The sequence below is a fragment of the Erythrolamprus reginae genome, chromosome 2 (genome assembly GCF_031021105.1).
Source record: "Erythrolamprus reginae isolate rEryReg1 chromosome 2, rEryReg1.hap1, whole genome shotgun sequence".
NCBI classification, from domain to species: domain Eukaryota; kingdom Metazoa; phylum Chordata; class Lepidosauria; order Squamata; family Dipsadidae; genus Erythrolamprus; species Erythrolamprus reginae.
The window spans coordinates 18,358,826-18,609,510 of NC_091951.1; the positions used below are offsets into that span (position 1 = coordinate 18,358,826).

At 43.5% G+C, this 250,685-nt stretch overlaps 11 protein-coding genes and 2 long non-coding RNA genes across 20 annotated transcripts; 10 read left to right on the forward strand and 3 right to left on the reverse strand.

Moving 5' to 3' along the window:
* Positions 1 to 38,620: 38,620 nt before the first annotated feature.
* Positions 38,621 to 39,605, reverse strand: LOC139159218 (zinc finger protein 25-like). The gene is made up of 2 exons (XM_070736566.1): positions 38,910 to 39,605; positions 38,621 to 38,839 (listed from the first exon to the last, which is right to left on the reverse strand). The coding sequence occupies exons 1-2, from the start codon at positions 39,603 to 39,605 to the stop codon at positions 38,621 to 38,623; spliced, it is 915 nt and encodes a 304-aa protein (XP_070592667.1).
* Positions 39,606 to 44,328: 4,723 nt separating this feature from the next.
* LOC139159832 (zinc finger protein 665-like) lies at positions 44,329 to 205,760 on the forward strand. Of its 5 annotated transcripts, XM_070737248.1 has the most exons (5): positions 44,329 to 44,406; positions 45,444 to 45,551; positions 101,898 to 102,005; positions 200,448 to 200,678; positions 203,401 to 205,760. In XM_070737248.1, the coding sequence occupies exon 5, from the start codon at positions 203,491 to 203,493 to the stop codon at positions 204,991 to 204,993; it is 1,503 nt and encodes a 500-aa protein (XP_070593349.1). In that variant the 5' UTR covers positions 44,329 to 44,406; positions 45,444 to 45,551; positions 101,898 to 102,005; positions 200,448 to 200,678; positions 203,401 to 203,490; the 3' UTR covers positions 204,994 to 205,760. The 5 variants fall into 5 exon arrangements, with proteins under 5 accessions (XP_070593349.1, XP_070593348.1, XP_070593352.1 ...); XM_070737247.1 differs by lacking the exon at positions 44,329 to 44,406 and having other exon boundaries at positions 44,942 to 45,551; XM_070737249.1 differs by lacking the exons at positions 44,329 to 44,406; positions 45,444 to 45,551; positions 101,898 to 102,005 and adding exons at positions 174,217 to 174,335; positions 175,016 to 175,236.
* On the forward strand, positions 45,542 to 61,747 carry LOC139159834 (zinc finger protein 569-like). Of its 2 annotated transcripts, none has more exons than XM_070737254.1 (2): positions 45,542 to 45,675; positions 58,198 to 61,747. In XM_070737254.1, exon 2 carries the CDS (start codon positions 58,287 to 58,289, stop codon positions 59,703 to 59,705), a length of 1,419 nt encoding a protein of 472 aa, XP_070593355.1. In that variant the 5' UTR covers positions 45,542 to 45,675; positions 58,198 to 58,286; the 3' UTR covers positions 59,706 to 61,747. The 2 variants fall into 2 exon arrangements, with proteins under 2 accessions (XP_070593355.1, XP_070593354.1); XM_070737253.1 differs by lacking the exon at positions 58,198 to 61,747 and adding an exon at positions 51,382 to 53,095.
* LOC139159824 (zinc finger protein 420-like) lies at positions 66,081 to 73,047 on the forward strand. Of its 2 annotated transcripts, XM_070737233.1 has the most exons (4): positions 66,081 to 66,167; positions 66,812 to 66,917; positions 67,748 to 67,897; positions 70,433 to 73,047. In XM_070737233.1, exon 4 carries the CDS (start codon positions 70,514 to 70,516, stop codon positions 72,134 to 72,136), a length of 1,623 nt encoding a protein of 540 aa, XP_070593334.1. In that variant the 5' UTR covers positions 66,081 to 66,167; positions 66,812 to 66,917; positions 67,748 to 67,897; positions 70,433 to 70,513; the 3' UTR covers positions 72,137 to 73,047. The 2 variants fall into 2 exon arrangements, with proteins under 2 accessions (XP_070593334.1, XP_070593335.1); XM_070737234.1 differs by lacking the exon at positions 66,812 to 66,917 and having other exon boundaries at positions 66,095 to 66,167.
* On the reverse strand, positions 71,929 to 77,564 carry LOC139159863 (uncharacterized). Its single transcript, XR_011557857.1, has 2 exons — positions 77,213 to 77,564; positions 71,929 to 73,009 (listed from the first exon to the last, which is right to left on the reverse strand). It is a non-coding gene; the product is annotated as an uncharacterized lncRNA (long non-coding RNA).
* Positions 77,760 to 85,800, forward strand: LOC139159840 (zinc finger protein 184-like). Of its 2 annotated transcripts, none has more exons than XM_070737259.1 (2): positions 77,760 to 78,525; positions 83,039 to 85,800. In XM_070737259.1, exon 2 carries the CDS (start codon positions 83,129 to 83,131, stop codon positions 84,446 to 84,448), a length of 1,320 nt encoding a protein of 439 aa, XP_070593360.1. In that variant the 5' UTR covers positions 77,760 to 78,525; positions 83,039 to 83,128; the 3' UTR covers positions 84,449 to 85,800. The 2 variants fall into 2 exon arrangements, with proteins under 2 accessions (XP_070593360.1, XP_070593361.1); XM_070737260.1 differs by having other exon boundaries at positions 77,761 to 77,962.
* Positions 114,862 to 122,598, forward strand: LOC139159843 (zinc finger protein 665-like). Its single transcript, XM_070737266.1, has 3 exons — positions 114,862 to 114,969; positions 116,264 to 116,460; positions 120,698 to 122,598. Exon 3 carries the CDS (start codon positions 120,787 to 120,789, stop codon positions 122,029 to 122,031), a length of 1,245 nt encoding a protein of 414 aa, XP_070593367.1. The 5' UTR covers positions 114,862 to 114,969; positions 116,264 to 116,460; positions 120,698 to 120,786; the 3' UTR covers positions 122,032 to 122,598.
* LOC139159219 (zinc finger protein 91-like) lies at positions 125,006 to 146,931 on the forward strand. Its single transcript, XM_070736567.1, has 4 exons — positions 125,006 to 125,127; positions 126,128 to 126,332; positions 128,439 to 129,844; positions 145,270 to 146,931. Exons 3-4 carry the CDS (start codon positions 128,529 to 128,531, stop codon positions 146,642 to 146,644), a joined length of 2,691 nt encoding a protein of 896 aa, XP_070592668.1. The 5' UTR covers positions 125,006 to 125,127; positions 126,128 to 126,332; positions 128,439 to 128,528; the 3' UTR covers positions 146,645 to 146,931.
* LOC139159862 (uncharacterized) lies at positions 131,997 to 138,357 on the reverse strand. Its single transcript, XR_011557856.1, has 4 exons — positions 138,267 to 138,357; positions 137,593 to 137,658; positions 136,567 to 136,617; positions 131,997 to 132,252 (listed from the first exon to the last, which is right to left on the reverse strand). It is a non-coding gene; the product is annotated as an uncharacterized lncRNA (long non-coding RNA).
* LOC139159849 (zinc finger protein 568-like) lies at positions 138,636 to 161,516 on the forward strand. Its single transcript, XM_070737273.1, has 2 exons — positions 138,636 to 138,721; positions 158,929 to 161,516. The coding sequence occupies exon 2, from the start codon at positions 159,019 to 159,021 to the stop codon at positions 160,258 to 160,260; it is 1,242 nt and encodes a 413-aa protein (XP_070593374.1). The 5' UTR covers positions 138,636 to 138,721; positions 158,929 to 159,018; the 3' UTR covers positions 160,261 to 161,516.
* Positions 138,803 to 155,367, forward strand: LOC139159850 (zinc finger protein 678-like). Its single transcript, XM_070737275.1, has 2 exons — positions 138,803 to 138,831; positions 152,797 to 155,367. Exon 2 carries the CDS (start codon positions 152,887 to 152,889, stop codon positions 154,126 to 154,128), a length of 1,242 nt encoding a protein of 413 aa, XP_070593376.1. The 5' UTR covers positions 138,803 to 138,831; positions 152,797 to 152,886; the 3' UTR covers positions 154,129 to 155,367.
* Positions 205,761 to 209,384: 3,624 nt separating the features above from the next.
* Positions 209,385 to 216,664, forward strand: LOC139159848 (zinc finger protein 502-like). Its single transcript, XM_070737272.1, has 2 exons — positions 209,385 to 209,608; positions 214,452 to 216,664. Exon 2 carries the CDS (start codon positions 214,540 to 214,542, stop codon positions 215,779 to 215,781), a length of 1,242 nt encoding a protein of 413 aa, XP_070593373.1. The 5' UTR covers positions 209,385 to 209,608; positions 214,452 to 214,539; the 3' UTR covers positions 215,782 to 216,664.
* Positions 216,665 to 222,173: 5,509 nt separating this feature from the next.
* On the forward strand, positions 222,174 to 242,535 carry LOC139159809 (zinc finger protein ZFP2-like). Its single transcript, XM_070737206.1, has 5 exons — positions 222,174 to 222,239; positions 223,418 to 223,542; positions 225,000 to 225,780; positions 233,641 to 233,770; positions 240,472 to 242,535. The coding sequence occupies exons 3-5, from the start codon at positions 225,064 to 225,066 to the stop codon at positions 241,899 to 241,901; spliced, it is 2,277 nt and encodes a 758-aa protein (XP_070593307.1). The 5' UTR covers positions 222,174 to 222,239; positions 223,418 to 223,542; positions 225,000 to 225,063; the 3' UTR covers positions 241,902 to 242,535.
* Positions 242,536 to 250,685: the final 8,150 nt, after the last annotated feature.

Here is a 250,685-nt window from a genome sequence, read left to right on the forward strand (position 1 = left end):
TACAAGTGTTCGATTGGATTCGGACTTACTCTTCCTCCATCGCTTCTCCAGACGTCTCTTCTGGTGTTTCAAATCCCGGAGCTCCTCATTGAACCATGGAGCTCTACGGGGTTTAGTACTGTGGAGATGTCGCAACGGTGCAATCCAGTCAAGGGCCTCAACTACAGCCTTGTTCCAGGCCTCAGCAAGAGACTCTGCCAAAATGTGGACGAGTGCATCTGGAATAACCCCAAGCGCCTTATGAAAGCCCTCTGGATCCATCAGGCGTCTGGTGCGGAACAACCTAATCGGTTCCGCCTTCCTGCGGAGGTGGATTGGAGTCCGACCATGACAAAGGCAACACTTCTAAGCCCCTTAGTCTCAGACCATTACTCAGTTGCTCAGAGAGGAATACCATGTCAGGTGTGTGCCCCCCCTCATGAGTCGGACCCTGTACTATTTGGGTCAGGTCCATGGCTGTCATGGTGGCCATGAACTCCTGTGCCAGTCCAGAGGCTTCGCCGAGTGACGGCAGGTTAAAGTCCCCCAAGACAATAAGTCTGGGGAACCCCACCACAAACCTGGATACCTCCTCAAGTAGTACAGGCAGAGCTTGTGACACGCTGCTGGGAGGCAGGTACGTGAGAAACAAGTCCACCTGAACCCCTAAATCCAACTTCACCAGGAGGGACTCGCAACCCGCAATCTCTGCAGCAATGAGTCTACGCAGGCAGAGGCTCTCCCTGGCTATAATAGCCACTCCTCCCCCCCCTTCCCTGGGGTCGAGGCTAATGCCATATCTGAAACCCGGCTGGGCAAATTTCAGAGAGAGGAACTCCTCCCTCCGGGCCCAGCCAGGTTTCAGTTACACATGCCAGGTCGGCCTCCTTATCCAAGATCAAATCCCGGATGAGGAGAGCTTTATTTACCACTGACCTGGCATTGAGTAGTAGCAGCTTGAGCCCAGGGCCAGAATTACACTCGTCACCAGTATTCTGCACTGAGCTCATGGAGCCGGAACAAGGGATCGTTATTAAGCAGCGATCCCTCTTTCCCCTGGAATGGCTAGCTCTGTGGCTCCTGCCATATCTGTCTCTCCCCAGCAACACTGGAATATTCTGACCCTCTGCCACCCCAGAGATAGCTGCCCTTCCCCCTCCTGCCTCTCCAGCGTCAGGTAGGCCAACTATATCATTTACATTTAAGAAGCCAGGGTGGCGCAGCAGGTAGAGTGCTGTACTGCAGGCCACTGAAGCTGACTGTAGATCTGAAGGTCAGCGGTTCAAATCTCATCACCGGCTCAAGGTTGACTCAGCCTTCCATCCTTCCGAGGTGGGTAAAATGAGGACCCGGATTGTGGGGGCAATATTGCTGGCTCTGTTAAAAAGTACTATTGCTAACATGTTGTAAGCCGCCCTGAGTCTAAGGAGAAGTGCGGCATAAAAATTGAATAAATAAATAAATAAATAAATACATCATTCCCATTCACCTCACCCAGATTATAACCCCACCCATCCCATCCATACCAATCATTAATTCCATACATACTACAACCACCTCAATTATCCAGCATTTTAAAAGACCCCCCCAGTAATTTAATTAAAATATAGATTAATTAATAATTAAGAACACTAATAATTAAAACACTAATAAAATAAATAAAAATAAAAAATATAGAATACACAAAATATAGGTAAAAGTGCAGTAGTTCAGTTCATTAAAATAGATCAAGTCAACAGCAAGTAGCAAAAGTGCCAGGCTCTCAGATGGTAGAGCCAAAGGCTGTTCAGAGTCTAGGATCATTCAATATCCCTCCCCATCCCAGAGAAAGGGGGGGTGTCCATGTCCAGGGTATACTGATTATTAATTACCCTTATTATTTACTACTATTATTATTATTAGGCTGGCATGCCTATCTCTGGTTTGAAAGAGATAAAACACATAAATATTTTAAAAAGCATATCTTAAGAAATTCTCTTATCCAAACATGGAAGAAAATAAAAAAAACAACAATATACCAAGATACCAGAGTGGGTCTTGCCAATAGAACTAACATACCATCCAAGTTTAATCAGACCCCAAAATACAATTAGATACAAAGAACTACTGGATCAACAAACAAATATAAAAACAAAGGAAGAATTAGAACAAAATGGCAAAATTATAGATTGGTGGACATATTTACAATTAAAAGACGCATACCAAAAGGATAAAAGGGAATATGGTTTCCAAGTGGGAAGAGGCGATTTGGATAGGACACTCCTAAAAGACAATGAAAAATTAATTGGCAAAATATATAAATATCTGATTCGGTATGAAACAGAAGTGGAAATTGTAAAAGAAAATATGATAAGTTGGTGGATAAATTTTGGTTACACAATTGAATTAGAAAAATGGGGAAAATTGGACTTCCGGGTGGCTGCAGCCGCATCGGGAGGCTGGTGGCAGAGCTCCGTCCCAGGCCTCCATTTTTTGCTTGGTGGTCGCAACCCAGCGGTATGATCGGACCCGGAGAGTCCGATCAAGAACAGGGGGTCTCACTGCACCGGAGGGGGTTTTCGCCGCCACCCCCAGGTACAGGATTGCCCTGCAGCGCCAGGCGAAAAGATCCGAGGCCGGATTCTCCGATCCTCGGCCATAGCGGTGTCTCCACAAAATCGGAAGAAAGGAAAAAAGCTGGAGAAGTCACAAAAAGTTGAGAATAAAAAGAATAGAGAGAGCGAACTACAAAGGTAAAGTGAATATTACTCCCACGAACACAAATGTGAATTTATTTAATTAAATTAAGGCGAAGAAAAACAGAGAAAGTAAAAGTGAAATTCCTGCTAACGTGAGTGGAACTAAAAAGTTTGAACGGCCTCAGCTCACGAGACGGCAAAGGAAAAAACCCCCGAAAACGTAACATTCTGACTATGCAAATTTTATTCCTGGAAGGTTTCATAATATAATAGAACCGAGGGGATAAGAACTACCTAAATTAAATATAAACTTGGAGCCTATTGCATCTTTTTTTTCCTCATTATTGTTTATTACTTACTTTGGGAGTGAAATGTGTTTAATGCCTTTGTAGTCGTGAAAGTAGTAAAACAACATGCAAGATGGAGGATTAGTATTTTAAAAGAGCTAAAGTGACGACGTTGGATTTGGATTGTTTTGTTTTTTAACCTTTTCTATTTTAATACCTGTTGTTCTTCAGTTTGGATTATAATTTACTTTTTCTTCTTTTTTCCTCTTTTTTTATATTTTGGACTGCTCTGTTTGACTGTTTGGACTTTGCATATTAAAATTCATCTGCCTTTTTTTTTTACTTGGAACTTTACCTGAACTTAACCTGAACTGTTTGGACCTTATTTGGATTCAATGGACATTATAATTATCTTACTGGATTAAGATTTATTTATTTATTTTACTCTTTTTCTTTTTCCCCTTTTCTAGTTTGGATATAACAAAGACACTCTGACCTTTTTAAAAAAAACATTGGATTTATAACACTTAATGAAATTTAAATATTGATTCACTTTTAACCTATTGGACTTGTTTACTTCAATCTTGAGAAGAATAAACTAAGAATTTTCTTTCTTTTTTGGGGGACATTACTGAGAATTGCTTAAGTATCTTTTTTTTCATTTTAATTCTTTCTTAAATTTTTTACTGTATTATATATAAATGAATTGTTAACTCCTTCCCCTTTCCCCCCTGTTTGACCATCCCTGGTCCCTCTCACCTTAGTCTCCATATTTTATTGTTTAGGATTCTCTAGGATTTCTTCCTGAAAGATAGATAACAATTGCTTTAAGGATAGATAATACAGTGAACCCTCGAGTTTCGCATCCTCGAGCATCGCGAAAGGGCTATATCGCTAGTTTTCAACCCGGAAGTAAACTCCACCATCTGCGCATGCGTGCCCTTCCACGCATGCGTAGATGGTGGAGTTTCCCCGCCGGGCAGAGGCTTCCCTGGGTCTTCCCCCTCTTGCCCCGGTAAGACCCCAGCGGCGGCGCGAGCAACGGCGTGGGCTGGCGGGCCACACGCGCGCGGAAACCCCAGCTCCGCTTTCCAGCTGGGAAGCAGAGCCGGCAACAGCGTGGGCGGGCGGGCGGCGCGCACGAGCTTGGGGACACCCCAACTCCGCTTCCCAGCTGGGAAGCGGAGCTAGGGTGTCCCCACACGCACGCGCGTTGCTGGGGAAAGCGCGCGCGCTTGGGGACACCCTAGCTCCGCTTCCCAGCTGGGAAGCGGAGCTAGGGTGTCCCCACGCGCGCGCGCGTTGCTGGGGAAAGCGTGCGCGCTTGGGGACACCCTAGCTCCGCTTCCCAGCTGGGAAGCGGAGCTAGGGTGTCCAAGCGCGCGCGCACCCCAGGCACGAGCAACGGGGTGGGCGGGCGAAGGGCGGGCGGCAGTGGAAGTAAAAACATCATCTGCGCACGCGCAGATGGTGTTTTTACTTCCGCACCGCTACTTCGCGAAAAATCGATCATCGCTTGGGGTCCTGGAACGGAACCCTCGCGATGATCGAGGGACCACTGTACTTATAGATTTAAAATAAGTGTATGAAATTAGCATTTTTCTGTGATTTTCTTTTTCTTTTTTTCTTTTTACTTCCTTCTTCCCTTCTAATGAATTTTAAAATGTATGTAGAGAATTGATTCTTTTGCTATATATTTACTTATAGCTTTATACTGTTTATCTGCATTGTATTGAATTGTATTGATAGTACTGATATATTTGACTATACTAATTAATTAAACTTTTAGCCTTTTCCCCCCCCCTTTCTTTCCTTACCTTGATCTTCTCTCCCTTTCTTAACCTTTGTTTACTATTTCCCCATTTTAACAACTAATAGCATTTACTAACTATTTTGAGTCTTTTTTAAAAAAATTATAATAATATTGTGTTTAAAATTTATTATACTTATATTTTCTCTCCCTCTCTTTCCTTTAATTTCTAACTTGATTTTTCCATCTTCCCCTATCCTACTCTTTTTCTTTTTTTTCTTTTTTCTTTCTTTCTTTCTTTTTTTTCTTCTTCTTAAGTCTATTAAATTGATGCCATTTTGAAAACAGTTAAATCTTACAGGTTTTAGAAGAGCCAGAAAAGCGACTAAGATGTCTACCACATTTACTATTATAAAAACTTCAAAAAAACAGTCTACAACTCCAACAGCCACACCACAAAGCTCTCCATTACCATCCCTCCTACCGCAGAGAACAATAACAAGCATGCTGAGTAAGGAAAAGGAAAAAGAAAAGGAGGTGGAGAAAACCTTGGTCCAGCCCACTTTGCAAACTATACCAGATACACTGGCTGCGCTGCAGATATCTATAAACGCCAACAGAGATGCCGCACGTGAAGAAGCTCAAAAACACTACGAAGGCTGGTTCCAGAAGGTGTCTCCTTTTTTTGGCAAAGAGCCAGAATAACACTAGAGTCAGTTGAAGAAGCTAGAAATTTCTACGAACAATCTGGACTGTACACACAAGATCCATCCTACAAAGCGATTGGAGGAGGAGGAGAGGAGCGTGGGGCGACATCCTTGGGGGAGGAAGCAATTTAAGATACAAAAGCACAGCAACAACAACAACAATCGCAACCACAACAACAACTGATACTAAGTACTAAACTTCGACAACCCAGAGAAATGAAAAAATACTATAAATAAAATGAACTCACATGTTAAGATTTTTTCCATAAATATAAATGGATTGAATCACCCAAGAAAAAGAAAACAGATATTTTCCAAACTTAAAAAACAAAAAGAGCAAATTATGATTTTACAAGAAGTCCACATTAAAAACTCTAACCGAGAGCTATTATGTAATTCAAAATTAGGTAATTTGTTTACTAGTTTGGCAGAAAAAAAAAGGAGAGGGATAGCTGTTTATATTGATGAAACGATTGCGGTTAAACAACTTTATAGTGATAAAGAAGGTAGAGTTTTAATTTTGAAAATAAACTTAGAAACAGGACCTCTCGTCATTATATCAATTTATGCTCCAAATGAAAATCAAAAAGTATTCTATAAAGAACTACATGAGAAAATATTAGAGTTATCTATTGAAAATATGATGATAATTGGAGATTTTAATGCGATAGCTAATAGTCAAATGGATTATTCAGGTAGGAAGAAAGATAAGAAAAAGAAAACAATTTTACCTAAAACATTTTGGCAACTGACCTCAGAATTAACACTGCAGGATATATGGCGAGAACGCCACCCTGCAGAAAAACAATACACTTTTTATTCAAATCCACACAAAGTCTGGACAAGAATAGACATGGCATGGACTTCAACCCAGATTTCCGATTATGCTTCCATATTGAAATTGAAACAAATAATTGGGTAGATCACAATCCATTGACAATTATTTGGAAGGGAAATAAAAAACCGAGATATTGGAGAATGAACAGAAATATTCTGCGAGATCCCCAATACAAAGACTGGATAGAAAAAGAACTAAAAACTTTTTTTGATTTAAACCACAACGCAGACACTTCAATACAAAATTTATGGGATACAACTAAAGCATATATACTGGGTCTGACAATATCCAATACAGCAAGAAAGAATAAAGAGAAAAAATGTCAACTTCAAAAGTTAGAGGCAGAATTAAAAACATTAGAAACACCATCACAAAGTAGTCTGGACGAGACTAAGAATAAAAAGAAGAGGGATTTAATCAAACACAAAATGAACTTAATTGAACAAGAACAGTTAGCAGAAAAAATCAAACGGGCCAAACAAGAGTATTTCGAACACGCTAATAAACCAGGGCGTTGGTTAGCATTTAAATTAAGAAATCAAAAAGAGGCAAGAACAATAAGAAAATTAGCAGATAATAAAGGTATTCTTAGATATAAGATTGAGGAAAAGAAGGATATAGTATTAGAATTTTATAAAAACTTATATCAAAAAGAAGATATAGATGAGGATAAAGCCTTTGATTTTTTAAATTCAGCATATCTACCTATTTTAACAGAAGACCAACAACAAAAGCTTAATAGCCCTTTTACTATGGTAGAACTACAGTATGCAATTAAAAGTCAAAAAAATAACAAAGCTACGGGACCTGATGCTATATATATTATCAAGCTGCAACCCTAACTTGGACTAAGGAATGGCTTACTTTAAAAAATAGAAGATTATTGAACTTAGAAGGACATGACTTAATCTTGGGATGGCATGCCTTTATATGGTACAAAAAATACAAAACACATTCTTATTTTAAAACACATATAATAAGGAAGGCACTTATAGAAGTTTGGAGTGATATAAAGAAAGATCACTTTTTAGTATTGCCTGAATGGATATCCCCGATTGAAGCTATAAGCCTCCCAAGCGTCTTGCAAGAAGACAAGATTTGGAAATACAAAGACTTAGTAGACAACCAATGGAATTTAAAAACAAAGCAGGACTTGCTAGATGCGGGTATTGTCATTGATTGGTGGCAATATACACAAATTACGTCTAGGTTCTATAAAGATAAAAACACATACATTCTTAGAAAAGACAATAATATTTTAGGCAAATTATTAACAACTAACCAAAGAAAACTGATTGGAAAAACATATAAATATTTAATTAATTGTAAAAATATAGAATGGATATTAAAGGACAATATGATTAGTTGGTGTAGAAACTTAAATAAAGAGATACATTTAAATACTTGGGGAAAAGTATGGACATATAATTGGAAAATAACAAAGTCAACTTCTTTCAAAGAAAACCAGATTAAGATGTTTTATAGATGGCACTTACCACCAAGCAGAGTCTCAAAAATGTTTCCAACCAATTCACCTAATTGTTGGAAGTGTAAAACAGAAATTGGCCGAACGCCAAACCCGAACTTCCGCGTTCGGCGTTCGGAGGCTGCTGGAAAGCCGCCCGCCTGTTTTAAAAGGTGACCGCTGGGCTGGGGGGCTTCCCAGCAACCCCCCCAACCCCAAACCCGGAAGTTTGGCAAAAGTTCGGGGTTCGGGAGGTTGCTGGGAAGCCCCCCAGCCCGGCGGTCACCTTTTAAAACAGCCGGGCGGCTTTCCAGCAGCCTCCCGAAGCCGAACGCCAAACCCGAACTTCCGCGTTCGGCGTTCGGAAAGGCTGCTGGAAAGCCGCCCGGCTGTTTTAAAAGGTGACCGCCGGGCTGGGTGGCTTCCCAGCAGCTTCCCGAACCCTGACCTTTTGCTGAACTTCCGAGTTCAGGGTTCGGGAGGCTGCTGGGAAGCCCCGCAGCCCAGCTGTCACCATTTAAAACAGCTGGGGGGCTTCCCAGCAGCCTGGGAAGGCCGGCGGTCTCCATTGCGGAGCCCATCCATGTGGGCTCTGTTCCCCCTCTTACCAGCCCAGCAGGCAGCCGCCGCGGAGCCCGGCCCTGTAGGCTCCGTTTCCTGGCCGGCGGTCTCTGTCGCAGAGCCCAGCCATGTGGGCTCCACTCTCCTCCCCGCCGGGTCTCTGTTGCGGAGCCCAGCCACGTGGGTTTAACCCCGCCCCTCTGTCCCACCCATCGCCCGTATCCAGCAGAAGCTGAGCGCTCTTGCCCGGCGGGAGGTGAAGCATTGGGGTGGGGGGGCTGTCAGGACACCCCCCCACCCCAGCACTTTGCATCCCGCTGGCTAAGAGCAATCGGGCAGCAGCTTCTGCCGGACACGGGCAATGAGCGGGACAGAGAAGAGGGGAGAATCAGCAGGCTCCTTTGGTGGCTGGGGGCTGCCTGACTTTGTGTTTTTGGCTGGGGGGGAGGGAGTTAGGAAGGTCCTACTTCTCCCCCCCCAGCCAAAACCCCAAAGCATGTTTGCTGCCACACGATTTAGCCAGGACAGGAGCGAAGTGACGTGGAGGAATGGGGAGCTGAAACCGGACGGTTTCAGCTTTCCATCCCTCCACGTCACTTCACCGCTAAATCGTGTGGCAGCAAACATGCTTTGGGGTTTTGGCTGGGGGGGAGAAGTAGGACCTTCCTAACTCCCTCCCCCCCAGCCAAAACCCCAAAACCTGTTTGCTGCCACACGATTTAGCCAGGACAGGAGCGAAGTGACATGGAGGAATGGGGAGCTGAAACTGGGCGGTTTCAGCTTTCCATCCTCCACGTCACTTCACCGCTAAATCGTGTGGCAGCAAACATGCTTTGGGGTTTTGGCTGGGGGGGAGAAGTAGGACCTTCCTAACTCACTCCCCCCCAGCCAAAACCCCAAAGCCTGTTTGCCGCCACACGATTTAGCCAGGACAGGAGCGAAGTGACTTGGAAGAATGGGGAGCTGAGGGACTTCCGGGTGGAGCTCGATCGCGTTGGAGGCACGGAAGCCAAGCTCCGGCTCCGTGGCCTCCGTTTCACCCTGTAGGATGCCACGTTGCGTTGTGCCGACACCCGGACAGGGTCGGCCCAGGACAGGGGGTCTCCTGGACCCCCCGGGACGGATCGCTGCGACCCCGCAGGTTAGGGACAGCCCCGCAGCTACAGGAATGAAGAGCTGCAACCAGACGGCCGTCTGGGCACAGCCATAGCGATCGCCAACGGCGGAAGTTAAAGAAAAGAACAAGAAGTCTACAAATTAGCAGATCGGCAGATAAGAGAGGTCTACAGCACCACACGGAATCTTTTGGATCGGTGGAATTTTTTCTTAGAAAAGAAGGGACTTTGAAGGCGAACATAACAGAGGAAAAATAAATAAACTGTAAGTGATATCCATACGCGGAGGAGAAGCCTTGCCGGAACTACTTGTCTTTGTTAAATTCAATAGTATAATCTTTTTTTTACAATTCCTTTACAATTTTAAGATAGTGTGGTGTCTTGGTTGTTTACCTTTTACTATTGTTTTTCTTTTAAAATCATATTTTTCTCTGACAATTAAAGACTGATTCGACAACTGCCCAATTAGATAAAGTAAAAATGTCTGAATGAATTGAATACACGACTATATGGATTAAAATGAAATCACCTTGTATAATGAAATTTTATTGAGATTATCAAGATCACAATCGCTTGGAGTTAATTTTGGATGGCATATCCTATTTTTATATTTTTATAATTCTTTTTTCTGATTCGAATTTTTTTCTCTTTCTATGGACTAAGTGGGACTATTTTTCTCTCAACACAAATTTGGAGGTGTAAGGATTTTTTCTTTTCTGTGCTTGTTTCTTCTCTCCTTGTCTTTTTCAATTCTTTTTTATACAATAAGAAGACACTTATTTTAATTGGACATTATATTGGATACTACATTGGACATTTGTTTGGAGTATTCCCCTTTTGAGATTTTTATTAAAGTATAATCTATTTTTGGCATTTTTGGACTTAATAGTTTTCTTTCTTTTTCGCTTCTTTTTTTAGTACCTTTTGGATTTTTTTTTTTAGATTTTTTAGATCCTTTTTTCTTTTACCTTTTTTAGTTAATTGATTATTATTATTGTATTGTTATTAATTTTTTTTCTATATATATATATCCTTTCATATTTCTTTTCCTCTTTTTTTTCTTTTAAAGGGATTTTTTTATAGTTTTTTCTTTTCCCCCCTATTACTTTCTTCTCTTTAAAGAAATCTTCCTACCTTTTTACCTATTTTCTTCCTTCTTTTCTTTTTTCTCGCTTTCCCTTTTCTATCTTTTATTTTTAATTATTTCCCTCCTTTTTAGTATTAAATAGCTATGTGCTAGAAATATTGGTTTCTTCCTTTCCTCCACCTGATCCCCCCCCCCAAGAAGTCTAGGAACTTACTGAAATATTTCTCTACCTTTCCACTCCCTTTTTTCTTTTCTTTTTCTTTTTTACTTCCCTTTCTAATTAAACCAAAATAATTAATTATAACATTAACTGAATTGAATTGATATACTTAATTTCCTCTTTTTCTTCTTTCTTTCTACCATTTTCTTATTAAGAATATAAGAATATATAAGATTTTGATTAAAATAATTTTTAAAATAAAATAATAACAGTGATTTTGGATTATGAAAGGTACCCACAGGGCACAGAGTGTGACTTCAGTGACTACGACAACATCACGAAAACAACCAACTACTCCCGTCCCTACTTCTACACCCAGGGTATCCCCAACTTCATCACCCTTACAACAAAGGACCATACCCACAATGTTGGCCAAAGAGAAAGAAAAAGACAAGCCTACGATGGACCCTAGCTTCCAGATTATCCAAGAAGCACTAGCAGACATCAAGACACTACAAACCCAGGCAAAAACTCAAAGTGACACAAACAAAGAAGAAATGAAAACCTACTTACAAGAATTGAGGCAAGAGATGAAGGAGATGAAAGACAAAATCAAAAAAGAAATTGCGGAACTTAGAACTGAACTAACTGAAGTAAAAGGGAATGTCGCCGAAATGGACGGAAATATAAAAGTCATTCAACAAAAATTACAAGACAGGGAAAAGAGAATACAAGTGACAGAAGGAAAAATCCAAGATGTGGGACAGAGAGTAAAAGAATATGAAGATCGTAACTATGCAGCCCGCAGAGACTTTGATATAGCAATAACCAATCTAGAACTTCACTCCGCACAGCATGGCTTGAGGTTCCAAAACATTGAAGAAGAAAAAGATGAAGATTTGCCTGCAAAAATGGCAGAAGTCATGGGAACTATTTTACAGTTAGACTCAACAGACCTGGTAAAAGAAATCGATGAAGTCTACCGAGTCCAGACCGGCTATGTAAGGCGCCATAATCTACCCAGAGAAGTCCACATTAAGATCACAAGAAGAATCGTCAAAGATGCGATACTGAGATACACAAAAAACGAGTCCTTTCAACGTGACGGGAAAGAAATCACGATTCTGAAACAAGTCCCGAGGAGAGTCCGAGAGAGTAGAAGACAATATTATTTTCTCACAAGCATTTTAATTAGAAAGAACATTGTTTTCAGATGGCTGATACCAGAAGGGCTGACCCTAACATGGCAATCAACGAGAGTGAAAATAGAAAGTGTAGAACAAGCAAGATCTTTCCTAGCACACAGTGGACTGGACAGTACCACACAAATTCACATTCAACCAAAGCCTAGCGATGACATGATGGGGGCTACAGGTGGTGGAGGGGAAGAAGCATTGGTCGTGAAGCCGAAACAACTACAGATCTCACAGGACTTAATCTTGGATACTCGACTCCAAGAACCAAAAGAAGTCAAAAGGTACTATAAATAAAGATGACACATGATCTGAAAATATTTTCAGTCAATATTAACGGATTGAATAATCCAAGGAAGAGAAACCAAGTATTAACTAAACTTACGAAACAAAAAGCCCAGATAAACATTCTACAAGAAGTCCATATTAAAAAATCAAAAAGAAGTCTCCTTAATAACCCAAAATTGGGGAAATTATATACTAGTTTGGCTAATCAAAAGAAAAGAGGTGTAGCAATGTATATTGATGAACTAATTGAATCAAAAGAAATATATAATGATGGGGATGGAAGGATTTTGATAGTACAATTAGACTTATAAATAAAACCATTAACAATTGTCTCAATTTATGCACCAAATGATAATCAAAAAGAATTTTATAAAGATTTACATGAAAAAATTAATGAGTTATCAATTGAAAATATGATAATAATAGGAGACTTTAATGCAATTTCAGATGATCATATGGATTATAATGGGAAAAGAAAAGAAAAAAAAGGTAATCTTACCGGTCTCATTCTGGAAAATGAGTTCAGAATTAGCATTAAAAGATGTATGGCAAGAACAGCATTTAAAAGATAAACAGTATACTTTTTATTCTAACCCGCATAAGACATGGTCTAGAATCGATATGGCTTGGGCCCCCACCCACATAATGGAACAAATAAGTGAAATAGAAATAGAGACAAATACTTGGGCTGACCATAACCCTTTATCCATATATTGGGAAGGTAAAAAGAGAATAAAGAATTGGTCAATGAATAGAACTATAATAAAAGATCCTGAATATAAGAAATGGATAGAGAAGGAATTAGAGATTTTTTAAAAAATAAATAAAAATACAGATACTACACCTCAAAATTTATGGGATACAACCAAAGCATATATACGCGGACTAACAATATCATTTATAGCAAGAAAAAATAAAGAAAAGAAAAAATACCAAGGAACACTAGTAGAAGAACTAAGAAAATTAGAAATTTTAATGCAAAAAGAGGATAAGGATGACAAATTAAAAAATCAGAGAGAATTAATAAGACACAAATTGAGATTAATAGAACAAGAACCAATTGTAGAAAAGATAAAGAGAGTAAAACAAGATAATTTTGAGCATGCGAATAAACCCGTAAGATGGTTGGCATACAAACTAAGAAAAGAGATAGATTCAAAAGGTACAATAAAACATAGAATAGAAGATAAAAAGGAAATAGTATTGGAATTTTATAAACAATTATATAAGAAAGAAGAGATAAGTGAGGATTTAATTTTTAAATATCTGGAAAAAATAGAACTTCCAGTTTTAACCAAAACACAACAGCAAAGTCTAAATAGACTTATTACAGATATAGAATTAAAACAATCTATAAAGAATCAAAAAAACAATAAAGTGACTGGTCCAGACGCAATACCAGCTGAATTTTATAAATTAGATTTAGAAATACTCTCTTCAAACATGCTTGAGATATATAATCAAATATTGACAATAGGTAAATTACCAAAAACTTGGTCAGAAACTTTAATAACTTTAATACATAAAGCTGACACAAAGAAAGAAAAAATTGAAAATTACAGACCTATTTCATTGTTGAACGTCGATTATAAAATTTTTATATCAATATTTGCCAATAGACTTAAAAGTATTATAAATAATATGATACATAGTGACCAAAATGGATTTTTACCAGGTAGACAAATTAAAAATAATTTAAGAATAATAATTAATACTTTGGAATATTATGAGCAACATCCTGAAAGGCAAATGGCACTTATATTTTTAGATGCCAAAAAAGCATTTGACAATGTGGATTGGAATTTTATGAAAATACAATTAAATAAGATGGAAGTAGGAACAAAATTTTTCAATATAATAGACGCTATATATTCTGAACAAACTGCTAAAATTATAATAAATAGTGACCAAACAGAAAAAGTAGTTATACAAAGAGGAGTAAGACAAGGCTGCCCAATATCACCATTGTTATTTATTTTAACTTTAGAAGCATTGTTAATAAAAATAAGAGCAGATAAGGAAATAAATAAATAAATTATGAAAATTAGAAAAGAAACCTATAAAACACAAGCATTTGCTGACAACGTAGTGTTCGTTTTGGATGATCCAATAGAATCTATTTCAAATTTAATATATGTGATCGAAGAATATGGGAAAGTTGCAGGATTAAAAATAAACAAGGAAAAGACACAGATATTAACAAAAAATATGACTGAAATACAGAGAAAATATTTAGGAGACCTATCAAACATGAAGATCGTGAAAAAAGTGAAATATTTAGGGATATGGATGACTTCCAAAGCCGTATCTTTAAAAAATGACAATTATCTAAAATTATTAAATCAGATTAAAAAAGATTTAGAAATATGGAGTAATCTACAATTATCATTAGTAGGAAGAATCTCCACAGTTAAAATGAACATCCTTCCAAAAATATTGTTTCTTTTTCAAGTGATCCCAATAAATCCAGGAACAAAATTCTTTGCCGAATTGAATAAGATAATAAAAAAATTTATTTGGCAAGGTAAAAAATCAAGAATAAAACAAAATTCATTAGAAGATCGTAAGGAAAGAGGAGGCCTAGGTCTCCCAAATTGGAAACTCTATTATTATGCCACAGCCCTGACATGGATAAAAGAATGGTTGACATTAGAAAATCAAAGATTGCTCAATCTAGAAGGGCACGACTTGATGGTAGGTTGGCATGCATTTGTATGGTATGATAAATTAAAAACCCACTCATATTTTAAAAATAATCGTATTAGGAAAGCATTGATAGAAGTGTGGAATGAAATAAGGAAGAACCATTTTCGAGTAATGCCAGAATGGGTTTCACCCTTTGAAGCCATTGTACATCCGAATCTTAAAGGGAAAGGCAAGATTTGGAAATATAGTGACTTGTTAGATAATCAACTAAAACTAAGAACAAAACAAGAGTTATACGAGTTAGGTATAGATTTAGACTGGTGGCAATATATGCAGATTAGTTCCAGGTATCAAATACACGCAAAGATCTATACTTTTAAAAAAGAAAACAATGTATTGAGCAAATTATTATTTCAAAACCAAACAAAGACAATTGGAAATGTTTATAAGTATTTACTAAACCACAGAACGATTGGTTGGATATTGAAAGACAACATGATCAGTTGGTGCAAAAATTTTGGCAAAGAGATTGATTTAGATACTTGGGAAAAGATATGGATGTATAATTGGAAAATAACAAAATCAATTTCCTTTAAAGAAAATCAAATTAAGATGTTTTATAGATGGCACCTTCCACCATATAGAATTTCTAAAATGTTTCCATCTGTATCGCCTATTTGTTGGAAATGCAAAAATGAAGTTGGTACATATTATCATGCATGGTGGACCTGTTCTGAGACAAAAATATTTTGGAATAAAGTAGAGAATTGGATAAATGAAATCACTAAGGAGAAGATTAAAAAATCTCCTGAATTTTTCCTATTGGGTATCTCAAATATAAAGTATAAAAAAGAAATTTATTATTTAATAATACATATATTGACGGCGGCGCAAATAGTATTCGCACAGAAATGGAAAGAAAAGACGATACTGAAAGATACAGAGGTATTCAAAAAAATTATAGAATGTGTAGAATTAGATATGATGACTAAACGCTTGAACAATCAAACCGAAACAGAATTTTACAAAATATGGGATAAAGTATATGATTGGTGGAATGTTAAAAATAGCATTAAAAATTTAAATATGATTATTTGAAAAATTATAAGATAGAATTAAATAGTTTTTATGATAACTTAGAAGTGTTTCTTTTCTTTTCTTTCTGTATTACTAATAATTTGTTTATCGCTCTTTACATACATATATATATATATACAAGTATATCATATATATATATATATATACACACACACACACACACACACACACAGTAGTACCCCTAGATACGAGCATAATTCGTTCCATAAGGGAGCTTGTATCTCGAGGCAACTCGTATCTGGAACAAGTTGTTTTTCCCCTCCGATATAACCAAAAACAAGGATTCTTGCGCCACCTAGTGGACGCTTGGCTCGTATCCCGAATTTCAGCTCGGGAATAGAACAGAAATGTCTCTCCCCTCGTGGCTCGTATCTTGAAATACTCGCATGTAGAGCAGCTCGTATCTAGAGGTACTACTGTATATATATAAAGAAAGGAACATGGAAACTTTAATAAAACCACTTAGCTTTCGTTAGCGTGCTGCTAACTTCGTCAGAGTATTAAAATGCCATGGGAGACAATCACCTTTATAAAGCATTATTCAGTCTGCTCATTGCCCGCGTCATAGGGCCACACCCTTCCCTCCCCTCTGCGGCAAGCCTAATTGTGGGCTTGCTCATGCTGGCTAAAGGGGGATCTACCACTTTTACTCGTGTCTGTTGCCTCTTTCCCTCCCCAAGGGAGGAGGTGGAGTTATGAGGCAATACTTCGGAGGTGTTCGGTATTACTTTTTCCCCCCCATTATCGTTGTTACTTTCTATAGTGGTACATGTCTGCTCTTGCAATTTTTTTGCCCATGCCCTCATCTTGGGTCTGCACTGTTCTAATCCCCCCTTGTCCCCTGTGTTGGAACTGCATTGTGCCCCTCCCCCTCTACCTCCATGTTGCTCCAGTATGTTCCCTTGCTTCCCGTTGGGGGTTGCTCTACCCTCATTTAGCTGGTTTCTATACCCGGCCTGGGGAATTCTGTTAGCTAGGGAGCGGCCCCAGCAACGCGCGCGTGCTTGGGGAAACCCCAGCTCCGCTCCCCAGCTGGGGAGCGGCCCCAGCAACGCGCGCGCGCTTGGGGAAACCCCAGCTCCGCTCCCCAACTGGGGAGCGGCCCCAGCAACGCGCGCGCGCTTGGGGAAACCCCAGCTCCGCTCCCCAGCTGGGGAGCGGCCCCAGCAACGCGCGCGCGCTTGGGGAAACCCCAGCTCCACTCCCCAGCTGGGGAGCGGAGCTGGGGTGTCCCCGCGCGTGCCGCCCGCCCGCCCACGCCGTTGCTCGCGCCGCCGCTGGGGTCTTACCGGGGCAAGAGGGAGAAGACCCAGGGAAGCCGCCCAGCTTCCCAGCTGGGGAACTCCACCATCTACGCATGCGTGGCCATAGAAAAAAGGCACGCATGCGCAGATGGTGGAGTTTACTTCCGGGTTGAAAACTCGCGAAATAGCCCTTTCGCGATGCTCGAGGACGCGAAACTCGAGGGTTCACTGTATATATATATATATATATATATATATATATATATATATATATATAAAGAAATGTAATCGACAATTTTAATCTTAAAAACATAGTATTAAATTTAATGACAATGTAATCTGTAAGTGTGGCATTTCTGCTTAGATCTGGAAATAGTTTGAGTTTTTTTATATATTCTGTATTAGTTAGACTTCTACGATAAGAGGAGCAATGGTAGCTCCTTAAATGTTTCAATGTTGTATGTCTTTGTCTGTCTTTTTTGAAAATAATAAAAAATATTTTTTTTAAAAAAAGGAAGAATGGGGAGCTGAAACCGCCCGGTTTCAGCTTTCCATCCCTTCACGTCACTTCGCCGCTAAATCGTGTGGCAGAAAACATGTTTTGGGGTTTTGGCTGGCGGGGAGAAGTAGGACCTTCCTAACTCCCTCCCCCCCCAGCCAAAAACACAAAGCCAGGCAGCCCCCAGCCGCCAAAGGAGCCTGCTGATTCTCCCCGCTTCTCTGTCCCGCTCATTGCCCGTGTCCGGCAGAAGCTGCTGCCCGATTGCTCTTAGCCGGCGGGATGCAAAGTGCTGGGGTGGAGGGGTGTTCTGACAGCCCCCCCACCCCAATGCAAGCGGCGGGGAGTCACCCATGGCCGGCAGAAGATTGCTCTTGCTGACCTGATGCCTCACGGTGAAACCGGGCAAGAGCGATCTTCTGCCGGCCATGGGCGACTCCCCGCCACTCGCCCATGGCCGGCAGAAGATCACTCTTGCCCGGCTTCCCCGTGAGGCAGCAGGTCAGCATCCTGGGCGGGCGAGCGGTGGGGAAGCCGGCGGCTGTGGCAGCTGCTGCAAGAGGCTTCCCCGCCTCCCCAAAGCAGCCTCCCAAACCCGAACTTTCGCTGAGAAGCCCCACCGCCCGGCTGTCACCTTTTAAAACAGCCGGGGTGCTTCTCAGCAGCCTCCCAACGCCGGACCCGGAAGTTCGGGCTTGGCGTTCGGGTTCAGGAGGCTGCTGGGAAGCCCCTCCAGCTGTTTTAAAAGGTGACAGGCAGGCGGCAGCGTTTTTTTGCGGGGGGGGTTTTGTTGTTGCACGGATTAATTGACTTTACATTGTTTCCTATGGGAAACAATGTTTCGTCTTACGAACCTTTCGTCTTGCGAACCTCCCCCTGGAACCAATTAAGTTCGTATCTTGAGGTACCACTGTATATTATACATAACATAAATATTAAATTCCTTTTTCTCTCTCTCTCTTTATTCTCTTGAAAACTTCTATATAGATGTTTACACATTTTTACTTATCTCTATATTCATTATATCAAGATTGACATTTATGCATACCATATAGATGATGTAGTATAAAAATGACTTTAATATTCTCTTTTTTTCTCTCTCTCTTATTACAATGATGACTTCTATTTTGAGCGGAGCGATTGTAGCTCCACTAAATGTTACATGTGGTGTTTGTTATGCGTCTCTTTCTTTTGAAAATCAATAAAATATTTTTTAAAATATTTTTAAAAATAAGAAAAATGGAGAAAATTATGGATTAATAATTGGCAGATGACAAAATCGATTGCATTCAAGGAAAACCAACTAAAAAAGTTTTACAGGTGGCATTTATCACTGGAAAGACTTTCAAAAATGTTTCCAAAAGTTTGGCCATTATGCTGGAAATGCAAAAAAGAAAAAGGCACATTCTATTATCAATGGTGGACCTGTTTACAGGCAAAAAAACTACTGGAATAAGATAACAGATTCACTAAAAGAAATAACAAAGGAAGAATTTGGAAAAAAAAACCAGAATTATATTTATTAGGTATTTTCAATTAAAAAATGAAAAAAGAAGTAAGATACTTAGCCATTCACATTCTAACAGCAGCTAGGATAGTATATGCCTAGCATTGGAAAACAGATAAAACACCAGAAGAAAGTACAATAGAAACATAGAAACATAGAAGACTGACGGCAGAAAAAGACCCCATGGTCCATCTAGTCTGCCCTTTTACTATTTCCTGTATTTTATCTTACAATGGATATATGTTTATCCCAGGCATGTTTAAATTCGGTTACTGTGGATTTACCAACCACGTCTGCTGGAAGTTTGTTCCAAGGATCTACTACTCTTTCAGTAAAATAATACTTTCTCATGTTGCCTTTGATCTTTCCCCCAACTAACTTCAGAGAAACTGTGCAGAGATGGATAGAATGTCAAAAAAATTAGAGGGAAAAGAAGACTCAGATTGCTATAAGATATGGGGAAATTTAGACTTCCGGTTTCGCTGAGGACCGCAGCGGAGTCTCTTGGCGGGGCTCTGCCTTGAGACCCCTTCAACCCTCCCAGAGGTCGCTCCAATGCGATCGGATCGAGTCCGGATGGCTCGATCCTAGAAAAGGGGATTCCCCTCTGTCCGGGGAGCCATCGCTGAGGCTCCGGGGACAGAGGGTTTGTCCTGCAGCTCTGGTGCAGGGAGCACCGATCCTCTTTCGAGAGGAAACGGCCATTGCGATCCCACCTAACCAGCGGGAAGCGAGAAACATCAGAAAGTAAAAAGCAGAGAAATTAAACAACTCTACCTGAAAAGGGAATACTTCAAAAGAAGCTACAATTAAGGTAAAAAACTTCTATGTTCCATGTTAAGTAAGAAGATTGAAATTCAAGAAAACGGAGAATTGAGAGTTTAAACAAAGGCGAAAGAGAAAGTTGTTAAAATAACATTGTATCCAGGCGCAAGTTAACAGCCGGAACTTATTATTAACACTTTCACTTATTTGGAACTGTAAAATTTCTGCAAACAAGGAGATCCAGAGGATTTTTTTAAAAAATGAGACACTAAAGGATTTATTATATACAAAATGATATTATTTGGTTGAAATTTTTTTCTCTTTTTCCCTCTTTGAAGTAATTGGTTATGAAATATTGCAAAATGAAGTCCAGGCTGGGATTTTTCTAGCGGAAGGACCAGGACTGCTTACTACCTATTTACAACTTTGAACAAATATATATAAAGAAAAAACTCTTTTCCTATATGTGAGAATCTCAAAATTTGGATTATCTGATTTGGATTATTTTGTTGGAGTATTTCGTTTGGATTTCGTTTGGATTGATAGCGGTTTTGGATTAACAGCGGTTTCGTTGGATTTGCAGCGGAGAGATTTTTCCTGTGCTGTGAGAGACGGACCGACTTCATCTTAACTTCGTGAAATTAAATTGCATTTCTTTGGAAAAAGCTCCATAAATTCCTAAAAGACTACACTTCTCTTTAAACCACAGAATACCCTTGCAGCCTTTATTAAGGTGTTTCTGACAACAAATTAGATCTTCAATCAAATCATTCTATTATAATTGGAATATTAATAATTGTTTTCTCCTTTTTGCATTTTCTCTTTGATAACTTTAACCTCTGAATTTCCATTTTATATTACATTATATTATAATTAATCTTGGTTTTGTCTATGCCTTGCTGATTTTTTTGGCCTTTTGGTTTCCTGTTCCTCCTTAATTGAATAATAATTTTTAGCTTTGATTGCCCCTTTCTTTATATCCTCCTTCTCTGTTTATTTTCCTTCTCCTTCTTTTTCTGCTGATTTTCTTCTCTTACTTTTTCTGCAGTGTTAAACCAATTTTCTTCTCTCTTTTTCCCTCTCTTACTTTTCTCTTCTTGATATAAATTTTGGCTTTAGAGTAATAAGAATTAATAAGTTGAGAATTAATTAGCTATATTTTGTATTTTAAATTCTAATTGTATTTGAATTTGTAGAAATCAAGTTTTTTTTTATTTGAATCAGAATCTATATTGTTATTAACTTAGTATAACTGATACTGTGGGTTTGGAATTTATAGTATTTGTCTACATACTGCCAACATAAAATAACATTAAATTTAAATTTGAAAATGTCAAGTACTTCCACCCACACCAAAACAATCAAGAAGCAGACAACTGTGGTTTCTTCTCCGCAAAGTTCACCTCATCCATCCCCCGCACAGCCGGTCTTATCAGCAACCATGTTCACCAAGGAAAAGGACAGAGAGAAACAGCCTTCCCTGGCCTCAATCCAAGAGACATTAACTACATTAAATGACATTATGTTACAATCTCAACGAGATGCTACTCAACAGAGAGATGAAATTAAAGCTGAAATGGCTGAAATGAAAGTTGATACAGGTGAGATGAAAGATCAGATGAAGGAGATAAAACAAGCTTTGCAAGACAATGAAGAACGAATGAAGGCAGTGGAAGAAAAGGCGGAAAAGGTGGAGAAAAGAATTGATCACTTAGAGGACAAAGCTGCTTCACGTTACAGAGGGTATGATGAATCAATTACACATCTGGAAATGCAACGTGCGTCATATGGACTTCGATTTCAAAATGTAATAGAAGAAAAAGATGAAGATTTAAAGGCCATTATGGCTGACATTATTGGGAAAATCCTCCAGATGGACCCACTTGACATAAAAAAAGAAATCGATGAAGTCTTCAGAATTTCTAACAGCTACATACGCCGTTTTAATCTTCCACGAGAGATTCACATCAAATTTGTAAGAAAAAGCTTGAGAGATGACATATTGCATTGGTCAAGAGCTGGTCAATTACTACATCAAGGTAAAGAAATAAAAATACTAAAACAAATTCCGAGACGTGTTTGAGAGACTAGAAGAGACTATCATTTCTTGACCAAACTTTTGATTAAAGAAAATATAACCTTTCGCTGGCTTATTCCACAAGGACTATCATTGACATGGAAATCAACAAGATATAAGTTGGAAAATTTAGACCAAGCAAGAGATTTTTATGAAAATAGTGGAATAAGCGAAATGGAACAGTTAACAAAAGAACTGGAAGCAATGCAGGCTGAAGCCATGGGGGCATTCGCCCAAGCGGAGGAGCAGGACCAAGGGACCAGAAGAAAGCAACCTCAACGCGAAACCAAGAAATACAACAAATGACTACATCGAGAGATCTAAAAATCTTTTCAGTAAATGTCAATGGACTTAATGAACCAAAGAAAAGAAAACAAATGTTTTCCAAAATTAAGAACGAAAAAGCTCAAATTGTGATACTTCAAGAAGTACATATAAAAAAAAGTAATCGGAATTTATTGTTAAATAATAAAATTGGAAATATGTATGCTGCATTAGCAGATCAAAGGAAAAGAGGAGTGGCAATGTATGTTGAGAGTTCTATAAATTCCAAACAATTATTTAGTGATAATGAAGGTAGAATTTTGATTGTCCAGGTTGATATTGAACCCAAACCTCTTGTTATTGTTGCTATATATGCCCCAAATGATGACCAAACTGCATTTTACGAAAAATTACATCAAAAAATTATAGAGTTAAATTTGGAAAATATGTTAATTATTGGAGATTTTAATGCTATAACAAATAGACAATTAGACCATTCGGGGGTGAAGAAAAGTTGCAAAAAGAAAAAAAAGAATTTATTGCCCTCCACTTTTCAAAAAATGAAAGCAGAATTGTTATTGAATGACATTTGGAGGGAAAGACATCCTCATAGAAGGCAATATACTTTTTACTCAAACCCCCATAAAATTTGGACTAGAATAGATATGGTGTGGGCTCCTAAAACAACAGCAGAGTATATACAAGAGGTAGAAATAGATGCAAACACTTGGGCGGACCACAATCCAGTTATAGTTTATATGAGAAATATTAAAAAGCATTATAATTGGCAAATGAATAGAAATATTTTGAAAGAAAAAGAATATAAAGAATGGATTGAAAAGGAATTAAAAATATTTTTTGAAATTAATAAAAATACAGATACCACTCCACAGAACTTATGGGATGCGACCAAAGCATACATAAGAGGATTAACAATATCCTATATTGCAAAATACAATAAAGAAAGAAAAAGAAAATATGAACAATTAATAAATGAATTAAAACAATTAGAGTTTTTATCACAACAAAATGTGAAAAATAAAGACTTGGGGAAAAAAATAAATTTAATTAAACATAAAATTAGATTACAAGAACAAAACCAGATATTGGAAAAAATAAAAAGAGCTAAGCAACAATATTTTGAGCATGCTAATAAACCAGGTAGATGGTTAGCATACATTAAATTTAAATTTGAAAATGTCAAGTACTTCCACCCACACCAAAACAATCAAGAAGCAGACAACTGTGGTTTCTTCTCCGCAAAGTTCACCTCATCCATCCCCCGCACAGCCGGTCTTATCAGCAACCATGTTCACCAAGGAAAAGGACAGAGAGAAACAGCCTTCCCTGGCCTCAATCCAAGAGACATTAACTACATTAAATGACATTATGTTACAATCTCAACGAGATGCTACTCAACAGAGAGATGAAATTAAAGCTGAAATGGCTGAAATGAAAGTTGATACAGGTGAGATGAAAGATCAGATGAAGGAGATAAAACAAGCTTTGCAAGACAATGAAGAACGAATGAAGGCAGTGGAAGAAAAGGCGGAAAAGGTGGAGAAAAGAATTGATCACTTAGAGGACAAAGCTGCTTCACGTTACAGAGGGTATGATGAATCAATTACACATCTGGAAATGCAACGTGCGTCATATGGACTTCGATTTCAAAATGTAATAGAAGAAAAAGATGAAGATTTAAAGGCCATTATGGCTGACATTATTGGGAAAATCCTCCAGATGGACCCACTTGACATAAAAAAAGAAATCGATGAAGTCTTCAGAATTTCTAACAGCTACATACGCCGTTTTAATCTTCCACGAGAGATTCACATCAAATTTGTAAGAAAAAGCTTGAGAGATGACATATTGCATTGGTCAAGAGCTGGTCAATTACTACATCAAGGTAAAGAAATAAAAATACTAAAACAAATTCCGAGACGTGTTTGAGAGACTAGAAGAGACTATCATTTCTTGACCAAACTTTTGATTAAAGAAAATATAACCTTTCGCTGGCTTATTCCACAAGGACTATCATTGACATGGAAATCAACAAGATATAAGTTGGAAAATTTAGACCAAGCAAGAGATTTTTATGAAAATAGTGGAATAAGCGAAATGGAACAGTTAACAAAAGAACTGGAAGCAATGCAGGCTGAAGCCATGGGGGCATTCGCCCAAGCGGAGGAGCAGGACCAAGGGACCAGAAGAAAGCAACCTCAACGCGAAACCAAGAAATACAACAAATGACTACATCGAGAGATCTAAAAATCTTTTCAGTAAATGTCAATGGACTTAATGAACCAAAGAAAAGAAAACAAATGTTTTCCAAAATTAAGAACGAAAAAGCTCAAATTGTGATACTTCAAGAAGTACATATAAAAAAAAGTAATCGGAATTTATTGTTAAATAATAAAATTGGAAATATGTATGCTGCATTAGCAGATCAAAGGAAAAGAGGAGTGGCAATGTATGTTGAGAGTTCTATAAATTCCAAACAATTATTTAGTGATAATGAAGGTAGAATTTTGATTGTCCAGGTTGATATTGAACCCAAACCTCTTGTTATTGTTGCTATATATGCCCCAAATGATGACCAAACTGCATTTTACGAAAAATTACATCAAAAAATTATAGAGTTAAATTTGGAAAATATGTTAATTATTGGAGATTTTAATGCTATAACAAATAGACAATTAGACCATTCGGGGGTGAAGAAAAGTTGCAAAAAGAAAAAAAAGAATTTATTGCCCTCCACTTTTCAAAAAATGAAAGCAGAATTGTTATTGAATGACATTTGGAGGGAAAGACATCCTCATAGAAGGCAATATACTTTTTACTCAAACCCCCATAAAATTTGGACTAGAATAGATATGGTGTGGGCTCCTAAAACAACAGCAGAGTATATACAAGAGGTAGAAATAGATGCAAACACTTGGGCGGACCACAATCCAGTTATAGTTTATATGAGAAATATTAAAAAGCATTATAATTGGCAAATGAATAGAAATATTTTGAAAGAAAAAGAATATAAAGAATGGATTGAAAAGGAATTAAAAATATTTTTTGAAATTAATAAAAATACAGATACCACTCCACAGAACTTATGGGATGCGACCAAAGCATACATAAGAGGATTAACAATATCCTATATTGCAAAATACAATAAAGAAAGAAAAAGAAAATATGAACAATTAATAAATGAATTAAAACAATTAGAGTTTTTATCACAACAAAATGTGAAAAATAAAGACTTGGGGAAAAAAATAAATTTAATTAAACATAAAATTAGATTACAAGAACAAAACCAGATATTGGAAAAAATAAAAAGAGCTAAGCAACAATATTTTGAGCATGCTAATAAACCAGGTAGATGGTTAGCATATAAACTGAGAAAACAGAGACAATCTAAATTAATTAGACAGTTAGAAGATAAAGATGGGAAAATAAAACATGATTCAGAGGGAAAAGCAAACATAGTTCAGAATTTTTTTAAAGAATTGTATAAAGATGACGATATTGAAGAAGAAGTAGTATTTAAATATTTAGAGACTGCAGGGCTACCACAAATAACAGAAGAGCAACAAGAAAAGATGGAGAGTCCAATAACAATGACAGAACTCCTTACAGTTATTAAAAAGCAGAAAAATAATAAAGCCACGGGGCCGGACGCCATTCCTGCAGAGTGGTATAAAATAGACAATGAAGTATTAAGAAATAACATGTTGCAAATTTTTAATGAATGTAGAGTAGATGGTAGAATTCCTAAATCATGGTCGGAATCTTTGATAACTTTAATTCATAAACCAGATACAGCAAAAGAAAAAATTAAAAACTATAGACCAATATCCTTATTGAATGTAGATTATAAAATTTTTATAGCAATATACGCAGATAGGCTGAAAACTGTAATAAATAGCAAAATTCATTCAGACCAAAATGGCTTCCTTCCAGGTAGACAAATCAAAAATAATCTTAGAACAATTATTAACATATTAGAGTACTACGAGCAATACCCAGACAAAACATTATCTTTAATGTTCCTAGATGCTCAAAAAGCTTTTGATAATGTGAACTGGACATTTATAAAGATGCAATTAAATAAAATGGGATTCGGCCCCAAATTTGTCAATTTAATAGATGCTATTTATTCAGAACAAACGACAAAAATTATATTAAATAATGAGCAATTAGAAGCGTTTAAAATAAATAAAGGAGTGCGGCAAGGATGTCCCATCTCACCTCTTCTTTTTATTATGACTTTAGAAACACTATTAATAAAAATAAGAGCAGACTCAAAGATAAAAGGCTTAACAGTTAGAAAAGAGACATATAAAGTCCAGGCTTTTGCAGATGATTTGACTTTTATAATGGAAGATCCGTTAGTTACAGCACCAAGATTAATCCAAACAATAGAACAATATGGTAAGGTAGCAGGTTTGAAAATAAACAAAAATAAAACAAAAATTATAACTAAAAATATGAGTAAAATACAAGAAAACAATTTAGAATGTATTACTGGAATGCAAATAGTTAAAAAAGTAAAGTATTTGGGAATATGGTTAACAGCTAAAACAATAACATTAAAAAATGACAACTACATAAAATTAATTAATGAAATTAAAAAGGATTTGGAAATATGGAATAATTTAAAAATATCATTTCTAGGAAGAATCGCCACGATTAAGATGAATATCTTACCTAAGGTATTATTTTTATTTCAAGTGATCCCAATTAATCCAGGGGCCAATTTTTTTAAAAATCTAACAAATGTGGTTAAAAAAATTTTATGGCAAGGGAAAAAGGCAAGAATTAAGATAAATATGTTAGAAGATATAAAAGAGAGGGGGGGGTTGCCCTCCCAAATTGGAAATTATATTATCAGGCAGCCGCTTTAACATGGATTAAAAATTGGATAACCTTAGAGGACATGAGAACATTAAAATTAGAAGGACATGATCTTATGCTTGGCTGGCATGCATTTGTTTGGTATGATAAAGATAAAAATCATTCTTATTTTAAAAGACACACGTTGAGAAAGTACTTGTTTGACGTCTGGAAAGATATAAAGAAAAACCACTTCTTAACAGTACCGGATTGGGTTACCCCCATGGATGCAATAATACACCCAAACTCTATTAATGACACAAGAAATATAAGATATAAAGACTTGTTAGATAACCAAATGAAATTAAAATCTAGAATGAAATTACAAGATGAAGGGATACAAATTGATTGGTGGCACTACGCACAGATTAGATCCAGATATCAGAAAGACAGTACACTTTATATATTTAATAAAAGTAAAAATTTGTTAAGCGATTTAATTACTAAAAATCAAAATAGGGTAATTGGAAAAATATATAAATATTTGATTACTCATAAGAATATTGAGTTAACATTAAAAGATAGTATGATACATTGGTGTAGAAACATAGGTAAAGAAATTGATTTAGATACATGGGAGAAAGTTTGGATGTGTAATTGGAAGATGACAAAGTCAGTTTCTTTGAAAGAGAACCAAATTAAAATGTTCTATAGATGGCATCTCCCACCTAGTAGAATAGCAAAAATGTTCCCAAAGACATCACCTCTATGCTGGAAATGTAAGAAAGAAATAGGATCCTACTACCACCAATGGTGGACATGTAATAAAGCTAAAATGTACTGGAAAATGATAGAGAAAATGACAAAAGAGATTACAAAGCAGAAAATAGATTTCACCCCGGAGTTTTGTTTGCTAGGAATTACTAACCAAAATTATAAAAAAGAAATTTTGTATTTGATTATACATATTTTTACAGCGGCAAGGATTATCTACGCGCAAAACTGGAAAGGGAAAGATATCCCCAAAGAAGAGGGAGTTATTGCAAAAATTTTAGACTGCGCGGAAATGGACATGATGACAAGACGCTTGAATGATCAGGAAGAAACTAAATTTTATGAAACATGGAACAATGTTTATGAATGGATAGATAAGAATAAAAAATAAAGAAAGAAGAGTAGATAATTATTTTTTTATTGAGATTTATATTAGATTTAGTTTACATATATAGAATAGAAGTTTGCTTTTTTTTTTTTTAAAGATTTATTGACTTGAAACTAGTTAGAAATTTTTTCATGATATCAATTTTTTTTTTCTATTAGATATTTTTTGTATTAGTAGCATTGAATTAGATATTCAATCATGTATTCCTTTTTCTGTATCTGCATTTATACTTTTGAGAAGAGCAGGGATGGTACATCCCTACATTGTATGTTAAATGTTTGTAAGTCTGTATGTCATTTTAAAGAAAATTAATAAAAATATTTGGGGGAAAAAAAAGATATGGGGAAATTTTTACGAAAAAGAACAGTGGAGAAATAATTAAAATTCAACCAAAGCAACTCGTCAAATAAAAGAATATTCAATGACAAGGGAAAATTCTCTGATCGAACATTCAAAAAAGAAGTGGGGAAACTTTTGTTTCCCAAATGTTGTATTTCTATGTTTTGTTTTTTTATTATTATATGTGATACTTATTGTATTGTTTCCCTTTTTTGTTGTTGTTGGTGTTTTTTTTGTCTACTTGTTATTTGGTTTATTTATCTATGTTAAAAAACAAATAAAAATAATAATAAAAAATAATATCAGCATGAATAGCAATAATTAATATATTTTACCATTTTCATTCTCTTTCTCAATAAATCACTATTGAATCTGAAACAAATGCTCCTCTAAATCCAGAGGTAAATGACAGTCATCAAACAACATTTAATACAACATTGTCTGCTACAATGTCTTACCCGTTAATGACTTTTTCAGTTTCAACCTCAATAATAATTGAGCAAACAATCGATACAAACTCAAGGTAAACCGCTCCAAACTCAATTGCAGAAAATATGACTTTAGCAACAGAGTGGTCAACACCTGGAATGCTCTACCAGACTCCATTGTTACATCCTCAAACCCTCACAGGTTAAATCTTGCATTGTCTACTGTAGACCTGACCCCATTCCTAAGAGGTCTGTAAAGGGGGTGTGCATAAGAGCAACCCCATGCCTACCATCCCTGTCCTACTGTCCCCATTTATTTGGATTCATTTCCTTCGTTCATGTTCATATTCATACCTGCTACCTTGTACATGTTTGACAAACCAATAAAACAAATAAATAAAATAATATTTGTGAATATTGAGAAAATGGGATGGAGATAGTTCTTCAACAGGGTCAAGAATCACAAAAATCCATTATTTATAGCAGCACTAATTTTTATCAGTCCAGTACCCAATTTGCAAAATAATTCAACCCTTAAAGTAAAGCCATCATATTTTGAGATGGATATTTCATAACTGACCCAGAAATGCCATTCTAAAAACAAGTCATGCTCTAATTCTATAAGCATCAGGCATTTAATAACATTGAGCATTTATTTTTTTTAAAATGAAAATGTGCTGGTCAGGGGAAACTACAACAATCAGTAAACAAAAATCAGTATTCAAGTCATGAATTCAGGAAAGAAAAAAATGGACCTTTTTCAGGTGTTTCTATGCGGATCTTTGCATTTGTGTTTTGTCCAAAAAATAAAATAAAAGAGGGAACACAGGTAAATCAGAACCATTCAAGAAATTAGGTAGTTCCTGCAATTTAGGAATAAGTGGAATATGAGGATGAAGGTGTTAGAACTGCAGATGGAGGGAATACAACTACATTACAGTGAATGACTTACAGGGTAAACATGTGAGGAGCCTTTTTGAAAGTGTAGGTTTCATGATCTTTTACTGATTTACTGAGGATTACACCAATGAGATGGTCTCCTGGCCTGTAGAAGCTCCATGGTCTGTTTCTACTCTGCTGGTCCAAATTCATTGTGCACTTCATTCTACGTTTCCCAGAGACTATCTGGGATATCGGCAGCATCAAAAGCAGAAGCAGGACGTCCATAATTCATAGGCAGAATGAACCCCCTTCCTATATCTGAAAAAGAGTTAGAAGAATGAAAAGCACACCATTCAAATGGAATCTCCAGTGTCTTTCCTTATCCAGTCGGAGACAAACTGAGCTTCATCTGGAAAGGAGAGGAGGTGCCTGCAAAAGCATAGCCCCTGCTGTCTTAAATCTCTTGCAAACCATTCAGGATGAATCGATGATGCAAGATCTGATGCAAGATCCCTTCCATGTTGCCTCTGGCTGATGTTTACATCAAAGGCATCCCTGAGGAAGAAACAGCAGCAGAGATCTCAAAGTCTGGGATCGTGATAATTATTATGAGTGATAATTTGTCCCCTGGAACTTCTGAGCGTCTTCCAGAATTGCCTGCACAAAGGGACAGGTAGAGAAAAGAATGTTTAATGTCACATAAAGATAGTTGGGGATCCTTTTCTACCATGGTTATCATCCTTCTTGCCAGGACATGACCAGGAATTAATGCTGCATGAAGATACTTCAATATTCATAAATTTAATTTCTGCTGTCCTCCGTTGTGATATTATCATTATCATTATTAGTAGTAGCAGTAGTAGTAGCAATGTTAGTTGTTGTACTAGTAGTAATAGTATTAGAATTATTATTGTTGTTTTTTATTAGTAGTAGTAGTAGTAGTATTTATTTATTTATTTATTAAATTTGTATGCCGCCCGTCTCCGTAGACTCGAGGCGGCTCACAGCAGTGATAGAAACTATTTATTTATTTATTTATTTATTTATTTATTATTTATTTATTTATTTATTTATATTTGTATGCCGCCCCTCTCCGCAGACTCGGGGCGGCTCACAACAAAGCAAAAAAACAATTTACAACAAATCTAAATTTCTACTAAAAACATTTAAAAACCCCATTTTCTAAACACACATACATACACACATACCATTCATAAATTGTATATGCCCGGGGGAGATGTCTCAGTTCCCCCATGCCTGATGACACAGGTGGGTCTTAAGGAGCTTACGAAAGGCAAGGAGAGTAGGGGCAGTTCTAATCTCTGGGGGGAGTTGGTTCCAGAGGGTCGGGGCCGCCACAGAGAAGGCTCTTCCCCTGGGCCCGCCAACCGACATTGTTTAGTTGACGGGACCCGGAGAAGGCCCACTCTGTGGGACCTAATCGGTCACTGGGATTCATGCGGCAGCAGGCGGTCTCGGAGATATTCTGGTCCAGTGCCATGAAGGGCTTTAAAGGTCATAACCAACACTTTGAATTGTGACCGGAAGTTGATCAGCAACCAATGCAGACTGTGGAGTGTTGGTGAAACATGGGCCTACCTAGGTAGGCCCATGACTGCTCTCGCAGCTGCATTCTGCACGATCTGAAGTTTCTGAACACTTTTCAAAGGTAGCCCCATGTAGAGAGCATTACAGTAGTCGAACCTCGAGGTGATGAGGGCATGACTGACTGTGAGCAGTGAGTCCCGGTCCAGATAGGGTCGCAACTGGTGCACCAGGCGAACCTGGGCAAACGCCCCCCTCGCCACAGCTGAAAGATGGTTCTCTAATGTGAGCTGTGGATCGAAGAGGACGCCCAAGTTGACGACCCTCTCCGAGGGGGTCAATAATTCCCCCCCCAGGGTGATGGAAGGACAGATGGAACTGACCTTGGGAGGCAAAACCCACAGCCACTCCATCTTATCCGGGTTGAGTTTGAGTCTGTTGACACCCATCCAGGCCCCAACAGCCTCCAGACACCGGCACATCACTTCCACTGCTTCATTGACTGGACATGGGGTGGAGATGTAAAGCTGGGTATCATCAGCATACTGATGATACCTCACCCCGTGCCCTTGGATGATCTCACCCAGCGGTTTCATGTAGATATTAAATAGCAGGGGGGAGAGGACCAACCCCTGAGGCACCCCACAAGGGAGAGACCTCAGAGTTGACCTCTGACCCCCCACTAACACCGACTGCGACCGACCAGAGAGGTAGGAGGAGAACCACTGGAGAACAGTGCCTCCCACCCCCAACCCCTCCAGCCGGTGCAGAAGGATACCATGGTCAATGGTATCGAAAGCCGCTGAGTGGTCAAGAAGCACCAGGACAGAGGATAAACCCCTGTCCCGGGCCCGCCAGAGATCATCCATCAACGCGACCAAAGCAGTTTCCGTGCTGTAACCGGGCCTGAAACCCGACTGCTGGGGACCTAGATAATCGGCTTCTTCCAAGGATCGCTGGAGCTGGAGTGCCACCACCTTCTCGACAACCTTCCCCATAAAGGGAAGGTTGGAGACTGGCCGGTAGTTATTAAGTACGGCTGGGTCCATGGAAGGCTTCTTGAGGAGGGGGCGCACGAGCGCCTCTTTATAGGATGATGGGAAGGATCCCCTCCCCAAGGAAGTGTTGATAATCTCCTGGACCCATCTCCTTGTCACCTCTCTGCTCGCCGAAACCAGCCAGGAGGGACACGGATCCAGTAAACAGGTGGCGGAACTCACAGCTCCAATGGCCTTGTCCACTTCATCAGGTGTCACCAGATCAAACTCTTCCCAGACAGATGGACAAGTACGTGCCCCAGTCACCTCAACTGACTCGTTGTCAGCCGACTCTGTTTTCCAATTGGAGTCGAGGTCCGCCCGGATCTGAGTGATGTTATCAGTGAAAAACGTGTTAAAATCCTCGGCACTACTCTGTAAGGGCTCACCAACTCCCCTCTGATTAAGAAGGGAGTGGGTCATCCTAAACAGAGCGTCCGGGCAGGATTCCGCTGATGCAATCAAGGCAGCATGATACGCGCATCTTGCCACCTTGAGCACCACTTTGTAAGTCTTAATAAAAGCTCTTACAAGTGTTCGATCAGATTCAGACTTACTCTTCCTCCATCGCTTCTCTAGACGCCTCTTCTGGCGTTTCAACTCCCGGAGCTCCTCGTTGAACCATGGAGCTCTACGGGGTCTAGCGCCACGGAGAGGTCGCAAAGGTGCAATCCGATCAAGAGCCTCCACTGCAGCCTTGTTCCAGGCTTCCGCAAGAGACTCTGCCGAACTGTGGACGAGTGCATCTGGAATAACCCCAAGCGCCGTCTGAAAGCCCTCTGGGTCCATCAGGCGTCTGGGGCGGAACATCTTAATTGGTTCCGCCTCCCTGCAGGGAAGGATTGGAGCCAGGAAGTCAAGCCGTAGTAGAAAATGGTCTGACCATGACAAAGACAACACTTCTAAGCCCCTTAGTCTCAGACCATTGCTCAATTGCTCAGAGAGGAATACCATGTCGGGTGCGTGTCCTCCCTCGTGAGTTGGACCCTGTATTACTTGAGTCAGGTCCATGGCTGTCATGGTGGCCATAAACTCCTGTGCCAGTCCAGAGGCTTCGCCGAGTGACGGCAGATTGAAGTCCCCCAAGACAATAAGTCTGGGGAACTGCACCGCCAACCCGGCTACCTCCTTGAGCAGCACAGGCAGGGCTTTTGACACGCAGCTGGGAGGCAGGTACGTGAGAAACAAGCCCACCTGAACCCCTAAGTCCAACTTCATCAAGAGAGACTCACAACCCGCAATCTCTGGAGCAATGAGTCCACATAGGCAAAGGCACTCAATGGCTATAATAGCCACTCCTCCCTCCCTTCCCTGGGGTCGAGGTTGATGCCATATTTGAAACCCAGCTGGGCAAATTTCAGAGAGAGGAACTCCTCCCTCTGGGCCCAGCCAGGTTTCAGTAATACATGCCAGGTATTATCATTATCGTTATTATTAATTGTATCACAGGGGCCAGTTGTTTCGCCAGATTTGTCATTAGTTACTAGTCGAGTCCCACACAGAGATCTAGGACGTTGCAATATATTTTCAAAGAATATGTGCTGAACCTTTCTGTGTTTGATGGTGATTTTGTCAATTTTAAGGTGTTTTAAATGTAATTCCAGTGCTTTTGGGAGAGCACCCAGTGTTCCAATCACCACTGGAATTACCACTGCTGGTCTGTTGTTGTTATTGACAGCTGTAGAATATCACCTGGAACTATGGAGCTTGGTGTTGGTCTAGGACTAAGTTATTGGCACTTTAGTGCTGCCTGTCTTTTAACACCAAGGCAGCAATCTGTACCCTTGAACCCAGCCTAAAGTTAATCTCTTTGGGATTTTCTTTTCCACGAGATTCCCATACATTAGTCCTAAATTTGGATTACTATCTTTTGTTTGTTTGGACAGGGAGCCTCTTCTCACAGCCACCTCATCACCTCAAGGCTTGATTACTGCAACGGACTCTACATGGGTCTACCCTTGAAGAACGTTCAGAGACTTCAATTAGTCCAGAAATCAACTGCGTGAGCTGTTGTGGATTTACCCAGATACACCCACATAACTCCATCACTCTGAGAGCTGCACTGGCTTCTCAGTGGTCTCCAACGCAATTTAAGGTCTTGGTTATTACCCATCCAGCCCTACATGGCTTAAGACCAGTTTACTTATGGGACTCTCTTCTGCCTCACATCTCTCAGTGACCAATTAGATCCCACAGAGTTGGCCTCCTCCAGGTCCCGTCAGCCAAGCAATGCTAATTGGCGGGACCACAGGGAACAGCCTTCTCTGTGGTAGCTCCAGTCCTCTGGATTCAACTCCCCCCCAGAGATTGGCATTGCTCTCACCCTTCTGGCCTTCCAAAATAACATTAAAAACATGGCTTTGCCGGCAGGCCTGGGACCATTGAAGAATAACAATCTGCTCCAGCCAGTAGTAAATGATTGATGAATAGTGTTGGGCGAACCGAACCCGCACAATTTGGGTCCGTACTGAATTTTGTGGTGTTCGGCATGCCGAACCCTTAACTCAAATTTTTAAAAAAATTCGTGCTTTGGTTCGGCGTTTGTGCCGAACACCACGAAAGGCACCACCCCGTTGTCATCTGCTGAGAAGAGGAGGAGGAGCCAGGCACCGGCGGCAGCGGAGGAAGGCAAACACCGAGGAGCTGTCAGCCGGTCAGGAGACACAAAAGGAGCTGGGGAATCCCACAAACAGTTTCTGGGGGCGGAGCTTTGATGTCACGTGTACCGGCAGGTTGCTAAGGACGCCAAGGTGATTGCTGCTGCACCATGAAGCAACTTCTGGAGGGAGGGTCTCTCCCACAGGCCCAGCACAGGGTCCTGAAGAGGCGTCTCTCCTGTGTGGGGTCTGGAGGGGGGGCTCCTTCGCTTTGGGCTCTTGGTGGGGCGGGATAAGTTTTCATCTCTCCAGGAGCCGCTGCTTGAACACGGACTTGTGAATTTAAGCAGGGCAGCAAATGCAGGGGAACAGGGGCCTTCAAAGAGGGGTTTCCAGCCCTTCAGCCACTCTCTGCCCCCCCCCACTTTGCACCCCCATCCATCCTTCCATCCTGCACTGCTCCATCAGAACTGGGGAAGCTTCTGGGATGAGAAGGGAAACGTTTTCATGGGGAAAACAACCAAGAACATCCAGTTTCCCATTGGAAAACATCTTAGGGATAACCATAACCCTGGAAGATGGAGGCTCTCCATAGAGATCCCTGCCTCCACTTTCCCCTTTTGATATCTCACCAGACCCAGCCTGGACTCAAAAGAACTTAAGGGGGCATTTAGTCCACCCTTCCAGGCAAGAAGTCCCTCCCCAAGACTCTGCTTCAGGGAATCTATTTAGGGGGACAAAAAAAAGGCCTTTAAAGAAATTGAGGGGGGATGGAGATTGGTGAGGTTTTAGGGTATCCAGGGAAGGAGGGAGTCAAATGAGGCCAGGATTATGGGTGTAGGTATCCTTATTGTAACCCCCTCCACAGATCCCCACTCCAAAGGATAGAGAAGCATGGATATGACTTTCCTTGCAGCCCAGAGAGTTCATGGGGGTCTCTTACCTTCTATCATATTTCCTACTATTTTTGGGAGGCGAGGCAAAGAGACCCCACTGGGATTCAAGGTTCCCTCCAAGAGCATTAGAGGGACTGCTGAACCAATTGAGCATCTGCCTGCCTTTTTCCACTCGGGGAAGGTGGAGACGGTCCCTCAGGAAGCCCCACCCCTTGCCCACATTGCCCTCCCCCCACAGACCCCAGGTTGGATCCCGCTGGAACAGTTCCCCATCTGTCCTCTAGGGGGAAACTTGTGGTAGCCTCTTGGGACAAGTTTCCTGCCCCTCCTCTGAGAAGCATGGATCCCTCCTCTAGTAGCTGCTGGGAAGCATGGGCCCTGGCTTCCCTGACGGCCTTCCTCCTCCTCTGCGAAGCTCATTTCCTGATCCAGGGGAGGTCCAAATGCCCCTTCCTCAACCCACATCGACTGCTCAGTCTGGCACAATCTGGCTGCCACCTTGTCTGTTTTGAGCACCCAGACCATCTCCTGAAAAAGGCCCTCTTGGTTATTTTAAACAATACTTTTATTAAGGATTATATGCACAGAAAGAAAGTTAGTACAAATAATTTTGTGTGAAAATATGAAAGACAATGAAAAAAGGAGGAAAAAAATCCTTCCCAAAATATAATAGGAAAAAGAAAACTCTCCCTCTTCATCCTCACCCAGAAAAGTCAAAAACAAAACTTTTATCAATAAACCATCAGATTCATTCCATCCTTCGCCCCATTTTTTCCTAGGTTTTTTGTTCTTTCCTCCACACAGTCTAGTAAAAATTAAGAAAAATACAGTACTAGGTTTCCTGACTTACGACTGAAGGACCTTTTGACCAGGAATCCATTCCAAGTTCTGGTCATAAGTCAAGGACTTCTTGTGCTCTACAAAATATTATATCTACTCCCCAGACACTTATAACCCTTCTGTGTAATCACTCCGATAAATTTATAATGTGATTTTGGGAGCAAAATATTCTCATTCCCAACATTTGCACCCTTTTGCCCCATTGTATACATTGTCTATTCTCTGAGGTTCTTTTGTTTCAGTAGGAAAAACATTTTACTCACACCAAATAATTGTAGAATTTCCCTTCTGTCATTGTGTGAAGCTCCTGGTAAACATTAAGATGTACAGTGATCCCCCGCTCGTTGCGAGGGTTCCGTTCCAGGAGCCCCCGCAACGAGCGGGTTTTCGCGAAGTAGCGATGCGGAAGTAAAAACACCATCTGCGCATGTGCAGACGGTGTTTTTACTCCCACAGCGCTAGCGAGGAGCCGAAGATTGGGGGCGGCGCGGCTGTTTGCCGCCGGCATGGGGGGCTTCCTAGCAGCCCCCCAAACCCGGGTTGGGGGTCCGGGGGGCGCTGTCTCTCGGCGCTTTCGTGCTGAGTCCGGGAGCGAACTCGCTCCCCGACTCAGCTGGAAAGCGCCGAGAGACAGCATGGACAGGCCCGTTCCTTGGCGCTGTCTCTCGGGGCTTTCGTGCTGAGTCCGGGAGCGAACTCGCTCCCCGACTCAGCTGGAAAGCGCCGAGAGACAGCGTGGACAGGCCCGTTCCTTGGCGCTGTCTCTCGGGGCTTTCGTGCTGAGTCCGGGAGCGAACTCGCTCCCCGACTCAGCTGGAAAGCGCCGAGAGACAGCGTGGACAGGCCCGTTCCTTGGCGCTGTCTCTCGGGGCTTTCGTGCTGAGTCCGGGAGTGAACTCGCTCCCCGACTCAGCTGGAAAGCGCCGAGAGACAGCGTGGACAGGCCCGTTCCTTGGCGCTGTCTCTCGGGGCTTTCGTGCTGAGTCCAGGAGCGAACTCGCTCCCCGACTCAGCTGGAAAGCGCCGAGAGACAGCGTGGACAGGCCCGTTCCTTGGCGCTGTCTCTCGGGGCTTTCGTGCTGAGTCCGGGAGCGAACTCGCTCCCCGACTCAGCTGGAAAGCGCCGAGAGACAGCGTGGACAGGCCCGTTCCTTGGCGCTGTCTCTCGGGGCTTTCGTGCTGAGTCCGGGAGCGAACTCGCTCCCCGACTCAGCTGGAAAGCGCCGAGAGACAGCGTGGACAGGCCCGTTCCTTGGCGCTGTCTCTCGGCGCTTTCGTGCTGAGTCCGGGAGCGAACTCGCTCCCGGACTCAGCTCGAAAGCGCCGAGAGACAGCGTGGACAGGCCCGTGCGGCGAGAATGAACGGCGTGGGCGGGCGAAGGGCGGGCGGCAGCGAGGAGTTTGCGTGGGCGGTGGGGAAACTCCTCGCTGACGCCAGCAAGAGGGGGAAGACTCAGGGAAGCCGCCCAGCAGCTGATCTCCCGGTTGCCATCTACGCATGCGTGCCCACGGGCACGCATGCGTAGATGGTATTTTGACTTCCGGGTTGAAAAATAGCGAAGTACCCTGTTCGCAATGGTTGGGGACGCAATAAACGGGGGATCACTGTATTTAAAAAAACCTGCTCCCAACTTTTTTCACAACCGAATAGATTTATCTCTGCAACAGACTTTTTGGTGCTTTTCCAGATTTGATTTACTCTGAAAATGTATGTACTATTTTTCTCCTACCCTCCTGCATGTGAAATGAAGTGTTGAAGGTTGGGCAAAACATTTTTCACATTCCAAGACATTTATGTTTTTTCTCCAGTGTGGATTCGCCGATGCTTCAAAAGATGATCTTTCCGTAAAAAACATTTATCACACTCTGAGCATTTGTGAGGTTTCTCTCCTGTGACGTCTAAAGTGAGATGACTGAGCAAATGTTCTGCCACAGTCTAAACATTTGTAGTTTTTTTCCCCTGTGTGAATTTTTATATGCACTTGAAGGACTGATGAGGTTCTATAAAATCTTCCACAGTCGATGCATTGATATGGTTTCTCCCCTGTGTGGGTTTTGTGATGTCTCAGAAGGCTTTGCTTGTATCCAAAGCATTTCCCACATTCTAGGTAGCTGTGTGGCTTCTCTCCTGTGTGGACCCTGTGTAACAAAACTTTTCCCACACTCCCCACATTCATAAGGTTTTTCTCCTTTGTGCAACCTCTGGTGTGTCCGAAGCCCAGAAGAACTAACAAATCTTCTCTCACACTCTGTGCATTCATAGGGTCTCTCTCCAGTGTGAATTCTCTGGTGTACCACAAGGCTTGATTTTGTAGACAAACATTTCCCACATTCGAGGCACTTTTCATTTTTCTCCCCTGTGTGTGTTTTCAAATGATGCTGAAGAGATGCACTCTGGGTAAAACATTTTCCACACTCAAAGCATTTGTAAGATTTGATCCCTGCATGAATCTTCTCATGGATCCCAAGATTTGACTTCTGAGAAAAGCTCTTCCCACATTCCCAACACTTGTAAGGTTTCTCCCCTGTGTGGATTCTCTCATGGATTCTGAGCTGAACTTTTTCACGGAAAAATTTCCCACATTCCAGACATTGATAAGGTTTCTCTCCAGTGTGAGTTTTCTGATGTCTAAGAAGTTCTGAGTTTTTACTAAAGTAAGTGTCACATTCCTCACACTTATAAGGTTTTAGTGTTGGGGGCCTTCCGACATTTTGGGGGGTTTTCCTGGAGAAGGATTTCTCAGCCTCCAAACCTTGCCTGGATCTATTTCCCACATGGTCCTCGCAGGAGGGACCTGCGAGCAAAGGTTTTCCCACACTCTGAGCATTCATGGGTTCTTCCATGGTTTTTCAGAAGGCTGCTTGTGTCTGACAGGGGATCCAAGAGTTTCCCAGGCTCCATACTTTATGGTGTTGGCTGCTATTGATCTTCTATTATCTGTTGATAGATGGCTTGCAGGTAAATAATTGATTACAATCCTTTATCCCGTTAGAAGGAAAAATAAGTGAAGACTTTTATTTCCTTTTGAGACACAGAATCATGAAATCTTAGCCTTGGCAGGGACCTTGAGGGTCTTCCAGTCTGACCTTCTTCCCAGGGTAGAGTGCTCAGTACACCTGAGGCCAAGTAAGGAAGTCCCTAAATTTTAAAGAAAGATGTATATCCTCAATATATGATCATGCTTGCGACTTGAATCTCATTCCTCCAGTCAAGCAATGTGTCACCTCTGAAACGGATCGAGCCTGCCCCAGCCATCTTCCATTTCTCTAGTTGCCACACAACTCAGGGAGGGGGGAGAAGAATGGATGCCATCTAGCCAAAACAACCTACTATCTCATGGGAACCAAGGTCACTCTCAACAGGGGCCGACAGGAGAATGGAACTGCCAGGAGATGCAAAAACACATACAGGGGGTGGACAGAAAAATGGAAACACTTGACTTTTTGGCATCATAATGTTTGAACATGTTCAAATCAATCAAAACTTGACATATTTAAATGTTTTTTTATTCTGTTGTTTGACATGTTTTTTTAAACTACCTTTTTTAAAACAGAAATTTAAGGAAATTGTTTATAATCTTCTAGAAATGGCAGACCCCTCAGACTTTCAAAGAGGCCAAATTGTTGGTGCAAGAACACCTAATTGGGCAATGTGACCAGCGACCCTAGAGGAGGGGGGATCTCTAACGTTTAAATATGGTGAATGCATGGGAAACAGATAAAGCTTGTTTGAAGTTCATGTGTGCCCAATTGGTGTACTCAATAAAGCAAATCTTTGAGGAAACCTAAAATCTCAGAGCGCTGAATCTTTTGGGATCAATAGTCAGAACCAGGACACAGTGGTTAGAGGAGGGATCACAGGAGCATTTCACTCCACAACTGCCATCCCACACTCCTGGTTGCAATCACAAGTGATCTTGGAGGTCCTTAAGTGGGGGGAGGTGCAGGCAATAGTCTTTGTATGAGGTGCAATGACAATAAAATAAACTAATCTAAACTGATCTGTAAATGACTTGGAAGAGGGAGGAGAAAATAGGATTCTTGGATGAGGATACAAAATAATGAAGATTGAATTGTAATTCAAAAATGTCTTAATATTTGGAAGAATGTATAAATTGTAAAAATATTATTTCTGTACGTAAGACATGTTTGAATTTGCTATGAATATTAGATTTTAACATGTTGGTAATTACAATGTTGATTTTTTTTTAATTGACTGTTTAGAAATGATTGAAATAAGGGAAAACAAAAGATGAATAAAAGTATCAAGGAAGGAGAGGAAGCAATACGCCATAAAATTAAGCCCTGGAATAAAATTTGAATTAATTGGTGGTAGGCTAAGAGGCAGCATTAGATTGGTGTAACATGTACCTAAATTATAGAATTATATACATAAGGCGATATAAAAATAATAATTTTACGTTAGTTCAAAAGTTTGGAATATATCAGCAGTCTGTTAAATACGAGGTTAGAATAGAAACACTCAGGAAAAGGGAAAGAGGGAGGAAGAGGAAGGAGAGAAGGAATGAGAAGGTAGAGAAGGAAATAGAAGGAAGGAGAGAGAAGTAGCTGAAAGATGAACGAGTGGAGGGATGTCAGGGGGAGAGAGAAGGAGTAAGAAAGTAGGAAGAGATGGAGGGAGGGGAGTATAATGGAAAGAAGACAGACTGATGAATAAGAGAGAAAACTGGTGCAAAACGAGATATTGATATTTGACTGATGGAATTAAATGTACGTATATGTATGTTATTGATATACTTTAATGTATTGACATATAAATGGAATTGTGGGGGGGGGGAACTTTCCAAAGAAAAAAAAGAAGCGGCGAGATCAGACGGGGAGAAGCAGGTGGGGGAGGGGCTGCTCTTTCGGGAAGCTGAGAGGCCCAAAGATCCCAAGTGAGCCTTTCCCAAAAATACAGGCAGGGACTCAAGGCAGCCTTCTGGCCCTCAGCTTCTTCTAGGAGCTGCTCAGCAGTCCAGCCTCAAAAGGTCCTCAGTGTTTGTGCTCTGTAGAACAGTGATTTTCAACCTTTTTTGAGCCACGGCACATTTTTTACATTTACAAAATCCTGGGGCACACTACCAACCAAATCAAGAAACCTAAAATAATCAGGTACCTGAAACATACCCACAAACACAATCAAACTCTAATTCTCTAGTCTCAACCTTACTCTGTCCCAGATATTAGGGTGGGAAACAGCCCCCTAAAGCTTTCCAGAAGGGGGGGGGCTGCCCCAACACACACACCCCGAGAGGGTTTTGGCAGGGGCTGCTACAGAAAAGTCACACTTCCTGGGTCCTGCAAATTGTGTGGCAAATCATAAAGATTAGGATCTGGTTAATTATTCATTTCTATATGTATTTTCTATATCCTGTTGTGAGTCGCCCAGATTCCTTCGGGAGTTGGGTAGCATGGAAATACAATAAATTAAATTAAAATTAAATTAAATTTCCTAATGGTGTGTCTCCTGTTCTTCAGCTGCTTGTTACAAGTGACCAGCCACACTCGCCTCAAACAAGTTCTGGTCTTGATTCTGGATTTGAATTCTTACATTTATCCTTGAACGGGAGAACATTTTCATAAACACACTCCTCAAACATGTATGTGTCTCTACATGGACTCAGATGCATATTTACATACATCCAAATCCATATCTCAACCTTGAACAATTTTAGGCTGTGTGGATTTCCACTCCCAGGATTCCCCAGCCAGCCTGAATTCTGGGAGATGAAGTCCCCCCATCTTAAAAGATTACCATTCCCAATCTACACACACCACATCCAGTATGGCCCAGTGTTATTCACTTCAGCTAAAGTGAAGTCTTCAGTCTGGTCTGCTATTCAGGTGGGAAAATGCTTTAATGTGATTGGTTGGTAGCCTGACAGCTTTCCTCTTGAAGGACTAGCTGTCTGGCAGAGCTTTTGCTGGGTTACTGGCTGTTGTTGAACAAAGAGCTGATTGTTAATAATGCCCAGCAGTGTCTTGCCTTCGCCTGTCTAACACCCAGGTAATTCTTAAGGCCCTTTGTTAGAAAGCCTGAACAACAATTTGGGACGGAAGGTGAAGAAAAGAGCAAAGAAGAGAGTAAGGAAGAAGTGGAAGACACCAGTCAAGAGGAGGAAGCGATAGAGGAAAAAACAAAAGGCAGAAGAGGAAAAAGAATACAGGAAAAAGAAAAAAAATAGAACAAGGAAGAACTACAGGAAGGGTATTAAGGGGAACTAGAACAAGGAAACAATACAAATAAATCAGAGAAGAAATCAAACCTTGCTATTAACACAAATGGATGCACCAAATACACCAAAAAGGAGAAATAAAATACTTATGAAGCTCAGAAAACTAGACATTGGTATAATACCATTATAAAAATTATATATATATATTTCTAGCAAATATAAAACTATACTAAAGAGTAGTAGAGTATAAACTACATAACACATAGTGAGAAATCTACTAATTTATGTTAACAATAGGGATGCAGAGTTATGAAGTGTATGGTAAAGATAGGTTAGATATCTTTATGCAATGAAGAAGATAGATTCCAAACTAAATATAATTAGAAATAGAGGATTGAATATGTATTAAAGAAATTCATACAGGAGTTAGATGAAATAGGATGGAAAGCAAATTAGAATATCTTTTGTTGTGATATAATAATTCAATGAGATTAAATGTTGAGAAATTATTCAATAAAATATTATACTATTATATTATTATGTAATAGAGACAATTGCTAGGTAAATTATAAGAAATGATTTAGTAAGTAAGATAAGTAAATAAGATATTTATACTGATAAATATATGGAAGAAATGGATACTGAAATAAATTAGAAATGTAAATATTAACAATATATATACGGTATATGAAGTTTGGTATGGAACTTTAGCTGTAATTAAGTTAGGAAGTTAGATTTCTAAGAATATATGTATGTTATGTCATGGCAAGTTTTTGTTTAAAAAATTAAAAAGAAAATAAAAAGAAAGCCTGAGGCCTGGAGTTCCAGTCCTGTTTGGACATGAAAGGCAGGTGGGAGACCTTGGGCCAGTCACTCTCTCAGAATAAGAGGGCTGTTGTGGGGCATATAAGGAAAGGGAGATGAGGGGGATATGTTCACTGCCTCGAGTTATTTTTAAACATAACAAAGGCAGATATCAATCAATAAAAATAAAGAATAATTTCCATGTTGCAGTGGCTTGGCTGCCTGGTTTCTCTCTTGTATGGTGTTGTCTCCATGGGAACAAGAACGCGATCTGGGCTCCTCCCCCAAACATTCCCCTTTCCTGTCTTCGGGTCTCGGGGGATGAAGAAACCCCGCTTGCAGCCTGCAGAGGGCGACATTCTCCTTCTCATGGGCAGCTGAACCCTCCGCACTAAAGCCCATCAGAAGGGAAAGAGGAAGTTTCGGAGCACGTGGTCCTGAGGGGTGGGAAATTAAAGGGGAGGGGCGGAGGGGAAGGAAGAGGTGACGGGAAACGGGCGGGGTGGGGGTAGGGGCGAAGCCAGAGAGGAAAGCAGAAGCCCCGCCCTCGCCTCTCCCCGCCCACTCTTTGGATTTCCGGTTCCCTCCGTGAATGTCTCTGATCTCTTTGGAAGATCTGCACTGCATCCCCGGGAGAAGCTACTGGTACCCGTTCGGTGCAGGTAAGGCTGCGCTCCCTCCGGCCTCCAGGATGCCCTTCCTGTCAGGAGATCTTCTCCCCGCCAGCAAGAAGGGAGCTGCGGATCCCCCTTTTGGGCTTGCTGGGATTTCCTCGGGGAGATCAAGAACTCTGGCGTTGCCTGCAGGGAGTGGATCCCTCCCTTCCCTCCAGGGGGACAAAGGAGGCTCCTCGCCCGGCCAAGGATCCCCCGGGAAGGCTGCGGGGGGATCCGGGAAGAAGGTTTGGGGGAGGTTTCTTACAGAAGGTCTCTCTGTGGTCCGTCAGAGCAGATCTCCGAGCATCCAAATCCTTCACGGTCATTTTGTAAAAGTGGAGTAAACGGAGCTTTAAAACATTTGTGCAGATTCGTGACAGAGACTGACCTCCTTGCAATGGGGAAGGGAGGGTTGGGGGGGGAAGAAAATGTTTCAATTAACTGGATTTACATTTTTTTCTTAACACCCAAGAGATCCTTTTATTTTGAGCTTCATCTAACAGGCCAACAATGAAATCTTTCCTTTTAATACTAATCTTTTCTCTGCTTCTGCTTTAAAAAGATGGGTAGAATTTCTAAGCTTTATATTTCCTTGTTTTGCCCAGGAAGATTTTTTCCAAAGCCCAAGGGAAGTTTTGAGAGGGGGGTTCTTGGGAGGAGCTGCTGGAAGAAGCTGATGGCCAGAAGGCTCACAAATAATTGTAAATAAATTCATGAAAAGCCTAACTGGAATCTTTGTGGCCTTGCAAGCCTCCAAAAAGAGCAGGAAAGAGCCGCCCTTTTCACCCACACTCTGCCCCATCTGGTCTCTCTCATCTTCCACTGAGTTTTCCTTCCCACAACTGTGCTTTGGTCCTTGTTGAAATTCAGCCTGCTGGTTTCTTCCATTTTGTCTTATTAGGATATTTTTGAATTACAGTTCAATCTTCAGTATTCTGTATCCTCATCGAATAATCCTATTTTCTCGACTTTCTTCCACTTCATTTACACATCATGTTCAATGTCACTGTCTGTGCCTGGGCCTTTTCCATTTCTCTTTGCAGGAGAGCAGTGAGGACGTGGCCGTGAACTTCACAGAAGCGAAAGAGACGTTCCTAGATTGGGATCCACCAACCTTTAGCCAGGACTCCGTTCCAGAGAATTTGGAAATCGTGGCCCGGATGGAGAAGCAGCTTCCTGCACAAAGAGCCAATTAATTAATGAAAAACCAAATCGGTCAGCAGTGAGGGTCATACCTGGCCTTGAGTCAGAGACTTCTTCCCTGTACCTTTGAAGGTGAGTAAATAAATCATGGTTAAATCTTGGTTTGGAGAACAAGCATCCATTTTTTAAATCTTTATTTGGCAAATGAGCAATGCAGAAAAATTAGGTTATGCTCCCAAGGTGCTGCCTGAGAGCATAATGTAGTTTCATCGAGGACTATATGTTGAATGTAATTGGGCAGGCAGCACCTGCTCTTCTCTACACTCTTTCCAGAGTCTCAACATCCTTTTTGCATTGTGGCGACCAAAATTGAATGCAGTATTCCACGTGTGGCCTTACCAAGGCCTTATAAAGTGGTATTAACACTTCACGTGATCTTGATTCTATGCCTCTGTTAATGCAGCCTAGAACAGTGTTGGCTTTTTTTAGCAGCTGCTGCACACTGCTGGCTCATATTTAAATGGTTGTCCACTAGGACTCCAAGATCCCTCACAGTTACTACTATTGAATACTGTTCCACATATACTCTACCTGTGAATTTTGTTTTTCTTGCCTAAATTTAGAACTTTATTTTTTTAACCATTGAATTTCATTTTGTTAGATAGCGCCCAATGTTCAAGTTCGTCAAAATCCTTCTGTATTTTGCACCTATCTTCTAGACGAGTGTTGGCTATTTCTGCCAGTTTGGTGTCATCTGCAAATTTGATGAGTTCCCCATCTATCCCCTTGTCCAAGTCACTGATAAAGATGTTGAAGAGTATTGGGCCTAAAACAGAGCCTTGGGGTTCTCCACTGCAGTGTTCCCTCTAATTTTTTTTCGGTGTGGGCAGAAAAGTATAGTGTCTGAGCGGCAGTAGATAGATTAGATAGATAGATAGATAGATAGATAGATAGATAGATAGATAGATAGATAGATAGATAGATACGGTAGATAGATACGGTAGATAAATTCTGGGTATCTCTCCCCCTTTTCTCTCTTATTTGTTTCCCATTTCTCCCTCTTCCTCCCTTTTTCTCTCATTCTTTCCCTCTCTCACTTCTCTCTTTTTTCATCCCTGTCTCTTCCCCACTTCTCTCTCTCTCTGTCTCTCTCTGTGAACTCTTGAACCATTTCCAAAAACAGGTGAGGACTGGGGTTTTTTAATCTGTTATTATTTGGGTGCTTTTTACCATATGCTTTAAATCAAGAGTCACTTCTCTCTCTCTTTTGTTTCTCTCTCTTTCCTTTCATTGTCCGCCTCAATCATTTTATCATTTCTCTTTTTTCTTCCCTTTTTGATCTCATTTCTCTCTCTCTCTCTTCCTTCCTCTCTTCTCTCTCTTGCTTTCTTTCTTTCTCTCTCTTTCTCTCTCCCCCCTCTTGCCCCCTCTTTCTCTTTCCCCCTTCTTCCTACCTGTTTAACGTTGCTCTTGATGCGGGCTGCCGCCGTCTCGTACCAAAATTGGGCGGCTTGCAGTCCCCAGCATGGTGGTGGGGGAAGAGGTGAAGTTCGGCCCGTCACCCCTGGCTCCAATACCGGGATTGGGCGGCGGGGGCGGGCAGCCCCAAGCGCAGCAGCGGAAGAGGAGGCGAAGCTCGTTCTTCAGCCACACCGGGCCCGAGACTGGGCCCATCGCCCCCGGCTCCAGGGGGCAGCCCCACTGTGGCAGCGGGGGAGGGGGAGGTGAAGCCAGCTGCCCGGGGAAACGCCGCCGGGTCCTCTCCACCACCCAATCCCAGCACAATGACGGTGGCAACCCGCTCAAAGCTCAAAGCCCTGCCGGCAAAGGCTTTTCTTATTTTGAATACGTATTCCGAGTGGGCTAGCAGGGAGATAGGGAGCGCGCGCAAAACCGCCCGTGCGCCCCCGACATTGAATATCACCTTCCGCCGGCCCCGCCTCTCATGCAAACCCCCTTGCTGAGAGCCCGGGGCGAAAGTCCTCTCGGCAAATGTGAGGCGGGCAGGGCGTGCGCGCGTCACCGCTGAGAAGAACGGAGAGAGAACGAGAGTGAGTGAAAGCAACAGACAGCAAGATAGAGAGAAAGTGAGAAAGAGAGAGTGAGAGAAAGGGGGGAGAGAAAGAGATAGCAAGAGAGAGAGAACAAGAGAGAGAAAGAGCGTGAGAAACAAAACAAGAGAGAAAGAGTGAGAGAGAGAGAAAGCAAAAGAGACAGAAAGAAAACAAGAGAGAGAAAGTGAGAAGAAGAGAGAGAAAGAGGGGGAGAGAGAGAGAAAGAGAGAGGGGGGAGAGAGAGAAAGAGAGGGAGAAAGAGAGGGAAAGGGGGGAGAGATAGCAAGAGAGGGAGAGAGAAAGAGAGAGGGAAAGGGGGAGAGAGGGGGGAGAGAAAGAGGAGAGAAAGGAAGAGGAGAGAGAGAAAGGAAGAGAAAGAAAGAAAGAGGGATAGAAAGAGAGAGTGAGAGATGCTCAGTGAGCCTTTCTTTGAAGTTGCCTTTCTTTCTTTCTTTCTTTCTTTCTTTCTCTTTCTTTCTTTCTTGCTCTTTTTCTTTCTCTCTTTTACCTTTCCTTCCTCTATTTCTTTTCTTTCTCCTTCCTACCTTCTTCCCTCCCTCCCTCCAGTCCTTCCTCTCTTACTCTCCCCTTTCATAAGTTTCCTTGCTTCCTTCCTCTGTTCCTGTCCCTTCCCTCTTTCCTTCTTTCTTCCTTCCTTCCTTCCTTTCCTCCCTTCCTTTCCTCCCTCCATTTCTTGCTTTCCTTTTCCTTCCTCCCTTCTTTCCTCCCTCATTCCCTTCTTTCACTCCTTCCTCTCTTACTCTCCCCTTTCACACCTTTCTTTGCTTCTTTGCACCCTTCTTCTGTTCCTGTACCTTCCCTTTTTCCTTCCTTCCTTCCCACCCTCCGTCCATTCATTCACCCATTCCTCTCTTGATCGCCCCTTTTACGGCGCCGCTGACAGCTAGCTCCCCCCCCCCCCCACCGGGCCATGGAAAACTGGTCTAGCTGAAAGCCGGTCCCTGGTGCAAAAAAGGTTGGGGACCTCTGGTGTAGAATATACAGTCTCTATCATTTGTTCAAATCTCTTTCAAAATTTCATTTCTTTGATCTGTCTAATCATATATTCCCAATTTAAGTTGTGACAATCTTTTTGCGCATCCAGAAAAACAAGTGTGACTTTTTTCTCTGGATGAGCTTCATAATATTCTAATATATTTAATACTGTTGTTGTATTGTCTCTTATTTCTCTCATTTGGGAGAAAATTGTTTTGATCGGGGTGTATTATCTCATTTAAGATTTTCTTCATTTTTCCAGCAATGATAGGCATGAAAATTTTATAATCCACATTTAAAAGTGAGATTGGTCTCTAATTTTTAGTTTGACGTTCATCCATACCTTCTTTCTTAATTACTATCATATATGTTTCTCTCCATGAAATATACATCTTTGCCGCCAACAACACCTCATTATAGAGTTCTATAATTATTGCTTCTATTCATTTCTGTTTAAACTTAATCGAATTATTGGGGATCCTTTATTGGGAACGCTCTCTACATGGGGCTACCTTTGAAAAGTGTTCGGAAACTTCAGATCGTGCAGAATGCAGCTGCGAGAGCAGTCATGGGCTTCCCTAGGTATGCCCATGTTACACCAACACTCCGCAGTCTGCATTGCTTGCCAATCAATTTCCGGTCACAATTCAAAGTGTTGGTTATGACCTATAAAGCCCTTCATTGCATCGGACCAGAATATCTCCGAGACCGCCTTCTGCACGAATCCCAGCGACCGATTAGGTCCCACAGAGTGGGCCTTCTCCAGGTCCCGTCAACTAAACAATGTTGGTTGGCGGGCCCCAGGGGAAGAGCCTTCTCTGTGGCGGCCCCGACTCTCTGGAACCAGCTCCCCCCAGAGATTAGAACTGCCACTACCCTCCTTGCCTTTCTTCGGAGTCTTCGGAGAGGGGCGGCATACAAATCCAAATAATAAAATAAATAATAATAAAAATAAATAAACTCTTTAAAACCCACCTTTGTCGTCAGGCATGGGGGAACTGAAATAGCTCTCCCGGGCCTATATAATTTATGTATGGTATGTTTGTAGCTATGTCTGCTTAAAAATGGGGTTTTTTAACTATTTTAACTATTTTAAATTTTAAATTGTAAATTATTAGATTTGTCAGGAACTGTTTTTATTGTATTGTGAGCCGCCCCAAGTCTACAGAGAGGGGCGGCATACAAATAAATAAATACCGTATATACTCGAGTATAAGCCGACCCGAGTATAAGCCGAGGCACCAATTTTTGCCACAAAAACTGGGAAAACGTATTGACCCGAGTATAAGCCGAGGTTAGAAAATGCAGTGGCTACTGGTAACTTATAAAAATGGAAAACAATAAAATTACATTAATTGAGACATGTTTTAGAATATTTATTTTAAAGAAAACCAGTAAACTAGCTCTGTAAATTTAAAAGAGGGTAAACAAATTAACAATATTAACAATAAATTAAAAAGTAAAAAAAGTAGCTCGATCAGGAACAAAGCTAAAACCTAAGAGTTAAAATCCTTCAAAACTGGATTCCTTCTCATCATTAATTGGATTTACATTATTGTTCTGTTTTTATATATGCTGTGAGCCACCCTGAGTCCTTGGAGAGGGATTGCATACAAATCCAATTAAATAAATAAACAAACAAACAAACAAATAAGTGTATCCAAAGAAGAGCTTCAGCATTAGCTGCTGTGAGGTTATCAGCATAGAAAACCAAATAAATAGATAGATAGATAGATAGATAGATAGATAGATAGATAGATAGATAGATAGATATAGAAAGATAGACAGACAGACAGACAGACAGAAAAATAGATAGATAGATAGATAGATAGATAGATAGATAGATAGATAGATAGATAGATAGATAGAAATAGATAGATAGATAGATAGATATAGATAGATAGAAAGATAGATAGACAGACAGACAGAAAAATAGATAGATAGATAGATAGATAGATAGATAGATAGATAGATAGATAGATAGATAGAAATAGACAGACAGACAGACAGATAGAAAAATAGATAGATAGATAGATAGATAGATAGAAATAGATACAGATAGATAGATATAGATAGATAGATAGATAGATAGATAGATAGATAGAAAGAAAAATAGTTAGATAGAAAAATAGATAGATAGAAATAGATACAGATAGATAGATAGATGATAGATAGATAGATAGATAGATAGATAGATAGATAGACAGATAGATATAGATAGAAAGATAGACAGACAGACAGACAGATAGAAAAATAGATAGATAGATAGATAGATAGATAGATAGATAGATAGAAAGAAATAGATACAGATAGATAGAAAAATAGATAGATAGAAAGATAGACAGATAGAAAAAGAATTCCTGTCTAGCTCTGCCTCATAACACATTATTAGATCCTATCCAAGCAAGGACAGCAACTACCACAAAATACCATTTTTTAAACAGTTTAAATCCTTTCAAAGGAGGGGGAGGAGAATCTGACAGCAGGGGCCCTTTTTAATCCGACTCACCATTGCAAATGGCTGCCTTCTTTGCTTGAGCTAGGGAGAGGAACTACGGCGTGCCAGAGGGGACAAAAGCTGGTGCCTCCTCGCTCTGGCTCAAGCAATGGCGCCCTCGTGTGGTGACTTTGTCAATGACCCGAGTATAAGCCGAGGCTGTGTTTTTCAGCCCATTTTTGGGGCTAAAAAACTCGGCTTATACTCGAGTATATACGGTAAATACATTTTGTGACACACTACATTTCTGAAAAGGAAATACTTGTTTCTACTTCTTTCTCCTTCCAACAGAGTATAAAAGATTGTGACCAAACATTTACTTGCAAGACAATTGCCACAGATACTCGAAATTCAGCCTAAGGCAGCAACTGCCACAAACCATGGAGCCTGGAAAAATCTGGAATCTCCCACCAGAAACAAGCAGCACCCAAAAAAACCACCAAAGAACCCATGAATGCTTAAATTGTGGGAAATCCTTTGCTCATAAGTCCCGCCTTTTGACCCACAGGAAGGTCCATGTGAAAAGTAGTTCCACTCAATATTTGGAGGGTGAGATATCTTTCTCTGGAAAAAACTCCAAAGATCTCAGAAGCTTCCCAAAACTAAAACCCTATAAATGTGAAGAATGTGACTCATGCTTTCAGAAAAAGTCAGACCTCCTTAAACATCAGCACATCCACACCGGAGAGAAACCATATCAATGTCTGGTATGCGGGAAATCTTTTAATCAAAAAGGAAGTCTTAAAATCCATGAGAGAATCCACACAGGGGAGAAACCTTACAGGTGTTGGGAATGTGGGAAGAGCTTTTCTCAGCATTCAAGTCTTTGGCGCCATGAGAAGATTCATGCAGGAATCAAGTCTTACAAGTGCTTTGAGTGTGGAAAATGCTTCACCGAGAGTTCAGGTCTGTGGGTACATAAGAAAATACACGGAGGAGAGAAAAACGAAAAGTGCCTCGAATGCGGCAAATGTTTTACCCACAAATCATCCCTGGTGGTACATCAGAAGCGTCACACTGAAGAGAGACCTTATGAATGCCCAGAATGTGAGAAACGATTTCTGCATTTTGGTGAACTTCGGAGACACCAGAATTGGCACAAAGGGGACCTACCCCATAAATGTGGGGAGTGTGGGAAAAGTTTCATGTCGCCAGCCCAAGTTCAGATTCATCAGAGAATTCACACGGGGGAGAAACCCTACAAATGTGAGGAGTGTGAGAAATGCTTTTCCCGAAAACAAAACCTTGTATGCCATCAGAGGGTCCACACAGGAGAGAGGCGATACAAATGCCTAGAATGTGGAAAATGCTTTGGAAACAAGGGAACCCTGTGGAACCATCAGAAAATCCACACAGGGGAGAAGCCACATCAATGCATCGACTGTGGAAAGTTTTATCGTACCATACCAGAACTTAGAAATCATGGGAAAATTCACACGGGGGAAAGAAATTACAAATGTTTGGACTGTGGGAGATCATTTGCTCATTCATCAAACCTTAGAAATCACATCCTAACCCATACCGGAGAGAAACCTCACAAATGCCCAGAGTGCGATAAATGTTTTTCACGGAAAGATTATCTTGTGATGCATCAGCGACTCCACACTGGAGAAAAACCATATCAATGTCTACAGTGTGGGAAATGTTTTGCCCAACCTTCAGCACTTCGCATACACACCAGAAGTCACACAGGATACAGGCCTCATAAGTGCACAGAATGTGAGAAAGCTTTTCTTAGCAAATCACATCTAAAAAAGCACCAGAAAGTCCACAGCAGAGATAAATCTCTTCAGCTGTGAACAATGTTGGGAGCCCTTTTTTCAAAACATCTTAAACGTTTACCAGGAACTTTATACAGTGATAAAAGGGAATACAGTGGTACCTCGAGATACGAGTTTAATTCGTTCCGGACCTGGGCTCTTAAGTCGAGCAGCTCTTATCTCGAACGACTTTTCCCCATAGGAATTAATGTAAATAATTTTAATTGGTTCCAGCCCTCAAAAAACTCACAAAGTTAGTCTAAATTATGCAGAAAGACATGTTTTTAATGAAGAAATGTACATGTACATATAAATGAATAATGAAGTTTCTTTCACTTAACTTGTAAACATTCTTAAACTTTTAAATTTACATATGTTCAACTTCTCTGCCACCCAATCCTGTAGGACAGAGGTCCCCAACCCTTTTTGCACCAGGGACCGGCTTTAAGCGATCAAGAGAGGAATGGGTGAATGAATGGACGGAGGGTGGGAAGGAAGGAAGGAAAGAGGGAAGGGACAGGAACAGAGGAAGGAAGCAAGGAAACTTATGAAAGGGGAGAGTAAGAGAGGAATGAGTGAAGGGAGGGAGGGAAGAAGGTGGAAAGGAGAAAGAAAAGAAGAAATAGAGGAAGGGAAGGTAAAAGAGAGAAAGAAAAAGAGCAAGAAAGAAAGCTGCAAGCACCCCCCCGAGCCCCCCAGGCCGGCTGCAACCTTTTAAAACACGCGCGCCGCTTCGCAGCTGTCTCCTGAAGCCGAACGCGGAAGTTAGCGTTTGGCTTCAGGAGACAGCTCCTTGGCGCTTGTATCTCGAATTTGGGCTTGTAAGTAGAACAAAAATATCTCTCCCCTCCCAGCTCTTATCTCGAGTTGCTCTTAAGTAGAGCAGCTCTTATGTCGGGGTTCCACTGTACAGGGTTCCCTCGATTTTCGCAGGTCCGAACTTCACGAAAAGTCTATACCATGATTTTTCAAAAATATTAATTAAAAAATACTTTGCGTTTTTTTCCCTATACTGTACCATGGTTTTTCACGCCAGACATCATATGTCATCACCAAACTTTCATCCGCCTTTAATAATTTTTTTTTAAATAAACATTAATAAATATACATGGTGAGTAATAATCTAAATGGTTGCTAAGGGAATGGGAAATTGTAATTTAGGGGTTTAAAGTGTTAAGGAAAGCTTTGTGATACTGTTCATAGCAAAAAACAGTGTATTTACGTCCGCATTTCTACTTCGCGGAAATTCGACTTTCGTGGGCAGTCTCGGAACGCATCCCCCACGAAAATTGAGGGAACACTGTATTGTACAATTATTTGGTGTGAGTGAAAATGTTTTTCCTACTGAAGCAAAAGAACTTCAAAGAGTACACAATGAGGGGTGGGACAAAGGAAGAAGATACAAAATGACGAGTAGAATCCAAGACCAAGCTACAAGAAATAAATTGGAATCGCTGTATAATATGTAATTAGATATTTTGCTCTTGGCTTATAGTGGTTTATATAAGAAACACTCCCGATGTGGTGGGGTATGTGTGTGTCGGGGTGGTAGGCAATTTTTTTCACTATGCACTGTTTTATGTTGTGTGTATATTAGCCTTGTTAAAAAATAAATAAAAATACAGTGGTACCTCATGATACGAACTTAATTGGTTCCAGGAGGAGGTTTGTAAGGTGAAAAGTTCGTAAGACGAAACAATGTTTCCCATCGGAATCAATGTAAAAGCAAATAATGCGTGCAAATCCTTCAGGAAAATCTCAAACTTTAGAAGGGAGGCGAACAGAGGGCAGGGAGGAGCAGCTAAAGGGGGCGGGTGGAAGAAGCAAGGCTAGGCTAAAGGGTGAGTGAGAAAGAAGAAAGGCAAGGGGGCGCCCCTCCCTTTTCTTTCTTCAAAAGACACTCTTTCAGTGCCGCCCCTCTCCGAAGACTCGGGGCGGCTCACAACAGTGAAAACAAATCATAATAATCCAATTAATTAAAATATTTAAAGATTTTAAAAAACCCATATACTAACAGACACACACACAAGCATACCATGTATAAATTAAACGTGCCCAGGGGGAGATGTTCAATTTCCCCATGCCTGACAGCAAAGGTGGGTTTTGAGGAGTTTACGGAAGGCAGGAAGAGTAGGGGCAGTTCTGATCTCCGGGGGGAGTTGGTTCCAGAGAGCCGGTGCCGCCACAGAGAAGGCTCTTCCCCTGGGGCCCGCCAACCGACATTGTTTAGTGGACGGGACCCGGAGAAGGCCAACTCTGTGGGACCTAATCGGTCGCTGGGATTCGTGCGGCAGAAGGCAGTCTCGGAGATATTCTGGTCCGATGCCATGAAGGGCTTTAAAGGTCATAACCAACACTTTGAATTGTGACCGGAAACTGATCGGCAGCCAATGCAGACTGCGGAGTGATGGTGAAACATGGGCATACCTAGGTAAGCCCATGACTGCTCTCGCAGCTGCATTCTGCACGATCTGAAGTTTCCGAACACTTTTCAAAGGTAGCCCCATGTAGAGAGCATTACAGTAGTCAAATGTTTTGTAGAGTACAGGAAATCCTTGACCTATGACCACAACTTGGAATGGATTTCCAGTCATACGTGCCATTAGTTATAAGTCAAGAAACCAGGTATTTCTCTTAATTTTTACTAGAATGTGTTGATCAATGAGGAGAACTGAAAATTTAGAGGGGAGGAAATGGGGCGAATGAATCTGGTGGTTTATTTAATGATGAAAAAAATGATGTTAAATTTTCTGGGTGAGGATGAAAAGGGAAAGTTTACTTTTTCCTATTTTATTTTTGGAATGAGTATTTCTCCTTTTTTCCATTGTTTTTTTTCATGTATTCACAATATTTGTACTAACTTTCTTTCTGTGCATATAATCCTTAATAAAATTATTGTTTAACATAATCAAGAGGGCCTTTTGGTTTTGCAACCTGCATCAAGATGGAGTCGGCCACCGTTAAACAGGTAGGAAGAGGGAGGAGAGAGAAAGAGGGGAGAGAGAGAAAGGGGGCAAGTGGGGGGAAAGATTTCAGCTCAAAGCCCCACAGAGCTGCTGCCGCCGCCTCCCACCTTCCATCCCAGTGCAGCTCAGGGAAAGGGCAGAAGTGCCTGATGGGCGCCGCCATCTTTCCTTGAAGTGGCGGGGGCAAAGTGGAATGGGGAGCGCGCGGTTTTTCAAATGAAGAAAAACCTTGTCGCTCCCCGCCCCCAACTCCGACGCCTAGCTTAGCTAGGCACCCTTAGAAAAGGCTGCGCAGGGGGGGGTATTTTTCAGTGCGCACCTGTGCACGGGCACACCTTAAAGGGAACAGTGCTCCACTGCATACACCCCTCCATGTAGATGCAGTTCGATTGAGCACTACATGTTGAGTGCGGTTGGTTAGACAGTTTTGGATCCATCTGGTGGTGTTGCTATCCATCCCACACTTCTCTACTTATGGGTATTTTTTTCCCCTTTCAACATACATTCAAACAATGCAGTATATCATCTAATTATCCATAAATAAAATGCAGTATTTTGTTAGAAATTGACATCGATCATCAAAAAGGTTGCAGTTTTTCTACTTTTGTCATCCACTACATACGTTTTCTTTTGATTAAATTCCCTCCTTGATGTTCCTTCAAAAAATATGACAACAATCATAATTCTCACTTATTAACCATTATGTCATAGTACTTCCTTCCTTTTTTAATACATTTTTATAAACTAAGAAGACCTTGTATAACCAATCAAATATTAGCAAAGAAAAATAAAAAAACAAAGCATAATAACACAAAAATTTCAGACTTCTTCCCGCCTCTAAATAGTACATTTCTCAAATTGTTAAGATTATTCCAACCCATTAACCAATTAATGCTTATCTACATTTCATATTGAATTGTTAATCTTAAATATAGAATAGAATAGAATTTTATTGGCCAAGTGTGATTGGACACACAAGGAATGTGTCTAGGTGCATATGCTCTCAGCATATATAAAATAAAATATCAATCAATTTCAATCATTTTAAGAAAAGAAAAAAAGTTTCTAAATATTCTCTAGTTTCACTCAGTCTTTAATAATCTAAATCAGTATTTTATTATAATCAATAATAATACCAATGATCTATTCCTAAATTCATATATCTAATTTTAAAAATAGTTAAAATTAAACAAAACAATTAAGAAATATTCCAAACTTAATCAACCCTTCTCAAAGTCTAGTTTCTTTAATCTGAGCAGAGCTCAGTAGTAGTAGGTTATGGTCTACTTTGTCAAATGCCTTACTTTGTCAAAGTCCAAGTAAACCACATCAACAGCATTCCTCTGGTCCATTAATTTTGTCACTTTGTCAAAGAATGCTATAAGATTAGGCTGGCATGATCTGTTTTTGACAAACCCATGTTGGCTTTTGGTTATTATTTTGTTTGCTTCTAGGTGTTTGTTGACACGTTGCTTGATTAAAATTCTCTAATTCTCTTTCCTGTTTTAGAGTCATGTTTTGCGCTATCATTTTGGTTTTGGGTTTATTAATTTTAAGGCCTGCTATTTCTCCATATTTCTCTATTTCCCTTAATAAAATTTGTCCTATCTCATTTGACTCTTCAATAAAAAAAAAGGCTTGAATTTTGTACTCTTCCTTCTTAATCCTAGTTCCTTTAATTTCTTTATTTTATCTAATCTTAATAAAAAATCTGGTGTAAAAATGAAAAGCAGAGGTGATAAAGGTCATCTCTGACGGACTTCTTTTTGTATTTTGAATGGTCTTGTGATGTCTCTGTTTATCATTTTGCTCGCTTCTTGTGTAGAATATACAGTCTCTATCATTTTTTCAAATCTCTTTCCAAATTTCATTTCTTTGATCTGTCTAATCATATATTCCCAATTTAAGTTATCAAAATCTTTTTGCGCATCCAGAAAAACAAGTGTGACTTTTTTCTCTGGATAAGCTTCATAATATTCTAATATATTTAATACTGTTGTTGTATTGTCTCTGGTTTGTCTTATTTGGGAGAAAATTGTTTTGATCGGGGTGTATTATCTCATTTAAGATTTTCTTCATTTTTCCAGCAATGATAGGCATGAAAATTTTATAATCCACATTTAAAAGTGAGATTGGCCTCTAATTTTTAGTTTGACGTTCATCCATACCTTCTTTCTTAATTACTGTCATATATGTTTCTCTCCATAACAGATACATCTTTGCCGCCAACAACACCTCATTATAGAGTTCTATAATTATTGCTTCTATTCATTTCTGTTTAAACTTAATCGAATTATTGGGGATCCTTTATTGGGGATTTTGTGACACACTACATTTCTGAAAAGGAAATACTTGTTTCTACTTCTTTCTCCTTCCAACAGAGCATAAAATATTGTGACCAAACATTTACTTGCAAGACAATTTCCACAAATAGTCGAAATTCAGCCTAACGCAGCAACTGCCACAAACCATGGAGCCTGGAAAAATCTGGAATCTCCCACCAGAAACAAGCAGCACCCAAACAAACCACCAAAGAACCCATGAATGCTTAGTGTGTGGGAAATCCTTTGCTCATAGGTCCCGCCTTTTGACCCACAGGGAGGTCCATGTGAAAAGTAGTTCCACTCAATATTTGGAGGGTGAGAAATCTTTCTCTGGAAAAAACTCCAAAGATCTCAGAAGCTTCCCAAAACTAAAACCCTATAAATGTGAAGAATGTGACTCATGCTTTCAGCAAAAGTCAAACCTCCTTAAACATCAGCACATCCACACCGGAGAGAAACCATATCAATGTCTGGTATGCGGGAAATCTTTTAATCAAAAAGGAAGTCTTAAAATCCATGAGAGAATCCACACAGGGGAGAAACCTTACAGGTGTTGGGAATGTGGGAAGAGCTTTTCTCAGCATTCAAGTCTTTGGCGTCATGAGAAGATTCATGCAGTAATAAAACCGTACAAGTGCTTTGAGTGTGGAAAATGTTTCACCCAGAGTTCAGGTCTGTGGGTACATAAGAAAATACACGGAGGAGAGAAAAACGAAAAGTGCCTTGAATGCGGCAAATGTTTTACCCAGAAATCATCCCTGGTGGTACATCAGAAGCGTCACACTGGAGAGAGACCTTATGAATGCCCAGAATGTGAGAAACGATTTCTGCATTTTCGTGAACTTCGGAGACACCAGAATTGGCACAAAGGGGACCTACCCCATAAATGTGGGGAGTGTGGGAAAAGTTTCATGTCGCCAGCCCAAGTTCAGATTCATCAGAGAATTCACACGGGGGAGAAACCCTACAAATGTGAAGAGTGTGAGAAATGCTTTTCCCGAAAACAAAACCTTGTATGCCATCAGAGGGTCCACACAGGAGAGAGGCGATACAAATGCCTAGAATGTGGAAAATGCCTTGGAGACAAGAGGGCCCTGTGGAACCATCACAAAATCCACACAGGGGAGAAGCCACATCAATGCATCGACTGTGGAAGGTTTTATCGTACCATAACAGACCTTAGAAATCATGGGAAAATTCACACGGGGGAAAGAAATTACAAATGTTTGGACTGTGGGAGAACATTTGCTCATTCATCAAACCTTAGAAATCACATCCTAACCCATACCGGAGAGAAACCTCACAAATGCCCAGAGTGCGATAAATGTTTTTCACGGAAAGATTATCTTGTGATGCATCAGCGACTCCACACTGGAGAAAAACCCTATCAATGTCTACAGTGTGGGAAATGTTTTGCCCAACCTTCAGCACTTCGCATACACACCAGAAGTCACACAGGATACAGGCCTCATAAGTGCACAGAGTGTGAGAAAGCTTTTCCTAGCAAATCACATCTAAAAAAGCACCAGAAAGTCCACAGCAGAGATAAATCCCTTCAGCTGTGAACAATGTTGGGAGCCCTTTTTTTCAAAACATCTTAAACGTTTACCAGGAACTTCATACAGTGATAAAAGGGAAGTAGAGATGCGGAAGTAAATACACTATTTTTGGCTATGAACAGTATCCCAAGCCTTCCCTTAACACTTTAAACCCCTAAATTGCAATTTCCCAGTCCCTTAGCAACCATTTAGATTATTACTCACCATTTGTTTATTTAGTAAAGTTTATTTTAAAAAATGTTTTTTAAAGGCAGACGAAAGTTTGGCAATGACATATGACGTCATCGGGCGGGAAAAACCGTGGTATAGGGGGGGAAACTGCGAAGTATTTTTAATTAATATTTTTTAAAAACCGTGGTATAGACGTTCCGCGAAGTTCGAGCCCGCGAAAATTGAGGGAACACTACCACGGTTTTTCACGCCAGACGTCATATGTCATCGTCAAACTTTTGTCCGTCTTTAATAAATATTTTTTTTAATAAACTTTAATAAATATACATGGTGAGTAATAATCTAAATGGTTGCTAATGGAATGGGAAATTGTAATTTAGGGGTTTAAAGTGTTAAGGGAAGGCTTGTGATACTGTTCATAGCCAAAAACAGTGTATTTACGTCCGCATTTCTACTTTGCGGAAATTCGACTTTCGCAGGCAGTCTCGGAACGCATCCCCCACGAAAATTGAGGGAACACTGTATTGTACAATTATTTGGTGTGAGTGAAAATGTCTTTCCTACTGAAGCAAAAGAACTTCAAAGAGTACACAATGAGGGGTGGGACAAAGGAAGAAGATACAGTAGGATGAGTAGAATCCAAGACCAAGCTACAAGAAATAAATTGGAATCACTGTATAATATGTAATTAGATATTTTGCTCTTGGCGTATAGTGGTTTATATAAGAAACACTCCCGATATGGTGGGGTATGTGTGTGTCGGGGTGGTAGGCAATTTTTTTCACTATGCACTGTTTTATGTTGTGTGTATATTAGCCTTGTTAAAAAATAAATAAAAATACAGTGGTACCTCATGATACGAACTTAATTGGTTCCAGGAGGAGGTTTGTAAGGTGAAAAGTTCGTAAGACGAAACAATGTTTCCCATCGGAATCAATGTAAAAGCAAATAATGCGTGCAAATCCTTCAGGAAAATCCCAAACTTTAGAAGGGAGGCGAACAGAGGGCAGGGAGGAGCAGCTAAAGGGGGCGGGTGGAAGAAGCAAGGCTAGGCTAAAGGGTGAGTGGGAAGGAAGAAAGGCAAGGGGGTGCCCCTCCCTTTTCTTTCTTCAAAAGACACCCTTTCAGTGCCTCTGCAAGCACGCTGTTCTCTCCAAAGTCTTTCCCCCTGCAAGCCGCCCCTCCCTTTTCTTTCTTCAAAAAAGGGGGGGAAAAGAAACCCCTTCATCCCAGCAGCAGCGGCTTGGGTTCGTAAGGTGAAAATAGTTCAGAAGAAGAGGCAAAAAAATCTTAAACACTGGGTTCGTATCGTGAAAAGTTCGTTAGAAGAGGCGTTCATAAGATGAGGTACCACTGTAATTTTTTTTTTTAAAGAATACACAATGAGGCAAAAGGGTGTAAATGTTGGGATTGTGAGAATATTTTACTCTCAAAACCAACTATAAACATCCCAGAGTGAATAGACAAAAGAGTTATAAGTGTATGGGGAGTAGATATAATGTTTTGTATAGTACAGGAAATCCTGGACCTATGACCACAACTTGGAATGGATTTCCAGTCATACGTGCCATTAGTTATAAGTCAAGAAACCAGGTATTTCTCTTAATTTTTACTAGAATGTGTTAATGAATGAGGAGAACTGAAAATTTAGAGGGGAGGAAATGGGGCGAATGAATCTGGTGGTTTATTTAATGATTAAAAAAATTGTTCTTAAATTTTCTGCGTGAGGATGAAAAGGGAAAGTTTACTTTTTCCTATTATATTTTTGGAATGAGTATTTCTCCTTTTTTCCATTGTTTTTTTTTTTCATATATTCACAATATTTGTACTAACTTTCTTTCTGTGCATATAATCCTTAATAAAATTATTGTTTAAAATAATCAAGAGGTCTTTTTTCAGTAGATGGTCTTGGTGGCTCAAAACAGTCAAGATGGCAGCCAGATTGTGCCATACTATACAGCCAAAGTGGATTGAGGAAATGGCTCTTGGAACTTCCCTGGATCAGGAAATGGGAGGCTCTTTCTGTTTATGGATTTAAGGCTGTTTAGGAAGAAGGTCGAGTCCACGGAAGGTCAACTGAGAGCCTCTTGGTCTGGACACCTAGTTCCTCAGAAGTAGATCACAATCTCCTAATCCACAAATGAGAAAAAAAATGGGATAGATTATAGCACAAGTACTTGGCTTACCCAACGAGTTGTCCTCAACAGATCCAAATCCACATGGAAGGAGGTAGGCAGTGGGGTACCACAGGGTACCACAAAGATGCTTGGCTGCATAGCTAGAGGTATAACAAGTAGGAAGAGGGAGATTATGATCCCGCTATATAGAGCGCTGGTGAGACCACATTTGGAATACTGTGTTCAGTTCTGGAGACCTCACCTACAAAAAGATATTGACAAAATTGAACGGGTCCAAAGATGGGCTACAAGAATGGTGGAAGGTCTTAAGCATAAAACGTATCAGGAAAGACTTCATGAACTCAATCTGTATAGTCTGGAGGACAGAAGGAAAAAGGGGGAACATGATCAAAACATTTAAATATATTAAAGGGTTAAATAAGGTCCAGGAGGGAAGTGTTTTTAATAGGAAAGTGAACACAAGAACAAGGGGACACAATCTGAAGTTAGTTGGGGGAAATATCAAAAGCAACATGAGAAAATATTATTTTACTGAAAGAGTAGTAGATCCTTGGAACAAACTTCCAGCAGACGTGGTTGGTAAATCCACAGTAACTGAATTTAAACATGCCTGGGATAAACATATATCCATCCTAAGATAAAATACAGAAAATAGTATAAGGGCAGACTAGATGGACCATGAGGTCTTTTTCTGCCGTCAGACTTCTATGTTTCTAGGGTTCAGTCCTGGGCTCTGGGCTCTTCAACATTTTCATTAATGACCAAGATGAGGGAACATAGGAACTAATCAAATATAGGAACTAATCAAATTGTCAGACGATATCAAGCTGGCGGGGGTAGCCAACATGCTAGAGCAGTGGTCCCCAAACTACGGCCCGCAGGCCACATGCGGCCCGCTGAGGCCATTTATCTGGCCCGCGGGTCTTTTCCAAGGCCGCACTGGAAAAGCAGTGAGAACGTCCCTCTCAATCTCATCTCACCTGAGGTAAAGTAAGGCTTGCTGAAAGCCGAGCTGGGCCCAACACACACACATACACGCACACACCCGCCTCCTCCTCCTCTTTGAGTTGCTAGCTCCCATTTTCTGAATGGGGATTGAATGGGAGTCCGGGGTCGGAGGCTTGTCAGGTGAGTCCTCCATGGGGAGAGAAGAGGGAGGGTGAAAGAGGGAAAAGAGAGAGAGAGAAGTGAAGAGAAAGAAAGAAAAGGGAAAGAATGGAAAAAGAGCGAGGGAAAGATAAGTGGAGAGGAAGGAAGGAGGGAGGGAAGGGGGAGAAAGGGAGGGAGGGAGGAAGAGAGATAGCGAGAGAGTGAGAAAGAGACAGAGAGAGCAAGAGACAGAAAGAAAGCAAGAGAGGGGAAGAGAGAGCAAGAGAGAGAGAAAGAAAGCAAGAGAGAGAGAAAGAAAGAAAGAAATAAGGTATGTGCAGTGTGCATAGGAATCTATTCATAGTTTTTTTTTATAGTCCGGCCCTCCAACAGTCCGAGGGACAGTGAACTGGCCCCCTGTGTAAAAAGTTTGGGGACCCCTGTGCTAGAGGATAAGGCTCAAACTACAGAAAGACCTACATAGAGTAACACTGTGGGGCCAAACTAACAAAATGATGTTCAACGTCGAGAAAAGTAAAGTCCTTCACCTAGGTAAAAAAAAACCTAGACACGCATACAGACTGGGAGGAATCTCACCTAGCAGGAGTGACTGTGAAAGAGATCTCGGAGTCTTGGTGGATAACCAACTAAATATGACCCAGCAATGTGCAGCAGTGGCTAAAAAAGCCAACACAATCTTTTTTTTTTAATAGCGATTTTATTTAACATACAAACATTTAAACACCATACAAACAACATTAAGCATTTACAATTTATATGTATACAAAATTTATCTTTTACAATTCTATTTACTATACATTTTGCTTAATTTCCACCCAGTTGTATAATTTCTCCCACACTCTGTAATAGCCCTTATTTTGTTGGTTTTGTATCTCGTATGTTAATTTGCTAAATTTGCCACAGTCTAATATTTTTTTAATCACCATTTCTTTGGAGTCTTTTCTTGCTTCCATACTTGTGCAAATGCTAATCTTGCAGCTGTGAGTATATGACTTATTAAGTAATAATTTTCTTTACTATGTTTGCTTCTAATTATTCCTAATAAGTACATTTCTGGTTTCATCTCAAGTTTATAATCCAATATTTCTTCCATCCATGTCTGAATTTGGGTCCAAATTTTTTTTGCTTCCTTACATCGCCACCAAATGTGATAGTATGTTCCTACCTCTTTTTTGCACTTCCAACATTTGTTGCTTACATTCACATTTATTTTGGCTAAGCGCCCTTGGCCAACAGAGTCTTAAGCTGCATCAACAGGGGGATACACTCCAAGGTATTAATAACATTATAATGCCCTGGTCAGACCATACTGCATTCAGTTCTGGTCACCACACTTCAAAAGAGACACTGGAAAGGGTGCAGAAAAGAGCAACTAAAATGATAAGGGGACTAGAAACCAAGACATATGAAGAGAGGTTGCAGGAACTGGGCATGGATAGGCTAGCAAAAAGGAGGGCCAGGGGGGACATGATAGCAGTATACAGGTACTTGAGAGGTTGCCACGAAGAGGAGGGGGTCACACTATTTTCCAGGGCACCAGAGGGCCAGATGAGGAACAAAGGATGGAAGCTGACCAAGGAGAGATTCAACCAGGAAATAAGGAAGAATTTCCTTGACGGTCATAGCGATCAACCAGTGGAACAGCCTGCCAGCAGATGTTGTGAACGCCCCAACTCTGGACATTTTCAAGAGGAAAATGGTTGGGGAGGTGTAGGGTTTCCTGCTGCAGCAGGGGGATTATTATTATTATTATTATTATTATTATTATTATTATTATTTCAATACCACACAGCAAACGAGATCACTATGCTGGATTTCGTATTTCATCACCAGTCGGGCGCTTCCCAAGCACCTAGGACTCCGTGATGTAGCGGCGAATTATGTTTGCCGGTATTATTATTATTATTATTATTATTATTATTATTATTATTGTGCTCCCAGCCCTTTTTTTAGATTTTTATATGTATAATAGTTATCTTAGATTCTAATTATTAGATTTTTCATTATGTATTGTTTTTATCACTGTTGTGAGCCGCCCCGAGTCTACAGAGAGGGGCGGCATACAAATCTAAATAATAATAATAATAATAATAATAATAATAATAATAATAATAATAGAGGGGGCATCTGTGTATCTGGATTGAGGGGAGAGGGAGCGTTCTCCTGGAACTTGTAGGTCATCTAGTCAAACCCCTACCTACACCATTTCTGGTATTTTTCCTTTGTTAATTCTCTCTTTCTCCTCCGTCCTCCATGAAATGGCGTCTCCTTCCCAGCCCTACACAGCATAACGTTTTCCCAGCTGTTTTACTTGGGAAGGGGTCTCTTCCCTCTTGACCTCATAGAAATGTTCTTTGTGACATCCTTGATGAGCTGGGATCTGCCCGACTCCTATTGGCTACTTCAGGGGGGCTTCTGGCATCTTCCCTCCCCCTGTAAGCCTCTTGGTCTGGACACCTGGTTCCCTAGAAGTGGATCCCACTGTAGCACAATGGAAGAGGTGCCCTTAACTTGGGGGGGGGGGGATGGAGTTCCCCTCGGACCTGCTCTTCCTCTGGGTCAGGATCCCACCCCCATACTCCACCTCTAGAAGTGCCAGAAACCCTTAAAGTGAGTCAAGGAGAAGGGAATGGGGGTCCTTGGGGGTCTCTGAGCTTCGGGGCTTCCCAGGAGACGTCTCATGACCCAAACTAGGTAACAGCATCAGGGCAGCAACCACCCACCAACCTCAGGGAGCCCCAAGGACCCTCCGACTCTTTCGGGGCCTTTTTGGGGCAACTCTTTCAGGGCAGCTGCACAACTTCAGCTTCCAGCGCCATCACAGACAGATACACACAAAGACACACAAAAACACAGAAAGGATTTCACGTGATCCTCGGTGAAAGGGGGAGGAGAAGAGGCGGGGCTTCAATGAGTAGGCGGAGCCCAAGAGGATGCCGGAAGTGCCCCCCCCTCTCCCCTCGCAGTGGGTGAATCTCCTCTTTCCTTCGTTCGGCGAGGGTCGGCGCTGGATCTCTTTGGAAAGGCTTCTGGATCCCACTCGGTGCTGGTAAGGCTGCTCTCCTTCCGGGCTCCTTGACCGGCCTTCCTGCCAGGAGATCTTCTACCCGACAGGAGGAAAGAAGCTGTGGACCCCGATCTTCGGCTTGCCGGGTTTTTCCTCCGGGAGATCCGGCTCTGGCTCTGCCTGCAGAGAGCGGATCCCTCCTTTGCCTCCACGGGGTCTGCAGAGCCAGCCAGACCACGAGGGAGCTCTGGGCATGCGTATCCTGCAAGTGCATTTTGGGGGGGGGGTGTAAATTGTGCTTTAAAACAGTGTTTCCCAACCTTGGCAACTTGAAGATATCTGGACTTCAACTCCCAGAATTCCCCAGCCAGCATTTGCTGGCTGGGGAATTCTGGGAGTTGAAGTCCAGATATCTTCAAGTTGCCAAGGTTGGGAAACACTGCTTTAAAATATTAACTGAGATTTGTAATGTGCTATTAACACGCACTGACCTCTTTGGGGGAAAGGAAAGGAGTTTAAATGAGTTGAATTGAGCTCCTGTTTTCTTAACCCACAAAAGAGATGATGATGATGATGATTATTATTATTATTATTACTATTATTATTATTATTAATTAGATTTATATGCCGCCCCTTTCCGAACACTCCTGGTGCCATGCAGATTATTCTTGTATTTTTGAATTCAGGTTTGGCTGACCCTTTGTTGGGTGATGCTGGAATGAAGGCTTTGGGCAATTCCTAATAAGGCTGCTGTTTGTTATGTAGAATAGATTGCTCCAGCTATTAACAAAGGTGAGCTGGGCCTTCCTGGATGGGGGGGGGGGGGCTACTAAGAGTGAGTCTTTTTCTTTGCCTGAAAGCATGTTTCTGAAGATCTTCTATATATAATGTTCTGCCTTTTAAAATGTTTCCTAGGATATTTCATTTTTCTAGGAGAGGGGTAGTTGCTAACTTCCTAGAGGGGGGAAAGGAAAGGAGTTTTAAATTAGTTGAATTGAGCTCTTGTTTTCTTAAGCCACAAAAGAGATCCTCTTTCTTTGAGCTCCGCCTGAAAGGCCAAAAGTAAAATCCTTTGTTTTTTATGCTAATCTTTTCTTTGCTTCTGCTTTAAAAAGATGGGTAGAATTTCTAAGTTTTGTATTTTCCTCGATTTGCCCAGAAGAGGCTGTGATGTGGGGGCTCCTCCTTGGTGGATATTTTTCCAAAGCACAAAGGAAGTTTTGAGGGGGGGGGGTCTTGGGAGGAGCTGCTGGAAGAAGCTGATGGCCAGAAGGCTCACTTGAATAATTGTAAATAAATGTATGAAAAGCCTAACTGGAATCTTTGTGGCCTTGCAGCCTCGGGAAAGAGCCGCCCTTTTCACCCACGCTCTGCCCCATCTGGTCTCTCTCACCTTCCACTGAGTTTTTCCTTCACACAATTATGCTTTGCTCCCTGTTGGACTTCATTCTGCAGTTTCCTTCCATTTTGTCTTATTAAGATATTTTTGAATTACAATTCAATCTTCATTATTTGGTATCCTCATCCAATAATTCCTATTTTCTCTTCCTTCTTCCAGGTCATTTACAGATCATGTTCAATATCACTCTCTGCATCTGAGCCTTTTCCATTTCTCTTTGCAGGAGACCAGTGAGGATCTGGCAGTGAACTTAACAGAGGAGAAAGAGACGTTCCTGGATTGGGATCCACTCGATTAAGGAGAAGCAAAATCGGTCAGCAGTGAGGGTCATACCTGACCTTGAGCCGGAGACGACTTCATAGTAACTTTAAAGGTGAGTAAACAAATCTTGGTTAAATCTTGGGTTGCAGAACAAGCATCTGTTTTTTAAAAATCTTTATTTGGCAAATGAGCAATGCAGAAAAATTGGGCTTTGCTCCCAAGGTGCTGGGTGAGGGCATAATGTAGTTCCATTGAGGACCGTACATTGAATGCGGTTGGGCAGCCAGTTACGAATCCATCAGTTGGTGATGCTATCCCAAATTTTGTTTATCTTGCCAAGAACTAGGTTGTGGTCCACTTTGTCACATGCTTTACTGAAGTCCATATATGCTGTGTCCACAGAATTTTAGTCGCTTTGTCAAGGAATGCAGTAATTTTTTCTGTCACCCCCCCTCTCCTTTTTATTTTATAAAACATATACAAAATATCAAAAGGAATCTGAGATTGAGAGCTGATGGTGGGATGGAACTCATAGGTGCAAAAATGAGAAGAAGCAAGAAAAAGGGATAAGAATCAGAAATGGGTTGAATAATTTTTTTTTATTTTTTAGCTCCATATCCATATATATATATTAATGCATATTATTATTATTATTATTATTACTATGATTATTATTATTTATTAGATGTGTATGACGCCCCTCTCCGAAGACTCAGAGCGACTCACAACAGCAATAAAAAACAGTATAATAATGAAACAAATCTAATAATAAAATTACATTAAAAACCCCAACAATTAAAAACCATACAACACATACATACCAAACATAAAATATAAGAAAGCCTGTGGGGAGATGTCTTAGTTCCCCCATGCCTGGCGATATAGATGGGTCCTGAGTAACTTGCAAAAGACAAGGAGGGTGGGGGCCGTTCTAATCTCCGGGGGGGGGGGTTGATTCCAGAGGGCCGGGGCCGTTTGGTCGACGGGACCCGGAGAAGGCCAACTCTGTGGGATCTTATCGGCCGCTGGGATTCGTGTGGTAGAAGGCGGTTCCGGAGGTATTCTGGTCCAATGCCATGAAGGGCTTTAAAGGTCATTACCAACACATATATCTTGAAAACATATCCATAGCATCCATAGTTACATAATTCAAGCTGATCTCTTTTATTTTCATATCAGCACCTTTGTCATAGGTTATCAGTCTGTGTTCATGTTTCCTTTTCTCACTTTCCTCCCACTCTCTCCATTTCTCCTATCCTTCCTTCCTTCCTCCCTCTCCAACCCACCTCTACCTTTCTCCAACTACTTCCTCTCTCTCACCCTAAACCTTCTCTTGAGTGATTTCGATTCTAATACATTTTATATTAAAACAGCTGATAATATATTACTAAACAATAATAAATCAGAAATGGGTTGTTCACATTATTCTTTTTCCTTCTATTTTGTCTTACAACTACAAAAATAGAACTCAAACAGACATCTTTGGCATTCTACCCATCTTTTTAAAGTGGAAGCAAAGAAAATAGCATAAAATGGATTTTATTTTTCACCTTTCAGGCAGAGCTTAAAGAAAGAGTATCTCTTTTGTGGGTTAAGGAAAAACTAGCTCAGTTCAACTCGTGTAAACCTGTTTCCTTCCCTGCCTGTTGCAAAGAGGTCAGAGTGTGTTAATAACACATTATAAATCCCACTAAATATTTTAAAGCACAGTTTAAGTTTAAGTTTTATTAGATTTGTATGCCGCCCCTCTCCGAAGACTCCGAAGTTTATACTTTTTTTCCAAAAGCACTTGTGGGATATGCCCGCTCAGAGACCTCGTGTTCAGTTTAATGTTTCCAAATGTAAAATAATGCACTTGGGGAAAAGGAATCCTCAATCTGAGTATTGTATTGGGAGTTCTGTGTTAGCAAAAACTTCAGAAGAGAAGGATTTAGGGGTAGTGATTTCTGACAGTCTCAAAATGGGTGAACAGTGCAGTCAGGCGGTAGGGAAAGCAAGTAGGATGCTTGGCTGCATAGCTAGAGGTATAACAAGCAGGAAGAGGGAGATTGTGATCCCCTTATATAAAGTGCTGGTGAGACCACATTTGGAATACTGTGTGCAGTTCTGGAGACCTCACCTACAAAAAGATATTGACAAAATTGAACGGGTCCAAAGACGGGCTACAAGAATGGTGGAAGGTCTGAAGTATAAAACGTATCAGGAAAGACTTAATGAACTCAATCTGTATAGTCTGGAAGACAGAAGGAAAAGGGGGGACATGATCGAAACATTTAAATATGTTAAAGGGTTAAATAAGGTTCAGGAGGGAAGTGTTTTAGTAGGAAAGTGAACACAAGAACAAGGGGACACAATCTGAATTTAGTTGGGGGAAAGATCAAAAGCAACATGAGAAAATATTATTTCACTGAAAGAGTAGTAGATCCTTAAAACAAACTTCCAGCAGACGTGGTTGGTAAATCCACAGTAACTGAATTTAAACATGCCTGGGATAAACATATATCCATTGTAAGATAAAATACAGGAAATAGTATAAGGGCAGACTAGATGGACCATGAGGACTTGTTCGTCAGTGTTCTATGTTTGTATTGTGTGATTTTCTGTGTTTCTTGTAATGTTCTCATCATCTTTTGTGTGCCACCAACAGGAAAACAGCTGTGACCAAAGATTTACCTTCACAACAACTAACAAGTAGACAGCAGACGTTCAACCCAAGCCACTGGAAAGCATGGAGGGTGGGAAACTCTTGGATCCTCCATCAGAGACAAGCAGCCCTCCAAGAATGTCTAAAAAACCTCATGAATGCTCAGAGTGTGGGAAATCCTTTGCTCGCAGGTCCCTCCTTTTGACCCACAGGAAGGTCCATGTGGAAAGTGGATCCAGTCAACGTTTGGAGGGTGAGAAATCTCTCTCTGGGAAAAACTCCAAAGATCTCAGGAAGCCCACAATACTAAAAGCCTTTAAGTGTGAGGAATGTGACTCATGCTTTAGTCGAAAGTCAGACCTTGTTAGACATCAGAAAATCCACACTGGAGAGAAACCTTATCAATGTCTGGAATGTGGGAAATATTTTCTTCAAATAGGAAGTCTTAAAATCCATGAGAGAATTCACACAGGGGAGAAACCTTACAAGTGTTGGGAATGCGGGAAGAGCTTTTCTGATAAGTCAAATCTTAGGGTCCATGAGAAGGTTCATGACGGAATAAAATCTTACAAGTGCTTTCAATGTGGAAAATGTTTCACCCAGCGTTCGGATCTTTGGAGACATCAGAAAACACATAAAGGGGAGAAAAATGAAAATTGCCTTGAATGCGGGAAATGTTTTACCTTGAAATCAACCCTGGTGCGACACCAAAAATGTCACACTGGAGAGAAACCTTATAAATGCCCAGAATGTGAGAAACTATTCATGCAGTCTGCTGAACTTAAGGGACACCTGATGAGGCACAAGGGGGAGAAACCCTATCAATGTGGGGAGTGTGTGAAAAGTTTTGTTACACGAAAAGAGCTTCAGAATCATGAGAGAATCCACACAGGGGAGAAACCTTACAAGTGTTGGGAATGTGGGAAGACCTTTTCCCAGAGCGCAGGTCTTTGGTCCCACGAGCAGATTCATGCAGGAATAAAAGCTTACAAATGCTATGAGTGTGGAAAAGGTTTCGCCCAGCGTGCCGGTCTTCGGAATCATGAGAAAACACACACGGGGGAGAAAAACGAAAAGTGCCCCGAATGTGGGAAATGTTTTACCCAGAAATCAAACCTGCTGCGACACCAGAGAATTCACACTGGAGAGAGACCCTATGAATGCCCAGAATGTGAGAGAAGATTTATGCTTTCTGCTAACCTCAAGAGACACCTGATGAGGCACAAGGGAGAGAGACCCTATGAATGTAGGGTGTGCGTGAAAAGTTTCGTTACACGAAAAGAGCTTCAGGATCACGAGAGAATCCACACGGGTGAGAAGCCATTCAAATGTGAGGAGTGTGGGAAATGCTTTCCCCAAAAACAAAACCTTGTAATCCATCAGAGGCTCCACACGGGAGAGAAACCCTACAGCTGCATAGAATGTGGAAAATCTTTTGCATCTAACCAAGGACTTTGGACACATCATAAAACCCACACTGGGGAGAAACCCCATCAGTGTAGCGAGTGTGGACAGCTTTATAGTAGCAAATCAAATCTTAGGCAGCATATAAAAATTCACACAGGGGAAAAAAATTTCAAATGTTTTGACTGTGGGAAAGCATTTGCTTCTTCATCTACCCTCAGACGTCACAGCCAGATCCATACTGGAGAGAAGCCCCATGCTCAGAGTGCGATAAATGTTACTCACAGAAACGTCATCTTTTGAAGCATCAGCGAATCCACACTGGAGAAAAAACGTATAAATGCCTGGAGTGTGGGAAATATTTTGCCCAACCTTCAACACTTCACAGGCACACCCGAAGTCAAAGGACTTTGGCCTTACAAGTGCACAGAGTATGAGAAACCTTTTCATAGTAATCAAAGCTGATAAAGCACCAAAAAGTCCATTGCAGGGATAAATCTCTTCAGCGGTGAACAACCTTGGGAGCCCTTTTTTTCAAAGCATCTTAATGTTTACCAGGAAATTCACACAGTGACAGAAGGGAAATCCTACAATTATTTGGTGTGAGTAAATCTTTTTCCCACTCAAATAACATCAAAGAGGACACAATGAAGATGCCACAGCCATCTGTCACAGTCAATATATGAATGCAATAAATGTTTTTCTGAAAATTATTATTTTTAGATCTTGCAACATTTTCAGTCTTATTCTTCCTTTTTTCTCTTGCCAGATGTATTTCAGAATTATTGTCTTTACCTCATCAAAGTATTTTACTCCTATTTTTATGGGGCCCGTGTGGAATAGAAAAAAGTAGCTCAGTAAAATATTCATTTTTATAACTGCAATCCTTCCCATCATTGATATTTGCAAATTTTTCTAATTTTCCAAGTCAGTTTTGAATTGCTGTAGTAGTCTTATATAATTATCTTCTTCGATTGTTAAACATCTTGCAGTTAAATATATTCCCAGGTATTTGACTTTAAATATTTGTAGACCTAACTTCTTTGTCATTTCACCTTTTTGTAAGTTTTTAAGCTTTTAGTTTTGTCTTTGTTAATTTTCAGTATTCCTGTAGTCTTCTATTTTTTAACTTGGGGACCTTTTCCAATGAATCTTCTAAAGCAAATACTGAATCATCTGCAAATTAAAAGAAAATATTTCATTTTGATGACCCAGCAGGCCTATCTACTCCCCCCTCCTCCTTCCCCCTCTCAGGGTTTGGGAGCTAAGAGGCAGCCAAAAATGACTTCAGCCAGGCTCACTTCAGACTGGAGACAATGCAGGTCTATTTTTTAAAACAAATTTGTGGTGGGATTCATTAGGTTCAATAAAGGAGACCCACTTTAACACATCACTTGCCTTCAGCCCTGGTTAATTCTCCCCTTTTCCTCCATGAAATGACATCTCTTTCCTAGCACTACCCAGCACAATATTTTCCTAGATGCTTTGCTTGGAAAGTGGTCTCCTCCCTCTTGATCCCATAGAAATGTCTTTTGTGACATAGGGGCTGATGTGCTCAAAAGCTGGGATCTGCCGGACTCCTATTGGTTACTTCAGGGGGGGGGGGCTTCTGGCATCTTCCCTCCCTCTGTGAGCCCCTTGATCTGGACATTTGGTTCCCCAGAGGCGCCTGGTACCCGGATGCTCCTCCAGTCTGACGGAGGCTCTTTCTCTTGGTGGATTGAAGGATCTTTGAGAAGGTGGGATACACAGAAGGCCAACTGCTGAAAATTGGAAAAAGGGGCTGTTCTGCCATTTCTTGCTGTTAATTCTCTTACACACACACACACTCACGCAAACACACCCCCACGTCCATTTGCCAGCATTCAGCTCCTCCTTCCAACAAAGGGGGTTTCATTATTTGTGGCCCCTCCTGTGTGAGGGTCTATCTTTCCTTCCCTTCTCAGCTCAAGTGGGAGAGGCTGTGTTTGGGTCAGTGCCCCCTTTCAGCCAAGAGCCCATCAGGCACAGCTGCAGGGCCGAGAGCCATGGAGGTTCACTACAGGAAGTCATCCAGCTGCACCATTTTGGAGATGGACCCCACCCACAAAAGGTATTACATGACCCGGATCCATAATGTGCAGAGACTCAAAGCGGAAAGTCGAGGACCAGTTATTTATATTTGTTTTATAATCAAATATAGAAACCACGCACCTCACAGATTTCCTTATTTGTTCCGTTGGGAAACATCTATGACGTAAATTGAAGACTACTTGCAATAAAACGCTAATAAAACTTTGACCCATTTGCTAAAGGGGGACATTGTATAAAAGCAATAAATTTGACACTGTGAGCACCTGTCTTATAAAACACAACTCTGAAAAGGGACTCACAACTCTAAAGCTACAATCAGGAAAACCAAAATAATCAAGTACCCGAGACACACCCACAAACACAACCAAACTCTAATTCTCTAGTCCCAGCCTTGCTCTATCCCAGATGTTGGGGAGGGAAACAGCCCCCTAAAGCTTTCCAGAAGGGGGGGCTGCAACAATTCCCCCCCCCCCCCCAGGAAAGGATCTTTCCCAGGACGGGCTGCTACAGAAAAGTGATACTTCCTGGGTCCTGCAAATCGTGTGGCAAATTGTAAAGAATAAGATCTGGATTAATTATTCATTTCAAAATGGTTTGTCTTCCCCTTCTTCAGCTGTTTGTTAAAAGTGACCAAGGGCCCTGACAGTCAAGTTTGGGTCTTCATTGTGGATATGAATTCTTATATTTATCTTCTTTCAACAGAGGAAGATTTTCATAAACACACTCCTCAAACATGCATGTATGTCCACATGGACGCACGTGTGTTTACATAAGCGTGTTTCTCAACCTTCACAATCTTAAGCTCTGTGAATTTCCACTTCCCCAGCCATCATGAATTCTGGGACCTGAAGTCCCCCATCTTAAAAGATGACCATTCCCAATCAGCATCCAGTATTGCCTAGTGGTTAAGGCTCTGCATGAGAATGCCTGAGGCTCTGTGTTCCAGTCCTGCCTTGGTCATGAAAGGCAGATGAGAGACCTTGCACAAATCACAATACTGACAGTTTTTAGAGAATCTACAAGATAAAATAAATTAAAATAAATTAGAGTGACAGTTAAAAATTAAACGAGCTCAGCAGTAACATAAAACGGTTAGGGAATACTTTACCTAATAGAAATTGGATATATGAGTGTCGTATGGGGTAAAAGTGTGCAAAGTTTAAAAAAGACAAGTATAAGTGTAATAACAAGAACAGAAGAAAAGAACACTAAACCCAGCCATAATATCTTGCATAGAAGTGGGAGAAGAAATCAGACTGATTTCTATTAATATCAATGGAATTAATGTACCAAAATAAGAGAACAAAACTTTTTACAAAACTAAGAACACTGGAAACAGAAGTAATATTATTATAAGAAGTCTATATCAAAAAATAAGCAAAGCAAGCAATTGGAAAGATAATAGATTGATTGATAGAAACCAGATTTTTTTTAAAAAAAAGTTAGGAATTATATTTGGAAATTATGTAAAAGCAATATATTCACAGAATTGCAAAATAAGGAAGAATCAGAATATTATCTATCTCGGAAGGGGATTTATGTAAGATCAAAAAATAAAGACTCAATATTATGGAATGAGCAAATAATAATAATAATAATAATAATAATAATAATAATAATAATAATTTATTAGATGTGTCTGCCACCCCTCTCTGAGGACTTGTTATATGTATATATAAAATCGTAACAAAATGGAAAATATGTGTAAATAAATGTACAGTGTTCCCTCGATTTCCGTGGGTTCAAACTTCGTGAAAAGTGTTTACCACGGTTTTTCAAAAATATTAATTAAAAAATACTTTGCGGGGTTTTTTCCTATACCACGTTTTTTTCCTGCTCGATGATGTCATATGTCATCACCAAACTTTCGTCTGCCTTTAATAAATATATTTTTTAATAAACTTTAATAAATAAACATGGTGAGTAATAATCTAAATGGTTGCTAAGGGAATGGGAAATTGCAATTTAGAGGTTTAAAGTGTTAAGGGAAGGCTTGTGATACTGTTCATAGCCAAAAATAGTGTATTTACTTCCGCATCTCTACTTCGCGGAAATTCGACTTTCGCGGGCAGTCTCGGAACGCATCTCCCGCGAAGGTCGAGGGAACACTGTATATAGAAATAGAAGAGAGAGTATATACAGTATTAAAGAAACCCAGAAAAGAGATATGAAAAAGGATAAAAGGTAGACCAGAAAGTTGATACGTGTAGAAGAAATAGGGATGGAAATGACTTATACTGCTCAAAAAAATAAAGGGAACACTTAAACAAAACAATATAACTTCAAGTGAATCAAACTTTTGTGAAATCAAACTGTCCACTTAGGAAGCAACACTGATTGACAACCAATTTCACATGTTGTCAGCACACTCAACTTTGTACAGAACCAAGTACAGTAGTACCTCTACTTAAGAACACCTCTACTTAAGAACTTTTCTAGAGAAGAACCGGGTGTTCAATATTGTTTTGCCTGTTCTTAAGAACCATTTTCTACTTAAGAACCTGAGCCTGGAAAAATTTCCCAGGAAATTGGTGAGCCACACAAATGCCCAGCCGGTTTCCTGCCCTACTCCCTTTAATCCCGGCCATCTCTGGTTTTTCTGGGCTGCCAGAGCAGCATTTGCGCTTAAGGAGACTTTGGTAGTCCAGAGCAAACGAAGCATTTTCCTTTCTCTGGATGCTTGGAGAGGGAATAAACCTCTGCCAGTGCACAGAGAAAAGAAACGTTCCCTTCGCTCTAGGAAGCCGAGGAGTCACCACAGCGAAGGAATGGCGCCAGCTACAAAGTGAGCGAGTGAGAGGAGAGGGGAGCCCTTCAGCATGGGAAGGAACAGAAAGCAGGTAGCAGCAGCAGCTACCTGTATGGGAGGCAATGTATGGGACCCAGCCTCCTGCTGGGTCTCTCTCCTTTTTTTAAGCCTTAAAAGTTTTGGATTTTTTTGATTCCCCTCACCTCACCTTCTTCCTTCGGCAGCGACTGTCCTCTTCCTCTTCTTCCTCCTCCTCCTCCCATCCAAATTCCGAGCTTTTATTTCTTTCCTAATAGTTTTGCACGCATTATTTGCTCTTACATTGATTCCTATGGGAAAAATTGCTTCTACTTTAGAACGTTTCTACTGAAGAACCTGGTCACGGAAGGAATTAAGTTCTTAAGTAGAGGTACTACTGTACTGCATTCAGTGAGAACATTTCATTCATTCAGATCTAGGATGTGTTCTCTGAGTGTTCCCTTTAATTTTTTCAGCAGTGTATATATATACAGTACTGTATATCAAAAATATTTAAAATATAAATAGATAAAAATTACCTGGACCGATCTTGTGCTGTAACCAAAATAGGAACTATGATTCCTTAACAATGTATGTTTGTATGCTGTTATGGTTTTGTGTATATAATAAAGAAAGAAAGTAAGAAAGCCTGAGGCGCTGGGTTTCAGTCCTGCCTTGGCCATGAAAGGCAGGTGGGAGACCTTGGGCCAGTCACTTTCTCAGCATAAGACGGCTGTTGTGGGACAGATAAATCAAGGAAGATGTGGGGGATACGTTCACTGCCTTGAGTTCTTGCAAAAATAATGAAAGTGGATAAATAAAAATAAACACAAATCATTTTTCCATTCTGCAACGGCTTGGCTGTCTGGTTTCTTTCTTCGGTTGTGCTGTCTCCATGGGAACAAGAACGTGATCTGGGCTCCTCCCCCAAACATTCTCCTTTCCTGTCTTGGGGTCTCCGGGGATGAAGAAATCCCGCTTGCAGCCTGCAGATGGCGGCATTCTTCTTAGGAACAAAGGAAGTTTCGGAGCACGTGGTCTTGGCTGGGAAGGGGAGAGATTAAAGAGGCGGACAGGGAAGAGGAAGGGGCGGGGCCACGGGGATGGGAGCAGAGACCGAGGGGATCTAAGAAGTCCCGTCCTCACCTTTGCCCATCCACTCTCTGCATTTCCGTCTCCCTCCGTGAATCCCGCTTCTTTTTTGGAGGATCGACAGCGGATCCCCTGGGACAAGCCTCCAGATCCCTCACGTTCAGTTGGAAAAAGTGGAGTAAACGGAGCTTTAAAACGTTTGTGCGGATTCGTAACAGCGACTGACCTCCTTGCAATTGGGGGGGGGGGGGTTGGGGATGGAAAGAAAGGATTTAAATTAACTGGATTTTCATTTTATTCTTAACACCTAAGAGATCCTTTTATTTTGAGCTGCATCTAAAAGGCCAGCAATGAAATCTTTTCTTTTAATGCTAATGTTTCCTTTGCTTCTGCTTTAATAAGATGGGTAGAATTGCAAAGCTTTATGTTTTGTCCAGAAAGAAATATTATTTTACTGAAAGAGTAGTAGATGCTTGGAACAAACTTCCAGGAGACGTGGTTGGTAAATCCACAGTAACTGAATTTAAACATGCCTGGGATAAACATATATCCATCCTAAGATAAAATACAGGAAATAGTATAAGGGCGGACTAGATGGACCATGAGTCTTCCTCTGCGGTCAATCTTCTATGTTTCTAAGAAGCTGTGATATGGGAGCTTCTCCTTGGTGGATATTTTCGAAAGCACAAATGAGGTTTTTGGTCATCAGTGAGGGTCATTCCTGGCCTTGAACCAGAGGTCGCTTCGTGTAACTTTGAAGGTGAGTAAAAGAATCATGATTAAATCTTGGTTTAGAGGACAAGCATGCATTTTTTAAATCTTTATTTGACAAATGAGCAGTGCAGAATAATTGGGCTTTGCTCCCAAGGTGCTGGGTGAGGGCATAATGTGGTTCCATTGAGGACTATACGCTGAACGCGGTTGGACAGCCAGCTACGAATCCATTATTTATCTTGCCAAGAACTAGGTTGTGGTCTACTTTGTGACATGCCTTACTGGAGCCCACATATATGTCCACAGCATTGTAGTCGCTTAATCAAAGAATGCAGTAAGGTTTTCTGCCGTACCCCATTTTAAATTTATTTTTATAAAATATACGTATAAAGTATCATGTGGAAGCCAGGACTGAGAAGTCGTGGTGGGACGGAGTTCATATGTGCAAAATAATAATTAATAATAATAATTATTATTATTTATTAGATTTGTATGCCGCCCCTCTCCGCAGACTCGGGGCGGCTCACAACAATAATAAAACAATGTACAATATGACAAATCTAATTTTTAAAAGAAAACACATTAAAAACCCAACATTTAAAAAATTAGAAAATGCATGAAAAGGGAATAAAAATCAGAAATAGGCTGCTTATATTAGCCTGAATTCTTTTTCCTGCTCTTTTGTTTATGTGATAACTTTGTTTAGTTTAGTTTAGTTTATTGTCATTGCAGTGAAATTAAATGACATCTTTAGTGTACATTGTAACTGTTAAAACATAGAAGACTGAGGGCAGAAAAAGACCTCATGGTTCTTCTAGTCTGCCCTTATACTATTTTCTGTATTTTATCTTAGGATGGATCTATGTTTATCCCAGGCATGTTTAAATTCAGTTACTGTGGATTTATCCACCACGTCTGCTGGAAGTTTGTTCCAAGGATCTACTACTCTTTCAGTCAAATAACATTTTCTCATGTTGCTTTTGATCTTTCCCCCAACTAACTTCAGATTGTGTCCCCTTGTTCTTGTGTTCACTTTCCTATTAAAAACAGAACGCAAACAAACATCCTTCGCATACTATGCAATTGAATTGAAAATTGCAATGGTATCTAGATCGAAGAATTCAATGTAGTTACTGTTCTGGGACACAGGCTATTTTTTAGCCTATTTATCATTTTTTTAACTGACCTGTACTGCCTGCCAGATTGTACAAGTTCAAAAAGGGTTCCCAGGATGAGATGGATCTTTGAATGATTTTTTGAACTTTCTTAAAGTCAGCGGGAGCGCTAAAGTTCTTCCAAAGAGGGGGGAGGACAACCAATGATCCTCTGGGCAATGATGTTTCCCTTCTGGAGCTCTGTCCTATCTCCCACTGTTCAGTTGGCAAACCACACACAGGTGCAGTAAGTTAAAATACTCTCTATGGTGCAGCGGTAGAAGGTGACTTAATTTTGGTCATTCCTGTAGTTTGTCCTGGACCTAGGACCACAATTGGTGTCTTGGTCATTGAGCAAAGTGGTCATTAAGTATGATGTCACGCGAGAGCTTGGCTCAATGACTGCAACACTATACTCCTGATTGTGGTTGTCAAGCGATTTCATGTGTCATTAAGCAGAGAAAGAAAGGAAAGAAAGAAATATATATCCATCCTAAGATAAAATACAGAAAATAGTATAAGGGCAGACTAGATGGATCATGAGGTCTTTTTTCTGCTGTCACTCTTCTATGTTTCTATGAAAGAAAGAAAGGAGGGAGGGAGGGAAAGAAAGGGAGGGAGGGAGGGAAAGAAGGGAGGGATGGAAAGAAAGAAGGGAGGGAAAAAGAAAGAAAGGAGGGAGGGAGAGAAAAAGGAGGGAGGGTGGGAGGCAAAGGAGGGAGAGAGAGAAAGAAAGGAGGGAGGGAGAGAAAGAAAGAAAGGTGGGAGGGAGGGAGGGAGGCAAAGAAAGAAAGAAAGGAATTTTTAAAAAGGATGCCCAGGATGAGTTGCATCTTTAAGAATGATCTTTTGAACTTCCTTCACCCGGAACTATAAAGCTCTTCCAAAGAGGGGAGGGGACAACCAATGATCCTCTGGGCCAGGAGTTGGCAAAGTTGGATGTTCTATGACATGTGGACATCAACTCCCAAAATTCCCGAGCTAGCATGATTGGCTCAGGAATTCTGGGAGTTGAAGTCCACAAGTCATAGAAGAGCCAACTTTGCCTATCTCTGCTCTGGGCAAGGATGTTTGCCTTCGGAAGTGCTGTCCTACATGCTACTGTGTAATAGGCAAACCACACTTAGGTGCAATAAGTTAAAATACTCTCTATGGTGCAGCGGTAGAAGTTGACTTAGTTTTTGGTCGTTCCTGTAGTTTGTGCTGGATTTATGACCACAGTTGGAGTTTTGGTCATTGAGCAAAGTGGTCATTAAATAAGATGTCATGTGAGAGCTTGACTCAATGACTGCAACGCAACCACTCCTGATTGTGGTTATTGAGCGATTTCACGTGTTGTTAAACAAAGTCCCAGGTAAGGAATGTGGGGTTGTCTGAAGTGAGCAGGAGAGGCCTTGTGGTTCCCAGGCACAGGCCGCATTCGACCTAAGGGCTCCTGGGGAACCCAAGAGATGCTTTGAGACACATTGCTTGGAAACTATATTACAGTATTATTATTATTTATTATTTATTGGATTTGTATGCCGCTCCTCTCTGCAGACTCGAGGCGGCTAACAACAATGAAAAAAAAACAACATGTAACAATCCAATTTAATAAAACAACTAAAAACCCTTATTATAAAAATCAAACATACATACAAACATACCATACATATTGTAATGGCCTAGGGGAAGGAATATCCTAACTCCCCCATGCCTGGCGACAAAGGTGGGTCTTGAGTAATTTGCGAAAGACAAGGAGGGTGGGGGCCGTTCTAATCTCTGGGGGGAGTTGATTCTAGAGGGCCGGGGCTTGGAAAATCTTGCTAGGTTGCAAAGGCCTCCGGTCTGAGGATTAAGACCGCATTTCTCAGTGGTAGCAGTGACACTGGGGTGAAGGCCAGGTGTGGGGACAGTGGCAGATGGCTGAGAGTGCTGAAGGCCTCCTGCTATCAGTCAGGGCTGTCTTCGGAGAGGGGCGGCATGCAAATCTAATAAATTATTATTATAAATTATTATTATTTGCAAGGCTGAGCTCAGGCTTCCAAGGGTGGTTGCAGCTTTGCATCCCACTTTAGTGGGTGACTCCCCAATTTATGCATGGCCTCTGCCTGTCTTCTCCCCCTCCTGAGATGCCCCCCACGACTATTGCCTGCACCTCCCTCCACTTAAGACCTCCAAAATCACTTGTGATTGCAGCCAGGAGTGTGGGTTGACAGTTGTGGAGTGAAATACTCCCACGATCCCTCCTCTAACCACTGTGTCCTGGCTCAACTGAGGATCCCAAAGGATTCAGCGCTCTGAGATTTTAGGCTTCTTCAGAAAACTGCTTCATGGAGTACATCATTTCAGCAGGGATGAACGTAAAACAAGCTCTAGCTGTTTCCCACGCATTCAGCATAACTAAAGGTTAGGCATCCCCCCTCCCCTAGGGTCACAGGTCACATTGCCCAATTAGATTTTTTTTGCATCTCCTGCAAAGAAGTTCCATTCTGCCAGCACATGTTGAGAATGACCTTGGTTGCTATGAGATAGCAGGTTGTTTTGGCTAGATCGCATTCCATTCTTCTCTCTCCCTGAGCTGTGTGGCAACTGGAGAAACAGAAGATGGCTGTGGCAGGCTTGATCCGTTTCAGAATTGACACACTGCTTCACTGAAGGAACAAGATTCCAGTCCCAGCCATGGTCATATATTGAGGACATCTCTCTTAAAAAATTAGGGACTTCCTCACTTGGCCTCAGGTATACTGAGCATCCTACCCTGGGAAGAGGGAAGATTTATTTATTTATTGTTAGAGTTGAAAGGGACCATGTAGGTCATCAAGTCGAACCCCCTGCCCGAACAGGAATCCTAAAGCACCCCAGCCAAGTGGCAGTCCAATCTCCTCTTGAAAGTGTCCAGAGTTGGAGAGTTCACAACCTCTGCAGGCAGGTTGTTTCAATGGTTGATCGCTCTGACCGTCAGGAAGTTTTTCCTTAGTTCTAGGTTGAATCTCTCCTTGGTCAGCTTCCAGCCGTTGTTCCTCGTCCGGCCCTCTTGTGCTCTGGAGAATAGAGTGACCCCCTACTCTCTGTGGCAACCCCTCACATACCTGTATACAGCTATCATGTCACCTCTGGCCCTCCTTTTCTCTAGGCTATCCATGCCCAGTTCCCACAATCTCTCTTCGTAAGTCTTGGTTTCGAGTCCCCTAATCATTTTGGTTGCTCTTTTCTGCACCTTCTCCAGAGTTTCAATGTCTCTTTTGAAGTGTGGTGACCAGAACTGAATGCAGTACTCCAGATGTGGTCTGACCAGGGCATAGTAGAGTCGTATTAATACTTCCCTGGTCTTGGAGTGTATCCCTCTGTTGATGCAGCTTAGGATTTCATGATTCTGTGTCTCAAAAGGAAATATAATTCTTCATTTCTTTCTTCTTCTAACAGGGGATAAAAGATTGTAACCAAAGATTTACCAGCAAGCCATCTATAAACAGATAATAGAAAATCAACATAAGGCAGCCACCACCATAAAGCATGGAGCCTGGGAAACTCTTGGATCCCCCGTCAGACACAAGCAGCACCCCGAAAAACCACGGAAGAACCCATGAATGCTCCGAGTGTGGGAAATCCTTTCCTCGCAGATCCCTCCTTTTGACCCACAGGAAGGACCATGTGGGAAATAGACCCAGTCAAGGTTTGGAGGCTGAGAAATCCTTCTCTGGGAAAACCCCCAAAGATCTCAGAAGGCCCCCAACACTAAAACCTTATAAGTGTGAGGAATGTGACTCTTGCTTTAGTAAAAACTCAGAACTTCTTAGACATCAGAAAACCCACACTGGAGAGAAACCTTATCAATGTCTGGAATGTGGGAAGTTTTTCCGTGAAAAAGTCTTTCTCAGTAAGCATGAGGGAATCCACACAGGGGAGAAACCTTACAAGTGTTCGGAATGTGGGAAGAGCTTTGCTCAGAAACCAGGTCTTTGTCAGCATGAGAAGATCCATGCAGGAATCAAATCTTACAAATGTTTTGAGTGTGGAAAATGTTTTACCCGCAGTTCACATCTTCAGGGTCATTGGAAAACACACACAGGGGAGAAAAATGAAAAGTGCCTCGAATGTGGGAAATGTTTTACAGATAAATCAAACCTTGTGCGACATCAGAGAATTCACACTGGAGAGAGACCCTATGAATGCACAGAATGTGGGATAAGATTTGTGAGTTCTTCAGACCTTGGGAGACACCAGATGAGGCACAAAGGAGAAAAACCCCATGAATGTGGGGAGTGTGGGAAAAGCTATTTTACACAAAGAGAGGTTGAGAATCATGAAAGAATTCACACAGGAGAGAAGCCCTTCAAATGTGGGGAGTGTGGGATGTGCTTTTCCCAAAAAAAATACCTTGGAAGCCATCGGAGGGTCCACACAGGAGAGAAGCCATACAGCTGCCTAGAATGTGGAAAATGTTTTGCGTATTTTGGAGGACTTCAGAAACATCATGAAACCCACACAGCGGAGAATCTATATCAATGCATTGAGTGTGGAAGGTTTTATAAAACGTCATCAGCTCTTAAAATTCATGAGAAAATTCACACAGGGGAGAAAAGCTACAAATGTTTAGATTGTGGGAGAACATTTGCTCATTCATTTTCCCTTAGAAGTCACAGCCGAATCCATACAGGAGAGAAACCCCACAAATGCTCAGAGTGCGATAAATGTTTTTCTGAGAAAAGTTCTCTTGTGAGGCATCAGCGAATCCACACTGGAGAAAGACCATATAAATGTCTGAAGTGTGAGAAATGTTTTGCCCATCCTTCAGCATTTCGCAGGCACACCCAAAATCACACAGGAGAGTAGCCTCACAATTGCAAAGAGTGAGAGAAAGCTTTTCATAGTAAATCAAAGCTAAAAAGCACCAGGAAGTCCAATGTTGCAGTGTAGCATACATGTTAGAATAGGATTATTATATATATCTGGACCTCTAGCATAAAATGCTCTGCTTACCCTGATTCTATTATGTTCTGTCGGGCTCTCTGGTAGAATCCTCCCAAAAATTCACAGGTACAAATTTCAGACACACACACGTTTGAAAATTCAAAACAATGTTCTTTATAATGAAAATTCACTTAAACTAAGCCCTCCTTTGGTATAGCAAAGCGCACTCGTCTCCAAACAAACTGGTAATTGGTACAAGTCCCTTATCAGTCCTGTGATACTTAGCTTGCAGCTGTGAGGCAATTCAAAGCCCTTCTTTCACAAAGTGAAACACACTTTGCTCTGGTTTAGTTTCAAAGCAGGGAAAAATCAGCACACAAAAAGTCAAAGTCAGTAAAGCAGTCATGAAACAACAAATGATCAGATAATCCTCCACAATGGCCAAACCCCCTATAAATAGCAGCCTCACTAATTACCACAGCTCCACCCAACCACAGGTGGCCTCATTTTCTTTGATAATAATCTCTCAGTTGTTGTTGCCTATGCATCGCTCTCCACATGTGTGGCTGTATCATTAACTCTTGTTCTGAATCCAAGGAGGAGACAGATAATTGATCTCCTTCTGAGCTGTCTGCCACTCCTCCTCCCTGTCACTCATGTCTTCTTGGTCAGAGGAGCCTTCATCTTCAGATTCCACCGGGGGGGGGGGGGGCAAACCAGGCCTGCAGCATGTGGATGTCTCCCCCACATCCACAGTCCTTGGGGCAGGAGCTGGGCCAGAGCTAACCACAACACTATTATAGCCAGGATAGGATGAAATTAACTTGCTTAAGTCTGCATTTCTGGTGAATTTGCAACAGGAAGACAACTGACCATAAAAGGGTTCAATAAACATCTCACTGATAAACAAGTACACATCACTCCAAACAGGACGTTATACGATCTAAGGGGGAAATTTACATTGCCTGAAGCAAAACAGGATGAGACTGTGATAAAAGACTTTGACCACGGTAAACAGGAGATTGGTTGTGATAAGGCAGGAGGCTCCAGAGAAATTAGGTGTGAGAAACATTTGCTCAAAGGAAATTATTCAAGGAAATTGGTTTGTGATATCTGGGGAAAGGAAGGACTCAAAGCTATGTCATTTTTGAAGTTATGTTATTGGATGTTTGTATATCACTTGACATGTACGTGTAATTATCCCCATCTGCTTATGCTCCCAAATAAAAAGGAGTGCACAGCTCAATACTGTGGCACATCACCCAGAGAGAAAATGTGTCCAAGTCTTCTTTCTAGGATTGGCGTTCGTGAGTGACCCCCCTTGGCTGGGTTGCTCTAAGTCCCTCTGAAGACATTGTCCTCCTCAGGGACTTTGCAGCACCTCAGTCCATTGCAGAGATAAATCTCTTCAGCTGTGAACAACGTTGAGAGCCCTTTTTTTCAACGCATCTCAATGTTTACCAGGAACTTGACACAGTGACAGAAGGGAAATCCTACACTTACAGTGATACCTCGTCTTACAAATCCTTTGTCATACAAACGTTTCAAGATACAAACCCGGGGTTTAAGATTTTTTTGCCTCTTCTTCCAAACTATTTTCACCTTACCAATCCAAGCCGCTGCCACTGGGATGCCCCGCCTCTGAACGTCTTGCCAGCGAAGCGCCCATTTGTGCACTGCTGGGATTCCCCTGAGGCTCCCCTCCATGGGAAACGCCACCTCCGGACTTCCGTGTTTTTGCGATGCTCCAGCAGCGCAAAAACGGGTGCTTCGCTGGCAACGGAAGTCCAGACGTGGGATTTCCCAGCGAGGGGAGCCTCAGTGAAATCGCATCATCGCAAAAACACGGAAGTCCGGAGGTGGGGTTTCAAGGACTTCCGTGTTTTTGCGTTGCTGCAATTTCGCTGAGGCTCCCCTCGCTGGGAAATCCCACGTCCGGACTTCCGTTGCCAGCGAAGCACCCATTTTTGCGCTGCTGGGATTCCCCTGCAGCATCACAAAAACACGGAAGTCCGGAGGTGGGGTTTCCCATGGAGGGGAGCCTCGGGAATCCCAGCAGTGCAAAAACTGGCGCTTCGGCTGGCAAAAGGGGTGAGTTTTGGGCTTCCAGTCATTAATCGCTTGTCCATTGATTCCAATGGGAAACATTGTTTTGTCTTACAAACTTTTCACCTTACAAACCTCGTCCCGGAACCAATTAAGTTCGTAAGACGAGGTATCACTGTAATTATCTTCTTCGATTGTTAAACATCTTGCAGTTAAATATATTCCCAGGTATTTTACTTTAACTATTTGTAGGCCTACCGTATTTTTCGCTCTATAAGACGCACCTGCTGATAAGACGCACCTAGTTTTTAGAGGAGGAAAATAGAAAAAAATATTTTGAGCCAAAAAGTAGGCTAAAATATTTATTACAATAACACTGCCCTAGGGGAATTGGGAAAATATACAAAAAAGCCCCCCTCTCTCTTTCTTTCTTTCTTTCTATCTCTCCCTCTTTCTCTCTACCTTTCTTTCTCTTTCTCTCTCTCCCTTTCTCTGTCCCTCTCTTTCTTTCTCACTGTCCCTCTCTTTCTTTCTCTCTGTCCCTCTTTCTTTCTCTCTGTCCCTCTCTTTCTTTCTCTCTGTTCCTCTCTTTCTTTCTCTGTCCCTCTCTTTCTCTCTGTCCCTCTTTCTTTCTCTCTGTCCCTCTCTTTCTTTCTCTCTGTCCCTCTCTTTCTTTCTCTCTGTCCCTTTCTTTCTCTCTGTCCCTCTTTCTTTCTCTTTCTTATCTCTCCTTCTCTCACTCACTCTCTTTGTATCTCTCTCTTTCTCTCCTCTCTCTCCCTCTTTCTCCCCCTTTCTATCTCTCCTCTCCCTTTCTCTGACCCTCTCTTTCTTTCTTTCTATCTCTCCCTCTTTCTCTCTCCCCCTTTCTATCTCTCCTCTCCCTTTCTCTGTCCCTCTATTTCTTTCTCTCTGTTCTTCTCTTTCTTTCTCTCTGTCCCTCTTTCTTTCTCTCTCTTCTCTTTCCTTCTCTCACTCACTCTCTTTGTATCTCTCTCTTTCTCTCTCTCCTTCTCTATCTCTCCCTCTTTCTCCCCCTTTCTATCTCTCCTCTCCCTTTCTCTGACCCTCTCTTTCTTTCTCTCTGTTCTTCTCTTTCTTTCTCTCTGTCCCTCTCTTTCTTTCTCTCTGTCCCTCTCTTTCTTTCTCTCTGTCCCTCTCTTTCTTTCTCACTGTCCCTCTTTCTTTCTCTCTCTTATCTCTCCTTCTCTCACTCACTCTCTTTGTATCTCTCTCTTTCTCTCTCTCCTTCTCTATCTCTCCCTCTTTCTCTCTCCCCCTTTCTATCTCTCCTCTTCCTTTCTCTCTCTCTCTTTCTCCCTTATTTTTTCTGTTTTTCTGCTGTGGGTGGTTTAGGGCCCCTCAAACCCTGATGACCTCGCCCCCGGATCCTGGCCGGGACAGGGCAGCTTCCTCTGACAGGCGCCGCCTGTGCAAAGTTTGGCTGCGAACTCGGCTGGCTAGCTGCTGCCTGGCCCCCTCCCTCCCGGAGGAGGGTCTCCCTTCGCACCACCAGCGGCGCTCCCCCCGCCAGCCAGCCAAGCCCCGCGCCCGCCGGAGCCGGCTCTTCGCTCTTCCCCCGCTGCCCGCTGCGTTTGCAGGAGGTGGGGAGGGTCGCCAAGGCCAGGAGGGACGCCGCTGCCCCCCCTTCCCTCCCTCCTGGCCTTGGCGACCCTCCCCACCTCCTGCAAACGCAGCGGGCAGCGGGGGAAGAGCGAAGAGCCGGCTCCGGCGGGCGCGGGGCTTGGCTGGCTGGCAGGGGGAGCGCCGCTGGTGGTGCGAAGGGAGACCCTCCTCCGGGAGGGAGGGGGCCAGGCAGCAGCTAGCCAGCCGAGTTCGCAGCCAAACTTTGCACAGGCGGCGGCCGGCTGCGAGCGACTGGCTGGGTTTTGGGTCTTCGAGACCTCCCCGCCTCCTGAAGCGATTCCCGTAGCCTTCCCAAAGGCTCGGAACCGCCAACGCTCCTCCGGTGCCGCTTCGCCTCCTAAACCTGCGGGGTGGAGGCGTCCCCCGGCCCAGCACTTCCAGAGGCCGAAAGGCGCGGCTCTCTTCGGGGTTGGGAAGAGGAGAGGCGGCGACAGAGGCGGCGGTCTCCAGATGAGTATATCGCCGCCGCCCCCCTCTGCTCCAGCGCCTCCCCCCCCCTCCCTGCCTGCATCTTCGCTCCATAAGACGTGGCTGATTTTTCATCCTACTTTGGGAGGAAAAAAACTGTGTCTTATGGAGCGAAAAATACGGTAATTTCTTTGTCATTTCACCTTTTTGTAAGTTTTTAAGCTTTTAGTTTTATCTTTGTTAATTTTCAGATGCTTTACTTGGGAAGTAGTCTCTTCCCTCTTGATCCCATAGAAATGTCCTTGGTGACATAGTGGCTGATATGCTCAGAAGCTGGGATCTGCCGGACTCCTTTTGGCTACTTCAGTGGGGCTTCTGGCATCTTCCCGCCCCCTGTGAGCCCCTTGATCTGGATACCTGGTTCCCCAGTGGTGCCTGGTACCCTCCTCCAGTCTGATGGAGGCTCTTTCATTTGATGGATTGAAGGCTCTTTGGGAAGAAGATCAACTGCTGAAAATAGGAAAAAGGGGCTGTTCTGCCATTTCATGTGCTAATTCCTCCACACAGAGACACAAACTCACACCCATGTCCATTTGCCAGCATTCACCTCCTGCTGCCAACAAAGGGGGTATAATTATTTGTGGCCCCTCCTATGTGCTGCTCTGTCCTTCTCAGTTCAGGTGTGTTTGGGTCAGTGACCCCTTTCAGCCAAGAGCCCATCAGGCACAGCTGGAAGGCAGACAGAGCCATGGAGGTTCACTACAGGCAGTCATCCAGCTGCACCTTCAGAGTTAAAATGGACCCCACCCACAAAAAGTATTGCATGACCCGGATAATAATAATAATAATTTATTAGATTTGTATGCCACCCCTCTCCGAGGACTCGGAGCGGCTCACAACAAGCAAAACATCATATACAAATCCAACATCCATAATGTGGTGAGATAGGCTTAATGCAGAAAGTCGTGGACCACCTGCAGTTATTTATATTACTTTATTATCAAATATAGAAATCACCCACCTCACAAGTTTCCTTATTTGTCCAGTTGGGAAACATCTAGGCTGTAAATTGAGGACTACTTGTAATAAAATGTGGATAAAACTTTGACCCATTTTCAAGAGGGGGACATTGTATAAAGGCAATAAATGTGACACTGTGAACACCTTTCTTGTAAAACACAACTCTGAAAAGGGAGTCACAATTCTAAAGCTACAATCAAGAAAACCAAAATAATCAGGTACTTGAGACACACTCACAAACATAACCAAACTCTAATTCTCTAGTCCCTGTCTTACTCTGTCCCAGATATTGGGGAGGGAAACAGCCCCCTAAAGCTTTCCAGAATTGGGGGCTGCAGATTGAGAGGGTCTTTCCCAGGGAAGGGGCTGCTACAGAAAAGTCACACTTCCTGGGTCCTGCAAATTGTAAATGTTAAGATCTGAGTTAATTATTCATTTCATAATGGTTTGTCTCCCTTTCTTCAGCTGCTTGTTACAAGTGACCAAATGTCCCAACAGCTACACTCTCCTCCAACAAGTTCTGGTCTTGATTCTGGATTTGAATTCTTACATTTATCCTTCTTCAAGGCGTGAAGATTTTCAAAAACACACTCCTCAAGCAAGCATGGACACAGAGGCATGTTTACATAAGTCCATAAAGGTGTTTCCCAACCTTGACAATCTTAAGCTATGTGGATTTCCACTTCCAGAATTCCCCAGCCATCATGAATTCTGTGACCTGAAGTCCCTCCATCTTAAAAGATAAACATTCCCAATCAGAATCCAGTATGGCCCAGCTTAAGGCTCTGCATGAGAAAGCCTGAAGCTCCGGGTTCCAGTCCTCCCTTAGCCATGAAAGGCAGGTGAGAGACCTTGGGCAAATCACAGTAATGACAGTATCTGCAAGATAAGTTGAGAATTAGTAATTAAAATACATTAAAGGGGCTCAGCAATAACATAAAAGGGTTAGGGAATACTTTAAATAATAGAAATGTCATATATATGTGTTGTATGGGATAAAATTGTGCAAAGTTTTAAAATGACAAAATACAAGTGTAATAACAAAAAAAAGAATAGAACACTACACCCAGCCATAACCTCTTCCATAGGGAGAAGAAATCAAACGGATTTCTATTAATATCAATGGAATTAATGTATCAAAGCAAGAGAAAAAAATCTTTTACAAAACTAAGAAAACTTGATACAGAAGTAATATTATAAGCAGTCCAAATTTTTAAAAAGAGCAAAGGAAGCTATTGGAAAAATAATAGATCGATTGGAAACCAGAAATCTTCCTTTTGGACTAGGAATTATGTTTGGAAATTATATAAAAGAAATATATTCACAGAATTGCAAAATAAGGAAGAATCAGAATATTATCTGCCTCGGAACAGGTTTTATGTATGGTCAAAAAATAGGGACTCAATATTAGGAAATGTGCAAATAATGACTTGTTAGATGTATATATAAAATCGTAACAAAATGAGAATAAATGTGTATAGAAATAGAAGAAAGGATATGTATTAAAGAAATCCAAAAAGGAGAATGTGAAACAGGATAAAAAGTAGACCAAAAGGTTGAGACATAGAAGCGGTCTTGGCATATTTGGGTTTCTTCCCGTGTAGGATTTGGAAATTTCTGACAACGTTTCGACGAGGTCCCACTCGTCATCTTCAGGCTGGTGCTTCTATCCTTGTTCTAGGGCAAACACAGCGAGACCTGAGCTGCCTTCCTTCTATAAATACTGGTGGCTGGGTGTGAAATATTGCTGAGCCATCAAACCAAAATATTTAAAATATAAATATATAAAAATTACGTGGACCAATATTGTGCTATAACCAAGAGAAGATTTATGATAACTAACAATGTCTGTCTGTGCATTATCTTATGTTTTTGTGTCTATAATATAAAAGGAAAGCCTGAGGCCTTGGATTCCAGTCCTGCCTTGGCCATGTAAGAGGGCTGTTGTGTGGCAAATAAGGAAAGGAAGATGTGGGGGATATGTTCACTGTATTGAATTATTGAAAAACTAATAAAGGCGGATAAATATAGATAAAAATAAAAATAAATCATTTTTCCATTTTGCATGGCTTGGCTGCCTGGTTTCCCTCTTGTATCGTGTTGTCTCCATAGGAACAATAACGCGATCTGGGCTCCTCCCCCAAACATTCCCATTTCCTGTCTTGGGGTCACCGGGGATAAAGAAATCCCGCTTGCAGCCTGCAGAGGGCGACATTCTTCTCATGGGCCACTCCGACGCCCATTGGAAGAAACAGAGGACGTTTCGGAGCACGTGGTCCTGGCGGGGGGGGGAGATTAAAGGGGAGGGCGAAGGGGGCAGGAAAGTGGTGGGGCAGCGTGGTGAGGGAGGCGGGGCCTAAGAGCAGAAGCTCCACCCCGTCTTTCCTCTTCCACACTCTGGCTTTCCGGATCCCTCGTGAATGTTGCTTATTCCTTGGAGGATCGGCCCTGGATCCCTCTGGAGAAGCGCCTGCATCGTTTTCTGTGCAGGTGAGGCTGCTCTCCCTCCTTCCAGGAGATCTTCTCCCCGCCAGTAGGAAGGAAGCTGCGAATCCCTCTCTTGGGCTTGCAGGGATTTCCTCAGGGAGATCCGGCTCTGGTTGGGTGCAGGGAGTGGATCCCTCCAGGGGGGCAAAGGGAGCTCTTCGCCCGCCAAGGATCCCGGGGGTGTGGGGGCTTCGGGGGGATCCAGGAAGGAAGTTTGGGGAAGTTTGTTCCAGAAGGTCTCTCTGTGGTCCGTCAGAGCAGAAGATCTCCGAGCACTCAGATCCTTCATGTTCAGTTGGGAAAAGTGGAGTAAACGGAGCTTTAAAACGTTTCTGCAGATTGGTAACAGAGACTGACCTCCTTGCAATGGGGAGGGGAGGGTTTGGGGGGAGAGAAAAGGTTTAAATTAAATGGATTTTCATTTTTTTTCTTAACTACCAAGAGATCCTTTTATTTTGCGCTGAATCTAAAAGGCCAGCAGTGAAATCTTTTCTTTTGATGCTAATGTTTACTTTGCTTCTGCTTTTAAAAAGATGGGTAGAATTTCTAAGCTTTATATTTTCCTTGTTTTGTCCAGAAAAGGGCTGAGATGTGGGGGCTCCTCCTTGGTGGATTTATTCCAAAGCACAAAGGAGGGATTTTTTTGGGGGGGGTGTCTTGGGAGGAGCTGCTGGAAGAAACTGATGGCCACAAGGCTCACTTGAATAATTGTAAATACATTCATGAAAAGCCTTTATGATTATTATTGTTGTTGTTGTTGTTGTTGTTGTAAATAAATGTATGAAAAGCCTAACTGGAATCTTTGTGGCCTTGCAGCCTCCAAAAAGAGCAGCCCTTTTCACGCACTGATCTCATCTTTTTTTCTTTCTTTGCAAAGGTTTTTTTTCTCTACAATTTTGGTGTTTTTTTGTTTAATGGTCAAACTCCCATCATCCCTCTCTAGAGATGATGGGAATGCTAGTTAAAAGGAGTGCTTGGGAGGGAAAGAAGAGGGTACAGTACTGTCAATTATTTTCAATTTTAGATTTACACTTCCTTAAGAAATGTAAAATCCCCTTAATACTATTGTTTCTTTTCACATTTTTTAAAAAATATTTCATTGGGACAAGACAAATAAAGAATTCACCTATTAGATCTTTTTTCAGTTATAGAATGGAATGGAATGGAATAGAATAGAATGGAATGGAATAGAATATAATTCTTTATTGGCCAAGTGTGATTGGACACAAAAGGAATTTGTCTTGGTGCATAAGCTCTCAGTGTACATAAAAGAAAAGATACTGTAAATATTTAATTTATTTAACTTCTATGCCACCCATGGGACCCAATCCCATGGGACCCAGGGCTGCTTACAACAATAAATAGTACAATACAATGTTACAAAAAGTCAAACATAAAATAGTAAAAACAGTAAAAACCCCATTATGCTAACGATAAAAACCCTTAGCAAGCTATCCAATCAGACACATACATACCAAGCCATATTGACAACACTGTGATTGTGTGTGATTGTGTGTTGTTGTGTTAATTTTGTTTAACAAACCGGGAGCTTAGTTTAAAGTATTCCTTCTCATTTTCTCAACCCCCCCCCCCAAAAAACCCTCTAGAATCCTACTTCTCATTCCTCCCCCACCCCCTCCAAGTGACAGACTGGTATATAAATCTTGAATTGAAAGGCACCAACCGACCCATTTAAATTGGGGAAACAGCTTTTCTATATCCTTACAGCCAACACAGTAAAAGTAAAGGGGGGGGTGAAAGAGGGAGAAGACTTCAAACTCTCCCGCTATCAGAAGATGCCTTAAAGCAGCGTTTCCCAACCGGTGTGCCGCGGCACACTAGTGTGCCGCGAGACACTGTCAGGTGTGCTGCGGCGAGAGGCGGCGGAGGAGAGTGGGCGGATCGGGCAGGCAATGGGGCAGGGCGGAGAAGCCAGGGGCGCGTTTGGCCGGAGGCACCTACTGCCGCACCTCCCTGCCCCTACCTCCCCACGGTGCCTCCGGCCAAACGCGCCCCTGGCTTCTCCGCCCTGCCCCATTGCCCGCCCGATCCGCCCACTCTCCTCCGCCGCCGCCTCCTGCCTTGGGGCGAGCAATCCGGGAGTCCGGGACTGTGTGGCTTTGCGCCATGAAGAGAAAACGGCCGACTTTTCCCTGCTGCCGTTTTCTCTTCATGGTGCAAAGCCACACAGTCCCGGACTCCCAGATCGCTCGCTTCTCCGGTCAGCAAAGCCATCTGCCCAGGAAAGCGCCGCGCTGGCCGGAGAAGCGAGCGATCCGGGAGTCCGGGACTGTGTGGCTTTCGGCCGGGCTAACGGGAGGCGGCGCGAGGCCGGGCGCTGGGGACGTCTGGGAGGGCGAGGAGGCTGATGGCTGCTGCGCACTCCACTCTCTCTCCGGCTCTCTCTCGCTCTTTCTTTTTCTCTCTGTTGCTGGCGTGGTGAACAAGAGAGAAAGAGAGAGAGAGAAAAAGGAGGGGAGAGAGAATGAGAGAAAGAAAGCAAGAGAAAGAGAGGGAAGGAAAGCAAGAGAGAGAGAGAAAGAAAAGGGGGAAGGAGAGAGAGGGAAAGACATAGAGGGAGGGAAGGAGGGAGAGAGAAAGAGAGCAAAAAAGAGAGGAAGAAAGAAAGAAAGAGGGATGGAGAGAAAGAAGGGAAGGAAGGAAGAGAGAGAAAGAGGGAGGGAGAAATAGAGTGAAATGGAGGAAGAGATATTTTTTTTGTCCAAACTTTTCTTTAGGCCCCCCCCCTCCAGTGTTCCCCAGAATTTTGAAAACATGAATAATGTGCCGCGGCTCAAAAAAGGTTGGGAAACACTGCCTTAAAGTCACCCCATATTCTAATGGTAACAAGGACTTAAAATGGCTACTTAACCAAATCAATACATCGCCACTGCCCTCTTTTCTCTCGCCTTTTCCTAATGGGACGTGGGGTTTTTTTTTTTAAAAAAAAATGGCTCGAAATGTCTCCTTCCCCCCCCCCACACCACACACATTGTCCATTACTTTGTCCCCCTGTGCCAACTGCATTCGTGTGAGACTGAAAGGGGATTAACTTGTGAACTTTTAAAAATCAGAACTTAAATGAGAGGCGAATCTAGGCCACCGCTCATTGTGGGAACCGTTTCTTAAGCAATTAAAGCGAGAAGAAATTCCTCTCAGCCTTTTTCCTTAAAGCTGCTTTCTGAAGGATTTAAGGAGGACTAATGTCCAGTCCATCAAGGCAGATTTAAACTGCACAGTGATATAGAAAATCTCCGCTTGCTGTTATTTAAAGGGGCACTATCACCATTTCCATAAGACCCTTGACATTGTTTCTTTAATCTTGTTTATAAACTTAAACAGATTTTTAAAAGTTCCCCATCCCTCCTCTCCCTCCCTCCCTCCCTCCCTCCCCCTCTTTCCATGAATTCATTGAAAACATATTTGATGCCGGATTTCAAAAGAAACCGGAGCAGGCTGAGTTTTTAAGGATTTTCTGATGAAAAGTATGAAGTTGCTTGCTGCTGTCGTTCAGGCTTGGGATTCTCTCCCGCCCTCTCCTTTTGGAAAGTTTATGAAAAAAAAATTCCACAACTGTAGATGGGGGGAGGATTTCTTTTCTCTGCTATTCATCTCCCTATTTTTTTTTTTTAAAGGTTCCTGGCTAGGGCTCCTTTTACAATACCACCACGTTCACTTTTAAACACTCTAATGCAGGGGTCCCCAAACTTGGTAAGTTAAATACTTGTGGACGTCAACTCCCAGAATGCTCCATCCACCTATACTATGCTGGCTGGAGAATTCTGGGAGTTGAAGTCCACAAGTCTTAAAATTGCCAAGTTTGAGGCCCTCTGGTTTAGAGTAGCACTTGTTATTTTTGATGACTACCTTGTTATATCATAGAAACTTCATTGTTTTGTACTATTGATAATTAATGTTGAATTGTGCAATGTGGATATGTGACGTTATGGCTGGAGAATTCTGGGAGTTGAAATTCACAAGTCTTAAAATTGGCAGGTTTGAGGACCTCTGGTTTAGAGTGAATCTTGTTATTTTTTAATGATTACCTTATTATATCCTAGACATTTCGTCATCATCATCATCATCATCATCATCATTATTATTATTAATAGTTATTATTATTTATTAGATTTGTATGCCACCTCTCTCTGAAGACTCGGAGCAGCTCACAACAAACAATATACAGTGTACAAATCCAATGTTTAAAAAACAGTTTAAAAAACCCCCCCTTATAATAAAAAGCAATCATACAACCCAAACAAACCATACATAAACCACAGAGTGGGCCTCCTCCGGGTCCCGTCAACTAAACAATGTCGGTTGGCGGGCCCCAGGGGGAGAGCCTTCTCTGTGGCGGCACCGACTCTCTGGAACCAACTCCCCCCGGAGATCAGAACTGCCCCTACTCTTCCTGCCTTCCGTAAACTCCTCAAAACCCACCTTTGCCGTCAGGCATGGGAGAACTAAACATCTCCCCCTGGGCACATTTAATTTATACATGGTATGTCTGTGTGTGTGTCTGTTAGTATATGGGGTTTTTTAAATCTTTAAATATTTTAATTAATTGAATTATTTATGATTTGTTTTACACTTGTTGTGAGCCGCCCCGAGTCTTCGGAGAGGGGCGGCATACAAATCCAAATAATAAATAAATAAATAAAATAATAGCTAAGGGGTATATCAATTTCCCCATGCCTGGCAACATAGGTGGGTTTTCAGGAGCTTACGAAAGGCAAGGAGGGTGGGGACAGTCCTAATATCTGGGGGGGGGGAGTTGATTCCAGAAGGCTGGGGCCACCACAGAGAAGGCTCTTCTCCTGGGTCCCGCCAGATGGCATTGTTTTGTGGACGGGACCCAGAGAAGGCCAACCCTGTGGGACCTAGGTATGTATGGTCTGATGCCATGTAGGGCTTTATAGGTCATAACCAAACTGCACTGAGGAGATTTAATATTCCATTGTGCAATGTAGATATGTCATGTTGTGGCTGGAGAATACTGGTAGTTGAAGTCCACAAGTCTTAAAGTTCCCAAGTTTGAGGACCCCTGCCTAAGGGCAGCAAGGGATTTTATCAACCAAACCATCTTTTAAGAATGGAAAACTAAAGAGAGACGTTAGCTTTGCTTAACGGGTATTTGGTGTTGAGTATTGTATACTTGTTAGGCTTCTATACCCGGCTTTCTTCCGGATATAACGAAAAAATATATATTCCCACATTCAAATTTTCACCCCTACCAGCTGGCTCAGAGGTAGGCCAGTTTCCACCCCCCCCATAGGCATAGTTCCTCCCCTCAGTGTTGAAGCGGGCAGTTAGTTGCAGGACGGCCTAGTGGCCCTTTGGCTCCCTCCTCATTTACTAGGGCTTGTAAGTTGGCTCCAGGCTTCTCTCACTCCCCCTCCCTTTCTCTCCCCCCCCCCCCCACATCTTTCACGCCCTCTCCTGTTAAGTTGCACAAAAGCTGGTCAAGGGGGAAAAAATTCTAAAGAAAAATTGAAGTCCTCCTTGAGGAACTGCTCCTCCAGCTCCTGCTGGACAATGTTTGCTTGGAACTGAAGGCCCAAAGGGCATTTTTGGAATAAACATGCATTGTGGGTCCTGAATAAGTTGCTGTTTTCCTTTGGAAATCAGCTGCGCTGTAATGCACTCTCCCATGGCTCTATTAGTGCTACCACTACCAGCATGTAGCCGGCATGAAACCACAGCTTAAATATATTGTTTGCAGAGTGGAGCTGTTTGCATAGCCTCAGATTAAAAGGGCTGATCAAATGTTGGGGTATAGTTTTCTCCTGGTATGGAAGTTTTAGAGCACCATAGGATTTTTCTGTTGTGCAGTATTTCTTTCCCTCCTTCCATTTCTTTCATTCCCCCTCTCTCTTTTTATTTCTCTTTCATTCTCTTTCTTTCTTTCTTTCTCTTTCTTGCTCTTTCTCTTTCTCTCTTTTACCTTCCCTTCCTCTATTTCTTCTTTTCTTTCTCCTTCCTACCTTCTTCCCTCCCTCCCTTCCTTCAGTCCTTCCTCTCTTACTCTCCCCTTTCATAAGTTTCCTTCCTTCCTTCCTCTGTTCCTGTCCCTTCCCCCTTTCTTTCTTTCTTTCTTTCCTTCCCTCCCTCCATTTCTTGCTTTCCTTCTCCTTCCTCCCTTCTTTCCTCCCTCACTCCCTTCTTTCACTCCTTCCTCTCTTACTCTCCTGTTTCACACCTTTCCTTGCTTGCTTTGCACCCTTCCTCTGTTCCTGTCCCTTCCCTCTTTCCTTCCTTCCTTCCCACCCTCCGTCTATTCATTCACCCATTCCTCTCTTGATCGCCCCTTTTACCATTCCTTCCTTCCTTCCTTCATAGCTCGCCCTCGCCTTTCTTCCCTTCCTTCCAGATGGGAGTGCCCCCTCAAGACACCTGCCCGACTGCTGGTACCCTGCTTTTTCTCTCCCCTCATCCTTTCCAGCTCCTCGCCAGTGGCTGCCAGGTGTGGGATCCCCCTCCCCTCTCCCCTCGCTAGAAAGCACATGGTTTTGTCAACAAGGCCTCGTCCAAGAAGGGAGAAGTGCCAAGGAGCCGTAAATAAGCCATGCTCCGCCTGACCGATGCCAGGAGGCTCTTTCTTTCCCTCGCCGCTCCCGCTTCTTTCTTTCTCCTGGATGAGTCCACACAATCGGCTTAACCCAGTTCCTGAAATAGCCTATGGCAGTGTTTCCCAACCTTGACAACTTGAAGATATCTGGACTTCAACTCCCAGAATTCCCCAGCCAGCATTCGCTGGCTGGGGAATTCTGGGAGTTGAAGTCCAGATATCTTCATGTTGCCAAGGTTGGGAAACACTGGCCTATGGGATCGCCTCGCTTGGCGTGAAGCGGGAAATTATCCCCGGGGGATGGAGTGGCTCGGCGACTTAAAGTAGTTTTAAAATGGCGGGGGGGCCCAGACACTTAGGCTGTATGGGGCCCCAAAATTCCTGATGGTGGCCCTGGGAGTTGTAGTCAAACACAACCTGGAGGGGGGCACCACTAGGACCATCTTTCTCATCCACTTCTAGATTTTGGAACATTTTGAATTCGGATGAAACTTTTGTTACATAGAAAATAACATCTTATTTTTAAGATGCTTCTTATTTAATAAACGTGGACGTGGTTCATTTCAAGGTTAAGATTAAAAAGTGAAGTTTGGGTGGACATTTTATGTTACAAATGCTAGAAACGTTTTAAAGGTATGTTTATAAATATACTTAGCAGGTGAACAGCAATTCAGGGAAGGCTGATTTAAATGATTGGAAGCGCCGGGGGGAAATATTTTAAAAATTGAAGTTTAACGATGCGGAATGGTTTCAACACGTAGCGTAGTAAGCAACCAAAATCAAGGACCAGGTCATCCAAACTTGGTAATTTAAATCGGTTCAGAGAGAAAGCGGCTCGATAAAATCAAACCGGATTATCGAAGGAAAGAAAAAAGTTCTGTCCCCTTCCCTCTGGGGATTTATTTACCAAATCACAAATCCGCACACACGCGCACACACACACACGCTTTATAAACGCTACGCCGGATTCATCCCATTCGCACATGAGAACCGCAATTATCATTAATCGATCGGTGGTTAAAACGGGGAGAGGGGGGAAGAGGTCGATCAGCAGAATCGCATTTTTCTTTCACTTCTTTCAACCCTTTCCCGCATGGGGGTGGAAAGTTTCAGGGACGCCCAATTCACGCCGCGCATGCCAGCCAGCCAGGGCCCGGCCGCCCAAAAGCCTCGTTTCTCGCCACCCCAAAGGGGCTCCTACCTTGCTTCGCCGCACATGCACGGCACCACCACGCTTTATTTTTCGGGACCAGGACTGGGACTCGAGTTCTGCCTCACCTTTTACTTTGCTGAGGTGCCGGCAAAAGAGGGAGGGTACAGTCTGTGCATGTGCTAACTTGGCGCCAAGAGGCCGGGCCCCCTAATTGTTCAATTATTGAACAATTAGCAGCTCCTTGCACATGCGCAGACTGTACCCTCCCTCTTTTGCCGGCTGCCTGCTGCCTCACCTCAGCAAAGTAAAAGGCCCGTCCTTTTACTTTGCTGAGGTGACAGTCTGCGCATGTGCAAGGAGCTGACTGCGGGGCCCCCCTAATTCTTCAATTTTGCCGGGCCCGGGACGGGACTCCCAGTAGTACCGGTCTATCGGCGGCCCTGGGTCCATCTTCCCCTCCTACTTCTCTCCACTCTTTCATCTTTCTGCTACTTCTCCAGTGATGGGCTAACAAAATTTTTACTACCACGCTGTGGGCGTGGCTTGTGCATTTTGCTTCAACATCTTTCAGTGCAAATTGGGTGTTCTAGGATGGAGCTCCATTTTCGCTAACCCACTGTGTCTGTTCCCCCTCCCTCCTGAATATCTACTATATCTACTATATAAAGTGTATGTAGTTTAGTTATACTTTATTAGATTTGTATGCCGTCCCTCTCCGAAGACTCGGAGAGTCTTCTGCTGATATTTTTAAACTTTTTGAAAGTGCTACTATTAACCGTACTACTCCTAAAATTATTCTTTTTATATCATTTCTATGTATATAACTCTATAGTCTAGGTACACATCACACCAATCTAATGCTGTCTCTTAGCCTAGTTTTGTCTCCTCAGTCTACCACCAATTAATTCTATTTTTATTCCAAATTAATAGCTAGGGCTTAACTTTACATGATATTATTTATTATTATTATTATTATTATTATTATTATTATTATTATGTCAATACAACACAGCAAACAAGATCACTATGCTGGATTTCGTATTTCATCACCAGTCGGGCGCTTCCCAAGCACCTAACACTGCGTGATGTAGCAGCGAATTATGTTTGTCGATCCCAGTAAAGCGGCCTTTTGCAATTGACAGATGGAGATTTTGTCAGTTCTGATATTATTATTATTATTAATTAGATTTGTATGCCGCCCCTCTCCGAAGACTCGGGGCAGCTCACAACAGTAATAATAACAGTATACAATGTAACAAATGTAATATTAAAAGAAAGTATCTAAAAACCCGTCATTTAAAAATCATACAACACAAGCATACCATACATAAAACTATATAAGCCTGGGGGAGATGTCTCAATTCCCCCATGCCTGGCGATATAGGTGGGTCTTGAGCAATTTAAGAAAAGCAAGGAGGGTGGGGGCAGTTCTGATCTCTGTGGGGAGTTGATTCAAGAGGGCCGGGGCCGCCAAAGAGAAGGCTCTTCCCCTGGGGCCCGCCAGACAACATTGTTTAGTCGATGGGACCCAGAGAAGACCAACTCTGTGGGACCTTATCGGCCGCTGGGATTCGTGCGGCAGAAGGCGGTCCCAGAGATATTCTGGTCCGATGCCATGTAGGGCTTTATAGGTCATTACCAACACTTTGAATTGTGACCGAAAACTGATCGGCAGCCAATGCAATTCAAACATTATTGTCTCTCATGCCTCTTAATTTTATGCTGTATTACTTCCTCCCCTTTCTTGATACTTTTATTCATCTTTTGTTTTCCCTTCTTTCAACCATTTCTAAACACCCAATAAAAAAATCAACATTGTAAATATCAACATATTAAAATCTCATATATATTATATAGAGAAATAATAGTTTTGCAATTTATACACTCTTCCAAATATTAAGATATTTTTGAATTACAATACAATCTTCATTATTTTGTATCTTCATCCAATAATCCAATTTATTCCTTCATCTTTCAGGTTATTTACAGATCATGTTCAATGTCACTCTCTGCATCTGAGCCTCTTTCATTTCTCTTTGCAGGAGACCAGTGAGGATGTGGCTGTGAACTTCACAGAGGAGAAAGAGACGTTCCTGGATTGGGATCCACCAACCTTTAGCCAGGACTCCGTTCTAGAGAATTTGGAAATCGTGGCCTGGATGGAGAAGCAGCTTCCTACACAAAGAGCCAATCAATTAAGGAGAAACCAAATAGGTCAGCAGTGAGGGTCATAACCTGGTCTTGAGCCAGGGACACCTCTTCATTGTAACTTTAAAGGTGAGTAAATGAATCTTAGTTAAATCTTGATTTGGTGAACGAGTATCCGTTTTTAAAATCTTTATTTGGCAAATGAGGAATGCAGAAAAATTGCGTTATACTCCCAAGGTGCTAGGTGAGGGCATATTGCAGTACCATTGTACAGTGGTACCTCTACTTAAGAATGCCTCTACTTAAGAACTTTTCTAGATGAGAACCGGATGTTCAAGGTTTTTTTTGCTTCTACTTAAGAACCATTTTCTACATAGGAACCCAAGCCCAGAAAAATTTCCCAGGAAATTTGAGAGGGGCACGAAGGCCTGGCCAGTTTTCTGCTATTCCCCCTTTAATCCTGGCCATCTGGGTGCTTAAAAAAATTAATTTTTTTAAAAAAAGGAGGTCTTTGGCTGTCCAGAGCGAACGAAGCATTTTCCTTTCTCTGGGCGCTTGAACAGTGTTGTGGTTGGCTCTGGCTCAGCTCCTGCCCCAGGGAATGGGGAGGTGGATGCAGGGGAAAATTCAACATGTCACAGGCCTGTGTTATTGCCGACAGAATCAGATCAGAGTTTAGTTTCCTCGGACGAAGAAGAAGGTGGGAGTGACTCGGCAGAGGAGGGCTTGGCACACAGCCAAGGCAGTCAATCTTCCTTATCTTCTATAGCTTCAGATGATGACATTTTGGACCCACGCAAGCGCAGAATTATGCGTAGAAGAGACCAAGTAAGAACATATTACAGGAGATAAGGGAGGCCACCTATGTTTGGGTGGGGCTCCAGTAATTAGGGCTGCTGCTATAAATAGCAGCATGTGGGTTTGGCCATTGTGGAAGAATATCTGTTGCAGTTTCGTCAGGAATCTTGTGTGCTGGACTTTGTTGCTTTTTCACGCCTTTGAAACCAAAGCGGAGGAACGTGTATGTGTCGCACTTCTTCCTTGGAATAAGAAGGGGTGTGAAGTTTCTTCACAGCTGCTAGCTAAGTACTTAATGACTGCTTAAGGGACATTGTACAGACTACCGGGTTGTTTTGGGAAGAGTGTTCTTTGCAATACAAAAAGAGTGCTTAGTTCATTTTGACTTTTGTGATAAAGAACATTGTTTTGAATTTTCAAACGTGTGTGTGTCTGAAATTTGTATCCTTGAATTTTTTTGGAGGCTCCTATCAGAGAGCCCGGCAGAACAAACAGGGAAGCTGTTTTCATCCTCACCAGGTATTGAATTATGGGTGTGGGCAGATGGCTGAGAGTGCTGAACACCTCCACTCAAGGCTCAGGCCCAGCCCAGCATTGCTGTCACTCAGGGCTGCTTTGCATGGCTGGGCTCAGGCTTCCAAGAATGGCTGTAGCTTTGCATCCCATTTTAGTGAGTGGCTCCCCAATTTATGGATGGCCTCTGCTTGTCTTCTCCCCCTCTTGAGATGCCCCACAGGACTATTGCCTGCAACTCCTCCCCCCTTAAAGACCTCCAAAATCACTTGTGATTGCAACCAGGAGTGTGGGATGGCGGTTGTGGAGTGAATTGCTTCTGTGATCCCTCCTCTAACCACTGTGTCCTGGTTCCGACTAAGGATCCCAAAGGATTCAATTGAGATTTTAGTCTTCCTCAAAGAAGTGATTTATTGAGTACATCAATTGGGTACACGTGAACTTCAAACAAGCTTTAGCTGTTTCCCACACATTCAGCATAATTAAACGTTAGGGATCCCCCCACCCCTAATGTTACAGGTCACATTGCTCAATTACAGGAGGTGGACAAAAATATGGAAACACCTTGCAGCTCTTCCATGGAATCCAGATTTGTGAAGCTCCCTTCAAACAGTTTTGTGGAAACTGGGTTCTGTACATGTCTATTGAGCTCTGCAGTGATTTTAGGAGCTGCGGTCTTGCGATCCACTCTAACAATTCGCTTTAGAGTCCGACGGTCTCTCTCAGAAAACTTCGACTTTTGACCAGACCTGTGCTTGGCTGAGGACATTTTCCCTTCTCTTTCAAAAGCAGTCATTACTTTTGAGACATGACCTCTTGAAACGCCAAACATTCAGGCACTTTCTGTTACACTAGCACCTGCCATTCAAGCACCAACAATTTGGCCTCTTTGAAAGTCTGAGCGGTCTGCCATTTCTAGAAGGTTATAACCAATTTCCTTAAATTTCTGTTTTAAAAAAAGGTAGTTTAAAAAAACATGTCAAACAACAGAATAAAAAAACATTAAAATATGTCAAGTTTTGATTGATTTGAACATGTTCAAACATTATGATGCCAAAAAGTCAAGTGTTTCCATTTATTTGTCCACCCCCTGTATGTGTTTTTGCCTCTCCTGGCAACAAGTTCCATTCTCCTGCTGGCACCTGTTGAGAATGACCTTGGTTCCTATGAGATAGCAGGTTGTTTTGGCTAGATTGCATTCCATTCTTCTCCCCGCTCCATGAGCTGTGTGGCAACTGCAGAAACAGAAGATGGCTGCGGCAGGCTCGATCCATTTCACAGCTGACACATTGCTTCATTGAAGGAGCGAGATTCCAGTCCCAAGCATGGTCATATGTTGAGGACATCTCTTTTATCAATTTTTCCCCTACTCTGGGAAGAGGGCCAGTTTGGAAGACCCCTGTTCTGTCGGGCTCTCTGGTAGACGTCTCCCAAAAATTCACAGGTACAAATTTCAGACACACACACACACGTTTGAAAATTCAAAACAATGTTCTTTATAATGAAAATTCACTTAAACTAAGCCCTCTTTTGGTATAGCAAAGAGCACTCGTCTCCAAACAAACTGGTAATTTGTACAAGTCCCTTATCAGTCCTGTGATACTTAGCTTGCAGCTGTGAGGCAATTCAAAGTCCTTCTTTCACAAAGTGAAACACACTTTGCCCTGGTTTAGTTTCAAAGCGGAGGAAAAATCAGCACACAAAAGGTCCAAGTCAGTAAAGCAGTCACGAAATACAATGATCAGATAATCCTCCACAATGGCCAAACCCACAGGCTGCTATTTATAGCAGCCTCACTAATTACTACAGCCCCACCCAAACACAGGTGGCCTCATTTTCTTTGATAATAATCTCTCAGTTGTTGTTGCCTATGCATCGCTCTCCGCATGCGTGGCTGTATCATTAACTCTTGTTCCGAATCCAAGGAGGAGCTAGATAATTGATCTCCTTCTGAGCTGTCTGCCACACTCTCCTCCCTATCACTCATGTCTTCTTGGTCAGAGGAGCCTTCATCATCAGATTCCACCGGGGCCAAAACAGGCCTGCAGCATGTGGATGTCTTCCCAACATCCACAGTCCTTGGGTCAGGAGCTGGGCCAGAGCTAACCACAACAACCCCCAAGGGTTCTTCCAGTCTGCCAAGGCTATTATTTCATGATTCTGTGTCTCAATATATATATCATTCTTCACTTCTTTCTCCTTCCAACAGGAGGTAAAAGATTGTAGCCAATTATTTACTTGCAAGCCAACTATCAACAGATAATAGAACTTCAACATAAGGCAGCCATAAAGCATGGATCCTGGGAAAGTTTTGGATCCCCCGTCAGATGCAAGCATCCCTCCGAAGAACCACGGAAGAACCCATGAATGCTCAGAGTGTGGGAAATCCTTTGCTCGCAGGTCCCTCCTTTCGACCCACAGGAAGGACCATGTGGGAAGTGGACCCAGTCAAGGTTTTCAGGCTGGGAAATCTGGGAAAAACTCCAAAGATCTCAGAAGGCCCCCAACACTTAAAGCCTATAAGTGTGAGGAATGTGACTCATGCTTTAGTCAAAGGTCAGGCCTTCTTAAACATCAGAAAATCCACACTGGAGAGAAACCCTATCAATGTCTGGAATGTGGGAAATTTTTCCGTGAAAAAGCCACTCTCGGAAGGCATCAGGGAATCCACACAGGCGAGAAACCTTACAAGTGTTGGGAATGTGGGAAGGGCTTTTCTTGCAATTCAGGTCTTTGGCACCATGCTAAGATCCATGCAGGGATCAAATCTTACAAATGCTTTGATTGTGGAAAGTGTTTTATCCGGAGTTCATCTCTTCAGCTTCATTGGAAAACACACACAGGGGAGAAAAACGAAAAGTGCCTCGAATGTGGGAAATGTTTTACCCGGAAATCAAACCTTGTGATACACCAGAGACGTCACGTTGGAGAGAAACCCTATGAATGCACAGATTGTGAGAGAAGGTTTGTGAGTTCTTCTGAGCTCCGGAAGCACCAGAGGTGGCACAAAAAACCCCATGAATGTGGGGAGTGTGGGAAAAGTTTTGCTACACAAACAGATGTTAAGAATCACGAGAGAATCCACACGGGAGAGAAGCCATTCAAATGTGAGGAGTGTGGGAAATGCTTTCCCCAAAAAATATATCTTGGAAAGCATCAGAGGGTCCACACAGGAGAGAAGCCACACAGCTGCCTAGAGTGTGGAAAGTCTTTTGCATCAAAGGATGGCCTTTGGATTCATCACAAAACCCACACAGGGGAGAAGCCATATCAATGCATCGACTGTGGGAGGTTTTATAGTCAGAAATCAACCCTTCAAGAGCATATAAAAATTCACACGGGGGAAAAAAACTACAAATGTTTCGACTGTGGGAAACAATTTGCTCATTCCTCTTCCCTTAGATATCACTGCTGGATCCACACAGGAGAGAAACCTCACAAATGCTCAGAGTGTGAGAAAAGTTTTTCACGGAAAGGTTCTCTTGTGATGCATCAGCGAATCCACACAGGAGAAAAACCATATAAATGTCTGGAGTGTGGGAAATGTTTTGCCCAATCTTCCGCACTTTGCAGGCACTCCCGAAATCACGCAGGAGAGTAGCTTTACAAGTGCACAAATCTTTTCATAGTACAGTGGTACCTCTACTTAATGTTCTGTCGAGCTCTCTGGTAGAATCCTCCCAAAAATTCACAGGTACAAATTTCAGACACACACACGTTTGAAAATTCAAAACAATGTTCTTTATAATGAAACTTCACTTAAACCAAGCCCTCTTTTGGGATAGCGAAGAGCACTCGTCTCCAAACAAACTGGTAATTTGTACAAGTCCCTTATCAGTTCAGTGATACTTAGCTTGCAGCTGTGAGGCAATTCACAGTCCTTTTTTCACAAAGTGAAACACACTTTGCCCTGGTTTAGTTTCAAAGCGGGGAAAAATCAGCACACAAAAGGTCCAAGTCAGTAAAGCAGTCACGAAACACAACGATCAGATAATCCTCCACAATGGCCAAACCCACAGGATGCTATTTATAGCAGCCTCACTAATTACCACAGCCCCACCCAACCACAGGTGGCCTCATTTTCTTTGATAATAATCTCTCAGTTGTTGTTGCCTATGCATCGCTCTCTGCATGCGTGGCTGTGTCATTAACTCTTGTTCTGAATCCAAGGAGGAGCTAGATAATTGATCTCCTTCTGAGCTGTCTGCCACACTCTCCTCCTCCCTGTCACTCATGTCTTCTTGGTCAGAGGAGCCTTCATCAGCAGATTCCACCGGGGTCAAAAGAGGCCTGCAGCATGTGGATGTCTCCCCCACATCCACAGTCCTTGGGGCAGGAGCTGGGCCAGAGCTAACCACAACATTTAAGAACTTAATTCGTTCCGTGACCAGGTTCTTAAGTAGAAAAGTTCTTAAGTAGAAGCAATTTTTCCCATAGGAATCAATGTAAATGCAAATAATGCGTGCAAACCCATTAGGAAAGAAATAAAAGCTTGGAATTTGGGCGGGAGGAGGAGGAGGAAGAAGAGGAGGAGGACAGTCGCTGCCGAAGGAAGAAGGTGAGGTGAGGGGGAAAAAAAAAATCCAAACCTTTAAGGCTAAAAAAAAAAAGAGGGACTCTGAAGCAGCGAGGAGGAGCACGCGCCTCCCATACATCCGGCACAAGGCTGCCTCCCATACACTGTGCCAGAGAGAGAAACCCAGGCAGGTGAGATGGGGGAACCTCCACTCCTTTGACTGAAAAGCGGCGGCTGCTGCTACCTGCTTCCTCTTCCTTCCCATGCTGAAGGGCTCCTCTCTCCTCTTGCTTGCTCGCTTTCTAGCCAGCGCCTTTCCTTCACTGTGGTGACTCCCCAGTTTGGCTGAATCCAAGTTGATCTGGCCCGGGCGAAGTGCCCCCTTTTGCCTTTTCGCACCCAGACGCTTTGGGAGGCAACCTCGTGCCAGGTGTATGGGAGGCAGCGCGAGGGAGTCACCACAGCGAAGTGGTTTACAGTATTCCCTCTCCAAGCGCCCAGAGAAAGGGAAACACTCCGTTTGCTCTGGGCTGCCAAAGCCTCCTTAAGCGCCCCCAAAAGGCTCCTCTGGCAGCTCAGGAAAGCCCAAGATGGCTGGGATTAAAGGGGGAAAGGCAGGAAACTGCCCGGGCCTTCGTGCTGCTCTCAAATTTCATGGGAATTTTTTCCAGGCTCGGGTTCTTAAGTAGAAAATGGTTCTTGAGAAGAGGCAAAAAAATCTTGAACACCCAGTTCTTATCTAGAAAAGTTCTTAAGTAGAGGTATTCTTAAGTAGAGGCACCACTGTAAATCAAAGCTTAAAAAGCACCCCGAAGTCCATAGCAGAGATAAATCTTTTCAGCTGTGCACAATATTGGGAGCCCTTTTTTTCAACACATCTTAATGTTTACCTTGAACTTTGCACAGTGACCGAAGGGAATATTGTACAATTATTTGGTGTGAGTAAAATGTTTTTCCTACTGAAGCAAAAACCCCTCTGAGAGTACAGTGATCCCTCGATTAGCACGGTCTCGATTAGTGCGAAATGCTACAACACGGTTTTTCAAAAAATATTAATTAAAAAATACTCCACGGTTTTTTTGCTATACCACGGTTTTTCCCACCCGATGACGTCATACGTCATCACCAAGAGTCACTTCTCTGTCTCTTTCTCTTTCTTTCCTGTCATTCTCTGCTTCAATCATTTTCTCATTTCTCTTTTTTTCTCCCCTTTTTTCTATCATTTCTCTCTCTCTTTCTTCCTCTCTCACACTCTCTTCCTCCCTTCTCTCTCCCCTCCTCCTGCAAGTAGAGGTCGTGTGTGTTACCGGGAGCTGGAGGTGGCGTGGGGCCGGACACTAGGTGCTGGGGGGGACAAAGGAGTGAACGTAGCTACTGCCTCTCAGCTGCAGAGCCGAATGGGGGCGGAGGCAACAGCGGAGCCCGGCGCTGGGGCCATGCGAGGCTGTTCATCCAGGGGGGCGTGGACTGGCAAGTCGCCCTCCTTTCTCTCTCTTATACCACACCGGTAACAGGGAGAGAAAGAGAGAGAGCGGAGGGCACCTTGCCGGTCCACGCCCCCCTAGATGAGCGGCTCCGCATGGCCCCAGCGCCGCCCAGGCAAAGGGGAAACCCCAAGATCGCTTGCCGCTTGCCATATTGCAGCGAAGGAGGCAAAGCAAGGCTCCAAGCTGCAATACGGCAAGCGGCAAGCGATCTTGGGGTTTCCCCTTTGCCTGGGCGGCGGGAAGACCCAGGGAAGGTTCCTTCAGCCGCCCAACACCTGATCCGCTCTGCAGCGCGGCAGCAGCGAGGAGCCGAAGATGGGGTTTCCCCTTTGCCTGGGCAACGGGGAAACCCCATCTTCGGCTCCTCGCTGCTTCCGCGCTGCGGAGCAGATCAGCTGTTGGGCGGCCGAAGGAACCTTCCCTTGGTCTTCCCCGCCGCCCACACGCAAACTCCACCATCTGCGCATGTGCGGCCATGAAAAAAATGGCACGCATGCGCAGATGGTGTTTTTACTTCCGCACCACTATAACGCGGAAATCGATTAGCGCGGGAGGTCTTGGAACGTAACCCCCGCGCTAATCGAGGGATCACTGTATACAATGAGGCAAATGGGGGTAAATGCTGGCAGTGTGAGAAGTCGCATTATAAGTGATTATGGAGTGATAAAACAAAATAGTTATGAGTATCTGGTGAGTAGCCAGGGGTGGGCTGCTGCCTGGGCGAGGGGGACGACACTCAATGGGATAGTGAAAATGGAGCTCCACCCCAGGAAATTTGAGAGCGGCACAAAGGCCCAGCCAGTTTCCTACCATTCCCCCCCTTTAATCCTTTAATGGAGACCTCACTTACAGAAAGATATTGACAAAATTGAACGGGTCCAAAGACGGGCTACAAGAATAGTGGAAGGTCTTAAGCATAAAACGTATCAGGAAAGACTTAATGAACTCAATCTGTATAGTCTGGAGGACAGAAGGAAAAGGAGGGACATGATCAAAACATTTAAATGTGTTAAAGGGTTAAATAAGGTTCTGGAGGGAAGTGTTTTTAATAGGAAAGTGAACAGAAGAACAAGGGGACACAATCTGAAGTTAGTTGGGGGAAAGATCAAAAGCAACATGAGAAAATATTATTTTACTGAAAGAGTAGTAGATCCTTGGAACAAACTTCCAGCAGACGTGGTTGGTAAATCCACAGTAACTGAATTTAAACATGCCTAGGATAAACATAGATCCATCCTAAGATAAAATACAAAAAATAGTATAAGGGCAGACTAGATGGATCATGAGGTCTTTTTCTGCTGTCAGTCTTCTATGTTTCTATGTAATCCCAGCCATCTGGGCTGCCAGAGGAGCCTTTTGGTGGTGCTTAAGGAGGCTGTGGCAGTCCAGAGCGAATGAAGCATTTTCCTTATTTTGGGCGCTTGGACAGTGTTCTGTCGAGCTCTCTGGTAGACTCCTCCCAAAAATTCACAGGTACAAATTTCAGACACACACACGTTTGAAAATTCAAAACAATGTTCTTTATAATGAAAATTCACTTAAACCAAGCCCTCTTTTGGTATAGCAAAGAGCACTCGTCTCCAAACAAACTGGTAATTTGTACAAGTCCCTTATCAGTTCTGTGATACTTAGCTTGCAGCTGTGAGGCAATTCACAGTCCTTCTTTCACAAAGTGAAACACACTTTGCTCTGGTTTAGTTTCAAAGCAGGGAAAAATCAGCACACAAAAGGTCAAAGTCAGTAAAGCAGTCACGAAACACAATGATCAGATAATCCTCCACAATGGCCAAACCCTCAGGCTGCTATTTATAGCAGCCTCACTAATTACCACAGCCCCACTCAACCACAGGTGGCTTCATTTTCTTTGATAATATTCTCTCAGTTGTTGCCTATGCATCGCTCCCTGCATGCGTGGCTGTATCATTAACTCTTGTTCCGAATCCAAGGAGGAGCTAGATAATTGATCTCCTTCTGAGCTGTCTGCCACACTCTCCTCCTCCCTGTCACTCATGTCTTCTTGGTCAGAGGAGCCTTCATCTGCAGATTCCACCGGGGGAGGGGGGGCAAAACAGGCCTGCAGCATGTGGATGTCTCCCCCACATCCACAGTCCTTGGGGCAGGAGCTGTGCCAGAGCTAACCACAACACCCAGAGCACCCAATTCACATTGAAAGACATTGAAAGAAAATGCAGGGCGTCCTGCATAAGTCACACCCACAATGTGATAGTAAAAATTTTGCTAGCCCTTCACTGGGAGTAGCTGTAATATTTTGCAGGGTACAGGAAGCCCTTGACCTATGACTACAATTTAGAGTGGATTTCCAGTCTGAACCAGGTATTTCTATTCAATTTAACTAGACTTTGTTGATCCATGAGCAGACGTAAAAATTTAGAGAGGAGAGAATGGGACGAAAAGTGGGAATAAATCCAGTGGTTTATTTACTGTTGAAGTTTTGATATTGATTCTTCTGGCTGTGGATGAAGAGGGAAAGTTTTCTTTTTCCCATTATATTTTTGGAAGAAATGTTTCTCCTTTTTCCATTGTGTTTTTTATATATTCACATAAAAATATTTCTACTGTCTTTCTGTGCGTATAATCCCTCATAAAAGTATTTTTTTTATTTATTATTTAGATTTGTATGCCGCCCCTCTCCGAAGACTCGGGGCGGCTCACAACAAAATAGAACAAATCATAAATAATCAGAAAACTTTAAAATTTATACCAGATTTAAAAGTAATCAAGCCTTTTTCAGGAGATGGTCTGGGTGGCTCAAAGGAGGCAAGATGGCAGTCAGGTTGTGCCATTCTGTGCAGCCAAAGTGGCTCTTGGACTCCCCTAGATTAGGAAATAGGCTTTTGGGAGAAGGAAGAGGAGGAAGGAAGGGAGTCCAGGGCCCATGGTTCCCAGCAGCTACCAGAGGGTGGAGAGGTGTTTCTTAGAAGAGGGGTGGGAGACCTGATGCAAGCGGCCCCCTAAAGGAGAGATGGAGAACTGTCGGTCACAGCGAGATCCACCCTTGAAGGGCTGCTTCTCGATTCCCTTACCTTCCCCCACCCCCACAAGAGGGGGAGGAGGGTCACTGCCCCTTGAGGCTGCAGCTTACGCCCCCCTTCAGCTGAAGATCTGCGAGGAGGGGAGACGCCTTAAACATGATCTAAGTATTGCCTACAAGATCATATGCTGCAATGTCCTGCCTATCAGAGACTACTTCAGCTTCAACCACAACAACACAAGAGCACACAACAGATTCAAGCATAATATTTACCGCTCCAAACTTGACTGTAAAAAATACGACTTTAGTAATCGAGTTGTCGAAGCGTGGAACTCATTACCGAATTCCGTAGTATCCTCCCCTAACCCCAAACATTTTACCCTTAGACTATCCACGGTTGACCTCTCCAGATTCCTAAGAGGTCAGTAAGGGGCGTACTTAAGCGCACTAGAGTGCCTTCCGTCCCCTGTCCTATAGTCTCTCCTATATCTCGTATTTCTTCTCTACTGAATCCTCTATAAGCTTCATTGTGTATTATTGTGTACTTAATCAATCAATCAATCAATCAATCAATGGCTGAATCCTTAGGGCAGGAGACAAGCCGAGTCCAAAGACCTCCTTAAGTGAGCAGCCCCACCTCACCCTCCAAGCGCACCTTGGCTGCATTTTGGCGCATTGAGGGCCTCCCTATGCATGCGCACACTCCTGGCCCTGCCACAGCCAGCCAGGGGGTGCAAGAGGGGGAGGAGGGTCACCCAGAGAGAAGTCTCGGCCAGAGGTGGCTGTGCTCCACCAGCGCCAGAGAATCAGTCCTGGCTGCTTCTCCATTCACGCCCTCGTCCTTCCCTTCTCAGCCCAGGTGATGGAGGGGAGGGCCGGGCCATCTAGTGGTGGGACAAGGAACCACAGCAGGGAGCCCAAAGAGCCTCTTGCAGCTCCGGAGCCCTGGTTGCCGACCCCTGATCCAGGTCACAGTTGTCCCTAAGATGGTTTTCCAAAAGGCATCTGGGCTTTTGGTGCTGAATGAGGGTGCAAAGGGGCTTGGGGCCTTCCTAAGGCTGCTGAAAATACCCTGTTGTAGACATGAGGTTGGGAGGGGTCTTTTTCACCCTCCTGTTGTGGGAGGGCTGCTCATTTTGGCAAAGATGGCCGCTCTTGTCCCCTCTTCCCATCCAGGGCTCCGCTCTGTCCAGGAGGTGGATGTGGATGTCCTCGAAAGAGCCACCCAGGTCTTCTTCGTATACAAACCAGATATCAGCTTCAACTACTCGCCACAGCCACACAATGACAAGTGCGTGGCAGCTAGAGCAGGGACCTTCCTGGGTGTGGATGAGAGGCAGCCTGCTATTGGTTCACTGATAGCGGTTGGGATGAATCCTAGAAGGTGATTGGGCAGTGAGCGTTCCATGGGCCTCCACTCTTCCTGTCGCTGATAGCTGGAGGGATTCTGAGGGGAATGTTTATGTTCGGATGGAGACGGCTGGCAGTGGGCTGGATAATGGCATCTGCGGGCCGTATCCGGTATGCGGGCCGTAGTTTGGGGACCCATGTTTAATTTTCCCATGGCACACCTGACCATGTCTCACGGCACACTAGTGTACCGTGGCACACTGGTTGAAAGACACTGGACTAGAGCATCCGGGTACCAGGCGCCACTGGGGAACCAGGTGTCCGGATAGAGGCTCACAGGGGGAGGGAAGATGCCAGAAGCCCCCCTGAAGCAGCCAATAAGAGTCTGGCAGATCCCAGCTTCTGAGCATTATGTCCACATGGATGCAGTTTTTATGTTTACATAAATCCATATCTGTGTTTGTCAACCTTCACAATCTTAAGCTCTGTGGATTTCCACTCCCAGAATTCCCCAGCCATTATGAATTCTGGGACCTGAAATCCCTCCCATCTTAAAAGATGACCATTCCTAATCAGCATCCTGTATGGCCTAGTGGTTAAAGGCTCTGCATTAGGAAGCCTCAGGCTCTGGGTTCCAGTCCCGGTTTGGCCATGAAAGGCAGGCGGGAGACCTTGGGCCACTCACTCTCTCAACATAAGAGGGCTTTTGTGAGGCAAATAAGGAAAGGAAGAGGATGGGGATATATTCACTGCCTTGAGTTCTTGTAAGACTAATAAAGGCAGATATCAATAAATACAAATAAAAAATCATTTCCCATTTTCAAGTGGCTTGGCTGCCTGTTTTCCCTCTTGTGTCGTGTTGTCTCCATGGGAACAAGAATGCGATCTGAGACATTCCTCTTTCCTTTCTTGGGCTCTCCGGGGATGAAGAAATCCCGCTTGCAGCCTGCAGAGGGCGACATCCTTCTTCCCATGGGCAGCGGAACCCTCCACACCAACCCCCATCAGAAAGAACAGAGGAGCTTTCCGAGCACGTGGTCCTGGCTGGGGGGGGGAGACTAAAGGGGTGGGGCGGAGGGGGAAGAAGAGGGGGCGGGAAAGGGGCGGGGCAGCATGGTGGGAGCGGAGATCGAGAGGAGAGCAGAAGCCCCGCCCTCGCCTCTCCCCTCCCACTCTGCATTTCCGCTTCCCTCCGTGAATGTCGCTCAGGAGATCTTCTCCCCGCCAGCAGGAAGGGAGCTGCAGATCCCCCTTTGGGTTTGCCGGGTTTTCCTCGAGGAGATCAAGAGCTCTGGCGTTGCCTGCAGGGAGTAAGTGGATCCCTCCCTTCCCTCCAGGGGGGCAAAGGGGGCTCCTCGCTGGCCAGAGATCGGGGGGGGGGCTTCAAGTGGATCCAGGAAGGAGGTTTGGGGGGAGTTTATTCCAGAAGGTCTCTCTGTGGTCCGTCAGAGCAGGAGATTGCCAAGCATGCAGATCCCTCACGTTCATTTGGGAAAAGTGGAGTTCAGGGAGCTTTAAAACGTTTGTGCAGATTCATAACAGAGTGACCTCCTTGCAGTGGGAAGGGGAGGGTTTGGGGTGGGGGTTAAGAAAAGATTTAAATTAACTGGATTTTCATTTTTTTCTTAACACCCAAGAGATCCTTTTTCTTTGAGCTGCATCTAAAAGGCCAACAATGAAATCTTTTTAATATTATTTTTTATTAGAAAAAGAGAGAGTTTTATATACAAATATGCATTACATACAAAAGTAAACATATGACATTAAAAATAAGAGAGAAAACCTTGCTCTCTCTTAACTCAGTGGTTTTAACTTATACATTCCTAAATTTTTCATTAGCCTATATACCTTTTCCTTTTATTTTGTTGTGAGCCGCCCCGAGTCTTCGGAGAGGGGCGGCATACAAATCCAAATAATAAATAAATAAATAAATATTTCCATTCTTTTATAATAAGTGTTATTAATTATAATAAGTTGTATTACTATCAAAGAGTTAATTATTAGTAATGAATGAAATTCATTCTTAATCAAATTAATATATCTTTTAATGGAATCTTTTAATGCTAATGTTTACTTTGCTTCTATTTTAAAAAGATGGGTAGAATTTCCAAGCTTTATATTTCCTTGTTTTGCCCAGAAGAGGCTGTGATGTGAGAGCTCCTACTTGCTTGTTTTTTTCCAAAGCACAAAGGAAATTTTGAGGGGGGTCTTGGGAGGAGCTGCTGGAAGAAGCTGATGATCAGAAGTCTCACTTGAATAATTGTAAATAAATTCATGAAAAGCCTAACTGGAATCTTTGTGGCCTTACAGCCTCCAAAAAAAGCAGGAAATTGCAGCCCTTTCCACACACACTCTGCCCCATCTGGTCTCTCTCATCTTCCACTGAATTTTCCTCCACACAACTATGCTTTGGTCTCTGTTGGACTTCAGCCTGCTTGTTTTTTCCGTTTTTGTCTTATTAAGATATTTTTGAATTATGATTCAATCTTCATTATTTTATATCCTCATCAAATAATCCTATTTATTCCTCCCCCTTCCACTTCATTTACAGATCATGTTCAATGTCACTGTCTGCATCTGAGCCTTTTTCATTTCTCTTTGCAGGAGAGCAGTGAGGATGTGGCCGTGATCTTCACAGAGGAGAAAGAGACGTTCCTAGATTGGGATCCACCAACCTTTGGCCAGGAAGGAGAAGCAGCTTCCTGTACAAAGAGCCAATTGGTTAAGGAAACACCAAATTGATCGTCAGTGAGGGTCATACCTGGCATTGAGGCAGAGGCCTCTTCATTATAATTTTGAAGGTGAGTAAAGAACAAGCACCCATTTTTTAAATCTTTAATTGACAAGTGAGCAATGCAGAAAAATTAGGTTTTGCTCCCAGGGTGTTGGGTAAGGGCATAATGTCCCAGTACACCTCTTTTAACAGGGACAGGGGTAGATACGGTGCTTCCTATTTTAGAAACATAGAAGACTGACGGCAGAAAAAGACCTCATGGTCCATCTAGTCTGCCCTTATACTATTTCCTGTATTTTTATCTTAGGATGGATATATGTTTATCCCAGGCATGTTTAAATTCAGTTACAGTGGATTTACCAACCACGTCTGCTGGAAGTTTGTTCCAAGGATCTACTATGCTTTCAGTAACATAATATTTTCTCATGTTGCTTTTGATCTTTCCCCCAACTAACTTCAGATTGTGTCCCCTTGTTCTTGTGTTCACTTTCCTATTAAAAACACTTCCCTCCTGGACCTTATTTAACCCTTTGACATATTTAAATGTTTCGATCATGTCCCCCCTTTCCCTTCTGTCCTCCAGACTATACAGATTGAGTTCATTAAGTCTTTCCTGATACGTTTTATGCTTAAGACCTTCCACCATTCTTGTAGCCCGTCTTTGGACCCATTCAATTTTGTCAATATCTTTTTGTAGGTGAGGTCTCCAGAACTGAACACAGTATTCCAAATGTGGTCTCACCCGCGCTCTACAGTGATCCCTCGATTTTCGCGATCTCGTTCTTCGCGAAACACTATATCGAGATTTTTCCCACCCGATGACGTCACTCTCTTCCTTCCTTTCTCAGCTTTCTTTCTCTCTCTCTTTCTCTATCTTGCTTCTTCCTCTCTCACACTCTCTTCCTCCCTCTCTCATCTCTTTCTTTCCTTCTCTCTCTTTATCTCTCCCCCTCTCCCCCTCGCGGGCGGGCGAGCGGGGGCATCAGCGAGGAAGACCCAGGGAAGGTTCCTTCGGCCGCCCAGCAGCTGATCTGCTCGGCAGCGCAGCGAGGAGCCGAATCGGGGTTTCCCCTTTGCGTGGGCGGCGGGGAAACCCTGATCTTCGTCTGCTCGCTGCTGCTGCCCAGCAGCTGATCTGCTCGGCAGCGCAGCAGCAGCGAGCAGACGAAGATCAGGGTTTCCCCGCCGCCCACGCAAAGGGGAAACCCCGATCTTCGTCTGCTCGCTGCTGCTGCGCTGCCGAGCAGATCAGCTCCTGGGCGGCCGAAGGAACCTTCCCTGGGTCTTCCCCGCCGCCCACGCAAACTCCACCATCTGCGCATGCGCGGCCATGGAAAAAAAGGGCGCGCATGCGCAGATGGTGTTTTTACTTCCGCAACCCTACATCGCGAAAAATCGATTATCGTGAGGGGTCTTGGAACGGAACCCTCGCGATAATCAAGGGATCACTGTATATAGCGGGATCACAATCTCCCTCTTCCTGCTTGTTATACCTCTAGCTATGCAGCCAAGCATCCTACTTGCTTTTCCTACTGCCCGACCACACGGCTCACCCATTTTGAGACTGTCAGAAATCACTACCCCTAAATCTTTCTCTTCTGAAGTTTTTGCTAACACAGAACTGCCAATACAATACTCAGATTGAGGATTCCTTTTCCCCAAGTGCATTATTTTACATTGGAAACATTAAACTGCAGTTTACATTGCTTTGACCATTTATCTAGTAAAGTTAAATCATTTACCATATTACAGACCCCTCCAGGAATATCAACCCTATTGCACACTTTAGAGTCATCGGCAAATAGGCAAACCTTCCCCACCAAAGTTCCATTGAGGACTGTACATTGAATGTGGTTGGGTAGCCAGTTACGAGTCCATTAGGTGGTGATGCTATCCCACAATTTGTTTATCTTGCCGAGAACTAGTTGTGGTCTGCTTTGTCACATGCTGTCAGTCCGAAGCCTTCATGTGAAGTTAGAGAGTTCGGCCTGTCGCAGCATAAGGATGGATGGGAAAGGAAAATTACTAGACACAACCAAAGATTCCTTTCTCCAAGCCAAGGTCTCCGTTTGTTCTACCTCAATTGAAGAGAAGTTGATAAACCCCTGCACACGGACTGGCTCTCATGATGAACTTGTGGGTGTGGGGGATGTAAGATGAACCTTAATCTAGGTGGGATTCTGGGAACTATTCAGAATCGGAATGCCTATGGTGTAGCCAACATGGTTCTATTAATAAATCGAGCTCTGATTGAGAGAATTGGACTGGGACTTGATTTATTTCTCAGGTGCTATTTGGAATGCTGACAACAAATTCTGATTCTGAATAGTTCCCAGAATCTCACCTAGGTAAATAATTATAATTATAATAGAGAGCCGGGGTGGCGCAGAGGGTAGAGTGCTGTACTGCAGGCCACTGAAGCTGATTGTAGATCTGAAGGTCAGCGGTTCAAACCTCATCACCGACTCAAGGTTGACTCAGCCTTCCATCCTTCCGAGGTGGGTAAAATGAGGACCCAGATTATGGGGGCAATAGCCTAGCTGTGTTAAAAAGTGTTATTGCTAACATGTTGTAAGCCACCCTGAGTCTAAGGAGAAAGGCGGCATAAAAATCGAATAAATAAAATAAATAATTTATTAGATTTGTATGCCGCTGAGGGCATAATCTTTCCATTGAGGATTATACGCTGGTTGGGCAGCCAGTTATGAATCCATCAGGTGGTGATTTTATGCTGCAATTTGTTTATCTTGTCAAGAACTAGGTTGTGGTCGACTTTGTCACATGCCTTACTGAAGCCCACATATACTATGTCCACAGCATTGTAGTCGCTTTGTCAAAGAATGTGGTAATGTTTTCTGTCGTGCCCCCTTTTTACTTTATTTTTATAAAATATACACAAAGTATCACGAGGAAGTCAAGAAGTCTTGGTGGGATGGAGTTCATATGTGGAAAAATGAGTAGAAGCAGGAAAAAGGGATAAGAATCAGAAATGGGATGAATGTGTTTTTAAAAGCTCCATTTCCAGGCAATGCATATACCTTGAAAACATATCCATAGCATACATAGTTACATAATTTTGGCTGATCTCTTTTATTTTCACATCAACACTTCTGTCATATTAATAGATTATCAGTCTGTGTTCATGTTTCCCTTTCTCACTCCCCTCCCACTCTCTCCATTTCTCCTATCTTCCTTCTTCTCTCCTTCTCTCCTTCCTTCCTTCCTTCCTTCCTTCTTCTCTCCACCCCACCTCTACCTTTCTCCAACTACTTCCTCTTTCTCCCGCTAAACCTTCCCTTGAGTGATTTCGGTTCTACGTTTTATATTAAATAGGCTGACAATATATTACTAAATAATAAGAAATAAGAAATGGGTTGTTTACATTAGCCTGAAATCTTTTTCCTTCTCTTTTGCTTATGCGATGCCTTAGTTTCATTTCGTTTATTTTATTTTATTTTAGATTAGTTTAGATTAGTTATTTTATCATCATTGCAGCTCGTACAACAACTATTTCCTGCACCTCCCCCCACTTAAGGAATTCCAAGATCACTTGTGATTGCAACCAGGAGTGTGGAATGGCGGCTGCGGAGTGAAATGCTCCCGTGATCTTGCCTCTAACCACTGTGTCCTGATTTTGACTAATGATCCCAAAGGAGTCTACGGAGAGGGGTGGCATACAAATCTAATAAATAATAATAAAAATAAAAATAAATAATTCAGGACTCTGAGATTTTAAGCTTCCTCAAAGAACTGCTTTATTGAGTACATCATTTCTGCATGGAAATGAACTTAAAATGAACTCTAGAATTTCCCATGCATTCACCATAATTCAACGTTAGAGATCCCGCTTCCTCTAGGGTCACAGGTCACATTGCCCAATTATGTGTTCTTGCATCTCCTGGCAACAAGTTCCATTCTCCTGCTGGTCCCTGTTGAGAATGACCTTGGTTCCCATGAGATAGCTAGATTGTTTTGCCTAGATTGCATTCCATTCTTCTCCCCCCTCCTTGAGCTGTGTTGCAACTAGAGAAATGGAAGATGGCTGCAGCAGCCACCTTCCATTTCAAAATTGACACACTGCTTCACTGAACGATTGATGTTCCAGTCCACATCACTGTCATACTTTGAGGACATTTCTCTTATAAATTTAGGGACTTCATCACTTGGTGCCAGGTGTACTGAGCACCCTACCCTGGGAAGAGGGTCAGACTGAAAGACCCTCAAGGTCCCTGCCAAGGCTAAGATTTTATGATTCTGTATCTCTAAAGGAAATATAATTCTTCACTTCCTTCTCCTTCTAACAGGGGATAAAAGATTGTAACCAAAGATTTACCTGCAAACCATCTATCAACAGATAACAGAAATCAACACAAGGCAGCCACCACCAGAGGGGATGGAGCCTGGGAAACTCTTGGATCCCCCGTCAGATATTAGCAGCCCTCCGAAAAACCATGGAAGAACCCATGAATGCTCAGAGTGTGGGAAATCCTTTGCTCGCAGGTCCCTCTTTTTGACCCACAGGAAGGACCATGTGGGAAGTGGACCCAGTCAAGGTTTGGAGGCTGTGAAATCCTTCTCTGGGAAAAGCTCCAAAGATACCAGAAGGCCCCCAACACTAAAACCTTATAAGTGTGAGGAATGTGGCTTATGCTTTCGTCAAAACTCAAAACTTCTTAGACATCAGAAAATCCACACTGGAGAGAAACCTTATCATTGTCTGGAACGTGGGATATTTTTCCATGAAAAGGTCACTCTCAAAAAGCATGAGAGAATCCACACGGGAGACAAACCTTACAAGTGTTGGGAATGTGGGAAGAGCTTTTCTTGGAATTCAGGTCTTCGGCGCCATGCTAAGATTCATGCAGGAATCAAATCCTATAAATGCTTTGAGTGTGGAAAATGTTTTACCCGGAGTTCACATCTTCAGGAACATTGGAAAACACACACAGGGGAGAAAAATGAAAAGTGCCTCGAATGTGGGAAATGTTTTACCCATAAATCAACCCTGTTGCGACATCAGAGAATTCACACTGGAGAGAGACCCTATGAATGCACAGAGTGTGAGAGAAGATTTGTGAATTCCTCTGATCTTTGGAGACACCAGAGGTGGCACAAAGGAGAAAAACCCCATGAATGTGGGGAGTGTGGGAAAAGTTTTGTTACACGAAGAGATGTTAAGAACCACGAGAGAATCCACACGGGAGAGAAGCCATTCAAATGTGTGGAGTGTGGGAAATGCTTTTCCAAAAAATCAAATCTTGGAAAGCATCATAGGGTCCACACTGGAGAGAAGCCATACAGCTGCCTAGAGTGTGGAAAATGCTTTGGACAGAAGGAAAGCCTTTGGAGACATCACAAAACCCACACAGGGGAGAAACCCTATCAATGCATGGACTGTGGAAGATTTTATAGTGAGAAATCACAGCTTCGAGTGCATATAAAAATTCACACGGGGGAAAAAAACTACAAATGTTTAGAGTGTGGGAGAACATTTGCTCATTCATTTCACCTTAGACGTCACAGCCGAATCCACACAGGAGAGAAACCTCACAAATGCTCAGAGTGTGATAAATGTTTTTCACAAAAAGGTAATCTTTTGAAGCACCAAAGAATCCACACCAGGGACAAAAATGTCTGAAATGTGGAAAATGTTTTTTCCCAACCTTCAGCACTTTGCAGGCACACCAGAAATCACACAATAGAGCCAGCCACACAAGTGGGCAGAGTGTGAGAAACGTTGAAAGTTGAAAAAGTTAAACATGCGAAAGTCCAATGCAGTCCAATCTCTTCAACTGTGAACAATGTTAGGAGCCCATTTTTTTCAACACACCAAAGGGCCAAAGGGAAATCCTACAATTATTTGGTGTGACTAAATGTTTTTCCTACTGAAGCAAAAGAACTTCAGAGTGTACACAATGTGGCAAAAGGGTGTAAATGTTGGGAGCATGAGAATATTTTGCTCCCAAAGTTGCATTATAAATTTATCGGAGTGATTGCACAAAAGGGTTATATAGAAGACTGACAGCAGAAAAAGACCTCATGGTCCATCTAGTCTGCCCTTATACTATCTTTTGTATTTTATACTAGGATGGATTTATGTTTATCCCAGGCATGTTTAAATTCAGTTACTGTGGATTTACCAACCACGTCTGCTGGAAGTTTGTTCCAAGGATCTACTACTCTTTCAGTAAAATAATATTTTCTCATGTTGCTTTTGATCTTTCCCCCAACTAACGTCAGATTGTGCCCCCTTGTTCTTGTGTTATAATGTTTTGTAGAGTACAAGAAGTCATCCCATGCTTCTCTATCCCTCTTTTTTTGGGGGGGAGGGGTTCACAATAAGGATACCTACACCCATAATCCTGGGCTCTCCCAGCCCTTCGATTCCCACCTTCCCTGGATACCCCAAACTTTCCTTCTCCTCACCAATCTCCATCCCTGTCCCAGTCTCACCAGCACTCTATACAGCGGGATCACAATCTCCTTCTTCCTGCTTGGTATACCTCTAGCTATGCAGCCAAGCATCCTACTTCAATTCAATTCAATTTATTAGATTTGTATGCTGCCCCTCTCCGAAGACTACTTGCCTTCCCTACCGCCTGACCGCACTGCTCACCCATTTTGAGACTATCAGAAATCACTACCCCTAAATCCTTCTCTTCTGAAGTTTTTGCTAACAGAACAAAGGTAGGGGTCTCTTTGCCCCCGCCCCCCAAAATGGCAGGAAATATGAGAGAAGGGAAGAGAGCCCTCAGGAACTCTCTGCTTCTTTATCCCTCTTCCTTTGGGGGGGATTTGGGGAGGGGGTTCACAATAAGGATACCAAACCCATAATCCTGGGCTCTCCCAGCCCTTTGACTCCAATCCCACCAATCTCCATCTCCCCTCGCTTTCTTTGAAGGCCTTTTTTCTGTCTCCCTCCCAAATAGACTCCCTGTAACCCCCCCCCCCCAAGAGCATCTCAAAGGGAGGGGCCACAGCACCCCCCATTAAAGGGAAAGTTTGGAAACACAACCCAGAGCCCTGGATGCTGCCCCACAAGCGCCCCCAAAGAAAGACACAGATGCTCCCATCCCCGGATGCGCCATTGGTGGGTCTGGATTGGGGGGAGGGAGCAGAATTGAGAGTAGGAAGGAAAGCGCAAGGACCAATGAGAACCCTCCCCTCTGCAGCATCATCAGTGTCCGGGCAGAGTCTCCCTTGTCTTTCACCCCCTGGAGGAGAGAGAAGAGGAGAAGGGGGGGGGCGTTTAGTCTTTTGGGGGGGGGGGTTCCATGGCAGCCCCGGTGGAGAAGGTGGATTTCCTTAGGCCCTCCCCACCGATCAGGCCTGGAGTGGGGCTGCAGGGGGTGAGAAGAGAGGGGACCCAAAGCATCAAGGCAGCCCCCCAGCCTCTCCCTCCGGCTCCCCCTGAAGCCCCCACCCCAATGGGAAGTCGAGACTCTCGTATTTGGCGGCCCTACTTGTTCCATAAGCGAAACGGGAGGAAGTGCTTTGTGCAGAAACTTTCGGGAGGCAGAACAAGAAGGAAGGAGAAACTCTGGGGTGAGTTGGGAGGAGGAGGAGGGACCGGGGGGGAGGAACCTGGACGTGGTGTTCGCTGAAATGGGACAGAGCCCATCCTTGCATGGAGGGGGGGAGCCATAGGCGAGGAAAGGCAGCGGTGTGTGGGTGTAAAGGAGTTGAGTGAGGGGCGGAGGAGGTTCCGTTCTCAGTCCGATCCTGAAACTTCGCAGCCAAAGAAGAGCCCTCCTCCCTCGGGACGGTGGGCTTTCCTCTCCCTCCTGGCTCTTCCCCGCTTTCTCCCTCCAGGGATTCCCCGGGGCGCCTCCTCCAGACTGCTCCCTCCTGGCCCCGTGCCCAGCTGCCCTTCCAGGATCTCTGGATCCCTCAGATTGGAAGGGATCAGCTGGGGGGCTTCTTCCCGATCCTCCTCCTGGCGCTCCCCCAACCTGGTTTCTCCAGGTGACTTCAGATTCATTTCACTGGGAAGCGGAGGAGATTATTATTATTATTATTATTATTATTATTATTATTATTATTATTATTATTATTATTTCCCCACGTCGGGATCGTGAACCCCATGTGGGCAGATTGCCGAATTGGCCGCCTGCCTTGGAACCCCCAGCGGAGGGGATGATGGTTTCGGGGGAAGCAAGGGAAGAGGCGGCGAAACTGCACTTGGGCCACTGCAGGGATCCATCGGATGGGAAAGGCAGGGAAGGGTGGAGGGGGCGGAAGCAGCTGCCTTAAGACCCACTTCCGGGATCTCTGGATCCACCAGATCGGAAGGAATCAGCTGAGGGGGGCTTCTCTTTCCCCGCCCCGTCTCAGCCGCGGAGGGGAGTCCTGGCCGGCGCCCGACTTTCCCCCACCGAGAGAGAGCGAGAGAGCGGCTCTTCCTCCCGGAGGTTCCGCAGCCTACCCTCCCGGCCCTTTTCTCCAGCCTCGGCAGACGCCGGCAACCGCCACTCTCGGGCGGCCCCCGCGGAGCTTCCCTTCCCTTCCCGGATGCTGGAGCAGGAGGCCAGCAGGGCGCTCTGCGCATGGGCAGAGGCACTGCGGACGCCCCGCAGCCCCGGCTGGGAGGGGAAGGACCCGGGAGGGGCGGGGCTGCAGGGAGGAGGGAGCAGAGGCCCCTCCCCCGCCCTGGATCGCCGCTTCCCTCCGTGGGTTCGGCGTGGACCGGCGCTGGATCTCTCGGGAAGGACTCCTGGATCCTGCTCGGGGGCAGGTGGGGCTGCTCTCCCTTCCCGAAAGGCTCTCTGGGATCTGTCCGAGCCAGAGGTCTCTGAGCATGCGCAACCCAAAAATGGCGCCTTTCCGGGGGCTTGTAAGGGGTCTCAACCCCGAGCGGCCTCCTTACAATGGGGAGGGGAGGGTTCGGTTTGAAACATAGAAGACTGACGGCAGAAAAAGACCTCATGACCCATCTAGTCTGCCCTTATACTACCTTCTGTATTTTATCTTAGGATGGATCTATGTTTATCCCAGGCATGTTTAAATTCAGTTACTGTGGATTTAGGGGAGTTTGGGGGCCGGAAAAGGCGCCCCTGGGTTGATTGACTGGGTCCCTGTGTTCTGAAGGCCCAAGAGATCCTCAAAGGCCCAGAATGGAGTCCTTTGTTTTCAGGCTCAGCTGGACTTGGCTTCTGCTTGAAACAAGGGGGGGGAATTTCTCCACTTCCTCTTAGCCTCCTTTGGCCCAGAAGAGGCTGTGAGGTGGTGGCTCCTCCTCGGTGGTTGTTCTACAGAGCACAAAGGACCTTTTGAGGCTGGACTGCTGAGCAGTTCCTAGAAGAAGCTAGTTGGGGAAAGATCAAAAGCAACATGAGAAAATATTATTTTACTGAAAGAATAGTAGATCCTTGGAACAAACTTCCAGAGAGACGTGGTTGGTAAATCCACAGTAACTGAATTTAAACATGCCTGGGATAAACATAGATCCATCCTAAGATAAAATACAGAAAATAATATAAGAGCAGACTAGATGGACCATGAGGTCTTTTTCTGTCGTCAGTCTTCTATGTTTCTAAGCTGAGGGACAGAAGGCTCCCTTGAGGCCCTGCCTGTATTTTTGGGAAAGGCTCACTTGGGATCTTTGGGCCTCTCAGCTTCCCAAAAGAACAGCCCTTCCCCCACCTGCTCCTCCCCATCTGATCTCTCTCCTCCTCCACTGAGTCTTCCTACTCACACAACTCTGCCTTGGTCCCACTTTCCTTGTTTCCTTGCAGAAGACCAGAGAGGAGACAGGGGCGTCCTTGGGTTGGGTTACACCAGCATTTCACCCGGCAGAGAATCTGGAAACTGTAGCCTGGATGGAGAAGCTGCTTCCTGCACAAAGGGCCCCTCGATTAAGCAGGAATGAAGCCGGTCAGCAGTGAGGGTCATCCGTGTCCTTGACTCAGAGGGGTAAAAAGTGACCTCTTCACTGATGAGGTGAGTGAACAAATCTTGGTCTGGAGAATCAGCATGTTTATTATTTTCATCTTAATTTGATATTCCTGCCCAGTGGGGGTGTAATTTCTTTGATCTATATTTGTTCTAAGAAGCCCCCCTTGGTGGAGTTGGAGGGGGACCCTAGAAAGGAGGCCACAGAGTAGGGGAGCTGTAAAGGCTGGGTGGAAGCAGCCCTGAAGCCGAAAGAGGCTTCCTGGGGACTCAGCTTGAGGTGGGGCTGCCCTGCCCAGCCTTCATCTTGTCCTTTCATGGGGAAATGTTCTCTCAGCCCAAAGTGGGTCTTGTTTCAGGGATACGTTGTTAGCCATAATATGTACAGGCTGTTCCTGATTGTTCCATGTCCCATAGTGCACCTGGAGATACAGTTTAGTAAGCTGAAGCGCTTACTACACGGAGAGGAGTGGCATATAAATCCAATTAAATAAATAAATAAAATTCAATTAATTAAATAAATAATGCATTGTCCTAAAGCAGGGGTCCGCAACCTTAAACACACCATTTGGACCCCTTTCCCACAGAAAACAAAACACCTGGAGCCACAAAACATGGGTGGGCGTGGCCAGCTCACCATCACTCAGTCCAACCCAGTATCACATGAAGCCCCCTGCCACACCTGCCCAGGTTTTGTGCCTTTCTGTGTTTTCTATGGGAAAACACGTATCTTTGTTTGTGTGTCTCCCTCTTTCTCCCCCACTCTTTCAATCTCTCTCTTGCTCCTTCCTTCTCTTTCATAACCCTCTCTATCTTCCTCTCTCCCTTTCATCTCTCTCTTTCTCTCTTTCTCTTTCTCTTTCTCACTCTCCCATCTCTTTTGCCCTCTCTCTCTTTTCCCCTCTTACCCTCTGTCATCTCTCTTTCTCTTATACTCTCTCCTTCTCTCCCTCTCATCCCTCTTTCTCTCCCTCATCTCTTCTCTCCCCCTCTCCTTCCCTCTCTCTCATCTTTTTCTCCAGTCTCGCTTTCATCTCTGTCTTTTTGTCCCTTTCTCTTTCTCTCTCTCCTATCTCTTTCTCCCCCTCTCCCTCCCCCACTCTCATCTCTTTCTCTTTCACTATCTCCCTCTCTCTCCCTCTCATCCCTCTTTCTCTCCATCCCTCTCCTTTCCTTCCCCCTCTCCAATCTCTTTCTCCCCCTCTCTCATCTCTCTTTCTCTCCCTCCCTCTCCTTCTTTCCTTCCCGCTCTCCAATCTTTCTCCCCCTCTCTCATCACTCTTTCTCTCCCTCCCTCTCCTTCTTTCCTTCCCCCTCTCCTATCTCTTTCTCCCACTCCCTCATCTCACTTTCTCTTTCACTATCTCCCTCCCTCTCCTTCTCATCCCTCTCTTTCTCTCCCTCATCTCTCCCCTCTATCCCTCCCTCCCTCCTTTCCTCTCCCCCACTTCACACCCCAACTTACCCAACTCAGACAATTGCCTGCAACTCCTCCCCACTTAAGGACCTCCAAAATCACTTGTGATTGCAACCAGGAGTGTGGGATGGCAGTTGTGGAGTGAAATGCTCCTGTGATCCCTCCTCTAACCACTGTGTCCTGATTCCGACTAATGACAAAGGATACAGACCTCTAGGCTTCCTTTATCTTGGGCATAGATAAAATTAAAACCATATCTAGCTGTTTCCCATTCGGCATAATTAAACAGAGATCCCCCCTCCCCTAGTGTCAAAGGTAACATTGCCCAATTAGGTGTTCTTGCATCTCCTTGCAACAAGTTCCATTCTCCTGCCGGCACCTGTTGAGAATGACCTTGGTTCCCACGAGATAGCAGCCTGTTTTGGCTAGATCGCATTTCATGCTTCTCCCCCCTCCCTGAGCTGTGTGGCAAGTAAAGAAATGGAAGATGGCTGTGACAGAGGTGACACATTGCTTGACTGAAGGATCGAGATTCCGGTCCCAAGCATGGTCATACATTGAGGACATTTCTCCTAAAAATTTAGGGACTTCCCCACTTGCCCTCATGTGTACTGAGCACCCTACCCTGGGAAGAGGGTCAGTCTGAAAGACCCTCAAGGTCCCTTCCAAGGCTACGATTTTATTATTCTGTGTCTGAAAAGGAAATATAATTGTTCACTTCTTTCTCCTTCTAATAGGGAATAAAAGATTGTAACCAAAGATTTACCTGCAAGCCAACTATCAACAGATAATAGAAAATCAACATAAAGCAGCCATCACCAGAAGGGATGGAACCTGGGAAACTCTTGGATCCCCCGTCAGACACAAGCATCACCCCGAAAAACAATGGAAGAACCCATGAATGCTCAGAGTGTGGGAAATCCTTTGCTCGCAGGTCCCTCCTTTTGACGCACCGGAAGGACCATGTGGGAAATAGATCCAGTCAAGGTTTGGAGGCTGAGAAATCCTTCTCTGGGAAAAACTCCAAAGATCTCAGAAGGCCCCCAACACTCAAACCCTACAAATGTGTGGAATGTGACTTATGCTTTAGTAAAAAGTCAGACCTTGTTAGACATCAGAAAATCCACACCGGAGAGAAACCTTATCAATGTCTGGAATGTGGGAAATCTTTCCTTCGAATAGGAAGTCTTAAAATCCACGAGAGAATCCACACAGGGGAGAAACCTTACAAGTGTTGGGAATGTGGGAAGAGCTTTTCTCATACTTCAAGTCTTTGGTCCCATGAGAAGATTCATGCAGGGATCAAATCTTACAAATGCTTTGAATGTGGAAAATGTTTCACCCTGAGTCAGTATCTTCACAATCACGAGAAAACACACAGAGGGGAGAAAAACGAAAAGTGCCTCGAATGTGGGAAATGTTTTACCTCCAAATCAACCCTGCTGCGACATCGGAGACGTCACACCAGAGATAGACCCTATGAATGTCCAGAGTGTGAGAAGCGATTTATGTATTCTCATGAACTTCAGAGACACCAGAATTGGCACAAAGGGGACCTACCCCATAAATGTGGGGAGTGTGGGAAAGGTTTTATTTCACCATTCCAGATTCAGGTTCATCAGAGAATCCACACAGGTGAGAAACCCTTCAAATGTGGGGAGTGTGTGAAAGGCTTTACTCAAAAACACCACCTTGTATGCCATCAGAAAGTCCATACAGGAGAGAAGCCATACAGCTGCATAGAATGTCGAAAAAGTTTTGCTGAAAAGAAAACCCTTTGGGACCATTGTAAAATCCACACTGGGGAGAAACCATATCAATGCATCGACTGTGGGAGATTTTATCGGACCTCGTCAGCCCTTAAGTGTCATGTGAAAATTCACACGGGGGAAAAAAAGTACAAATGTTTGGACTGTGGAAGAACATTTGCTCATTTATCTTCCCTTAGAACTCACAGCCGGATCCACACAGGAGAGAAACCTCACAAATGCTCAGAGTGTGAGAAATGTTTTTCACAGAAAAGTTATCTTGTGAGGCATCAGCGAATCCACACTGGAGAAAAACCATATCAATGTCTGAAGTGTGGGAAAAGCTTTGTCCGTCTTTCAACGCTTCGCAGGCACACCCAAAATCACACAGGAGAGTAGTTTTACAAGTGTGTGTGACAAATCTTTTCATAGTAAATCAAAGCCAATTAAAGCAGCAGAAAATCCATTGCAGAGATAATTTTTTTCAGCTGTGAACATTGTTGAGAGCATACTATTTCAACACATCTTAATGTTTACCAGGAACTTCACACAGTGACAGAAGGGAAATCCTACAATTATTTGGTGTAAATAAATGTTTTTCCTACTAAAGTTAGGTCCCACAGAGTGGGTCTTCTCTGGGTCCCGTCAACCAAACGATGTCGCTTGGCGGGACCCAGAGGAAGAGCCTTCTCTGTGGCGGCCCCGGCCCTCTGGAACCAACTCCCCCCAGAGATTAGAATTGCCCCCACCCTCCTTGCATTTCGAAAGCTGCTTAAAACCCACCTCTGCCGCCAGGCATGGGGGAACTGAGATACTCTTTCCCCCTAGGCCTTTACAATTTTATGCATGGTATGTCTGTATGTATGATTGGTTTTTATATAATGGGTTTTTAACTGTTTTTAGTATTGGATTTTGTTATATACTGTTTTATTGTTGCTGTTAGCCGCCCCGAGTCTGTGGAAAGGGGCGGCATACATATCCAATAAATAAATATAATAATAATAATAATAATAATAATAATAATAATAATAATAATAATAATAATAATAATAATAATGAAACCTCAAATCCCATCAGAGAGTACACAAGGTAGCAACAGGGTATAAATTTTGGGACTGAGGATTTTTTACTCTGAAAGCAGTTACACAAAAGAGTGTAATTGAGTGATTACAGAAAACAGTTATATGTATGTGGGGAGTAGATATAATGTTTGGCAGAGTACAGGAAATCCTTGACCTATGACCACAACTTCTAATGGATTTCTCGTCATACGTTTCTCCAGTCATAAGTCAAGGTATATCTCTTAATTTTTACTAGACTGTGTTGATCCATGGGGAGAACTGAAAATTTAGAGAGGAGTAAATAGGGTGAAGGGTGGAATAAATCTGGTGGTTTATTGAGTGATGAAGTTTTGTTGTTGAATCTTCTGGCTGTGGATGAAGAGGGAAAGTTTTCTTTTTCCAATTATAATTTTGGAGGGTTTTTTCCTTTTTTCATGGTCTTTCATATATTTGTACAGAAACATTTGTACTACATAAAAGTATCATTCAAAATAACCGAGGAACTTTTTCAGGAAGTGGCTCTGGACCTCCCCTGGAACAGAAAATGGGCTTTGGGAAAGGGAGGAGTAAGACCATCATAGATTCCAGGGCCCATGATTCACAGCAGCTACTAGAGGGTGGTCAGAGGAAGGGTGGGGAAAACTGCTGCTAGTGGCTACCGGAAGATGCCCCCTAGAGGAGAGATGGGGGACTTTCAATCCCAGGGGGATCCATGCTTGGTGGATTGCAAGGAAAGCCATCTCCATGATTCTCTATCCCTCTTCCTTTGGGAGGGGGATCTAGGGAGGCGGTCACAACAAGGATACCTGCACCCATAATCCTGAGCTCTTGCAGCCTTTTGACTCCCACCTTCCCTGGATACGGCAAACTTTCCTTCTCCCCACCAATCTCCACCCCCGCCCTCGCTTTCTTTGAAAGCCTTTTTTCTGCCCCCCCCAAATAGACCCCCCCAAAAGCATCTCAAAGGGAGGGGTCCCAGCACCCGCCACTAAAGGGAGGGTGTGGAGGGACAAGTCAGACCCCCCCCCAAGTACAACCAGAGAGGGGATATTCAGTCTGTGGGGGTTGCAGCTTCAAGGGGCTGTTCACGGGCTGCTTCATGCCAAGACTGGAGGGCATCCCATGATTCCCAATCAGATTCTCCCTTCGTCCCTGGAAGGGTGGACTAGATGCCCTCGGCTTGGTCTGCCGAGATTTTGAAAGGGCAAAAAGTTGTGGGAGGCTGCTCATTGTGGCAAAGATGTCCATTTTGGCCCCTCTTCCCATTCAGGGCTCCTCTCTGTCCAGATGGAGGACGTAGCTGTCCTCGAAAGAGACACCCAGGTCTTAAATGCAGATGGACGACGACTCCTGATGGATTTGTCCTTTGGGACACAAAAGTCCTTCCGTTCCCCCCACCTAACACACACAGTCAGAACTGAAGAAGCTTCTTACAAGAGAAGTGAAATGTTTTCAAGCATTTTTTTTAATGAAATTTATGTATTTATTATTAGAGTTGAAAGGGACCTTACAGGTCATCAAGTTCAACCCCCTGCTTGAGCAGGAAATCCTACATCACTCCAGCCAAATGGCAGTCCAATCTCCTCTTGAAAATGTCCAAAGTTGGGGAGTTCACAACCTCCATTGGCAGGCCGTTCCACTGGTTGATCGCTATCACCGTCAGGAAATTCTTCCTTATCTCCAGGTTGAATCTCTCCTTGGTCAGCTTCCATCCGTTGTTCCTCGTCCGGCTCTCTGGTGACCTGGAAAACAGTGTGTCCCCCTCCTCACCGTGACAACCCCTTAAGTACCTGTATGCAGCTATCATGTCCCTCCTAGCCCTTCTTTTTACTAGACTATCCATGCCCAGTAATTTAATTTAACTTAATTGATTTATAAGCCACCCAACTCCCGGACTCTGAACTGTTTAAAAACAATAAATAACATTTAAAACTTAAAACTCATTCATCCTTTTAGCCGGAGCTAGATAGAAAAGCTCATCGGCCCCAGGCCTGCCAGCACAGCCAAGTTGTCACGGCCTTTCAGAAGGCCAGGAGGGTGGAGATAGTGCAGATCTCCAGAGACATTTGGTTCCAGAGGGCTGGAGCCACCACAGAGGAGGCTCTCCCACATGGCCCTGCCAGCCGACATTGTCTAGCCAGATGGGATCCTAACAAGGCCACCAATTGGTAGCTGGGAGGCATGTGGCAGAAGACAGTCCCGTAAATAGTCTGGCCCTATGCCATGTAGGGCTTTTAACGGGGATAACCAACACCTTGAATTGCATCCGGAGACTGATTGGGAGCCAATGAAGCTCATGACGTGTTGGTAATGTGGGCCCTTACAGTTACAACAGCTCACACGGCTGCATTCTGGATCAATTGTAGTCTCCAAACACTTTTCAAGGGTAGCCCCATGTAGAGCGCATTGCAGTAGTCAAGGCGTGAGTTGATAAGGGTGTGAGTGACTGTGAACAAAGGCTCCCAATCCAAATAGGGCCACAACTGATGCACCAGGGTAACCTGTGCAAAAGCCCCCCTAGCCACAGCCGAGAGATGTTGTTCTGGTCTCTGCTGTGGATATAGGACAGTGTTTCCCAAACTTGGCAACTTGAAGATATTTGGACTTCAACTCCCAGAATTCCCCAGCCAGCGAATGCTGGATGGGGAATTCTGGGAGTTGAAGTCCAAATACAGTAGTACCTTGTGATACGAACCCCTCGTCATATGAACTTTTCAATATACGAACCCGGGGTTCGGAATTTTTTTGCCTCTTACGAACTTTTTACGCCTTACCAACCTGCTGCCGCCACCAGGATGCCCCACCTCCAGACTTCCGTTACAAGCGAAGCACCCATTTTTGCGATCCTGGGGTTCCCCTGAGGCTCCCCTCCATGGGAAACCCCACCTCCCAGGATTGCAAAAATGGGTGCTCCGCTGGGCGCCACCACCCAACTGTCACCTTCCGAAACAGCCGGTTTGCTTCTCGGCATTCTCCTGAAAGCCGAACCAGGAAGTTCGGCAAAAGGTCAAGTTCGGGAGAATGCCGAGAAGCACCGCCGCCCATCTGTCACCTTCCGAAACAGCCGGGGGGCTTCTCGGTGTTCTCTGAAACACTGAACCCAGAAGTTTGGCAAAAGTTCGGGCTCGGTGTTCGGGTTTGGGAGAATGCCGAGAAGTGCCGCCGCCCGGCTGTCACCTTCCCAAAAGAGCTGTGGAACTGTCGGCCAGTCAGGAGGCTAAAACGGAGGTGGGGAATCCCAATAGGGAATTCCAGGGGTGGAGCTTTAATGTCATGGAGACGTCCTTCCTGGATTCAGAAGGTGACAGCCGGGCGGTGGCACCCAGCAGAGCGCCGTTTTTGCGATTTTTTTGGGGGGGGGGCTTGCACGCATTAATCGGTTTTCCACTGTTTCCTATGGGAAACATTGTTTTGTCTTACGAGCTTTTCACCTTACGAACTTCCTCCCGGAACCAATTAACTTCGTAAGAAAAAGGTATCACTGTATCTTCAAGCTGCCAAGGTTGGGAAACACTGATCTAGGAGGGTGCCCAGATTGCGGACCCGCTCTGAGGGGTTTCATGTTTTCCCCACCCAGGACTAAGGATGGACAGATGGAATAGTCCCTCTGAGGCAATGCCCACAGCTATTCAATCTAGAATTTGAGCTTGTTAACACATATCCAGAGCCTCACAACCTCCAGGCACCAGCACATCACATCTAGCACTTCCACTGAATTCACTTTTAGAAGTGAAGCCAGAGTTTTGGGGCTCCTTCTGATTCAATCTGAGGGGTGGAAGCCCCTAGCAATGGCCGGTCTGGAGCCTTTTTTTAGAAGTCAGCCAAGAGTGGGGGCGAGAGAGTGGCTGAAAGATTGGGGTCCCCGGAATCCCCTCCCTGCAGCCCCGTTTTTGCCTGCATTTGCTGCCCTGGTTTAAATTCACAAGTTCCTGTCTGAGCAGCAGCTCCTGGAGAGATGAAACCTTCTTCCCCCCAAGAGCCCAGAGTGAAGGAGCCCCCAGGACACCCCCCCCCCAAGACCCCACACAGGAGAGAGGCCCCTTCAGCCTCCAGGATGCTGCGCTGGGCCTGTGGGAGAGACCCTCCCTCCAGAAGTTGCTTCCTGGTGCAGCAGCCCAAAGATCGCAGTTGAGGAATAGGAGGCGAAGGTTCTCCCCTTGGGGAGCCAGCTGGTGCTGAGTTCAAATCCTCCTGTGTGGGGCCCTGTCCTTCCTTCCCTTCTCAGCTCAGTGGGGAGGGGCTGAGTTTGGGTCAGTGCCCCCTTTCAGCCAAGAGCCCATCAGGCACAGCTGGAGGGCTGACAGAGCCATGCAGGTTCACTACAATCAGTCATCCAGCTGCACCATATCAAAATCACCATGGACCCCAACCACAAAAGGTTTTGCATGACCCGATCCATAGTGTGCAGAGTCTTGCTTAAGGTGGAAAGTCGAGGGCCACCTGGAGTTACTTACATTTCTTTTATAATTATCAAATATAGAAACCACCCACATTACAAGTTTACTTATTTGTCCCATTCACTTAGCTGAAGTGAGGTCTCCAGTCTGGTCCACCATTCAGGCAAGGGAAATACTTGAATGTGATTGGTTAGTAGCCTGACAGCTCTCCTCTGAAAGGACTAGCTGTCCGGTAGAGCTTTTGCTGGGTTACTGACTGTTTTTCAACAAAGAGCTCATTGCTAATAGTTTCCAGCGCCTGTCTAACACCCAGTTAATTCTTAAGGCCCTCTATTAGAAAGCCTGAAGAATAATTTGGGATGGAAGGTGAAGAAAAGAGCAAAGAAGAGAGTAAGGAAGAATTGAAAGACACCAGTCAATGTGCGGAGATGGACAGGTCATCTAAAAGATTAGAGGGAAAAGAAGATTCAGATTATTATAAAATATGGGCAAAATTTTATGATTGGTTAAAGAAAAGAGCAACAAAGAAATAAATAAAAATTTACGCAAAGCAACACGTCGAATAAAATAATTGAAAAATTAATACTATGTGAAAGAAAGAAGTAAAATTCTCTGATCGAACACCTAAAAACTGGGGAAACTTTCATTTCCCAAATGTTGTATGTGTATGTTTTTGTGTACAGTATGTTCTTTCTTTTTTATATTATATTTGAAAATAAATAAATAAATAAAATAAAATAAAAGAAGACACCAGTCAAGAGGAGGAAGCAATAGAGGAAAAAGCAAAAGGCAGAAGAGAAAAAAGAATACAGGAAAAAGAAAAAAACAGAACAAGGAAGAACTACAAGAAGGGTATTAAGGGGAACTAGAACAATAAGGAAACAATATAAATAAATCAGAGAAGAAAATAAAACCTTGCTATTAACACAAATGGATACACAAAATACACCAAAAAAGAGAAATACAATACTTACGAAGCTCAGAAAACTAGACACCGACGCAATACCATTATAAAAATTATATATATTTCTAGCAAATAATGAAAATATATTAAAGAGTAGTAGAGTATAAACTACAGAACATATAGTGAGAAATCTACTAATTTATGGCAACCATAAGGATGCAGAGTTATGAAATGTATGCAGTGATGGGCTCCTACAGGTACGGTAAGGAATGCAGTACAGGTAGTAAAATTTGGAGCCCAATCCCAGAACACCCAATTTGTACTGAAAGATGTTGAAACAAAATGCATAAGCCACGCTCACAGTGTGGTAGTAAAAATTTTGGTAGCCCATCACTGAATGTATGGTAAAGATAGGTTAGATATAAAGTATATGTACAGTGGTAACTCTACTTAAGAACGCCTCTACTTAAGAACTTTTCTAGGTAAGAAGCAGATGTTCAAGAGTTTTTTGACTCTTCTTAAGAACCGTTTTCAACTTAAGAACCGAGCCCAGAAAAGTTTCTCAGGAAATTTGAGAGCGGCACGAGGGCCCAGCATGTTTCCTGCCATTCCCCTGGGTTTTTCTCTCTGGCGCAGTGTACGGGAGGCGGCCTTGCGCCGGGTGTATGGGAGGCGCGTGCTTCTCCTTGCTGCCTCAGAGTCCCTCTTTTTTTAAAAAAAGCCTTAAAGTTTAGGATTTTTTTGATTCAACTCACCTTCTTCCTTCAGCAGCGACTGTCCTCCTCCTCTTCTTCTTCCTCCTCCTCCTACCCAAATTCAGAGCTTTTATCTCTTTTTTTATATATATATAAACTTTATTAAATTTTCATAAAAAGACAAACATGACATACATACATGTAACATCTATTTGGGGTTGCAGTTACCCCACTTATTTTTGAAGTCTTGCTAATACAGAAAAAAAAGTTCACTAATAACTTGTAAAATTAATATAATAAATCAAATGTAAAGAAGAATTTTTGTTATTATATCCTTATTACGTATAAAGTTAACAAAATAAAGCTATTTCTAATATCTATACATACTTTCAAGTCATTTAAATTTTATTTTTTCTCTTTTATTTAACCATATATACAATTTATTCTAAATCTCATAAAATTCTGATTCTTCATGATTATTTAACCGCCTTGTCATCATATCCATTTCGGCACACTCTATAATATTTTTTATTACATCCTCTTCCTTGGGAATATATCCTCCCTTCCAATTCTGTGCGAATACTATCCTAGCTGCTGTTAGGATATGAATAATCTAAAACTATTTATCCTTTTTAAATTTTTGATTCGTTATACCCAATAAAAAAAAATCTGGCGTTTTCTTCATGTCCTGTAAGGTAATTTCTTTTATCCACTTTTCTGTTGTATTCCAATACGACTTAGTTTTGTGGCAAATCCACCACTGATGATAGAAAGAACCTATTTCTCGCTTACATTTCCAACAGTTTGGGGACATGTTAGGAAACATATATGCCACCTATAAAACATCTTAATTTGATTTTCTTTTAATGAAACTGATTTTGTCATTTTCCAATTGGATATCCAGACTTTCTCCCACGTTTGTAAATCAATATCTTCCTAGATTTTTGCACCACTGCGACTGTCCTGCTCCTCTTCTTCCTCCTCATCCTCTCATCCAAATTCCAAGCTTTTATTTCTTTCCTAATGGGTTTGCACGCATTATATGCTTTTGCATTGATTCCTATGGGAAAAATTGCTTCTACTTACAAACTTTTCTTCTTAAGAACCTGGTCACGGAACGAATTAAGTTCTTAAGTAAAGGTACCACTGTACCTGCAATGAAGAAGATTGATTCCTAAATAAATATAATTAGAAATAGAGGATTGAATATGTATTAAGGAAATTCATACGGGAGACGAAATAGGATAGAAAGCAAATTAGAATATCTTTTGTAGTCATATTAATAATTCAATGAGATTAAATATTGAGAAAGTATGCAGTAAAATATGCTATTATATTATTATATAATATAGAGAATTGCTAGATAAATTATAAGAAAAGATTTAGTAAGTAAGATAAGTTATACTGATAAATATATGGAAGAAATGGATACTGAAATGAATTAGAAATGTAAATATTAACAATATATGTATATGAAGTTTGGTATGGATCATTAGCTAAAATTAAGATAGAAAGTCGAATTCCTAACAATACTGTATATCCTATGTCATGTCAAGTTTTTTTGTAAAACAATTAAAAAGAATTTAAATAGAAAGCCTGAGGCCCTGGGTTCCAGTCCTGCCGTGGCCATGAAAGGCAGGTGGGAGACCTTGGACCAGTCACTCTCTCAGCATAAGAGGGCTGTTGTGGGGCAAATACGTTCCCTGTCTTTGAGTTCTTGTAAAAATAATAAAGGCGGATAAATAAAAATAAAATAAAACCATTCTCCATTCTGCACTGGCTCGGCTGCCTTGTTTCCCTCTTGTATCGTGTTGTCTCCATGGAAACAAGAACGCGATCTGAGCTCCTCCCCCAAACATTCCCCTTTCCTGTCTCAGGGGATGAAGTAATCCCGCTTGCAGCCTGCAGAGGGCGACCTTCTTCCCATGGGCAGCAGAAACCGCCACACCGACGCCCATCAGAAAGAACAGAGGCGTTTTCGGAGCACGTGGTCCTGGCTGGGAGTGGGGAGATTAGATGGGGGGCGGAGGGGAAAGAAGAGGGGGCGGGGCCGCGGCGTGGGGGGCGAGGCCAGAGAGGAGAGCAGAAGCCCCGCCCTCGCCTCTCCCCTCCCACTCTCTGGATTTCTGCTTCCCTTCGTCGTGAATCTCGCTGCTTCCTTGGAGGATCTGCGTTGGATCCCTCGGGAGAAGCTCCTGGATCCTGTTCGGTGCAGGTGAGGCTGCCCTCCCTCCTGCCAGCAAGAAGGGAGCTGCGGATACCCCCTCTTGGGCTTGCCGGGGTTTCCTCGGGGAGATCAAGAACTCTGGCGTTGCCTGCAAGGGAGTAAGTGGATCCCTCTAGGGGGGCAAAGGGGGCTCCTCGCCCGGCCAAGGATCCCCGTGGGGGCTTCGGGGGGATCCGGGAAGGAGGTTTGGGAGAAGTTTCTTCCAGAAGGTCTCTCTGTGGTCCATCAGAGCAGGAGATCTCCGAGCACTCAGATCCCTCATGTTCAGTTGGAAAAAGTGGAGTAAACGGAGCTTTAGAACGTTTCTGCAGATTCGTAACAGAGACTGACCTCCTTGCAAAGGGGAAGGTTGGGGGGGGGGGGAGAAAAGGTTTAAATTAACTGGATTTTCACCCGAGAGATCCTTTTATTTTCAGCTGAATCTAAAAGGCCATCAATGAAATCTTTTCTTTTCTTTTTTTTCTAAATAATTTTTATTGATTATAAAGAAGAAAACAAACATAACACATAAGACTTAACAAAACATTAAATAAGCATTTCCAAAACGTGAACTGTAGGTGATACACATCACAAAAGTAAAAACGTAATGCTGATGTTTACTTTGCTTCTGCTTTAAGGTTCAGTTGGAAAAAGTGGAGTAAACGGAGCTTTAAAACGTTTCTGCAGATTCGTAACAGAGACTGACCTCCTTGCAATGGGGAGGGCAGGGTGTGGGGGGGAAGGAAAGGTTCAAATTAAAAGGATTTTCATTTTTTTTCTTAACACCCAAGAGATCCTTGTATTTTGTGCTGAATCTAAAAGGCCATCAATGAAATCTTTTCTTTTAATGCTGATGTTTACTTTGCTTTAACAAAAAAGATGGGTAGAATTTCTAAGCTTTATATTTTCCTTGTTTTGGCCAGAAAAGGGCTAAGATGTGAGAGCTCCTTCTTGGTAGACTTTTTCCAAAGCACAAAGGAAGGGGTTTTTTTTTGGGGGGGGGGGGGTTGTCTTAGGAGGAGCTGCTGCAAGAAGCTGATGGCCAGAAGGCTCACTTGAATAATTGTAAATAAATTCATGAAAAGCCTAACTGGAATCTTTGTGGACTTGCAGCCTCCAAAAAGAGCAGGAAAGAGCCGCCCTTTTCACCCACGCTCTGCCCCATCTGACCTCTCTCATCTTCCACTGAGTTTTCCTTCACACAACTATGCTTTGGTCCCTGTTGGACTTCAGCCTGCTGGTTTCTTCCGTTTTATCTTATTAAGATATTTTTGAATTACGATTCAATCACCAGTATTCTGTATTCTCACCCAGTAATCCTATTTTCTCATTATTATTATTATTATTATTATTATTATTATTATTATTATTTGTGGTTAGCTGTGGCCCAGCTCCTGCCCCAAGGAATGTGGAGGTGGATGTGGGGAAAACATCCATATGCCACAGGCCTGTTTTGCTCCTTGGAGCGGGGCGGCATACAAATCTAATAAATTATTATTATTGTTGTTGTTGTTGTTGTTGTCCTAAAGCAGGGGTCCACAACCTTAAACACGCAAAGAGCCATTTGGAGCCCTTTCCCACAGAAAACAAAACACCGGGAGCCACAAAACATGGGTGGACGTGGTCAGCTCACCATCACTCAGTCCAACCCAGTATCACATGAAGCCCCCTGACACACCTGACCAGGTTTTATGGCTCTCTGTGTTTTCTATGGGAAACAGGTATCTTTGTTTGTGTGTCTCCCTCTCTCTCCCACTCTTTCTCTCTCTCTCTTTCTCCTTCCTTCTCTTTCATAACCCTCTCTATCTTCCTCTCTTCCTTTCATCTCTCTCTTTCTCTCTTTCTCTCTTTCTTTCTCTTTCTCACTCTCCCATCTCTTTCGCCCCCTCTCTCTTTTCCCCTCTCTCTTACCCTCTATCATCTCTCTTTCTATTATACTCTCCCTCTTTCTCCCTCTCATCCCTCTTTCTCTCCCTCATATCCTTCCCTCTCTCTCATCTTTTTCTCTTTCACTATCTCTCTCTCTTTTTCTCCCTCATCTCCTTCTTTCCTTCCCTCTCTCCAATCTCTTTCTCCCCCACTCTCATCTATTTTTATTATTATTTATTATTTATTAGATTTGTATGCCGCCCCTCTCTGAAGACTCGGGGCGGCTCACAACAGTAATAAAAACAATATAGCAGTGGAACAAATCTAATATTAAAAACATATAAAACCCTATCATTATTTAAAAAACCAAACAGCACATTCATACTAAACATAAAACAAAGTATTAAAAAAAAAAGCCTGGGGGAAAGGTGTCTCAACTCCACCATGCCTGGCGGTAAAAGTGAGTCTTGAGTAGTTTACGAAAGACAAGGAGGATGGGGGCAGTTGGTTCCAGAGGGCTGGGGCCGCCACAGAGAAGGCTCTTCCCCTGGGGCCCACCAAACGACATTGTTTAGTCGACGGGACCCGGGGAAGGCCAACTCTGGGACCTTATCGGTTGCTGGAATTCGTGCAGTAGCAGGCGGTTCCAGAGGTACTCTGGTCCAATGCCATGTAGGGCTTTAAAGGTCCTGACCAACACTTTGAATTGTGACCGGAAACTGATCGGCAGCCAATGCAAGCCACGGAGTGTTGAAGAAATGTGGGCGAATCTTGGAAGCCCCACAATGGCTCTCGCGGCTGCGTTCTGCACGATCTGAAGTTTCCGAACACTTTTCAAAGGTAGCCCCATGTAGAGAGCGTTGCAGTAATCGAACCTCGAGGTGATGAGGGCATGAGCGACTGTGAGCAATGACTCCCTGTCCAAACAGGGCTGCAACTGGTGCACCAGGTGAACCTGGGCAAACGCCCCCCTCGCCACAGCTGAAAGATGATGTTCCAATGTCAGCTGTGGATCGAGGAGGACGCCCAAGTTGCAAACCCTCTCTGAGGGGGTCAGTAATTCCCCCCCCAGGGTAATGGATGGACAGATGGAATTGTCCTTGGGAGGCAAGACCCACAGCCACTCCGTCTTGTCTGGGTGGAGATGTATAACTGGGTATCATCGGCATATCATGCCCTTGGATGATCTCACCCAGCGGTTTCATGTAGATATTATAATAGCAGGGGGGAGAGGACCGACCCCTGAGGCACCCCACAAGGGAGAGGCCTAGAGGTCGACCTCTGACCCCCCACTAACACCAACTGTGACCAACCAGAGAGGTAGGAGGAGAACCACTGGAGAACAGTGCCTCCCACTCCCACCCCCTCCAGCCGGCGCAGAAGGATACCCTGGTCGATGGTATCGAAAGCTGCTGAGAGGTCAAGAAGCACCAGGACAGAGGACAAGCCCCTGTCCCAGGCCCGCCAGAGATCATCCATCAACACGACCAAAGCAGTTTCCGTGCTGTAGCCGGGCCTGAATCCAGACTGCTGAGGACCTAGATAATCGGCTTCTTCCAAGGACCGCTGGAGTTGGAGCGCCACCACCTTCTCAACAACCTTCCTCATAAAGGGAAGGTTGGAGACTGGACGGTAGTTATTAAACACTGCTGGGTCCAGGGAAGGCTTCTGGAGGAGGGGGCGCACAAGTGCCTCCTTATAAAGGGTCGGAAAGGACCCTCTCCCCAAGGAGGTGTTGACAATCTCCTGGGCCCAGCTCCATGTCACCTCTTGGCTGGCCGAAACCAACCAAGAGAGAGGTGGCAGAACTCACAGCTCCAATGGCCTTGTCCACTTCATCACATGTCACCAAGTCAAACTCCTCCCAGACTGATGGGCAAAGACGTTTAGCCCCAGTCACCTCGACTGACTCATTGTCAGCCAATACTGCTATCCAATTGGAGTCAAGGTCCACCCAGATCTGAGCGACTTTATCAGCGAAAAATGAGTTAAATTCCTCGGCACTACCCTGCAAGGGCTCCCCAACTCCCCCCTGATTTAGAAGGGAGCGGGTCACCCTAAACAGAGTGGCCGGGCGGGATTCCACTGATGCAATCAAGGCGGCATGGTACGCGCATCTTGCCGCCTTGAGCGCCACTTTGTAGGTCTTAATAAAAGCTCTTAAAAGTGTTCGGTTGGATTCAGACTTACTCTTCCTCCATTGCTTCTCTAGACGTCTTTTCTGGCGTTTCAACTCCCGGAGCTCCTCGTTGAACCATGGAGCTCTACGGGGTCTACTGCCACAGAGAGGTCACAGTGGCGCAATTCGGTCAAGAGCCTCCGCTGCAGCCTTGTTCCAGGCCTTAGCAAGAGACTCTGCCGAGCTGTGGACGAGTATATCTGGTAAAACCCCAAGTGCCCTCTGAAAGCCCTCAGGGTCCATCAGGCGTCTGGGGCGGAGCCTCCTAATCAGTTCCGCCTCCCTGCGGGGGAGGATTGGAGCCAGGAAATCAAGCCGCAGTAGAAAATGGTCTGACCTTGATAAAGGCAACACTTCTAAGCCCCTTAGTCTCAGACCATTATTCAGTTGCTCTGAGAGGAATATCATGTCGGGTGTGTGTCCACCCTCGTGACCGTGAGTCGGACCCTGAACTACTTGAGTCAGGTCCATGGCTGTCATGGTGGCCATAAACTCTTGTGCTAATCCAGAGGAACCGCCGAGTGACGGCAGATTGAAGTCCCCCAGGACAATGAGTCCGGGGAACTCCACCGCCAACCCAGCCACCTCCTCGAGCAGCACAGACAGGGCTGTTGACACGCAGCTGGGAGGCAGGTACATGAGTAACAAGCCCACCTGAACCCCTAAATCCAACTTCACAAGGAGTGACTCACAACCCGCAATCTTAGGGGCAACGAGTCTACGCAGGCGAAGGTTCTCCTTGGCTACAATAGCCACTCCCCCCACCATCCCTGGGGTCGAGGCTGATGCAATATCTGAAACCCGGCTGGGCATATTTCCGAGAGAGGAACTCCTCCCTCTGGGCCCAGCCAGGTTTCAGTCACACATGCCAGATCGGCCTCCTCATCCAGGATTAAATCCCGGAGGAGTAGAGCTTTGTTTACTACCGATCTGGCATTGAGCAGCAGCAGCTTGAACCCAGGGCCCGGATTACACTCGTCACCAGGATTCCGGGTTGAGCTCACGGAACTGGAACAAGGGATCGCTATTAAGCAGCGATCTCTTTTTCCTCCAGAACGGCTAGCCCCGTGACTCCCACCATATCTACCTCTCCTGCCATATCTACCTCTCCCGCCATATCTACCTCTCCCCAGCAGGACCGGAATATTCTGGCCCTCTGTCACCCCAGGGAAAGATGCCCCCATCCCTCCTGTCCCTCTACCGACAGGTAGGCTAAATTCTGCATTCAAACAATCCCCATTGTATCCATACATAGCATCCCACCCACCCCGCTCATTCATATAATATAAATTACAATTACCATTTACCTCATCCATACCATAGTCCGACCCATCCCATCCATTCCGCAAATTAATCCAATCATTCATTCCATTCATTTCATATATGCTTGTCATCTGATCCCAAATATCCATTGCTAAAATTACTCCCCAATAAGTTAGTTTAAAATATATCAAAGTTAAAATTAATTAATTAATTAAAATAGGTTTTTTTAAAAATAGTTTTTTTCTCTTTCACTATCTCCCGCTCTCCCCCTCTCATCCCTCTTTCTCTCCCTCCCTCTCCTTCTTTCCTTCCCGCTCTCCAATCTTTCTCCCCCTCTCTCGTCTCTCTTTCTCTTTCACTATCTTCCTCTCCCTTTGATCTCTCTCTTTCTCTCCCTCATCCCTCCCCTCTATCCCTCCCTCCCTCCTTTCCTCTCCCCCACTTCACACCCCAACATTGCTGAGAGCCGCCCCGAGTCTGCGGAGAGGGGCGGCATACAAATCTAATAAATAATAATAATAATAACTTACCCAACTCAGACAATTGCCTGCAACTCCCCCCCACTTAAGGACCTCCAAAATCACTTGTGATTGCAACCAGGAGTGTGGGTTGGCGGTTGTGGAGTGAAATGGTCCCGTGATCCCTCCTCTAACCACTGTGTCCTGATTCCGACTAATGACAAAGGAATCAAAGCTCTAGGCTTCCTTTATCTTGGGCATAGATAAAATTAAAACTAGCTCTAGCTGTTTCCCATGCATTCAGCATAATTAAACAGAGATCCCCCTTCCCTTAGTGTCAAAGGTCACATTGCCCAATTAGGTGTTCTTGCATCTCCTTGCAACAAATTCCATTCTCTGCTGGCCCCTGTTGAGAATGACCTTGGTTCCCACGAGATAGTTGGTTGTTTTGGCTAGATCGCATTTAATGCTTCTCCCTGAGCTATGTGGCAACTAAAGAAATGGAAGAGGGCTGCGACAGGCTCGATCCTTTTCAGAGGTGACACATTGCTTGACTGAAGGATCGAGATTCCGGTCCCAAGCATGGTCATACATTGAGGACATTTCTCCTAAAAATTTAGGGACTTCCTCATGTGTACTGAGCACTCTACCCTGGGAAGAGGGTCAGACTGGAAGACCCTCAAGGTCCCTGCCAAGGCTACGATTTCATGATTATGTTTCTCAAAAAAAAATATAATTCTTTACTTCTTTCTCCTTCTAACAGGGGAGAAAAGATTGTAACCAATTATTTACCTGCAAGCCATCTATCAAGAGATAATAGCAAATCAACAGAAGACAGAAGGGATGGAGCCTGGGAAACCCTTGGATCCCCCATCAGACACAAGAAGCCCTCCGAAAAACAATGGAAGAACCCATGAATGCTCAGAGTGTGGGAAATCCTTTGCTCGCAGGTCCCGCCTTTTGACCCACAGGAAGGACCATGTGGGAAATAGATCCAGTCAAGGTTTGGAGGCTGTGAAATCCTTCTCTGGGAAAAGCTCCAAAGATCTCAGAAGGCCCCCAACATTAAAACCCTTTAAGTATGAGGAATGTGACTTAAGCTTTAGTAAAAAAGCAGACCTTGTTAGACATCAGAAAATCCACACCGGAGAGAAACCTTATCAATGTCTGGAATGTGGGAAATCTTTCCTTCGAATAGGAAGTCTTAAAATCCACGAGAGAATCCACACAGGGGAGAAGCCTTACAAGTGTTGGGAATGTGGGAAGAGCTTTTCTCATACTTCAAGTCTTTGGTCCCATGAGAAGATTCATGCAGGAATCAAGTCTTACAAATGCTTTGAATGTGGAAAATGTTTCACCCTGAGTCAGTATCTTCACAATCATGAGAAAACACACAGAGGGGAGAAAAATGAAAAGTGCCTCGAATGTGAGAAATGTCTTGCCTCAAAATCAAGCCTGGTCCAACATCAGAGAATTCACACTGGAGAGAGACCCTATGAATGCACAGAGTGTGAGAGAAGATTTGTGAATTCTTCTAACCTTCGGCGACACCAGAGGTGGCACAAAGGAGAAAAACCCTATGAATGTGGGAAGTGTGGGAAACGTTTTGTTACACAATCACATGTTAAGAATCACGAGAGAATCCACACAGGGGAGAAACCATTCAAATGTGGGGAGTGTGGGAAAGGCTTTTCCCAAAAAAGATACCTTGGAAGCCATCAGAGGGTCCACACAGGAGAGAAGCCATACAGCTGCCTAGAATGTGGAAAATGCTTTGGAGACAAGCAAAACCTTTGGAGACATCATGAAACCCACACAGGGGAGAAACCATATCAATGCATCGACTGTGGAAGACTTTATAGAACCTCATCAGCCCTTCGAGAGCATATAAAAATTCACACAGGGGAAAAAAACTATAAATGTTTAGAATGCGGAAGAACATTTGCTCATTCATCAAACCTTAGAACTCACAGCCGAATCCACACAGGAGAGAAACCTCACAAATGTTCAGAGTGCGATAAATGTTTTTCACAGAAACATCATCTTGTGAGGCATCAACGAATCCACACTGGAGAAAAACCATATCAATGTCTGAAGTGTGGGAAATGCTTTGTCCATCTTTCAACACTCCGCAGGCACGCCCGAAATCACGCAGGAAAGTAATTTTACAAGTGCACAGAGTGTGACAAATCTTTTCATAGTAAACCAAAGCCAATTAAAGCAGCAGAAAGTCCATTGAAGAGATAAATTTTTTCAGCTGTGAACATTGTTGAGAGCATAGAAACATAGAAGTCTGACGTCAGAAAAAGACCTCCTGGTCCATCTAGTCTGCCCTTATACTATTTTCTGTATTTTATCTTAGGATGGATATATGTTTATCCCAGGCATGTTTAAATTCAGTTACTGTGGATTTATCTACCACGTCTGCTGGAAGTTTGTTCCAAGGATCTACTACTCTTTCAGTAAAATAATATTTTCTCATGTTGCTTTTGATCTTTCCCCCAACTAACTTCAGATTGTGTCCCCTTGTTCTTGTGTTCACTTTCCTATTAAAAACACTTCCCTCTTAGACCTTATTTAACCCTTTAATATATTTAAATGTTTTGATCATGTCCCCCCTTTTCCTTCTCTCCAGACTATACAGATTGAGTTCATTAAGTCTTTCCTGATACATTTTATGCTTAAGACCTTCCACCATTCTTGTAGCCCGTCTTTGGACCCGTTCAATTTTGTCAATATCTTTTTGTAGGTGAGGTCTCCAGAACTGAACACAGTATTCCAAATGTGGTCTCACCAGCATTCTATATAGCGGGATCATAATCTCCCTCTTCCTGCTTGTTATACCTCTAGCTATGCAGCCAAGCATCCTACTTGCTTTCCCTACCTCCTGACTGCACTGTTCACCCATTTTGAGACTGTCAGAAATCACTACCCCTAAATCCTTTTCTTCTGAAGTATTTACTAAGACAGAACTGCCAATACAATACTCAGATTGAGGATTCCTTTTCCACAAGTGCATTATTTTACATTTGGAAACATTAAACTGCAGTTTCAATTGCTTTGACTATTTATCTAGTAAAGCTAAATCATTTACCATATTACATACTATTTCAACACATCTTAATGTGTTACCAGGAACATCACACAGTGACAGAAGGGAAATCCTATAAATGTCTGGAGTGTGGAAAACGTTTTGCCCAACCTTCAACACTTCGCAATCACACCAGAAGTCACACAGGACAGTGGCCTCACAGGTGCGCAGTGTGTGAGAAACCTTTTCATGGTAAATCAAAGCTAAAGAGACACCAGAAACTCCACAGCAGAGATAAACCTCTTCGGCTGTGAACAACGTTGGGAGCCATTTTTTTCAACACATCTTAATGTTTACCAGGAACATCACACAGTGACAAAAGAGAATATTGTACAATTATTTGGTGTGAGTGAAAATGTTTTTCCTACTGAAGCAAAATAACTTCAGACAATACACAACGAGGCAAAAGGGTATAAATGTTGGCTGTGTGAGAATATTTTGCTCTCAGAGCCAGATTATAAACATCCCAGAGTGATTACACAAAAGTGTTATAAGTATCTGGAGAGTACATAGAAACATAGAAGACTGACGGCAGAAAAAGACCTCATGGTCCATCTAGTCTGCCCTTATACTATTTCCTGTATTTTATCTTACAATGGATATACAGTATGTTTATCCCAGGCTGAAAAACTTGACTTATACTCGAGTATATACGGTAGATATATGAATTTAGGAATTGCTGATCTGTTTTAATAAAGTTAGAAGTATTGATTATAATAAGATATGTAGTAGGTGATACTGGTTTGGATTAATGCATAAATGGAATTGAATTTAGAATTGTTGGGGAGATTAATAATAATGATTTTTAATTGATTGAAAATAGAGAATATTTAGAATTTTTCCCTTTTTTCTTTTCTCAAATTGACTGAAATTTAAGATTAACAAGTAAGAAATGTAGATAAGTATTAATTGGGTAAATGTTAGATGGGCTGAAATAATTTTTAAATTTGGGGTTAGGTAAATGTACTATTTAGAGGGGGGAAGAAGTCTGAAATTTGTATATGTTTATATTTTGTTTTTAATTTTCTTTTGTTAAGATCTGATTGGCTATACAGTGATCCCCCGATTATCGCGAGGGTTCTGTTCCAAGACCCCTCGCAATAATCGATTTTTCGGGATGTAGTGGTGCGGAAGTAAAAACACCATCTGCGCATGTGCGCCCCTTTTTCCATGGCCGTGCATGCGCAGATGGTGTTTTCACTTCCGCACCTGGGAAGACCCAGCAGCTGAGGAGCCGCCTGCCTGCCCGCTTGTCCGCTGCTTTTCAGCTTGTCCGCCGCTTGTCCGCTTGTCCGGTGCTTTTCAGCTTGTCCGCCGCTTTTCCGCTTGTCCGGCCGCCGCTTTTCTTGTCCGGCCGCCGCTTTTCCGCCGCTTGTCCGGCCGCCGCTTGTCCGCCGCTTGTCCGCTTGTCTGGCCGCCGCTTTTCTTGTCCGGCCGCCACTTGTCCGCCGCTTGTCCGGCCGCCGCTTGTCCGCCGCTCTGGGAGTTGAAGACCCAGGGAAGGTTCCTTCGGCCGCCTAGCAGCTGATCTGCTTGGCAGCGCAGTAGCAGCGAGGAGCCGAAGATGGGGTTTCCCCGTTGCCCACGCAAAGGGGAAACCCCATCTTCGGCTCCTCGCTGCTACTGCGCTGCCGAGCAGATCAGCTGTTAGGCGGCCGAAGGAACCTTCCCTGGGTGCCGCCCGCTGCTCGAGAGCAAGAGGGGGAGAGATAGAGAATGAGAGAGAAGGAAAGAAAGAGATGAGAGAGGGAGGAAGAGAGTGTGAGAAAGTAAGAAGCAAGATAGAGAAAGAGAGAGAGAAAGAAAGATGAGAAAGGAAGGGAATGACGTCATCGGGTGAAAAAATCGCGATATAGCATTTCGCAAAGATCGAGATCGCGAAACTCGGGGGATCACTGTACAAGGTTTTCTTGGTTTGTAGAAAAATGTATAAAGAAAGAAGGAAGCACTTTGGCATAATGATCAATAAGTTAGAAATATAATTGGTGTACTTTTTGAAGGAACATTAAGGAGGGAATTTAATTAAAGGAAAAGTATGTACATGGATGACAACATTAGAAAAAAAAACCTTCTGCAACTTTTTTGATGATTGATATTAGTTACTAACAAAATACCGCATTTTATTTATGGAAAATTAGATGGTACACTGTATTGTTTAAATGTATGTTGAGAGAGAAAAAATTACTCCCCCCAAAAAGTTCTTCCTTCCATTCATTTCATTCTTCCTCCTTCCTTCCTTCTTTGTTCGCTCCATTTCTCCTTCCTCTCCACTTCTCTCTTTCCCTCCCTCTCTTTCCCTTTTCTTTCTCTCCATTTCTTTCTCTTTTCCCTCGCTTCCTTCTCTTTCATTCTCTCCTTCCAGGTCTCTCTCATTTCTGTGTCCTCTACCTCTCTCTCCCCGTTCACTCTCTCATTTGTTTTTATCTCCTCCCTTGTGTGTCCAATCACAGTTGGCCAATAAAGAAATAAAGGAGGGATCGTCCCGGAGCAGTTTCCATTGGCTCCAAAACGGGGGGGGGGACAGTGCTGAGGGGTCTGGATCCCGGGCATGTTGGAGGGAAACGGGGTGGGGAAGAGACATGCTGCCAGGCACTCTGAAGTGTCGCGGTCAGTCCCCGGAGGAAACGGCGTCCCCGGGACAACCCTTGGACACCACAACCAAGTGGGGTCAACTACGAAACCAATCCTAGAGTAACCACACGGACACGAATGCTCTCTGGGTAGAGTGACACTTTATTGTAGTAAAGCAGAGTTACATAGACCCCATATGCAAATGAGGTTTTCAAGTGCTGCATGATTTTATTGGTTATAAGTAAGAAAATAGACCAATAACATAATTGTTTGCTGCGCAATTATTAAATGGATTTCCTTGTGTTCCCTACTTGGCAGTTAGGAGCACGTTACAAGTAGATATATGCCAGGTGTCTGAATAAACACCGCAAAAAGTGTTTTCAGTACATATTGTGGTTGGCAACTTCCTTCCTGAGTTTGCTGGATGGGCAGACTAAGCTAGTCCTGATCTGGCTGTTGTTTATGATTGTGGTTAAGCTATTTCCTCTTGAACTTTCCATAGCTAGATGCAGAGTGAACTTTTTTGTTGCCCTATTGTAACAGCAAAGGCATGGTATGAGGGAAAATGTACTCAGAAACAGGTACGTTGGCTTAATGGAGCATGGATCCTTACACATGGGAGCTAGATGTACAGATTGTGTTGTGCAGCCCTAACCTAGCCTAATATGTGGATCCCTACAGCACTCGGCTCCAGCACCTCTTGCCATTTTGCCCTTCGGCTGAGACAAAAAAAAACCCCTCCGAAGTTTCACGACTCCTCCCATTGTCTCAGCACTCCTGGACTGAAAATGGGGTGAGGGTGGAATGAAGATGCATCTGATTATTTATTTAGTGATAAAGTGTTGGTGTTGAAAATGCTGGCTGAGGAGAGGGAAAGTTTAATTTTCCTGTCTTTAGGAGGATTTATTCTCTTATCATATTGTCTTTTTTCAATATTCACACACATATTTGTATTGTTTCTTTGATATTTGTATACAATCGTTAATAAAATCATTCAAAATAATCAAGAGAGCTGTTTTCAGGACAAGCCAGGATGGCCGCCAGATTGTGCCTTGCTTGGCAGTGAAAGGCCTGCTGCCTTTTATGTATGGCTCTTTAAAATGGCCGCCATCTCAATACTTTTGACTCCATCTTCTCTCGTTGGACTTCCAAGGTGGTATTAAAAGAAGATTATTTTGAATGAACTTTAGGAGAAATGTCCTGGAGACTTGGATGGACTCTGTTATTAAGAGAGAAGTCAAAGCCCTTTCCCACCTTTCTCCATGAGGGCTAGGTACGGAGGGCCGTGGGTGAAGGCTGTAAAAAGCCAAGGCTTAATGCACCTAGGACAGTGATGGCGAACCTATGGCACCTGTGCCATATCTGCTGGCACACAAGCCTTTGCCCTAGCTCAGCTCCAACATGCGTGTGTGCCAGTCAGATGATTTTTGGCTCACACAGAGGCTCCGGGAGGGCGTTTTTGGCTCCCAGAGAGACTCTGGGGAGATGGGGGAGGGTATTTTCCTTTTTTCTCTGAGACGTTAGGCTTCCTCAGAGAGCTGCTTTATGAAGTACAGTACAGTGTTCCCTCGATTTTCGCGGGAGTTGCGTTCCGAGACCGCCCGCGAAAGTCGAATTTCCGTGAAGTAGAGATGCGGAAGTAAATACACCATTTTTGGCTATGAACAGTATCCCAAGCCTTCCTGTAACACTTCAAACCCCTGAACTGCAATTTCTCATTCCCTTAGCAACCATTTAGATTATTACTCACCATGTTTATTTATTAAAGTTTATTAAAAAAACATTTATTAAAGGCAGATGAAAGTTTGGCGATGATGTATGACGTCATCGGGTGGGAAAAACCATGGTATAGGGGAAAAAACAGCAAAGTATTTTTTAATTAATATTTTTGAAAAACCGTGGTATAGGCTATTCGCGAAGTTCGAACCCGCGAAAATTGAGGGACCACTGTACATCATTTTGATATGGATGAACTTAAAATGAACTTTAGCTGTTTCTCACCCTTTCACCATAATTAAACCTTAGAGATCCCTCCTCTAGGATCACAGGTCACATTGCCCAATTAGGTGTTCTTTTTTTATATATATATAATTTTTTAAAATTGGTTTATCTGCTAAATTAACAACAAACAAAAAATACTTAAAAGAAAACGTGCCCAACACCAATAAAAACCCCACCACCATTTAGGGGGTTATATTATTTACAATAAGTTTCAATTTATTCCTTAACTCCAGTTTACAATTCTTTACATACAAAAAGTGATTGGAATTTATTTTTCAATTAGGTATTCTTGACCTTGGTTCCTATGAGATAGCAGGTTGTTTTGGCTAGATCGCATTCCATTCTCTTCCCCCTTCCCTGAGCTGTGTGGCAATTAGACAAATGGAAGAGGGCTGCGGCAGGCTCGATCCGTTTAAGAATTAATACACTGTTTCACTGAAGGAGTGAGATTTTAGTCCCAAGCATGGTCATATGTTAAGGACATCGCTCCTAGAAATTTATGTACTTCCTCACTTACCATCGTGTACTGAGCACCCTACCCTGGGAAGAGGATCAGACTGGAAGACCCTCGAGGTCCCTGCCAAGGCTAAGGTTTCATGATTCTGTGTCTCAAAAGGAAATATAATTCTTAATTTCTTTCTTCTTCTAACAGGAAATAAAAGATTGTAACCAAAGATTTACCTGCAAGCCATCTATCAACAGCTAACAGAAAATCAACATAAGGCAGCCATCGCCATAAAGCATGGAGCCTGGGAAACTCTTGGATCCTCTGTCAGACACAAGCAGCACCCCGGAAAACTTCGGAAGAACCCATGAATGCTCAGAGTGTGGGAAATCCTTTGCTCGCAGGTCCCTCCTTTTGACCCACAAGAAGGACCATGTGGGAAATAGAGCCAGTCAAGGTTTGGAGGCTGAGAAATCCTTCTCTGGGAAAAACTCCAAAGATCTCAGGAAGCCCCCAACACTAAAAGCCTATAAGTGTGAGGAATGTGGCCATTGCTTTAGTCAAAAGTCAAGCCTTCTTAGACATCATAAAACCCACACTGGAGAGAAACCATATCAATGTCTGGAATGTGGGAAGTTTTTCCGTCAAAAAACCACTCTCAGAGAGCATGAGGTAATCCACACAGGGGAGAAACCTTACAAGTGTTGGGAATGTGACAAAAGCTTTGCTCATAAATCAGGTCTTTGGAAACATGAGAGGACTCACGCAGGAATCAAATCTTACAAATGCTTTGATTGTAGAAAATGTTTCACCCGGGGTTCAAATCTTCGGCGTCATTGTAAAACACACACAGGCGAGAAAAATGAAAAGTGCCTTGAATGTGGGAAATGTTTTTATGATAAATCAAGCCTGGTGGTACATCAGAGAATTCACACTGGAGAGAGACCCTATGAATGCACAGAATGTTGGAGAAGATTTGTGAATTCCTCCGATCTTCGGAGACACCAGAGGTGGCACAAAGGAGAAAAACCCCATGAATGTGGGGAGTGTGGGAAAACTTTTTTGACAAAAAGAGAGGTTAAGATTCATGAGAGAATCCACACGGGAGAGAAGCCATTCAAATGTGGGGAGTGTGGGAAATGCTTTTCCCAAAAATCACATCTTGGAAGTCATCTGAGGGTCCACACAGGAGAGAAGCCACACAGCTGCCTAGAATGTGGAAAATGCTTTGTACACATGCAAAGCCTTTGGGGACATAAAAAAACCCACACAGGGGAAAAGCCATATCAATGCTTCGACTGTGGAAGATTTTTTCGTCAGAAATCAACCCTTCGAGAGCATATAAAAATTCACACAGGGGTAAAAAATTACAGATGTTTGGACTGTGGGAGAGCATATGCTCGTTTAGATTCCTTTAGAGCTCACAGCCGAATCCATACAGAAGAGAAACCTTACAAATGCTCAGAATGCGATAAATGTTTTTCACTGAAACATCAACTTTTGAAGCATCAGCGAATCCACACTGGAGAAAAAACATAAATGTCTGGAGTGCGAGAAATGTTTTGCCCTACCTTCAATACGTCACAGTCACACTCAAAGTCACACAGCGGATTGGCCTCACACATAGAAACATAGAAGACTGACGGCAGAAAAAGACCTCATGGTCCATCTAGTCTGCCCTTATACTATTTCCTGTATTTTATCTTACAATGGATATGTTTATCCCATGCATGTTTAAATTCAGTTACTGTGGATTTACCAACCACGTCTGCTGGAAGTTTGTTCCAAGGATCTACTACTCTTTCAATGAAATAATATTTTCTCAATTTCCTTTTGATCTTTCCCCCAACTAACTTCAGATTATGTCCCCTTGTTCTTGTGTTCACTTTCCTATTAAAAACACTTCCCTCCTGAACCTTATTTAACCCTTTAACATATTTAAATGTTTCAATCATGTCGCCCCTTTTCCTTCTGTCCTCCAGACTATACAGATTGAGTTCATTAAGTCTTTCCTGATATGTCTTATGCTTAAGACCTTCCACCATTCTTGTAGCCCGTCTTTGGACCCGTTCAATTGTGTCAATATCTTTTTGTAGGTGAGGTCTCCAGAACTGAACACAGTATTCCAAATGTGGTCTCACCAGCGCTCTATATAAGGGGATCACAGTCTCCCTCTTCCTGCTTGTTATACCTCTAGCTATGCAGCCAAGCATCCTACTTGCTTTTCCTACTGCCCGACCACACTGCTCACCCATTCTGAGACTGTCAGAAATCACTACCCCTAAATCCTTCTCTTCTGAAGTTTTTGCTAACACAGAACTGCCAATGCAATAGAGGATTCCTTTTCCCCAAGTGCATTATTTTACATTTGGAAACATTAAACTGCAGTTTCCATTGCTTTGACCATTTATCTAGTAAAGCTAAATCATTTACCATATTACAGACCCCTCCAGGAATATCAACCCTATTGCACACTTTAGAGTCATCGGCAAATAGGCAAACCTTCCCTACCAAACCTTCCCCTATGTCACTCACAAACATATTAAAAAGGACCCAGAACAGACCCTTGTGGCACACCGCTTGTAACCTGTCTCTGCTCGGAATACTCGCCATTAACAATAACTCTGCATGCACAGAGTGTGAGAAAAATAGTACATACATTTTCATAGTAAATCAAAGCTGAAGAAGCAGCCAAAAGTCCATTGTGGTTATGTGACCAGCTCATGTAAATCTTCTGGATTATTTAATTGTATTGCCAAAAAGAATGAAAAAGAAAAATCCAAATGCCCAGGGTTGCTGATTTCCCTTATCTTCTATGTGCTCTTCCGGTTTGTCAAGTCATTCTCAACGCCTTATTTCAACTTCCCACCAACTTTCTCACATTTATTTATTTATTTATTAGATTTGTATGCCGCCCCTCTCCGTAGACTCAGGGCGGCTAACAACAATAATAAAACAGCGTGTAACAAATCTAATATTTAAAATAATTTTAAAAACCCTTATTTAAAAAAACCAAACATACACACAAGCATACCATGCATAAATTGTATAGGCCTAGGGGGAAGGGAATATCTCAGTTCCCTCATGCCTGATGACAAAGGTGGGTTTTAAGGAGCTTACGAAAGGCGAGGAGGGGGGGCAATTCTGATCTCTGCGGGGAGTTGGTTCCAGAGGGTCGGGGCCGCCACAGAGAAGGCTCTTCCTCTGGGTCCCGCCAAACAACATTGTTTAGTCAACAGGACCCGGAAAAGGCCAACTCTGTGGGACCTAACTGGTCGCTGGGATTCGTGCGGCAGAAGGCGGTCCCGGAGATATTCTGCTCCAATGCCATCCCCCTTCTGCTGCCAAATCTGTTCCAGATGTGTTATTTCACAATGATTTTAGTTAGTTTAGATCAGATTGTTTATCAAATTAAAGTCAGTCCAAATTAATTGCGCTGAAAGAGTCTGTGGTTGATCTCTTGCTTTTGATCTACCAGTCCAAAACTTTCGGCAAAGATTTTTTTAATTTTTTCTCTCCAATCACAGTACAATAAAAATTATAACAACAACATCAAATTGTGTTACATTAAATCAATTTCAGGAAGTTATAATATACAAACATTCACTTTTGACATCTGGATAAAAATAGCTGCCCAATTTTTTAATGCTATAAAAATATATTAACTAAGATCCCATTTAAGCTGTTCCAAATTCTAGTATCTCACATTGAATAGGCTGAAATGTTTCAGATCTCTCCTAATGGCTTCCATATCAATTTTCATATAAAATCAATACCCTTTACAGATAGTTAACGCCTATTAATAAAATACCCTTAAAAGAAAAACATTTGAAAAAATCTTACAGTAGCGTGGTCAAAGGGGAAAAAATAAACCCAATAATATCACCAAATATTGCCTAATCAATTAATTGGCTAAATGTTAGACAAATTTTTAAATTTGGGATTAGGTAAATGTACTATTTAGAGGGGGGAAGAAGTCTGAACATTTGTATATGCTTATATTTTGTTTTTAATTTTCTTTTGTTAACATCTGATTGGCTATACAAGGTTTTCTTGGTTTGTAGAAAAATGTATAAAGAAAGAAGGAAGCACTTTGGCATAATGATCAATAAGTTAGGAATATACAGTAATTGGTGTTCTACTTTTTGACGGAACATTAAGGAGGGAATTTAATTAAAGGAAAAGTATGTACATGGATGACAACATTAGAAAAAAAACTTTTGCAACTTTTTTGATGATTGATATTACGTAGTTACTAACAAAATACCACATTTTATTCATGGAAAATTAGATGGTAACACTGTATTGTTTAAATGTATGTTGAGAGAAAATAAATTACTCCCCCCAAAAAGTTCTTCCTTCCATTCATTTCATTCTTCCTCCTTCCTTCCTTCTTTGTTCCCTCCATTTCTCCTTCCTTCCTTCCTCTCCACTTCTCTCTTTCACTTTTTCTCTCCATTTCTTCCTCTCTCTTTTCCCTTGCTTCCTTCTCTCTCATTCTCTCCTTCCAGGTCTCTCTCATTTCTGTGTCCTTTCCCTCTCTCTCCCCCTTCACTCTCTCATTTGTTTTTATCTCCTCCCTTGTGTGTCCAATCACACTTGGCCAATAAAGAAATAAAGGAGGGATCGTCCCGGCGAAGTTTCCATTGGCTCCCAAACGGGGGGGGGGACGGGACTGTGCTGAGGGGTCTGGATCCTGGGCATTTTGGAGGGAAATGGGGTGGGGAAGAGACGTGCTGCCAGACACTCGGCTCCAGCACCTCTTGCCATTTTGCCCTTCGGCTGAGACAACCCCCCCTCCGAAGTTTCACGACTCCTCCCATTGTCTCAGCACTCCTGGACTGAAAATGGGGTGAGGGTGGAATGAAGATGCATCTGATTATTTATTTAGTGATAAAGTGTTGGTGTTGAAAATGCTGGCTGAGGAGAGGGAAAGTTTAACTTTCCTGTCTTTAGGAGGATTTATTCTCTTATCATATTGTCTTTTTTCAATATTCACACACATATTTGTATTGTTTCTTTGATCTTTGTATACAATCGTTAATAAAACCATGCAAAATAATCAAGAGAGCTGTTTTCAGGACAAGCCAAGATGGCCGCCAGATTGTGCCTTGCTTGGCCGTGAAAGGCCTGCTGCCTTTTATGTATGGCTCTTTAAAATGGCTGCCATCTCAATACTTTTGACTCCATCTTCTCTCGTTGGACACTTCTGACTTCCAGGGTGGTATTAAAAGTACATTATTTTGTACGAACTTTAGGAGAAATGTCCTGGAGACTTGGATGGACTCTGTTATTAAGAGACAAGTCAAAGCCCTTTCCCACCTTCCTCCATGAGGGCTAGATACGGAGGGCATGGGTGAAGGTTGTAAAAAGCCAAGGCTTAATACTCCTAGCATAGTGATGGCGATCCTATGGCACAGGTGCCACAGGTGGCACGTGGAGCCATATCTGCTGGCACACAAGCCTTTGCCCTAGCTCAGCTCCAACATGCATGTGTGCCAATCAGATGATTTTTGGCTCACACAGAGGCTCCGGGAGGGCGTTTTTGGCTCCCAGAGAGCCTCTGGGGAGATGGGGGAGGGTATTTTCCTTTTTTCTCTGAGACGTTAGGCTTCCTCAGAGAACTGCTTTATCAAGTACATCATTTTGATATGGATGAACTTAAAATGAACTCTAGCTGTTTCTCGCCCTTTCACCATAATTAAACCTTAGAGATCCTCCCCTCATCTAGGGTCACAGGTCACATTGCCCAATTAGGTGTTCTTTTTTTATATATATATAATTTTTTTTAATTGGTTTATCTGCTAAATTAACAACAAACAAAAAATACTTAAAACGTGCCCAACACCAATAAAAACCCCACCACCATTTAGGGGGTTATATTATTTACAATAAGTTTCAATTTCTTCCTTAGCTCCGGTTTACAATTCTTTACATACAAAAAGTGATTGGAATTTATTTTTCAATTAGGTGTTCTTGACCTTGGTTCCTATGAGATAGCAGGTTGTTTTGGCTAGATCGCATTCCATTCTCTTCCCCCTTCCCTGAGCTGTGTGGCAGTTAGACAAATGGAAGAGGGCTGCGGCAGGCTCAATCCGTTTAAGAATTAATACACTGCTTCACTGAAGGAGTGAGATTTTAGTCCCAAGCATGGTCATATGTTAAGGACATCACTCCTAGAAATTTAGGGACTTCCTCACTTGCCATCGTGTACTGAGCACCCTACCCTGGGAAGAGGGTCCGACTGGAAGACCCTCAAGGTCCCTGCCAAGGCTAAGATTTCATGATTCTGTGTCTCAAAAGGAAATATAATTTTTCACTTCTTTCTTCTTCTAACAGGAAATAAAAGATTGAAACCAAAGATTTACCTGCAAGCCATCTATCAAGAGCTAACAGAAAATCAACATAAGGCAGCCACCGCCATAAAGCATGGAGCCTGGGAAACTCTTGGATCCCCCGTCAGACACAAGCAGCACCCCGGAAAACTGCGGAAGAACCCATGAATGCTCAGAGTGTGGGAAATCCTTTGCTCGCAGATCCCTCCTTTTGACCCACAAGAAGGACCATGTGGGAAATAGATCCAGTCAAGGTTTGGAGGCTGAGAAATCCTTCTCTGGGAAAAACTCCAAAGATCTCAGGAAGCCCCCAACACTAAAAGCCTATAAGTGTGAGGAATGTGGCCATTGCTCTAGTCGAAAGTCAAGCCTTCTTAGACATCATAAAACCCACACTGGAGAGAAACCATATCAATGTCTGGAATGTGGGAAGTTTTTTCATGAAAAAGCCATTCTCATTAAACATGAGGGAATCCACACAGGGAAGAAACCTTACAAGTGTTGGGAATGTGAGAAAAGCTTTGCTCATAAATCAGGTCTTTGGCACCATGCTAAGATTCATGCAGGAATCAAATCTTACAAATGCTTTGATTGTGGAAAATGTTTCATCCGGAGTTCATCTCTTCACCTTCATTGGAAAACACACACAGGGGAGAAAAATGAAAAGTGCCTCGAATGTGGGAAATGTTTTACGGATAAATCAACCCTGGTGCGACATCAGAGAATTCACACTGGAGAGAGACCCTATGAATGCACAGAGTGTGAGAGAAGATTTATGGGTCCTTCTGACCTTCGGAGACACCAGAGGTGGCACAAAGGAGAAAAACCCCATAAATGTGGGGAGTGTGGGAAAACTTTTTTGACAAAAAGAGAGGTTAAGATTCATGAGAGAATCCACACAGGAGAGAAGCCATTCAAATGTAGGGAGTGTGGGAAATGCTTTTCCCAAAAATCAAATCTTGGAAGGCATCTGAGGGTCCACACAGGAGAGAAGCCACACAGCTGCCTAGAATGTGGAAAATGCTTTGTACACATGCAAAGCCTTTGGGGACATAAAAAAACCCACACAGGGGAAAAGCCATATCAATGCTTCGACTGTGGAAGATTTTTTCGTCAGAAATCAACCCTTCGAGAGCATATAAAAATTCACACAGGGGTAAAAAATTACAGATGTTTGGACTGTGGGAGAGCATTTGCTCGTTTAGATTCCTTTAGAAATCACAGCCGAATCCATACAGGAGAGAAACCTTACAAATGCTCAGAATGCGATAAATGTTTTTCACGGAAAGATTCTCTTGTGATACATGAGCGAATCCACACCGGAGAAAAAACATAAATGTCTGGAGTGTGAGAAATGTTTTGCCCTACCTTCAATACTTCACAGTCACACTCAAAGTCACACAGCGGATTGGCCTCACACATAGAAACATAGAAGACTGACGTCAGAAAAAGACCTCATGGTCCATCTAGTCTGCCCTTATACTATTTCCTGTATTTTATCTTACAATGGATATATGTTTATCCCAGGCATGTTTAAATTCAGTTACTGTGGATTTACCAACCACGTCTGCTGGAAGTTTGTTCCAAGGATCTACTACTCTTCCAGTAAAATAATGTTTTCTCACGTTGCTTTTGATCTTTCCTCCAACTAACTTCAGATTGTGTCCCCTTGTTCTTGTGTTCGCTTTCCTATTAAAAACACTTCCCTCCTGAACCTTATTTAACCCTTTAACATATTTAAATGTTTCGATCATGTCCCCACTTTTCCTTCTGTCCTCCAGACTATACAGATTGAGTTCATTAAGTCTTTCCTGATACGTTTTATGCTTAAAACCTTCCACCATTCTTGTAGCCCGTCTTTGGACCCGTTCAATTTTGTCAATATCTTTTTGTAGGTGAGGTCTCCAGAACTGAACACAGTATTCCAAATGTGGTCTCACCAGCGCTCTATATAAGGGGATCACAATCTCCCTCTTCCTGCTTGTTATACCTCTAGCTATGCAGCCAAGCATCCTACTTGCTTTTCCTACTGCCCGACCACACTGCTCACCCATTTTGAGACTGTCAGAAATCACTACCCCTAAATCCTTCTCTTCTGAAGTTTTTGCTAACACAGAACTGCCAATGCAATACTCAGATTGAGGATTCCTTTTCCCCAAGTGCATTATTTTACATTTGGAAACATTAAACTGCAGTTTCCATTGCTTTGATCACTTATGTAGTAAAGCTAAATCATTTACCGTATTACAGACCCCTCCAGGAATATCAACCCTATTGCACACTTTAGAGTCATCGGCAAATAGGCAAACCTTCCCTACCAAACCTTCCCCTATGTCACTCACAAACATATTAAAAAGACTAGGACCCAGAACAGACCCTTGTGGCACACCGCTTGTAACCTGTCTCTGCTCGGAATACTCGCCATTAACAATAACTCTCTGCATGCACAGAGTGTGAGAAAAATAGTACATACATTTTCATAGTAAATCAAAGCTGAAGAAGCAGCCAAAAGTCCATTGTGGTTATGTGACCAGCTCATGTAAATCTTCTGAATTATTTAATTGTATTGCCAAAAAGAATGAAAAGGAAAAATCCAAATGCCCAGGGTTGCTGATTTCCCTTATCTTCTATGTGCTCTTCCAGTTTGTCAAGTCATTCTCAACGCCTTATTTCAACTTCCCACCAACTTTCTCACATTTATTTATTTATTTATTAGATTTGTATGCCGCCCCTCTCCGTAGACTCAGGGCGGCTAACAACAATAATAAAACAGCGTGTAACAAATCTAATATTTAAAGTAATTTTAAAAACCCTCATTTAAAAAACTAAACATACACACAAGCATACCATGCATAAATTGTAGAGGCCTAGGGGGAAGGGAATATCTCAGTTCCCTCATGCCTGATGACAAAGGTGGGTTTTAAGGAGCTTACGAAAGGCGAGGAAGGGGGGGCAATTCTGATCTCGGGGGGGGGGAGTTGGTTCCAGAGGGTCGGGGCCGCCACAGAGAAGGCTCTTCCTCTGGGTCCCACCAAACAACATTGTTTAGTCGACAGGACCCGGAAAAGGCCAACTCTGTGGGACCTAACTGGTCGTTGGGATTCGTGCGGCAGAAGGCGGTCCCGGAGATATTCTGGTCTGATGCCATCCCCCTTCTGCTGCCAAATCTGTTCCAGATGTGTTATTTCACAATGATTTTAGTTAGTTTAGATCAGATTGTTTATCAAATTAAAGTCAGTCCATATTAATTGCGCTGAAAGAGTCTGTGGTTGATCTCTTGCTTTCGATCTACCAGTCCAAAACTTTCGGCAAAGATTTTTTTAATTTTTTCTCTCCAATCACAGTACAATAAAAATTATAACAACAACATCAAATTGTGTTACATTAAATCAATTTCAGGAAGTTATAATATACAAACCTTCACTTTTGACATCTGGATAAAAATAGCTGCCCAATTTTTTAATGCTATAAAAATATAATATTAGCTAAGATCCCATTTAAGCTGTTCCAAATTCTAGTACAGTGATCCCCCGGTTATTGCATCCCCGACCATTGCGAACAGGGTAATTTGCGATTTTTCAACCCGGAATTCAAAACACTATCTGCGCATGCGTGCCCTTTTTTCTATGGGCACGCATGCGTAGATGGCGCCCGGCAGATCAGCTGCTGGGCGGCTTCCCTGGGTCTTCCCCCTCTTGCTGGCGGGAGGGCGAGCAACGTGCATCAGCAAGGAGTTTCCCCACCGCCCACGCAAACTCCTCGCTGCCGCCCGCCCTTCGCCCGCCCACACCGTTCATTCTCGCCGCTTTCGAGCTGAGTCCTGAAGTGAATTCGCTTCAGGACTCAGCTCGAAAGCGGCGAGAGCGAGCGCGGAGAAGCCGTTCGCTGGCGCTAGCTCTCGCCGCTTTCGAGCTGAGTCCTGAAGCGAATTCGCTTCAGGACTCAGCTCGAAAGCGGCGAGAGCGAGCGCGGACAAGCCGTTCGCTGGCGCTGGCTCTCGCCGCTTTCGAGCTGAGTCCTGAAGCGAATTCGCTTCAGGACTCAGCTCAAAAGCGGCGAGAGCCAGCGCCAGCGAACGGCTTGTCCGCCGCCTGCCTGCCCGCTAGCGAGGAGCCGAAGATTGGGGGCGGCGCAGCTGTTTTAAAACGTCGCCACCGGCATGGGGGGCTTGCCAGCACCCCCCGGACCCCCAACCCGGGTTTGGGGGGCTGCTAGGAAGCCCCCCATGCCGGCGGCGACGTTTTAAAACAGCCGCGCCGCCCCCAATCTTCGGCTCCTCGCTAGCGCTGCGGAAGTTAAAAACACCATCTGCACATGCGCAGATGGTGTTTTTACTTCCGCAGCGCTACTTCGCGAAAACCAGCTCGTTGCGGGGGGTCCTGGAACAGAACCCTCGCAACGAGCGGGGGATCACTGTATCTCACATTGAATAGGCTGAAATGTTTCAGATCTCTCCTAATGGCTTCCATATCAATTTTCATATATAATCAATACCCTTTACAGATAGTTAATGCCTATTAATAAAATACCCTTAAAAGAAAAACATTTGAAAAATCTTACAGTAGCCTGGTCAAAGGGGAAAAAATAAACCCAATAATATCACCAAATATTGCCTAATCAATCCAATTACAAACCTAATTACTAATTATTTTATATAAAAAATTAAAAATAAAAAGGTTAGAATCAAAATAAAATTAAATTAACTCTCTGCATGCACAGAGTGTGAGAAGTGATGTGCCGGTGCCTGGAGGCTGTTGGGGCCTGGAAGGGTGTGAATAAACTCAAACTCAATCCAGACAAGACGGAGTGGCTGTGGGTCTTGCCTCCCAAGGACAATTCTATCTGTCCATCCATTACCCTGGGGGGGGAATTATTGACCCCCTCAGAGAGGGTCCGCAACTTGGGCGTCCTCCTCGACCCACAGCTCACATTAGAGAAACATCTTACAGCTGTGGCGAGGGGGGCGTTTGCCCAGGTTCGCCTGGTGCGCCAGTTGCGGCCCTATTTGAACCAGGAGTCATTGCTCACAGTCACTCATGTCCTCATCACCTCGAGGCTCGACTACTGTAACGCTCTCTACATGGGGCTACCTTTGAAAAGTGTTCGGAAACTTCAGATCGTGCAGAATGCAGCTGTGAGAGCAATCATGGGCTTCTCCAACACTCTGCAGTCTGCATTGGTTGCCAATCAGTTTCCGGTCACAATTCAAAGTGTTGGTTATGACCTATAAAGCCCTTCATGGCACCGGACCAGATTATCTCCGGGACCGCCTTCTGCTGCACGAATCCCAGCAACCAGTTAGGTCCCACAGAGTTGGCCTTCTCCGGGTCCCGTCGACTAAACAATGCCGTCTGGCGGGACCCAGGGGAAGAGCCTTCTCTGTGGCGGCTCCGACCCTCTGGAACCAGCTCCCCCCTGAGATTAGGATTGCCCCCACCCTCCTTGCCTTTCGCAAACTTCTTAAAACTCACCTCTGCCATCAGGCATGGGGGAACTGAAAGATCTCCCCCTTGCCCATGTTGTTTCGGTGTTAGATTGATTGTGTGCTTGTTTTTTTTATATTCTGGGGTTGTTTTTTTAATGAATTTTTTAGCTTAAATTGTAATTGGATTGGTGGGTATTGGATTTGTTATTATGTATTGTTTTTACCTTGTTGTGAGCCGCCCCGAGTTTGCGGAGAGGGGCAGTATATAAATCCAATAAATCTAATCTAATCTAATCTAAATCTATAAAAATAAAATAAAGTCTAAAAAGAAATTAAGAAAAGAAAAAAACGTAAGACAGAAAATAGAAAATTACACCAAATAGATAAGATAAATTTAGATGTAAAGACGGAGCAGAATAAAGAGAGAAAGCTAGAAAAAAGAAAAGAAAAGCGCAAAACAAAAAAAAAGAAGAGGAGGAAAGAGCAAAGAAGAACTTTCCTCTTCTTCTCATTGACTTCTCCACCTATCTCCTTATAGCATTTGGCGTTTGGCGGGACCCAGGGGAAGAGCCTTCTCTGTGGCGGCCCCAACCCTCTGGAACCAGCTCCCCCCCCCAGAGGCTACAACTGCCCCCACCCTCCTTGCCTTTCGCAAACTCCTTAAAACCCATCTCTGCCATCAGGCATGGGGGAATTGAGACATCTCCCTCGGGCCTATACAGTTTATGCATGGTATGGCTGTGTGTGTATGTTTGCTTTTAATAATGGGATTTTTAGTGTTTTTAAATTATTAGATCTGTTGTATATTGTTTTATTGTTGTTGTGAGCCGCCCACAAATCTAATAAATAAATAAATAAAATTTCCAAGATTTGCAGAGTTTTAAAATTGCTTTATAAAAAAGAACATACCCATCAGAATCCTCCAACCCGAACAAAGAAAAGAAAAGAAATTTCCTTAACAGCCCACCGGGGTCAACTTTTATATATAAAGCTGCATACCCAGCTGAATCATCGTGCCTTAGTCTAGTTTTGTCTCTGCATACCCAGTGGAATCATCATACCCTAATCTAAGTTGTTGGTCCCAGTGAATAAAAAAGAAAATTCCCCTTCCCTAATTCTGACCCAATTTATAATCTTTCAAAAATTAATAATACGCTCTTTCAAATTTATAATCTGAGATTTAAATATCTAAGGTAATTTGTCCATCATTGTTCATAAGAAAATTTTTAATGGGAAGGAAGAAAGCCCTTCAATATCCAATTATAAATATAACGCTGTATGTCCAGCTAAATTTTTTATGCCCTACTCTAACTGTATCAATGCAAGCCCAGCGGAATTCTCATGCCCAATTCTATTTAAATTGATCCCAATAGGTAATAGGAAAAGCTTCCCCTTCTTCGATCATATTTTTGATAGTTTTAAATCAATAAAGTAAATAACATATTTTCATTAGAAGATACCGTATTTTTCGCTCTATAAGACGCACCTGCTGATAAGATGCACCTAGATTTTAGAGGAGGAAAATAGAAAAAAAATATTTTGAGCCAAAAAAGGGAGAGGAAGAGAGGAAGGAGTGAAAGAAGGGAGTGAGGGAGGAAAGAAGGGAGGAAGGAAAAGGAACGCAAGAAATGGAGGGAGGAAAGGAAGGAAGGAAGGAAGGAAAGAAAGGGGGAAGGGACAGGAACAGAGGAAGGAAGCAAGGAAACCTATGAAAGGGGAGAGTAAGAGAGGAAGGACTGAAGGGAGGGAGGGAGGGAAGAAGGTAGGAAGGAGAAAGAAAAGAAGAAATAGAGGAAGGGAAGGTAAAAGAGAAAGAAAAAGAGCAAGAAAGAGAGAAAGAAAAAGAGCAAGAAAGAAAGCAAGCAAGAAAGAAAGAAAATGAAAGAGAAATAAAAATAGAGAGGGGGAATGAAAGAAATGGAAGGAGGGAAGGAAGGAGAGAAAGCAAGAGAAAGAAAGAAAGCAAGAGAAAGAAAAAAGAAAGAGAGCAAGAGAGAAAAAGAAAGAAAGAGAGAAAGAAAGAAAGAAAGAAAGGCAACTTCAAAGAAAGGCTCACTGAGCATCTCTCACTCTCTTTCTATCCCTCTTTCTTTCTTTCTCTTCCTTTCTCTCTCTCCTCTTCCTTTATCTCCTCTCTCTCCCTCCCTCTCTCTTTCTCTCCCCCCTCTCTCCCCTTTCCCTCTCTCTTTCTCTCTCTCTCCCTCTCTTGCTATCTCTCCCCCCTCTCCCTCTCTCTTTCTCTCCCCCCTCTCCCGCATTTCCCTCTCTCTCTCCCTCTCTTGCTATCTCTCCCACTCTCTTTCTCCCTCTCCCTCTCTTTCTCTCTCTCCCCCTCTCTTTCTCTCTCTCTCCCCCTCTTTCTCTCTTCTTCTCACTTTCTCTCTTGTTTTCTTTCTGTCTCTTTTGCTTTCTCTCTCTCTCACTCTTTCTCTCTTGTTTTCTTTCTCACGCTCTTTCTCTGTCTTGTTCTCTCTCTCTTGCTATCTCTTTCTCTCCACCCCTTTCTCTCACTCTCTCTTTCTCACTTTCTCTCTATCTTGCTGTCTGTTGCTCTCACTCACTCTCGTTCTCTCTCCGTTCTTCTCAGCGATGACGCGCGCACGCCCTGCCCGCCTCACCTTTGCCGAGAGCACTTTCGCCCCGGGCTCTCAGCAAGGGGGTTGTAGGAGAGGCAGGGCCGGCGGCAAAGGTGATATTCAATGTCGGGGGCGCATGGGCGGTTGCGCGCGCTCCCTATCTCCCTGCTAGCCCACTCGGAATATTCAAAATAAGAAAAACCTTCGCCGGCAAAGGCTTTTCTTATTTTGAATATTCCGAGTGGGCTAGCAGGGAGATAAGGAGCGCGCGCAACCGCCCGTGCGCCCCCGACATTGAATATCACCTTTGCTGCCGGCCCCGCCTCTCCTACAAGCCCCTTGCTGAGAGCCCGGGGCGAAAGTGCTCTCGGCAAAGGTGAGGCGGGCAGGGCGTGCGCTCGTCACCGCTGAGAAGAACGGAGAGAGAACGAGAGTGAGTGAGAGCAACAGACAATGGCCTCCGCTGAGAAAAACCTTTGCCGGCATTTCCTCTCGGCGTCAAGGAGGCGCAGCGGCGGGCGGAGAGAGGGAAGGGGGGGCAGCGGCATCCCTCCTGGCCTTGGCGGGCCGCCCGACCCTCCCCACCTCCTGCAAACGCGGCGGGCGGCGGGGGGAGAGCGAGGAGCCGGTTCCGGGGGGAGCGCCGCTGGTGGTGCGGAGGGAGACCCTCCTCCGGGAGGGAGGGGGCCAGGCAGCAGCTAGCCAGCCAGCCGGCGGGATGGCGCTTCCGAGTTCGCAGCCTCCCCCCCCCCTCCCTGCCTGCATCTTCGCTCCATAAGATGGGGCTGATTTTTCATCCTACTTTGGGAGGAGAAAAACTGCGTCTTATGGAGCGAAAAATACGGTAGCTTAAATCAAAATTCAGTTCAATTCTTATCTAAGTAAATTCATTTGATTATTTCATTATTTATTTCACTCCTCTTTTCCCTTCACATCCATATATTTCCATATAACCATGTATTTCTCATATTCTTGCCATTGTTTAACATACTTCATTCCTCTTCTCCATTCAAATGCATATATTTCCATCTACACATGTGTTTCTGATAAATCCTACATTCTAGATTTAAATTTAAATTTTCCCAAATATTAAATTTTTCTCCGTGAAACATTTTCAATTTTTGCAAACTTTTAAAATTGCTTTATAAAAAAGATTTTTTTTCATTAGAAAATAGCTTATTCCAAGAATCAGTTCATTTCTTATCTAGATATATTCATTCCATTCTTAATTCATTTTTGATACTTATTTCATACATGTTATATCTTATATCTTACAAAAATCTTATAGAATCAATTAGCTGTTCCTAAAGTTTGAGATCATTTTCTTACATTCTTGCCATCGCTTAACATACTTATCCATTCAGATCATATATTTCCATATACACATGTGTGGGGGTTTTGGCATATTAAAAAAATTATTTAAAAAAATATAAAGAATCTGTCAAAGCTTCATTATAACCAGTATCATATAAAACATAAAAAGCTTTTTACTTAGTAAATAATTCCCCTTTCCTCAAACCAGATATTCTCCAAAACAAAATACATTCCCTCTAAAATTATACCCCCCCTTTTTTAAAGCTGTGCATAGTATATTACATATAGTCACCATCTTATCCTAGTTTTAAAAAGAGAGAAAAAAACCATATAGAAAACATATAATCCTTTCAAAACACTCTTTTCCCCCATGATATTAATACTATCAAATCCATATTATTATCGAGTAGATTACATATCCAAAGTTTCCCCCCCCCATATATAGGCCTGTTAATAAATTCAATAATTTTAATATAGTTAAGCATTTAAGAATGTAATGCCTCTTATCAAGTTATATGTCCATTCTTCTAACAGATATGACCATGATTCTAACAGATTTCTTTCTTCTAATAATACTATCTATTCTTCCTCTTTGCTTAAAATGATACAATAGAAATTAAATTAAATGTAAAATATCCAAGTCCTGCTCCAGATCTTCTCCGTGTGTATTTCAAAAGAATATGTTGACTTATTCTGTTAGAAAAGTTAGAAAAGGATCTTGCTTAGTTGCTCTGTGAATCTTTTCCGTTCCGCTCCATGGCGATGTTATTCAAATCTTCCCATTGTTATTCAAATCTTATTCAAATCTTCTCATTGTGTTTACTTCCCGATTCCAAAATCATGATTCCAAGATGGCAAATCGGCTCCCAAAGCCATAAGACAGCCCCAAGATGACACGTCATTTCCTCAAAGGCAAAAGGGACAATTTCGAAGGGAAAGCAAAAAATAAACCATAATCCAAATAGACATCAAATTTGTTCTGATCCCAACTCCATATTTAACAGCCTTTAAGGCTCTTCAAAAGAAGAACATTGATTAGGCAATTTCTCTAATCTATGCTCTCGCTATATGCCCCTATTCACGAGCAGCCGCTGTGATCTATTTCCGGCTTCTCTAGTCATGATCGTAACTGATTCTCGAACAGATCCAATTAGCTTCCTTAGCACTCCAAACTCACCAGCACACCGCTTAAAATTTCTTCACCATGCCAATGCTTATTTTTTCTTCCCTTTCCAGATGTTACCGGTCTTCTTCAATCGCCTGCATTGCGTTATCTCCTGTGGCTAGTGCCGGCACAGACATGGCTGCCTGGCCGGCCTCGCACCACCGCCGGTGCGAGACCAGGTCGGTTCGCCTGGCGGGGGTTTGGAGACCCCCTACCAAGCCCCCGATAGCATCCCCTACGTCACCTCCCTTCCAGGGAGGATCGGGTCCAGTTCATCAGAACCGAGACCCCTGGACGGTGGGGATTCAGAGCTACCCTCTAGAGACCGAGGGCAGCTCCGTGTTGCCACGGTCATTGACCCCGCCCCCTCTCCCAAAATTTTCACTTTTGTCGCTTCTGTTCACGTCTTGTTCCGAAAAGATTGTAATGGCCGCCTTAATAATCTCTGGAACACCCACACAACGGGCAGAAGAAGGGAATTCTTACCAAATCTCTCTCTTTCGTTGTCAGCAACATTTCCACAGTCCTTTCCCTTCTCTCCTTCATTCAAAGCCAAGATCCGTCTATTTATAGCTGTCAGTTTTCTGCATCCTTTATCGGCGTGAAAGAGCCGCGTCTCCGGACAGGCCATGGAGCTGATCTCTTCTACTTGGTTTTTTGGGATCTCCCTCGCACACCGGGTGGTCTGCTTTACCTCCATGGGTGCTCTGGAAGTTTCCCTTCTGGTTGCACGTCCCTTCGAGCTGCAACCGCCTCATCAGCAACCAAAAAAAAAGCCGAAACGCAGAAAGTCGCCCCGGAGCTCTCTGAAAGCTGCCCTGCAATGCCACCACTCCAAAACAGAAATGTATGAGAAAATGGGGTTACGGGTAGAATGAATCTGGCAGTTTATTTAGTAATAATGAGCCAGGGTGGCGCAGCAGGTAGAGTGCTGTACTGCAGGCCCTGAAGTTGACTGTAGATCTGAAGGTCAGCGGTTCAAATCTCATCACCGGCTCAAGGTTGACTCAGCCTTCCATCCATCCGAGGTGGGCAAAATGAGGACCCGGATTGTGGGGGCAATAGGCTGGCTGTGTTAAAAAGTGCTAATTGCTAACATGTTGTAAGCCGCCCTGAGTCTAAGGAGAAGGGTGGCATAAAAATCAATCAATCAAATAAATAAATAAATAAATAAAATAAATAAACCAGGTTCGCCTGGTGCACCAGTTGCGACCCTATTTGGACCGGGACTCACTGCTCACAGTCACTCATGCCCTCATCACCTCGAGGTTCGACTACTGTAATACTTTCTACATGGGGCTACCTTTGAAAAATGTTCGGAAACTTCAAATCATGCAGAATGCAGCTGCGAGAGCAATCATGGGCTTTCCCAAATATGCCCATGTTACACCAACACTCCGCAGTCTGCATTGGTTGCCGATCAGTTTCCGGTCACAATTCAGAGTGTTGGTTATGACCTATAAAGCCCTTCATGACACCGGACCAGATTATCTCAGGGACCGCCTTCTGCTGCATGAATCCCAGCGACCAGTTAGGTCCCACAGAGTGGGTCTTCTCCGGGTCCCGTCAATTAAACAATGCCGCTTGGCGGGACCCAGGGGAAGAGCCTTCTCTGTGGTGGCCCTGGCCCTCTGGAACCAACTCCCCCCAGAGATTAGAATTGCCCCCACCCTCCTTGCCTTTCGTAAGCTCCTTAAAACCCACCTCTGCCGCCAGGCATGGGGGAATTGAGATGCTCTTTCCCCCTGGGCCTTTACAATTTCATGTGTGGTATGTCTGTATGTATGTTTGGTTTTTTATATTAATGGGTTTTTAATCATTTTTAGTATTTATTGGATTATTATTGTACATTGTTTTATTACTGTTGTTAGCTGCCCCGAGTCTCCAGAGAGGGGCGGCATACAAATCCAATAAATAAATAAATAAATAAATGAATGAATGAATGAACAAATAAATAAATAATAAATAATAAATAAATAAATTTTGTTGCTGAATCCACCGGCTGAGGATTATACTTATATTTTTGGAATATGTTGTATTACTATATATGATATTATATACAGTATATTATATTTTTGGAAAGAATTTTTCTTCTTTTTCCATTGTCTTTTTCATATAGAGTAATCCCTTGGTACTTCGCGGTTCATCTTTTGCAAATTCGCTACTTCACGGATTTTCAAAGGGGGATTAAATCCATTAAAAATTAATAAAATTCTTCTACAGTACTACTGCACTCTATTAAAGAAACTGGTAGGATATCACATGTAGTTACAGCTGAGAAACATTATAGAATGACTGTTTAATGCAAAGGGTGGGTTTTAAAAGTCCAAATACTTGTTAAATACTGTACATAAAAAACTATATTTCATAGAACGCATCCCCTGTGAAAAACGAGGGATTACTGTATTCACAATATTTGTAGTTACTTTCTTCCTGTGAATATAATCCTTAATAAAAGTATTGTTCAAAATAATAATAAAAATAAAAATAATCTCAACCAGCAAATGCTCTGTCCTACACATCGGCAAAAAGAATCAGAACTTCAAATACAAACTTAATAAACAAATTATCACAGATAATCCTCATTCGGTCAAGGACCTCGGAATACTAATAACTAAAGATCTAAGTGCCAAAGCCCACTGCAACAACGTCGCTAAGAAGACCTCAAGAGTTGTTAATCTAATCCTACGTAGCTTCTGCTCTGGAAATCTCACACTACTTACCAGAGCTTACAAAACTTTCGCCAGACCCATCCTCGAATACAGCTCATCTGTTTGGAACCCATATCGCATCTCAGACATTAACACCCTTGAAAATGTTCAAAGAAGAGCCCTTCACTCCTCCACTCGAAACAGAATACCCTAGGAGACTAGACTTTCAATCCTGGGCCTAGAAAGCTTAGAACTACGACGCCTTAAACATGATCTACGTTTTGCCCACAAGATCGTATGCTGCAACGTCCTGCCTGTCAAAGACTACTTCAGCTTCAACCACAGCAACACAAGAGCACACAACAGATTCAAGCTTAATATTAACCGCTCCAAACTTGACTGTAAAAAATATGACTTTAGTAATTGAGTTGTCGAAGCATGGAACTCATTACCGGGCTCTGTAGTATCATCCCCTAACCCCCAACATTTTACCCTTAGACTATCCACGGCTGACCTCTCCAGATTCCTAAGAGGTCAGTAAGGGCCATGCATAAGTGCACTAGTGTGCCTCCTGTCCCCTGTCCTATAGTCTCTCCTATATCTCATATATTGTATCTACTATTCTTCTATTCTATTCTTCTTATACTATTTTATAATATTCTTCTATTCTCTTATTGATATATTTTATTCCTATATTTTCACTTCTATTCTTTCATATATTTTACTCAAATATATCCTCTATAACCTTCATTGTGTATTATTGTGCATCGGACAAAAGAAAGAAAGAAAGAAAGAAAAATGAAATAAATGCTGCCCCACAAGCGCCCCCTCTTTGAGAGGAGAAAGATGCAGATGTTCCCAGCCTCAGAGGCGTCATCAGTGGGTCTGGACTGGGGTGAGGGAGCGGATCTCCTCCTATTTCGGAATTGAGATTAGGTGTGAAATCGCAAGGACCAATGGGAATCCACCCCTCTGCAGCGTCATCGGTGTCCGGGCAGAGTCTCCCTTGTCTTTCACCCCCTGGAGGAGATAGTTCTGCGCAGAGAGAAGCGGGGAAAGGGGGGGGCTGACACTGTTCAGTTTTGGGGGGGGCTGCAGCTCAAGGGGGGGTTTCATGTCAGGCCTGGAGTGGGGCTGCAGGGGGTGAGGAAAGAGGGGACCCAAACTCAAGGCAGCCCCCAGCCTCTCCCTCCGGCTCCCCCTGGAATCCCCCCAACCCGGGAAGTCGAGACTTCTCGTATTTGGCGGCCCTACTTCTTCCATAAGCGAAACGGGAGAAAGCGCTTTGTGCAGAAACTTTCGGGAGGCAGAACAAGAAGGAACCCCAGGAAGGAAGGAGAAACTCTTGGCTGAGTCTGGATCCACCAAATCGGAAGGAATCAGCTGGGGGGCTTCTTCCCGATCCTCCCCCTGGGGCTACCCCAACCTGCTTTCTCCAGGTGCCTTCAGATTCATTTCACTGGGGGGGGGGGGAGGAGAAGAAGAAGCTTTTATTATTATTATTATTATTATTATTATTATTATTATTATTATCATCATCATCATCATCATCATTATTTCCCCACGTTGGGATCGTGAACCCCATGTGGGCAGATTGCCGGAATTAGCTGCCTGCCTTGGGACCCCAGAGGAGGGGATGATGGTTTCGGGGGAAGCGAGGGAAGAGGCGGCGAAACTCCACTTGGGCCACTGCGGGGATCCATCGGATGGGAAAGGCAGGGAGGGATGGAGGTGGCGGAAGCAGCTGCCTAAATACCCACTTCCGGGATCTCTGGATCCACCAGATCGGAAGGGATCAGCTGAGGGGGGCCTTCTCTTTCCCCGCCCCGTCTCAGCCGCGGAGGGGAGTCCGGGGCGGCGCCCGCCTTTCCCCCACCGAGAGAGAGCGAGAGAGCGGCTCTTCCTCCCGGAGGTTCCGCCGCCTCCGCTCCCGGCTCTCTTCTCCAGCTTCGGCAGACGCCACCAACCGCCACTCTCGGGCGGCCCCCGCGGAGCTTCCCTTCCCTTCCCGGATGCTGGAGCAGGAGGTCGCCCCGCCCGGAGGGGCCAGCAGGGCGCTCTGCGCATGGGCAGAGGCACCCCGGACGCCCCGGCTGGGAGGGGGAGGAGCCGAGGCGGCCGGGAGGGGAGGGGCTGCAAGGAGAGGGCGGGGACAGGGAGGAGGGAGCAGAGGCCCCTCCCACTCGCTGAATTCCCGCTTCCATCCGTGGGTTCCGCTTGGACCGGCGGAGATCGGCGCTAGATCTCTCGGAAGGGGTTCCTGGATCCCGCTCGGAGCAGGTAGGGCTGCTTTCCCTTCCCGAAAGGCTCTCCGGGATCTGTGCGAGCAGGAGGGCTCTGAGCATGCGCAGCCCAAACAATGGCGCCTTTCCGGGGGTTTGTAAGGGGGTCCAAACCCCGAGCGGCCTCCTTGCAATGGGGAGGGGAGGGTTCAGTTTGGGGGCCGGAAAAGGCTCCCCTGGGTTGATTGACGGGGTCCCTGTGTACTGAAGGCCCAAGAAATCCTTTTCCTCAGAGCTGCCTCTCGAAGGCCCAGAATGGAGTCCTTTGTTTTCAGGCTCACCTGGACTTGGCATCTGCTTGAAACAAGGGGCAGAATTTCTCCGCTTCCTCGGGCCCAGAAGAGGCTGTGAGGTGGTGGCTCCTCCTTGGCGGATTATTTATTTATTTATTTGATTTTTATGTCGTTTTAATTTATAAAAATACAAGTGCTACAGAGCATAAACACAGAGGACCTTTTGAGGCTGGACTGCTGAGCAGCTCCTAGAAGAAGCTGAGGGCCAGAAGGCTCCCTTGAGTCATGGTCTGTATTTTTGGGAAAGACACTTGGGATCTTTGGGGCTTTCAGCTTCCCAAAAGAGCAGCCCTTCCCCCACCTGCTCCTCCCCATCTGATCTCTCTCCTCCTCCACTGAGTCTTCCTACTCACACAACTCTGCCTTGGTCCCACTTTCCTTGCAGAAGACCAGGGAAGACCAGAGAGGAGACAGGGGCGTTCTTGGGTCGGGATCCACCAGCGTTTCACCGGGCAGAGAATCTGGAAACTGTGGCCTGGATGGAGAAGCCGCTTCCTGCACAAAGGGCCCCTTGATTAAGCAGAACTGAAGCCGGTCAGCAGTGAGGGTCATCCCTGGCCTTGACTCAGAGGGGTAAAAAGTGACCTCTTCACAGTAACTTTAAAGGTGAGTGAACAAATCTAATATGTTTATTGTTTTCATCTTGACTTGACAAAAGAGCAAAGCAGTGAATTTAATTTTTGTGCTCAGTGGGGGCATAATTTCCATATTTGTTCTAAGAAGCCCCTCTTGGTGGAGTTGGAGGGGGACCCTGGAAGGGAGGCCACAGAGTAGGGGAGCTGCAAAGGCTGGGTGGAGACTGTTCCTGAGTGTTCCATGTCCCATAATGCACTTGGGGATACAGTTTAGTCAGTTGAAGCACGTATACTTTGTCCTAAAGCAGGGCTCTGCAACCTTAAACACACAGAGAGCCATTTCCCACAGAAAACAAAACACTGGGATCCACAAAACCTGGGTGGGCATGGCCAGCTCGAGGTCACTCAGCCCCACCCACTCACTTGAAACCCTCCCCCCAGCCCCATCTACCCAGGTTTTGTGGCTCCCTCTGTTTTCAATGGGAAACAGATATCTTTGTGTGTGTGTCTTCTATCTCTCTTTCTCTCCCTCCCTCTTCCCCACTCTGCACCCCCACTTTCCAACTCACACACCCAGGGAATAATTGTAAGGAAATTGGGCCATGTAATATATTAACACTTCACATTATCTTGATTCTATCCCTCTGTTAATGCATCCTACAACTGTGTTGGCTTTTTTGGCAGCTGCTGCACACTGGAGCAATGTACCACATATACTGTACTTGTGTGTTTTGTTTTTCTTGCCTAGATGTAGATAGAACCTTATTTTTTTTCACCCTTGAATTTCATTTTGTTAGATAGCGCCCAATGTTCAAGTTTATCAAGATCCTTCGATATTTTGAGCCTGTCTTCTGGAGTGTTGGCTATTCTTGCCAGTTTGGTGTCAACCACAAATTTGATGAGTTCTCCATCTACCCCCTGTCCAGGTCATTAATGAAGATGTTGAAGAGTACTGGGCCTAAAACAGCCTTGGGGTACTCCATTGCATACATCCCTCCATGTAGATGCAGTTTCATTGAGCACGACACTTTGAGTGCGGTTGGTTAGCCAGTTTTGGATACATCTGGTGGTGTTGCTGTCCATCCCATATTTTTCTACTTTATCTAATAGTAGGTTATGGTCTACTTTGTCAAATGCCTTACAGGACTCCAATTATACCACATGGACAGCATTCCTCTAGTCCACTAATTTTGTTACTTTGTCAAAGAATGCAATAAGATCAGTCTGGCATGAATCTGTTTTTGACAAACCCATGTTGGCTTTTGGTTATTACTTTGTTTGCTTCTAGGTGTTTGTTGATTCGTTGCTTGATTATCTTTTCCAAAATCTTCCCTGGTATTGAGGTCAGGCTAATAATTTAATAATAATAATAATAATAATTTATTAGATTTCTATGCCGCCCCTCTCTGAAGACTCGGGGCGGCTCACAACAATGACAAAAAACAATATTATAGTGAACAAATCTAATATTAAAAAGAAGTATATAAAACCCTATCATATTTAAAACCAAACAACACATACCAAACATAAAATATAAAGAGCCTGGGGGAAAGGTGTCTCAACTCCCCCATGGTTTGTAGGTCTGTAATATCCAGGATCTGGTTTTTTCCTTAATGTAATGTATGTGATAAGTTTTATTAAAGTCCCACTTGGTAATCTCCAATAAAAATAGTTATAGTGTATATCCTCCTTGAATATCTGTTATTTCCTGGACCTATCTATGAATTTTTACCCAGTATTTCTTTGCTTCTGTACATAACCACCATATTTGGTAAAAAGTGTCTATCTTTGGCCACATTTCCAACAATTTGGTTCCAGGTTTGGATAGATTTTTGCCAAACTTGCTGGTGCCATATACCATATGTAAAACATTTTATATTGATTCTCTTTATATTTTGCTGCTTTAGTTATTTTATAATTTCTATTCCATATTTATTTATTTATTCGACTTCTATGCCGCCTTATAGATGGACTCATATTTCCCCCAGTCCTCTATGTTATGTCCAGTGTTTTTTTACCATGCTATCATAACTCCTTTTACTATATCTTCTGCTCTTTCAAATTCTAGTAGATAGCTATATATTTTTGTTATTCGTTTTTCATCCGTGTTAAGGAGTGTGCAGAGTAATCTCTGAGTGGTCAAAGATACACATACACACAAGAAAAGTAGAGGTGTAGAAGATAGCCAGCTGTTATCCCAGAGATAGGAGTAATTATTCAGTAATACAATCCAGATACATTAAGTATATAAAATATTATTTACTTTGATAAATAGTTTAGTCAAGGACAGTCCTAGTCATACACAGTTAAATCAGTCAATACATATACAAAACTATAAACCTTACTTGTTTAGCTTACAAATACATAAACCATCATTTGAACACACAGTTCTTACTACAACATAGCCACAAAGACAAAACCAAAACAGCAAAGAATAGCCGAGAGAGTGAATCACGCTTCTGGCTCTCTCTTATGGCAATCCATAACACTAGTTCTTAAAGCAATAGTGTTCTAATACATGTAAGCATACATTGTTGGTTTATTTTACATATTGCCAAACCCAAATAGTTATGTACATAGTACTAAAATTCCGGGGCCGTTGATATTTTACCTAATTGATGTGGAACTGTCTCAAATCCATCTTCTTCTTTATCTTTTTAATATCGGGATTTGCATATACAGCCACCAATCTATCATTATTCCCTGGTCCTCCACTTGTCTATTTTTAAGATTCCCTTAGCTGTCTAAAAGTTGTTAACTGTTTTATTTGCATCAAAGGTATTTGGGTAAATTATTGCTTCCGTTGAGGATACCCACATATGGATTTTCATGTGATGTTTTCTTTTGCCATACTTGCATCAAGGCTTCTCTTATTTTGTGTCTCCTAAAATGTGTATGCTGCTTATTTCCTTTATCCCATAGGTAGGCATGCCGTCCTTTTCATAGATCATGTCCCTCCAAAGTTAACAATCGTTTGTTTCTTAGATTGAGCCACTCTTTGACCCATACAAAAGTTGCTGCTTCATAGTACAGTCCTCTATCAAGGTGCCCCATTCCACCTCTGCTTGTCTTACCCTGAGGGTCTATGAATTTTATTCTTGCCTTTTTCCCTGCCCAAATGGATTTTATTGTAATTTTATTCAATTTTATAAATAATTTTTCATCTAATTTTATGGATATGGTTTGGAAGAAGTAGAGCAATTTTGGCAGAATGTTCATTTTAATCTTTACAGTAGGACCTAGTATGGATAATTGTAATGCTCCCCATCTTTCCAAATCCGTTTTTATTTCTTGTATTAATTTCCTGTAATTATCTTCTTTGATTGAAGAGCATCTCGCTGTTAGCCAAATACGCAAATATTTAATTTTCTTTGAGCATTTTAGTCCCAATTATCTCTCTAATTCTCCTTCCTGTTTTAGAGCCATATTTTTCACTATAATTTTGGTTTTGGATTTATTAATTTTAAGGCCTGCTATTTCTCCATATTTCTCTATTTCCCTTAATAAAATTTGTCCTGTCTCATTTGGCTCTTCAATAAAAAATACTAGGTCGTCTGCAAAGGCTTGAATTTTGTACTCTTCCTTCTTAATTCTAGTTCCTTAAATTTATTTATTTGATCTACTCTTACTTAATAAAAAATCTAGTGTAAAAATAAATAGCAGAGGTGATAAAGGGCATCCCTGATGGACTCATTTTGTTATTTCAAGTGGTCTTGTGATGTCTATGTTTAGTATTATGCTTGCTTTTTGTGTAGAATATACAGCCTCTATCATTTGTTCAAATCTCTTTCCGAATTTCATTTCTTTGATCTGTTTAATAATATATTCCCAATTTAAGTTGTCAAAAGCTTTTTCCACATCCAGAAAAACAAGTGCGACTTAAATTTTCTGGATGTGCTTCAAAATATTCTAATATATTTAATACTGTTCTTGTATTGTCTCTGATTTGTCTCATTGGGAGAAAACCGTTTTGATCGGGGTGTATTATCTCATTTAAGATAGTGATGAAAATTTTATAATCCACATTTAAAAGTGAGATTGGCTCCCCTAGGGCCCAGGGTTTTAAAGCTTAAACTTCTATTTAAACTTAATTGAATTATTGTGGATCCTTTATTGGGGATTTTGTGACACACTACATTTCTGCAAAGGAAATACTTGTTTCTACTTCTTTCTCCTTCCAACAGAGGACAAAAGATTGTGACCAAACATTTACTTGCAAGACAACTGCCACAGATAGTAGAAATTCAGCTTACGGCAGCAACTGCCACAAACCATGGAGCCTGGGAAAATCTGGAATCTCCCGTCAGACACAAGCAGCACCCTGAAAAACCACCAAAGAACCCATGAATGCTCAGACTGTGGGAAATCCTTTGCTCTGCAGTCGCTCCTTTTGACCCACAGGAAGGTCCATGTAAAAAGTGGATCCAGTCAGGGTTTGGAGGGTGAGAAAACCTTTTCTGGAAAAGAGGCCAAAGATCTCAGAAGCCCCCCGAGGTTAAAACCCTATAAATGTGAGGAATGTGACTTACCCTTTAGTCGAATGTCATACCTTCTTAGACACCAGAAAATCCACACTGGAGAGAAACCTTATCAATGTCCGGAATGTGGGAAATCTTTTCTTCGAAAAGGATGTCTTAAAAGCCACAAGAGAATCCACACAGGGGAGAAACCTTACAAGTGTTGGGAATGTGGGAAGAGCTTTTCCCATAATTCAGGTCTTTGGCGCCATGAGAAGATTCATGCAGTAATAAAATCTTACAAGTGCTTTGAGTGTGGAAAATGTTTCACGGAGAGTTCAGGTCTGCGGAAACATGAGAAAATACACACAGGGGAGAAAAACGAAAAGTGCCTCGAATGCGGAAGATGTTTTACCCAGAAATCATCCCTGGTGGTACATCAGAGGCGTCACACTGGGGAGAGACCCTTCGAATGCCCGGAATGTGAGAAACGATTTCTGCATTCTCGTGATCTTCGGAGACACCAGAATTGGCACAAAGGGAACCAGCCCCATAAATGTGGGGAGTGTGGGAAAACTTTCATGTCGCCAGCCCAAGTTCAGATTCATCAGAGAATCCACACGGGGGAGAAACCCTACAAATGTGAGGAGTGTGGGAAATACTTTTCCCAAAAACAAAACCTTGTAAGCCATCAAAGGTTTCACACAGGAGAGAGGCGATACAAATGCCTGGAATGTGGAAAATGCCTTAGAGACAAGAGAAACCTGTGGAACCATCACAAAACCCACACAGGGGAGAAGCCACATCAATGCATCGACTGTGGAAGGTTTTATCGTACCATACCAGAACTTAGAAGTCATCTCAAAATTCACACGGGGGAAAAAAAGTACAAATGTTTGGAATGTGGGAGAACATTTGCTCATTCAGGCTCCCTTAGAAATCACATCCTAATCCATACAGGAGAGAAACCTCACAAATGCCCAGAGTGTGAGAAATGTTTTTCACGGAAAGATTATCTCGTGATGCATCAGCGACTCCACACTGGAGAAAAACCCTATAAATGTCTGGAGTGTGGGAAATGTTTTGCCCAACCTTCAGCACTTCTCCTACACACCAGAAGTCACACAGGATACAGGCCTCATAAGTGCACAGAATGTGAGAAAGCTTTTCCTAGCAAATCACATCTAAAAAAGCACCAGAAAGTCCACAGCAGAGATAAATCTCTTCAGCTGTGAACAATGTTGGGAGCCATTTTTTTAAAAAAACATCTTAATGTTTACCAGGAACTTCACACAGTGACAGAAGGGAATATTGTACAATTATTTGGTGTGAGTGAAAATGTTTTTCCTACTGAAGCAAAAGAACTTCAGACAGTACACAATGAGGCAAAAGAATATAGATATTGGCTTTGTGAGAATATTGTACTCTCAAAGCCAGATATAAACATCCCAGAGTACAAAAGAGTTATAAGTATCTGGGCAGTAGATATAATGTTTTGTAGAATACAGGAAGTCCTTGACATATGACCACTTGTAATGGTACAAGTGTAATGGTTGTACAAGTGTAATGTACAACTTGTAATGGATTTCTGGTCATAAGGTCCTTCAGTCATAAGTCAAGGGACCAGGTAGTTTTCTTAATTTTTACTAGACTGTGTCAATCAATGAGGAGAACTGAAAATGTAGAGAAGAGAAAATGGGGCGAAGGGTGGAATGAATCTGGTAGCTTATTGAGTGATGAAGTTTTGTTGTTGAATCTTTTTCCTATTATATTTTTGATCCCCCTCCCCCTTTTCCCATTGTCTTTTTCATATATTCACAATATTTGTACTATCTTTCTGTGCATATAATCCTTAATAAAAGTATCATTCAAAATAATCAAGAGGTCCTTTTTCGGGAGATGGTCTGGATGGATCAAAAGAGACCAAGATGGCAGGTACATAAGCGCACTAGAGTGCCTTCCGCCCCCTGTCCTATAGTCTCTCCTATATCTCGTATTTCTTCTCTACTATATCCTCTATAACCCAGGGGTCGACAAAGTTGTTCAGAATCTAGGAGCCAGCCAAAAAATTTAGGAGCCAGAATTTTTTTTAAGCAAACTTGGTTTTTTGCCGAGTCTCCACCTGACATCTCTCTTCCTCCCTTTCGCTCTATTTCTCTCTCCCTCCCTCTTTCTCTCTCTTCCTTCCTTTCTCTCTCCATCCCTCTTTCTTTCTCTCTTCCTTCCTTCCTCTCTTTCTGTCTCCTCCTTCCTCTCTCATCTCTTTCCTTCCTCTCCCTCCCTTTCTCTCTTTCCTTTCTCTCCCTTTCTGTCTATCCTTTCTATCTCTCACCCCTTCTCCCTCTTTCATTCCCTTTCTCTCCCTCCCTTTCTCTCTCATTCCTTTCTCTCCCTCTTTCCTTCCTATCTCTCTTTCTTTTTCTCCCTCCTTCATATCTTCTTTCTCTCCCCCTTCCTCCCTCTTTCCTTTCTCCCCCTCCCTTTCTCTTCCTTTTTCTCTATCCTTTCTACTTCTTACTCTTTCTTTCTCTCCCTCCTTCATTCAATTTTCTCTCCCTCCCTTTCTCTCCCTTTCTCTCTCTTTCCTTTCTCTCCCTCCCTTTCTCTTCCTTTTTCTCTATCCTTTCTACTTCTTACTCTTTCTTTCTCTCCCTCCTTCATTCAATTTTCTCTCCCCCCCTTCCTCCCTCTTTCCTTTCTCCCCCTCTTTCTCTTCCTTTATCTCTATCCTTTCTACTTCTTACTCTTTCTTTCTCTCCCTCCTTCATTCAATTTTCTCTCCCTCCCTTTCTCTCCCTTTCTCTCTCTTTCCTTTCTCTCTCTCCCTCCCTTTCTCTTCCTTTTTCTCTATCCTTTCTACTTCTTACTCTTTCTTTCTCTCCCTCCTTCATTCAATTTTCTCTCCCCCCCTTCCTCCCTCTTTCCTTTCTCCCCCTCCCTTTCTCTTCCTTTTTCTCTATCCTTTCTGCTTCTTACTCTTTCTTTCTCTCCCTCCTTCATTCAATTTTCTCTCCCTCCCTTACTCTCTCTTTCCTTTCTCTCCCTCCCTTGTTCTCCCCTGGGGCTGCCTGTGCCTGCCCTGCACCACCCAACACGGACGGACAGCCCCCGGTCGTCGGTTCGTCGCCCCCCACCCCCCCACGGAGGGAGATCAGGCTGGCGAGGGCGGTAGAACTACGTCACCAGCCACTGGAGGGAGATCGGGCTGGCGGGGGCGGCGAATCCACCTCCCCAGCCGCGCGGAGGGAAATCCGGTAGGCGGGCGGGTGGCCGCGGCTCCCTGCGCGCCCCTGGAAAAGCGTACAGGGAACGGTGCCCGGGGCCGCTTTAGCCGCCCCCCGCTCCCCCCCGCCATCTCCCCGCGACTGCCTGTGCCGCTGCAGCCGCGCCCCCCCCCCCCCGCTCCCACCGCCAGTGCCCTCCCGCCGGGCCCCAAAGGACACTTGCCGATGACGACAGGGAACCTTCAGCTGGGCGGGCGCTGCCGTGCCGGTGCCTCCGACCTCCCGGTTCCTGCTCGATGCCGCGGTTTCTGGCGCTCTCCTGCTGGGCCCCAAAGAAGGAAGGCGGGAAAAAGGCGCGAAGAATGGAGCTCTCCTTCCTGCCTGCCTTCTTTGGGACCCAGCAGGAGAGCGCCAGAAACCGCGGCATCGGGCAGGAGCGGAGAGGTCAGAGGCACCGCAGCGCCCTGCCCAGGCGGCACACCGGTTGGGAAACGCTGACATACAGTACAGCAGGCAACATTTTCTAGGCGCCAGACAACATTTTCTAGGCGCCACTGGCGACCAGGCGCCTGGGTTTGTCGAACCTTGCTATAACCTTCATTGTGTATTATTGGGTATTGGACAAAATAAATAAATATATAAATAATCAAGGGGGCCTTTTTCAGGAGATGGCCTGGGTGGCTCAAAACACAACATGGCAGCCAGATTGCCCCATACTGAGTAGCAAAAGTAGGTTGAGGAAATGGCATTTAGGCCTATCTTGGATCAAGAAATGGGCCGCGGGGAGGAGGATGCTCCTCCAGTTTGACGGAGGCTCTTTCTCTTTATGGGTTGAAGGCTCTTTGGAAGAAGGTCCAGTCCTGGGATACACAGAAGGTCAACTGAGAGCCTCTTGGTCTGGACACCTGGTTCCCCAGAAGTGGATCCCGCTATAGCACAAGGGAAGAGGTGCCCCTAACTTTGGGGGGGGGAGATGGACTTCCCCTTGGAGCTGCTCTTCCTCTGGGTCAGGATCCCCCCCCCCCTCTTCTCCAGCCCCAGAAATGCCAGGAGCCCTTAAAGTCAGTCCAGGGGAAGAGCTAAGGGTGGGAATGGGGGTCCCTGAGCTTCGGGCTTTCCCTGTAGACGTCTCATGACCCAAACTAGGTAACAGCAGCAGGACAGCAACCAACCAACAACCTCAGGGAGCCCCAAGGGCCCTCCGACTCTTTTGGGGGCTTTTTGGGCAACTCTTTCAGGACATTTGAAGAACTTCAGCTTCCAGCGCCATCACAGACAGATACACACAAACACACAATAATGACAAAAACATACAAAGGGTTTCGGAAGACGCAGTTCTGGGAAGGCAGATTGCATATGAAGAGAGGTTGCATATGAAAAGCAGTTCCAGGAACTGGGCATGTCCAATCTTGCAAATAGAAAGACCAGGGGGGACATGATAGCAGTATTCAAATATGTGAGGAGCTGTCACAGATAGGAAGGGAGTGAAGCTATTTCTCTTTTTATTATTATCATTAAAATAAATTTTATTTACAAAGATAAATACAATAAACACAATAACAGCACAAATTGTCACGGATTGTAAAAGTCCGTTTGAACTTCAAACCGCGGAGGCAATGGAATTTAGAGTTCCAAGCATGTTATTCAAAACAAGATTTCTTTTATTATGAAAGTAAAAATAAACATTGTCTGGGTAGACAAAAGAACAAACCTTACATCATGGAGTCTTAAAGCAGAGAAGGGAGACCACTGAGCAAAGAGACGGAAATGACAAGGCAGGATATTACATAAAATATAGGAGGAGATTAATGACAAGGCACACATGTTAACTCTTTAATTACTAAATGTCTCTGAGGCTGGCAATATTCAGCGTGACACAAATAACAATACAAGCATGTAAAAAGAGGAAAAAAAGGAGAAGGGGAAAAAAGAGAAAAGAAACACAAAGAAAAAACCAAGAATTATACAGTGAATCAAACGATAAACAATGTACAATAACAACAAACAATAAAGGATGGGCGGGTGGACGGCACATCTGTATTGAGAGTGTGAGCTGTAAATATTCTCCGTAGCCCCTTACATTATAGCTAATAATCTAAATTACAAGTAAATAAAAGGAAGAGTTGAGTATAACAAAGCAAGTAGGTTTTTAATAGATAAGCTTAATTTTTACATATATCTTATTTCATTCGTCCATTGAGGGAGTTAAGCAATTTCTCAAAGCACCTGAAGGCCAGACAAGGAATAATGGATGGAAATTTATTTATTTATTTATTTATTTATTTATTTGTTTGTTTGTTTGTTTGTTTGTTTGTTTGTTTATTTATTTATTTATTTATTTATTTATTTATTTATTTATTTATTTATTTATTTATTATATTTGTATGCCGCCCCTCTCCGGGGACTCGGAGCGGGCCTCACAACAAAAAAAGAATGTGACAAATCCAATATATTAAAAGACATCTAAAAATCCATTATGAAAACCATGCAACACAATCATACCATACATAAACAATATAAGCCCAGGGGTATTTTAATTTCCCCATGCCTGATGACATAGGTAGGTCTTCAATAACTTTCAAAAGGCAAGGAGGGTGGGGGCAGTTCTGATCTCTGGGGGGAGTTGATTCCAGAGGGCCAGGGCCGCCACAGAGAAGGCTCTTCCCCTGTGGCCTGCCAGACGACATTGTTTAGTCGACGGGACCCGGAGGTGACCACCCTTAACGCATCAGTTGCCTTTAAGTTTGTTTGTTTAATTTTAATTTAATTTAATTTATTAGATTTGTAAGCCGCCCCTCTCCGGAGACTCCGAGTGGCTCACAATAATAACAACAATGTAAACAAATCTAATACTGGCTGGGGAATTCTGGGAGTTGAAGTCCAGATATCTTCAAGTTGCCAAGGTTGGGAAACACTGACTTAGTTGATGGGACCCGGAGAAGGCCATCCCTGTGCGATCTTATTAGTCTGGGAGGTATGTGGCAGGAGATGGTCCCATAAATTAATTATCTTGGTTAATTCCCTTCTTTTCTTCTGTCCTCCATGAAATGACATCTCCTTCCCAGCCCTACACAGGATAATGTTTTCCCAGCTGTTTTACTTGGGAAGTGGTCTCTTCCCTCTTGATCCCATAGAAATCTCCTTTGTGACGTAGTGGCTGATGTGCTCAAAAGCTGGGATCTGCCGGACTCCTATTGGCTACTTCAAGGGGGCTTCTGGCATCTTCCCTCCCCCTGGGAGCCCCTTGATCCGGTTCCCCAGAGGTGCCTGGTACCTGGATCCGGATGCTCCTCCAGCCTGACGGAGGCTCTTTCTCTTGATGGGTTGAAGGCTCTTTGGGAAGAAGTTCCAGTCCTGGGATACACGGGAGGTCAACTGAGAGCCTCTTAATAATAATAATAATAATAATAATAATAATAATAATAATAATTATTATTATTATTATTATTATTATTATTATTACTATTATTATTATTATTATTATTTAGATTTGTATGCCGCCCCTCTCCAAAGACTCGGGACGGCTCACAACAATAATAAAAAAACAATATTATAGGGAAACAAATCTAATATTAAAAAAGAAGCATATAAAACCCTATCATACTTAAAAACCAAACAGCACATACATACCAAACATAAAATATAAAGAGCCTGGGGGAAAGGTGTCTCAACTCCCCCATGCCTGGTGGTATAGGTGGGTCTTGAGTAGTTTATGAAAGACCAGGAGGGTGGGGGCAGTTCTAATCTCCGGGGGGAGTTGATTCCAGAGGGCCGGGGCCGCCACAGAGAAGGCTCTTCCCCTGGGACCCGCCAAACGACATTGTTTAGTCGACGGGACCCAAAGAAGGCCACCTCTGTGGGACCTTATCGGTGGCTGGGATTCGTGCGGTAGCAGGCCGTTCCCCAGGTCTGGACACCTGGTTCCCCAGAAGTGGATCCCACTGTAGGACAAGGGAAGAGGTGCCCCTAACTGGGGGGGGGGGATGGAGTTCCCCTCGGAGCTGCTCTTCCTCTGGGTCAGGTCCCCCCCCTCTTCTCCAGCCCCAGAAACGGCAGGAGCCCTTAAAGTCAGTCAAGGAGTAAAGCTGAGGGTGGGAATGGGGGTCCTTGGGGGTCTCTGAGCTTCGGGGCTTCCCTGGAGACGTCTCATGACCCAAACTAGGTAACAGCATCAGGGCAGCAACCACCCACCAACCTCAGGGAGCCCCAAGGACCCTCGGACTCTTTCGGGGCCTTTTGGGGCAACTCTTTCAGGGCAGCTGCAGAGCTTCAACTTCCAGCGTGATCATGCACAGATACACGCACACAATATCACAAAAACACAGAAAGGATTTGAGAGCATGTGGTCCTCGGTGAAAGCAGGAGGGAGGAGAAGAGGCGGGACTTCAAGGAGTAGGCGGAGCCCGAGAGGAAGCCGGAAGGGCCCCCCCACCTCTCCCCTCCCAGTGGTTGACTCTCCACTTTCCTCCAGCTGGCGAGATTCGGCGCTAGATCCCTCTGGAAAGGCTTCTTGATCCCACTCAGGGCAGGAGAAGCTACTCTCCCTCTAGCCTCCAGGCCGTCCTTCCTGCCACAAGATCTTCTCCCCACCAGGAGAAACGGAGCTGCAGATCCTGCTCTTGGGCTTGCCAGGTTTTTCTTGGGGAGATCCTGCTCTGGCGTTGCCTGCAGGCAGTGGATCCTTCCTTTCCCTCCCAGGGGAGCTGCAGAGCTAGTTCTGTCAGACCACGAGGTCTCTGAGCATGCGTTTGAAAAAAAAAAAGTGCAAATTGCCCTCATCACCTCGAGGCTCGACTACTGTAACGCTCTCTATATGGGGCTACCTTTGAAAAATGTTCGGAAACTTCAGATTGTGCAGAATGCAGCTGCGAGAGCAATCAGGGGCTTCCCCAGGTATGCCCGTGTTACACCAACACTCCGCAGTCTGCATTGGTTGCCTATCAGTTTCCGGTCACAATTCAAAGTTTTGGTTATGACCTGTAAAGCCCTTCATGGCATCGGACCAGAATATCTCCAGGACCACCTTCTGCCGCACGAATCCCAGCGACCAGTTAGGTCCCACAGAGTTGGCCTTCTCCGGGTCCCATCAACCAAACAATGTCGTCTGGCAGGACCCAGGGGAAGAGCCTTCTCTGTGGTGGCCCTGACCCTCTGGAACCAGCTCACCCCAGAGATCAGAATTGCCCCCACCCTCTTCGCCTTTTGTAAGCTCCTTAAAACCCACCTCTGTCGTCAGGCATGGGGGAGTTGAGATATTCCTTTCCCCCCAGGCTTATACAATTTATGCATGGTATGTTTGTGTGTATGTTTGATTTTTAATAAGGGTTTTTAGTTATTTTAAATATTAGATTTGTCATATGCTGTTTTATTATTGTTGTTAGCCACCCCGAGTCTAAGGAGAGGGGCAGCATACAAATCAAATCAAATAAATAAATAAATGTGCATTAAAATATTTACTGAGATTTGTAATATGTTATTAACACACCCTGCCCTCTTTGCAATGGGGAGGTTTTGTGGGGAAAGGCAAGACGTTTAAATTAGTTGAAATGAGCCCTGGTGATGGTTCGCTCGCATCCTGCACAAATAGTTATGGACTCCGAGGATGTAGAGAGTGTGGAGGGGAGAGGAAGGTGTCCTGTATTCATTGCACCTGAGAATGACAGTAAAAGTGATGAGGAATCAGGGTCGGAATGACAGCCAAGGCCTTCAGCACTTCCTGCCATAAGTGAGTCGGTACCTACTCTCAGGAATGAGTTAGCATTTCCAGGGCTGAGTGACTCGGGAAGAGGAGGAGGCGCTTATGGATGCTAGGGTTCGGAGGTCATATAAAAGACACAAATGGTTGGCTAGGAGAAGAGTCACTCTTAAGTAGTTCTGCTGGGTAATTGGGTCATGCCCTCAGTCTATTTAAGGGTAAGGCATGCCCTGCTTTGTTGCAGAAAAATAATATTGTTCGTTGAGTGTTCTGCCTGGCCTCTAGCCACCCAAGAGCAAAGTAATAAATCAAACACAAGCTCGTAATAATAAAACAAAAAACTTGCCTTTATATACAGAGGGCTGTACGCCTTTGTGAATGTGAAAGCAATGCTGAGTTATTAGTCCAGAAGGCTAGAGTTACTCAAGTCCACACAGTACTTTCAGCTTGAATGTCAGAAAGTTTACAGAAATCCAAAAACCAAAACGAAACCACGATGCATCAATGCATCAATGTTTCTCTCCAAAGCTCAAATGATAATCTCCCACACAGCTCACTCCAACCTTCTCTTTTTTTAATCAAGGTTGCAGCAGCATCATTAAGTCTTTTTTTTTTTTCCAATTTTTTTATTATTTTTCATAAAAAAGACAAACAAATACAAACAAACAATGAACATAAAGTGGGGGTGTATTTCCCCCGCTTCTTATGAAAGTATAAATTCAAATATAGAAAAAGAATACATATGTGTTAACTATTATAAAAAAAAAAGAAAAGATTAATAAATTTGGGTTGAAGTTTACAAATCTTAATGTGGGTATTAAGGTTAGTATAACATAGTTACCAGAAAGGAAAGATACCTTTAATATAATCCTAATTACTATAATAAAATAGTGTTAAACCTTCAATCTAAACAGTAAGACTAAATTCAACTATTATACTTCAAAAATCTTAATATATTGTTTATACTTATACATACATAGCTATATCATAATCATCAAAAAATCCTTTTAAACTAATATTACTATTGTTATCATCTAGATAAAAACTAATACAGAATAAAGAGAAAGAAAAAACAACCACTAAAAATATATCTTATTTTTTCTTATCTATCCATTTGTAAACGTTATTCCATGTTTCATAAAATTTAGTATCCTCTTGATCGTTTAATCTTCTTGTCATCATATCCATTTCAGCGCAATCTAATATCTTAGCTATAACCTCTTCTTCCTTGGGGATTTCCTCCCCTTTCCAGTTTTGCGCATATATTATTCTAGCCGCAGTTAATATATGTATGATTAAATAAAAAATTTCTTTCTTATAGATCTGGGTTGTGACACCTAATAAATAAAATTCCGGGGTATTATCTATATCTTGTTTTATTATTTCTTTTAATATTTTTTCAATCATCTTCCAATATAGTTTTGCTTTGCTACATGTCCACCATTGATGATAGTAAGTTCCTATATCCTTCTTACATTTCCAACATATTGGGGATGTTTTAGGAAACATTTTTGCTATCCTATTTGGTGGGAGATGCCATCTATAGAACATTTTGATTTGGTTTTCTTTTAAGGAAACTGATTTAGTCATTTTCCAATTATTAATCCAGACTTTCTCCCATGTGTCTATATCTATTTCCTTACCAATATTTCTACACCATCTTATCATAGTATCTTTTAAAGTCAACTCTATATTTTTATGAGCAATAAGTAGTTTATATATTTTCCCTATCATTTTTGTAGAGTTAGTGGTTATTAAGGTAGTTAAAGAATTCTTACTTTTATTAAAAATGTAAAGAGTTTTATCCTTCTGATATCTAGATCGGATCTGGGCATAGTGCCACCAGTCTATTATTATCCCTTCTTCTTGTAGTTCAATTCTAGATTTAAGCTTCATCTGATCATTTAATAGTTCTTTATATCTATAAGTCATTTTCTTGTCCTTTATAGACTTTGGATGCGTTATTGCTTCTAAGGGGGCTAACCAATCTGGGATGCTTAAGAAATGATTCTTCTTTATATCTTTCCATACTTCTAGTAAGTATTTCCTTAATGTATGCCTTTTAAAGTATGAATGGTTTTTGTCCTTATCATACCATAAAAATGCGTGCCATCCAAGCATTAAATCATGTCCTTCTAGTTCGAGTGTTCTTTTATTATCTAAGATTATCCAATCTCTAAGCCATGTTAGTGCGGCGGCCTGATAGTATGATTTCCAATTTGGAAGGCCAAATCCTCCTCTTTCTTTGATATCTTCTAAGCAATTCATTTTTATCCTTGCTTTTTTACCTTGCCATATAAATTTTTTAACTAAGTTGGTTAAAGTTTTTAAAAAGATACCCCCTGGGTTTATTGGTATTGTCTGAAAAAGAAATAAGACCTTGGGTAAAATATTCATCTTAATTGTTGCAATTCTTCCTAAGAAAGATATTTTCAAATTGTTCCAGGTTGCTAAGTCTTTTTTAATTTCTGCTAACAATTTCATATAATTATCATTTTTTAATGTTATTGTTTTCGCTGTTAAATTTATTCCTAAATATTTTACCTTTTTTACAGTCTTTATTCCAGAAATAGTTTCTAATTTAGTTTCTAGTGTTTTGTTCATATTTTTAGTCAAGTAATGTGTTTTGTTTTTGTTTATCTTTAAACCTGCTACGTTTCCATATTGTTCAATGGTTTGTAATAAAGTAGGAACTGTTGTAGTCGGTTCTTCAATTATAAACATTAGATCATCTGCAAAGGCCTGGAGTTTATAGATTTCATCTCCTACGGTTAAACCTTTTATTCTGGGGTCCGCTCTTATTTTAATTAATAAGGTTTCAAGGGTCATAATAAATAACAATGGTGATATAGGACATCCTTGGCGAACTCCCTTATTTATATCAAGTATTGGTAATTGACTGTTATTCAATATTATATTCGTTGTTTGTTTTGAATATATGGTATCTATTAGATTAACAAATTTTGGGCCAAATCTCATTTTATTTAATTGCATTTTTATAAATATCCAATTAACGTTGTCGAAGGCTTTTTGAGCATCCAAAAACATTAAAGATGCCATCTTATCTGGGTGTTGTTCATAGTACTCTAGTATATTTATTACAGTTCTAATATTATTTTTAATTTGTCTCCCTGGAAGAAACCCATTTTGGTCTTGGTGTATTATTCCATTTATAACTCCTTTGAGTCTCTCTGCATAAATGGCAATAAAAATCTTATAGTCTACATTTAATAGTGATATAGGCCTATAATTTTTAATTTTTTCTGGTTCTGTACCCTGTTTATGTATTAAGGTTGTCAGTGATTCTGACCAAGATTTAGGAATTTTTCCGTCAAGTCTACAGGAATTAAAAGTTTCTAACATATGATTTCTTATTGTTTCATTATCTATCTTGTACCATTCTGCAGGTATGGCATCTGGGCCTGTGGCCTTGTTGCTTTTCTGTTTTTTAATTGTTATTAGGAGTTCCTCCATTGTTATTGGTCCATCCATGGTAGCCTGTTGATCTTCTGTTATTTGTGGTAAATTTGAAGCCTCTAAATAATTAAAAACTTCATCTTCAATGACATGATCTTTAGCATATAATTCCTTATAAAAATTATACACAATGTCTGCCTTACCTTCTGTATCGAATTTTATTTTACCATCTTTATCTTCTAATTTTTGGATTAATTTTGATTGACTCTGTTTTCTAAGTTTATACGCTAGCCATCTGCCAGGTTTATTTGCATATTCAAAGTATTGTTGCTTTGCTCTTTTAATCTTTTCAGTTAGTTGGTTTTGTTCTATAACTCTAATTTTATGTTTAATTACGTTTATTTCTGTCTTTAGATCTCTATTCTTAGTATGTTGCTGCGATAAGGATTCTAATTGTTTTAATTCGTTTGTTAATTGTAAATACTCTAATTTCTTTTCCTTATTATATTTTGCTGTATAAGATATTGTTAAACCTCTTATGTACGCTTTAACTGTATCCCATAAGTTCTGTGGAGTAGTATCTGATGTTTTATTAATTTCAAAAAATATTTTTAATTCCTTTTCAATCCAATCCTTATATTTCTTGTCGTTTAATATATACCTGTTCATCCGCCAATTGTTCTGTTTATTATTCATCGTCATATAGACCACTATTGGATTATGATCGGCCCATGTATTAACGTCTATCTCAACTTCTCTTATTTGTTCTGCCACTGTTTTTGGTGCCCATAACATGTCAATTCTCGTCCAAATTTTGTGAGGATTGGAATAAAAGGTAAATTGCCTTTTGAGAGGGTGTCTTTCCCTCCAAATATCGCTTAATAATAGTTCCGCTTTCATTTTTTGAAAAGTACTGGGTAGCAAGTTTCTTCTTGTTTTTTTGCCTTTTCCCCTTTTTTTATTACCTCCCCCTCCTGAGTGGTCTAATTGTCTATTCGCGATAGCATTAAAATCACCTATTATCAATAGATTATCAATAGCTAAATCTGTTATTATTTGGTGTAAATTTTTATAGAATGTCATTTGGTCTTCATTGGGGGCATAAATAGAAACAACCACTAGAGGTCTGGGTTCAATGTCTACTTGTACAATCAATATCCTACCCTCTTTATCCTTATATATTTGTTTGGAATTTATAGAATTCTTGACATACATCACTACACCTCTTTTTTTTTGGTCTGCTAATGCAGCATACATTTTTCCAATTTTGGGATTCAACAGTAATTTTTGGTTATCTTTTTTAATATGAACTTCTTGTAGTATTGCAATCTGAACATTTTGGTTTCTGATTTTGGAAAAAATTTGCTTCCTTTTTCTTGGTTCGTTAAGTCCATTAACATTTACGGAAAAGATTTTCAAGTCTTTATTCGTTGTCATTTAATAGGTTTTTTGGTTTCTCGCTGAGGTTGAACTCTTCTAGAGCCTTGGTCCTGCTCTATTACTTGGGCAGTTGCCCCCAGGTTTTCTTCTTGCTGAATTAGTGATTTTTCCCCTGGTTGCTGTTGAGCTGGTTGTAATTGGACCACTAGTTGCTTACTTGCATGGTCGGAGTGGCCCAAACCACTCTGTTCAAGAAAGAACATAGCTTGATCTACGTTTTCCAGTTTGTACCTTGTAGAGCGCCATGTCAGAGAAAGTCCTTGTGGAATAAGCCAACGGTAAGTGATATTTTCTTTAATCAAGATTTTGGTTAAAAAGTGGTAATCTCTTCTGTTTTCTCTGACACTTCTTGGAACTTGTTTTAATATCTTTATTTCTACTCCATGTCGTTGAGGCGGGGAGTTTCTTGAATAATGAAGTATCTCATCTCGCAACGCCTTTCTTGTAAATTTAATATGTATCTCTCTTGGGAGGTTGTGTCGACGGATATAGCTATTCGAAATTCGGTATACTTCATCGATTTCTTTCTGTAAAGCCATGGGGTCCTCTTGAAGTATACCTCCAATGATTTCCGCCATAGTCGTTTTTAAGTCTTCATCTTTTTCCTCTTTTATATTCTGAAATCGAAGTCCGTACGAAGCTCGTTGCATCTCCAGCTGGATGATAGATTCATCATATCTTTTGTATCTTTCATCAGCTCTCCCTTCAAGATACTCCATTCTTTTCTCATTTTTGTCAGCTTGCTCTTCAACTTTTTTAACTCGGTCATCACTTTCTTGAAGAGTTTGTTGAATCTGCTTTATCTGATCTTTCATCTCGCCCATATCAGCTTTCATTTGAGCCATCTCCACTTTAAATTCTGCCAAGTCAGCTTTTATGGCTTCTCTTTGTTGTGTTGCCTCCTCCTTTATGGCTTCTCTTTGTTGTGTTGCCTCCTCCTTTATGGCCTCTCTTTGTTGAGTGGCATCTTCTTGTGATTTGACCATAAAGTCCTTCAAAGCATTCAAAGTCTCATGAATGGTTGCAATATTGGACTGCATTGTTTTGTCTTTGTCTTTGTCTTTGGTAGACATGGTTAGCACTTGATGCGAAGGAGAAGAATGCGGTGACACTTGTGGAGATAGGGTAGTTGGTGTTGTTTGTTTCTTTGTTGTTTTAACAAAAGTTGAGGTGTGGGACATTATCAAATTAGAATCCACTATTTCAAATTTTAAGGTTAGTTTCAATTTTATATACAGTGAACCCTCGAGTTTCGCGTCCTCAAGGATCGCGAAAGGGCTATTTCGCTAGTTTTCAACCCGGAAGTAAACTCCACCATCTACGCATGCGTGCCCTTCCACGCATGCGTAGATGGTGGAGTTTCCCCGCCGGGCAGAGGCTTCCCTGGGTCTTCCCCCTCTTTCTCTATGTTGCTTCTTCCTCTCTCACACTCTCTTCCTCCCTCTCTCATCTCTTTCTTTCCTTCTCTCTCTTTCTCTATCTCTCCCCCTCTTGCTCTCGAGCGGCCGCCTAGCAGCTGATCTGCTCGGCAGCGCAGCAGCAGCGAGGAGCCGAAGATCTTCGGCTCCTCGCTGGTGCTGCGCTGCCGAGCAGATCAGCTGCTAGGCGGACGAAGGAACCTTCCCTGGGTCTTCCCCGCCCGGATCTTCGGCTCCTCGCTGCAGCCGCGCGCCCCTCGCCTTCGCCTCACCTGGCGGGCGAAGGAGGGCGCAGCTCCGGCCGCTCGCCTCGGAGCCGGTCTGCCTCACTGCCTCCAGTCCCGGCAATTCCCCTCAGCACGCTGCCGGATCCAGCGGGGGAGGGGGGGAAGCGAAGGCGCGGCGATGGGCAAGGGCTGCCAGTGAGCCTTCTCCGTCCCTTTCCTGCTGCACCGGTCTGGGGCCAAGTGGGCGGGGGGCGGCCGGGACCTCGCCTGTCTCCGCCGCCCGCATCGCCCCTCCGGCGGGCCGGCCTCCCCCGCCCGCCTCTGCTGCAGCCGCCACCGCCTCCCCGACTGGCACAAAAGGGCCCCGCCCGCCCCGCCCCGAAGCTTACCTTGCGGCGGGATTCCCTCCCCCCCAAGCCAAAACTAAAAGCCTGTCTCCTGCCGCCCGGTTTAGCCAGGACACGAGCGGCGAAGTGACACCCCCCACCCCAGCACTTTGAATCCCGCCGCAAGGTAAACTTTGGGGCGGGGCGGGCGGGGCCCTTTTGTGCCAGTCGGGGAGGCGGCGGTGGCTGCAGCAGAGGCGGGCGGGGGAGGCCGGCCCGTCGGAGGGGCGATGCGGGCGGCGGAGACAGGCGAGGTCCCGGCCGCCCCCCGCCCGCTTCACCCCGGGGGGCTGAAGGGAGCCGGGCGGGGGCTACTCCCCCAGCCGGTTAACTTGAAGCGCTCGATTAACCGGCTGGGGGAAGGCAGGGCATTTGCCTCCTCTTTCCAGCTGAAGGAAAGGCAGACAACTGCCTTTCCCTCGGTCGCTTCCCGGAGACCGCTTTGGAACATCGCTTTGGGAGAGGGGGCAACTGCTCCCAGTTAAGAAGCAAGAATCCACCCCCTAGCCAAACGGCTTTTTTCGTGTTTAGCGCTCGAACGCCGTGCTAAACAGGAAAAAAGCCATTTGGCTAGGGGGTGGATTCTTGCTTCTTAACCGGGAGCAGTTGCCCCCTCTCCCAAAGCGATGTTCCAAAGCGGTCTCCGGGAATCGACCAAGGGAAAGGCAGTCGCCTGCCTTTCCTTCAGCTCTAAAGAAGCGGCAACTGCCCTGCCTCCCCCAGCCGGTTAACCGAGCGCTTCAAGTTAACCGGCTGGGGGGAGGCAGGGCAGTTGCCGCTTCTTTAGAGCTGAAGGAAAGGCACGGCGTTCGAGCGCTAAACACGAAAAAAGCCGTTTGGCTAGGGGGTGGAAGTGAAAGTGAAATGCCGCTCGTAGCAGCTGCTAGAGCCGCCGGCATTTCACTTTCCCTCCCAGGCAAAAAGATGCCGGCATTCTGGGCTGATGGGGCCGGACTTCCCAGGCGGAAGGCGTGCCCCTCTCCCCGGCATCTTTTTGCCTGGGAGGGAAAGTGAAATGCCGGCGGCTCTAGCAGCTGCTACGAGCGGCATTTCACTTTCCCTCCCAGGCAAAAAGATGCGGGGAGAGGGGCACGCCTTCCGCCTGGGAAGTCCGACCCCATCAGCCCAGAATGCCGGCATCTTTTTGCCTGGGAGGGAAGGTGAAATGCCGCTCGTAGCGTGGGCGGGCGCGCGCGCGGGGACCCCAGCTTCGCTTCCCAGCTGGGAAGCGGCCCCAGCAATGGCGTGGGCGGGCGGCGCGCGCGCAGGGAAACCCCAGGCGCGCGAGCAACGGGCTGGCCGGGCGAAGGGCGGTGGAAGTAAAAACACCATCTGCGCATGTGCAGATGATGTTTTTACTTCCGCACCGCTACTTCGCGAAAAATCGATCATCGCTTGGGGTCCTGGAACGGAACCCTCGCGATGATCGAGGGTTCACTGTATAGTGAAAAGGAAAAGAAATTACTATAAATTCCAAATCTATTCAATATATTTTGTTTCCCTTATAATATGACTATACCAATTCAATAGCAATTCAATTCATAACAAAGTTCAAAAGAAGAAGAGAAAAAAGAAATATTATTATTTAGAGCCACAAGGAAGAAAAAACAAGTATTAGCCTTTTCAAGTAAAAGGAGGACAGAAAATGAAAGAAGAGAAGGAATATCAACTGTATATAGAAGACAAAAGAAAGAGAAGAAAAAAAAAGTTTTTTGGAAGAAAAGACTTTAGGAGGAGGGAAGAAAAAAAGAAAAGGGGAAAAAGTGAAGTAAAAAGAATTGTTCAAAAAGAAAAAGAAGGAGGGTGGTATTTTAGTTCAACTATTTAGAATAGAGCAGGAACCCAAGGTTTTAACAATGCATATAGTTCAAACCAAACTTCTTCTAGTAATAAAAATGTAAGGAAGAAAGTCAAAGAAAAATCAGGGAAAAAACCAGATAATTATTCAAAGACACAATAACAGTATTGTATACTTTAGTTCTTCTTATAAATCCTGTAATTTTGCTAGGAAGTAGAAATGAAGATCCAAATCTCAAAGGGTAAAGTTATATTTGATTTCAATTCAAAATTCAAGGAATAAAGCAATTCCAAAGCTTGCTTGTGTTCAAGATGGAGTCAGTTTATTTTCCAAATTCAAGACAGGAGCAAAGAACAAAGAAAGAGATCCCAAGATGGAGTCAAGTTAATTTTCGTGCAGCAGGCAGATGTTAAACCAAAGAGTTCTCAGCAAATAATCCAAAAGGTGTCAGCAATAATCCAAAAGGTGTCAGCAAATAGTCCAAAAGGCTCAGCAAGTATTCCAAATAGGTTAATCCAACAATAAGTAATCCAAGAAAAAAGTAATTTCAATCTCTTCTAGGTTCCATTTAATTCATGATTATTAAGTTATTCATGTTGTGAAAATAGGCAGCAAGAAAGAAAAAAAAAAGGCAGCAAGACTGTGTTCCTCCGCTTCAAAAATTAAGTCCAGAAGATTATGATTTTAAAAGTCTATCAAGAACAGATTCTGTTCATCACTAGAAATTTTCTTTAGCAGTTAAAATTTTCTAAATAGTCATATCAAATTTAAACTATTTTGTTAAAGCATAAAGTCAGAAAATTATTTTGTAGATTCCCAAGCTCACGTTCAAAATGGAAAAGTAAAAGTGAAGGAAAAAAAATTAGGTCCGGCTGTTATTTGCGGATGGGTTTAAACAAGAAAAAACTTTCACTTTCGCCCTGGAAAAAAAAACTTTTACTTAAAAGTTTTACGATCTTCTGACTTAAAAACGAAACAGAATGGAGATTTTTACCTTAAGTCCTTTCTCTGCTATATTCTTTTTCTATGTAGATGTAGATATTTTTACTTTCGCTTCTTTGCTTTTATTCTTCCCGCTGAGTGAGGGGAGAAAGCGCTGGCCGGTCCTCTTAAGCAAAGAGGAGCGGTTCTCCCGTCTCCGAAGCTGCGGGGCGAACCGCTGCCTCTGGAGTCCTGGCGATGGGTCCTCGGGCAGAGGAGAGCCCCCTGTTCATGGATCGGGCCATCCGGGCCCGATCCGATCGCAATTGCGACCTTCGGAGGGGGTAGAAGAGATTCGCCTGGCAGAGCCCTGCCAGACACGTCTCGCCGCGATCTCCACCAAACCGGAAGCCCATCATTAAGTCTTATCAGCTGTGTTTTATCATTTGTTTCTGCGCTTGCGCAGCTGCTCTTGCCTTCCCAACATTCTCCGTACCCAAGCATTCCGAATAGGGCTACTCATTAATTCTTCCCCTTCTGATTCCGAGGAACCTCTGGCTGGAGGGCTGGCTGAATCCATTCCCGTCTCTGCCTCTGTTGTCCCTTCCTGTTCCCTGTCTCTCCCTGTCTCTGCTTCTGATTCCCTGTCTGACTCATCTGACCCATTCTGCAGCCAAACTGGTCTTCTATAAAAAGACAACTCCCACTGCTCTTCGTCAAAATCAGCCACCACAGGAGGTGGCCTGAAGCCAACCACAACCTTGAGGAATCATCTCATCTTGACTCTTGCATTCAGTTTGGATTTTAAAAGGGGACCTTCTTGGCTTTACTAATGAGCTTCGGTGCTCCAGTTAATTCCCCTGAGATCTCTGGTTACAGCTGGCAATTATTACCATGTTTATCTTCGCTCTGGGATTTTAGCAAACTCATAGCACTTTGGTAGATTTGCTTCTCTCTTGGAAAGGACTCTTAAAAGACTTTTACAACATTGGAACTTTTAAATTTTTTATTATTTTATTAAATTTATTTATTTATTTATTAGATTTGTATGCCGCCCCTCTCCGTAGACTCGGGGCGGCTCACAACACAATAAAACAGTTCATAACAAATCTAATAATTTAAAATTTAAAATATTTTAAATTATTAAGCAGACATACGTACAAACAAACATACCATACATAAACTGTATAGGCCCGGGGGAGATATTTCAATTCCCCCATGCCTGACGACAAAGGTGGGTTTTGAGGAGTTTACGAAAGGTGAGGAGGGTGGGGGCAGTTCTAATCTCTGGGGAGAGCGGGTTCCAGAGAGTCGGGGCCGCCACAGAGAAGGCTCTTCCCCTGGGGCCCGCCAAACGACATTGTTTAGTTGACGGGACCCGGAGAAGGCCCACGCTGGGATTCGTGCGGCAGAAGACGGTCTCGGAGATATTCTGGTCCGATGCCATGAAGGGCTTTATAGGTCATAACCAACACTTTGAATTGTGACCGGAAACTGATCGGCAACCAATGCAGACTGCGGAGTATTGGTGTAACATGGGCATATTTGGGGAAGCCCATGACTGCTCTCGCAGCTGCATTCTGCACGATCTGAAGTTTCCATATTATATTATATTATATTATCTGACAGCACTAGGACAAAACAAGCTTGTTTTTTCTTACCCCGCAAAGGAGCTCCTATTTCTTTGAGCTCTGTCTCAAAGGGCCAAACATACAATCCTTTGTTTTTATGCTAATCTTTTCTTTACTTCTGCTTTAAAAAGCTTTGTATTTTCCTTGTTTTGCCCAGAAGAGGCTGAGATGTGGGGGCTCCTCCTTAGTAGACTTTTTCCAAAGCACAAAGGAAGTTTTGAGAGGGGTGGGGTCTTGGGAGGAGCTGCTGGAAGAAGCTGATGGCCAGAAGTCTCACTTGAATAATTGTAAATAAATTCATGAAAAGCCTAACTGGAATCTTCCTGGCCTTGCAGCCTCCAAAAAGAGCAGGAAAGAGCTGCCCTCTTCACCCACGCTCTGCCCCATCTGATCTCTCTCATCTTCCACTTAGTTTTCCTTCACACAACTATGCTTTGGTCCCTGTTGGACTTCAGCCTGCTGGTTTCTTCCACTTTGTCTTATTAAAACATTTTTGAATTACAATTCAATCTTCATTATGTTGTATCCTCATCCAGTAATCCTATTTTCTCCTCCCTCTTCCACTTCATTTACAGATCATGTTCAATGTCACTCTCTGCATCTGAGCCTTTTTCCTTTCTCTTTGCAGGAGACCAGTGAGGATGTGGCCGTGATCTTCACAGAGGAGAAAGAGACGTTCCTGGATTGGGATCCACCAACCTTTGACCAGACTCCATTCCAGAGAATTTGGAAATCGTGGCCTGGATGGAGAAGCAGCTTCCTGCACAAAGAGCCAATCCATTAAGGAGAAACCAAATTGGTCAGCAGTGAGGGTCATGCCTGGCCTTGAGCCAGAGGCCTTTTCATTGTAACTTCAAAGGTGAGTAAACAAATCTTGGTTAAATCTTGCTTTGCAGAACAAGCTTCCATTTTTAAGTCTTTATTTGACAAATGAGCAATGCAGAAAAATTGGGTCATGCTCCCAAAGTGCTGGGTGAGGGCATAATGTAGTTCCATTGAGGATTATACATTGAATGCGGTTGGGCAGCCAGTTATGAATCCATCAGGTGGTCATGCTATACTACATTTCTTCAGCCTGCACCTGTTGGTTTCTCATTAGATAGCAGGTTGTTTTGGCTAGATTTTATTTATTTATTTATTTATTTTATTTTATTTTATTTTATTTTTTTATTTGTTATACAAATATAGTATTGTATTGTAATATGTTTAACACAATATAAGTATAAAGTACAGATAGAAAAGATAAAAAAGACATTAGGACAGGAACGGTGTTGTGGTTAGCTCTGGCCCAGCTCCTGCCCCAAGGACTGTGGATGTGGGGGAAACATCCACATGCTGTAGGCCTGTTTTGCCCCCCCCCGGGTGGAATCTGCTGATGAAGGCTCCTCTGACCAAGAAGACATGAGTGACAGGGAGGAGGAGAGTGGGGCAGACAGCTCAGAAGGAGATAAATTATCTAGCTCCTCCTTGGATTCAGAACAAGAGTTAATGATACAGCCACACATGCGGAGAGCGATGCATAGGCAGCAACAACTGAGGGATTATTATCAAAGAAAATGAGGCCACCTGTGGTTGGGTGGGGCTGTGGTAATTAGTGAGGCTGCTATAAATAGCAGCCTGTGGGTTTGGCCATTGTGGAGGATTATCTGATCGTTGTGTTTCATGACTGCTTTGCTGACTTTGACCTTTTGAGTGCTGATTTCCCCCCGCTTTGAACCTAAACCAGAGCAAAGTGTGTTTCACTTTGTGAAAGAAGAAGGACTGTGAATTGCCTCACAGCTGCAAGCTAAGTATCACAGAACTGATAAGGGACTTGTACAAATTACCAGTTTGTTTGGAGACGAGTGCTCTTTGCTATACCAAAAGAGGGCTTAGGTTAAGTGAATTTTCATTATAAAGAACATTTTTTGAATTTTCAAACGTGTGTGTGTCTGAAATTTGTACCTGTGAATTTTCGAGAGGACTCTACCAGAGAGCCCGACAGAACAAACGGTAGGCACAAAGGTGCACTTATGCACACCCCTTACAAACCTCTTAGAAAAGGGGAGAGGTCTATTGTAGATAATGTAAGGTTGAAGATTTTGGGATCGGGGGAAGAAACAACAGAGTCCGGTAGTGAATTCCAGGCGTTGACCACTCTATTGCTGAAACCGTATTTTCTGCAGTCTAGTTTGAAGCGATTTACATTTAGTTTGCATCTATTGCATGCTCTTGTGTTGTTGTTGTTAAAGGTGAAGTAGGTCGCTAACAGGGAGTACATTGTGATGTGTGATTTTATGAACAACAGTTAGCATTCCATTCTTCACCTGACCTCCCCAAGCTGTGTGGCAACTAGAGAAATGGAAGATGGCTGCAGAAGGCTCGATCCGTTTTAGAGTTGACACACTGCTTCACTGAAGAACCAAGGTTCCAGTCCCAAAGATGATTATGATTTGATTTGATTTGATTTGATTTGATTTGATTTGATTTGATTTGATTTGTATGCTGCCCCTCTCCGCAGACTCGGGGCGGCTAACAACAGCAATAAAACAGTATGTAACAAAACCCAATACTAAAAACAGTTAAAAACCCATTATATAAAAACCAATCATACATACAGACATACCATGCATAAAATTGTAAAGGCCTAGGGGGAAGTGTATCTCAGTTCCCCCATGCCTGGCGGCAGAGGTGGGTTTTAAGCAGCTTTCGAAAGGCAAGGAGGGTGGGGGCAATTCTAATCTCTGGGGGGAGTTGGTTCCAGAGGGCCAGGGCCACCACAGAGAAGGCTCTTCCTCTGGGTCCCGCCAAGCGACATTGTTTGGTTGACGGGACTCGGAGAAGACCCACTCTGTGGCACCTAACTGGTCGCTGGGATTTGTGCAGCAGAAGGCGGTCCCTGAGGTAATCTGGTCCGGTGCCATGAAGGGCTTTATAGGTCATAACCAACACTTTGAATTGTGACCGGAAACTGATCGACAACCAATGCAGACTGCAGAGTGTTGGAGAAGCCCATGATTGCTCTCGCAGCTGCATTCTGCACGATCTGAAATTTCCCGAACACTTTTCAGAGGTAGCCCCATGTAGAGAGCATTACAGTAGTCAAGCCTCGAGGTGATGAGGGCATGAGTGACTGTGAGCAGTGAGTCCCGGTCCAAATAGGGCCGCAACTGGTGCACCAGGTGGATCTGGGCAAAGGCCCCCCTCGCCACAGCTGAAAGATGGTTCTCTAATATTAGCTGTGGATCGAGGAGGACGCCCAAGTTGCGAACCCTCTCTGAGGGGGTCAATGATTCTTCCCCCAGGGTGAGACAGATGGAATTGTCCTTCTTGGGAGGCAAGACCCACAGCCACTCCGTCTTGTCTGGGTTGAGTTTGAGTTTGTTGACACCCATCCAGGCCCCAACAGATTATAAGTTGAGGACATCTCTCTTGCAGATTCATTGTAGGGGCTCCATCGCTTTGCTTCAGATGTATTGAGCACTCTTGCACAGGTTGTCAAACTTTAAGCCACTCAAGGTCCCTGCCAAGGCTAAGATTTTATGATTCTCTGCGTGTTTCAGAAGGAAATCTAACTCTTCACTTCTTTCTCCTTCTAATAGGGCATAAAAGATTGTGACCAAAGATTTACTTGCAGGCCAACTATCAACAGTTAACAGAAACTCAACATAAGGTTGCAACTGCCATAAGGGATGGAGCTTGGGAAACTCTTGGATCCTCCATCGGACACATGCAGCCCCTCGAAAAACCATAAAACAACCCATGAATGCTCAGAGTGTGGGAAATCCTTTGCTTGCAAGTCCCTCCTTTTGACCCACAGGACGGTCCATATGGGAAGTGAATCCATTCAAGGTTTGGAGAGTGAGAATTCCAACTCTGGAAATGAAGCAAAAGTTCTCATAAGCTCCTCCAGACTAAAACCTTATAAATGTGAAGAATGTGACTTACTGTTTGGTCAAAAGTCCCACCTTCTTACACATCAGAAAATCCACACCGGAGAGAAACCTTATCAATGCCTGGAATGTGGGAAATTTTTCCGTGAAAAAGCCATTCTCAGAAAGCACGCGAGAATTCACACGGGGGAGAAACCTTACCAGTGTTATGAATGTGGGAAGAGCTTTTCTCATATTTCAAATCTTTGGCGCCATGGGCAGATCCACGCAGGGATAAAACCTTACAAATGCTTCGAGTGCGGGAAATGTTTCAACGACACTTCGTCTCTTCATAACCATGAGAAAACACACACAGGGGAGAAGAACGAAAAGTGCCTCGAATGCGGGAAATGTTTTATCTTGAAATCAACCCTGGTGCAACACCAGAAACGTCACACTGGAGAGAGACCCTATCAATGCCCAGAATGTGAGATTCGGTTTATGCATTCTGGTGAACTTAAGAGACACTTGATGCGGCACAAAGGAGAGAAACCCCATCAATGCAGGGAGTGCGCGAACAGTTTTGTTACACGGAAAGAGCTTCAGCTTCATGAGAGAATCCACACGGCAGAGAAACCATATCAATGCAATGAATGCGAAGAATTTTATCGTACCTCGTCGGCCCTTAGAAGTCATGTGAAAATTCACACAGGGGGGAAAAACTACAAATGTTCAGACTGTGGGAAAGCATTTGCTGGTTCATCTGCCCTTAGAGTTCACAGCCGAACCCATACGGGAGAGAAGCCCCATAAATGCTCGGAATGTGATAAATGTTTTTCTCAGAAGGAATCTCTTTTGATGCATCAGCGAATCCACACGGGAGAGAAACCGTATAAATGCCTGGAGTGCGGGAAATGTTTTACCCGGAAAGCAAACCTGCTGCGGCATCAGAGAATTCACACTGGGGAGAGACCCTATAAATGCCCTGAGTGCGAGATGCGATTTATACATTCTGCTGAACTGAAGAGACACCAGGCGAGGCACAAGGGGGAGAAACCCTATGGGTGCGGGGAGTGCGAAAGCAGTTTTATTACACGACAAGAGCTGCAGCTTCACGAGAGAATCCACACGGGGGAGAAGCCATTCAAATGTGAGGAGTGTGGGGTATGCTTCTCCCGAAAACCGAACCTTGCAAGGCATCAGAGGCTCCACAGAGGAGAGAAGCCCTACAGATGCGTTGAATGTGGGAAATGTTTTGCTCAAAAGGTGGAGCTTCGGAAACATTATAAATCCCACAAGAGAGAAGCCCTACCAATGCAATAAACGTGGAGGATCCTACAAAAGCAAATCAACCCTTAGTAGTCAGGTGAAAATTCACACAGGGGGGGGGGAAAGTACAAATGTTTGTGTCGTGATTGGGCCTGGGCCAGCTGTTGCTCCCACAGACGGGAGAGACGCGGCACACTGAATACGAAAGCCTGGCTGACAGCCAGGAAGACGTGGCAGACAGCCAGGAGGACGAGGCCACTGGTACGCAGGATTCAGCAGACAGCCCAGGGGATTTGGCATACAGTCCCTCAGACAGTCTTTCGTCTTTGGATTCGTCTGCAGATCAATATATTGATCTGCATAGCAGAAGAGCTATGCAAAGAAGGGATCACTTTAAGGAGTATTACAAGTCATCATAGGAGCACCTGGGCTGGGTGTGGTTCTTATACTGAGGGCTGGGTGTGGTTCCCTTAATGAGGGCTAAAGGGATAAAAGGGAACAGAGGCCCAAGGCAAACTGTGGCTATTTATCTGTGTTATTTTGTGGTTCCTGCTCTGAAGTTTCTGTGTCCATGCCGTTGGAGTTTTCAACCCAGCTTTTTCAGACAAGTGGGAGGTGAAAACTCTGGGACTTGCTGTTTGCTCCAAAGATTCAAAAGGACTCCTGAAACGTCTTTGCTCATTCCAGGTTGTCTCTGTTTGTTTTCTCCTGTGTTTTTGTATGCGGCTGAAGTAAGCCTTGCACTATCATTGTTTTCGGACACTAAGGACTGTTTTGAGTAACCCTTTTTTGTTTATTTAATACAAGTTTGCTGATTAGCAGAGCACGTGTGTGTTTGATTTCTTTTCCTTGGACTGTTACGCATTGCCTGAGCCAGTCAGGCAGAACAGTTTGGATTGTGGGAGAGCATTTGTTCATTCAAGTTCCTTTAGAAGCCACAGCCGAATCCATACAGGAGAGGAACCTTACAAATGCTCAGAGTGTGGGAAATGTTTTTCTCATAAAGATTATCTTGTGATGCATCAGTGAATCCACGCTCGAGAGAAAACGTATAAATGTCTCGAGTGTGGAAAATGTTTTGCCCGTCCTTCAGCACAGACATCATACAGAAAAGTGGCCTTACAAGTGTGCAGAGTGCGAGAAATCTTGTCCTAGTAAATCAAAATTTAAAGTGCATCAGAAAGTCCATAGCAGAGATAAACCACAGCAGAGATAAATAAGGAATAACTTTCTGACAGTGAGAGTGATCAACCAATGGAACGGCTTTCCTGTGGAGGTGGTGAAGGCTCCAAAACTAGAGGTTGAATTGCCATTCGTCTGGGGTGGTATAAGGTATATACAATAGGGCAGTGTTTTTCAACCAGTGTGCTGCGAGACATGGTCAGGTGTGCCGAAAAGAAGGAAGCTCAGGTTCCGGTCTCGCAACTTTTTGCTGAGAGAGAGAGTGAGAGAGAGAGAGAGAGAAAGAGAGAGAGAAAGCAAGAGAGAGAGAGAAAGAGTGAGAGAGAGAGAGAAAGAGAGAGAAAGAAAAGAGAGAAAGCAAGAGAGAGAGAGAGAAAAGGAGAGGAAGGGAGAGAGAGAGAGAGAGAAATGAGCAAAAAGGGGAGGAAAAAAGAGAAATGAGAAAATGATTAAGACACAGAATGAGAGGAAAGTTAGAGAAACAAGAGAGAGAGGTGACTCTTGATTTAAAGCATATGATAAAAAGCACCCAAAGAATAAGAGAAAAAACCCCCAGCCCTCACCTGTTTTTGGAAATGGTTCAAGAATGTGTATACTGTACATACACACACAAGGGTGGGGAGGAGACAGGGATGGAAAAAGAGAGGAGAGTGTCTTAGGGTGTCATTTTGTGTCATTTTGGTTGGTGGTGTGCCCCAGGATTTAAATGTAAAAAATGTGCCGCGGCTCAAAAAAGGTTGAAAATCACTGCAATAGGGTATATAGGGTATATGCAACCTCCTGCACTAGCAGGGGGTTGCACTAGAAGATCTACAAAGTCCCTTCCAACTCTAATAATAAATAAATAAAATAAACCCCTCAGTTGTGAATAACATTTGAAACTTTAAAAAAAAACTTCCTGTAATTCACCCAGAACTTTGCAAAGCAACAGAAGGCAAATCCTAACAATATTTGGCCTGGGGGAAATGTATTTGCTAGTGAAGCAATCTCAGAGAGAGTACACAATAATTGGAAAAGGCCGCAAATATTGGGACCATGAGGATGTTTTGCTCACAAAGCAGCATTAGTGACTTGGCAGAGCCATTACACAAAAGGATGTATAAATATGTAGGGAGTATATATAATGTTTTGCAGTGTAGGAGAAATTCTTGATTCTGGGAATGAATTCCCGGTAATAAGTTGTTCCATTTGTAAGTCAAGGCACCCAGATATTTTTGTAAATTCTTACTGGACTTTGTTGATGAATAAGAACTTAATATTTGGAGATGAGAAAATGGGGCGAGGGTGGAATGAAGATGCATCTGCTGGTTCATTTTGGGATAAAGTGTTGGTGTTGAATTTGCTGCTGAAGATAAAAGAGTTCTTGTTATCTTTTTTGGAGGGATTTTTTCTCTCTTTTTCTTACATGGTTTTTTTCATACGTCCACACACATACATATGCCATATTTACAGACACTGTACGTAGCTGTATTAAGCTTCTTTCTTTGACCTGTGAATATAGCTCTTAATAAAATTCTTGTTCGAAATCATCCAGAGGCCTCTTTTCAGGACACGAACTGGGAGTTCAAAAAAGTCAAGATGGCAGGAAACGTTTCTTCTCTTCTTTCTTTAATATATTCTATTCAAATATATCCTCTATAACAGTGGTTCTCAACCTTGGGGTCGGGACCAGTGTTCCCTCTAATTTTTTTTGGGGTGGGCGGAAAAGTATAGTGTCTGAGCGGCAGTCCCTTTGGGACTGGACGGCACAAAAATAATAAATAAATAAATAAATAAAAAATAAACAAACAAACAAATAAATAAAAAACCCACCCTGTTTTGCTTCAGAGAATTTCAAAATAAAATACTGTACTGTGTGTCTATAACAGTGAGCTCATAATAAGGCAACTCTATCAATATCAAAATGCCACTTAAATAGTTGAGCTAGTTTCAAACTAGATTTTGATTTTCTTTCTCTCTTTCTTACTCCCATTCTTTTTCTTTCTCTTTTCCTTCCTCTCTTTTTTCTATCTGTTTCTCTCTCTTCCTCTCTTCCTCTCTCTCTCCTTCCCTCTCACTCTTTCCCTCTCGGCTTCTCGGGCAGGTTTGGAAAACTCTGAGTTGATGATGATTTTTAAGTGAGCGATTGCTCACTGCTCAGCTTAGAGGGAACTATGGTCGGGGCCCCTCTGGGGGTCAAATGACCGTTTCACAGGGGTCGCCTAAGACCATGGGAAAAGACAAATTTTCCACGGTGTTAGGAACTAAAACTTCTATTCTGGTGTCTTGGAACATATTTTTAAAATATGGCCAATCAGGCGTTTACAGTGGGGGTGTCCCTCTGACCTTCCTGCCAATCAGCTTAAAGCTCTGTGGATTATTGGCACTAGACTTATGGTTGGGGGTCACCACAATATGAGGAACTCTATTAACGGGTCGCAGCATTAGAAAGGTTGAGAACCACTGCTCTATAACCTTCATTGTGTATTATTGTGTATTGGACAAAATAAATAAACCCCAGCTCTGGGCACTTTCAAGAGGAAATTGGACTGCCATTTGGCTGGGGTGCTCTAGGGTTTCCTGCTCAGGCAAGGGGGTTGGACTTGATGACCTGCATGGTTCCTTTCAACTGGAACAATCAATCAATCAAATACTGTAAATAAAATAAATAAAATTAAAAATTAAAAAATAATAATAAAAAAATAAAAAATAAAATAAAAATATAAAATAAAATAAAATAATTCTATAGCTACTAAAGGATTGTTTTCCACCAGAACAGGCAATTTGGCAAAATTGAGACCAATATGCTAAACGAGCTTAGGGCCTTTCTCCAATTCTCCAAGAAGCTGCATTTTAAAAATATAAAACAGTTTAACTACTAACAATTAAGAGATCACCTTTCAACTTGGTTTATTTATCTAAATGATTAGTTAAAATGAAAAATCACAGTAATTATTGATGGCATGATGTGCAAAAATGAGGGAGATTGCACACACACACACAGAGGAGGGGCAGCCCCGCTTGCAGCCTGCAAAGGGGGACACACTCTTCCCATAGGCAGAGGAACTCTCGACACCGAGCCCATCGGAGGAACAGAGGAGGTTTCGTAGCTTGTGGGCCTGGCTGGGTGGGGGGAGGAATTAGAGGGGAGGGGCGAAGAGGAGGAGGCGGGAAAGGGGCGGGGCTTCAGGGTGGGGGCGGAGGCCAAGAGGAGAGCAGAAGCCCCGCCCTCGCATCTACCTCCCCCCCTCCGGATTTCCGCTTCCTTCCAAGATTCCCGCGTTGTCCTGCGAAGATTGTGGCTGGATCCCGCTCGGGATACGTGGGGGCTTCTCCCCGCCAGCAGGACGGGAGCTGCGGATCCCGCTCTCCGCCTTGCAGGCTCTTCCTCGGGGAGATCCGGCTCCCTCCCAGGGGCACAAAGGGGGCTCCGTGTCCCTTGGGCTGGATCTGCCCCCTCCTCGCCCGGCGGAGGCTCCCCGGGTGGATCCGGGAAGGAACTTTTGGGGTAAGTTGCCTTGAGAAGGTCTCTCTGTGGTCCGCCAAGGCACGAAGTCTCTGAGCATCCCGCAGCTGCAGTTGGGGGGAAAGGGAGTAAACGGAGCTTTAAAGTGGTTTAATGGGCTCTAAAAACAAACTGACCTCATTGCAATGGGGGGAATAAAAGCTTTAAATTAAATTTTAATCTGAATTGGGTTAATGCTTCCCCCAAAACTTTAACCTTAGACTGTCTACAATCGACCTCTCCCCGTTTATAAGAGGTCGGTGTGTGCATAAGTTCACCATTGTTCCTATCATCCATGTCCTATTGCCTAATTTACCTGGACCTATTTAGAAACATAGAAACAGAAGACTGACGGCAGAAAAAGACCTCATGGTCCATCTAGTCTGCCCTTATACTATTTCCTGTATTTTATCTTACAATGGATATATGTTTATCCCAGGCACGTTTAAATTCAGTTACTGTGGATTTACCAACCATGTCTGCTGGAAGTTTGTTCCAAGCATCTACCACTCTTTCAGTAAAATATTTTCTCACGTTGCTTCTGATCTTTCCCCCAACTAACCTCAGATTGTGCCCCCTTGTTCTTGTCTTCACTTTCCTATTAAAAACACTTCCCTCCTGAACCTTATTTAACCCTTTAACATATTTAAATGTTTTGATTCTGTCCTCCAGACTATACAGATTGAGTCTGGAAGTATAGCTGATAGAGAGGTGTATAAAATGAGACAGAAGGAGGCGAAACAGATAATATATGCTGCTAAAGCCTCAAAAGAGGAAGAAATAGCAAAATCTGTAAAGAAGGGGGATAAAACCTTCTTCAGATATATTAGTGATAGGAAGAAGAAAAACTGCAGCATCACAAAGCTTAGTACCGGGAATAATACATGCATTAATGGGAATAAGAAGATCGCTGACCATTTCAATAGCTACTTCTGTTCAGTTTTCTCAAAGGACACCTTACAAAATAATACTATAGAGGGATATAGCATTGCTTCCAGCTGTACGGATTCAGCTCCAGTGATCTTAGAAGCCGATGTCTTAGAAGAACTTGAAAGATTAAAGATAAATAAGGCAATGGGTCCAGATGGCATCCATCCCAGAGTTCTTAAAGAACTCAGATCTGTCATTGCTACCCCCCTGACTGATTTGTTTAACCAATCCCTGTTAACAGGAGATGTTCCTGAGGATTGGAGAATGGCCAGTGTTGTGCCTATCCACAAGAAGGGCAGTAGAGAAGAAGCTGGAAACTACAGGCCAGTTAGCTTGACATCAGTTGTAGTTAAAATGATGGAGACTCTACTCAAAAAGAGGATAAATCAGCATCTAAAAAACAATAACTTATTGGACCCAAATCAGCATGGCTTTACTGAAGGCAAATCGTGTCAGACTAATCTCATTGAGTTCTTTGACTATGTCACAAAGGTGTTGGATCAAGGTGGTGCCGTGGATATTGCCTATCTGGACTTCAGCAAAGCCTTTGATACGGTTCCACATAAAGAGCTGATAGATAAATTAGTGAAGATTGGACTTAATCCCTGGATAGTTCAGTGGATTTCAAGCTGGCTGAAGCGTAGACATCAGAGAGTTATTGTTAATGGCGAGTATTCTGAGCAGAGACAGGTTACAAGCGGTGTGCCACAAGGGTCTGTTCTGGGTCCTATTCTTTTTAATATGTTTGTGAGTGACATAGGGGAAGGTTTGGTAGGGAAGGTTTGCCTATTTGCCGATGACTCTAAAGTGTGCAATAGGGTTGATATTCCTGGAGGGGTCTGTAATATGGTAAATGATTTAGCATTACTAGATAAATGGTCAAAGCAATGGAAACTGCAGTTTAATGTTTCCAAATGTAAAATAATGCACTTGGGGAAAAGGAATCCTAAATCTGAGTATTGCATCGGCAGTTCTGTGTTAGCAAAAACTTCAGAAGAGAAGGATTTAGGGGTAGTGATTTCTGACAGTCTCAAAATGGGTGAGCAGTGTGGTCGGGCAGTAGGAAAGGCAAGTAGGATGCTTGGCTGCATAGCTAGAGGTATAACAAGCAGGAAGAGGGAGATTGTGATCCCCTTATATAGAGCGCTGATGAGACCACATTTGGAGTACTGTGTTCAGTTCTGGAGACCTCACCTACAAAAAGATATTGACAAAATTGAACGGGTCCAAAGACGGGCTACAAGAATGGTGGAAGGTCTGAAGTATAAAACGTATCAGGAAAGACTTAATGAACTCAATCTGTATAGTCTGGAAGACAGAAGGAAAAGGGGGGACATGATCGAAACATTTAAATATGTTAAAGGGTTAAATAGGGTTCAGGAGGGAAGTGTTTTTAACAGGAAAGTGAACACAAGAACAAGGGGACACAATCTGAAGTTAGTTGGGGGAAAGATCAAAGGCAACATGAGAAAGTATTATTTTACTGAAAGAGTAGTAGATCCTTGGAACAAACTTCCAGCAGACGTGGTTGGTAAATCCACAGTAACCGAATTTAAACATGCCTGGGATAAACATATATCCATTGTAAGATAAAATACAGGAAATAGTAAAAGGGCAGACTAGATGGACCATGGGGTCTTTTTCTGCCGTCAGTCTTCTATGTTTCTATGTTTCTATGTTTCTTTCCTGATAAGATTTATGCTTAAGAGCTTCCACCATTTTTGTAGCCCATCTTTGGAACCTGTTCAATTTGATCAATATCTTTTTGTAGGTGAGGTCTCCAGAACCGAACACAATATTTAAATACTGTATTTCGATCATGTCCCCACTTTCCCTTCTGTCCTCCAGACCAGTGTTTCCCAACCTTGGCAACTTGAAGATATGTGGACTTCAACTCCCAGAATTCCCCAGCCAGCATTCGCTGGCTGGGGAATTCTGGAAGTTGAAGTCCAAATATCTTCAAGTTACCAAGGGTGGGAAACACTGTTCCAGACTGTACAGATTGAGAAGACTGACGGCAGAAAAAGACCTCATGGTCCATGTAGTCTGCCCTTATACTATTTCCTGTATTTTATCTTAGGGTGGATCTGTTTATCCCAGGCATGTTTAAATTCAATTACTGTGGATTTACCAACCACGTCTGCTGGAAGTTTGTTCCAAGGATCTACTACTCTTTCAGTGAAATAATATTTCCTCACGTTGCTTTTGATCTTTCCCCCAAATAACTTCAGATTGTGCCCCCTTATTCTTGTGTTCACTTTCCTATTAAAAACACTTCCCACCTGGACCTTATTTAACCCTTTGACATATTTAAATGTTTCGATCATGTCCCCGCTTTTCCTTCTGTCCTCCAGACTATACAGATTGAATTCATTAAGTCTTTCCTGATATGTTTTATGCTTAAGACTTTCCACCATTCTTGTAGCCCGTCTTTGGACCCGTTCAATTTTGTCAATATCTTTTTGTAGGTGATCTCCAGAACTGAACAGAGTATTCCAAATGTGGTCTCACCAGCACTCTATATAAGGGGATCACAATCTCCCTCTTCCTGCTTGTTATACCTCTAGCTATGCAGCCAAGCATCCTACTTGCTTTTCCTACTGCCCGACCACACTGCTCACCCATTTTGAGACTGTCAGAAATCACTATCCCTAAATCCTTCTCTTCTGAAGTTTTTGCTAACACAGAACTGCCAATGCAATACTCAGATTGAGGATTCCTTTTCCCCAAGTGCATTATTTTACATTTGGAAACATTAAACTGCAGTTTCCATTGCTTAGACTATTTATCTAGTAAAGCTAAATCATTTACCATATTACAGACTCCTCCAGGAATATCAACCCTATTGCACACTTTAGAGTCATCCGCAACTATGCAAACCTTCCCTACCAAACTTTCCCCTATGTCACTCACAAACATATTAAAAAGAGTAGGACCCAGAACAGACCCTTGTGGCACACTGCTTGTAACCTGACTCTGCTCAGAATACTCGCCATTAACAATAACTCTCTGATGTCTACGCTTCAGCAAGCTTGAAATCCACTGACTTATCCAGGGATTAAGTCCAATCTTCACTAATTTATCTATCAGCTCTTTATGTGGAACCGTATCAAAGGCTTTGCTGAAGTCCAGATAGTAAACCATGCTGATTTGGGTCCAATAAGTTATTGTTTTTTAGGTGCTGATTTATCCTCTTTTTGAGTAGAGTCTCCATCATTTTAACTATAACTGATGTCAAGCTAACTGGCCTGTAGTTACCAGCTTCTTCTCTACTGCCCTTCTTGTGGATAGGCACAACACTGGCCATTCTCCAATCCTCAGGAACTTCTGTTAACAGGGATTTGTTAAACAAATCAGTCAGGGGGGTAGCAATGACAGATCTGAGTTCTTTAAGAACTCTGGGGTGGATGCCATCTGGACCCATTGCCTTATTTATCTTTAATCATTCAAGTTCTTCTAAGACATCGGCTTCTAAGATCACTGGAGCTGAATCCGTACAGCTGGAAGCAATGCTATATCCCTCTATAGTATTATTTTGTAAGGTGTCTTTTGAGAAAACTGAACAGAAGTAGCTATTGAAATGGTCAGCGATCTCCTTATTCCCATCAATGCATGTATTATTCCCGGTACTAAGCTTCGTGATGCTGCAGTTTTTCTTCTTCTTATCGCTAATATATCTGAAGAAGGTTTTAGTATAAAATAGATAGCTACTATGCCCAGTTCTGCTTTGCTCAAGAATTGCAATTCTGCCCTCACTGTTGCGGTTGTTATTAACAATGGCACTTCAACTTAGATACCTTTACAGCACTCTGAGCAGTTTACAAATGTCAGCATCTTTCCCTCAACAATTTTGTCATTTTTCTGTATTTTTTGAAGGGAAATAATGTTCTCACCATCTTTTCTGTTTCACCAACAGGAAAACAGCTGTGACCAAAGATTTGCCTCCATGACAACTAACAAGTGGACAGTAGAAATTCAAACCAAGGCAGCAGCCACCAGAAAGCATGGAGGGTGGGAAACTCTTGGATCCTCCATCAGATACAAGCAGCCCTCCAAGAACGTCTAAAAAACCCCATGAATGCTCAGAGTGTGGGAAATCCTTTGCTCGCAGGACTCTTCTTTTGACCCACAGGAAGGACCATGTGGGAGGTGGATCCAGTCAAGGTTTGGAGGGTGGGAAATCCTTCTCTGGGAAAATCTCCAAGGATCTCAGGAAGCCCCCAACACTAAAACCCTATAAGTGTGAGGAATGTGGCTTATGCTTTAGTCAAAAGTCAGAACTTCTTAGACATCAGAAAATCCACACTGGAGAGAAACCCTATCAATGTCTGGAATGTGGGATTTTTTGCCGTGACAAATTCACTCTCAGAAGCCACGAGAGAATTCACACAGGGGAGAAACCTTACAAGTGTTGGGAATGTGGGAAGAGCTTTTCTCAAAGCACAGGTCTTTGGTCCCACCAGCAGATTCATGCAGGAATAAAAGCTTACAAATGCTATGAGTGTGGAAAAGATTTCGCCCAGCGTGCAGGTCTTCGAAGTCATGAGAAAACACACAGGGGGGAGAAAAACGAAAAGTGCCCCGAATGTGGGAAATGTTTTACCCATAAACCAAACCTGCTGCGACACCAGAGAATCCACAGTGGAGAGAGACCCTATGAATGCCCAGAGTGTGAGAGAAGATTTATGCTTTCTGCTAACCTCAAGAGACACCTGATGAGGCACAAGGGGGAGAAACCCTATGAATGTAGGGTGTGCGTGAAAAGTTTCGTTACACGAAAAGAGCTTCAGGACCACGAGAGAATCCACACGGGTGAGAAGCCATTCAAATGTGGGGAGTGTGGGAAATGCTTTCCCCAAAAACAAAACCTCGTAATCCATCAGAGGCTCCACACCGGAGAGAAACCCTACAGCTGCATAGAATGTGGAAAATCTTTTTCTTCTAACCAAGGACTTTGGACACATCATAAAACCCACACTGGGGAAAAACCCCATCAGTGTAGTGAGTGTGGTCAACATTATGGTAGCAAATCAACCCTTAGAGCGCATATAAAAATTCACACGGGGGAAAAAAATTACAAATGTTTAGACTGTGGGAAAGCATTTGCTTCTTCATCTACTCTTAGATCTCACTGCCGGATCCATACTGGAGAGAAGCCTCATAAATGCTCAGTTTGCGATAAACGTTTTTCTGCAAAATATGATCTGGCGAGGCATCAGCAAAACCACAAGAGAGAAACCACATGAATGAATGGAATGTGGGAAATGTTTTGTCCCATCTTCAATACTTCAGATGGACACCAGAAGTGGCCTCGCAAGTACAGTGGTACCTCTACTCTAGAACTTAATTTGTTCCGTGACCAGGTTGTTAAGTAGAAACGTTCTTAGGTGTTGTGGTTAGCTCTGGCCCAGCTCCTGCCCCAAGGAATGTGGAGGTGGATGTGGGGAAAACAGCCACATGCCACAGGCCTGTTTTGCTCCCGATAGAATCTGCCGACGAAGCCTCCTCTGATGAAGGAAGTGGGGGGGGGGGGTGATGGAAGAGGGGGGCTTGGCTGACAGCCCAGGAGGAGATCAATCTTCCTTATCTTCTTTGGATTCAGAGGAGGAATGTATAACTGGTGAGACCACATTTGGAATCCTGTCTTCAGTTCTGGAGACCTTTTTTAAAAAATATATATATATTTTTATTGATTTTGTAAATATGGTTACATAAAAACCAACATAAAACAGTGCATGTGCCCATCACCGACCGACAAGAACCCCCATCACCACCACCACCCATTGCGGGGGGTTCGAAAATTTACTAGTTTATATATATATTTCCTTGGCTCTACTTTGCATTTGTTATTACTGAAAGAGTGATTTATTTTTCACATTTGCATCACAGATTCTACTCAACATATAACCTTTCACCTTATTCCATCGTGCCATCAGCTTCTCCAGTTTGTTGTTTAATCTTATTTCCATGATTTCAAAATGTATGTGATCCACCATGTACCAGTACCAGTTCTGTAATGTCCATTTTATAGACCAGTTCTGGAGACCTCACCTACAAAAAGATACTGAAAGGAAATTTAAAAGGGAATTTTTTTCTTCTCTTCTGTTGATAAAGAACATTTCTTTTGCATTCAATCGTGTGTGTGTTTGCTTGGACTAATTACCCTGTAATTACGGGCGGTTGGCACATGCCGGAAGAACATTAAGTAGAAGCTATTTTTCCCATAGGAATCAATGTAAAAGCAAATAATGCATGCAATCCCATTAGGAAAGAAATAAAAGCTTGGAATTTGGGTGGGAGGATGAAGAGGAAGAAGAGGCGTCTGTAATATGGTAAATGATTTAGCTTTACTAGATAAATGGTCAAAGCAATGGAAACTGCAGTTTAATGTTTCCAAATGTAAAAAATGCACTTGGGGAAAAGGAATCCTCAATCTGAGTATTGCATTGGCAGTTCTGTGTTAGCAAATACTTCAGAAGAAAAGGATTTAGGGGTAGTGATTTCTGACAGTCTCAAAATGGGTGAACAGTGCAGTCAGGCGGTAGGGAAAGCAAGTAGGATGCTTGGCTGCATCGCCAGAGGTATAACAAGCAGGAAGAGGGAGATTATGATCCCGCTATATAGAGCGCTGGTGAGACCACATTTGGAATACTGTGTTCAGTTCTGGAGACCTCACCTACAAAAAGATATTGACAAAATTGAACGGGTCCAAAGACGGGCTACAAGAATGGTGGAAGGTCTGAAGCATAAAACGTATCAGGAAAGACTTAATGAACTCAATCTGTATAGTGTGGAGGACAGAAGGGAAAGGGGGGACATGATCGAAACATTCAAATATATTAAAGGATTAAATAAGGTCCAGGAGGGGTGAACACAAGAACAAGGGGACACAAGAACAAGGGGACACAATCTGAAGTTAGTTGGGGGAAAGATCAAAAGCAACGTGAGAAAATATTATTTTACTGAAAGAGTAGTAGATCCTTGGAACAAACTTCATAAATCCACAGTAACTGAATTTAAACATGCCTGGGATAAACATATCTCCATCCTAAGATAAAATACAGAAAATAGTATAAGGGCAGACTAGATGGACCATGAGGTCTTTTTCTGCCGTCAGACTTCTATGTTTCTAAGAGGAGGAGGACAGTCGCTGTTGAAGGAAGAAGGTGAGGTGAGGGGAATTTTTAAAAAATCCAAAACTTTAAGGATTAAAAACAAAAAGGGACTCTGAGGCGGCGAGGAGGAGCATGCGCCTCCCATACACCCAGTGCGAGGCTGCCTCCCGTACACTGTGCCAGAGAGAGAAACCCACGGGGAATGGCAGAAAACTGACCAGGCCTTCGTGCCGTTCTCAAATTTCCTGGGAAATTTTTCCAGGCTCAGGTTCTTAAGTAGAAAATGGTTCTTAAGAAGAGGCAAAAAAAATCTTGGAACACCCGGTTCTTATCTAGAAAAGTTCTTAAGTAGAGGCATTCATAAGTAGAGGTACCACTGTATTTGAAGTATGAGAAACCTTTCCTTTGCAAATCAAAGTTTAAAATGCATCAGTAAGTGAATATCAGAAATAAACCTATTTAGGTTTGAACGACGTTGGAATTTTTTTCTTTTAAAAAATTCACTGGAAACTTCGCACAGTGACAGAAGGGAAATCCTACAAATGTTTGGCCTGGGGAAACGTGAAATTTTCAAGAGAGTACACAATGAGGGAAAGGTGCATAAATCTTGGGAGTGTGAGGATTGTTTTGATCACAAAGCAGCATTAATGGCTTAGCAGAGTCTACGGAGAGGGGCGGCATACAAATCTAATAAATTATTATTATTATTATTATTATTATTATTATTATTATTATTACACAAAAGGATGTATAAGTATGTAGGGGGTATGTATAACGTTTTGCAGCTTACAGGTAATTGAAAGGTGCAAATTTTGGATGAACTTTAGAGAAAATGGGTGTGGATGGACCCCTGGCCTTAAGGGCAGATCATTGGTAGCTATTCATATGTCCCTGACACTGGTGATTCTCAACTTGTGGTGGGATGGTAAGATACATGCAGTGAGTCAACAGGGGGTCTTTGGCCAGAACTGTGGGGATCTTCTTTCCCACAGTTTTTGCCATTTGTCTAGTTCTATTGTATACCTAGAGTTATGTGCCCACACTATCATGGTCTCTTATCTGTTCATCTTCCATTTTTAGGCTTAACAAAAAATTGCATATTTAGGGGGAGTGATTTCTGACAGTCTCAAAATGGGTGAGCAGTGTGGTCGGGCGGTAGGAAAAGCAAGTAGGATGCTTGGCTGCATAGCTAGAGGTATAACAAGCAGGAAGAGGGAGATTGTGATCCTGCTATATAGAGCGCTGGTGAGACCACATTTGGAATACTGTGTTCAGTTCTGGGGACCTCACAAAAAGATATTGACAAAATTGAACAGGTCCAAAGATGGGCTACAAGAATGGTAGAAGGTCTTAAACATAAAACTTATCAGGAAAGACTTCATGAACTCAATCTGTATAGTGTGGAGGACAGAAGGAAAAGGGGGGACACGATAGAAACATTTAAATGTGTCAAAAGGGTTAAATAAAGTTCAGGATGGAAGTGTTTTTAATAGGAAAGTGAACACAAGAACAAGGACACAATCTGAAGTTAGTTGGGGGAAAGATCAAAAGCAACATGAGAAAATATTATTTTACTGAAAGAGTAGTAGATCCTTGGAACAAACTTCCAGCAGACGTGGTTGGTAAATCCACAGTAACTGAATTTAAACATGCCTGGGATAAACATATCCATCCTAAGATAAAATGCAAAAAATAGTATAAGGGCAGACTAGATGGATCATGAGGTCTTTTTCTGCCATCAGTCTTCTATGTTTCTATTTGATCAAATAGTATTTGTTCTTTATGGAAAGCAGAATATAGTAGAATAACAGAGTTATTGGAAGTCTTCCATTCCAACCCCCTGCTTAGGCAGGAAACCCTACACCGCTTCAGACAAATGGTTATCCAACATCTTGAAAACTTCCAGTGGAACATTCACAGTTTCTGGAGGCAAGTTGAGCTAAGGAGAAGTAGATTTAGTTCTAAGTTGCTTCTCTCCTTTTGCTTCTTGCTCTACCCGCAGGTGCTTTGGAGAATAGCTTGACTCCCCCTTTTATTGGTGGCAACCCCTGAGATATTAGAACACTGTTATCATGTCATTAAACAAGACTTACCCAGTTCCTGCAACTGTTCTTCGTATGTTTTAGCTTCTGGTCTCCTAATCATCTATATTGCTCTTCTCTGCACTCTTTCTTTTTTTACATTGTGGTGATCAAAACTGAACGCAGTATTCCAAGTGTGGCCTTACCAAGGCCTTATAAAATGGTATTAACACTTCCTGTGATCTTGATTCTTTCCCTCTTAATGATGCCTAGAACTGTGTAGAGTTTTTCAGCAGCTGCTGCACATGGCTGGCTCATATTTAAATGGCTGTCCACTAGGACTCCAAGATCCCTCTCACAGTTACTACTTTTGAGTAAGGTACCACATTTACTATACCTGTGCACTTTGTTTTTCTTGCCCAAGAAGACCGGTCCTGCAAGTAATCTGGTCCAATGCCATGTAGGGCTTCATAGGTCATAACCAACACTTTGAATTGTGTTCGGAGACCAACTTTGTCTTCGGAATTTTTTTTGTTTTTGAATTTTGAAGTGCTGGAGAGACTGGGCGTATCTTGGGAGGCCCGTGACTTCTCTCATAGCTGCATTTTACACCATCTGCAGTCTCCAAACGTTCTTGAAAAGAAGCCCCATGCCATAAAAAAGCATGCCATCCTAGTTGGAGATCCTGACCTTCTAAAAGTAGTAACTTCCTGTGTTTAATAGCTATACATTCTCTTACCCATGTTAATATAGAAGCTTGATAATGAAGCTCATAGTTTGGTAACCCCAAACCCTCATTATATTTAGATTCTTACAATATTTTCAATCTTTTTCTTGCTTTTTAAATAATAATAATAATAATAATAATAATAATAATAATAATAATAATTTATTAGATTTGTATGCTGCCCCTCTGCGAAGATTCAGGGCAGCCTTGCCAAATGTATTTCAGAATTATTGTATTCAGTTCATCACAGTACTTTTTTCCTACTTTTAGGGGGACCATTTGGAATAGAAAAAGTAACTTCAATAATATTTATTTTTATAGCTGCAATTCTTCCTACCGTTGATAGCTGCAAAAATTTCCACTTGTCCAAGTCTATTTTAATCTGTTGCAGCAGTCTTATATAGATTTTAATTGTTACAAATCTTGCTCTTTACTTATATTCCCAAGTATTTTACTTTCTTAACTCTTTGTGGATCTAATTTCTTTGTCAATTCACTTTTCTATTTTTCTGTAAGGTATTTTAGCTAGGGTTTTAGTTTTGTCTTTGTTTATTTCCAGCCCAGCAACATTCCCATAGTCTTCTGTTTTTCTGATTAACTTGGGGCCTGTTTCAAATGGTTCTTCTAAAATAAACTGTTGTGAGCCGCCCCAAGTCTGCGGAGAGGGGCGGCATACAAATCTAATTAATAATAATAATAATAATAATAATAATAATAATAATAATACTGAATCGTTTGCAAATTAAAACTTATTGTTATGAGGACTCAGCCGGTCTATTTTTCTACCATCCCAACAGTGATGTATAACATTGACAGCATCCCTTTGATTTACGGGCATTTATTGTCTTGTATGTTGTGCCAAGGTAGGAAATCAGAGGTGGAAACAAGGCTGGAAAAGGTGGGGAGAAGCCTCTTTGGGGCCTCTAGGAATCTCCCGGGAGGAAACGGCCTCCACCCTCCCTGTGGTTTCCCCAATAGCACACATTATTTGCTTTTACATTGATTTCTATGGGAAAAATTGCTTCTTATAAACTTTTCTACCTAAGAACCTGGTCACCGAACGAATTAAGTTCGTAAGTAGAGGTACCACTGTATATATATATATATATATAAAAGAGTCACTCATCATTCTTTTCTATCAGAGGTTTATCTGTGTCCTCAGGGTCACTTGAGTAATGCTCCTGGTTCTTACAGTCTACAATGATTTCCTCTGGAAATCCATTCCTGCCATTCAAACAAACACCATCCAAAGCAGTGTTTCCCAACCTTGGCAACTTGAAGATATCTGGACTTCAACTCCCAGAATTCCCCAGCCAGAATTCTGGGAGTTGAAGTCCAAATATCTTCAAGTTGCCAAGGTTGGGAAACACTGCTCCAGACTATACATATTGAGTTCATTAAGGGGCGGCATACAAATCTAATTAATAATAATAACAACAACAACAACACTGATCGAAAGGATGTCCCTCCAAAATTGCATATCCCAAAAGTCTGTAGAGGTTCTCCGACCTCCAGACCAGGGTTGTTCCAAAGAGGCTTTTCCCCCCCCTAAGGCGGCAGCTGGACTTTCTTGTTTTTTTCCCTTTCAAAACGTTTCAAAAGACCCATTCAAAGGCTTCATCCATTTAAACACCACCACCCCCCAGCGAAGGGTTAAAACCATCGAGTTTGTCGCCGGCCAGATTTGCCGGGGAAAGAAACTGCGCGTCCGTTTGATGGCCGCCCAGGTTCTTCCGGTTGTAGGAGGGGAAAGGGGCGAGTCGAAAAAGGGGGAGGGAGAGGTTGGTGGGTTTGCTTTCTCGCCTGTCCCGGGCAAGACCCGTGTTCGCTCCTGCTGCAGAGGTGAGTTTGGGGAAGGAAGGGGAGGGAGGGATGCAGGGTTGTGGGGGAAAGTGCATCCTCGGTCGGTGCAAGCCAAGCCCGCCTCCTTGCCGTGGATTCCATACGAGTCTTTCCCGCTTCTTTCCTTTGCATCTGCCTGCCTGTCCGTCCTCCATCCATTCTTTCTGTTTGGCATTCTACCCACGAAGGGAACAGATTCTATGCGGGTCAATCAATCAATCAGAAGAGATAACTGGAAGGGACCTTAGAGGTTTTGCTACAGGTATAACCAGCAGGAAGAGGGAGATTGTGATCCCGCTGTATAGAGCACTGGTGAGACCTCATTTGGAATACTGTGTTCAGTTCTGGAGACCTCACCTACAAAAAGATGTTGATCAAATTGAACGGGTCCAAAGACAGGCTACAAAAATGGTGGAAGGTCTTAAGCATAAAACATATCAGGAAAGACTGAATGAACTCAATCTGTATAGTCTGGAGCAGTGTTTCCCAACCTTGGCAACTTGAAGATATTTGGACTTCAACTCCCAGAATTCACCAGCCAGCGAATTCTGGGCGTTGAAGTCCAGATATCTTCAAGTTGCCAAGGTTGGGAAACACTGGTCTGGAGGACAGAAGGGAAACATGATCGAAGGGTTAAATAAGGTTCAGGAGGGAAGTGTTTTTAATAGGAAAGTGAACACAAGAACAAGGGGGCACAATCTGAGGTTAGTTGGGGGAAAGATCAGAAGCAACGTGAGAAAATGTTATTTTACTGAAAGAGTAGTAGATGCTTGGAACAAACTTCCAGCAGACCTGGTTGGTAAATCGACAGTAACTGAATGTAAACATGCCTGGGATAAACATAAATCCATCCTAAGATAAAATACAGGAAATAGTATAAGGGCAGACTAGATGGACCATGAGGTCTTTTTCTGCATCATTTTTCTATGTTTCTATGCCTTGTAGTCTAACCCCATTGCTCAAACAGGTGGCTGTCCAGTCTCTTTTAAAAAAAAAACTTCCAGTGATGAAGTATCAGCCAAATAACAAAGCGCAAACCAAGAGAGGCTTTGGTCTTGTCTTTTAAGTCATCCCAAGGAACAAGCAGAAACCTGCCCAGAAACATGGCTTTGTTTGGAATGTGGCATCCTGAAGATGCCCCCTCCCTCTTCAGTAAATTCCTGTGGTTTCCTCTGTAGGCGATTCTCTTCTGGAGACACAGAATTACAGCTGGACAAAGGGCTCAAGCACACTTGAGGAATATCCCACTCTTCCTTCCTTCCTGGGAGTAAGCGCCAATGATGTCGATGGGCTTCTACTCCAGGTAGGTGAAACTAAGCTACAACACTTGGACAAGGACATAATTTTGATAATTTTATATATATATTCGCTCAGGGAAGCCTATAGTTCTATGGTATTAAATATCATTTGAATTGAGCAGGTGTCAAAAGGTACATCAAGGTGAATGTGTGTTTGGGGGGGGGATGCTACTGATGCCTCCTTAAGTGAAATATGCATTTTCTTGGGTTTCAAGGGCCACTGTGAAAACTCAGGAACAGATGTAGCTGCTTTGAAGAGATACCGGTACAAGCAGATGTTTCTGCTTCCAGTTTAGAGCAATGCCACCCCACATTCCTTTATCCAGATGCCAGAGTAACAAACACAGGAAGGAATCAGGAATCCTGCATAGGATTGGTCCTCATGATTGCACTTGTGGGTGTGGGGATGTGATATGGGGTTTTGACCCGGATGTAATGGGGTTTTGACCCGGATGTTTCCCAACCTTGGCCACTTGAGAATATTTGGACTTCAACTCCCAGAATTCCCCAGCCAGCGAATTCTGGGAGTTGAAGTCCAGATATCTTCAAGTGGCCAAGGTTGGGAAACACTGATCTAAGGGACTCAGAGTTGGAATGATTCAAGTCGAATCCAGATATGGCTGTTAATAAATCGTACTTTGCGAGAGGCACAGTCGTGGAATTGATTTATTTCTCGGATGCTATTTGGTTCGCTGGCTGGGGAATTATGGCAACTGAATTCTGAACGATGCACTTCCAGAATTCTGAGCCGTGGTTGGAGAACTCTGGGATCCATTGTCAGTGTCCAGTCCAACATGTCCACAGCTGAGACCACTATGCTCCCAGAATTCTCTGCAATAACCATGCTGTCTGGAGAATTCTGGGAAACGAAGTCCAAAGGGTCCCTTAGCTGGAGAATGCAATAGTAGTAGTAGTAGTAGTAATAATAATAATAATAATAATAATAATAATAATAAGAAGAAGAAGAAGAAGAAGTTATTATATTTGTATGACACCCCTCTCCGCAGACTCGGGGCGGCTCACAACAATAATAAAACAATGTGCAATGTGACAAATCTAATGTTTAAAAGAAAACACATTTAAAAACTCAACATTTAAAAACCATGCAGCACAAGCATACCATTCATAAAACTATATAAGCCTGGGGGAGATGTCTCAATTCCCCCATGCCTGGCGATATAGGTGGGTCTTAAGCAATTTACGAAGGACAAGGAGGGTGGGGGCAGTTCTAATCTCTGGGGGGAGTTAATTCCAGAGGGCCAGGGCCACCACAGAGAAGGCTCTTCCCCTGGGGCCCGCCAGACGACATTGTTTTGTCGACAGGACCCGGAGAAGGCTGACTCTGTGGGACCTTATCGGCCGCTGGGATTCGTGTGGCAGAAGACGGTCCCAGAGTAAAAGTTGTTCTATTTCAGCAGCTCTTAAATAACCCAACGTAATGACATTTGTGTCTTTGTGGCAGGCAGACATTTTGAGTGGTTGCAAGCCAAGCTGGACCAAAGTCGCTCTGGCCTGGAGGAGTTAAAATGGCCTCCAAGGAGGAAGACGAAGACTCAATGAGCCCCCGGGATCAACAGGATTATCTGCCAGTGGTGCAGAAGGAGGAAAAAGCAGAAGGACAGAGCGTGGCAAGTCCTGGAGATGTTTCTGAAGGAACCGGGGGGAGCAACCATGTCGGCCTGTTGAAAAATGAAGAGAAAATGTCACACGGGAAAAACGCCTCAGGAATGGGGGAAAGGTCTCCATCTCAAACCGGGCATGCTCCGTTCTCGGCTTCCCAATACTGGGACGATTTATTTCTGTCCTCCATCGAAAAGGCGGTCAACACTCAGCCCGGAAAATGGATGTCCCAGCTCATCCCAGGCCTCAAAGACGAAGGAGAAGCCTTTGAGGACAAAGAGTTTGGGGACTACGGGAAGGTGAAGGCAGCCATCTTGCGGGTGGACGCCATCAGTACCGAAGTCCAGCGGCAGCATTTCCGGCGGTTCTTATACCGAGAGGTGGATGGTCCCCGGGAAGCCTGCAGCCGTCTCTGGTTCTTGTGCCACCGGTGGCTGAAGCCGGAGAGGCACACCAAGGAGCAGATCTTGGAGTTGCTGATCCTGGAGCAGTTCTTGGCCGTCCTGCCCACGGAGATCCAGGGCTGGGTCAAAGATGGCTGCCCTGAGACTTGTACCCAGGCAGTGACCCTGGCCGAGGGCTTCCTCTTGAGCCAACAAGAAGCTGAGAGGCCGACTCAGCAGGTAAATAGATTTTCAGAAAGAATCGATTTGTTTTGCAGGATTAAGCTTCTTCAGAGCGTTCCAGACATCAGACATTTGAAGGTTGAAACATTTTGGGTTAGGATTCCCCCTTAAGGGGGTGTTGAGTTTTAACAGTGATTCAAGCAGGTTTATCTGGATATCACAATACAAACAAGATTTGTACTGTGTTTATCTGAAAACACAACCCACCCCGATAATAAGCCGGGGTGGCGCAGCAGGTAGAGTGCAGTACTGCAGACAACTAAGGCTTACGGTAGATTTTTTAAATTTTATTTTATTTTATTTATTTATTTTGTCCAATACATAATACTGTACACATTGAAGTGAATAGATATGTAATAATATAAATAAAGAAAAGAATAGAAGAAAAGATATAAAAGTGTAGGTGAACATATTTGAAAGGAAGAAAAGGTAAATGAGATAAGGAGAGACAATTGGACAAGGGACGGAAGGCACACTGGTGCACTTAAGAATGCCCCTTACTGACCTCTAAGGAACCTGGAGAGATCAATCGTGGAAAAATGTTTGGGGTTAGGGGTTGACACTACTGAGTCAGGTAATGAGTTCCACGCTTCGACAACTCGGTTGCTGAAGTCATATTTTTTACAGTCAAGTTTGGAGCGGTTAATATTATGTTTGAATCTGTTCCGTGCTCTTGTGTTGCTGCGGTTGAAGCTGAAGTAGTCATTGACAGGTAGAACGTTGCAGCATATGATCTTGTGGGAAATACTTAGATCGTGTTTTAGGCCACGTAGTTCTAAGATTTCTAGACCTAGGATTGATCATCTGCTTTCGTAGGGTATTCTGTTTCGAGTGAAGGGCTCTTCTGGTGAAGTATCTTTGGACATTTTCTAGGGTGTTGATGTCCGAGATGTGGTATGGGTTCCAGACAGGTGAACTGTATTCAAGGATGGGTCTGGCAAAAGTTTTGTAGGCTCTCGTGAGTAGTGTGAGATTGCCAGAGCAGAAGCTGCATAGGATCAGGTTAGCAACTCTAGAAGTCTTTTTGGCGATATTGTTGCAGTGGGCTTTGGCACTTAGATCATTTGATATTGGTATTCCAAGATCTTTTACTGAGTGGGGGTTGGCTGTGAGATTTTGTTTATTCAGATCTATAGGTCAGCAGTTCAAATCTCATCACCAGCTCAAGGTTGACTCAGCCTTCCATCCTTCCGAGGTGGGTAAAATGAGGACCCATATCGTGGGGGCAATATGCTGGCTCTGTTAAAAAGTGCGATTGCTAACATGTTGTAAGCTGCCCTGAGTCTAAGGAGAAGGGGGGCATAAAAATTGAATAAATACATAAATAAATAGGTCCAACCCTAATTTTGGGGGAGTGGGCCTAATTTATATTTATTTATTTATTACTTAGATTTGTATGCCGCCCCTCTCCGAAGTATTATTATTATTATTATTATTATTATTATTATTATTATTATTATTTATTAGATTTGTATGCCGCCCTGACCCTGAAAATAAGCCCAGGGGGATGGGCGTGGACAGTACGAGTGGCAACGCAGGCTGGGGGGGCAATTGCCCATCCTGCAGCCCTTCTGTGGGCACAGCGCTTTTTATTTATTATTATTTTATTATTATTATTTATTAGATTTGTATGCCGCCCCTCTCCGAAGACTCAGAGCGGTTTTGCTTGTTGGGCTGCTTCCCCAAATCCAGCAGTTCTGTGCCAAGCTGGTTTGCTTTTTTCCTCTTTTGGGAAAGTGAATGGGAGCCTTTTTTTTCTTTAGAGAATAAATAGAATTCTTTCTCAGACAAGTTTGATTGGACACACAAGGACTTTTGTCAGCGCCATCTTGGAATTGCCATCTTGGAATTTCGGCGAACGGGAAGAAAATGGGGGAGGGATTTTCCTGCCTGTCATCCATGATTTATTTATTTTATTTAATTAGATTTGTATGCCGCCCCTCTCCGCAGACTGATGTAAAAAAGATGTTGAGACTCTAGAAAGAATGCAGAGAAGAGCGACAAAGATGGTTAGGAGACTGGCGGCTAAAACATATGAAGAACAATTGCAGGGACCGGCATGGCTACTTTTATTTATTTTTATTTATTAATAGAGTTGAAAGGGACCGTTAGGTCATTGAGTCCAACCCCCTGCCTGAGCAGGAAACCCTACAGCACCCCAGCCAAATGGAAGTCCAATCTCCTCTTGAAGGTGTCCAGAGTTGGGGAGTTCACCACCTCCCCTGGCAGGCAGTTCCATTGGTTGATCGCTCTGACCGTCAGGAAGTTCTTCCTTATTTCCAGGTTGAATCTCTCCTTGGTCAGCTTCCAACCATTGTTCCTCGTCCGGCCCTCTGGTGCCCTGGGGAATAAAGAGACCCCCTCCTCACCGTGGCAACCCCTCAAGTATCTGTAAACTGCTATCATGTCCCCTCTAGACCTTCTTTTTTCTAGGCTGTCCATGCCCAGTTCTCTCAATCTCTCTTCGTAAGTCTTGGTTTCGAGTCCCCTAATCATTTTGGTTGCTCTTTTTTGCACCTTCTCCAGAGTTTCGATGTCTTTTTTGTAGTGAGGTGACCAGAATTGGATGCAGTACTCCAGGTGGGGTCTGACCAGGGCATAGTAGAGTGGTATTAGTACTTCCCTGGTCTTGGAGCGTATTCCTCTGTTGATGCAGCTTAGGATTGAGTTGGCTTTTTTGGCGGCTGCTGCACATTGCTGACTCATGTTTAGTTGATTGTCCACCAAGACTCCAAGATCTCTTTCGCAGTCACTACTGCTGAGTGGGGTATCTCCCAGGCTGTATGTATGTCTAGGGTTCTTTTTGCCGAGGTGGAGGACTCTGCATTTGTCGGTGTTGAACCTCATTTTGTTGGTATGGGCCCACTGTGATAGTCTGTCTAGGTCTTCTTGTACTCTGAGCCTGTCCTCAAGGGTGTTGGCTACCGCCGCCAGCTTGGTGTCATCTGCAAATTTTATTAGTTCCCCTTTTATTCCCTCGTCCAGGTCGTTGATGAAGATGTTAAAGAGTACAGGACTCAGGACAGAGCCCTGTGGTACTCCACTGTCTACTTTTTTCCATGTGGATTTGGTGCCGTTGAGGACAACTCGTTGGGTGCGGTTGGTCAGCCAACTGTTTATCCATCTACATGTGTAGTAATCTACTCCATTTTTTTAATACTACAAGAAGATATTGACAAAATTGAACGGATCCAAATACGGGCTACAAGAATGGTGGAAGGTCTGAAGCATAAAACGTATCAGGAAAGACTTAATGAACTCAATCTGTATAGTCTGGAGGACAAAAGGGAAAGGGGGGACATGATCGAAACATTTAAATATGTTAAAGGGTTAAATAAGGTTCAGGAGGGAAGTGTTTTTAATAGGAAAGTGAACACAAGAACAAGGGGGCACAACCTGAAGTTAGTTGGGGGAAAGATCAAAAGCAACGTGAGAAAATATTATTTTACTGAAAGAGTAGTAGATCCTTGGAACAAACTTCCAGCAGACGTGGTTGGTAAATCCACAGTAACTGAATTTAAACATGCCTGGGATAAACATATATCCATCGTAAGATAAAATAGAGGAAATAGTATAAGGGCAGACTAGATGGACCATGAGGTCTTTTTTTGCCGTCAGTCTTCTATGTTTCTATGTTAATGAAAAGAAGGACTGGGGAGACATGATAGCGGTATTTCAATATTTCAGGGGGTGCCACAAATAAGAAAGAGTCAAATTATTCTCCAAAGCACCCGAGGTCAGGACTAGAAGCAATGGGTGGAAACTAAATAAGAAAAGAAGTAACTTAGAACTATGGAGAAGATTCCTGACAAAACAATTAATCAGTGGAACCGATTACCTCCAGGAGTTGTAAATGTTCCAACACTGGAAGCGTTTAAGAAGATGTTGGATAACCATCTGTCTGAAGTAGTGTAGGGTTTCCTGCCTAAGTAGGGGGTTGGACTAGAAGACCTCCAAGGTCCCTTCCAACTGTGTTGTAGTTGTTGTAGTTGTTATTATTATTGGAGGGCAAAGGAAGAAAGTTCCTGCCCCTCATTTAATAGATCTTATAATAGAAACATAGAAGACTGACGGCAGAAAAAGACCTCATGGTCCATCCAGTCTGCCCTTATACTATTTTCTGTATTTTATCTTAGGATGGATATACAGTGATCCCTCGAGTTTCGCGATCTCGATCTTCGCGAAACGCTATATCGCGATTTTTAAAAAAAATTAATTAAAAAAAAAAACCACTTCCGCGTTTGGCTTCGGGAGTCAGCTGGGAAGCGGCGCGGCTGTTTTAAAAGGTCGCAGCCGGCCTGGGGGGCTTCCCAGCACCCCCCCAAACCCCCAACCCGGGTTCGGGGGGGTGCTGGGAAGCCCCCCAGGCCGGCTGCGACCTTTTAAAACAGCCGCGCCGCTTCCCAGATGAGTCCTGAAGCCAAATGCCAAAGGCGAACTTCCGCGTTTGGCTTCAGGACTCAGCTGGGAAGCGGCGCGGCTGTTTTAAAAGGTCGCAGCCAGCCTGGGGGGCTTCCCAGCACCCCCCTGAACCCCCAACCTGGGTCTTCCCGGCCGCCCACGCAAAGGGGAAACCCCGGCTCCTCGCTGATGCCTGCCGCTCGCCCGCCCGCCAGCAAGAGGGGGAAGACCCAGGGAAGGTTCCTTCGGCCGCCCAGCAGCTGATCTGCTCGGTAGCGCAGCAGCAGCGAGGAGCCGAATCGGGGTTTCCCCTTTGCATGGGCGGCGGGGAACGCAAACTCCACCATCTACGCATGCGCGGCCATAGAAAAAAAGGGCGCACATGCGCAGATGGTGTTTTTACTTCCGCAACCCTACATCGCGAAAAATCGATTATCGCGAGGGGTCTTGGAACGGAACCCTCGCGATAATAGAGGGATCACTGTATGTTTATCCCAGCCATGTGGATTTATCTACCATGTCTGCTGGAAGTTTGTTCCAAGGATCTACTACTCTTTCAGTAAAATAATATTTTCTCACGTTGCTTTTGATCTTTCCCCCAACTAACTTCAGATTGTGTCCCCTTGTTCTTGTGTTCGCTTTCCTATTAAAAACACTTCCCTCCTGAACCTTATTTAACCCTTTAACATATTTAAATGTTTCGATCATGTCCCCCCTTTTCCTTCTGTCCTCCAGACTATACAGATTGAGGTCATTAAGTCTTTCCTGATACGCTTTATGCTTAAGACCTTCCACCTGGATAACCATCTGTTTGAAGTAGTGTAGGGTTTCTTGCCTAAGCAGGAGGTTGGACTAGAATACCTCCAAGGTCCCTTCCAACTGTGTTGTAGTTGTTGTAGTTATTATTATTGGAGGGCAGAGGAAGAAAGTTCCTGCCCCTCATTCAATAGTTCTTATAATAACTCAGAGGGGGGGGGGAAATTAAGGTAAAACTAATTGTTACGTAATTCTGAAGAGGGAATACAAAGTACAGTGGTACCTCATCTCACGAACGCCTCTTCTAACAAACTTTTCAAGATACCAACCCGGTGTTTAAGATTTTTTTGCCTCTTCTTCCGAACTATTTTCACCTTACGAACCCAAGCAGATGCTGCTGGGATGAAGGGGTTTCTTTCCCCCCCCTATTTTGAAGAAAGAAAAGGGAGGGGCGGCTTGGAGGAGTAAAGATTTTGCATGCTTGCAAAGGCACTGAAAGGGTGTCTTGAAAAAAGAAAAGGGAGGGGCAGCTTGGAGGAGTAAAGATTTTGCATGCTTGCAAAGGCACTGAAACTGTGTCTTTTTAAGAAAGAAAAGGGAGGGGCGCCCCCCTTGCCTTTCTTCCTTCCCACTCACCCTTTAGCCTAGCTTTGCTTCTTCCACCCGCCCCCTTTAGCTGCTCCTCCCTGCCCTCTGTTCGCCTCCCTTCTAAAGTTTGGGATTTTCCTGAATGATTTGCACGCATTATTTGCTTTTACATTGATTCCTATGGGAAACATTGTTTCATCTTACGAACCTTTCACCTTACGAACCTCCTCCTGGAACCAATTAAGTTCGTATGATGAGGTACCACTGTACTTAGAATTGTCCATTGTTTACCTAACCTCCTGCTGGGTACAGGCAGTCCTCGACTTATGAACATTCATTTAACAGCCAGTCAAAGTTGCAACATCACTTTTTAAAAGTGTGACTTACCTTACCATGCACTTACGATCGTCAAAGCATCCCCACGGCAATATAACTGTGATTCAGGCACTTGGCAACTGGCTGGCATTTACAAAGGTTGCAGGATCCCATGATCATGTGATCACCGTTTGGGACCTTCCCAGCCGATTTCCAATAAAGTCACTGGGGAAGCCAGCAATTGGAAAGGATGCAAAACATAATCACCTGGTGTCAGTCATGGTGATTCGCTTAATGACTGTAGTAAGAAGCACTGTTCCCTGTAAGCTGTGCATGCCTGCGCGCGCGCACCCCAAAACGCCCCCCCTTTTCCAAGGGCGCGCACGGAGCCGCCGCTGCCCCACACCTCCGGCCCCTTCGCGCCCCTGGCTTCTCGCCGCTGCCCCCTGCCCGATCCGCCTCTCTTTCTCCTCCACTTTCCGCCTTGGGGCGCGGCTCCTCCCACAGCGGGAACGCCCGCCCCGCCGCTCTCGCAGTCCCTTCGCCGAGAGCGCTTTCGTCCCGGGCTCTCAGCAAGGGGGCTGCAGGAGAGGTGGGGCAGGTGTTCTCACAGCGGAGACCGGCGAAGGTGATTTTCAATGTCGGGCGCGTGGGTGCGCGCACTCCCCATCCCCCTGCCCGCCGGCGTAGGTTTTTCTTATTTTGAATGTTCCGAGCGGGCTGGCAGGAGGATGGGGAACGCGCGCACCCGCACACCCGACATTGAAAATCACTTTCGCTGGTCTCCGCTGTGAGAAGAACGGAGAGAAAGCAAGAGAGAGAGAGAGAGAAAGAAAACGAGAGAAAGTGAGAAAGAGAGAAAGGGGGGAGAGAAAGAGATAGCAAGAGAGGGAACAAGAGAGAGAAAGTGAGAGAAAGAAAACAAGAGAGAAAGAGTGTGAGAGAGAGAGAAAGGAAGAAAGAGAAGAGTGGAAGGAAGACAGAGAGAGAAATGATAGAAAAAAGGGGAGAAAAAAGAGAAATAAGAAAATGATTGAGGCAGAGAATGACAGGAAAGAGAGAGAAACAGAGAGAGAAATGACTCTTGATTTAAGGCATGTGGTAAAAGCACTTAAATAATAACAGAGAAAAAATCCCCCAGCCCTCACCTGTTTTTATTAATAGTTATGTTTTTGGTTTTGCTGGTTGTTTTAGTTTTAATAGTAATGGATTTTGGGTTTTTTTCATTCTTAATTTCTTTTAATAAAAAAAGAAGGGATTTATTTATTTATTTATTTTTTATTTATTATTATTTTTTTAATGCCGCCCAGTCCCAAGGGGACTGCCGCTCAGACACTATACTTTTCCGCCCACACCGGAAAAAAATTAGAGGGAACATTGGTAAGAAGGTTGTAAAATTTGGCGCAGTCACATGTTGCCTCACTTTACAATAACAATAACATTTCTGGTCCCAGTTGTGGCCATATGTCAAGCACTACTCATTTCTCGAGATCGGTGTTAAATTTCAAGTTTGGCCAAACCTGGACTTCAACTCCCAGAATTCCCCAGTCTGCCTGTTGGCTGAGGAATTCTGGGAATTGAAGTCCGTCTATCTTAAAAGCTGCCAAGTTGGGAGATATACTGCCCTCGATGATTTTTAAGCTAGGGAAAAAAACCGTAATCGGTCACTATAGAAGAGAAGAGAATTCTTTATTGGCCATGTGTGACACACAAGGAATAACCAATCACAATTGCGGAACTCTCCTAGTCAGCGCTGTTCTCCTCATCCTTGAATGGGATTTTTCCTGCTTTTTCCAGGTGCCTGAGTTATTGGAAGAGACGGGGGCGAGCTCTCCAAAGGCCAGTGACCAAACCTTGCCGGACATTGAGCAGAGTCAATTGAGTTTGGAAGTTAAACAGGAGCTGCTTCTGGAGGACTCATCTTCAGGTGAGGCACAACTTGTGTGACGTTCGAAGCCCCCTGAGGTGCATCGCTTCGTCTACGAACTTCCTGGTGGGACAATTCTCCTGCATCCAAATTCCAACTTATTATTATTATTATTATTATTATTATTATTATTATTATTTATTAGATTTGTATGCCGCCCCTCTCTGAAGACTCGGGGCAGCTCACAACAGTAATAAAAACAATATAGCAGTGGAACAAATCTAATATTAAAAAACATATAAAACCCTATCATTATTTAAAAAACCAAACAGCAGATTCATATCAAACATAAAACAAAGTACAGTGATACCTCAAGATACGAACCCCTCGTCTTGCGAACAACTCGTGATACGAAAACGGGGTTCAGAAAATTTTTGCCTCTTCTTACGAACTTTTTTCGAGTTACGAACGGGTGTTCGGAGACTGCTGGGAAGCCGCGCGGCTGTTTTAAAAGGTGACAGCCGGGCGGCGGGGCTTCCCAGCACCACCCCGAACCCGGAAGTTCGACACAAGTTCGGGGTTCGGGGGAGTGCTGGGAAGCCCCCCCAGGCCGGCTGCGACCTTTTAAAACAGCCGCGCGGCTTCCTAGCTGTCTCCTGAAGCCGAACGCGGAAGTTCGGCTTTGCCATTCAGCTTCAGGAGACAGATGGGAAGCGGTGCGGCTCTTTTAAAAGGTCGCAGCCAGCCTGGGGGGCTTGCCAGCACCCCCCCGAACCCGGGTTCGGGGTTCGGGAGGTTGCTGGGAAGCCCCCCAGCCCGGCGGTCACCTTTTAAAACAGCCGGGCGGCTTTCCAGCAGCCTCCCGAAGCCGAACAAACCCGAACTTCCGCGTTTGGCGTTCGGAGGCTGCTGGAAAGTCCTACTTCTCCCCCCCAGCCAAAACCCCAAAGCCTGTTTGCAGCCACACGATTTAGCCAGGACAGGAGCGAAGTGACGTGGAGGAATGGGGAGCTGAAACCGGGCTGTTTCAGCTTTCCATCCCTTCACGTCACTTCGCCGCTAAATCGTGTGGCAGCAAACATGCTTTGGGGTTTTGGCTGGGGGGGAGAAGAAGTAGGACCTTCCTAACTCCCTCTCCCCCAGCCAAACCCCCAAAGCATGTTTGCTGCCACACGATATAGCGGCGAAGTGACGTGGATGGATGGAAAGCTGAAACCGGGCTGTTTCAGCTTTCCATCCCTTCACGTCCCTTCGCCGCTAAATCGTGTGGCAGCAAACATGCTTTGGGGATTTGGCTGTGGGGGAGAAGAAGTAGAACCTTCCTAACTCCCTCCCCCCCCCCAGCCAAACCCCCAAAGCATGTTTGCTGCCACACGATTTAGCGGCGAAGTGACGTGAAGGGATGGAAAGCTGAAACCGCCCGGTTTCAGCTCCCCATTCCTCCACGTCACTTCGCTCCTGTCCTGGCTAAATCGTGTGGCAGCAAACAGGCTTTGGGGTTTTGGCTGGGGGGGAGGGAGTTAGGAAGGTCCTACTGCTTCCTCCCCCAGCCAAAAACACAAAGCCAGGCAGCCTCCAGCCGCCAAAGGAACCTCCTGATTCTCCCCGCTTCTCTGTCCCGCTCATTACCCGTGTCCGGCAGAAGCTGCTGCCCGATTGCTCTTAGCCGGCGGGATGCAAAGTGCTGGGGTGGGGGGGTGTCCTGACAGCCCCCCCACCCCAATGCGAGCGGCGGGGAGTCACCCATGGCCGGCAGAAGATCGCTCTTGCTGACCTGATGCCTCGCGGTGAAGCCGGGCAAGAGCGATCTTCTGCTGGCCATGGGCGACTCCCCGCCGCTCGCCCATGGCCGGCAGAAGATCGCTCTTGCCCGGCTTCCCCGCGAGGCATCAGGTCAGCATTCTCGACGGGCGGGCGGCGGGCAAGGATGGGGGAAGCCTCGTGGGGGAGCCGGGCAACAGCCATCTTCTGCCGGCCATGGGCAAGCGGCGGGGAGTCGCCCATGGCCAGCAGAAGATCGCTCTTGCTGACCTGCTGCCTCGCGGGGAAGCCGGGCAAGAGCGGTCTTCTGCCGGCCATGGGCGAGCGACGGGGAGTCGCCCATGGCCGGCAGAAGATCGCTCTTGCCCGGCTTCCCCGCGAGGCAGCAGGTCAGCATCCTCGGCGGGCGAGCGGCGGGGAAGCCGGCAGCTGTGGCAGCTGCTGCAAGAGGCTTCCCCACCTCCTCAAAGCAGCCTCCCAAACCTGAACTTTCGCTGAGAAGCCCCGCCGCCCGGCTGTCACCTTTTAAAACAGCCGGGGGAGCTTCTCAGCAGCCTCCCAACGCCGAAGCCCCCAGGCTGTTTTAAAAGGTGACAGCCGGGCGGCAGCGGTTTTTTGCGGGTTTTTTTTGTTGTTGCACGGATTAATTGACTTTACATTGTTTCCTATGGGAAACAATGTTTCGTCTTACGAACCTTTCGTCTTACGAACCTCCTCCTTGCACCAATTAAGTTCGTATCATGAGGTATTACTGTATAAAAAAGCCTGGGGGAAAGGTGTTTCAACTCCCCCATGCCTGGCAGTATAAGTGAGTCTCGAGTAGTTTACGAAAGACAAGGAGGGTGGGGGCAGTTCTAATCTCCGGGGGTAGTTGGTTCCAGAGGGCCGGGGCCGCCACAGAGAAGGCTCTTCCCCTGGGGCCCGCCAAACGACATTGTTTAGTTGACGGGACCTGGAGAAGGCCAACTCTGTGGGACCTTATTGGCCGCTGGGATTCGTGCGGTAGCAGGCGGTTCCGGAGGTACTCTGGTCCAATGCCATGTAGGGCTTTAAAGGTCATGACCAACACTTTGAATTATGACCGGAAACCGATCGGCAGCCAATGCAAGCCACGGAGTGTTGGAGAAACGTGGGCAAATCTTGGAAGCCCTGACTCTTGCGGCTGCGTTCTGCACGATCTGAAGTTTCCGAACACTTTTCAAAGGTAGCCCCATGTAGAGAGCGTTGCAGTAATCGGACCTCCAGGTGATGAGGGCATGAGCGACTGAGCAATGACTCCCTGTCTAAATAGGGCCGCAACTGGTGCACCAGGTGAACCTGGGCAAACGCCCCCCTCGCCACATCCGAAAGATGATGTTCCAATGTCACCTGTGGATCGAGGAGGACGCCCAAGTTGCGAAACCTTCCTTTATGCTGGGAATATCTTGAGTGTAGAGAAATCATCTCAATTAACAATAGTCCAATTCAATTAAAGGTAAGCTTTGGGAGTAAACGAAGGCCTCATAAGGCAGACAGGAAAAACAGTAAGCCGAAGAATTATAGCCAGAATTGTCAATTGAGGCTCAAATTATCCTTCTCTGGACACATGATGTGAAGGCCTCGCTCTGTTCAGGACTCCATAAGCCTAGGAAGGTGGGAGGAAGAAGAAGAGAGTGGGGGCACCAGCACCAAGCAGGATGGACAGTGGTTATTACAGTGGTGGTGAGAGCACCATTGGAAGAGCTGAAGGATCTGTTTGAGCGAGAAGATCATGGAGGAAATGGGACTTTATGTCAAGGGGACACAATCTGAAGTTAGTTGGGGGAAAGATCAAAAGCAACATGAGAAAATATTATTTTACTGAAATCCTTGGATCCTTGGAACAAACTTCCAGCAGACGTAGTTGGTAAATCCACAGTAACTGAATTTAAATATGCCTAAACATATCCATCCTAAGATAAAATACAGAAAATAGTATAAGGGCAGACTGGATGGACTGTGAGGTCTTTTTCTGCCGTCAGACTTCTATGTTTCTATTTATTTATTATTTTTTTATTTTATTTATTTAATTGGATTTTTATTATTATTATTATTATTATTATTATTAATTAGATTTGTATGCTGCTCCTCTCCGCAGACTCGGGGCGGCTCACAACAACAATAACACAATATATAACAAATCTAATAATTAAAAGTCACTAAAAAACCCGTATTAAAAAGAAAACATACACACAAACATACCATGCATAAACTGTATAGGCCCGGGGGAGATGTCTCCCCTGATGGCAGAGGTGGGTTTTAAGAAGGTGGGTTTTAAGAAGGTTATGAAAGACAAGGAGGGTGGGGGCAATCCTAATCTCCGGGGAGAGCTGGTTCCAGAGGGTCGGGGCCGCCACAGAGAAGGCTCTTCCCCTGAGTCCCACCAGACGACATTGTTTGGTCGACGGGACCCTGAGGAGACCAACTGTGTGGGACCTGACCAGTTGCTGGGATTCGTGTGGCAGAAGGCGGTCCCTGAGATATTCTGGTCCAGTGCCATGAAGGGCTTTATAGGTCATAACCAATACTTTGAATTGTGCCAGGAAACAGATCGGCAGCCAATGCAATCCGCGGAGTGATGACAAGATGTGGGCCCCAATACCGCTCGTGCGGCTGCATTTTGGACAATCTGAAGTTTCCAAACTCTATTTATTAGACTTCTATGTTGCCCTTCTCAACCGATTCAGGGGGGAAATCCTTCTGTGTTATTGTTAAAGGAGTCAACACCAACCTGATGGCACATAACGTATTTTTCGGAGTATAAGACGCACCTTAGTTTTGGGGGAGGAAAATAGGGGGGGGGAAATCTGCCTACCAAGTACAGTGATACCTCGTCTTACGAACTTAATTGGTTCCGTGACCAGGTTCGTAAGATGAAAAGTTTGTAAGACGAAGCAATTTCCCCCATAGGAATCAATGGAAAAGCGAATAATGCGTGCAAGCCCAAAACTCAGAAACACGGAAGGCGGGACCTCGCTGCCGAAGGAGGCTTGAGCCTCCCAGTCCTTCCCGACCCTCTGGCACATCGTTCTCAGCTGGAAGGATCCCCCATAGCAGGCCGACAGAACTGCCTCCCGAGCCCTCTTGCCCGAAGCACTGGGGTGGGGGGGTGTCAGGCCGGCCCTCCTGCCGCCGCCACCAGCCAAAAATGCAAAGCCTTGCCACCACCGCAACCGCCAAAGGAGGCTTAAACCTCTCGGTCCTCCCCGCCCCTCAGTCCTGCCCATCGCCCATGGCCAGCAGAACTGCCTCCCAAGCCCTCTTGCCCGGTAGGAGGTGAAGCGCTGGGGTGGGGGGTGTCAGGCCGTCCCTCCTCCGCCGTCCCCTAAGCCAGGGCGAGGAGAACCGGGAGGCTCAAGCCTCCTTCAGAGGCTACGGGGGCGGCCCGGCTTTGCGTTTTGGGGGGGGAGGCAGGAGGGCTGGCCTGACAACTCACAGTGCTTTGCCTCCTGCTGGGCAAGAGGGCTCAGGAGGCAGCTTTTGCCGGCCACGGGCGAGGGGAAGGACTGAGGGGCTGGGAGGACCAGGAGGCTCAAGCCTCTTTCGGCGGCTGTGGGGGGGGGGCGGCTTTGCGTTTTTGGCTGGGGGGGAGGCAGGAGGGCTGGCCTGACACCCCCCACCCCAGCGCTTTGCCTCCCACCGTGCAGATGGATGAGGAAGGGGGGCATTTGGACCAGGCACTTCAGCTGGCAGTCAGGAAGCGGGGAATCCCGGCGGGTGCGGGAAACGAATGGAAAATCCCATCAGGGGCAGTCATAAGACAGGGGAATCCCTCTGTCGGTAAGAGTGCACACTCAGTAAAAGAGGCCACGAACCCGGGCTCAGATTCGTAAGACGGAAAAGGTTTTTAAGATGAGGCAAAGAAATCTTAAACCCCGGGTTCGTATCTCGAAAAGTTCGTATGATGAGGGGTTCGTAAGACGAGGTATCACTGTATTCATTTGGCTGGCGTCCTTAGTCAGCATCACACATAATTTTATTCCCTGATTAGGGCTTTACAAAACCCCTTATTTGGAGCTAGTAGCAATGAAAAAAAGCCTACAAAGACTTAGGGCTGGTAAAAAAAAACCTTTGGAGAGAGCAGCAGTGCAAAAGCCTGCAAGTGGGAGTATCATTAGCACCTAGTTAGGACTGAAAAAAAAGCTTCAAAAAGCTACATTCAGAGTATAAGACGCACCCAAATTTTCAGCCTCTTTTAGGGGCAGGAAAGGTGCGTCTTGTATTCTGAAAAATACTTTAATTTTTCAGTTTGCAAGAAAAGTGCCTCCGTAAAAAAGGAGGCTGAATGTTGAGAGATTTTATTCTTCACATTGTCAGTGATAACTCTTGCCACCATCACCCGTGTAATGGATTGCACCCTCTTAGATGTTGGTTTCCCCTCTTTCCTTCCACCTCCCCCAGAATTACAGCTGGGAAATCAATCCATCCATCTTAGAAGACCAATAGATCAAATCGCTCGAGGTACAGGCTCAGGTTTTCCTGTCGATTAGAAGGAATTTTGGCAGTTTTGAAATGATTTTAAAAATAAATGTATGATTTTGCTGCCTTGATTCAGGGAGCCCTGGTGGGGACAGTGGTTAAAATGCGGTATTGCAGACTGACTCTGCCCACAGCCTGGAGTTCAATCCTGAGCAGCTCAAGATTAAACCAGCCTTCCCTCCTTCCAGGGTCAGTAAGATGAGGAGCCAGATTGTTGAGGGTGATAGGCTGGCATTGTAAACTGCTGTAGGGGGTCTCCAGCCTTGAGGACTTTACGACTTGTGGACTCTAATTCCCAGAATCCCTCAGCCAGGGAATTCTGGGAATCAAAACCCACAAGTTTTTAAAGTTGCCAAAGTTGGAAGACCCCCTGCTGTAAAGCACTCTGGGGTCTAAATGTAAGTGCTATTGCTACTTCCTCATTTGCCCTTTTGATTTCAAAGAACAAACCTAGAACAATTTTATACTAATTTTGCTCCAAATTTATTGGGGGTTTCTTTTAGAGGATCTCTGCCCATGTAACAAGGATGCTGGGATTCCGCAACTGGCGACGAGAGGACCTGAGCTGCGGCAGGAGGCACCCGAGGGAAGCACCCCAGATTCCGTTTCCGATGAGGAGCAAGGATCCATCTCTGAAGGTCAGCGGAAGCCAGAACACGCTGGCTCGAGAACACTTCCAAGGAAGAGGGTTCAAAACTCCATTTCTTTGGTGGAGGGTTACCAAAATCTCAGCGTCACCCCGACAGAAAAGAAAACCGCCGATGACGAACCAGCTGTCAAGATCATTATATGCCAAGAAACTTTCAACCAGGGTTCCAATCACGCAGGGGAAAAAGTCCACAAGTGCTCGGTGTGCGGAAAGTGTTTCAGTCTTCGTTCACGCCTGATTGTCCACGAGAGGACCCACACGGGCGAGAAACCTTACACGTGTTCGGAGTGCGGGCGAAGCTTCAGCGTCAGCTCCAGTCTCATCGCCCACCGGAGAACCCACACGGGCGAGAAGCCCTACAAGTGTTCCCATTGCGCAAAGAGTTTCAGCGTGAAGTCCGGGCTGATCGCCCACGAGCGGACCCACACGGGAGAGAAACCCTACAAGTGTCTGTACTGCAGCAAAAGCTTCCGCCGCAATTCGGGTCTCGTGAGCCACCAGCGAATCCACACGGGAGACAAGCCGTACCAGTGCTCGGTGTGCGAGAAAAGCTTCAGCGACATCTCCAACCTCATTACCCATCACCGGATCCACACCGGAGAAAAACCCTACAAATGCTTGGAGTGCGGGAAAAGCTTCAGCCAGAGCTCGTACCTCAACAGCCACCAGAGAATCCACACAGGAGAAAAGCCATACGAGTGCTCTGAGTGCGGGAAGACCTTCAGCGTCAGCTCTCGGCTCCGGAAGCACCAAAGGAGCCACACCGGAGAAAGACCTTTCGTCTGCTTGGACTGCGGGAAAACGTTCAGCGAGAGCTCCGATCTCCTGGCCCACGAGAGGGCGCACACGGGAGAGAAACCCTTTCGCTGCTCCTTTTGCGGGAAGAGTTTTCTCCGTAGCTCCGAGGTGGTGAGCCACGAGAGAATCCACACGGGCGAAAAGCCGTACCAGTGCGGGGAGTGTGGGAAAAGCTTTAGCGTCAGCTCGCGCCTGAGCGCACACCGGAGGATTCACACGGGGGAAAAGCCATTCCAGTGCATGGTGTGCGAGAGAAGCTTCAGTTACAAATCCCACCTCATTACTCACCAGAGAATCCATACCGGGGAGAAACCGTTCCAGTGTTCCGTCTGCGGGAAGAGTTTCCGGGGCAGTTCCAGCTTAGTGGCGCACGAGCGGACTCACACCGGAGAGAAGCCGTACCGGTGTCTAGACTGTGGGAAAAACTTTACTCAGAGCTCAAACCTCATTAGTCATCAGCGAATCCACACAGAAGGGAATCCTTGAGATCTCCTTCAGATGGACCTCTGTGGATTCTCAGTGGGGTCTTCCTTTCCCGAGGGAGACATCAGATTTTCGGTATTTCGCCGACAGTTCCACCTCTCCTCCAGAAGGGGCGCATTTTCAACAATTGGCCACCTTTATGAACAGCGATGCTACCATAAACTGGCAGGTGTACACCCGTGTCCACCAATCTACCCCGACAAAAGGAGGTTTGGGGAAATGCCGATGGTGCGATTCCTGGAGAAGGTGATCAGAGGAGGTCATGCTTTCTGTTCAGGACCCACACTGCAGGGCTGGCGAAAATCTCTTCCTAGAAAAAGAGAATCTGCCAGGCGTGGAATAGAATGAATATTGTAAAGAAGAACTTCCACTCTTGTTTCGAGATACGTCTGGTTGGCTTTTTAGTTCCTGGAGAACCCATAAGATATAGATCAGGAAAATTCCACCTGGAAGAGGAGGGAATCCTAGTTTACGGGGAGCAAAACAGCACACAGTCTCATGTTCTGAAGTCGAGGGCCGCCATACTTTTTTCAAGTAGAGAAATGTTAAAAGGAGCGGGTGTACACAGGGTGACCATCTTAAGCAGGAGTCCCCAAACTTGGCAACTTTAAGACTTGTGGACTTCAACTCCCAGAATTCTCCAGCCAGCATAGCATAGCATAGCTGGCTGGAGAATTCTGGGAGTTGAAGTCCACGAGTCTTAAAGTTGCCAAGTTTGAAGACCTCTGATCTTAAGACAACTTGTAAATTTAATAGCAGAATTATTTGGGGAGAGGCGTTCTATCACTCCCGCTCAACAATTTCTACACACACAAACACACACACACACAAATTCAGGGCTCCAGTTTTAGAAAGATTGATTTGGCTGACTTACAGGCCTGTCTGTAGCTTCAGTTCCCCAGAGAAAAAAAGGAAGAGGAATTGGGTGCGTGGTGGCGTGTATTAGAGGTATTTCAGAAATGTCCCAAAGGTGCTTTTTTTTCCCCCCAAGAGGCAATTGGACTTTCTGGTTTTTCTTTGAAGACGTTTCTCTTCTCATCCGAGAAGCTTCTTCAGTTCTGATTGGATGTTGAGAACTGTAAGTCAGAGCTGAAGAAGCAAAATGTCTTCAAACAAGGAAAAACAACAAGGAAAAACAAGGAAACTAGAAAAAGTGCAGAGAAGAGCGACAAAGATGATTAGGGGACTAGAGGCTAAAACGTATGAAGAACGGTTGCAGGAACTGGGCATGGCAGTTCTTGCAACTGAAATCCACAGTAACTGAATTTAAACGTGCCTGAGATAAACATATATCCATCCCAAGATAAAATACAGGAAATAGTACAAGGACAGACTAGATGGGCCATGAGGTCTTTTTCTGCCATCATTCTTCTATGTTTCTATGGCTAGTTTAATGAAAAGAAGGACCAGGGGAGAGATGATAGCAGTGTTCCAATATCTCAGGGGTTGCCACAAAGAAAAAGGAATCAAACTATTCTCCAAAGCAGCTGAGGGTAGAACAAGAAGCTAAACAAGGAGAGAAGTAACTTAGAACTAAGGAGACATTTCCTTAATCAGTGGAACAAGACCACCTTCTGCTGCACGAATCCCAGCAGTTGATTAAGTCCCACAGAGTTGGCCTTCTCCAGGTCCAGTTGACAAAACAACAACAACAATAATAATAATAATAATAATAATAATAATAATAATAATAATTTATTAGATTTGTATGCCGCCGCCCTCTCCAAGGACTCGGGGCGGCTCACAACAGCATAAACAGTGTACAAATCCAATTTTAAAATACAGTAGTACCTCTAGATACGAGTTTAATTCGTTCCATAAGGGAGCTTGTATGTCGAACAACTCGTATCTGGAACAAATGGCTTTAGACTTTGTTTTTCCCCTCTGAGATAACCAGAAGCAAGGATTCTTGCGCCACCTAGTGGACGCTTGGCTCGTATCCTGAATTTGAGCTCGGGTCTGGAACAGAAATTTCTCTCCCCTTGTGGCTCGTAAGTTGGAATACTCGCATGTGGAGCAGCTCGTATCTAGAGGTACTACTGTACAATTTAAAACCCTTATAATAAAATAAAATAATCACACAACCAAACCATACACCAGACATGATAATTGGGGTATGTGTTAGTTTCCCCATGCCTGACGGCAAAGATGAATTTTTAATAACTTACGAAAGGCGAGAAAGGTGGGGGCAGTCCTAATCTCTGGGGGGAGCTGGTTCCAGAGGGCCGGGGCCGCCACATAGAAGGCTCTTCCCCTGGGTCCCGCCAGACGAAATTGTTTAGTCAATGGGACCCGGAGAAGGCCAACTCTGTGGGACCTAATCGGCTGCTGGGATAAGTGCGGCAGAAGACGGTCCCGGGGGTATTCTGGTCCGATGCCATCTAGCGGATCCCAAGGGAAGAGCCTTCTCTGTGGCGGCCCCATCCCTCTGGAATCAACTCCACCCAGAGATTCAAACTGCCCCTACCTTCCTCGCCTGCCATAAAATGTTGAAGACTCACCTTTGCCGCCAGGCGTGGGGGGATTAATTTCTCCCCCTCTTTTTTTCGCTGAACTTTATTATGTTTATGTTCAGTCGGTTTGAGTGTGTATGATTGTGTAGTACGTACGTTTTTATAGTGTTTTAATCTTTTTAACATTAGATTTGCATTTATATTGCACTGATGTTATGTTGTGAGCCGCCCTGAGTCTTCGGAGAGGGGCGGCATACAAATCTAATAAATTATTATTAAATTATTATTATGACCATGCGCGCACGTTCAATTCAATTCAATTTATTAAACTTGTATGCCGCCCCTCTCCGAGGACCCGGAGCGGCTCACAACATGCAACACAAACAATATGTATACAAATCTAATAGTTAAAAACAGTAAACTAAAATCCCACTATATAAAAAACAATCAGTCTACTCAATCACAACCATACAGTCAGAGAAAAAGGGGGCGTGATCTAGCTGCCCCATGCCTGGCGATATAAATGGGTCTTAAGTGTCTTGCGGAAGGCGAGGAGGATGAGAGCAATTTACGGAGGGAACTAATGCCCATAGACATTCCCTCCCCTGCGCATAATTGCCCCTATTGCCACAGGCCACACTGAAGCCTGGGATGGTGAAAAAAATGGGCAAACCGGAAGTTCGGAAAAACAGACTTCCGGTTTGCCCATTTGGCTGTTTTTTGCACTACGGGCTTCTGGGAAGCTTCCCTGAAGCCTCCAGAGGGTGAAATGGCATTCCCCAGGGTCAAAAACCAGCTGGCTTGTGCATGCATGCACGCTGGAGCTGACATAGGCAATGGCTCACGTGCCCTCCGATAAGTCTCCATGTGCCACCTGTGGCACGCATGTCATGGGTTCCCCATCACTGGTCTAGAGCAGTGTTTCCCAACCTTGGCAACTTGAAGATATTTGGACTTCAACTCCCAGAATTCCCCAGCCAGCAAATGCTGGCTGGGGAATTCTGGGAGTTGAAGTCCAGATATCTTCAAGTTGCCAAGGTTGGGAAACACTGATCTAGAAGAGGCTTGGTTTAAAAGTGAGATATTCAATTACATTCCATGTGCAGCTTGGATATCCAATTTGATTTGATATCTCCCAGCTGGTGTGGGGGATGATATGTGGTCTCTTCCAACTGAACTACTCTTAATTTTGGAAGTTGTAAACCAGCCCTATTAAAAGGAGAGAGGGTCTGGCTTTGTCTGGTTCAGAGGTCTCCAAAATAAAAACTGCACTGTTCCATCTACTTTATTGTCCTTGTGGTTTTTGACACACCACCCTTTCGTTTTGTGAAGTTAGTTTCTGTCTTCTCTTTGGGGGTGGGGGAGGAAAGTGTGAGAAATATGATTTTTGGTCACCATATTCAGTGTTCAGTTCTGGAGACCTCACCTACAAAAAGATATTGACAAAATTGAACGGGTCCAAAGATGGGCTACAAGAATGGGGGAAGGTCTTAAGCATAAAACGTATCAGGAAAGACTTCATGAACTCAATCTGTACAGCCTGGAGGATAGAAGGAAAAGGGGGGACATGATTGAAACATTTAAATATGTTAAAGGGTTAAATAAGGTCCAGGAGGGAAGTGTTTTTAATAGGAAAGTGAACACAAGAACAAGGGGACACAATCTGAAGTTAGCTGGGGGAAAGATCAAAAGCAACATGAGAAAATATTATTTTACTGAAAGAGTAGTAGATCCTTGGAACAAACTTCCAGCAGATGTGGTAGATAAATCCACAGTAACTGAATTTAAACATGCCTGGGATAAACATATGTCCATCCTAAGATAAAATACAGAAAATAGTATAAGGGCAGACTAGATGGACCATGAGGTCTTTTTCTGCTGTCAGACTTCTGTTTCTATATTAAAAAAAGAGTTAGGACTCTTAAAAGAGTGCAGACTTATTTTAAAAGTACAGTGGTACCTCTACCTAAGAATGCCTCTACAGTGGTACCTCGTAATACGAACCCCTCATCATACAAACTTTTCGAGATACGAACCTGGGTTTTGGAATTTTTTTGCCTCTTCTTACAAACTTTTTTCGCCTTACGAATCCGCCGCTGCCGCTGGGAAACCCCACCTCCGGACTTCCGTTGCATGCGGAGCGCCCGTTTTTGCGATCCTGGGATTCCCCTGAAGCTCCCCTCCATGGGAAATCCCCCCTCCTGACTTCCGCGTTTTTGCCATGCTGTAGGGAAATCCCAGGAGGGGAATCCCAGGATCGCAAAAACGGGTGCTCCGCTTGCAACGGAAGTCCGGAGGTGGGGTTTCCCATGGAGGGGAGCTTCAGGGGAATCCCAGGATCGCAAAAACAGGTGTTCCGCTGGCAACGGAAGTCCGGAGGTGGGTTTTTCAGGACTTCCATGTTTTTGCAATGGTGTGATTTCTCTGAGCCTTCCCTTGCTGGGAAACCACCTCCGGACTTCCGTTGCAAGCGGAGCACCCGTTTTTGCGATCCTGGGATTTCCCTACAGCATCGCAAAAATGCGGAAGTCAGAAGGTGGGGTTTCCCATGGAGGGGAGCTTCAGGGGAATCCCATCAGCACAAAAACGGGCGTTTTGGCTTGAAAAAAGGGTTAAATTTTGGGCTTGCACGCATTAATCAGTTTTCCATTGATTCCTATGGGAAACATTGTTTTGTCTTACAAACTTTTCACCTTACGAACCTCCTCCCGGAACCAATTAAGTTCGTAAGACAAGGTATCACTGTACTTACAAACTTCTAGATAAGAACCAGGTGTTCAAGATTTTTTTGCCTCTTCTCAAGAACCATTTTTCACTTACAAACCCGAGCCTCCGAAACTGTAACCAGAAAAGGCAAGGACAAGTCTCCATGGGGCCTCTCTAGGAATCTCCTGGGAGGAAACAAGGCCGGAAAAGGTGGGAGAAGCCTCCGTGGGGCCTCTCTAGGAATCTCCTGGGAGGAAACAGGGCCGGAAAAGGTGGGGAGAAGCCCCTGTGGGGCCTCTAGGAATCTCCTGGGAGGAAACAGGGTCTCCACCCTCCCTGTGGTTTCCCCAATTGCATGCATTATTTGCTTTTACATTGATTCCTATGGGAAAAATTTGGATTATCTTCCATCCCCAAAAGTCCCTCATGGTCTTGAAGAAGGAAGAAGAAGGAGAAAAGAAAAGTGTGGTATTTGTAGTGTAATCATTGAGGAGATGCAGAGGTAATCTTAACTTGCTTTATTAGCGAATAACAGCATAACCAACGTGTCTGCCTCCCTTTTCTAGAGCAGCCTCTTACTAAGCAATCACGGCTCATTACTTCCCGCTCCTGCAACTGCCCTCTAGTGGCCCCACAGCACACTGAAAAGAGGATCATTAGTTCTTCTAGATCAGGGGTGTCAAACTGAAGGCCCATGGAGCTGCCCTGGAAACAGTGAAGGACTGGTCAGCAGTGCCTTTGCCAGCGAAAAGAGTTTAGGAGGCTGCATGTGGCCCTCCCAGGCTCTGAGGTCCATTTTCAGGGGCAGGGAGCTGCAGGAGGCCGTCGCTGCTGAAAAACTCCCTCCTCCCATCCCAAATCTCCCATTTTTACTGGCAGAGGGTTAGCAAAACAAACTAAAAGCCAAACAAACAAAGGAGAAATGTTTCCCCCTTTGCAAGGAGGGAAAAAAGAAGAGGGGAAGAATGAAGAGGGAAGGAAAAGGAAGATTATAATCTGATCCAGCAGGGCTGGGACCGTTGATGATTGTGACATTCATTCATTCATTCATTCATTCATTCGATTTCTATGCCGCCCTTCTCAAGGCGGCGTACATTATAAATGCAACAATATACTGTATATAAAGAAATCTAAATTACTTTAAAAAGAATTATACAAAATTACTAAAAGTGTTTTAAAAAACCCTTTTGTATTTTCTTTCCCCCTTTTTTCTTCAAATGTGTTCATACATTTCAGTTCTGTATTGTGCATTTATCAATAAAATTTATTAAAAATTAAAAAAAACCTTGTACAATCAGACACATCCATCCATTCGGTCATTCATAATATCGGCCAGAGACAATCTCTTCACTCACGGACCCCATGCCCGCCGGACATGTTTATAGCCGCCCAGCTGAATGGACATGTTTATAGCCAGCTCAAGGTCAATGGTTTCTCCACCTAGCGATATGGCCAGCATGACATCTGGGGGGCATCGTGATTTGGGATTATTGTCTATATGTAATTTTCACACCTTTTGCCTCAGATCTTACTTTCTTCTTGTTGCTATCTGTTCTGTCCCAGCGACGAGCCCCCACTCCCCAGGGAAATCGGCACACACACTAATTTTACAACATTTAAGAATTTATTTCTAACAGTTTCTGAGTAGTGAGGTTTGTTTGTTAAAAGTTCAGGAAATCAGAAAAATAAGTCTGTTTGGTGCCAGCTGCTAATTAGCGTCTCAACAACAGTCCAGAGCCCAAGCATAAACCAAAGCAAACAGATCATTTCTTTGATCACACAGATCTCCTTCATGTACACATGAGTTGTCAAAAAGCCCGGATGTAATTAGTCCAAATTTGTAAATCATCATTGAAATAATAATGTCCGAAAGAAGTCCGAGCGAACAACTGGAACAAAACGAAAGTTGACTTTCCACACTGAATCATGACGTGACTAAGCCTTAAATAGTCTAAAGGCATGGCCAATTGTTATACAGATCTATTAACGTAGAGACCTCCTCTAGCTTAGCCAATCCTGTCTTCTGGCAGCCCTGCGTGCCCTAGCATCAAGAAAAGGCTCCTCCGCTTCTCTAGAGTCACTCATATGCACCGCGGGAGACGCACAAGGCCCTGGTTGGCTTTCAGCGTGGCACCAAATCCTCTCCGACCTCCTCGCTATCGGACTCGGTTGCCAGGTGCCGTGGTACCGCGCCACAACCGCCTCTCGATCCAGGACCAGTTGCGCAGGCCGCAGACGGGCAGCAACACTATCAGTTCTTATCCAGCAAAAGTAGACACATCTGACAGTAATACAATTTCGAAATTGGATAACGAAACATTTGTGAGGTTTCAGAACACGCCTCGGATGGAAGAAATTGAGTCCTATAAATACAGGTAGCCCTGGACTTACGACCACAATTGAGGCTGAAATTTCTGCCGCCAAGTGAGACAATTGTTCAGTGAATTTCGCCCCATTTGACGACCTTTCTTCCCACAGTGGTTAAGTGCATCCCTGCAGTTGCTCAGTTAGTAACAAGGTTGTTAAGTGAATCTGACCTCCCCCATTGACTTTGTCAAAGGGTCACAAAAGGGAATCATATTAGATTTATTGGATTTATATGCCGCCCCTCTCCGCAAACTCGGATGACCCTAGGAAACTGCAACCGTCATAAATATGAACCACTTGCCAAGTGTCTGAATTTTGATCACGTGATCATGGGGATGTCGCAATAGTAGGAAATGTGACAAGTGATTTTTAAGTTAACTTTTCCCTCCCCCCACTGCTGTTGTAACTTCAAGCAGTCACTAAAGTGAATGATTGTAAGTCGAGGACCATCTGTACAGGATCTTAGGCTCTTAGGATCCATTGGGGGTGAGAAATATAACATAATGTATTCCATCTCCTTGTTATACAGGGGTATTCCAAAAGAAAGAACCGATTTCATGACGCAATTTACTGACCCCTCGCATCATGGACACAAATTGTTTCAACTCCTACCCTCACAGTGATGCTATAGAGCAGTGTTTCCCAACCTTGGCAACTTGAAGAGATCTGGACTTCAACTCCCAGAATTCCCAAGCCAGCATTCGCTGGCTGGGGAATTCTGGGAGTTGAAGTCCAGATCTCTTCAAGTTGCCACGGTTGGGAAACACTGCTATAGAGCACTGCACACCAAGACAACTACACACAAGAACAGTTTTCCCCCCAAATGCCATCTCTCTGAGAAACCAATAATTCCCTCACTACTGACAACCTATTCACCAAAGCTGCATTATTACTATTAGTCTTCTTCTCGTTCCTATCACCCATCTCCTCCCACTTATAACTGCATGACTGTAACCTGTGGCTTGTATCCTTACAATTTATATTAATATTTTCTCAGGATTGCTTATTTGATCCCTATGACAATCATGAAGTGGTGTACCTCATGATTCTCGGCAAATGTCCCTTTTTTTTTTATATACACTGAGAGCATCTGCACCAATGAGAAATCCCTTGTGTGTTCAATCACACTTGGCCAATAAAAGAATTCTATTCTGTTCTGTTGTTTTCTGTTGTATTGTATTGTGTTCTATTCCAGTGTTTCCCAACCTTGGCAACTTGAAGATATTTGGACTTCAACTCCCAGAATTCCCCAACCAGCAAA

Excerpts from the sequence above, each read along its gene's own strand:
- LOC139159218 (XM_070736566.1), bottom strand. The coding sequence starts at position 39,605 with ATGGAAGAACCCATGAATGCTCAGAGTGTGGGAAAACCTTTGCTCGCA. Across the intron at positions 38,840-38,909 it reads GGGAGTGTGGGAAAAGTTTT|CAAAGCCTTCTGAGACATCA; the intron begins GTTACACAGGGT and ends TTTGGATACAAG.
- LOC139159834 (XM_070737254.1), top strand. The coding sequence starts at position 58,287 with ATGGAGCCTGGAAAAATCTGGAATCTCCCACCAGAAACAAGCAGCACC.
- LOC139159824 (XM_070737233.1), top strand. The coding sequence starts at position 70,514 with ATGGAGGGTGGGAAACTCTTGGATCCTCCATCAGAGACAAGCAGCCCT.
- LOC139159840 (XM_070737259.1), top strand. The coding sequence starts at position 83,129 with ATGGAGCCTGGGAAACTCTTGGATCCCCCGTCAGACACAAGCAGCACC.
- LOC139159843 (XM_070737266.1), top strand. The coding sequence starts at position 120,787 with ATGGAGCCTGGGAAACTCTTGGATCCCCCGTCAGATATTAGCAGCCCT.
- LOC139159219 (XM_070736567.1), top strand. The coding sequence starts at position 128,529 with ATGGAACCTGGGAAACTCTTGGATCCCCCGTCAGACACAAGCATCACC. Across the intron at positions 129,845-145,269 it reads ACCCAAAATCACACAGGAGA|TTACCTGCAAGCCATCTATC; the intron begins GTAGTTTTACAA and ends GTAACCAATTAT.
- LOC139159850 (XM_070737275.1), top strand. The coding sequence starts at position 152,887 with ATGGAGCCTGGGAAACTCTTGGATCCTCTGTCAGACACAAGCAGCACC.
- LOC139159849 (XM_070737273.1), top strand. The coding sequence starts at position 159,019 with ATGGAGCCTGGGAAACTCTTGGATCCCCCGTCAGACACAAGCAGCACC.
- LOC139159832 (XM_070737248.1), top strand. The coding sequence starts at position 203,491 with ATGGAGCTTGGGAAACTCTTGGATCCTCCATCGGACACATGCAGCCCC.
- LOC139159848 (XM_070737272.1), top strand. The coding sequence starts at position 214,540 with ATGGAGGGTGGGAAACTCTTGGATCCTCCATCAGATACAAGCAGCCCT.
- LOC139159809 (XM_070737206.1), top strand. The coding sequence starts at position 225,064 with ATGGCCTCCAAGGAGGAAGACGAAGACTCAATGAGCCCCCGGGATCAA. Across the intron at positions 225,781-233,640 it reads CTGAGAGGCCGACTCAGCAG|GTGCCTGAGTTATTGGAAGA; the intron begins GTAAATAGATTT and ends TGCTTTTTCCAG. Across the intron at positions 233,771-240,471 it reads TCTGGAGGACTCATCTTCAG|AGGATCTCTGCCCATGTAAC; the intron begins GTGAGGCACAAC and ends GGTTTCTTTTAG.